Source organism: Rhipicephalus sanguineus, chromosome 1, assembly GCF_013339695.2.
Source record: "Rhipicephalus sanguineus isolate Rsan-2018 chromosome 1, BIME_Rsan_1.4, whole genome shotgun sequence".
In the NCBI taxonomy this organism is placed as follows: domain Eukaryota; kingdom Metazoa; phylum Arthropoda; class Arachnida; order Ixodida; family Ixodidae; genus Rhipicephalus; species Rhipicephalus sanguineus.
Genome location: NC_051176.1, coordinates 183761963 through 184050320, shown reverse-complemented (window position 1 = coordinate 184050320; position 288358 = coordinate 183761963). Strand labels below are relative to the sequence as shown.

At 45.6% G+C, this 288358-nt stretch overlaps 3 protein-coding genes and 1 long non-coding RNA gene across 8 annotated transcripts in view; 2 read left to right on the top strand and 2 right to left on the bottom strand.

Annotated features, from left to right (window-relative positions):
• The first annotated feature begins 79944 nt into the window (after positions 1 to 79944).
• Positions 79945 to 151307, top strand: LOC119403617 (ornithine decarboxylase). Of its 2 annotated transcripts, XM_037670541.2 has the most exons (10): positions 79945 to 79975; positions 80173 to 80278; positions 90095 to 90191; positions 108207 to 108283; positions 114325 to 114491; positions 117060 to 117194; positions 118310 to 118475; positions 143714 to 143867; positions 144341 to 144444; positions 150376 to 151307. In XM_037670541.2, exons 2-10 carry the CDS (start codon positions 80195 to 80197, stop codon positions 150700 to 150702), a joined length of 1311 nt encoding a protein of 436 aa, XP_037526469.1. In that variant the 5' UTR covers positions 79945 to 79975; positions 80173 to 80194; the 3' UTR covers positions 150703 to 151307. The 2 variants fall into 2 exon arrangements, with proteins under 2 accessions (XP_037526469.1, XP_049274092.1); XM_049418135.1 differs by lacking the exons at positions 79945 to 79975; positions 90095 to 90191; positions 108207 to 108283 and having other exon boundaries at positions 80117 to 80278.
• A 17293-nt stretch (positions 151308 to 168600) lies between these two features.
• LOC119403606 (uncharacterized) lies at positions 168601 to 193549 on the top strand. Its single transcript, XM_037670533.2, has 10 exons — positions 168601 to 168686; positions 168773 to 168862; positions 169945 to 170044; positions 171819 to 171895; positions 175500 to 175666; positions 178742 to 178876; positions 181559 to 181724; positions 184450 to 184603; positions 184853 to 184956; positions 192898 to 193549. Exons 2-10 carry the CDS (start codon positions 168773 to 168775, stop codon positions 193186 to 193188), a joined length of 1284 nt encoding a protein of 427 aa, XP_037526461.1. The 5' UTR covers positions 168601 to 168686; the 3' UTR covers positions 193189 to 193549.
• Positions 193550 to 199571: 6022 nt separating this feature from the next.
• Positions 199572 to 203699, bottom strand: LOC125759418 (uncharacterized). 4 transcript variants are annotated; one of them, XR_007417083.1, is made up of 6 exons: positions 203572 to 203699; positions 202720 to 202838; positions 201216 to 201333; positions 200820 to 200915; positions 200636 to 200707; positions 199572 to 199612 (listed from the first exon to the last, which is right to left on the bottom strand). It is a non-coding gene; the product is annotated as an uncharacterized LOC125759418 (long non-coding RNA). The 4 variants fall into 4 exon arrangements; XR_007417082.1 differs by lacking the exon at positions 199572 to 199612 and adding an exon at positions 199891 to 199931; XR_007417081.1 differs by lacking the exon at positions 199572 to 199612 and adding an exon at positions 200210 to 200250.
• A 68822-nt stretch (positions 203700 to 272521) lies between these two features.
• Positions 272522 to 288358, bottom strand: part of LOC119387415 (uncharacterized) — a 16577-nt gene continuing 740 nt past the window's right edge. Inside the window, exons 2-5 of the mRNA XM_037654808.2 lie at positions 278131 to 278192; positions 276491 to 276580; positions 275961 to 275996; positions 272522 to 272728 (exon numbers count right to left, since the gene is read on the bottom strand). Of these exons, the coding sequence (XP_037510736.1) occupies positions 272657 to 272728; positions 275961 to 275996; positions 276491 to 276580; positions 278131 to 278192 (260 nt within the window). The 3' untranslated portion in view covers positions 272522 to 272656. The remainder of the gene's footprint in view (positions 272729 to 275960; positions 275997 to 276490; positions 276581 to 278130; positions 278193 to 288358) is intronic.

Below are 288358 nucleotides of genomic sequence, written 5' to 3'. Positions count from 1 at the left end.
TATCAGATTAAGAGGTGATGAATTTGTCTGTCATCATGTTTGTATTTGTGCACTTGAATATTTCAGTTTGCTTCAAGATTGAAAATTGAAGCTCTAGCTGAAATTGGTCAGGCAGCCTCCTTGGAAACTTCGTGTTTCCTGGAAGTAAAGGCATGTCCAAGAATTAGGAATAGCCACGCTTAAGGTCTGGTCGTGAGTCGCCTCGAATCACTGCAACCTGCTGTTCTTTTCGCCAGAATGCCACCTGACATGGTCCGGAAACACGACACTGCCAACTTCATGCACGAAAGCTGTGTCACCTATTCGGGTCCTGTATCTCAGATGACTACATGAGAATGCTGTACTACATGAGAACTACACGTACGTTGCATGTTTTGCGTTGTATGCCACATAAAATGTGTAATGGATGTCACAAAGAAGTGTTTGATGGTTGGCTATTGATGACAATTCATGAAAACTGACTGCTGGCTATGGTAATCTTTATGCCAGGTCTAGTACATTGACGCATTTGATAGTAATTAGTAATGAGCAATATTAGCGAAACTATTGCCTTGCAGATCTCACTCATTCTGACTTTAATGTGTCTCGCTGTATTTCTGGAGGTATTTCTGTATTTTAGTTCCGTACAGAACTCTGTACCACCGCTAATATATATATATATATATATATATATATATATATATATATATATATATTAGCGGTGGTACAGAGTTCTGTACGGAACTAAAATACAGAAATACCTCCAGAAATATATATATATATAATATAATGTTTGACAATGGTAGGTGGCCAAGGACTAAGCATTATTTGCAGGGTGTTCTGCCGATTGTTTAGGTGCTTATTGATAAAACAATAGCTTGTCATTACAATGTACATATGTATGAAATGGCATAAAGTGTTTAAAAACCGATTCAGATAATAATTTTTCGAATGACAGAAATTTTAGCTTGTTTATAGGAATTCATTGTAGAATGAATGCATGCCGACGTGAAAGAAAAGATCCAGACAACCCGAACGCTATAGCATTTGAGCTGTCTGCATCTCTCCTCTTACCGTGTTACATGCCTTACTTTCTTCTGGAATAAACTTTTTTGGTATTTCGCGCAAGTGACGGCAATTGTTGTGAGACTCATCTGTATAAACTTTCAGTAGTATTTTATTTCCCACAGAGGAACCGAGTGCACCACTGTAAAGTTGCTACAAAAACTTGTCGCGGCTGTTATGCATCCATCACTGTGTTCCTGTTTGAGTAATTGATTAATCATTCGACAAACCCGGTGGAAGCGCCTTGTTGAGTAACAAGAGGTAGCGGCACTAACTTTCGTTGATTGTCAGATAAAAACCCTAATGGTATTCGCTCTGCTTTGAAGCTTCGATCTCAAATTTTAGATCAATTTCTATCAAACTTGCGTTGTTTATATGTATTTGTATGCTGATTTTGAATATGCAGTTATTTTTCTACTAGTATATGTTGCGTTAAATATATCAAACATTTCATGTGCCATGTTATGCGCTACAAGTTTTTGCAACCTTAACGAGTTATAAAGTAAGCATATCACAATAATATAAAATGCGGACACTATGCAACAAAACAAGAATTCAAGTTCTAAACCCACTTAACAAAAGTTATACTATGCTTAACATTGACGAGTAAGTGTATGTCTAGCTGTTGCTTCCCTCACGAGAGTTCAATATTACGTAACGTTTAACTGAAACGGGTTTGAAACAGAGGTTCGTAGGTGGGCTAGTGGGTTCATGAACATTATGACAGAACAGTGCAGTAAACTCGTATAAACTATTGCATACCGTTTTTATCCCCTAGTTAAGCGACATGTTGATTTACTCTGTAGCTCTCCAAGTTCGGAAAGGCTTGCTCATCAAGGCACATCAAAGTTTTGTGTGTTAAAACTGCGTTTTCTTCCAGAGAGATAATTGCATATTTGAAATCGCCACATAAATAAACTTAAACTCAGCAAGTTTCATCAATATCTACCAAGACGAAAAACGCATTATTTGTTGCAGAGCGTCTCATTGAGTACCACGAAGTCGTCACACTGACGCTTGCCAGGGTACTCATGTACACCACTGTCCTTAAAGGGACACTAAAGGCAAATATTAAGTCGACGTTGATTGTTGAAATAGCGGTCCAGAAACCTCGTAGCGCTGCTTTTGTGCCAAGGAAGTGCTTATTTTGAAATAAAATCACGTTTTTAGTGGTCCGCATCGCGTTAGCGCGCTTCAAATCTCCCGCCTGAAAATACGACTCTCATACGTCACTGCTGCCGTGCCCAACGTTGCCCGCTTTTACTGCGCGCCCGCCGACACTAGTAGCAGCCGAGCGGAAGTAGCGGGACCCACAGTAGCAACAACGGCGCTGCGGCAAAGACTTGCTCGGATGGGCACATTCAAAGCCGTCACCAAGTTGCGGTTGGTCTCGTAATCCTCAGTACGAAAGTGCAGCGAGCACACACGCAGAGGTTTCGACTGTTTAGCACACTGGCGCAACGGCATGACACTAAGCCACTTCGAGCGTAAGTGTTCATTCCGCGGCACCCAGTGAAAAGACACACCGGTTTCCTTGCTGCAGCACTGGCGTTGTGCACCATTTGGGCATCCGGCAATATCACACGCATGCGGAATTTTGTCGAACTTTCTGTCAGAGCGACTTTCACGAGCGCGCAAAACACGCACGGCAGTACGCAATCCCGAAACTACCACTGAGACGGGCGAGGCACAGTTCGGCGAAAACGGAACCTTTGAACCACGCGCGCCGTTCCCCATGGCAACGCCATGGAGGTTTTGTTTTCCATGAATCAAGCAGAAACGAACAAACAGCATTTTATTACGTCTTTTGATGCTCGGAATGTTCTTTTTTTACTGCTGCTAGTTTGATTACTAGTGATTTATTGTAGGCCGACTTCCCTACGTCATCGGGATCACTTCGAAAATGTCCCACTCGTGGCGCTCATCATGTGATACATTTAGCTTAATTTCTCGGTAAGTAGGGCACTGCTGTTGATAATATTGCCGTTTTAGAAGTTGTCATACATTGGGCTTTCACTCTGACATAAATTGTTATTTGCCTTTAGTGTCCCTTTAAGGACCACGGAGTCAAAGGAACGCTCGAGTGGGGTCAGCGTTATCACTGCAAAGGGGTCACCCTGACTATCAAGAGGTGCTAGCGGGAAACAATGGGTAGTCGCGTGGACTCCTGCGTTGGGAGTCGTCGATCTGAAGAACGAAGGGACTATCATATGTGTAGCAAGGTGATTACCACCCAAAGGTAGTCAGTACAGACTAGACCTGTGCGCCGGTCCCAAAATTGCCGGCGGCGCGCCGGTGTTTACACCTCCCGCGGCGGCGCGTCAACGGCGCGGGGTTCATCGCATCGGCGGTGGCGCGGGAGGTGGGGGTGGGGAAAGTGGGGAGAGCGTAGATTCAACAGTTGGTGGGGAGAGAAATTTGTTCCTCTAATTTCGAAAAAAATCTGTCTGAACGAAAGGGCGATGCTGTGAATGTGATAGCAACATGTATTGTTATACGAACTGAGGCTAGCAGCTCAGTGTTTTTTATTTGATCTCGCGTAACTATACAAAACGCTGGTGTATTTGAAAACGGCCGCTTCGTGCAGTTTCTCGTATCAGTGGTCACAGCACGAAGCGGTGAGATCACAGCGCGTAGAAGGATATACGAGCCGTTTGCCGATGTCTGCCGAGATAGCGCGCGCGCCCGCGCCCTTATAATCAGCGTTCACAGCTGCTGCTCGAGCCATGCAGCCCCGCCCTCCTTGCCCGGCGCCTTTTCATGCTTCTTCAACCAGCGAAAGACGAGAGGGGTGTTTCATTTCTGGTTGAGGAGCAATCGACGGCAGCCCTCACACGCGGGCTCATGTTATCGCATGCGCCCTTCGTGCGACGGAGATGGCCAGCTTGTTTCATCTCTAATTCAGCCGTGTTTAGGCCCCGCCAGCGCTCGCCAGCATTTACTCGCGCGTAGAACATAAGATGTTCAGAGCGATGTTATCGATTTGGACTTTATACGGAACATGATGGCGACAGTGAAAACATGTCGAGAGTGTCCATAAAAGTGCTGTCGCAGGAAAAAAATATATGCGAAAACCGGGAATACGGGCTCGCCTTTTCTTCTGGAGAGCTGCATTGTCTCCGCTGCTGTTAAGAGCTTGTCCGTTGAAAGAATCAAATAATCTGGCGCCTTTTCCATTGGTTTCGTTCTCGCCTTCACTACCCTTCTTACTGGCGATATCTCCTCGCCACTTATTCCTTCATTACGCACACGCACAATGTCAGCGCTAAGCGTTGAGCCTATCAGGACTTCGTGCTTGTCGGCTACATTCTGTTATCTCCGCTTGCGCAGTGGAAATCGCACAGAATGAAGCGAAATCAGTTGATCGCGCACGATAGTCATGCGAGACAAGGAAGAACGGGTGGGCGACTGGATGGCAAAGCAGGGTGTGAGACAATTCACAACTGATATTTCTCGTATATGGACCAATCGGGAGTATGCACCCTAATGATGTCACGTGAATCACCGTTCTGACGTCACGAAGTGCGCCAGAGGCTATTGTGAGGCCCTTTAAAAAGGCAGGGCCTGCAAACATGGACCCAAGAGAATAGTCAAGACACCACAAACACCGTTAACAACTAAAAATTATACAGCGGCGGAAAAGAAGGTAGACACAAATACTTATCTGCGCATTCCCAGGCAACAGGCGATATCTATAAAACAAGTGCGCTTGATGGTCTACATGAGAAGTACCTGTTCACTCCCTTGACTTCTCTCTTGTGGCCGTGTTTGCACGTCCTGTCATTTTAACATGAATACCTACCAACTAGGCTAGCTATGTGTTGTAAGTTTTTCACTGCCAATACTTTCATATTTATTACCAATTTACTCGAGTGGAAATGAAAGGAAAAAATTGGAATGTAATGAGAAGAACGGAAAGCAGCTCGAAATTGTCAGCGCGTCGCTCGAGCCCAAAGGACGCACGAAAAGAACGCGCACAGGACGAGCGCTAATCATCATGCGTCACAGCTCGATACTTGAAGCGCACTGCTGAAACATAAAGCAGGACGCACGAAACGAACGAACAGGTATACACAGGACGAGCGCGAACTAAACGTCGCAGTTGTTACTTATTTCTGTTTGAACAGCGCGCTCCTTTCGCAAACGCGGCCGCTTGAGCGAGCGAAGTGACCGTCGTACGCTCTGTGATTTCAGCGCGGACATCGTGGGGAAAGCACAAGACATACAACCCCCCGCTCTACCCCGCGCCCACCCCCCTTCTTTCCTTAGATAAGCGCACGAAGGCCACCACGCCCTGTCGGGCAAAGAGCATTGACGTTTTCCTCGCCCAGCGTGCTCCTCGCGCCATCGCGCTGGTAATGAAGAAACACTTATAGGCGCCTGCCGTCTCTGAGTCCGGCCAGCGGTAAAGGGTGTTTATACTATAACGCTCGCCGTTAGCTACGTGGACGATCTGCGTTCCGTGGCGTAGTGGCTAGCGCTACGCGCTGCCGAGCGAGAGGTCCCTGGTTCGATTCCGCGCTTCGGAAGCATTTTTCTGAATTATTCTTCTTTGGGGCGTTTATATATATATACATACTTATACATATACGGTGCATTACGGCGGCGACGGGGACGGACAAAAACCAGCTGAGACTGTCCATATAATTGCTATCGCAATAAAACGTGTACTAACTCATCGATATATATGAATTATCTATTTTATTTACCTATGCACTGTGTACTAGGTCTAAGACTCCACGAATATGTTATCCATTGAGTTGGGTCTTTGAAGTCTAAGGTTGGAGGAAGCCGCAGCGTTGAGGATAGACAATACTCGTGAGACTTCTGTAGGAAAGATACGGCAGTTAACTTCCGAGGCAGTTAACCTCCGGGAAGCTATCTCGATATGCCCATCTAAAGGGGATGTCCATAATCCTTTCGGCAAAGCGCATACGTTACTCGAAAAAGGGCGAGCCGTGACGTCATCGCGCTCTTATAGGAGTACGGACATGAATTTTAAAAATTTTCGGATTGTTGCTCTAAATAAAGGTGTCGAGAAACCTAAAACGAGTATTGTGGTGCCTGGGAATGCATCGAATATATTTAATTACCGCTACCTTAAAAAGACACTTTCGGTTTTTATATCGAGGCGGTGGTTTCTTAGTGACGTTTCAAAGCAGTCTGACGTCACGGGGATAAAGAAACTCGCGACGTACTAGCGGCAAATCCATCATCTGCTCGTGGTGCACATAAACAACGATGAGTGAACTGTCGTCTAGTGACCCTGACAGTCACTTCTGCGATTTAGGCTGCATGCAGGACGCAGAACTCGCAAACTCGGGGGAACTCTTGGTGAATTCCATTGGTGGATTCGGAGTGGCCGACGAACTCTACGCCGGGGCACTCCACTCCGTGGAGAGCATCCGAAGGAAATCTGCCAGTGGAACACAAGTGCCCTCGCCAGAGCAAACGGTAGGGGGCGCTAGCGCACATCTGCTTCGCAAGCAGATGTGCGCTAGCGGTTCGCGGTTCGCAGTTTTCGCCTTCACGGGCGTGAGCGGAGAATCTGCTCACGTGCGGGGAGCTTGCGACTTCCGGTCGAATCCGCCGCTTTTCGCGGAGTAGAGAGAGCTGCTCCGTGGAGTGGATCTGGCGCCGGAGCTGCTCCAGATCTCCCAATGAAACATACAGGGAGCACTCTCAATCCGCCAATGGAACAGACTTGCTCCGAATGGAGCAGAAAAACTGCTACCGGAAGTGCTCCGAATCTGCCAAAGGAATTCGCCATATGTTGACTCGTTGGGATAATGTCCATTGCAGTGGGGCTGGCTTGCAAATGCTCAGCGACGAAAACTTCAAAGTCAAGTTGAAATATTTTATACGTGTTCTCCGACTCCGGTGTGTAGAGAGCGTTGACACTGCATACCAAGGAAACGAAAAATGTCCCTTTTGCGATGTCTCAAAATCGTGTCAGTACTCCGTTAACCGCGACGATGCACCAAACCCGCCAGCACATTCCCAGCGTAAGAAAAAAGTGGACGAAACGCACAGGAACAGGAATTTATCAAGCCTGAACTTGCACATGAATGTGTCCCAGATGTTTGAGAACAATGCAGGGAGTGCGTACCGACCTTCGCTGGTGCGTTAGACGGGCGGCCGCATTGAACCTAATTCGATGGCTAACGCGATCAGAGTTCGTTCACGGCCTCAGAGATGTGCCCCAAAAAGCGGAAATCTGGGGGCTGGGTTCGTTGCGTTTAAGCACATTCTGTCTCTCTCATTTGTGTCGAGAGTTGTGTAGGCTTCGTGACGTCAAAATTACTTTGCAGAAGAACTGGATAGAAGGGGTGCGCTGCTCGCTGACCTCCAGCCAATGAGCGGCGGCCGAAATGGACTGTCCATGGATGGACATCGACACATCGAGAAGAGCTCCCCCGTTGAAGTGATGTATTTTATGTCCCGATTCCAAGTTCGGGTTAAAAGAAAAGACTAACGGCGGCGCGCCGCTATTTTTTCGCGGCGGCGGCGGCGTGATCACTCTCGGCTTCGGCGGCGGCGCAAGCGGCGTGAGCAAAAACAGGCGGCGGCGCACAGGTCTAGTACAGAAACCCTTTCTTTTAAGAGTGTATACGACTAAGACACACCACACTACACACTCCTCTGTAATAGGAAATACGCATATCAAATGTTCGTCGCTACCCGGAGGTTATTGGATATGTAATCGGCATAGCCTTCTTTTACTTGTAATGCAAATGCTGAAGCTATGCATATGCAAAGCACAGCAGCATATGCATTTTACCATTGAGGCCTCTCTTTAACGTTGCGGCAAACCTCGCCGACGGCTAATTCGAGCCCATAACGTGTCACCATTCCAAAGAGTATCTTTAAAATGTTTATTGTTGCTGATAATAAAAAGGAAGAAACGGAAGGAAATATTAATAAGACTCGCAGACGAAAGAAGATGACACTTCTTTTGCTCCACTCTAATGAATGGGTAAGTGGAGAACTTGCTGCCTGACCGCGCACAAGTTTTAAAGGATGGGCAAGCATCTAAGCAGTTTCTCGTAATCCGCGATAGTTTCACGAACCCTCAATGAGCGGCTCATGAAGATTTCAGGAGCTGTCGACGCTAATCGTATCAAAATTACGGTGACCTCTCCCTCCTCAGCGGTCAAAAGAGTTCCCGAACAGTTGGTCTCTTGATACGGCAGCCGCCCTTCCAAAATCGGAGAGCTCGTGTAGTGGCGGCACAACGGCGCCCGGTGGCTCGACGCGTCATCTGCAGCTGCCGCTCAAGTGTCCTTACTTTCAACGAGGCCGAGCTTCCCCGTGCCGCTGCCGTGATGCCCTAGTCCATTCACGTTCCTGGGCGCAAGGGCTACTCCATTCACCTCCCAGAGGAACGTTTGGCGTGACAGCGCTAATGAGAAAGCAGTGAGACACGCTGCTCATTTCAAGTCTGGCTTAACGTGGAATGCGTCCTTATTCGCGATGTCGTTCAATTAGGGTCTCGGCGTGCTCGATATCTTTTCATAGACTTTGTAGGAAAACGAATCTTAGACTTTTATTCAGATATCTAACGTTCTCTACTTGGGTGGAAGAAAAAAAATCACGCCATATCCACGGAATGAATGATGATAAGTGGGCGAAGCTCGAGAGGGGGAGATCATCGGTAAAACCCTAACCCTCCCGTGAAAGTTCGCCCATTACATCATTAAGAAAGACGTCAGACTGTGTGCGTATATACAAATCAACTTTTAGATTGTTCTTTTATTTTGTTCGTCTACTGTCTACAGCCACCTGCTCCATCGGGTGACTCGCTGCGAAAGGAAGCGCGTAAAGAGCGATTGCCTTTTATTGCGTCAGTCACGTGCGAGTGACGTCATCATGACGTCACTCACACTGGTGCCACCTGCTGAGTGAGTCATACAACTAGGTGGTTACGAACCGGTCACAGAGGAAGGACAGACCTACGACGTAGTAAAGAAGACAGAACACCACACAGGCGAACACGCACGAGAGTGTCACTCGTCAACGTCGTTTTCTTCTTCTACTGCGTACCAGAACTGCATACTAGCTCGTGAGAAGCGCGCGTTCTGGTATGCAGTAGAAGAAGATGACGTTGACGAGTGGTTACAAACCGGTCACAGAGGAAGGACAGACCCACGGCTTAAGGAGCTTCGCCCCTAAAAAATATGACTGCCCATTTAACTGCAAGAAATTGAAATAACTAGAGATAGAGACCACGCACAACTATTGTCATTTGACGGTTATGCGTGCATACGACTGTCGTGATTAAAATGCGTTGTTTATTTAAACGGATATATTCTATGTAGCTTTACAATAAAGGCCGGCGGAAGTCCCCCACCCCCGGCTTCTCTTTGAGGACTTACATCAGGGAGTGTACTTCAAAAGGGTTTGGACTTGAGCTTGCTGGTAAGGCATCATATCAAGAAACAGGCAAACATACGACACAAGAAAGAGGTTGAACTCGGCGCCAAGTGTAGTTTCTCTGTCTTGTGTCGTGTGTCGTTTATTCATATAAATCGGGGAGCCTTTACCAAAAGACGCGCCTCAGTTCAAGTTACCGTATCGCAATTTTTTTTCGAGACACTTCGCCCTAAGCAAGGAAATATACATTTCTAAGAAATAAATTATTCTGATGGCACAACGAAACGCCATTCTTTTTATTTCCCAGCGTTCGATAGCTCTTGCCATGCGCATGAACTGGCCTTCAAGCAATGGTACTTTTCATCCTTGGAATGTTTCGGAGGGTGAAAAGAACAGCACCGGGCAGTATGATATTGTTATCCTACACGTCACATGAGTGAACCGAAGGAGACCTGTCGCTAGAGCGCACGAAAGCTCGGATTTTTAATTTAAAGAAAGGAACCTTCCTTCAGCACTGTTTTGCCCTGAGTTGCACCAACTGGGCCCACCGCCGACACTGCTTACTTTATTCAACGGCACTGCTAGAATACTCCTTTGCTACTAATCTATATTTCCGTACTTTTAGTTATGCTGAATGTTGTGAAACCGCACTGAATAGCCTTGTTGGAATGGCTACCGGCTCCTTAATAGGCGTTCGTACTTGTCCTCCAATGTGTCTGACACCTGGACACCACTTTATAGGGATTGTGCCCAATCAATAAAAAAAAAAAATCTTTGCTGGAGCCTCACACAAGAGCACTTTACACTTACACCACGGGAGCGTTACAGTGAAAACATGCATTTAAAATGCAGGCTGCTGCTGATCCTTTATGAGCTGACACCAGGCCCATAGCCAGGAATTTTTCGGTGGGGGGGGGGGGGGGGGGCACGCGCTGAAAACCATGACTGAAAAAAACACTTATTTTCATTTATTTTTTGTAAAAACACCTACTTCACCAAAATTTCAGCGGGGGGGGGGGGGGAGGGGCTAGGCCGCCCCCCCCCCCCTAGCTACGGGCCTGGCAGACACCTATCTATCGCATTCGCCCTATTTACATTCGGCTGCAGAGATGTATTCTTTCTTTTTAGGCAGTTGCTAACGGTGAAGAAAACGACATAAAAAAATTGGCCGCGTGTCTGCGTGCTTCGCTGCAAATGTCGTCGATAGTCTTTTGCCGGCGGTACTACATGAGTCCTCGTCTCATCAGCGGCCACCCGTGATGCTGTTCTTCCTGCATTGCCTGGGCATGTCTTGTAGAGTGGGTTGTATTTCATCAAGCGGCCATTTATGTTTTGCCTTGCCTCAGACAGCGCCTCCTCTATATATCTATACGTTGAATCGGCCGCATCTGGCTGGCATTGATAAAATAGAGGAGGCGCTGCGTGGGATATGGACGCCACCTCGCAGTGGCGTAGGGAAACATGAGCTTGTGCAGAACCCAGGGCCACTGCCAGGTGGCAGCACCATATCGTCGGCAGATTGCTTTTTCGTGCATAGCGTCGCATTTTCAGCGCAGCCTAATAAACACTAGGGTCTTTAGAATTACGTATCTATGTATTTTCTAGTAAAGGAACACATCACCTAATGCTTACGTATTGATGTTGCGCCTCAGATATGCGTAATATTTGCTTTTTGATCGACCATGTTGACAAGTATGAACGCAGCTACCAGTTCAAGATGGCTGGGCGTTCAGCAAGTGCGTAAACTTTGGCCGGGTGGCTGAATCGTGTGACAGACACAGACAGACAGACCAAAATTTCTGCGTTCAAGTATGCCAAGAATTACTATCGTCTTTACAATCATCCTGAGCATTCAGCAAAAAAAAAAGGCGGTTTGCAGTTGTGCATGCGCAGCATGACGAACATGGCTGCAGTGACTTTGAGACAATTGATGATTGTGAAAGTAACGCATGCATATACGGACACAAAGGAAAATAACAAAACGCACAAGCCGACTAACGTCAAGATAACACAAACGCCAACTATCAACGGCAATGCAGTCGATATCAGTCGTTGTGTTGTTCAAGCGCTATTCAAATCGTTATTATTTCCGTTAAGAAACATCTCTGCAAACGGCATACATTACCATCTGCAGCAGACTGATGAGCTGTAAGCGATTCTCATTCTAGTTCATTTTGAGAACCTCCCGTCACGCGCAGTTTAAGTTCCGCAGTGAGGACATTTAATTCGAGTGCAATGCCACACGTCTTCTGAAATCAATGCTCTTACGTTCTCACCTTTGCGCAGACCGAACCAGCAGCCAATTTCAGTCACCCGGCGGTTTGCTGCTTTCCTTTTCTGGCTCTCTGGAGGATTTGAATGTTTCACGCAAAGCGGGCTTGTAAACCTCATGTGCATCGAAATATGCATCCGGCGGTATCTCATTGTTTCATCAATTTTCTCAGCCTTGATGTCCTGCGATCCAAAACTGTTTCTCATACACGCGAGCAGATTCATGGAAGAGGTAAGTGTATAATACACATTTAATGGGTCGAGGGTGATTTGTTCGCAATCGTGGGTTCTCGTGCGCCAGAACAAAAGCTATCCCTGTATTTCGAGAGTCATATCTTACAGGTCCCTGCGCAGCCCAAATTAATCCTTCTGTTCATTTAATAATCCCGAGAGTTACTCAAGTGAGAAGACGTAATCTCCGTGGCAAGCATGAAGTACCATAGTGAGATGACATGCTTGATCGGTTGATTTTCGCCTTTTTGTTCTTGTTTTTTGTTATTTTTGTTTTTGTCGCGAGGGTATTAAGACCCAATTAATTCAGGTTCGTGCTGCTTTATTCCGCTGCTTTAGTTCATCATCTTTTGATGTGAAGCAGTGGCGTGTTTAGTTGGAAACCAAAGATTATATTTTTAATTGATTTTTTTTCTTTCCATGCTTTACCCTCATGCAACGTTTTGAATGATATTTCATTGCATCGAAAGGCGCCTGTTTAAGCTAGCTAGGCTGCTTCGGGTGACCTTACTCTTAAATCCCCCGACGACTACGGGCAAGTGAAAATAAAACCGATGGCCGCCAGAAGCTGACTGGCATTGGCCACAATAATCTAAATATTATATTTCAATTCTGTTACTTAAATGCTGCTTTCAAAAATTCAGGCGGTCGGCATACTTGCGAACAGTGTAGTAATACTCCAAATTTATTCTACACTACGACTACATCGATGAAAGTAGGGACAACTCAAAAGCTGCGAATAGGCATATGACCTTGAACAAACGGAAACGTATAGCTCTATGAGTATTCTGAAAAAAAAAATGCATGAATGAAATTTTCCTGCGTAATTTAAAACTTTCATTGCCTTCACTTAAGAACCATGTGTCGGAATGGAACATTCTGTTCATTATCATAATGGCATGATTTCGCGGGCGCGCATACTTGCAAGGCGTTTTGTCTTTGCGAACTATAAAACTACTTAGAGGTGTTCGATAAGTTGAGCCTGTCTCGGTGACATCGATCAGGAATCAGGATGAGCGTTCTTTTTTTTTTTTTTGAGTGCGCAGGCTCAACGTTTGCGAAGCGCTAATAGAGATCGAATACTCGACAAATTGTCGTAAGAGTGCGCACTCCTACTATATATTACCTCCGCACACCTTGTGCTACGTATAGCAAGGTAAAGTACACATGAAACATGGCGTAGTGGGCGCGTCGCAATAACACTTGCAACAGGTATTCTTGGAGATTTTAAAACGCCCATTGTTACGCGCACAGACGTCCATTTCCCCGCGGCGCGGTTGAGGTGTGCATCAAGAAGCGAAGCGTGGAGAGCGAATGGACAGGCGATTCTAACCGGGCCCGATAACGCCATCACGTTCTCTTAAAGGGACACTAAAGGCAAATAACAATTTATGTCAGAGTAAAAGCTCAGTGTATGACAACGTCTAAAACGGCAATATTATCAACAGCAGTGCCCTACTTACCGAGCAATTAAGCTAAATGTATCACACGATGAGTGCCACGAGCGGCACATCTTGGAAATGATCCCGATGACGTGAGAGAGTTTGACTACAATTTTTCACTCGTAATAAAACTAGCTGCAATAAAAAAAGAACCATCCGTGCATCAAGAGATGTAATAAAATGCTACTTGTTCGTTTCTGTTTGATTCATGGAAAAAAAGAACCTCTTTAGCGTTGCCATGGGGAACGGCGGGCGTGGTTCAAAGGCTCCGTTTTCGCCGAACTGCGCTTCACCCGGCACCCTCCTTCGCTCACGCGGTAGCGTCTCAGTGGTAGTTTCGGTATCGCATACTGCCGCGTGTGTTTTGCGCGCTCGTGAAAGTCGCTCTGGCAAAGTTCGACAAAATGCCGCATGCACGTAATGTTGCCGGATGCCCGAATGGCGCACGCCGACAGTGCCCGCCGCCGCGCAGTAAAGGCGAGCAACGTTGGGCACGGCAGCAGTGACGTGAGAAACACCGCTTTCAGGCGGGAGACTTGAAGTGCGCTAACGCGATGCGGACCACTAAAACATGATTTTATTTCAAAGTAAGCACTTCCTCGGCACAAAAGTAGCACTACGAAGTTTCTGGACCGTTATTTCAACAATCAACGTCGACTTGATATTTGCCTTTAGTGTCCCTTTAAAGGCGAAGCTCAAGCGTCCTCCAAGTTTTCTTAAGATGGTAGGCCACTCAAGAAAAAAAAATTTTTAAGAGCAGGCAGCGTTGAAAGAACTTTTACTTCAAAACAAGCATGTCTTATTTAACGTACCCTGCCATCTATAGTGCAAGATATTGAATATTTATTTATTGGAAGGTAATCTTTGTAAAAAATTGCATTAACAGTGGTAGTCATGCACGCCAGCCGTGATAAGTGACTAATGGGTGGCTTAATTCAGTAAAGCTTTGGCATTTTTGTAACTAAAGGTTGGAGCTATGGAATGAACTGGGATGAATGTTATGCAGTAAGTATCAAGGAAGTAATGTTAAAAAAACGACAAAGACAAGGAAAAAGAGCCAATTTAGACTGAAACTGTTTGCAAAATCACCTGTAAATTAAAAAAAATATTCCATCAATTTATTTTATTCTAGTTCACTGCACAGATATATTTGTTGTAAATTATTATACAGAATTTCAGTTCAAAGTACACACTGAGAAAAAAGTTATGAAAGTTTGCGTCACATGATTAGGAGGAAATTCTTATTTTGAGAAAAACGTAAACAAAGATTTCAGAGCTTGCAAAAGGTGTGCGTCCCCCTTGTGGGCCTTTTTTAGAGATTTAAAAACAATTAGAAACACAAAGTTATATTTAATGGCATCCTCTTATGTAACAGTGAAAATAAAATTGGTGAAGTATTTTGAATATTATTAATATAGAAGAAACAACACTTACTTTCGAAACAAACGCGATGTCGTTTTGGTTTTGCTATACGAGCATGGGGTATGGAAAACTTGCCGTAACTCGCATACTAATGTTGATAGGAGGATAATTTTTCTTTCGACATATTTTTTTAACGTTTGGGCGTGCACAAAAAACAAAAACCTAAAACTCTATCTCGCGAAAAAAAAATGACTTTTGAAGGTGGCCTACCACCTTAACTTACACTAAACTCATTTTACGCTTGTCGACATTTTTAAGAGCAAAGCTCTTAAAAGGCTGCTTAGAAGACAAAGAATGAACCACACGATTGAGATTGCACAAAAACACCATGTGTCCGTCCAATAAATTCAGTTGAAAGTTCGCCCTTGCGTTCGTGTGGTTCAGGATTCGTCTTCCAAGCGGTGCGCAATAACGTAACAATGAAGCTCTTAAAGGGACACTAAAGGCAAATAACAATTTATGTCAGAGTGAAAGCTCAATATATAACAACTTCTAAAACGGCAATATTATCAACAGCAGTGCCCTACTCACCGAGAAATTAAGCTAAATGCATCACATGATGAGCGCCACGAGTGGGACATTTTCGAAGTGATCCCGATGACGTAGGAGAGTCTGCCTACAATAAATCACTAGTAATCAAACTAGCAGCAATAAAAAAAGAACCTTCCGTGCATCAAAAGACGTAATAAAATGCTGTTCGTTTCCGCTTGATTCATAGAAAAAAGAACTTCTGTGGCGTTGCCATGGGGAACGGCGCGCGTGGTTCAAAAGTTCCGTTTTCGCCGAACTGCGCTTCACCCGGCGCCCTGCTTCGCTCACGCGGTCGCGTCTCAGTGGTAGTTTCGGGATCGCGTACTGCCGCGTGTGTTTTGCGCGCTCGTGAAAGTCGCAGGTCTACCACAACTTCATCGCCCGACACCGCACTGCTGGTTACCTCGCTGCTTTCGGGCTCGGGCTCGGGAGAGTCGCTGCCGAGGCTGCTATCGTAGTGCGCAACGACGCCGGCACTACGAGCCCTCAGCAGCATACCGCGTTCATCAGGCCTCAAGTCGCTGAATTGCAGCCCAGCGTCGCGAGCCAATGTCTCGTTGTCAAGTTCTCCGTCCACATCCATTGCAGCAAGCTTCGATGACCGTTGTTGCTGCTGTGGGTCCCGCTACTTTCGCTCTGCTGCTACTAGTGTCGGCGGCCGCGCAGTAAAGGCGGGCAACGTTGGGCACGGCAGCAGTGACGTATGAAAGTCGGATTTCAGGCGGGTGATTTAAAGTGCGCTAACGCGATGCGTACCACTAAAACGTGATTTTATTTCAAAATAAGCACTTCCTTGGCATAAAAGTAGCACTACGAGGTTTCTGGACCGCTATTTCAACAATCAACGTCGACTTAATATTTGCCTTTAGTGTCCCTTTAAAGCTCGAGGTAAGACGTCAGGTGTCCGCAAAAAACCCTCCTCGCCGTTTCTTATCAATAAACAAGCCACAGCTGCGCACCGCCTGGGTTTAACCTCAACTAGCCGCGCATGCGCCGAGGAGCAGTTGCCGCCAAGCCATGCCCACAGCCCGAGACGGTTCGGCGCAGCCGCCGAGTTTGCCCGGCATGGCGCGAGCCGAGTACGAGCGACGAAAGGTCTGCGCTTCTACCGGGGGTGCCGCAGCCAGGTTTGCACGTTAGTTTTTGGCACTGGAGTTTCGACATTCTTGCATCGTCTTTGACAGGCTGTGGTTCGACTCTACTCTGTTTACGCCATGAAAAGGCCTAGCATCAGCCAAGAAGACCACGTTAAGCCCCTAAGATAGACCAGCTTCGCTGTTTATTAAGCTTTGCACGGCTAGAGTAAACTTCCTTCTTTTTTCCTGCTGTTGCCTAATGCTTTCAGCTAAGTTGTCGAGCCTAAGCCTAGAATGGCTTGCCTTAGCTGATGCACGTTAGGCTCTATATGCACTTTAGCTTCATTAGGTAAGTGGTTAGCCACTTTTACGGGAATAACTCAATGGTATTCAAGAGATTATACGGCTGACGCTCAGCATAAAATTCTGAAAATAATTCTTTAGTTTACGCGACTACCATTAGGGTCACATAAGTCACAATTACAACCTAAAGTAGGAGATATATTTTTTGTTATACCGGCTTGAATATATACTAATGCGTCGTTTTTCCTCCACCGTGTACCTCAAAAGGCCAGTTGAAGCTGAGCCCTACTGTAGGGTATGGATAGCTTTAACTAAACTTCAGATACTGTTCATTGTTGGCGTAGTTAACAGGCAACAGGCATGTTACCTGTTTTTTTCTTAATTTTCTTTGTGTCAAGGCCTATTGGTCACTCATAATGGGTGTCAACGCGGCCTTCACGGGATCTCTGGTTCCCGGACATAGGGTTGCGTGTGTCAGAATTGTTGTTCAGTTATTATCGTATCGCAAGACGGCACAGCTTTAGCAAAAGCATTTAATACATTCTATCTCTCTCGCTCTCTGCCTGCGAGCGCGCGCTGCGCGCGCGCGTGTGTGTGTGTGTGTGTGTGTGTGTGTGTGTGTGTGTGTGTGTGTGTGTGTGTGTGTGTGTGTGTGTGTGTGTGTGTGTGTGTCAGTAGAGTGAGAGAGAGCCATGCACGTGGTTTAACTGGACGCGAGCTATATCCATGATATTGCCCCTTGCGGGCATCGTCACTGCTTCTGTAGGCGATAGGGAACGCGTGGGAATATTACTACAATCACTAGGACGCGCCGCTCGTTTATCGGGCCATTTCGCGAAATGATTGCTTTCTTTGTGGTTTCACCGACCGTGCGAGTCTGGCCTCGGCGATAGCGCAATGCTGTGATAGTTAACGTGTCAGAAATCGACGCAGCAGATATACCGCAGAGGATGCTCGGCCGTTAGGCTCGTTGCACCATCGAATGATCTCCGGTATATGCACACGCGTTGCGTATTTCCGCTCCCGCGAAATCTCATGCAGAACTTACTGCACTTTCGTCAGTGCACGTTCGTGGGCGTTTTGCATCCCGTGTTCAGTTTTCACACGGCTGATCTGGCAACGTTCTCCTGCATTATTTGCCCTACGCGCAAATCCGCGCTATTCAGATTGTTTTTGGTTCGCGCACGTTTTATAGCACAGCGCCTTTCACAGCAAACTTAGTTTGTGAAAAGACGCTAGTTGATGGTTGTTCCAGTCCGGCAGTCACAATCTACTAGAGAGAGAAACGCTCAAACCAGGCGTATGTGCTGTAATAAGCTTCCTGGTACATTTATGTTGGGAGTGGCCTTTCTTTTTCTTTTTTTTTTGTTTTTCTGCAGCGGTGCGCGTGACCGCCAGTTTGAAGCCCTTTTCCAGTCGAGGCTAGTGCGTCTGGGGAGGCGCTGTTCACTTCGTCTCGGAGCGGCGACTCAACTTGAAGATTAGATTTTCTGGAGCGTAAAAGCGAGTTCTCCTTTCGTCTTCCTTTTGCGTCTACTTAAGTTTCTACGGGTCACCTTGGTGTAGTTCGCTTTCTGGGGCACTCTTCATTTTTCCACTTCGAGCCCTGAACGTCTGCGCAGCTGCAACGAAGTTATCGAATAGATTCAGCGTTGTGTTCAGCAATGCGAGAAAGGCTGCTGCCTTTTCGCCTCTCGAGCGTGAAAGCGGCAGTAACACTAGCTGTCAGATGTTGAAGATATTTCCGTGCAACTTACTCTCAAAATTGTGTTGACATTAGGCTACCTGTGAAACATACATACATACATACATACATACATACATACATACATACATACATACATACATACATACATACATACATACATACATACATACATACATACATACATACATACATAATTGTTACCTGGCAGTCATACGCTTTTGTGCTTCAAGAAAAAATATATAAGTACGCTCGCGAATACTGCCATACAGACTTGAGCAAATCTTTAAAAACACATGTTAATGTGGAACGAGATGTCTAGTCCTATGTGGGCAATGCAAGAAAAATGTGTCTGCATGACACGTCCGTTTACATGCAATGGCTGCAGGGGACGAGTGTCGGTGTTCAAGTCTCGCACTTTGCTGGTTCTTTTACCTGTTTATTGAGTAGCTCAGGGTTGCCAATTTTTTCAGAAAAATAGGCCAACCGTTTTATTGTATACGTTGGTTGGTTTATGGTGTTTAACGTCCTGAAGCCACTCAGGCTTTGAGAGGCGCCGTGTGTACAGTGGAGGGCTCCGGATAATTTCGACTGCCTCGGGTTCTTTAACGGGCACTGGCGTTGTACAATAGAGGGGCCCCTAGCATTTTGCATGACCAACGTCTTTAGAGTCAGCAGCCAAGCACCGTAACCACTGAGCCACCGCGGCGGCTGGTTTCATTGTGAACCTATATTTGTAGCGATCGCTGAAGCGGATCAGTGTAAGAATAAATGGCTTTAACGAAGTTTGCAGCTGAACCAACTCGCCTTCCACAAGAAATTTGCGTCTTGAACAGAAGACGCCACGAGACGCTGAATGTAGTATAATACCGCTTTTCATCTTCAAAGCGGTGTCGTACGTATTCAAGCCTTACTATAGCCATGATTGTAGCTGTGGTCAGTACACCGGCTGAGCAAACTGCGCGCCCCGTGGATAAGAGACGCACAAATGCTCAACACCAGCAGTAGGAGCGTTGACATAAATAAGTCGTGTATCAAGGAGGCTCAGATAAGTTGTTTTTATAGAGGGATAAACTTCCGACTGACTGGCACGCTTTTTCGGAACAGCCACTCTCGGTAAGGACTTCACTATACACTATAGCGCTGGCAGACGCATGTTAGGCACTTGTGGTACTATATATGCTAACCCTACCAGGGTGGCGACGGGGGAGGGGGTGGGGATGACATGCAATGCCGGTATATAAGAACAATACTTTACTCACTAACGCCACTGGATATCGTATGCCTCCTAATACATCCATGTGCTTTTGGGAAGAATCGCATAAGCAAACCGGTGAGCTATCGTATATTCATTAGTTTTTTTTTAAACCACTGCACAATTTTCTTGCGTCACTTTGCACGGCCTTTTGTTCAGGATGCGCGCTAGGAGAGGGATTATTTAGAGGCAGCAGGACATAAGTCACTCACACAGAATTTCTGGAGCGGGATGTGGTCGTTTGTTGCCTGGCTTTTCAGGAGATCCAGACATATTGCGCGCACTTTTCGGAAAGCTTTCTTCCCGTTGTCAACCCTGCCACAGCTGTCTCCAGTAGACAATTCCGGTACACGTGTCCAATATGCACATGCATGTCTTTTCCCCTTACAAAAAAAGAAGACAAACCTGTGGAAAGAGTAGCGACGCTTCTATACTTCGTGGGTTCCTATACGGCAGTTGTTATGAGCACACCGGGTGGCGCCTTCTGTGCTTGGCGAGAAAGATCCCTCCACCGTAACACATAAGTGGTTGGTGAGCGTTGGCGTGAGGGAAGCGCATTGTACGGTTAGTTGTAAAGAAACTTCTGTGCGACAGGCGTGGACCTTTCTAAAATTTCTACATAGCTAAGCTCGGTCGTATGAGCTTCAAACAGCGTGAACGAGCGGAAGGAGAGATTGGCTCACGGCACACCCGGCAACTCGTCGCATTCGCTTGGTCGATCGCATGCAAAATCACTCACCTTGAACTTATTTTGAGTGTTTCTCCAAATCATCTCCTAAATAATATTGGTGTGTTTTAGTGGAATTGGCGTGCTGGTAGCCCGCTATTATGGCAAGGTGTTGAAGGAAAATCGAACTGTGTGCTTATTCATCCGCCTCCATAGCCCATCGTTAGCAACAGCCTCTGCTAACTCTTCTAAATGCTAAGTGATCGCAATTGCTTCCAACGCGGAGTGGTGGCCGAACCTCGTCCTACGACGATGAACCAAGTACGCATTTACACTGCGGCACGAGTTTCCCAATTAACACCTGACCGATATGTCTCGCGTTATAGTAAACATGTTAGTAACCACAGTTTTGCCAGTGATGTTGCTGGAAATCTCGGCATCACAAACGAATAACAAAGTGCTGACGACAACGACTGCTGCTGCAATGCAACGTCGCTAGCGGAACGACTGCTCTGTTATTGAAGACTGAGGGTGCAGAAGCAGCCTCAGTGATTTTCAGCAAAGAAGGTAGAGTGCATCTTTTGATAACCGCGTGAATGACATTATGCTTCCATGTGCTTTTGATCTTGACCAGTTCGATAGTATTTCTCTTCCCTTAATTATTATACTAACCCTTGGCCTCGTCCAGTTCAGGGTATCAAAAACCGTATATTTCCATCTGGTTAACATCACTGCGTTTTGTCTCCCTACTCTTTTCTTTATCTCTTGTGTTCAGCCTTTGTGCAAATAGCAGTGCATGAATCGGCCGCGGTCGCTCAGTGAATATGGCGTTTCGGTGCTCAAAATTATGTTGTTTTACATACCAAAACCACGATACGATTACGAGACACTCCGAAGTGGGGAACGCTGAATTAATTTTGACCACCTGGAGTTCTTCCATTTTAACCTAAATCAAAGTACACTGGCGCTTTTGCAGTTCGCCCCCATTTAAATGCGGCCGCCTCGGCTGGAAATGGAACACGTGACCTCGTGTTTCAAGCACAACGTTATAGCCGCTAAGCAACCACATCGGCTGGCGTTCCGTTGCTCAGTTCCGGAAGAGCATTGAATCACAGTGGATAAATGACTAGGACGCTCACCAGCAAGAACACGACCGACAATGTAAGAGATAAGCTAACAAGGAGCGGTAAGGGAAACATTAGAGATGCTTAAGAGATTACGTAGCAGCGACAGAAGAGAAACACCTCCGAGTAACTACCGAAAAAGGCAAAATTAGGAGGAAAGCATTTGATGATAATTCAAAGGTAACCACTGTAATGTTTAAAAAGAGTTCCGGATGCCTAAGAGCGTCCAGTTGCAAAGCGGGTTTCAGTGAGGAAGAAGACGCATGTACACTTGCTGCCAGAAAGCTAAGGAAACGGCGGAGCATGTTTAATTGAATGCGAAGGTATGCACCCGGGTGCATGTATTTGCACTGGCCTGCACGAATCCGTAGGTTTTAGGGACAGCAAGGGAAAGATTAACATTCCGCGAAAGAGATCAGTAATAGGCAGTTGGAAAATTGGTGGAGGAAAAGTAGGCATAACGGGCAAGAACAACATAGCATGAAAACCAAAGTTAATCTATCATGAAACGCAGAAAGTTAAGCTATGAATGCATTATTTCTTTTTAAATGCGAATGCATTTCTTAGTCGCGGGTTGTCCTGCGTCCCTGGCCGGCGTGCGCACAGGTGTTATCTCTCCGCGCGTGCTCCTCCTTGCCCCTAACAACAGCTGCGCCGCGCCTAGCAAGCGGAGCAGGTGGTGAGCGGCGGAGGGTAAGGGAGAGGAGGAGCGCGCGGGCGTGTGATGGCGCTCGCATCGCGGAGCAGCGGAGAGTAAGAGAGAGGAGGAATGTACCCGGTGAGGACGCTTGCATCGCGGAGCTCGCTCGGCGGAGAGAGAGCTCGGGCGCTCCTCCTCTCCGCGCTCGGACCTATATATATCACGCAGGGAGCGCGCGCTTTGGTGTCTTGATAGCGATGGAAGTCGGTGAAGTCGAACCTCTCGCGGCAACGATACCACTAGGACGAAGTGTAACACAATGCAACTCGAGCATTACGCCTCTCTCTGGTGGTGACGTCGCTGCAGTTGCTTCAACGCCATCATCGGTTGGAGAAGAAGACACTGCTGCGAAGCGAAGAGCGCGTAATGCCGAAAGCATGCGCTTGAAGCGAGTCGCCGATGCGGAACTCCGTGCTCGGGAAGCCGCTGCGAAACGCCAACGACGAGTCGAAGATCCTGACATGTGTGCTCGGCACGCTGCTGTCCGGCAACAACGGCGAGCTGAGAACGCTGCAAATGAACGTTACGTGCACACTCTCGTCTCTCTTCATTAATTAATCGCACACTCATCGGGTGCACCCAAATGCATTCGCATTTCCTCACGATCCCCTTCGGGGAGGTGCGGGGGATTTTTTTTTTCTTTAGGAACAAATATTTATTTCAGGCAGGCAAAGCATTAGACAGCATAAAGTATTGAGCTTGGTGACTCACAGGCCAACGCCCCGTCGTAAAGGGGACGCTCACCGCATCCAGCCGAGGACATACCGATTGGTATGGAATTCAGAAGTGCTCGCGCATACCGTGCCTTTTGGTATGCGACCGCCACGCCAGGGATAGCATTCACTACCTGAAGTTCAGCAATGCAACGCCTTAGCCACTGATCGACCGCGACGGGTGCCGGTTGTTCAGAACTCAGTTTCCGAATTTTTTGTGTGTTCAGTGAGACAAGGCCGCGAACTGCACGTTTATCGCACGATTGCGGAAGGATGGTGAAGTCAGCGAGACGCGGCGTGATCAACAATTGTCCTCATCTCTGCACGGTTGACTGCAAATTAATTTTGGATTAGAGTACCCAAGCGTCGGGTTACACAAACTTCATTGTAGACCCTTCTGCAGGTACAACGTGATGAGCTTGTTTCACAAGGCGTGCCTAAATTTAGGACAAGGCGAATTTATTGCACGTATATTGCGAAAACAATTCCTTCTTCTAAAAAAATACGCAGCTTCAAGTGACATAACGTCACGAAGACTTATTTGATTAAACAGCATAGCTGGCCGCATCAGCGCGCCTTTCTTCCGCTTTCGCCAACGTTCGATGCGCCCATTCCCTTCTCTCACCAGCACCATAAAGTTTCCTACAATACTTACTACAGGAAACTCTGGCGATAGTGCCTGTGGTAGCTGCAGCGCATGTCGCTTCAGCCAGCATGGGAATGATGAGTAGTACACGGATTTGTCTAAACTTCGTTTTTTCGGCTCCGTTTGGCTCCGCGTCGCCTGCATCCGCTTTGTCGCAAAACGAAGTTCAGCGAAAGGCAGCAGTTCCACTTCACCACTTTAACCTTTTTAGGCTCACCAATTCAAACCTAGTCACGAAGTTCACAACAGTCTATTCTTTTGTCTGAAACGAACACCAAAACACAGTAATAAACAAAGCGTTCGAAGCCGTAAGCACGAAGATTAGGCAAATCCGTGTACTACCCATCATTCCCATGGTGGCTGAACGATCGCAGCGCCAGAGTCCCTTTTAGTTAATTTTAGGAAACTCTATGACCAGCACCACCTGTGCTCGAGCGAGCGCTACCATTGGTTGACTCCTTTCACCGGTGCAGCCAATTGTGCTCCTGCCGTCTCCTCCTCTCCACACCTCTTGCTTCTGTGGTTATTAAAGGGGCCCTGCAACACTTTTCGAGCATGCTCAAAAAGCGCTGCCGATCGGTAGTCGAGGCTCCCGAGAACACGCGAGCCAAATATTATAGCGATGCGCACGGCCTGGAATTTACAATAAATTCTCAAAGTCAGCTGAAAATCGCTCCCTCTTCTCTCGACAAATGATGTATTAGTCCGCAAAATATGACGCGATTGTCGGCAGTTCCACCATTGGCTGATGTTATAATCACGATAACACCCTCATTATTACTTTCGTTGTTAATTTTGAGTTCAATAAGTAGATAATATGTATGTTTATATTATGTTATCGCGTTAAAAACACCGAACAAACATTAATATTAGCACTTCCGGTCTCACCGACAGCTCGTCTGCTCGTAGTTGCGTGGTTCCCTTTTCTTCGCCAAGCGCAGTGCCGAAAACGTGAATATTTCTGTGCTTTTGACCATCGCCGGTTGCCGTTGAGAGTGGCAGCCGTTCGAGTGTTGCCTCGTCAGCTGAGAACTGCATCGTCGGCACGTTCTCACGACCGACCGAGGCACGGGCGCAGCGTGTCTCCGATAACAATGCTGGCGTCCGGTAATGGCGGCGCTTCGGGGTCGTCTGCCAGTGCCGTCTTACGAGGCGGTGTATCGGAGTATGGGCCGAAACCGATCTCAGCTGTCATTCGTTCCAAACGAGCGCGCAGGTTTGCTTCCATGGTTGGCAGAGCGATGAAAACACTACGGCGTTCGAGGTGCACACCCAACATTACCAAACCGACGCGCAGTTTTCAAGCACGTGCGATACACAGCGTGATCGACTCCGCTCGACGAGAACGACGCAAGCCGACCGGAAGTGGCGCCACAGACCACGTGGTTGCGCCGAGACGCCAGAGAGAAAAAAATGAAAAAAATGCCGCCGGCGCTGACGTCGCCTTCTCGCACCTCCGCCCTCCCTCCCTCCCCTCACGCCGCGCGCAGCTTTCCGCGCGCTCGCTGCGTTGAGTTGAGAGAGAAAGCTGCGGAACGTGATCTCTATAATTTGGTAACACCACTTAGACTTGACGGATTCGAAAAATTTTTGCGGCATATGGCTCGTGAAGAGTCATACGTCAATAATGGGACTATTCCAATATAACAAAGAAAGGTGTTGCAGGGCCCCTTTAAGGAAAGAAAAAATGCACCTAATTTCTGTCTGCCTATAGGCGACACGGCGCAGTGCCTTGTAGGGGTGGGGGTAAGGAGGGAATAAAAGAAAAGTAGGAAAATAGAGAGAAAAGTGATTCCGTTCCCGCCATATCTTCGCTTTTGCTCTCCTCCTCTCTACCCAGCTTCACCCTCTCCACGTCACTACGCTTTCTCTACCAGGCTCAACTTGCTACATTAGGCTTCCCTCTGACCCACTTAGCCTTTTCCATGCTCTCCCTCTCGTCAGGCTTCGCTCTCGCAGCGGGCTGGAAAGTGCGGACGACGGATCCCCAGGGATTTACCTCGGCTTTAAACAGCTCCGCTGCTGAAAAAAAAAAGATACATTTTCAACTGGGCAGCCACCTGGTGTTTGCAGTTATCTGGTATAGGTACGTATGTGCGACGTCGACGCATAGCATCGAACATAGCTAATATATAATCTTACTTCCGCAGGACCTCTAGAGCGCCGCAAATTAGCTCCTCTGCGACGTTTTCAAAACGCAGTCTTGTGACAAGGAAAAACACGAAGGTTGATCAGAAAGCGCTCGCAAAAATTATTGCCAAGTTGCAAAAGCGAGTTGTATGCAAGGTCCCCATAACGTGTAGTTAAATACACCTGCAGCTAGTGATGTACAAACATGAAGACTGCCACGATCATGCGACTCTCACAAACGAATAATGAGAGGAAGCTTGAAAGGAACGTTGCTCTTAACCTAACTGAGCATACGTTCCTAAACCCGCACATCGCAAAATTGAAATTTTAACGCATCCTCATACAAACGTTTGCTCGTACTTTCATTTTTTCATCTAATGCGCTTTGCTCACGCTTTCAGTGATGCTATCCTTCAGCGAACCAGCTTTTACAACGCGTAATTAGCGCCCCCATGGAGCGCCCCCGCCTCTGTTTTCGTGATCAAACATATATCACATGACACATGTACATAGATGTCCACATGTAGCCAACAAACAATTAAACCATGTAATCTTAAGCGTTATCTTCATTGGGATGCTAAAATATTAGGAGAAATGAAAATAAAAGCGAACGAAAGGATAACCTGCCAAGTGCAGATAAAGCAACCCGCATCGTCATTCGCCACACATGCTCTACCTTTGTATTTCAGTGGCGACCGTTCCTCCTGCAACTTTCTTGGTATTCGTAAATGCGAACTAGATGAAGTCCTGAGAACCAGCAAGCATCACTCATGTTCATTGCAACAAATGCTCGTAAATGGTCTTCCGTGAAGCTATATGCGAAACCGGTAAGGTTTTGAAATTATGTAGCATTGCCGCAGCACAACAATTTGAAATATTCACTATATTGTACCTCAAAAGAGGCTCACATAGTCTGTATTTGAAAGCCTTATAACACGTCAGATAAGCTGTTTCAAGCAGCACACATTGAACAGCCAAGGCTAACTATCGTGGAGATTGGGACCGCACGCCCATTACACATGTCAAGCTATACGTGCTGTCCTTGGCACGGCCATTAGGGCGAGTAGCCTTTTATGCTTAACTGAACGTGAGCAAACACGTGAATGGAGCGACTGCATACTGCTTTACTCATGTTTAATCTTACTTCTGATGAATTGTCTCCATACACTATGCGTAATTACCAAGGAATATAGGTCGTCTAATGCGTAAACAAGCGTTGTTGACAAACGTAGCAAAGCCAACGTGTCAGACGCGTGATGGAGGGTTCCAAAAAGGTGGGAAAAGGGCGCTTCACATCTACTGGTTAAAAATTCTGTTTACCTTCTGATTTTATTGATTGTACTCACGAGGAAGCACTGTTCACTGAATACATGCGAATTTTCATGATATAGTTAACATTATTACGTTATTTTCTTACGTATTTCTTACATTTTATAGACAGTGATAGCTATAAGCCAGTAGCGTGAGCTAATGTATGCTTATTACTCGCAAAAACTCAAATGTCACCTCAAATTTAACTGCACCAAACGGACGCATTTCGACAAAAACACAGCATAATAAGCAATACAATCTCGACAAAAAAGCATGAAGTAACAAACAACTTACACAAGAACATATGCCAACGATGTAGGCACAGAGAATCAGTAGAGCGTAAGTATACAAACTACTTACACTTATGTTCAAGCAAAACTGGACAAGCACTGCATTGACAATAATTTGCGACAGTTAACAATGAAAATTAAGGCTGCTGAACGATATCAACGAGTGCTAATGCTGGATGTATCAATAGCGAAGATAGCCTGCCAACGACAGAGAGTGGTTATGAACAAAAAGGTTTCTTACACGCCGTAGTGGCTTAGCGCCTGTGGCGTAGCGCTTGCTAAGCACAGCATCAAACGGGTTAGAATCTCGACCTTAATGGCCTCGTTACGATGTAGGTTAAAAGAAAAATCTGGCGCACCGTGCATTGGGTTACCTTAAAGAACATTAGGCGGTCAAAGTCAATCCCAGCTTCCTCTGTACGGCACGCATCATGATCAAATTGTGGTTTTCGATACGTTAGGCCCCAGAATTCATTACACTTGAAATGCCATCTTGATTCGGGCCTTGCTGATTCAGCCTAAAAGCATTGCGCATGTTTGAAGAAAGAGGTGTAAGCTCGCCATTACCGTAAGTAAAGCTTCAAAAACAAAAAGAGAGAGAGAGAGAATAAACTAAACGATGGCAAGCGAACAGAATGGTGCTCTAGATCACATAAATGGTCGCTTTAATCAATAATAGCAAGTCGCATTGACATGTCGTATTAATCAATAATGGTGTATCGTAACAGCTGAGGTGATGTTGTTTGACTACTGGTTGCAGACTTACATTGCTCTCCTGTCTTTTAAAGTGGCACGTGCTCTGCAATCCTCAGCGATAACACAAGCTCAACAAATATAATTACGGCCAAGTGGCCCTAAAGGCTTGACGACGAAACTTGGCCTGTTTGATGCTACCATCTTCGCAGGATACCGCGTAATATATTGCTAGCACTCCGAGTCATTGCCCGACAGCGTAACTTTACGGCACCACCTCGCTTTCATATTTAGAGGAGGGTCCTCGCAAGTGGCTCACATGAAGGAAGGTGGCCGCGTGTCGCACGAGGTGTATTGGCCGCGAGATCAAGCGGAGTCGCTGCCTGGCGGCTACTGGCTGAAGCGCGCCTAGTGTGTATTGCTCCCTCCGTCGTCTGCTAGCCACGTCGTGTTTGCATGTGCGCGTACGTCCTGCACGTTCTCAAAGGGCGGTTTGTTCTGTTATGTTAGCGCGAGTTTAACTGCTCGTACGTATACCTAACATGGTGTACAGAAGCAAATGGGCTCGCTCAGCTGCATGCGCATTATAATAAGATCAGTGAGTGCGACTTTCGAGAGGGCTGTGTATTGGTGTCGTGCCCTTCGTTCGCCAGAATCACTTCAGTGTTGGTGCCGCTTTCTGGTTGGGACTATGCCAAGCACATCCAAAAGTGCGCTTGGCATAGTCCCAAACATGAGGAGCATTAAACAGTGTGTGAAGGCACCGTTTTAGCGGCGACTCATTGGTAAACAAAAACGAGGATCTAGGCCATGCACTTTCGAGTTGTTGTTAGGTGTAGAACTATGGCACTGCAGTTCATCATCGGTTATGCGGTAAGCTTTAGTTGTGGTTAAGATGTCCTTTTATTGCACGATCGTGATCCCGCTACAGCGAAATATTTCTATCAAGTGAAGTCTGACACTTCGGTACTCAAACTGTCCCCTAAAAAAAAGACAAAGGAATGACACGGCAGTGATAAAACGGAGTTGCCGCGCGCAATTTTAACTTGGGACGAAATTTATGCGTAACCATTGGTGTGCTTAGATCTAGATATGCTTTGAAGAACCCAAACGTTCAAAATGAATCCCGACGGCGTGCCTTACATTTCTGTCGTATAATTTCACGCAAAACCTTATCCTTTTTTTACATTATCTTGAGCGTTTTTCTGGAGTTGTTATAAAAAGGTGGAAGGCAGCGGATATTAGTTTTAAAAAAAGGCACTTATTCCATAAAATAACCGGACCTTTGTTGCATCACTGTCGTGCACGCAATCAATCGATGAAAGCTCTGTGCTAAACTCTTACCTGTTTTTATTCTGTTACTGGAGCAAGAACAAGTGCGTACGCGTTGAACGTCTCCGTGACGCTAAAGCGCTGTCCATCACGAAGCTTTCCTGACTAAACTTATCAACTGTCCTACATTTCATGGAGAACTGAACAATAGAAAAAAATGCGTATGCGTATTCGCGCGAACAGTGCTATTGAACTCATTGCACAGGAATATGGGCTGGTATACAAATGAACAAGAAGTAAACACTTAAGTAGTTCAGTCGTGCTACAACAGTGCGTAGTACACAGGACACAAGCTAAGCACCTACAGAGAAAACAGCCAAAAACCTCACATAGTGCGTAAGCGCACACTGTCATCCAGGGCGAGCATCCCTTTCATCAGCAGATTGCGCTCCTCTTACTAGTAATGGTAACGTTGGATAATCTTTGTGCATCGATTCAACAATGAAGAGCGTATATATTACCAATATGCTGGAATCAGCGCATTTTATTCGCCGACAATCGTCTCAAACCGCTCACAACGAAGCGCCGCTGTGTGCATTTGTATACGCGCCGCCGACGGCCTCTCCACACTAACGCGGCGACGGTGCTGCCACCTATAGGTTGATCTCGCGGCCAATAGCGGGGCAACGTTTTCTTTCTCGCCATCGCACTGTGCGGCCGGAATGCTGCCACGCGCAGGTATACGCCGAAGCTAGATGACGAGCCCCACCTACGCTTTATGACTTTGTTAGTGTCTGTGACCATGCTTATCGTTTCTTCTTTGAAAGTGAAAGATGTACGCCAAGATGCGTTATTGCAGAAAAGGCTTATAAAAAAAGGAGCATTACTTATTGACAAAAGACAGAAAACAACCGGTATCGCAGACATGCTCAGCTGAATCATACGACGCGATATAAACACAGACAAACCAGTCATTCACATTGACACTTTTAAAGCAGAGCATTTGGTCCGCCGCGGTGGTATAGCGGTTACGGTGCTCAGATGCTGACCCGAAGGTCGCGGGTTCGATCCCGGCCGCGGCGGTCGCATTTCGATGAAGGCGAAATGGTAGAGGCCCGTGTACTTAGATTTAGGTGCACGTTACAGAACACCACATGCTCGAAAGTTCCGGAGCCCTCCACTACGGCATCTCTCATAATCATATCGTGGTTTTGGTACGTTAAGCCCCAGATATTATTATTATTAAAGCAGAGCATTTGTTTATTCAGTAGTCGTAAATTCGTACGTGCCTATTTCTTCGCATGATGCGCACAACCCCGAAAGGTGTGCTCCATTGCCGGTTACATAACGTACAGGACGAACCTATGCAGTAGGCAATGGCAATTTTAAGTGCATGCTGGGTCGAACCAGTTTCTTCTCAAGCGCCCTATCGTGTGGTTGAGCGTAGATGTTGTGAATTCTATGCGATATTTTTAAAGTAGTTAGACACATTATTATCAACGGAGTACTGGTATGGTAAAGATGGCGGGCCGAGATTTTTCCGTACATTAAGGTTGGACATTGAACAGACCGCCTTAGATCGTGAACTGTGCCTACATTTACTTTCGCTAACATTAAGTTTTATTAATAATATGCCGCAACAGTCGCTCACTATCGCACTCAAAATAGAAATATGGCTGAAGAGCTGTAGTTATTCTGTTAAAGATGGCGCACTCTCAGTATTGAGGGCGCAAAACAGGGGTTCGCAAAAACGTGCAGCATGTTTCCTCACAGTAGCTTGTTCGTTCAAATTGTCATCCGAGGCTTGAAAATAATCAACAACAAAAATAACAGGAGATGGGCCTTGTTAGGAAAAAATGGAGTCGTACACTTAGTAAATTGTCATATACATAGTGCGTAGTATTCTCTGAGGCCACTCACTGAGCCTATACTATCAATAATGGCCACACTGGTATCAGCGATCGAAACGCCGGTATGAGAAACGATGTCGTCCCGAGAGGTAACTGCCTTAAAGACCGGAGAGCTTTTGTAAATTAGCAAACGACACTAAAAATAGGTGGTGGCAAACGCAGAGACTTTCATGTTGGATTAAATGATAGCTATACAAAAAAGCGACACGAAATCAAAACGAAGATGGTTTCAGAGCTGCCGGCACCTTGACAAAAAAGTACTACGCACCATTAAAAGGACGAACAAATTTACCGCTAGTACGTGTATCTGTACTTGTATAAGTGCAATCTTATTAGCTAGGACGCCTAAGCTCCTGAAATGCGCTTAGTAGTTGGAACCAGCCTACCTGACGCAGTAATTGACCTCCAACTCCCTAATAAATTTCGCATGAACCCTGGCCTTCCGTCCGCGGTGGCTGCAGAGCTACGAATGTCTAAGCATAAACACGCCGCAGTTGAAAAATCAACTAAAAAACAGCTCGAAACACGAATCCCGCCACATTTAGATATAGCAGGTATACCTGAAGGATCAAAGGACTTATCGGGGCTAGGCATACACAGCTCTCACTAACTGGCACGTCTCCTGCACCGCGTGTCTAACTAATCAAGTAGTTTGTGGGAAAAGACTCGTGCGTTGTAAAGGCATCTGGAAGCACCGATGAATATTTAACCATTACTAAAACAATAACAGCATCTTTGCTATGGAAGCAAATAGAAGGTATAGAGGCGCACACTAAATGTGGTATGTGTGCACGTGCGAACATCAGATCATTGTAACGAATAAATAAAAATGTGTTATTATTATATATATTGAAGTAGCTATGGCGAATGTCAAGACTAATAAGCTTGAATCATTGATCTCTTCAATGTGAAATTGGAGAATATATGGGCTGAAGAGTAGCACATGTTTATTTATTTATTTATTTATTTTTTTATTTATTTATTTATTTATTTATTTATTTATTTATTTATTTATTTATTTATTTATCAAATGCTGCGGACACGTAGTCCAAGCAGGGAGGGCGCTAAAATGGTACAACAGTAAACAAGTTTCGAAAAAAAGTTGGAAAGAACAAATGAAACAAAAACAATAATAACAGAAATAGAGTCAATATGTCTGGCAAAACGCTATAAAACAAATTAATAATAATGAGGATTATGATGTTGATTCGATTATACAATTCCATTCGGTTATAGTACGAGGGAAAAAAGAATTATTAAATATGTTCGTTCTCGCGAAGTAAGGTGTTAATGCATCTTGTCTATGGTGGCGTGTGGGTCTGGTTAACAGGGATGATAGCTATAGAGATGAGTCTAGTTGTGAATTGTTCGGGTAAAGCAGTTTAAGAAATTCCACTCTCTTTTTCTGTCTTCTCATCTCGAGTGATTCAATAAGGTTAGCTTTCATAAGTTCTGTGGGTGAATCCAATCTTGAGAATTTGTTAAATATAAATCTAACTGCCTTTCGCTGCACTGAGGTTATCGATATTAGTATTAGTTTTTTGCCCCCCTCTTGCTGGAGCATTCGACGTCACGGCCGCCGACAAGCGCACTGGCGTGCAGCCGCCGCGCTCTCACAATCCACTAAAGATACGGCCAACTGCTCGAAATCACGTGAAATAAACGCTGTTTATAGGAGCAGTTGTGTCGTCCCAGTCGAATGTAAGTGTTTTCGTAGCTTTTTCAATTTTTTGTTCAGTATTCATTTAACGGAATTAAAGAATAAAAAAATTGACAGTATTTTGAGGTGTGTGTTTTTTTGTTGTTGTTTTCTCTCCGCTTCTAACAACAGGTGCGCGCGGTGCCACTTTTAAGAACAACTTCCGACTGGTTTCGCGCTTCTTCTCTGTGTATATGTTGTATTTGTGCATGCACACTACCACTACTATTTATCAATGAATGAATAAATGAATGAATCTATCTATCTATCTATCTATCTATCTATCTATCTATCTATCTATCTATCTATCTATCTATCTATCTATCTATCTATCTATCTATCTATCTATCTATCTATCTATCTATCTATCTATCTATCTATCTATCTATCTATCTATCTATCTATCTATCTATCTATCTATCTATCTATCTATCTATCTATCATTAACGTGCCCAGGAACGATCGTAAAGTCTGTGCTGGCGCTCGCAAAAGAAAAATACTAATAATAAACAATACAATAAAGACAGTCTACAGGAGGAAATACGAACAATAAAGAGAGAAAATGTAAAAAGTCAGGACATCGGCGCAAAAATACTGTAACAAGACAAAAAAAAATATAGAAGGACAATGATAAATACAAATGACATACAACAATGCACAGGGTATGCTGAAAGACAGCGGAGAGAAGGATTTGTACAATGAGCGACACTAAGTTAAAACAGTTGGATGAAAACAATGACTGCAAAAAAAAAAGAAACATCGAGATCTAGAAGATAAGCATTATAAAGACTTTGTATCCTGCGGACGTCTGAGTGTTGAAAGAGGCAGGCCGGTACAAGAAACGGTCTATGCTCTCTGATTACCTTCGGCCGCTGCAGTCGCATTTCTGTAGAGACGAAATATTTGAGGCCCGTGTACTCAGATTTAGGTGCACGTTTAAGAGCCCAAGGGGATCGAAATTTCTGGAGCCCTCCACTACGGTGTGTCTCATTATCACATCCTGGTTTTGGCACATAAAACCGCAGCAATCATTACAGTATTATCTCTGGTTACTGTACGCGAAATTAAAAAAAAGTTACTGAGCAGTTCAGGGCACGTTATAATACCCTAAACAAACATCAGCGCGACTTCATCGTCAGTGAAGTGATGGCAATGACAAAAAAGAAAAAAAATTACAGGACTGCGTCGCTCGAACAGCAACTGCGAACTTTGACCAAGGGCGCGAGCGAGGCGCGCGATCTATCTCGATAGACATTCGCTAGACGGCTCGCATACTTGGTGAGCTCTCACCACTTTGTGTTGAGACGACAAACAGCACGAAAACCGCTTAGACCCCTGGAGCGGCCGCCTTCGCTTTGATCAGCGTTTTGTAGAGTTACGCGAGATCGGACCCAAAAGAGTTAGCTGCTAGCCTTACTTCATATAACATTCCAATTTGCTGCCATCGCATTCATTGCTTTGCCCTTGCGGCGAAATTGTGACTTTTTTTTGAACATCGAATATAGCCACTGCTAGGAAATGATATTATATTTAGTATTTTAACTATGATCCAGAATGTCGTGGAATCTAATTATAATAATGCTGAATATAGTGAACGAACGGTTATATCAGTGAAGTGCTAAGCCATCCCGGTTACACTCCACAAACTTCAATGGTTTTATGTTGATATAATGGAGTTAATGATATACAGATGTTGCAAAAAATTAGTATATGAAAAACGTACTCGTTTATTAATAAATCCGGAACGAAGCGCATACTCGCTACATTGAAAAATATCCGAATAAATAAAAAGAGCAAGCACTAAAGACTGGCGACGAGAGGAAGTTTAACTGATAGAGTACGTCGCTTCTAGAGCAATCAGAGCACCAGAGAGAAACTCGGAGCCTCTGCTCGTTAATATCCCGTCACGCATCGCTCCCTGCGCGTTCGCGCGCGCACGGAGACCGTTTCCCGAGCGGACGCTGCCAGCAGGGACAAATGCGAGGGCGCTCGTTATGGCGCTCCCTGGCCTCGCTTAACTCCCGTTTCATCTGTCGCTCACTGCGCGCCGTGCCCAGCGGAAGTCGCCTGCATGACGTTAGAGCCATGAGAACTGTTTCGATTCGACGTCCGAATTCATCGCCTGGTGGAACCTAGCTGTGTGGAGGCTCCTGCTCGAACTGACGAGAGGAAGAAAAATTCTAGCGTTGCGGAGACCGTACACATATGCGACCTTCGAAAAAAAAAAATCACGTGAACACCCTCTCGTAATGCTGCTCGCTGGGCGAAAGCTCGTGTGTAAGCTGAAGAGAGGAAGAAGTCTAGCGTTGCGCTCGGCTACACCCAGAGGCACTGTCACTACAACCCGCGGAGCATTTGCGTAGATTTGGCCTTTGACAATCACTACGTTTTACAACCACTTTGACATCACCGACCTCCCAGGAGCCTCGGCGACAGAGTGTGCTGTGATCTTTACCCCTCGTATGGTGACATTGCGATTACTAAAAACACATTGCAGCTCAGAAATTGCCCAAAGTGTCTTTACCTAACAAAAAAACACGGCTTGCGCCGTAACGTCTCTTGAGCGAAAGTTAAGGACAGCTATAATTCTGTTCCTTTGTTGCAGATGGGCTATGCCGGCGCTTATACGTTTGTCTATTTTCCCCTAATGCGCTTCATGCTGCTAAAAGAGGGGGGGGGGTATCTATAAAAATGTTGCTGGCACCGTTGGGCCTCAAGCTCTCGTCCTTCGAGTCTGAAAGCAAGCTCATTTGATCCCTCTTCATCGGCACCGCCACCATTTCCTAGGCTAAATTTTTATGTCCATTGTCACGAACTACCTGCGAATAAAAAAAGTGTCACGTGCGTTCTGGTGGGCGCAACGTTGACGCTCCCGCCGCCGGCTCATAGGCGCTATAAACCGTTATGCTAGTGAGATCAAGATCGCAATGTCACTCCTCTGCGTCGCTTGCTGCATTCCAATGCGAAAAGTCAAACAGGTATGGGTTATTCAGGTTTCCTCCGGTTGATGTATACGTTAAAGGTGATGTATACGCAATACTTTTTGAACAAGGTCAGAGAACGCTGCCAATCGGTAGTCGAGGCTCCTGTGAACATGGGGGCCAAACATCATGGTGCAGCACGCAGCAGAGAATTAGCAATTACGTTTCAAAGTCAGATAGAAATCGCTCGCTCTTCTTTCGACAAATTATGCCATAGGCTGGCAAGATTGCGTCGTAAGCTGGCGGACGCGGCCATTAGCTGATTTGAGCATCGAGAGCTGCGTAGTTACCGCGGCCGCCACGGGGTACCACAACATACCCGAGCCGTACTCTGTAGTGCCAGAATTACGCCCTACAGAATTCCACCAGCGCGCTTGTGATCACGCCAAAAGTGAGCCGGTGCGTTCAAAAAAGAAAGAAAAGAAACTGCTCGAGGTCGTGACGCTCGTTGACGTACGGACGTAGCTTCTTGCCCCTCGGTCGTCCCCCGCTGTGTAGCTTTCAGCGTGCTCGTTGGCACGAATGGAGAGAGAGAGCCGCGAGAAATGCCTCCAATTCCGCTCGTACTTGACATATTTGAAAAGCTTTTGCGGTCATCGATGGGTGAGTAAATAAATTCCGAGGTCGTTCGATGATGACATGAAAAAGCGTTGCAGGTCCCACTTAAGATATATATATATATATATATATATATTATATATATATATATATATATATATATATATATATATATATATATATATATATATGGGCGTGTGCTCGACTGGGGAAGAACAGAAAGACGAGGAGAATAAGATCAGTAATATTTGATTACTGATAATTGGCACTTCAAATTAATGATTAATTAACTACCGCACATAGCAATTACACAATACAGGAAATATTGGAAGAATTCACCCACTACTCGGCTAATCCTCTGCATTAGGTGTGTGCCATGTACAGAGAACAACAACAACAGCCCAGCGACCGGGCCCTCTCTCTATTCTATTCTCTCCTCATTACGATGGCGCAGTCCTAGAACATCTGCGAACTCCAGCTTTGAGGTAGAGTCCACGGCCATGGAAACCACTCGCCTGCCGCCGCAGCAAGCCCAGTTCGGAGACGGCGTCCAGGCCTCCTCAGCGGCTCGATGGTACTCCTATACTGGCGCTTCCAGGCATCGTGTCGATAACACAGAACACTGGATCATACCACCAGAAAACGCCCTCCACGCTTTCCGTGGCACGGACCCTGTTTCCAGGTCTCTGTCTGCGACCGAGCCGCAAAAATTTGGAGGACGCTTGAGCTTCGCCTTCAAGAGTAGAACGCGATTTCGTAATCGGGCCCCGTTCGCATCGCCTTCTAAATCGCAATCCTGGCTTCGCTTCCCGGTGGACACCTCAACCGTGCCGCAAGGAAAGGAACGCCTGTGCGCGTAACATTGGCCGTTTCAAGCTATCCTAGAATGCCTACTGCAAGTAGAGTTGTGAGGTGCCTACCACGCCACAATTCTTCCTCTTGCGAATGGACGAAGTACCCACTATACGGCCGTAAGGCAAGACGCACAAATGCGCAGATGCACACTTTGTCGATGCTGTTGCTGATAATGATGATTAATTGTGCCTGTGCCTTTTGCAATTGATGGGCTTTTAAACCAACCACTCATTGCGCAAATCATATCTTTTGACTCCTGGTGCGATGTTACGCATCTGCCGCACAATATTACATGCGTTAAGGAGTCTCATCACACTATAGGATATTCTTATAGCGTATTTTTTCGAAACAGCTTCAAGCGCGAGCTTAACTCCGTGGTAGAACACCTGCTCGGCGCACAGAAGTCTTAGGTTCGATTGCCACTCGCATGAAAGATTTTTGTTATTTATTTACTTGCATCTATCTGTATTTCTCGCTCTCGGAAAACGCTGATTTTTCGCTCACAATCAAGAACGCCCACACCGACACCGGAATTTCTTGGAAACGAGCTTTTTAACGCTATCGTTTTAAAAGACTGCCAACCAGGCTTCCTTGATTCACGACATCACCGCTCTTAATGCTGCCACAGCCGCCTACTCCGCGGCTGCCGCCAGTGGCTCTTTGGGCGGTTCACCCGACGAGGCAGCGGAGATCATACGAAAGAGACATAATGCCGCGCTAAAACACAATCACTAAGAGGCACTCAAGGCGCATTGCAAGGCCTGCTCTTGTGGGCCGAGATTTAATGATGTAAGGATCCTCGGCAAAAGCAAAGATAAAACGGTGCGTGAACTTCTCGACGCTGTCCACATAAAAGAGAAAAATAGTGATTGCATCAGTCAAACGTCCGTCTATCTGTATAACGCCGAACACAGCTTCTTCCAATCTTTGATTTGACACGCCCCCAATGGCCTGTGCGATTTGATAAGGCGTCTGCGCATTAGGATTTCTATATATGTACCTCACCTTCGTAGTCTTGATTATAGTTGTGAGTCGCCTGTCCCGTCGTCTTGTGTTCCTATTCTTAGTAATTATTTTTTAGCGCTGCATCATGTCTCTTAGCAAGCACCAACTCGCCCAACAACACGTTCTTCTGGAGATCATACCCACCGCTGCGCGCCTGTCGCACCGACTCGACTGCATCGCGCCCTCTCATCCCGGGTTTCCGCCCCCCGCCGTGGGTGCCGGGGCCCTCGTATCCTCCGCTGACACCGCTCCTGGCTCCTCAGGCTCCTCGTTCGACCACCTCACGGACGTCATGCGGGCGACATCCTTGCTCGCTAAGGAACTAGACCGTTTCGGCGACTTCCGGACCCTCGCAGGCCGCATTACCATCAGCGGCTGCATGATAACTACCGGATTTCTGGGGTTTCCAAGATGATGCCAATGTATATGTGGCTACCGTGAATGTGCGCGGCTCTCGCCATGCCTGGTCGGAAAATCAAAAATGGCTGGTGGCCATCAACAGCCTTCGCGGTGCTGCAGAGGCATGGCACAAGTGCATAAGCTTGTAGTAACGTCCTGGGTGGAATTGAGTGGCAGGCTCATTGCTGTTTTCAGCCGGGTTCCGCATTCCAGAGTTCACCTCTCTGCGGGAGAAGGAACTCGCGAAGAAAAGCGCCCCGAATGATCAGTTGTGCCCTGCATCATCCAGTCATCTCAAGGCAACCTAGGTGGGGAAAGACATCGTTCCGATGGTGAAGCTGAATTCTTCACCAACCAGTCCTCTTTAAAATAGGCAGCTCGTGAAGTGTACCACTACGATGGTCCATCTGTGTCCTGCGATCCCTCAACGGACAGCTTGCCGGAACGCCTCGTGGGAGGCACCCAAACAGGCTGCAACGTGGGCTTCGTGGTCCAGATCTCTGACTCCGGGTCGGGTACCCACAACGCGAACTTACGTCAACGTGCCCTGGCCTATCGACGCGTTCCAGGAAGATGAAACCGGTGTCGCCGACTCCCGCTACCAGATGTGCGAGCCTGCTGACGACGACAAACATTCAATTCTGACTCAAGGCACACTGCCTGAACGAGGTGCGACTTACCACGAACCTACCCTAGTCGCCAGGGGAGCTTATGCTGATCTTTCGGTCGGCGACCAGCTCGGACGAGGCAGCGAGAAGCGTTTGGACAACTATAACGGTTGCAGCGTTGGGTGGAGCCATGGTGACGTGCACGCTGGTAGAGGAGGAGGAGAGGTTGAGGAAAGGAAAAGGCGCAACTTCTGCCTTTTCCTTTCCTCAACCTCTCCTCCTCCTCTACCGCGAGCAATCGGAGAGCACAAACCTGCGACGGCGTAATTTCCTGCTAGGCGTGCGACGACCGCACAGTCAATCGCGTCCACCAGAGCCATCATCGCCTGATTTCCAATGCAAGTCGCAGCTGGCCGTGACCGGCCTCCACGAGAGAGCCAATGCCGCACGCCAGAGTCATAAGCGTATCAAAAGAGGGGGGGGGGGAAGGGGGCGCCAGCCCCCCTCCCTCTTACTGGGGAACATAGGGGGGCGGGGCCCCCCCACTTCCGACTGTGGAGACTCTCGGCTGCACACTGGGTTACCAACAACTGAGGCAAAGTTTGCCTTCAACACAACAATCACGTAATTATATAATGAAGTTTGTCTTATTCTTCTACTGTGAGGATTGCCTCCCCTGTCTCACGAACACGCACTGTTGGCTTTCTGTGGCGCAGGCTGCTTATGCGACTCTTTAGCGTCTTGCGCTCCAGCATTGCAGAGAAGGTTACCGCTGAGCAGGGGCTCTCTAACGTTAGAACCACTGCCATGCTTTTATTCTGTTCGGCCTGGCCTGAAGTTTAATTCATCGACAAGGCAAATATGGGCTGCAACGAGTACATGGTTTATTGACCGATCGAACCTGTTCCAGGAAATTCATTTTCTTTCATCGAAAAGGAATAACATCATCGCTGCTCTATATCCAAGCTGCTGTGAGTCGATGAGTGTGCAGAAGAGTTGAGTGTTTTAGTTGGGCTGAGCCAGGAGAGCTAAAGGAAATTTCTGCTGTAGTCTCCAATTAACATGCTTCGCCTTGCTTATCAAAGCTTGCAGCAATTCCGCTTTAGTCTCTGACTAACATTATTCGCCTAGCTTATCATAGCTTGCAGCGATTGCAGCAGCTTCCAACGAGGCGACGAATAAGGCAGTGGACTCAAGCACGTTGGGAAGCCCAGCTTTTAAGCCTGCCCCGGAACTTGATCTACCGCGCCACGGAGATGGTTAAGGTCCACAGTTTTCTGGATTAAGGAGACTGAACTGACAGCCGCGCTAGTTGGTCTTGATTCATCTTGAGTTGACTTTGTTGCGACCGGGTATTTGGATCCATCCTACCGCTGCAACCTGTTGTTGCGACCGGTATTTAGATCCGTCTCTCCTCGGCAATCAGGTTGTTGCTACGATAGGGCAGCGTCGTACCCGGACTCCGTTTGGTAGCGTAGTCGAGTCTCCGGGTTGAGGAACTGCTGCTAGCAAGATGGGAAAACAATAACAAGTTTGCTGGCACTTTTGTACACTGAATTTACATCGTGACGAGGTCAGAGTTCAGTGACAGCCCTCGGTAACAGGCTCATCCAATGGATGAGCCTGTTACCGAGGGCTCAAAGCTCCATTTCTCACTTAGCACCGTCGTTTTAACCCCTCAGGCTGGCTCCTCCTTCTTGATGACCACCAATCACACACACCACCCCACCCACCATGGCACAGTCCATTTCACTGTCGCTGAGGGGTCGTTGCACTCTTGAAACAGCAAGGGTCTGACGGTCGACGGCACGCCTGTGGGGGAAGCAGGGCAACAGGTTCCTCGGACTTGTTCCTCGGGCTCCTTTTTTCCCCGAAGGGCAGAAAAGGGTTTGCGGCGACTCCTGTCAAAACATACAGGTCAGGTCGTCTTGGCAGCACACTAATACAAGCCCAGGTGGCCCATCGTGGAAACGTCTCCAACTTGGCCGAGATTCTTCCCACTGTCGATCGTTTGCCGTCCCGGGGATTCCGTTTCCAGGAAGGATGCAGGTGTTCTAGCAGTGTGGGAACGTATTCCATTCTCATGTCCATTCTCATGGTCAGCGCGTCGCCACCAATTGTCAGTCATAACTTGTACAGCGCAAAATGCAACTCGGACGGCAAAGAAGCACACACTCGCACCACTGTTTATTTTTCCCTCTCACAGCAAGGACGAGTTCACAGAGATGTGTACGCGCACAAACAGCTCAACATCGTTGCACAACAATTGAAGATATTTATTGTATTCATATGAATCCATTTAGCCAGCTTCTATAAGTAGCCGCCGGCAATGTGATCGGTGGGCAGTCTTCTCGAATTACATTCAGAATGAGACACTACGGCTATTCCAAAAAGTTTAGGCATTGTTCAGCATAGTAATGCGCTGTTAAGTGTGCTCACGGCATTTAACGCCGCGAAATTTCACAGATTTGTGACGTCGCGTAACAAACAAGCGATATTATGCACATGCATGGCGAAGAACCAATAGCCACCAATATGCCGTATTGAAAATAGTTTATACTCTTTATTAAATGCGAAGCATTTCTTAGCGAACCTTTGGCATGGTTTCAGAACGGCGCAACAAGGAAGACGAAAAGACGTAAGATCACATGCACACAAGCGCCGACTCACAACTAAAGTTTATTCCATATCACAGAGCAGATATATACACACACGTGGCTGCACACAACGCAAAAAAACAAAAAGAACAACTAAAAGCCAAAGCTTTTGGTTGTCTTTTCGTCTTCCTTGTTGCGCCGTTCTGAAGCCATGCATCTGTACCAACTCGCCCAGTTGTGAGTGCTACTGAACCTTTGGCACTTTGAGCGTTTCTATCTGCGTATCTATCTATCTAGCCGCCTACGTGTGGGTGCTCTCATGATCGCCTCCTTAACTTGGTGTAGACCAAAATTGGCATGGGAGGCGCGTAAGATGATTTGACGAATATGACTGTCGGGTCATGACATGAATAACGTGAAAATCCTGTCGCGTACGTCGTCAAACCCTTTCCTCCAGACACGTGTGGCACATACCCGTTTACCACAGGCCGCGGTTTACGGGTATGCGCCACAGGTGATTGACAGTTTATATCTACCCAGGAACGGCGAGAACAGATATTGGTCATTTAAATGCAAGAGCGTTAAGAAAAACCGACATCGGCAGCATTGACCCGACGAATGTAAAGAATAAACAAATTAGGATCCCAGCAGGAATCGAACCCAAGCATTCTGTGTAGCAATCAGGTATTCTACCATAGAGCCACGCCAGGTCTATAAGCTTGTTTGAAAAAAACAGCCTATGCAGGCGTAATGTTGGTGCAACATCAACTGTGATTGTGGGGCTGGCTATCTAATTTTACAAGAAAGGAATAAACACTACATATATACTCCTACGTTGCAGGCGTCATATCAGATTAGCGTCTGTGGTTCCATTGTTGACTCCACTCTTATAGCAGCTGAATAAACATTACATTTGTATTCCTATGATTCCGTAAGCTATATTGAAGCGTTGCTCGACCCTGGAGGAATACATTGACGAAAGTTACGTATGATATTCACATGATTCCACCATAAAGTACACTTAGTATCGATAATACTGACGTATGTACTCTAACGTGAGGGCTGACGTTACGTCGCACCATAAGTTACACTTTAACACCAGTCTGGTCGACGTGCCTGGTAAACCCACGATGTGCACACAGCTACTACACTTACGAAAACACGTCGATCTGCATCGTAACGCTTGGCTCAATTCCATAATATACAGCATAGAAGTACTCGCTGACTGCTTCGCATAAAATCGGTTTCCACAACGCGTGGGACCTGCCGAATTTTTTTTTACGTAGTCGTGCATAAGTGGCGTGATGGATCATTTTCGCGTCACTTATGCACAACTACGATACGATGAGTATACAGAATGTACTACGCCTTTAATGCCACATTTTCTTAATCTTTTAAAGGAAGCTTGTGGTTCACAAGCTAACAAATACAATAAGTGAAATAATAATAATAATAATAATAATAATAATAATAATAATAATAATAATAATAATAATAATAATAATAATAATAATAATAATAATAATAATAATAATAACGCGCTGGAAACATTACTTCGACTAGGAGTAAACAAAGCAAACCATAACTAATATACGCAAGACTGACTGTGTGCAAGAAAGCGTACTACTCATTCAGCAAAAAAAAAATGGTGCAGTATGGCTAGCTACATTAAAAACTAAAAACAATTATTAGTGAGCAGCTTTTCGAGATTAACGAAATTTCATTGAGTTATGCAAAATTATATTACTGGGCAGGCCGCCATCGACATTGTTGTATTCATGCATAAAGTTGTGTAGTCGCTGTATAAAAAGTGTTGCTTGTAATGCTATTACGTGCCTAACACTCATTTGTAAGGTTGCCCCAGCGTGTGCTGCCTTAAACTAACCGCACTTTTTCTACAATGTTATTAAACGCTGCCAAGCAAATTTTCTTTCTGTAGATGAAAGATGACATTAAAGTGAGTGCGAAAAACGCTCTCTCTCTCTCTCTCTCTATATATATATATATATATATATATATATATATATATATATATATATATATATATATATATATATATATATATATATATATATATATATTGTTAAGCGGTTTATTGGACGGGACTCGGCGACAGTTCGCTATGGCGACAGTCAAGGCAAACGCACGGGCTCCGAGAGCGAGCGGCGTTTATAAGAGGACGACCCACTAGGAGCCGCTGGAGATCGCAACCGTTAAACAGTACCAATTGCTTCGCCACAATTACCCCGGGTACGAAAAGGGAGCCGTCCGGCGACCTAACAGCTCGTCACTATGAGTGGGTCATAGTAGGCCTTGAGGCGCTCCACGTTGACTATGTCGCGCCCTCGACGGCGCATGTCCGAAGCTGGTTCGATGGGTTCGATCAAGTAGTTGACCGGGGATGTGCGCTCGACGACCCGGTATGGGCCTTCGTATTTCGGCAGCAGTTTTGAAGAGAGGCCACTTGCAGTGGTAGGGACCGAGAGCCATACGAGCGCTCCAGGGAGGAATGTAGGCTCAGAAGTGGTGGTGCCATCGCGAATGCTCTTCTGCAGCTCTTGTTCCTGCGTCGTAAATGTCTTGGCAAGCTCGCGACACTCTTCAGCAAGCCTGGCTGTGTCAGAAGTAGGCGCACACTCAGATGGATCCGGCTTGTATGGAAGTATCGTGTCGATGGTATGCGACGGGTGCCTTCCGTACAGTAAGAAGAAGGGTGAAAAACCAGTAGTGCTCTGAGGGGCGGTATTATAGGCGTAGGTGACGAAGGGCAGAATGGCATCCTAATTGGTGTGATCGGCGGCGACGTACATTGACAGCATGTCGCCGAGCGTGTGGTTAAAGCGTTCGGTTAGGCCATTCGTCTGCGGGTGGTAAGCAGTAGTTTTGCGGTGAACAGCATGGCACTCTTTCAGAATGGCTTCCACGACTTCTGATAAGAAGACACGGCCTCGATCGCTGAGAAGCTCTTGGGGTGGACCGTGACGCAGTATGAATCTGTGTAGTAGGAAGGAGGCAACATCGCGCGCTGTAGCCGCTGGGAGGGCGGCGGTTTCGGCGTATCGCGTTAGATGGTCAACAGCGACGATGGCCCAGCGGTTACCAGCCGAAGTCAGAGGAAGTGGTCCATACAAATCGATGCCCACGCGCCCAAAGGGACGGTTAGGGCAAGGTAATGGTTGTAGACCTGCTGGCGACACGTGCGTTGCAGGTTTTCGGCGTTGGCAGTCGAGGCCACACCCGCGAGGTAGAAAACCAAGTTGGTCAATTTTCCCGCCTCGTCCCATTTATTGGGGTCACTCACGCGTTCATAGATCGCGAGCCAGTCCTCCACGTCGGTCCCATCTGCACCAGTGAAGACTGGGGGATCGCGGATACGAGGGACACCGGGACATGAGGTCGGTGTAGGCGGAGGCGTCTGCTGGTCGGCGTCTTGAGGCATGGTAGCTGGTAGAGTACGGGATCGAAGCTCCAGAGGCATCGAATGGGAGCACAGCACTCTCCACCAATTTGTTAAGCGGTTTATTGGACGGGACTCGGCGACAGTTCGCTATGGCGACAGTCAAGGCAAGCGCACGGGCTCCGAGAGCGAGCGGCGTTTATAAGAGGACGACCCACTAGGAGCCGCTGGAGAACGCAACCGTTAAACAGTACCAATTGCTTCGCCACAATATATATATATATATATATATATATATATATATATATATATATATATATATATATATATATATATATATATATATATATATATATATATATATATATATATATATATATATATATACGGCCGACGAAGCATGGCGGGGTCCAGGGCCCAGAACCTCTGAATGTGTTCATCTGGAGACAGTTGCCAGTGAGCACATCGATCACCACAATCACCGATAGAGACAGACCACCGCTGGCTTAATATTTTAACCATAAGGTCACGACAGAACAGTTTTATTTATTACAGGGAATCATAAAGCGTGTTCCTGCAGTAAGAATTCAAAAAGCAATGCTCAATAAATTCAAATACACGTCAATGACACCAATACAGTCAAGAACGCCACTGGAGCGTTCACCTGTCCAACAGGTTTCATTTATTTGCTCCTGGAAGATGTCCTTTGTTATTCGCTGTGTGGCTGAGCATTTCTACCCTCCTTTCTTGCTCTCCAGAGATACATACTACTGAAACGGCGCCACAAGGGAAGACGAATGCACACTAAAAAGAGGACCCGAAACGCGTGTCCTCTAAAAAGAGACAGGGCGTGCAAACAAGGACACAAGAAAGAGATCAGGACACCACAAACGCCGGGCTCCGAGAGCGAGCGGCGTTTGTGGTGTCCTGATCTCTTTCTTGTGTCCTTGTTTGCACGCCCTGTCTCTTTTTAGAATGAATACGTACCAACTAGCTCAGCTCTCTGTTATTCTAAGCGTGTCCTCTTTTGTGTCCGAGCAAGAGGACACGAAACACGTGTCTTCTTTGTGCATTCGTCTTCCCTTGTGGCGCCGTTTCAGTAGTATGAATTCGTGCCAACTTGCCCAGTTGTCAGTCCTTCTCCAGAGATGGTGCAGTCCAAAAAAAAAATTACAATAAAATCTCACGGTAGCGTCTTGTGCTTTGTCAAGCCAACTGATAGTCATAGAATTATTTACAACTTTTTTTTTTAACACGAACGTGTTTTATGCCAGGGTCCACCAAGTACTTTCGTTGCGTATATGACGTTGTAAAATGGACGCCAACGGGTGACAAAGAGAAACAGCAAGATGAAGATCCGCCGCTGGGAATCGAACCCACGACCTTGCGGCCATGAGAGAAAGCGCACGACACTCAACCGACTAAGCTAACTTGGCAGTAGCTGGGCACTTCACGAACGCGCCTTATATGTTTCACACATTCTCCCTCACGCTGTGCTCTCTGTCAGCGGCGTAGGTAACGGTACGGTGCCGCCGTTTGTGAGAGGTGAAAAGAAGTAATGCGTCACGATCGACATTTACTAGCGCTAACTACGAGATTGCCGCGATATCGGGGATCATGATTAAAGCGTCTCGATACCACGCTGGCGTCGCCGAGGCGCCCTAGACGCAACTACGTTCTTTGCCTTTCGCTTCATGTTAGCGTGCACCGGCTCATCGGAGTAGTGCAACTTCCACATGCACCAACGGGATTTCTCCGCCGCCGACTGCTTCGATCGCGAGAGCACCGACTAACAAAACTGCTGCAATACGCGTTGCAGGAAGTAGACGATTTCGACGGGCGAATGTTGTGCCTTGGTGGAGCGGGACAGAGGCCAGCGGGATGCACGCGTCTGCGGCTCAAGCTACGAACCGCTGCCTCCCGTGTTGCTGAAGCGCATTGTGGTAGTGTATGCATGAGCACAGGCGTCGGTTACCCGTTACTAGAAAGCGCACACCGTGCCGTTTCTCTCCTTAATTGACGACGTTTTGAAGAAGTGCATATCGGGTACCTGTGTTGATATGGACTTGTTGGTGTCATCTTTACGCCGGATTCACGATTCGCTGTGTCCAAATATATGTTCACAACTTCAGCTACCACAATGGTTTAATCATGGTCATGGGCGTTAGTCGTCGCGATGGAGACATGCCACTAAAGGCGTCAACGTGGGTGCATCCACGTCAAACAGTGCTACAGCTGCCAAACACCAATAGACATTGTACAAGCTCTCATATATCACTACACAATAAGCATTAATTCTGTGAAGATACGTTTCACTTTCGTATTATACCGATTCCTATAACGGAGAGTTCAGCCATGTTTTTTGTTTTTTTTTAATGTTCGCTGCAGAATAACCCAAGGGATCCCAGTGAAGTACCTTCTTTCTTTGTGATATTTATTGCAAAGCGATGTGTTTTCGCCTTACAAACAGGCTAGTGACAGACTGCTGATAAACAAATATCACACGGTATGACGTAATATTGCAGTCTCATAGTGACGATCGTCGTTTTTCTTGTTTCATGCTACTTATTTGAGACGGAAATTATTCTTGCGCTAAACAGCAACCCAATTCACTGTGTTTTTGTCTCCTACATTGCCGTGCATTCCCTGAACCAAAAGTTATACATTTGCAAGCTTACCATGTCAGGGCGTGAAACGCATATACATACACAGGGTGTCCCAGCTAATTCGGTCAAGGTTGACAAAAACAATAGTTCTAAAAAATTATGCGAACTACATATTAATGGTGGTCGTGGGTATTTAAGAGCAGTAATTTTCATCCCAAGTAATTAATTATTTTAATTGGTGAACTTCAATTATTACTTCAATCGCTAACACGTGCATTTTAAGTTGCAGGTCACCTCAAGTAACCTCAGAATCGAGCATTTTTCAAATTTTTTTCGTGAAAAAAGAATTACCGATAATTACTGTACTCCCCAATGCCAAAATTTGATCGCAGCTGTACGCGCGTTGTTTTACGCGGTTCCCTTTGGTGGCGGCGGCGATGCACTTCTCTTTCGGCTACGCGAACTGCAAGGTTGGGTCGCTCATTGTACAGAAAGAACAGACGAAAATCGTATGTACGGGTTAAGTGCGTCAGTGCTTGATACATGACTCTTCGAAGATTCAAGAGTAATCGCATGGCATCCAGAAAGTACTGCACAGTTCACGTCGCGCATTGAGTCATATTACAAATAATATGGCGCCATCTCGCCGGGGACAGCGCGAACTTGAGCGTCCTCCTCATCCTTTCGCTATCCTCTCCGCGCTCGTAGAGTCGTCCGCTCCTCACGCTTCCGTCCTCTCCGCGCAAAGCGTTCGCTTTCATCTTTCGCTGTGCTCGGTCCATCGGCGACAACGGATGAGGCGCGCCGACGCTCAACGCAAATACAGGGGGCCTAAGAGCTGCGCTCTAAAACAGAGCCCGCGAAACACGCGAAAGCTGAAATGGACGCGCGCTCGCGCACCGTTACTCAAGTGCTTCCAGGCGAAATTTCACGGATACACGGCTGCATTGTTCATCGCCGCATCGTCCAGGTTTTCCCGATGCTTTATGGTCACGGCATGAAAACCAGAGCCTCTGACGTGTTGATAAGCGTGGGACAGTCAGTCGTAGAGGGGGGGGGGGGAGAAAGAAGTTTATGGGACAGGCAAAATATAGGCCGTGATGAGGCTGCGAACGGCAGTCAGGCTCGCTACAAGCAGGCATCTCAGTACTAGAGTGTACTAGAACAGGAGAGTGCTCGGAACGAGCTTCAAAAAGTGAAGCCGAAACAGGGTCAATCCGCTTGCAGCGCTGCGATCGGTTGTCTGCAATGTGTCGTCGTTTAAGAGTTGCGCGCGGCTCCGCCGATGTAGTGCAGGGGTAGAATGCCCGCTTCCCACTCAAAAGGCCCGGGTTCGAATCGCAGCTGTAGATGGTGGGTTTTTATTCTTAGTGTCACCTTTTATAGCTGTATTTATTTTCATTCGTTCCTTAAAACTACTTCAGTTGCTATGTGTTGGTTCAAAAAGTAACGCAAAATGTGAAGTAAAATAGAAGAAATTTGACAGTGAGCGCAGTTATTTGCTGCGCCACCGCACGGGATTGAAGAAAACGTAAAGTATGGCCTCCGGGATTTTCGCGAATACGTGACTCGAAACGAGATTTCACATTTTACGTTACTTTTTGTAGCAATACGTATAACAGAAGCTAGTTTTAAGAAACAAAGGAAAACCAGCACTGCTATAAAAAGTGACACTAAAAATAAAAACCCACCATCTACAGCTGCCATTGAACCTTTGCCACACATGCCTCTCACTGCCTACACTGTGAAGTTTCGGCTCTCTGAGACTTGCATCACAGCAAGAGTCGAGTGCCCTAACACACACACAGCTGGCGACAAGCCAAAGGGGAATAGTGACTTGGCCACAGCATTGCTGATTTCTGGATTGAGTGTTGCCTTCAGCCTACGAATGAAGCGTTTCATGGGTCTCTGAGTAATCAGTGAGCAATCCTTCTTCTGAAATAAGCATGTTGTTGGGATAGTTGGTTCATAAATTTAGAAGTATGTTTAAACTGCGCAAAGAAGACGACACGTTAGAAAATATAACATGCACACACATGAAGCGCAGACTTTCAACTGTGTTCATTTTTTCAAGGTAGAACATATAAGAGTTGACAGAGAGCAATCGCACCGATAATCGAACAGGCTGCGAAAATGTGGCAAGACCACGTGCGCATTACGATCCCAGAGGGGTCCTTGTATGACCATCTAAGAAATTTATTTCCTTTTTCGTCTTTTTTGGTGAAAGAAGCCTCGATAACCTCTTTTTCTGTTCTCGTTTTTGCCTTAGAAAGGAATTTTGTTTTTAGATGCGAAGCAACTCTTGCTCGGGGCTGTGTCCGGCGGTTGTGGTGGCGTCCGCGCTCCACTGCGCATGCGCCTACTCTCTCTCCCACTCTCTTCCTTTACGCAGGTGTTCGGTCGCCTTCTCTCCTCTCCTTCCCCGTGCTGCAGCCGTGGTGCAGCCTCTCCTCCCACGTGATGCAGCCGCGCAGCAGCCAAGTACAGCCTGTAACCCACTCTCTCCTCTCTCTTCCCCATTTCATGTGTATGTAAGCGCGTGCGCTCGGTCGGCTTCCATCATTCTCGCTTCGCTCCCGTTCAAATGAGCTGTAACGTCAACGTCGGCGCCACTCGTTCACTCGGCGCTAACGGAAAGCAACACACAAACACAACGTAGCCATAACACTAACACTAAATACAGATTTCACACACTAACGGAAACGCCGAGTGAGCGTAACGGAACCTTGGTGTGCGCCCCCAATGCTGCTTCGCATACCCTCATGGTTCCCTTGAGTGGGAGATGGTGTTTTCCAGCTGAGGAAAACAGCTCATGCAGTCGCAGTTCTTGCATTGTAAGGCAAGATTACTGCCCAAGCCAGTGCGCGTGGATCATTTGTGTTCCTGCGCGCGTTCATTGAAGCAGCGGCCGGTTTGACCAATATACGACCGACCACGGGACAAAGGAATTTAATAAAGAACATTTGACATGCATTTTATGTACTCATTCTTGTGTTCCTTTGTGCACGAGCCTTGCTAGTTTTTCTCTTTAGTCGGCAGAGGGCACACCTGTTTAAGTTTGCATGGCACTAAAAACACAACACAAATTTTGTACCTTTCTGCTACCTTTTTGATGTTGTGTGATTGGCAATGCAAATACGGCCTAACATAAGGTAGTTGTTGAATCGAGGGTTGCTGTTTCTTTTCTGTAGATTTTATTTTCTGAAGTAGGCTTCCGGAAGTGCTGCGGATTAGGTGATCTGAGTAACCAGTGGACAGCAGGCGCTCAACTTGACTTGAAACTGCCTACAACCGTGTGCGCAGAGGATTTCTGTAGTGCTCAGGAAAGCTGGACATGATGATGCCTCGTTTCTTGAGTTTGGAGTGTGCGCTCTTGTAAGACAACAAACTTTTGTTAAACCTTGGGTTGTACGACCAGCAAACGAGGGTGTCGGTGAAATGCAGTTTAAAATCTAGAAACTGGATGCAGTTGATCTTGGTCAACAAACTGTTCGAAGTACACAACAAGGAGCACAGCGATAATTAGACACGAGGTGGAACTCCGGGTGCTCTGTGATGTATCCTTCATGCTGCGCAGCAGTGACAGGGTCTCCCATCTCTCGACAGCAGAGGCATTCCTCCTCGATGATGCTATCAAGTACCACGCAATGTCCGCAGTCGCACCTGAGACAGCACCAAACAAGCGCTCAAAAATTTCACGTTGGGCTGCGTTCATAAGATAGTGCACGCAATACATATCTGCCGGAGGCGCCTTTTTGCGTAAGGTATCGTTGGTCGGGAGCTGCGCATGACAAGGCAACAGGGATCTTTCGGTCGAGGTGGAGTCCGATTAAGATCTATTTACTTGATCAAAATTTGATTCCTTGAGGCATAGCTTCCTTGCGGCGTCAATCGTAATAAATAAGTTCTATCCTGGTCCGGGTGAGTTCGTGTCGTTTCACGTACAATACAGGTGTCGAGAGGCGCGCTTTTGACAGTCATAGAGTCCAATCGGAATTGATTTTTTAACACGAAAGTGTTTCATGCCGGGGTCCACCAAGTACATTCGTCACGGATATGACGTTGATATAATGGACGCCAACGGGTGAGAAAGAAAAAACCAAGAAAAAGATACCCCGCTGGGAATCGAACCCACGACGTTGCGGCCGCGACGGCAAGCGCCCGACGCTCTACCGACTAAGCTAACTCGCGAGATGGTAGACATGGCGCGAACGCGCCTTATATCTTTCACACATTCTCTTTTGCGGCGGGCGGAGCGGGGCGGTGCCGCCATGTGTCAGATGTGAAAAGAAGTAATGCTTCGCGATCGACACTTACTAGCGCTTACTCCGAGGTTGCGTGCGATATCGGAGGTCATGGTTAAAGCATCTCGATACCAGAGAGGTAGACTGGCCGCGCTGGCGTCGCCGAGGCACCCTTGGCGCAGTTACGTCGTTACGTTCTTTGCCTTTGGGTTCGTGTTAGCGTGCGTCGGCTCATCGAAGTAGTGCAGCTTCCACGTGCACCAACGGGATTTCTCCGCTGCCGACTACTTCAATTGCGAGAGCACCGACTAACAAAACTGCTGCAATATGTGTTGCAGAAAGCACGCGATTTCGACGGGCGAATGTCGTGCCTTGGCGGAACGAGAGCAGCGCCTGCGAGACAGAGGCCAGCGGGACTCACGCGTTTGCGGCTCAGGCTACGAACCTCTACCTCCCGTGTTGCTGAAGCGCAGTGCGTGTTATGTATGCATGAGCACAGGCGTCGGCTACCCATTACTAGAAAGCGCACCCCGTGCCGTAGTGCATACCTGGTACCAGTGTTGATTATGAGTTTGTTGATATCATCCTTACGCGGGATTCACGATTCGCTGTGCCCAAATATATGTTCACACCGTCAGCTACCACAACGGTATAATCATGATCAAGGGCGTTAGTCGTCGCGATAGAGACATGCTGTCAACATGGGTGCATCCACGTCAAACGGTGCTATAGCTGCCAAACACGAATAGACATTGTACAAGCTCTCATATATCACTACACAATAAGCACTACTTCTGTGAAGACACGTTTCACTTTCGTGTTATACCGATTCCTATGACGGAGGGATCAGGCATGTTTTTTTTTTTTCATCGCACCGGCTTGTTTCCCGGTTGCGGTCCCTATCGCGGCTCGAATGCGATCGAAAGTGCACCGTGTGACGACACATTCAGCGCGAATGGCGCATTCGTAGACACGACGGCGTAGACACCGCTGCGGACTGGGCTCAGTGACATCGTCATGATACTGCATAAATAAGAAGCCGCAGGAGAGATTGCACAGCGCACGCAGACCCTCTGATTCGCTGAGAGCAATGAAATCAGAGACGACACAGCTTCAGCGCCAGATTTGAGGCGAAGGAAATTGAGGAAGAGATATTTGGTTTTTGATTACGAATTTCTCTACTAATAAGTCATCTTTTTGCACCGAACAGAAACCTGCACGCATTCTCGAATGCCCATCTTTCGTCCCGTATCAACTTCGTGTTGCTCTTTAGTATTCCTTTAAGAACTTCAAGGATAGGCCGTGACGCGATGAGCTTTTATGTTAGCTTCCATATGACGGCAAAGTGAATCATGAACCAAGCCGGAAGAAATAATCCGCGCATTTGCTTTCCCCTCACTTGGGATTCAGATATCCGCAGATTGCCTGTCATGGTCACGTAGGCTTAGTAACTATGTTACTAAGAAACGTCGTCCAATAATTGCTGTTGTTGTTCATGATGTTCATTATTTGGGTAAAATAGAGTCGCTAAGGGCTCCTGGTGACACCATGAGTATGTGAAAGTCGGTGCGATCTGTTCTTTAAGCTCATATAGGCGTCCCCCTGTAGCCTGAAGAAGACGATCTAAACCTCGCATGCACGGGCGGCCTTTTACATTGCACTTTGGCTAACATTTACGCTTGCTCTATTGAACAGGCAGCCCGCATGACATGACCGTAATGAGAAATCTTTATTTTCAGAAGCCCTGCTTTGAAAAACGTTACGCAGTTAATCTCTCTGGTGGCTGACTTAGATATTATTTCGTCCTATTATAAAGCAAAGCATAACATTGTGGGGCATTAAGTTAAAATAAAAGGCAGTGGCGCAAGGGCAAGTGAAGATTTTTTTTTTCGTGAAAGCAAGAAGTTCGTGTAACAAACTTCATTTCGACAAGTGCAGTGGCGAGCATTAGATTTTATGTGACGATAGGCTTTTTATCATCATAAAATGTTTTGTAAACGCCCCCGAATGATTAACATTTCCAAAATAACGGGAGAAGGACCGCCGCCGTAGCTCAGTGGTAGAGCATAGGACGCGTTATTCGAAGGTCGCAGGTTCGGTCCCTGCCAGCGGCAAGTTATCTTTTCGTCCACTTTACTTTCTTCACATTTATATCCTAATTACTACAAATAACATCATGTATACTTTCTGTGGTATTATTGTCTGTTAGTTATCATTAATATTGTGTCTAACAACGAAAAACGAGCCCTTAAAATAATCTTCTTTCCCTCATTTCCAAAATAAAAACATTCCGAGAGTGAAAGCCTTAGTGGCGATGCGTCAAGTACTGCAACGTGTTGTCAGAATCCGGTAAGCCGTGGCTCGTCGTGCCTCAGTTCGTACTTGACGCGCTTCATGTGGCGTTGCATACATCTTCGGCGTACCACACAATTTACCAGACCCTGGCTGAGCGTGTTCCATGGCGCTACCTTTCCGCGTCACACCACAGCCGTCAGCAGGCCGAGTCACGCGACCACCATTTTTTTTATACTCTCCAAGCAGCCGGCGCAGCTCCGCGCATAGAGTTTCTTGCAATTACCTAGAAGGAAAACTGGCGCTGCGAGCTGTTGTACGCATAGGAATGCTGCGATATGTTCGATTCGGACTTTCCTCGAATTGGCATCGTTCACGAAGAGCCCGGACACCTCGAAGACGCGTCTGGCGTCAACGCGTTCCTTGCGTCTGAATGGTTGATTTCGTACTGAAGGAGCACGTAGTAAGGTATTTCTTTTTAACACGAAAGTATTTTATGCCTGGGTCCATCAAGAGTTAACTGACATATTTCCCTCACGGATATGATGTTGCAAAATATACACTAACAGATGACAAAGAAAAAACTAGAAGAAAAAGCTCCGTCGCCAGGAATCGACCCTACGACCCCTCACGCCGCAGCGCGATGCGACTCGGCCAAAAAGCCTGCGTTCTTCAGCATGATAACGGCGAGCTCTTTATACACCATTTACCGCTGGCGGTACGCAGAACTCGGAGACACCTACTTTCGTTATCACCAGCGAGATGGCGCGAAGGGCGCGAAGGCGCGCTTTAAAGGTCGTCGCCCCGCTCGTTGCGATGCACGCGGGCCACCACCTGTACTTTGCAGGGCGTGGTCGCTCGTGCGCGCGCGCTTATCTCGTGATGGGGGCGGTTTGTACGTCTTGTGCTTTCACCGCAAGTTTACGTTGAAGCTACAGAGTGCTCGCTGCAGCGGCCGCGTTTGCTAAAAGAGCGCGCTCCTCAAACACAACGAAGTAACAACTGTGACAGTTGTTAGCGCTCGTCCTGTGCGTGTTCTTTTCGTGCGTCATTTGCGCTTGTGCAGCACACTGCAAGTTTCGAGCTGCTTGCCCTTCTTCGCGTGACATTCCAATTTGTTGCTATCTCATTCATTGCTTCGCCGTTGCGGGGAAACAATGCACAATAAACGCTGAACTACCTCTGGGAAGACACGTTTCACTTTCGTGTTATACGGATTCCTATGACCCAGGGATCACCCATGTTTTTTTCTCACATAACGTGGCATGAGCACTTTAACTACGAATATGTTAACAGCGCACACTCTATGTTCAGTTCCTTGCACTGATACTTTTCTTTAACTCCGCTGTCATTAAAGCTAATGCTCTACAAAATATTAATTATACTTCATAACTTTAGTACGTCTCGTCAATATGGGACTCAGCGTCATCAGTGCTCATTTGTTCTCTTCAGACCACCTAGAACCGTTCGCATGGCTTTAAAGCGAAACTATAAGTTTTACATTGGTCGGCATTTTTTCGTGTCGTCGTTCGTCAGCTCAAAATGTGGTTCATTCCGGAGACAGCGCCATGCCGGGTCGACCTGCGGCAGAGGTAAAGTAGGCTTGCCGTATCGCAATGCCGGGCTGACCTTCGGCCCGGTACCGACCGTTTTCTAAACATAGGGGTAGCTGTATTCACGCCATAATACGCCAGAAGAAGAAGAAGAAAGAGTATTCTGCACTCGCCGCCATCGCTACGAGTGGTCCTGGCTAACACTCCCATGTTTACACGCACAAAATGCTTAATAAAGGGGCCGCCAGAACGCCCGCCATCGTAACTGAAATGGTAGAGCATCGGACGCGTTATCCGAATATTGTAGGTTCGATCCCTACCAACGGCAAGTTGTTTTTCAAAGCGAAGCTGTTTTTTTTTTTTTTTTGTCGAGCCTTTCATGTCCGGAATCCGTGGTAACGCTTGTGGGCATCATAAACGGGTATGCGCCGCAGACATTGGGTAAATGCCGCTGCTCACAACTGGTCCACTAAAAATGAAGGTAACTGTTAGCCCGACAAACGGGTGTGCCACAGAAATCTGTGCAGCCTACTAGAAAACTATCATCATCATAAACGCGTATGCGCCACATAAATAGGGTAAATCCCACTACACACAACTTCCACTAGAAGGAAGAAGGCAACACCTGTCCAACAAATGGCGCGCGCGTTACCACAGTCACACCACTGTCACGTGATACTTTGTGGTTATAAAAGGCGGTGGCTATACTACCACCTCAAAGCTTAACAAAGAGTGTTTAATAAAGAGCAGTGATACATATCTGAAACTTAGCTGAAAGACTTGCAAAACGTACAAATGCGTTAGGCTGAAGAAAGGAAGGCCACCAGCTTCGCTGTTTCATGGGTGTCCGCGAAGTGGAGCTCGTTGAACTTTTTTTCACCCGCTTTAATTCCCTTTCATCTATGTAATAATTACTTCCTTACAGTTAACAGCTACAAATAATGTCCCATATGTCTTCCTTGGCTTCATTGTCTGGTACCTTCATTAGGCAGTTCGCCAAGGCACTAAGTATAGGTCATGGCGAGGCTGCCTTCGGAAAGGAAGTACCCATTAGCCTCAATCTTGTAACAGTGTTTAAGGTGAAGGTTGCATGTAAGTCGGTCATGTTATATGGGTAGGGCTCCGTGTTTCCGGTGTTTATTTTGCTTGAAAATCGGTGGGTGTTTATCGTAGTTTATATTTTTGACGGAAATTTGGCGTTTATCGGAGTTTATTTCTCGTAAATCCTCAATTCTCCGAAATTCGGAGTTTTGCATTGCTCTCGAAACCCCAAAATCTTAAATCAACTCATATCTGAATACTAAAACATCAAAACACATGAAGCACATTTCTTTTCTGGAATGTTTGAATGCACAAAAACGTATACGCCCAAGCGAAATGCTTGAACACATAACACCTCTATAATGCGTATAACAACCTTATGCTAAAAGCTTATTGTAAAACACGCAAGCATACTTTGCGAGGTTGCTGTCAGTAATCGAAGCGCGGTCCTTTCGATTGACGACTCTCAGCTTTGAAACTGCCCTTTCAACGTTAGCGCTAGAAACAGGAAGCACCAGAAGACGCAGCGCGCAGCGAGAAAGCACTGGCCACTGGGCATTGGGAAGTGTCCAAAACGACAGGGGTTCGACAATGTTACATATTTCATAGCACTGATAGTTCGCGAAATCACTCAGGAGCTGGCTCATGTCGTCACTTTCAAGAAACCCTAATTGAAAAATAGGCGTATAGGTTTCGAACGCGCAGGGCAGCTCATGCTTCACATTTGGATTCACAATTTGAACACAGTACCAAACGATTATTTGGTGTACTGGAGTTGATCGCATAGGTTCTTCCCAGATGTCTGTCTCCACTTTTCGGCGACAGCGGCGTAGTATCCGTGAAAGTCTGCGACAGTCGTTACGCGGTCAGTCTCATGAATGAGGTCCAACAGACTTTTGACATCTGATGCGAAGACCTCATTTGGATCAAGCCATTGACTGATGAGTGCGTGCAAACCAACCCGATATACTTGGTGTACCACGGTACTCTCTGCCTCAAGTTCCTTAATGATTGAGAGCACGGCACACGAATTGGTCTTCAGAAACCTCACCTTAAAGAGGAGGTCGGAAAGCTTCACGCGATGAAATAAGACTCTTGAGCTTCTCACACTTCGTTCCCTTGGCTTCGTCGCTTCTCAAGAAAGACAAAATGACGCGCCAGTAGTCCAAAATATCTTCTAGAGCTTCATGAAACGAGAACCACCTCGATGGACATAACGGTTTTCAGCGACTTGATGGACATGCCCATGGCCAAGCACACAAGACCAAACTTACGGCGCAGCTCCCGCGACGACTTCAACAGGGCAGGAATGTGCACAACAAAATCGTGAACTACGTTAAACGAGCTTGTCTTGATTCCATCCTCTAGAGCGTTGTTGAGTATGTGGCACAGATCTATGAAGTGAAGCGCCTTGAATTCGGGGTTGGGGAGTTGCAAGTCCTTGTAAAGCTTCTGGATGTAGGAAGCTGAGTCGGAGCACAATACAGCTGCGTCGCCTAATACAGCTACGCGCGGTAAACTTTAAATCGGTCAAAACAGATGTATAAATGAGCGCTTAGAACTTGCCCTTTCGATAAGGAATGGAACCAGGTCATATTGGCACTTAAAATCGGAGTTTATCGGATAAATCCGAATTGTCAAAAATTTTACCGGCGAATGTTTATTGTATTTTTTCGCATAAAACCGAAAACACGGAGTCCTATATATGGGGAAGAAGGAAATTCGCTTGAATTATTTACCACCGCAGCTTCTTTAAGAGTATTGCTTGCTCATATCAGCCTTTGTAGTTAAGGAGCGCTAATTCACACCAATTTCTAGTTACATTGTGTTTACAGCTGTTCTACGACTTCTAGAGGATATTTACAACAGTAAACGGCTACTCGCACGCCTAAGAGGTCCGACGTTTGATGGGCTGACACTAAATCCTGGGCCTGTCTACAGCCCCTCCTCAGACCTGAGGCTATTAACATAGTGCCCAATGAACTCCTTTGTCCCAGCCATCTCTCCAGTACCCGTGCCGTGACAGAAGCCTCTCCTATGCGTTGAGAACACATCGGGCGTGTTTAAGTTTGGCCTATTCTCTCTCTGTTTGCACAAGACTGCCATTGCAGCGAATGTAAATTCAACTCGCCGATGACATGGTCACCAGTGAAGTTGCCGCCCCGTTTCTTGGCGCAAACTCCAAGAACTCATTTCCTGCGTCAGTGCGCTGACCCATTCTACACAGTTGCTTCACAAATAACCATTTCTATGTAAAGAGCTTCTCAGACTACTCCAGTAGGCATTTTTCGCATTGTGAGCTTAAATCACATCGTTCCTCGGTTTCTTCGGCATTTGTTTGCTCGTGCTAATGCCTGCAGAGTAAATCAAGGTGTTTTCCAATAAGTACTACACCAATAGTTTCTACTTATTGACTGTAGTCTCATACATCGGTTCAGCAAACTTAATTCTTCTTCTGCCACAACTTGGCTTCGAAAAGTTTAGTACAAACAAAGAAATCGTAGCAGAATAGAAACGGCACTCGACGTACCTTGACTTGTTGACGTCTGTCACAAAGTTTCCTAATGTAATTACTAGAGGATCTCTGACATTAGATTCGACGTTATACAGCTGCAAGCATGGTGTTTCAGCCATTATTGAAATCATGGGTGTTCATTTCATTCATTCATTCAGTTTATTTAGACAAAAGGAAAGTTTTGCCTGGGTTGAAGGGACTAAAGGCAGATTACCTCTGCCTGACTAGGGTCCCTCCACCCATGCATTTGCTCAGAAGCAGTGCAACAAAAAATACATATTTCCCATTTTTGTTGGGGGAACATAAAAGCCAAATTCAAAAACTAGAAAGCATACCTGAAGACATACAATTTAAAATATCACGCGACAGCCAACACCAATTTGCCCCTAGCACGACAAAAAAATATGTAAAAAAGAAAACTGACACCATGAGAATTACGTGAATTTGCCTGAAAGGAGTACTGGCAGAAATTTTAAATGTTTTCGAATTGTCGCCCTATAAAAACACTGGTGTCGAGAACCCTAAAAAGAGTATTGTTGTGCCTGGGAATGCATCGAATATATTTTTAATACCGCTACCTTAAAGAAACGCTTTTGGTTTATATATCGAGAGGGCGGCTTCTCAGTGACGTGTCATCGCAGTGTGACATCACGGGGAGACAGCCACTCGCCACGTACTATCCGCAGATCCGTCATCTGCTCGTGGTGCACGTAAACAACGATGAGTGAATTATCGCCCAGTGACATCGACACTGATTTGCACGATTTAGGCTGCATGCAGGACGCATAGTTCGCAAACTCGTTAAAACTGTGTTGACTCGTGGGGATAATGTCTATTGCGGTGGAGCTGGCTTGCTAATGCTCCGCGACGAAATCTTTAACATCAAAGTAAAGTATTATATACGCAATTTCTGACTCCGGTGCGTACAGAGCATTAACACTGCATACTAAGGAAACGAAAAACGTCCCTTTTGCGATGTCTCAAAATCGTGTCAGTACTCCTTTAAATTTGTCCTTGTGGCTTCATCCGCCTTTCTTACCAAGAGGGATTACCGGTGTAAACAAAATGTTGCCTTACAAACACAACAGTGCAAGGTCTTTAGACATGTACGCCAAAGGTTCCTTTGTTCTTCGTTTTAAAAGTAGAATTGCTTTAAAATTTGAACCAATCAAAGCATGTACGTCGTAGTAGTCGTAGTAAACAAAGTCACACAATGTTTGAAACCACAGGCAAGTAGATCGCACAAATCGATGCATTACCCACCATTTACAAGGTATCTGAACGATCGCAGCGCCAAAGTTTCCGCTGGTTGTCGTACACCACTTCGATAAAACGGGGAGGACGCTTAATATTCGCCTTTAAGAGTGGAGTGCGATATTCGCACGGCGTCGTTCCCATCGCATTCTTATTCGCTCGCCATGCAACGCTTTGCGGTGGACACCTCAACCGTGCCGTGAGGGAAGGAATGAATGTCCGCTTGACAATGGCCGTTGAAAGCTCTCCTAGGGCGCCCACTGCAAGTACAGTTACGAAGAACCCACACTACGCCATATATCGCCATTTTGCAAAATAGCAAAGTACGCACTACGCATCACTAATATAATATGCGCACCGGCTTAGCTGCACACTTTGTTGATGCTGTGGCTGCTGACAGTGATGATGATGATGAATTGCTGTTGCTGGCACGATATGGTGAGCTAGTCGCATCAAAACTACGCACGCCCTGTTATGCTTTTGGGCGTTTTCTTCTTTGGGAAATGCCGGTGTGAGAATAAGGCGTAGTTTCACCTGCAACGCGATTGCCATCTTTTTATTTGCATTATTATAATCTGGGCATGCGCCAGGAAGCAAATATAAATGAAAGACAGAGTAAGAAGCACAAGCGAATATTGCTAATACCTCTTGGTACGTGGCCTGGCCATTTCTAACGGTGCGCGATATATGACCACACATATAAGAAAGGACGGGCGTGTGCATACCTGAAGCGAACAGCGTAGCAAACAGTACTGACACAGGGATATGATTTGTGCGCTAGCGCGTATTGTGGTAGATCAAGTCACTTTTTTTTCGTCGTTGTAAAACGCTGACGTACAGTCGCGAGCAAAAGTGGAGGGACCATGGCACCTAAAAAAAAAAAAATTATCACAGCTCGAAAGCGTAAAACTGCTTCATATGTCGCATCGTTCTAATACGCGAGCTTAGGCCATGCGTACCTAAAACAGACCACTTTATTTCAACCAACACACTCAGTCTGCAAAGAAAAAAATTACTTGCGAGACCAATTGTTCCTTCAACTTTTGCTCCTGACTGTACATGCTATACATATCGTTAGGTCCACGCTCGCGCGACATAACTGCAAAAATGCAAGAATGTGCAGGTCATTTTTCTTAGAGAACTTCATTTGTTACCAAACATGAGAGTGGAATGCCGGGTATTGCCTGGCGTTAAAGATATAACACACTCACATGCGGCGAAAGGGCGCTTTTGTTCCATTTGTTTCTTGTATGTATATATATGAAATATAGACTGTAATGTTATCAAATGATGCCTAGCCTTCAATGCTAGCCAGATGTATTTTAGGAACAAACGCTGATGGTTAAAAAACGAATGGAGTGAATCCTTAGTTAACTTGATTGAAAAGCTAGCATGGGAACTCTTGGATATTGAAATGTTAAATCAGTGCTAAACATTCTTGACCAACGCTTTCAAAGCACTCATCAGCCTTTCCATATTCGGACAGACATTTCCGATAATAAGTTATGCGTCTCTCATTACACGTCTGATTTTCAATGTAATCCGCGCGAGTTTGAATACCTGCTACTTGGTTGCAGGAATGCTGCAGGAGCTAGAGAGTCACTTAAATGCGATTTCATCCCAACGTTCCGCTCGCCATTCTATACCTTCTGCACTGCAATTGCCATAGAATAAAGTCTGGATACCATAGGCCATGTCGTGATAAATGAGGAAGCAGCAAAGAACAATGAATAGAAAACTTGCATAAGGAAGAGCAAGATGTATACAGGGAAGATTAGCGCGGCTGCTATTTCGATGATGTAGTAAAAGCAACAATGAACATATTTTTTTAAAGTTTACAGTAGCAAGGGCAGCCACGCAACCTCGCTTCAAAGTAATGACGAGCAGGACACATAATGAAGATGTTTAATTAGCGATTAGGCAGGAAGAGATTCTCGAGAAATTCTCAAGAAAAGAAATAAAGAAAAGGGGCAGAAAAAGATGTTATAACAGTCAATTGAAGCAAAGAAAAAAAAGAGATGTACATGAAATGCGTTTGGCTCTCCATATGCTACGCCTAGATATTATGCCTGTACCAGTAAGTTCTGTGGTGACCTCCATCATACTAAATCACAAAGCAAACTTAGCAAATCAAATATTATAATTGAATTTAAAGTAAAACAACCGATTAATTGAAATAATTCATTACGCCTGCCTCATTAAGGAAAGAACGTGTTTTCGGTTGGTTGGTTGAAAAACTTTATTTTGTTGAAAAACTTTATTTAACGTGCTTTCGGTGTTGCACAAAATGCTGCACCAAAATAATTTCCAGTGGAGCTAACGCGACACTTTATTGCACCTGGAGAATCCGCTGGTTTTAGGAAGGGATATCCTACAATGGAATCCATGCACCTCCACTATCAGGTAAATTAATAATCTGCCCAAAACAACCAACGCTTTAATATGGATTTCAAAGAATGTGGCAAAGCACCTGAAGTAGGCGAGACACAAGTATTCATTGGATTACCAAGGACAATTGGATGCATATGTGAACACCTTAGCAAATACGCGTATCAGTGATGACTTCCTGAACTATTTCGCTATACGAAAAGCAGAATGCCTTACAAGAAAGTCGTTAGACAAGAAGACAAGGTCTTAGCATTCTATCTACGGTTTAAAGGTGACGTCAGCCTGCTCGGCATTGCGAGGGATAACCTGCTACAAATTACTCAGGACAGCAACCGACAAAATCTTAGAATTAAGTTTAACGTTAGCAACAGGAAATTAACCTTCAATACCTGCCAAGAGAACAGAATCCGGCAGTTTGCCTGTAGAATCCACTCAGTAGTATATTTTTCGAAGCCACATATTGACAGAGTGTCCTCATGATGCGAAGGAAATTCAGAAAAAAAATTAATATTGATCGAAGCGCATATTGCAAGCAATACCAAGTCGTGACTGGCAGCTTATCCGTGGAATAGAGAATGTACAATTATTTTCTTCTTACCGGCTTCAGCACATGAAACAAATGCTCAGAGGTCAACAATATAACATGAGATGAAGTTAAGGAGCGGGCGTACAGATAGACGGTCGTTCGTACATATTAAGAAGTAAACAGTGTTAACCGATATTTTAGTGGACATTAAAGGCTAAATAGGGCTGGGTAGGCCATGCCATACGTAGGGCCTATAACCGCTTTTCTTTATTTGACAGAATGAGTGCCAGGGAAAGGAAGCGCGCGCCGTCAAGGGCGGCAGATAATTAGTTAGTGTGATGAAACTGTGTGGCTTGTAGGCATAAGATGGGATGAGTTTACACAAGACAGGGGTAATTGCACATCGCTGAAGGCAGCCTTCATCCTAGAGACTGCGCATAGATAGATAGATAGATAGATAGATAGATAGATAGATAGATAGATAGATAGATAGATAGATAGATAGATAGATAGATAGATAGATAGATAGATAGATAGATAGATAGATAGATAGATAGATAGATAGATAGATAGATAGATAGATAGATAGATAGATAGATAGATAGATAGATAGATAGATAGATAGATAGATAGATAGATAGATAGATAGATAGATAGATAGATAGATAGATAGATAGATAGATAGATAGATAGATAGATAGATAGATAGATAGATAGATAGATAGATAGATAGATAGTGCAAAATATCCTTTGCGAATTACCCTGGCTCTTCTGGCTATCCTTTGCGACTTCCCGATTCTTCATTGTGTACTAAACAAAGTGCGGCTGCATTTGTGTAGAGTTCGCACTTATCTTAAAGAACAATGTATCAAATGATCATATTTTTAAAGACACGTTGTGCACAGAGCTAGAAGCACTCCCACAGTATTTTCTTGTCCCCAGACTCATCTTTACTGAAATATTTATTTCATTTGTGCCCTCCCTTCATCCCCCCTCTCGCCATAATGTGCCCCATGTACTGTCTACCAAGTGTGTCCCAGACGAGATATACAGCAAACGGAGCGGCTGATGTTCTGATATTTAAGCAACATTGTCATACGTAATAATAGCTTCGGTTTGTGGCTTTTGCTGTTTATTCCAAGAAAAAAAAATCACGCCATATCCACGAAGTGAATGATGATTGACGAGCTGGCTCGGAAAAGATTGGGGAAACCGTGAATCTTTCGAACCACAAGTGGTCGCATACCTTGCAGCTGTGGCCGGACGATCGATCGAGGAACTCGCGCTTGAAGCGCGCGCCGGCACCGCCAGATAAGGCTTGCGACTGCGCTCCGCCTCCTTGTCTTCTTCGTTCAATTAGTATCGAAGCGCACTGACTGACGACTATCGAAAGAGAGAGGAAGCGCGCAGTTGTGGCCCTCTAGCGGTCTCCTATCAACCTAGAGCACGCGCCGGAGTGGAGCGAGCGCCGCATGCTACAGTTGGCTATGCTATATGCGGTTTTGGCTGCGTTAATATCATCATCAAGGCGCTCGAAGAACAAGAGGAAGAAGACTTCTTTCGCGCAGGCGTGCGCTGAATGAATGGATGGATGCAGGTTACGGCACGGGACTTCGCCCCAGCTTAAGAACCTGGCGAGCCAGCTCCTAAAAGACGTCAAGAAAACTGCAGTTCCGAACTGGTGTCCTTGTATGCACCTCGTATGCTGGAGAGTAACCAAGTTTGTTTAGTTACAGTGTCACCGTATACCAATTAGTTTTTTTTATTATTACTAGAGATGTCCTTCCTCGTGGTGTTCGACGGATTGCGGGATTTTCTCCAGAAGTTGGATGCTGCAAGGACTTTTTCGTAGTTTTTAGTTACCCCTTGTACAACCACAGACGGCCCGAAGAGCATTTTCCACCGTTGTGGGAGGCAGACTATGCAGATAAACTGCCGCGATCTTACCGATAAAATAGGTGCAAGCGAGCGCACGGCCTCTTCCGGTGAGGCACTTTGCCATATTGCACGTTAAATAACGCAAATGGTTAGAACGCCTCCGTGCTGGTTGACTAGCCGTTAACCAGCGACAGCGTGCTTCTAAACGATGTGTTTTTACAACGCGTTCTTTACGGCGATCTTTTGCCAAGAAGTGAGGCCGGCTGCCAGAAATGGGTCGCTCACCATAACTTCAAGCTGAACTCATTTATATATGCATATTGGGGGAAATGACGTCTCCAGTGCGTAGAGCGCGGCAACGTCGATCCTTTTATGGTTAGCGTTCGTCACAAACGAAAGGCTCAATTTTGGGCCAGCGCCGTTAACATGCATGATATTCGGCAGCCGACCAATGACATGGTTTATTTCATGTCTTTCCTGCGCTTTTCTACCACCATCCACTTTCCATAGCCCTCGTCGGCTAACAAGAAGTGTGCGAAATCGATTACTACAAGCGTCCGTTGTGCGTAAATTTGAGACAGCAGCTTTCTTTCATTAACTTTATTGAAGTTATATACATCAGAGAGGAACCAACAGATTGCTGGCGACTTGCTATGTAACGAGGGGATGGGTCGGGGAAAAGGGGAGCTGCGCAAAATTTATGAAGCTCGATATAATTAAATTGGGTGACAGCAGAACTGCTAGTGACACCAGAAACAGGGATATAACAACTAGGAAACAAAGGACAGGCGTCTAACATAATATTAGATCATTATGACAAGAGACAGCATTGGAAAAAAAAGGGACAGGTTTTTTTATGACTACTTATGCAGTAGGTCTGTGATGACTTGTCGGTCTTAGTATCGCGGTTCAGCTGGTCTGCTCGTACTTATCATTCTCAATGAAATAATGTTGAACCAGTTAAATAAAAAAAATGTTAATTTCAATATCGAAAAAAAACTGCTTCATCTGTACGTGGGCGTAGTACAAGGAAATTTTAGCACAACCATAAATACCAAGGCCGTAAAGAAAAGTAAACCATTCTAAAAACACTGGTCCAGCCTTTCGTGCCGCCTAATTGCAGATGAAATATTAAAATCTTGACCATACAAAAAGAGCGACATATTGATATCATTTTCAGGAAATAATAATTTAAAAATGGCAGTCCTTGTCTACTCCGGATTTCTTTCTTTTCAGCCGTTGTGCGTCTGTTCAGTTGTTAGTCGGCGTTTGTGGTGTCCTGACTTCTTTCTTGTGTCCGTGTTTGCACGCCCTGTCTTTTTTAGAATATTGATATCACTCGTAAGCTATACCTGACAGCGTACGCAACGTGTACTATATGCTAGCATTCAAAAGTTCTCAATTGTTCTCCACATTTGCTTACGAAAAGAAAGAAAAGTTCTGCAGCATGTTACACTCTCTGTAACACTTGAAGGCGAAAGCCTGCTACACGCATGGTAATGGCATTAAGTTATGCAATCAGGGATCATACTTCTCGCAAGACATAACGAATCGCAGTGTGAGAGACGCGCATAGACCTTGAGGTTCTCAGTCGAGCGCATTTTTCGTCCAGGTCATCGAACGCGCGCCTCTTTACTGAAGAGCATCGCACTTGTGGCGTCTTGCAAAGCTTAAGTATTCCAGGAAATAATAATTTAAAAATGGCAGTCCATGTCTACTCCGGATTTTCTTACTTTCTTTTTGTAACCCCTTGAATATTTTAAGGTCTTGCCATTTCCTATCTTCGATATAACTAAAAAAAAAAAAAAAAACACTTGACTCACTTGTCGCATACCACAACGCTGTGCTGTATCCTTAGCTCTAGGGGCGCAAGATTTAGGACAATGCTTGCGCTAGTGTGTCACTCCCCTCTGCGAGGTGCTGACCCACTCTTAGATAAAATGCGTAGAGCAATTTCCGAGACAGAAAGCTTTCGTTGACTCGCGTCAAATGGCTCGACCTTCTTGACCACAAGTTGTTCGGCACTTCAGTTGCTTCCGATAGACGCACGTGTGCAAAAACACACGACCTCCGAGCGTTAGGAATATAGCACGCAATGTTTATCTGCAGGCGCTACTGAGTGGGCAGTGTCTGTCTGTTTGTTTTACGTGTCTACAGCTTTATCGACAGAACCTGGAGCTAGCGTAAGCGCTGTGATAAGTGTGCGCAAGGGATGTTCTCGGCTCTTGTAGCGCCGTCGACCCTACGCATGTGCTCTACCGCCCATGCATTCGTTCCATTGTTCAATATTATCATTATTAGTCTCGTTGTCAAAAACAGCCGTACGTTAGTACGAATCGTATGTAAAGACACTCTTAAAGACTCTGTAAGGGCAATATTATTCCCCGTGAATTAAGTAGCGTGGCATTCATTTTGCATTCTTTGTACCCACCTCAAGCCGGCCCACTCGCTGACATAATAAGAACGATTAGTGGCAACCTGAGCCCCAGAAGCTCTACATGTGCTCTTCTCAGAACGAAATCCTGCCGTGAAGAAGCAGGGTAAAGAAATCTGAAACGGCCGCAAGGGTTCCATAGGTCGGTCGCATTTCCTCGCGAGGTCTGCTACACGTGTATACTGTATTTGAGTAGGAAGAACTTGTGACACATTGCGAAACAGTGTTTTCCGGAGAAGAAAAGCCTGGCTTCGACGTACTGCTTACACGATCCTCTTGACGAAAGGATTGCCATTTTCCTGAGCGTGAATGTCAACTTGCTTCGCGGGGGAGAAACAGCTGCATAGGCAGAAGCACTCCTCGTTAGCGCCATTCGCAGTGGCCAAAATGAACTGCTCATTCGCTTGGTGCGTAGTACACCTACACCACCTTTTCCATCAAGCTTAGCAGTCTTTGTCAAGAATTCTGAACGTAGTGGTAAGCATTCCGGAACACGTTTTTCTGTCGTGGCAGACAGGACGAGGCTTCTTTACTAATCGAATATAATAAGCCGATAAAACGGCACCCCACACGCTGCTTTGCACCGATGTTTCGAGAGTCATGGTTCAAGATATTGGCCCAGGAAGAGAAGTTATAGCAAAGTTTATACGCGGCATTTTTGTTTGCTATTTCCCGCATTTTTTTATTCACTTTCGAATCACACATATGAAGCTTATTCATAGGCGCCCTAAAGTGTCTCAGTATTGTCATTCTGTATACTGCATGTGAGCCAGGCGAACATCTTCTTAAAAGACTTCTTAGTGGACACTGGACTAGATAAGCGCATGTGATAACATCCTTGTGTAGCTACACACGAATTCATGCGTTAGTCCATATAGAGGGTTTCACTGTTTACTAACACAGGCCCTGGACCGCTTCCGGTTTCCTGCGCTGGCGTAGGCTAGCAGGATTGGCGGGGAACAAAAGCCTTGGCGAGTAGCCCGTAGAGTTTCAACACTTTTCTCCCTGTGTCTAGCAAAATATTTGAATTAAATATTCTTCTAAGCTACACACAACACTAAAAGAGTTAGTCTTTAACTATAAGCGCCTTTCTTTTATGTGAAACTGGAAAAAGAGTATTCCCTTACTCTGACAAGTATTAAAAAAAACGCTTTACGCTTCGGTGTTGCAGAATAATAAACGAGGTGACCGGAAGTTTCTTGGGGTACACCACGTGCTCCTTCTATCGCGATCTTGAAACCGTCTATAGACCGTTTTCACGGAGAGGAGGAGCGTAGCCTCGAACCGGTGTATTTTCACCGCTTTCTCTCTCTCCACCTCGGCCGACCGCTGCCGCTGGTGTGTGCGGATTCCCGAATTTTGCACTGCGTGGTGCGTGAGAGGTCAGCGTGTTTCCATTTTTTGACGCGCTGAAACAATTGTACTGCCGCAAATCGAAATGTCGGACGAGAACAGGTCGACAAGCTACCACTGAGCTGTGTTTGGCTGCGGCAACAGCTACGGAAGCCTGAAAGACTGGCAGCCAAGGCATGCGAAGTGCACAATGTTTTTAAATGACTTCGCTTTTCTCAGGTCGCACGCCTTCTTCTCCGACAAATAGTATATTATTATATGTGGTGTCTGCACTTATGGCCATTTCTCCAAGTCACCACACCAGCTTGTGATTGTGCTTGGGTGCTGGTACACTTTATCATCTGCACCAAAGAGAACCAAGGTCTGACGATTAATGCACAAAATGTTTGACCAAGAGTTGTTCTCATGAACCTCTCTGATTTCTATGCTACAGCACATGATTTACAATGCCTGCGGCTAGAAAATGTTCCATCTTAGTGCGTGCAATTTCGAGATTATTGAATGAGCACTTTTCAATCTACATGACAGAAAGGTCCGCATGACATGTGTTCTTTGGCGTAGGTACGCGTTTCTAACGTTTCGTCAAGAGCACTTTCTTTCTCGACTTGTCAATTTTGTGACGATAACTGGGGTAGCGTTATGACAACCGCACTTTTTTTTTTTCGCGCGGCAGCCTGGGTGTCGTGAATAATCGGCCCACGTTCGCTAAAGCCAGGTCGTTACCTGGACACGTGCGCTCGTCGTAATGCTTCTGAAATACTCGCCAGAAAACAAATTGACAATGTTACCAAAAACGAGCGCCCTTTCGGCGTATCGCTAGTGGCGGCGGCTCGCGCCGAAACGAACTTATGCCATGCCACGCTTCCAGATGTGCAACAGGCTTATTTTTATTTTATCATCGGTGTTGTTTCACGCCGAATTTTGAGCTCACACGTCGTACTTCTGTTCCTTATCCTGTGCAAGGATCAGAGGCCACAAGCTACGACGGCGACACAAATAAACACAGGCATTGGTGTTTGTGCTCCTGTCGTTCCGTGAACATTGTATTGCAACGTGCCAAGCGGAACCAAAATGGTCTGTTAGGGAATAGAGTTATGTTGAACTTGAATAATCACGGCACGGAAACCCGGGAGCCATCTTAAACACTAATGCGCGCACCTAGCGCGCAGCCGGACAATGGCCTACGTATTCGCTCGTCTCCATTTACGTTTCTCCGATTATACTTCGACAGTTGTCCTAAATGTTAACGCTCTTTTATAGTGATTATTCCAAGAACCTCACCCGGCCAGCTATAAGAAAACATACAAAGCAATTACCAATTTACACATGCTGCTTAAGAACTGCATTGGCATTATTCTCATCGTCGGCGCTGCTGCGGGAACATCTCGTGGGCCGCCGCTGCTTGCTGTTTCAGCCATTTTGAAGCTGACAGCTTAGTGATTATTTATCAGCGCCTTTACACTCGAAAAGCGTTGCCCTGTTTTGCCCGTGTACCGCGAAGAACAGCAATACCTTGTGAACCGAGCGCATACGCTGCATACACCGCCGCGGAACCCCACACACCGGAAAGGCGGCGAAACGTCGCAGACGATAGACGGCGCTGCGGCGGTGGAGTGCTTTAAAAATAGCAGCCTCCTTGTGAAATTGGTGTATACTCTGGGTAAAACGTAGACAGAAATGTGTGCGTGTGAACACTGTACTGCAAAGTGAACTCTTGCGAGCGCACTGTCCAGCGCTATGTCATTTTTTTTTAACAGCGGAGATGTTCTTGGGCTGCGCCGGGCGACAGATGAGTGTCCGCGGTTCTCACGCTGTTGTTCCCAGATGCACCCATAGATGGCATAACTGCTTTGGTCGCGGACAAAGCGGTAGTCGCACAGTGAAGCAGAGAAGTGCGGCTCGACCGTGAATAGGCCTCCAACGCTCAAGTTTGCGCAGCACCATCCGCCGCCCCAGCGGAGAGAGGGCAAAACTCCGGTAGCTGGGACGGGTCGCTCTTGCTTGGTTTTCCCATCGCGCGCGCGGAGAACGTGCTCCCCGGGGCTTTTATCTCGCATTTTTCACGCTATGGGTGCCGTTCCTTCGTCGTACTCGAAAGCAGACACGCAGTCCTGCTGCATTGTGAACTGTCACAAAAGTTTAAAAATGTCGAAGAGCCGAAAACTTCCTGTCATGTTCTACCGTTTCCAATGCAAGCAGTGCGAGGAGCAGAGGCGTCAAGAGTGGATTATGGCAGTTCGCCGCGATGCTTTCGCGGTCTTGTCACCTTGAAGCAGTTTTTGTCGTACACAGTATTACGAACTATTAACGGGGAGAAACGCGATGATCGTGCTCATTTGAAAGGGAAGTGCGTTTGTGAACCGAAGTTACAATAAATAGACAGCCGCTGTACGTTTCGAGATTGCGCGCTGGCTTTCCGAGTAAACCATTTGTAATGTTACAGCAGCGGAGCATTTGGGCTTATTACACCACAGTTTAAATAACGTACCGTGAGTACTAAGTGTTTAATTCAGCTGACTGCGGTACATTTCCCGTCGCGGCTCCCTGTAAACAGAATTAAGATGTATGTTTGCACTGAGCGTTTATATTGGCCTTGCATGCGACACGCCGTGATTGCTTAGAAGGCTGAAGTGTTGCGCTGCTAAAATCGTGGTCATGGGTTCGATTCATGCATACAGCAGCTGCATTTCGATGGGAGCGAAATGCACTAACACCGGCGTACTTAGATTTACGTACACGTTAAAGAAACCCAGGTGGCCGAAATTAATCCGAATTAATCCACCACGGCGTGCCTCGTATTAATGTCATGCGTTCGGCACGTAATAAAAAGCCTTGCATGCCGCTTTGGAAACGAGCTGAAAAAAGAACCAAGGTGGCAATTAAATTTTCGATGGCTTCGCGAATTCAGATGCGCTTATTATTGGGCACAAATCTCGGCATAATAATAAACATGCGCGATCCCAGTGGGTATTGTATAGTATCAGGGGCGTAGCCAGAAATTTTTTCGGGGGAGGGGGGGGTCCAACCATACTTTATGTATGTTTGTGCGTGCGTTTGTATGTGTGCGTGTACATATACGCAAGCAAAATTGAAAATTTTCGGGGAGGGTTTGAACCACCCCCCCCCCCTTGGCCTCGCCCCTGTATAGTATGATGCTGACCAAGCGAGCTGTCGAAACAACCAAAGCGACATTGGAATAAGCGAACACGGTGCGTGATCAGACGTCGATATTATTCGAAACGAATCACGCCTCTGCAAGAAACATGCATCGTCGAAGTGGGCATGAAATATCTATTTATTTTTTGTTTCCGTATATCATTATGCTGTCAAAGGGAGCTCTAAAAAAATCCAAGGCGACATTAAACTTGCGATCCGACGTTGTTATCATTCGATGCAAACCTCGGCAAAAGTGAAACTCCCACGAAACTGAACACTGCGCATTGCGATGCAGCCAGTGACTCAACAGGGCAGATGTAAATTTATGCTCTTCAGAATGAGCTCATAATAAATTTAAAGCCGCACGACAAACTTGGCATCCAAGCAATTGAAAACGCACGCGAAAGCGTGCTGGATGGTTGCTGACAGCTCCGAGTATACACGACTGCCGCAACGAATGTGCGTTTTACCGGTAACATAATTACAGAACTCGCGCAGTCACCTCCCTACTCATGTCAAAGAAATGTGCCCGTTCAGCATCTGCACGCGCTCGCACTAACAGCATCGCCCTTGACGACCTGCTCTGTCCCGAAAAGGTGGTCGATCAACCGTCCTCCTCTGGTAAGATTCCCACCGTTAAAACGTTTTTTTCCATCTCTGGGATCTTTCTAAACCTTCAGAGCAAGCGACACGTGAAGCTGCACGTGCACGGCGAGCAGAGAACAGCGCGTGCAGGGTGCCTGAACGTGCGGAGACAGCGCAGTCAAAAGGCTGGTGTGGGGACAGGAGCGACCGGTTTTCGCAAGAAAGGCGGCGAAGGATGGATGGATGGATGCTATGAGCGTCCCCTTTATAACGGGGCGGTGACATGTCTGCCACCATGCTCGAAGAAAAAAGAAAAACTTCCTTGTTTCATGCTGGCCTAATACCTTGTCTACATTGATTAAATCTATCTTATTATACCAAAAAAATTTATAAATTCACGGTCTATCTCTCTGCCTCTTAAGGCAGAATGACCTTATTCCCCCCCCCCCCCCCCCATTATTTATTTTTGTACTTTATCTCTACTCTTCTGCCACCAATACTCTAACCGTCTCTTACTTATTTCTATCGCGGACGTGTTCAGCTTTCCATTGTTGTCCCTAAAACCCAAGGCTTCCTGTAGACTCGTGCCCACAAGTATACCTGGGTGAATATCGCCACATTCAATCAGTACATGTTCCATCGTTTCCTTAGTTCCCCCGCAGCATGTACAGTGTTCGTCTTCGTTACTGAATCTCGCTTTATAACTTCGCGTTCTAAGGCAGCCCGACCTTGCTTCAAACAGTAAAGCGCTTCCCCTTGAATTATCATAAAACCTTTCCCTCCTTATTTCGTTTTTTCCCTTTCGGTAGTTACTCAGAGCCGGCTTCTTTTCCATCGCTGTCATCCAATAAGTCCTCTCCGCCTCCCTGACCTTCCGCTTAATGCTCCCTGTTGCCATATCGCCCGCACTGCTAGGCGTATATTTACTGGTGAGCCTCCTAGTTCTCTTTCTCCACTGCGTGTCAACGCTTTTTCTATACAAATACCTGAAAACCTTCTCTGCCCATCTACTCTTCTTCATTTTCCTCAGCCTCTCTTCGAATCTCATTTTGCTCTGAGCTTCCCTCACTTCAAAGCCTGTCCATCCCATATCACCCTTTACAGCCTCAATTGTCGTCTTCCCGTGAGCGCCCAACGCGAGGCGTCCCACCGTCCTTTGATTTACATCCAATCCTGATTGTACCTCTGACTTCATGCAAACCACTGAGTTCCCAAATGTAAGCCCCGGGACCATCACACCCTTCCACAGCCCTCGAAGCACCTCGTACCTATTGTATCCCCATAAAGCTCTGTGCTTCATAATTGCAGCATTCCTCTTTCCCTTTGCTACCGCTGCTTTCTCTTGTACGCGTGCGACGCAGCGCCCCCTGGCCGAGCTTGGGAGGCCTATAGGGTTTAAAGTCACTGTAGTAGGGGCGAGTGTGGCAGGAGCTCCCACATGTCCTTTCCCATCCATCTCTACTCTACAAACAACGTAATCATAGAAGCACGCACAAAATCACAAAACATCACAGACAATAACAAGGGAAACACAAGAGAACCGAAGCTCCGTTGTTCCTGCAGATTTCACACAGGGTGGAACTGGTGCCAATTTTTTTTGTTTCTGTTTGCTGTATGTTTCTCTTCCTCACTTGTTCATTTTTGTTTTTTTTTTGTAACAATTTCTTTCTTTTTTTATTTTATTTATCTTTTTTTGCGCTGCATTACTTATAGAAATGGAGTAGCGGAGGTGATATATATATCGACCTCTTCACAGCAAGCCAGCTAGAACGAACAAAACGGAACAGAAGTCTGGCTCTAGGGGAACTTGTTCTTGGCTTAGCTGGTTCTGGGTGCGTGACATATTTGCCGTTAAAGAAGACTCAACAACGAATTAGAGCACGTACCAACGTATTTATTTCAGGTGTGAAACTCGGATTCAAAACATACCATAACGCATGCGCAAAATGACAGAGGTATACCTAACAAGGCAACCATATTTCAAAGAATCTAATCTCGGAGCTTCGCAGGTGTATTTACGTGCCGCTTACGCATGTGCCATCCAACTCTCTGACGTAAAAGGCTTCTAATAATTCACGAGCCGTCTGATGCTCGTAATACCTCGTGAATTAGACCGCGGTTCACATTTGCAAACTTTACAGTGCGCAGAACGATGCGCTAGTTCATTTTCCTTCTTTAGGCTTTGATATTGTTCCCTGGTTCATTCTTTAAGACAGCGGCCGGTCTGTCCAACATATGACTAGCCGCACGCCAGGGGTGTCTGGCACACAACTGCTGTCTCGCGTTTGGCACAAACAGTCAGTGGCATGTTTTTTAGCACAGCCCTGCTTACTGGTCACCTCACCATAGGTGCGGGGCCAGAGCTGAGCATGCGAGAGGCACAAACTGAAAAAGTGTTCATAATGAAACGGGGGCGCGAATAAGACGGCACACAAGAAAAGATGGACACAGGACGACGCGCTACTAGCAACTGACTTCTTTGTTCAGGAAAAAAAAAAAACATATTTAAAACGCAGTTAGACCAAATTAAACCGAACGAGTCGACGCAAAAAGATTTAAAAACTAGCGTTCAGCACGAATTATCTCACATGTCGTTCTAAAAAGGTTATTTCACCATCCTGCAGATTAATAGAAGGATGACTGATGCAACTCGGCCCCTCCTTCCCGATATGGAAGGCCTCTATTATCTCCCTCTGTGTGGACCTGTGTGGAGGGAGATAATAGAGGACTCGTTCTTTGGACTCGTGGAAACCGGTTAAGCCGATATATATTCCGCGGTATAACGGAAATGAAGAAAGAATAACTGTTATATCTTTGTAGAAGTTTCTCTGAGCTAGCTAATGTCCCATTTAACTTGGGCCAAGATTTAAAAGCAAGCTAGGGGCTCTAGAAAATTCGTATCCTCCACATACTAGCTCTGGTCGTGTGCTATTAAGAAACAATATTTTGTTCGTCACTACGTAATAATTGTTTTTATTTGGTCATCTTTTTCATTATTGCTTGAATCGTAACATGGCAATCATAGTGTTGTAGGCCGCCTCACATAACCTCGGAATGACGCATTTATTTCGTTCTGAACTTTGCCTAGTTGTTTCTTTCTTGAAAAAACGAAACCCCGCCAAGTACGCCAAATATGAAATATATACGCGAAAGCGCGCCGCTACAAAAGCACTTCCGAGCAAACTTTCATGGATACAAGACTCAAACTAGCCGGAAACACAAATTACAAAGACCCGCCGCGGTGGTCTAGCGGTTATGGTGCTAGACTGCTGAGCCGCAGGTCGCGGGATAGAATCGTGGCCGTGGTGGCCGCATTTTAGGTGGAGGCGAAAATGCCTGAGGCCCGTGTACTTAAATTTAGGCGCGCGTTAAAGAACCCCGTGTGGTCTAAATTTCCGGAGCCCCCCACTAAGGCGTCCCTCATAATCATGTCGTTGTTTTGGGACGTTAAACCCCAACAGTTATTATTATTATTAAAAACTACAAAGCTCGTTTAAGGTAGTGCAGAAGCCGGGTATTTGGAGACCCGCCGTGTTAATGTAGCAGCCAAGGTGTCGCGCTACTAAGCTCAAGGACGAGAAGCTCAACACCCGGCCACGGAGGCCTCGTTTCGGTGGGGACTAAATGCAAGAACACCCGTGTACTTAGATTTAGATGCACGTTGAAGAACACCAGGTGGTCAGAAGTGAAGGACGCGCCTCACAGTCACATTGCGGACTTGGCACGTAAAACCCCGTAATAACATTCCATTTTTCGATGCACATACAACTTATTTTCGCACTTCTACCAGTTAGCTTTAGCCAGGTGTTTTGAAATCGTGAGCGACGTGCTACTACTGCGTTATCACTCGTTGCAGTAAACGCACGTTGCATTTTCGACACGTTTCTATGCCGCACTCTGATACCGAGAGTTCCGAGTTATACTGGTGGGGGAGAGGCAAAGCGTTGCGAACCATTCTTAAAGGGTCCCCGAAACTATTTTTTTTTAATTTTGTTGGCGTTTTTGCTGCAGCATTGTCAAATCATTCACACCACGAATTAAGCGTCCAACGTTGAATAACGACAGTTGCGGCCAATAGGATGTTGCCGCCCTTCTCAGCATAAGCGTGCGCAGGGTTCCCCTTCAGGGGGGGCGAAGGTTCGTCGCAGCGCCCCCCTCCCTATTATGTCAATGTATGCGGCTGCCTTTGCGCCCCTCTTCTCGCCCCCCCCCCCTACAATGTATAGGGCTGACTTTGCGCCCCCCCTTCTCGTCCCCTTGCCCCCCCCCCCCCCCCTGCGCACGCCTATGCTTCTCAGCACTGGTTTTCCTTCTCAACTTGTCGAACGCCCAGCCGCCGCTGGTGACAAAAGCGCACTCCACGAGTTGAGCTGCGTCTTCCTCTACGTGGCCACCGTGATCGGCTCCGGCAACGCGTCACTGCACTGCAGGATCTGATCGCGAAGGCCACACCCTACAGCGCATGGTTCAACTCTGCGCCGCTAAATGCCGCGACGATACGGACTGCTCACATTTTATGGTCTAGTGCGCTGATAATCTACAAATGCTGAGAAGTATGCGGACAAGCTAAAGCTATCTCGGAACGATCACCTATAATCTGAAGTACGGCCACTGTGGTGGCTTTTTCGTAGGTGAAACTACGACCGCTACGACTACAGACGCGTGGGTACCGGCGTTGATAGGAGTGCTCGCTGTACCGATGTGCTCAAGTGACTCCGCTCGCCAGTGGCCCTGAATAGGAACATGATGTCACAGTTGGCATGACACCAATCGCTAGATATGCAGCCCGCAACACAGCAAGGGCGATTCATGGTGCCAGAGAGAAGAAACCTCGAGATAAACACTGTCGGGCAGCTTACGTCAACACGGAGCACGTCGTAACACAGGCACACTACGCTCGCTTGTCACCGGAAGTCCCCGAGCCTTGTAGTAATATGTGATTGCGCATTCTAGCTATTTTTGTTACTGTCTTTTCAAACAAAAACAAATTATGAACCGTTTCGGCTATCATGAACAACATTTGTTCTCAATTAGGTTAGAAAAATTATCAGTGCCGTAGATTTGAAATTCAATCAGGTAGCTCGCCGGTGTTACGTCGCGCATCCATGTTACGCACGATGGAAGTGTATGGTTGAAAACTCGTGTGGTGATCTGTAGCGATTCATAGATTTAAAGTATTGAAATAAATTACACAGTTTACACAGAGAGCTAAAATTTGTCTGCTAATGATTCAGTACTTGCTCTACCGTCTCAGTGCGTTTGTACAAGACCGTCCGAACCGTTCCAGGGTCGCTTTAAATTTCCGTCAACGCGCCTCGACCTTAACGTGCAGCAATGGCGCAGCTTCAGCGGTCAACGTGCCCGAAGCCTTACTATGCAGCACACTAAGGCATAGAAAAGCTAGGGTTCTCACCTTGTCATTGTGAACGGCAACAGGTGACACCGGAGGGCCGTCATGGAGAGATATTATGCTACTTAAAAAAACAAAAAATAAAAAGGAAGACTTCGTGTGGGCGTTGCAAAAAAAAAAATACAGAGGCTGCCGACGCCCAAACGTGCGAACAGCCGTCCATCCTTATTTTGTCTGGTTTCGCTTGTTCGCCACGCAGGCGAACGAGGTCGTGGAATGCTTCTTCACAAATGTTCAATTTCTCCTATAGTATAATGCCTCCGCATTTAGGGGAGAAGAGTAAAAAATAACAACAGCCTTTAAGTTTATTTTACCTGCCATTATTTTTACTCGCTCCATCTTCATCCTGAAATTGACAGCTTGTTAGTCCGTGGTGGAGGTCTTTCTCGTGCCGCTTATCGCTCAATGACCGCTCTCGGTCTTTTACGTCTTTACCTTTTCCTATGCGCACACGACCACCAGCTCTTATGCTGGAATATACCGTGACTAGTGTATAAAAGCCGACGCATTAGATCTGTATATACACATGCATGAGATTCTAGACGACCATGCCCAACGCTACGATTTACTGTCAGTGTCATGTTTTGATGGGAACAGGTTCTCCAGCCATAGGATGTCATTGCCATCAACCTCATGATATCGAGGGAAGAACACGGCCGCGGCGTTCAAGGGCTCGCAATGTAAGAAAGAAAGGTTTGGGGAAAAAAGGATCACGGGACGTGCTTGTCGCAGAAATTCGCTGCCTCTCTCTCATCGTACTTGGGCGCTACGGCGTGCTTCTACAAGGTCCAGATCGTCTAGTCTTGCGATTCGACTGGTTTTAATATAGTCTAAAAGTTTCACTTTTTCTGCAAGGTTTACCACGGTGGCTTTTGTCGCTGAAACTCGCAGGCCGTCATTGCCATCATTCAGTCGCGCTGGCCCATGGAGCTTCGCGTATGCACCAATTCTCACAGCGCGTGGGATCCGCGTAAGTTTTTCATTCTTCGTACCGAAACTTCTGTGCTAACGAGTGGCACCGAGAATATATCGTCGAGCATGCAGACCAATCATAATGAGGCTGGCTGTTCGGCGTTATCTCGACTAAAAGAAAGAAGAAAACGATAGACGGGATTGAACGCGATGAGACCTTTTTTCATCTTCCTTTTTTTTTAAACAAAATTTCCGGTAAGCTGTGAGCCGTTGACCTACTTTTTCAACAGCCGAATTTGGGGAGTCACGGGTGCGTCATCGCAATTACAGGGGTTCGTCGCAGAGTGCCTTTGTGCGGATCAGTAATGTGCCTTTGTTTCTTGCGTTTGGGTCTTTGTTTCTTGTTTCTTTCGCACGAGGCGAGAGCGTTGAGAGCCACTGTTAGATAAGTGAAAGAGGTGCGGCAGCAGCGAGCACCCACTTGTCGACGAGTTCAAAGATCACCTCCTACGTTGTCATTGACATCGCTTCACCTCTAACGAGCGCTGTCCGCTTTTGCATTTTGCTTCGCCGACACTAGAAGGCTTTACAAGAAGAGTGTGACAGCTTCGTATTCTTTAGGTGCGGCTGGGGTCCGCGCTTATATAGCCGTGTCCTCTGTGTTTTGTTCTCCCTCTTTGTGTGTCTGTGGTTTTGTTATCTCGCTTACATTCGTGTTTTTGTGGTTGCCAAGAGGCTGCGCACTTTGTACTTGCTTTTAGGGCTGTTCTTTCCACGCTCCGTTAAAAAGCCGGAACCTCGGCGTTTTCTCTTCGCAGTTGCAGCAGTGCGGACTTCGCAATGGGCGAAAACAAGGACAGCGAGAATTTGGTTCACGTCGATGAAAAAGTGACGGATGTCGCCCGAAAAGTCATTGAATCGCAGGTAATGTTCAACTACTATTCAAGCGCTAGTGTGTATAGTTCAAATATGATTTTACCACTGATGTCGTCTATTAAAAATGGTGAGCTTGCTTTCATTGTGCATTATGACGTCAAACAGTCATAACGCCCAGTGCTTTATTGACGATGGCTTCGGCATTTCATGCGTTTTTATGCATTAATTGTATATTTCTGGCAATCAAAGTTACAATTGTTGTACTTGCAAGAATTGTCTAGCACTTACTTTGTCTGCAAATAGTGTTACGCTACATTTCTCGAATGTCGACCGTTCAAGCGCGCCGGCTTCATGTTCATGGGTAGTTCTACTGCTCTTGCGCATGTATTCATAGTCGTCATATTCACTCGTTAGTAATAAGAGAAGAATGTTTAATTCCTTTAGAATGGTGAATACCATCGAACCGCTTTATTTTATTGCATGTTCATTTGTTTAACACAGTCTATTTTGGTGAGGCTTCGACGGGGGCCTGTTGGTATGGCATTGTTCTTTACTGCGGTGTGCAGTTACACGGACAAAAAAAAATGGAAGACCGCACATGTTTGTCTGGTGTTCCGTCTTTTGTTCTTGTAACAGTATAGCGCAGCAAACGAACCATTGCTGTAAAACTTCCTGTTGGGCGAGTTGGTGTTGTATCACATAGCGCTTGCCCTGTGCACTGTGCTCTTCTTCTCTTGCCAAGATTTATTTCCTTTCCACTTTTGCGCTACAAAATGTCGTATGTGAACCACTGCAAATTTGCTCTCTTGTCTTCGTTTTTCTCACATTTATTTTATACATATCCTAGAATGTACCATTTCTTTAGTATGTTACATGCTTGCTTCCTCGGCCGATGTTTCTTCATCTGTACATTCACGAAGTATAAAGTTCGGGAACCTGCTAGAGTGTTGTAATATACCGGTATGCAAAAATAATAAATAAATATACAATCGACCTCTGATATTTGAATACACCAAAGAAAATTTCCAAAAAAATGAGGGCGAAACCTCATTCCTCCCATGCCAGAGAACAGACTGGCTGTAGGGAAGATTATTTCACAATGGATCATATCTATGTCATCAAAAAGTTAATTCAGAAATGTGTGAGGTACAACCAACCCGACTGTATGGTTTTCATCGGTTACGAAAAGGCACGTATTTGAGAAGTCAAGGTGGCATAGTGGAGTAAAGGAATCAACACAGATGCAAATACATTTGTAAGTGTCTGTAATGAATCCACAGCTAACTTGACTCTCCACAAGCAAAGCGGAACAACACTGATCGAGAAAGGAGTTAGGAAAGAGGACACAACATTTTCAATGCTACTCACTACATGCTTGGAAAAAGTCCTCAAGCTATTAGAATTCGAAGGACTATGAGTTAAGACCAACGGTAAATATCTTAGCAATTCATGCTTTATTAATAATAATAATAATAATAATAATAATAATAATAATAATAATAATAATAATAATAATAATAATAATAATAATAATAATAATAATAATAATAATTGTTCAGGTTTTACTTTCCTGAAACCATGACATGATTATGAGAGACGCTGTAATGGACGGCTCCAGGAATTTCAACCACCTGGGGTTCCTTAACGTGCACCTATCAAAGCAACGAGCCTCTAGCATTTTGCCTTCGTCGAAATGTGGTCGTCGCGGCCTGGATAATTTATGCTTTGATGTTTTCATTGTCTTGTTAAAATATGCTCATGATGACTTGCAGCAAATCATTGCGCACCTTAGAGAACGAAATATAAGAAGTACAACTGAAGATTTAAATGCAGAAAACGAACGTTACGCTCGATAATCTAACAAAACAACGAGAATTCATAATTGGTAGTGATACCTGTGCAATCTACGCAAGGGTACGTTTAGCCAAACCAGATATTAGCAGAGGACCCTCATCATGAGACGAAAGTCTACGGTGCGATAGAAGTGGGTTGAAGCGTATACCGTAGGCATTGTCAAATTTGCAGACCTATGGGCTACTCTACGGACTTGCACCAAATGCCGATGATGTTCAAACGAGTGCGCGATCGGGCAACAAGGTAGATGTGGTGCGAGTGTCTGTCAACAGAACGCACGTGCTGAGCAGGCAAGAGAACGCGCGCTATGATAAGGGGGGCGGCGAACCCTTTCGGCGTATCTCACGGAACGCATATCGAGGAGGAAGGCGTCCCGTGGAAGAGGAAGAGAAAAAGTTCCAGGGCTGGGCAGATATACTCGGGAAAGTATTCCGGAATACAGGTATCGACATACGTGGACCGAAAGCCTAAAATACAGATACTGAGATACATTTGCCTTTAGCGTAACGGGATATTTCGGAGATACTTTTGCAATAAGAAGAAAAAAGTATTCCGGAATACAGATACAGCAATACAGATACTAGAATACTTCTTTTTTATTTGAAGGATGCTCGTACTCCGCAAAGGACATTTATAAGTGCAGCATAATGGTGTAAATAAAGTTGCAGTGCCTTGAAACTTTCAGTTTATTTATTTATTACAGTACCCTCAGCGCCATTAAGACATCAGAGAGGGGGGGGTGGCTAACCAAGTACATAATTAGTAATAATGACATAATTACACATATCAATCACAATAAAAAAGTACACTATTTCACAGCAACAGTAACAAGCATTGGGCACCGAAATCGACATGCTTGGTGACAAATAAATGAGCTATGCTAGAAATAGCATAGTCTAAGCAAATCACTCGAATCACTAATGAACACCAGTGAATTGAGAAAAAGTATGCATTTACTTTGCACATAAGATTTGCTTTGTTGAGTAGGTTGCTGTGTGAGCTTCTCAAGCAGGCTGTCTTCTAGACAGCGTCGATATGGCCTCAGCACAAGACTCGCGAAAGAAAAAAGTCTATCTAGCGCTGCAGACGGGCACAAATTCGTGTTAGAGTGAATAAATACCGCCTTCGTAGCCGGATAGCCCTGGAGTGCGGCGACATCTCTTCTCGGACCATCTAGATACCGAAACACTTCCTCCCTCACGTGGGTTGTTCTGACCGCTCAGAAGCCCAAGTCGGTCCCCATCTTCGGAATCCTCAGCCGTCTGGCCCGGTCGGCGCCGGGTCAGACGGCTGAGGATTCCACTGCCCATATAGGCCGCTCATAATTACATACGCGCAATGGAGCCCAATATGTCGAAACTGCACAATCCAAAAATTGGCTTTCTAAAATCACGTTCTTTCGGCGTGAGAGAGTGTAAGCCCTCCCAAGTCGCTCCTGCAAGCTCTCTAAACAGACGTGGAAGCAGGGACACCTGCTCAGAGCCCGCCATCAGAAATTACAGCTAGCACTAGTCACCTAGGCCGAAAGGGTATCTCTTCAATAAAGGTGTCACCGCCACCAACGCAACCAGCACCCATTTCAGCAAGCCGCAACAGGCGAAGTCGCCTCCGGCGGTGGGGGAGCTTGATACCACAAAAGAACGTTTCACGCTTGTGATCACTTAGGAACGCACCCTGACACGCTAGAGAGGTGGCTGAAAGCGCGACAAAGATAGCCATCTTCTAGTCACTTCCGCCGCGACTAGGGGAACTGCTTTTAGAAGTGCCGCCGCTTAGAGAACTGAACGCACGCGAAGCATTGCAAAGCATCTGTTCCAAGGCGGTATCCGCGCGGGGGGTCACGAAGTAATGGCTTGCCGCCCGAAAAAAACTAGGCGAGCTGCACTGGCCTCCAGAGACATCGACTTTCGTCGGCAGAGGCCGACAACACTGCCTCCGCGATTCCTGCCGTCTGCGGCGTCGCGCGCTTTACCACATGGACCATTCTGTGCTTGAGGGGAAACCATCTCCGCCCTTTCTGTCGGCGACCGGCAGCGCGCCTTTCCTTGTCTTGTCGCAAAAACAAATGAAAAAAACCCGTCATACCCCCTTGGAAACACGCGTAAACTCATTTCCGACAAAAAGAAAATGTAACGAGATACCCGTGTCCTGCACTGTATAGCGATACTAGTGATACATTGTAAAAGTATTTCACTACTGAGATAGAAATGCATTTTTCTAATGTATCTCGACACAGAAATACAGATACTCAAAAGTGTCTCTGAAATACTATCGCGATAGTCTTGTACCGCAATACTGCCCAGCCCTGAGAAAGTCTTTATTGAAACAGAGGAGTTTGGAGCACGCAGGCTTCCGGGCACCCGCACGACCCCATTGCGCTGAAACGTTCATCTGGTGGTGGTCTATGAAGCTGGCAGCCCGGTCGGCAGCCATGGTCTGCGCAACCGGGTCCTCTGAACGCAGCAGGGTCTCCCAATCCTCCCAGCTCTTTAGGTGCTCTAAGGCCCGCGGGGGAGGATCCGCCGGGCCGCCTTTGTCGGCAACGGCAATGGACTGTCGCCGCTGTGAGGGAAAACAGAGAAGTGCGAAATTTGCCTTTAAAAAAGCTGCTCCATACCTGGTATGGCTAGGGTCCCATGTGTTTTTTTTTTGTGTTCGTGCGTCAACAATCAACATCCGACAATAATAAAAAAGGTGAGCCTGGGTCGATGCCGGAGATAGTGCAATACCGGGTCAACCTGCGCCGGAGTACGCCAACCCCAATAATAATGCCAATCAATCAATCAATCAATCATTTATTTAACGTGCTCAGGAACAACCGAAGGTATTTGTGCAGGCGCACGCAAAAATAAAAAAATAAAAAATAAACAATGCAATACAGACAGTCTTCAGAAGAACATACAAATAAAAAGAGCAAACATGCGTAGACAAAAAGAAATGAACACAAAAGGGGAGGCGTAAAATAAGACAGCATGAGAAATATTGAAGGGGAATGAAAAATTAGATTGCATATATACAACTGTTCGGAAAGACGGAGAAGGGGAGACTTTGTACATTGTGCCACAGTATCTCAAGACAATGCAAAGCTCGGATAAAAAGAATGACTGTGGACTATGAAAAACGTCAAGATCAAAAATATTAACATTATAGAGACTTTGTATTCTGTGAACGGTAGAGTGTTGGAAGAAGCAGGCGGGTACATGAAACGGTCTGTTCTCTCTGGTTAACTTACGCGGAATTCGAAAATTAACACAATTGAGAAGTACAGGGCAGGATATGATACCGTGGACTAGCTTGTAAAGAAATAAGAGATCAGAACGATTTCGTCGGCAGTGGAGTGATGGCAGTGATAATGATTCAGCAGTATTTGAACGAGATCCAGAGTCATTTTTAGCAAAGCGATGGTTACATATGCTGAGGAATTTTTTCTGGACTCGTTCAATGGTGTTACCGATGGATTGAGCAATGCCATTCCATATCACGGACGCATACTCAAGTTGTGGAAGACATATTGCCGTGTACAATTTGTGGAGAACTGAATTTTCGAGATATTCTGCAAACAAATTCGAGAGAACGAAGGCCCCGCATAGCAGCCCGCTTAACGTGAGCAGAAAAGTTTAACGTGCTGTCAACAACAACACCAAGATCACTGATCTCATAAACTTCACATAACGACACAGAATTGACAGAGTATTCAAATGACACGCTAGACGTTTTGCGAGTGATACTCATGAGTTTTGTCTTTGATATAATAATAATAATAATAATAATAATAATAATAATAATAATAATAATAATAATAATAATATAATAATAATAATAATAATGGCAGCTTCGTACTAGTGGTTCCGAGCGTGAAAAAAGAGCGCAGCTGGGTGGCCTTGCTTGTTTCACGTGATTTTTCTTTATTTTTTTCGTGTCTGTTTCGTTCTATATATTTCCCTCTCTTGCGATGGCTTTCTCTGTCTTTCTACTCTTTCTCTCTCTCTCTCTGCTACTTTCTCTTTCTTTCTTTGTTTCTGTTTATTCCTCTCTTTCTTCCTCTTTCTGCCTTGCTCTCTGTTTTTTCTATCTCTTTATCGTGCTTCTTTCTTTCTATGTCTTTCTCTGTCCTCTTTCTCCCTCTTTCTTTGTTTCTCTCTTTCCTTCTCTTTCTGCCATGCTCTTAGTGCAACTTTAGTGCAAGCTTACTGCAAGGACCGTAACTGAGCACGCCGTCGCTTCGGAGTCATTTCGTTTCGTTTCGTTCCCTCAAAATTATGGCGCTTGCCCACTCTGGGGCTTTGGCCAAGACTCCGTGTCGTACCTTCTCTCCGATAAATTCAAGAAGGCGTATTAATAATAATAAGACACTTGTTGGGCTAACTGTTTCCTTCTTCATTTTTAGCGGAACAGTGGTAAGTAGTGGGATTTACACAACTTCTGGGGCACATGCTTGCTTATTTTATTTATTTATTTTTTACAATACATGATTGTCGTGGTGCAGGAGGCTAAAGGCGACATTATGAGTCGCCTGACTAGGCCTCAAGCACCACCCTGTAAATTTTTTCACACAACCCAACTGCATTGGAAAAAAAGAAACGCATGGGTACAGCAATATTATGATTAACTGGGGAAAAAAAAACCTATAGAAAAATAATATAACAAGACAACGAAAATTGATAACAGAATGCACTTGTATCATTACAAAGCACATGTACATAAAAGAGAGCAGTAGTTATACAATTATAAATATAAATACCGTCGTTCTAATGGGAACATATATGCAGACATTCATACATGAAAAAAAAAAAAAAACCAGGTATATAACACTATTATACAATATTGCCGCGCGTATGTGCCAGTGGCGACGGCAACGAAGCAGTGCGAGTGTTTTTTTGGCCCATCGCGGGGACGAAGAAGACGTTGCAGTTTTTCTCTGAATGATAAAGCGTGTTTTCCTGTGTCCTCGTCCTCATGTCCTCCTCCTGTGTCCTCGTCGATCCCACGTCGTTGCAATATAAATTAGCTACGTAAATTTGAAGGGTTCAAGTTATATGGAAAATGAAGCAACTAATTATGTCCAAGGAAGTACATCTTCGGTTTCTTTCTGAAAGTGAACATAGAAGAAGAATCTGTTACTAAGGTTAGCACTTGCGGATCGATGTTTAACAGATGAGGGATTTGCCATTTTAACAGTTGCTGACTATATATAGGTAGACCATAGGTAGTCATGATGATGATAGTTTTCTGGTAGGCCTCACAGTGGCACACACCCGTTAAGATGATGATAATTTTCTGCGATCAACTCACAAGGAACAATTTGCTAAACAGCTTGGCTGTTAATAGTAATAATTCCGTCGAGGATGCTAATAATTGGCACATTCATGTACGGATATTCAATGCATAACGTTAGTTTGCTGAGCAGGCTCCCCGCGACCGCCATTCCCAGCCCTTCTCGAATTTGGTGACTTGGGCGTAGAGCATGCACGTTTCAATTTCTGCTTGTCCCCTGATTCCTCCTCGTAAAGGATGAACTTCGCCGACGAGTCTTGTGCCGAAGCTGTAGTAAGTGGTTGTTTATTTGATCAAATACATAAAAAGGGGCGGGGGATGCCGGAAGTGGGAAAAGAGTAACGATGGCGGCACGATGGACGCTTGAACGGCGGTCATCAGTGGACGAGGGAGGTGTGAAGGACAGGGTGAGAGGGCAAGGATAGAGGGCAAGGATAGAGGGGGGCTATTTACATAAATAAACAGATTAGTGTAATGACTATTTACGTATGTACATAAAAGAACGCAATGCCTCATAGTTCACTGGTTAAAGTGACCTCCTCCAAAAAGTTTGTCACCCGGCCCCGCACACCGGCACCGCAACGTCCGACATCAGACTCACTGCAGCTATGCACGCTGCTGCGACACACCCTCCAAAGAAGTTGAAGGTCAACTGATACGGCGGGCAGTAGCGCGCTGTTGTCAAGTCGGGACTTAGCCTTCTTCTGCGGGGACCCTCCTCACCTAATCCGCTGCTACCATGGTTGCTACGTGCGCCGGCGTCGATCGCTTCTGGCGGGAGAGGTGACGTGTTTTCCGGATACAGAATTTATAGACGCCCGGTGACCACGCGATTTCACCAACCTAGCCAAGTAATGATTTCGCGTTAACGCAGGTACCCTTGTTCAGCCCTGTGTGATGCACTACTGCTTCGTTGCTCATCCACCTTTGCAGAGTGGAATGGTTCCTCAAACTTCATTTAATCATACGGGCTCTAAAGCAATATGGTGACTACGATGATGACAAGAGGCCTAAAGATTAGTCGAAGTGAGTAAACCGCTAAGGCAGTGTCATAGCCGGGCTCCACTATGGAGTATGTCCCACTTATAAACGTTACACGTACATTACACGTATTATGTTCATACGTCTTTATCTGCATACGTCGGTTGCCTTTCACTTGCGTTATTTTTATGACGAAACAGGATTGTTTTAAATATTTGTTTGCAAGATTCCGTGCTATTTGCTTTATGGCGAGGTTCTCTGCGTTGGTGAGAGTCCAGCCCTTTTTATTGATCAAAAAAATATTCATCAATGAAGAAAGCGAAACGAGAACTCTGTTTCCAAGGGATATTGCACTATTGACGGCACTCTTCTCGCACATAGGGCGATGGTTAAGAGTAATGAGTTATCGTTGAATTCAAGGAGTAATACGCATATAATTAGAGCTCTTTGATCTGTAATTCACTTTATCTTATTATATATATTGTCTCAATGAATATTTTACGTTAAAAACTTATGCGTGACCGTAAGTGGCTGTGCATTAATATTTCATCGCATTGTTAACATGCACTTCGTTAACAATATTTTCGGTTTCTTCATGCATCGGACCAACCTTCGGGCGACGTTTATATAAAGATTTCTCGGCATTTTCTTTTTAAACCGGAGAAATACGAGGGAAGGAAGAATCAACATTATTTGCATGGATGGCGCGGTCCGCAGGGTGGCTCCACGTGGGCAGCCACCCTTTCTGCCCAGTCACAATAGCTAACTGTTCCGTCTTAATTTGAGTTTTAAGGAGCTCCTCCCACGAAGGGATCTGGCAGGAGCGAGGGAAGGAAATCACAGCTTTGCCGCAAGGTCGAAGCAATGAAAGCGATAGCAGCAAGGCTGCTGCGCATGCGCGGCTTGGCCAGGTGGTGCGGCATCTGGTCGCTAGACGACGCGATGCTTGCTTTCTCTTTCTTTCTATCTTTTTGTCTCTCTCTTCTTCTTTCTCTCTCTTTCGTTGATGTCCTCTCTGTCTCTTTTTCTTTCTGCATTTCTATATATATCTCTCATTCTTTCGGTGCTACGCTTTACTCTCTCCCCTCCTCCTTTCCCTACGTCTCGCCATCAGATCTCTCCTCTTCACGCTCAGTTCTCTTTCCCACCCCCTTGCTACACTATACTATACAAGGCTATGCTACGCCCTCCTAGCGTGCCTGGATAGCCGAGTGGTTAGGACGGTCGCCTTCGGATCGAGGGTATGCGGGTTCGAATCCCGCCTCGTGAAGATTTTTTTCGGCAAGAATTTTTCTCTTTCTCTTTCTTTCTTTCTTTCTTTCTTTCGTTCTTCTCTCTGTACTCGTTCTCAAGTAACCGCACAGTGGCACGTACCCGTTAAGATGATGATAGTTTTCTGCGATCGACTTACGAGGAACCATTTGCTAAACAGCTTCGCTGTTAACAAAGTTAATTATGTGGTTTTATGTGTCAAATCCCCAATACGACTATGAGCATAATACAATTATGAGGGGCGGCTCCGGATTAATTTTGATAACTTGGAGTTCTTTGGATTTTCAATACGCTTGTACCTATAGCGTTCAATGTTTAATATTTCATTACGACTGCTCTTGGTGCGTGTCACGCTTGGACATGTGCATGACCTATTGTTACACGTGGCTGAAAAGTATCGGTACCAGAACTTCCTAAACATACTAGATGCTTCGTGTTACGATACGTTGTCCATAAGTTAAGTAACCGATGTTTCCTTCACAGAATACCGACGACGCCTTCTTTGTTTGTGATCTACGTGACTTGGAAGCAAAGATAAGGCTATGGCGTGAGGAAATGCCCCGTGTGACGCCTTTCTATGGTAAGTTTTGTACTCTGTCGCAGCAGATTTGGGATTTTGTAGCTTTAGCTACACTGGCCTAGCCGAGCTGTTTCGTGTAGCTCCTCAAGAGCAGTGCTGCGCATGAGCGAGGATTAGTGATGTCACACAGCTGGCGCATCGGAGCCGGCACCTCCCGGGCATCCGTCGCTGCCGCGTGCGACTCGCTGGCTCCTGTCTGCGTTTTCCAGAGGAGTGACGTCGTAGCCGACGTACACGTACTGGCGCCGGCGGGCGCGCAGCTACTCGCCTTCGCTGTGCACTCGCCGTCTGACACTGCGCTGGAGCCGCTTGATAGCGCCTCTGACTGGCGTTTGCCAGTGTGGTTTAGCTATGGAGAAGGAGAACGCAAATGCTGCAAGAACGGAGAAGCTTAACTCATCGGATCCCAAAGTAGTTACCTGGCAAAATAAATATACATGTGCCACATAATATGTATACCATGTGTGTGTCATTGGAGCAGCAGTAAGCATGATAATCAAGCTAATCCTAGACAATCAGGACACCTAAGAACAATCAGTTGAACCTTTGCTAACGCTACGTTATCCTGGCATAGCCGAGCTAAGCCACTGCAACATTTTTTTTGCCTTCTTGGCTGCAATGTCTGGCTCTTTCTGTTTTATTTCTAGTTAACTTCGGGCATTTCTCCAGCTCATTACGCTATGTTATCGTATGTATGTATGTATGTATGTATGTATGTATGTATGTATGTATGTATGTATGTATGTATGTATGTATGTATGTATGTATGTATGTATGTATGTATTGAATGAACCCCTGTTGCCAACTGCAGTCACGGGTATGTTTCACTGAGTAATGACCTATTCATTCGTCTGTCCTTCTGTCTACACGTGATGTGCTTACGTTAGCTCGTCGAGCCGAAGAGCGCAATAATTTTGCAAATATTACTGACCTGATCCCGCCATCCCGCACTTATTGAACGAGAAAAAACTCACAGGGTCCCTTATACGTTCGCCTTGAACGACTCGAAGAGGCGAAAGCCATATTCTTCGTCTTTTTCTTCTCAGTGGATGTATTACTCTTCCTCCTCCCTCTCTGAAAGCTTTCTTCACCTAACGTGGTTTTGCACTGCCTCCAGGATCGGAGGCATTGCAAGCTTTGTGCACCTCACCTGGTTTTGCACTGCCTCCGTGATGATGTCATCACATGACGTCACGTTGTGTGACAGCATGACTTCATGGTGACGTCATAGTGACTTCACCAATGTTGGCGATCCGTGACGTCTATGGTGGCATTGTACGGTGGCGTCATCGAATGATGATGATGTTTTGCATCACTCGTGTCGACGCCGCCGACGCCACCAACGGTTAGTTTTCGCGTTTGATGAGGCATGTAAGGCTTTCGTCTTAATAATAGGGTGGTCTGTATTGAGACATACGGGTACTGGTCAGCATAAAATGTACATGCAATCAACATATTACTCACGTAAATTTTTACAAACACGAAAATTGTGTGCGTCTCGAACGGTTTGTATATAACCCATACCGGCGACAGTCAGTTTAGTAGACCTGCATTTAACTTGCTTAGTTATATATTAAGTATTTAGCGAAGGCATTTCGAAATAGCGTATTTATTGATCTAAACCGTACAGACGGTTTACAGCTGTTCGACTACGGTGAACGTAAATTATTATGCTACCGAATCCGACGCCAAACGACGTCATTCGACGCCTTCTGTGTGCGTCCGAATGCCTCAACTGTCGAAAAAAAAAAGAAGAGGAATGGACTTGTGCTAGCTACGTTGAATCTATACGATAACATATTGCTCATATAAATTGTGGCACAGCATGGCACGGCAAGGCCGAAAAACGGCCCTTCGATACTGCATATGGGCGATTCCACGAGAGATCGAACATGCATGTCCGGTCGATATTTTTGTTTTGTCTGGTTTCTTTATATGTTATGTGGGAACATTCAAAGTGCACGGAACCGAACATTTTATTTCCAGAAAACGCTCCCAGCGCGCGAAAAGACTATTTGGAGGTGGTGATCTCAACGCGCCTTGCAGCACCAGTAATGAGAAAAGCGAGCTCGCTTTTCTTGCCCATATTGCCTTTTCTCGGATACGTTTTATCTTTTATGCGCCTTTCATCAAATAAGTGTTAAGGCAGCCTTTACCACCTACGTGTAAACAGCCACCTGCGGTTAAGAGCAAGCATAATAATTTGCACAATCGAGTATCGCTTCATCGGAGGAGAGACACGCGGCGATTCGCCCTTGTCGCCCACCACTGTCGCACTAAAACTCACACTAACGTTGTGTGTGCGCTTTTTTTTACGGCGCTTAAATAATGGCAAAAAGTAATTCACCCAAAAAACCAAGCTCTTTTGTGCATTTACGCAGCACATTGTCCGTTATTAAGGACGGGGAGCCAGACGGCGCTCAATGACTGGATGGTGCTGTGCTTAAAGGTATCAGCATGCAGGTGCGCTGTAAATGTTCGATATAGTTAATACGAGGCTCTCATTATGCTTGTTTACAGCAAGTTGCCTTTAATGAGGTGCGCTTCTCCGCATTCTGAATAAATTGCACGAAACATGAATAACTGGCATTATTAGGCGCTTGCGCAATTGGACTAAAGATATCTCCAAACGTGGTTTCGTGGTTGCCGCCTGCTAATAGAAAAGTAAAAGGTTTCATTCCGCTTTCGTATCGGGCTTGCAGGTAATCAAGTGATGATGTACGTGGGCGTCTGCTATTTTATACGAAGCACTTGACCTTATATTAGTAGCCCCTAATGTATGTTGTTAACAACTATATTTTTGTAGGCTTTAAGTTTCATTCCTTGGTAACACGTCTCAGAAAGTAAATGCAGAACTACATAGCTTTAGTACTTGGTAGCTCTCTGCTCAAGCCTAAAAAGAAGGAACACCTCACTCCTTTCCCAGAGCCTCAGTTCGTTATTATCAGCGCTCTATACAACTTTTTCCAGGAGGTGATAGATATTTTGAATCGACTATCACCAGTGATCTAAAACGTTAACTAAATAGCGGCCATTATCAAAGACATCTTCGCTCTCACAGAACAACTTGTCACATTAGTTGAGTTTAATCTCTCATTGGTCGCATTTCGTTTTTTTTTTCAAGTATAAATATATATATGTACAAAATATTAAGCTGTTTGTGTTCTGGAATCATGGAGTGCTTTCATACTTCCATAAGACATTGTCTCATGAAATGTGAATGCTGGTGCTCTAACATGTCAATAAGAAAATTTTAAATTGGTAATATTGCTGCATATTCGGCCTAGTGTACATGTGTGCTTGTTCTTTGAACAAAATGCCAGCTAGCGTTGCCATTTGAAAGAGGGCTTGGGTCATTTCTGAAGGGGATTTCACATAACGATTCGCGAAATATATCGATAGTGATCTCCAGAATGACTGACATCTGCACGCCGATTCTGAAATATGGAGTTTGTGTACTACGGTTGCGTTTCAAAACAGGATGAATGCATAGGGTGCCTCACAAAAAAAATGGTTGAGACCAGTCACCTCTGTGTAGCTCATGAACATACGTATTAAGAAACTAAAAAAAATATACAGGATGTTTCAAGAAATATGTTCGAAAATCACGAAAAATAAGCGAAATGGAATATTTTCTCGGTGCCTTCATAATTACTCTTTCCGAGGCGTGCGACGTCTTTAGATGACTAAACACCGAAACGACGTCAGTAATTAAAAAACACAAATTAATGAACTTTTTAATTAGCGGAGGTAAGCGGTCGGATCAAATGGGAGAATCGCTGTCCTTCCTGCAAAGACACCGTTGCCGCTCTGATATTTTGAAAAATCCCCCTCAGGTAATTATTGCGGAGCAATGAAGTTCAACCAAGTTTACCGATGAAACTGAAACCGAAGCTCCGATGGGCGCAACTATCAGACGACCAAAATGACGTCTCCATTCACGACTGTGCTTGCAGTGGTGTTATTTCTTCTTTATTTGTTAACGTACGTGCGCCATACGTGCTCACATCGCAAACGAAATCCGCACAACCACGAAGCGAAGTCAAGAGATGGTTGGTACAAAGACGCTCGCTCATTCTGGACGTCTCTGAAGAGTAAGGCATTTGGGCTATTCCGAGCTTCGGCTTCGGTTTCGCTGGCGAAATTGGTCAGATTTCATTACTCTCTAATAATTGCTAGCGGCTGCTTTTGCGAAATCTAAAAGCAGCAACAGGCTCTTCGCACGAAGGACTGCAATTTTCCCATGAGACCTTACCGCCTGTCTCCACTAATTAAAAAGGTAATTAACCTCATTATTCTGATTAGGGGCGAAGCACCTTAGGGTCTCGCCGTGTCGGCGTGTCATGTCGTAGTCACGTCGGCGCGTCATGTCGTCATGGTCCATCATAAGCAGGTATACGCCACAAACATAGGGTAAATCCCACTACTCGCCACCGGTATACATATTAGGAATTAAGGGTTCGTCGTTGCTGCCTAAAACATTATGTTTGGCTTAGCAGCCGTGTCAGAATTCCCGACGAAATTTGCCAAGGCGCCTAAGTTTCTTATCTAAAACCAGAGACGCAAACGTGCATTTCTACGGTAAAGTCATCTATTTGAAAGAGCACTTCTTGTAACAAATCTGCCAAGTGATGGTGCGTTAGTGCGAAGTGAAGTGCGGAGTGAAGTGCGGAGTGAAGCAGTAAAGAATAAAGATTTTGCTGTGGGAAACACCCGCACGCACTGCATGCTTCGCCTCTCCCTAGGTTTCACGTTAGTGGAACTGAAACACCCTTCCCTACATGCTTCACCCCTCCCCAGTTTTTTTCTTGTTTTACGAATACTGAGCTTTATGCTGTATGCCTATTTCAACGAAAGATATGCCGTTTGCTTCAATTGTTACCGTCGTAATTTATGCTTCTACTCATCTTAAGATGCCTGGCACCACAGAAAAAGTAACTATGAAGGCAGTGTGAAAATACCTCATTTTCCTTATTTTGTGAAGATTGCCAGGTGGCAGCACCATATCGTCGCCAGAGAACTTTTTCGTGCAAAGCGTCGCATTTTCAGCGCACCCTAAGAAACACTAGGGTCTTTAGAATTACGTATCTATGTATTTTCTAGTAAAGGAACACACCACCTAATAATTACGTATTGACGTTGCGCCTCAGATATGCGTAATATTTGCTTTTTGATCGACAATGTTCACAAGTATGAACGCAGCTACCAGTTCAAGATGGCTGGGCGTTCAGCAAGTGCTTAAACTTTGGCCGGGTGGCTGAATCGTGTGACAGACAGACAGACAGACCAAAATTTCTGCGTTTAAGTATCCCAAGAAAGACTATCGTCTTTGAATGTTGGTAGATGATACTAGAGTACAAGTTCAGACCGTCAACCATTCCAGAAACGGAAGGGTTGCGAGTCCCTGTGCTTGAGTATCAGTTCCTTAGGCTCAGGAACCAAAGGGCTCCCAAGAGTCAGCAAAACGCCGACCGAAAATTAGCACTCAGTGCAAAGAAATTTGGTGAAGCTGGGAATCTCTCACCAAGACAAGCCGTTGACTAGTGCGGTCAGTCCTTCGATAGCACATAAAATACAAACCGGAGATACTCCGGTTGAAATCGCAACACTGGACTAGAATAGAAGCCAAGTGTGACACCAGAGCAATGACAATGGTGCCCGGCTCGCTTATTTCTACAATACAAGAGCATGTCGGCTTAGTTAATATCATATTGAAGCCTGTCGGTGTTTGTAGGAGATAAATCTCAAGCCACTTATCTGTCCTCGTCTAGTGCGCTTTTATTTTCTGTGATGTTCCACACTAGAAATACCACTGGTTACCCTTTCCTACACATAGCCGAATGTAATGGCGGGATAGTTGGTTCGTATTTATAAGAACCTTTTAGAGCAAACGAGACAACAGAAGCAAGAAGGCGGGACACGGACGTAACGTTTCTTTGTTTGTTCGTTTGTTTGCTTTTGTACCTTCCTTGTCATATCTCCTTTCATGTTTCTTGTTTGCGCTACAAAAAACTCATTCTTCGGACCCTCACCCTATTCTTACGGCCCAACAACTGCGTCTCTATTGGGACACGCGAGCCTTAATCCTTCCGTTTGTCTGCTCCTTTCCCCGTATTTTTTTTTTTCTTCCTTGGACTATGTCTCTTTCCGGATAAACGGGCTGAGAAGCGATTGCGCTTTCGGGCACTTGGGCCTACAGCCGAACACCTGGAGACCACATGAGCAATGCGAAGTGTACTGCTTCCGCATCTAAAGTGAACATTCACCGACCGTTCATCGCGGTTCAGCCCAGGGATGGTGGCTCTATTCGAGAAAAGAAGCTGAGAGCTACCAATCTCCTGACGGATAAAACAGGCAGTTACACGCATCGGTTTATGCAAGATAAATTTGCTGAGCCATTGCTGCAATTTGTACATAAGGGGAACATCAACCCATTTTATCTAAATGCGCATATGTATACTATACCAAGAAGCAAGAAGATCCACCACTGTAGTAACGTGCAGTTACTAATGGGAACGCACCATGTGCTGGCAAATGCACAAGGCTTAGAAGGTTCCAGATGAGGTCGAATTTTTCGTATACTAGGAAGAAGCTTTCTTTCCCGTGAAATGCTTCCTTTGTAACATCGTGCTATAAGTGGACGGATGACAATTTTCCTCTTACGTTCTAAGGACCACGCTAGCGCCAGTGTTGGCGGTAACGCGTTACAAGTAACGGCGTTACCGGTAACGCATTACTTTTTTCGGTAACTTAGTAACGTACTCGTTACTCTTTAGGAACTGTAACGGGTAACGTAATTACGTTAACATTTTTCGGTAACGTGAGGTGTCACGTTACTCGTTACTTTTTTTTACATTATCCCGGAAGTTTTACTATTGCAGAGCTCGCGCCAACGTTCTCTTGTAGTAGGGGCGTACTCATGCCGGCCCGCCAGACGTTACGAATAGACTGTTGGGCGAGTTGGTAATTCGTGATGAATAAAAATAGCGCGAAAAAACGTAGGACGAGACGAAGGCTACAGCAGATGCGCTTGTGCTGTAGCCTTCTTCGTCTCGTCATACGTTCTTTCGCGCTATTTTTCTTCATCAGGCGTTAAGAGTACCACCCAACGCGTCCTTCGAGTGCCCATTTAGTGTAGGTGCGGACGTATTTATTAAGAAGCGATGCAATCTGTCCGATGACAGCTTTGAGATGCAGCTGTTCCTTTATTTCTTCAAGTAAGCTGTAGTTATTAGAAAATTCTCCTTGTAATAATCTAGCGATGGTTATCAACTTTGTTTTCAAAATGAAATTTGCTTCTTTCTATCAGCAACTGCGGGCACACTTTTCTATAGTTCACATAAACGCTCGCAATTTTTGAGGCACACGGATTTTCAAAGGGGAAAAATGCACGTGTGCAAATCTTTTTTCCCCAAAACTAAACGGTTTAAGCATTTTTTGTGACTATTTGATCATCTATCTTGTTAGTACAAGCACACCGTCAGAATTACTGTAAATTCATTGAGAGTTGTGGTGTTTTCTTTAAGGAGAGCGTTGATGATAAAATCTAATTTTGTGTTTAACGTCACATTGAGAAAATGGATTTACCATGTGCCACAGAATCAGCAGCCATCACATGTGAGTGTACAGGCGACTTTAGGTGACTCCACTATTGCCAAGCACCGGCGTTGCCGGGGGAAGGGGTTCAGGGGTTCAACTCTCCTCCCAACTCCCCCCGAAATCTTTCAATTTTCCATGTGTATTTGCATGTGTACAGGCACACATGCAAACGCACGCAAACCGTACATAAAGCATGGTTTAACGCCCCCCGCCCAACCCCCGAAAAAAATTTCTGGCTACGCTACTGTTTTCATGGTACGACACATTTGTGCAACCTATTCTCGTTAAATCGGTACTTCGCGCAAAAATTGTCGTTTGTGACTGAAGTTTTGTGTGAATTATAAATATCATCTTTGTAAAACTGTTATTTGGGGTTCCTACAGTGGACATGCGGTGAATAAAATTTCTGACCATAGAGTAACGGCGGAAGTAACGTCCGTTACTTTTTTAGGGTACACACTAAACATTTTTACACCCTTAAGGGTGTAAAAAGGGTGTTGATGACATTAACACCCTTTTTCGCATTGTACAACACCCCTTTTTCTTTATATACACCCTAAAAGAAGGGTGTGCGCGGAAAAAGGGTGTTAATGTCTTTCATAAGGGTGTTAATGGAAGAACGTAAGGGTGCACATTGAAGCATTAGGCTGCATCCATGCATGCATATTAAAATCGCGTGCATTGCACAATGCGTCTGCTGTACTGCCTTTTCTAAGGTTACGATGTCAGTGACATTACAGCAACAGGGAAATAGTGGAGCTATTGGCACAATGTTAGTTCTCGTGATATTTTATTTTCACATAGACAAATGACGAAATATCATTGCGTCACAAAATACTACAAGACTCGAGAAAATGTACAAGAAAATCAGCAAACACTTTTTTTGCACAGGCTCGAGGTGTGCCCTACCGTTTCATATTTTCCACAATATATGCCAACCGCATGAACATGTCTCACAGCAGCAACCCTCCTCCCCCTTCCTCTTTGTCGAGTCCTAAAGGAACAAAACAAGCTCAAACATGGATGCAAAAATGAAAATGAAGCGATGGCGTGCTTCTCCCGACGGCCTCCGGGGATAAAGGTAGGAAGAAAAATGTGTTTCGAATTCAACGTCGAAGGTCCTCTGTTGCCGTTATTGTCGAAGAGCATGCGCAGCCATAACCTTGTCCATTAAAGATGACGTGAGAGGTTCGACAGAGTAAATGTAGGGGGCAGAATTGGCGCCCCCTTACAGATTACTTTGGAAAGCGGCTGCCCCCCCCCCCCCCCCCCCCCCCTACTCCTCCCTGCTCCCCTCGTGCACACACCTTTGGATGACAGTTTCTAGGACACCGCGGACTCCATGCATGTATACCTGTCGCCTCCCATGCTGCACCGATTTAGCGCAGCGCGTGCATGACCACGCATGCTCGTAAAACTTACAGCATGACAATAAATGCAAGTCATATGCTGTAAACCCAATGATGCCTGAATGCACAGCACGACGAACGCACTGCCAACTCAAGAGTGAGAAAAGACGAAGACTACGGCAACTACGAGAGAGAGCGAGAAGTACGCACGCTATCACGCTATGACATCGTATTTGAAGTGAAGGTACACACACAGAGCGCCACTTTCAACAATGTTTATTTCGAAAACATCACAGTTTATATGCCCGTCACGCGCTGTCACAAGTGTGCGTGTACTGTGCGCTGTCGTTGCCGCGCCTTGCACTTCAAATATGCTAAACCAACACGCCCAGTCTGCCATTCTTACAAACTATGCCATCGCCTCCGAGATAGCGCACCTTCCATCTCGGAAGCCAAGGCTGTGCCGGCTGTGCGCTCCCTGCGCTCCCTCCTTTGCTCCTAGCGCTCCTGGCGATGGAAACAGTCGGCAGTCACGTGATAGCGCGTAGAATCACGTGGGGTGCTTTTAGCCTGGAAGCCAGGGCGCCAGGGGAAGCCGCGCCGGCCGCGCTGTGCTTCGTTCTCGCTTGGCTGTGGTTGTGCGTCGTCGTGCGGTATGGTTTGGTTTTCGTTCGCGTACAGCGATGTGTTAACTTATATGTTGTGCAGCTGTGATTGATATGCGCGTGGTGTGATCTAAGATGTCGCCCCTACGTTGTGCGTTAGCCATGCGTCTTCTCAGCGAAAGTGGCTGTACGCTGTCGAAAATGGATACGTCGAGATTCAGCCGTGCCATTGTGACGCCATTGTTGGCGGTATGGGATCTTATCATCACGAATGTTCCAGGCGAGTACCTGCTTTCTCTTTTATGTTGTTGTTGTTAGCGTTTGTGTCTTGCGTGAGATGTCATTGTATGTACTGTACGGAGCGGTTCACTGCTAAATGGAACAGGGAAGCTTGGCGGCCGCTTCCGCCTGCGACGAATTTCGCGCAGGCGCAGCACCCGTTGTTCTGAACTCTTTCGTCCTCTCTTTGTTTGCTGTCGCGCCGGCCGCGCTTCGAATCCGCGCCTTGTGCTCTGCCTTCGTGAAGCGAATCGTTTCAGCCTCGAAAGTGCGCCGTCCACGGTGTCGGGCAGCGGCTGTTACGCGCTTCATGTTACATTTGGCTGTGGACCGCTGCGCACAGCCATTTTGTCACTGTACCTCAAAGCGCGTGTGTAATACTCGGATGTAAGTGAATGTCTGCCTGAGCTCGTACAATGCCGCGGGACACCTACCTAGGTTATATAATGCAACAGGGTCGACAGTTGGGCTACTTGGGGACTCATAACGCCCCTGTTAAGCTGCACACGAAACAAGAAAAATTTGAAAAAACGTACGTAAACGAAACACTCGCTGCCGCTGCTTGTTCGTGTTTTCTCTGCATTGTGCTGCTTCGGGGGCCCTTCCCCCCCCCCCCCCCCCCCCACACACACACACACATCACGATCTTTGGCACGTGCAGTCCACGTTTTCCAACCGGTTGATCCTCCCCTTTCGGCCTCCATCTCGCGCGGCGCAACTTATTTTGACGGTCCATGTTCTCAACGTTATGGACGGCTTGCAGTCAAAGCGAACGAATTCGTGGAACGAACAATAACGTACAAAACTGGAATGGAAATCACGTTTTTGTTTAGCACGCATCTCCTAAGGTTGCAATTTAGAAACAATCGTTGTAATGCCAACTGCGAGCAATTTTTGTTCTTGTCTAACCCCATTTGAGGTCAGAACTGCCATGTCGGTCTTCAGATAGGTAGTGAAAAGAGGAGGGGGGGAGAGGTCCTGACGTTGTGTGGGGGGCCACGTAATACTGCCCCGCGGGCTTCAGGTTGCCGACCCCCTTGTTGTAGAATATTCTTCGCACCCGCTCCTCTCCTATTAGAGCGCAGGTGCCGCGTTTAAGTAAGGTATCACTAACACGTAATCGTTCCAAGCCTGCTAAGGTTAAGACGTAATTGCGACGAATCGCCCCTGTCGTAGTGGCTGGCCATATGCCTACCGGTTGGCGCATGCCGCGATCACGATTTGTCGCGGAAAGATTAACCGTGTCCCTCAACTCTTGATATGGCCGACGCCACGCAAAAGGTCTTTCGTCCTTTGGGAAAGCGAAAGGCCTATCAATAAGTCTGACTTCAGCGCGAATGCATGCGGCAACGCCGTTACAGATAAACACCGGAAAGCACGATAAACGCGGTTACGGCCATCTATGAACTTGCCAGTACGGCACAGCCCTATAACCATAAGAAAGTGAAGCCATCTGCCACAGCGCTGTTGTATGCGTGCTGCGCGGATTAAATAGGTGACGAGCCAAACGCGCCTGGCCGCCATTGGCTGCCACCTTCGTTCCTTGTGATGAACCGCGAAGTACGCGTCCGTCGCGGAAACTAAAACAGCTGGCCCTCGCAAGGCCTTTCGCTTTCCCAAAGGACGAAAGACCTTTTGCGTGGCGTCGGCCATATCACGAGTCGAGGGACGCGGTTAACCTTTCCACGACAAATCGTGATCGCGGCATGCGCCAACCGGTATGCATATGACCAGCCACGACGACAGGGTATAGTCTTGGTTGGCGATTCGTCGCAATTACGTTTTAACCTTAGCAGGCTTAGAACGATTACGTGTTAGCGATATCTTACTTGAAAGACATGAATGCGTAGCACTCAAGTCTTCATTTGTTCGAATTTGTCCGAATATTCCAAAAAGCGTGATTTCACATTTTTAGCCCTATATGCTAATAATTAATATATTATCGAAATACTCGATTCGTATTCCAGATTCTGAATACAAGCACACACTTATGTACTACCGATCAAGTACACAACTATAATTGTTATTAAAGGAAAGTAGTTGTTCGAGGGCTAGTTTCTTTGTTAGACAGCGCTTATAATAAAAAGCGCTGTCTAACAAAGAAACTAGAAACCAAAGAACTAGAAACAAAGAACAAAGAAACCTGTTGGTTTCATTTGTTGCGTATATGACTGTTATTACAGCACAATATTTCGCCTAGATTGGTCACAGAGCTAGTAGGTGCTCCATATATTAACAATTTTTTCCAGCTCGTAAAACAGAAGCAGCTGTAGAAAAGGTTCACCACTGTGTGCGCCTTCTTTTTTTAATGCACAGGGAGACCAGTAGCGCCCATAGCATCAGCTTTGTTCCCTTTGCCGTTTGTTCCCTGCGCAACTAATTATGCATGCCATTACACTGGCACTAAAGTTTCTGCACTGTACAGGACATTATACTGTAGCGAACAATATACTGTAGCGAACGGGTCTGGGGAAGTAGGTGTGTATTCACGTTATATTAGTGCTCGAATACACAAGGACACAATAAATAGCGGGAACGTGTTTACGATTGTGTTTGCGCTGTAGTACAAGGTGCATATGCAGTACACACTCACAATGCATTTTATTTTTCAATGCAGGGTGACATTCTTGCAATCCCCTGTGCTCCATCTACTGACAGCGGTATTTCAGAGGTGTCATATGTTGCATCAACTAGACAGTGGTGTTCCAGTGGGTCCAAGTGCATCTACTTGCGGTTTTGCAGATTTCCCCTACCTCGAGCTCAAACATGAACAATTTCTGTTAAGGGCAATGAATCGGCTTGCTGTATGAAAGCGCCCGTTTCAGTTTTGCAATTTTTAGTACAACGGGCGATTTTCGGCATCTGTTTGCTTGAATTATTTTTTAGTGTTGCTATAATGCAAAGGTCTGTTAGTTTTCGAGCACAGTAGGAATGTTTTAGATTTTTTTACTATTCAAGACATCTTAATAAGGAATTCATTATTTTAATTTAACAAATCACTTTCAAGTATCAGGCACCCTCATTGGCAGGTTCGGTCAGCTTATGTTTGTTGTCAAAGTGCACATAACAGAAATTTTGTTGTACGTAAAAAAAGTTTGATCATTACCCATGCCTGTTTTTTCCCAATTTTTCATACCTTTCTGTATCACAGCATACAATAAATATTTTATATTTTTTTGAAAATCAAGTGTTATGTTTTGCAGACCAGTTTGACTGGATGTGGAAGCCATACTAAGCATTGCTTTGTGCATATGCTCGTACATGATGTTGTATATACATATTTATATGTGTGCACTACTTCTGATTTCATTTCATGGTCCCTAATATGCAGCGCAAGTGGGTGATGCCCGAATTTGAAGCTTCAGATGAACACACGAGGCTTACGCATGGATCAGTGCAGATTTCACTAATTCGGGGTGTCTTTCCAACCAAGCCCTCCTTATGTGAACACGACCTTTGCCAAACCAATATGCAGACGCGTTTGTGCAAATTCGGTAGTACACCCCGAATTAATGACATCCGCAGGAACACATGCATGACGCCCTTTGTGACCACCTAAAGCTTCTGTTTCGGCCATTACACATGACGCGAAAGGAATCGTGTACACCCTTCCAACACCCATACGAAAGGGTGTTAATACGAGCTAACACCCTAACACCCCATAAAATTTTTGCTGAACACCCTTTCTTTAGGGTGTTAAATTAACACCCTAATTGAAGGGTGTAGTCAATAACACCCTAAGGGTGTCCGTCTGGCGACAAACCGATTTACACCCTTAAGGGTGTAAAAATGTTTAGTGTGTAACTGTAACGGTAACGCGTTACCTTTTTTGAGAGGTAACGTAGGGCGGTAACGCGTTCCTTTTTTGTTAGCGTAGCGAGTAACGTATTTAGTTACTTTTTTTCGGTACCGCCTACAGCACTGGCTAGCGCTCATCTGCTGCGCCTGGTGGTTTGTACAGGGTTGACATAGTGCGCACTGCGAAAACTCGCGGATTCGTGGCGTCGGGGCTTTTATTTCGGAGGTAACAACATGCAACGAACTCAGGCTCCATGAGCTTTGCGTGACGCAGCAGTGTTTTGCGGAGTTCGTCCCTAAAAAAGTAAAATTGGGCCGACTTTACAAAGCTTCCGTTCATTACATTTCCCATGGGCAGTTGATACGGTTAAAAATTTCTCTTACCAATACTTCAAGCGCAAAGGCTTTTGTACTTTTTGTGTGTGTGTTATTACAGTGACTGGTCCTCAATTCACAAATGTTCGCGTTCCTAAGTCGGCCACCTTCAATAATAACTTATAAAGAGTCTCTGGAATTCGCTCTTACAAGCAGTTTTATAGCGTCACAGCCGTTTCCTAATAAGACTTCGCTGTACGATATCGCAGTCAGTGAAGTATATATATATATATATATATATATATATATATATATATATATATATATATATATATATATATAGAGAGAGAGAGAGAGAGAGAGAGAAATGTAATGCGGAAAGGCAGGGAGGTTCTAGAAAACATATCTGGTTTGCTACCCTGCACTGAGGAAGGGGTAAGGGGAGACAGAAAAGTAAGAAAGAGAGGAATGGGATAGGGAGGGAGGGAAGCGCGCGCACACACACACACACACACGCACACACACACACAGGAGTGTCACAATCGTTCTACAAGGCGGGTCGCTCGCAGAAACTTCATCAGCGCCTTCGTTGCTTTCTGGCGTGAAGCTCGATCTTTCCGACATTCCAAGATTGACTGCTCAGGAAGCGGCTGGTCGTCGAGGCGAGCAAACGCTGCTAAGAGGGACTGTCTCTCGGAGCTGTACTGAGGGCACTGACATAAAATATGTTCAATGGTTTCGTCATTGCCACAATGGTCACATGCAGCGCTGTCTGTCATTCCGATGCGGCAAGCAAAGGCGTTCGTAAAAGACACCCCAAGCCACATGCGGCAGAGAAGAGTCGTCTCGGATCGGGGTAGGCCAGATGGAATAGTGAGTCGTAGGCATGGATCCAGGCGGTGTAGACGGATGTGGAGAAAACCGGGCGTGTTCCACATAGACCTTGCGACATCATGCGCAAGCGTATTAATCTTTGCTGCTGCGTCGCTTCTTGATAGTGGGATAGGTTCCATCACGCCGTTTTCGTGAGCATTCTTAGCTGCATCGTCGGCATGCTCGTTACCGATGATGCCGCAGTGGTAATGCCGTTCTGCCTACGTTATCATCATCCTCGTCGTCGTTATCGTGGTATTGGTTTTGTCATATTTGGTTGTTCTTTGTTGAAATGCTGTCACAAGGACGTCGTTGTCGTGGTCACACACCGTTTTTATCTCGCCCATCTATGCTTGTCATCATGTGGTGAGTTTTGCGATGTCATCATTGTTGTGCCTTGTCGTGCCGTTGTTCACGCCGTATTGATGTCACCATGTACATTTGGAGTAGCCGGCGAAAGAATGCTAATAGTTTTGAGCGATCAAGTTATCGGTAGCTGCGGAAGTAATTGCTTTCGCACTAAGTTTACTGTCGGAGGGATCGCCGAAGTCGATATATTGTTCCTGTTCAGTTCCCAGACGATTAAAATGTAAATGGACTTTGAACGAATGCCGGATGCCACCAGTGTCACGTACCATGTGTATTGTTCTGAAGAGGTGTGCAAGAAAGTGAGAAATGCGAAAAAGAAAGTCAGGTGAACAATTTATCATGCGCTGTCTATCACAAAACTGTTTGTCTGTGCTGTCGCAGCCGGCGCCGACATTTTGTCGTTTTCTGTTGCTATCGTCATCAGTGATAGACTACATGTAATTTGATATTTAGTAATGTCCCTGAAGCCATAAAGAACGCCTCCACGTATACAAGCACATATTACCATAAGCGTCTTTTACAGCGAAAGGTGTTATGAGAGTACAACAAGGGCCGTTTTTTTAGGCGCCTTAGTTGTCCGCCGCCGCCGCCGGTGTCCGTAACCACTATCGCTCGAAATAAGAAAAAAAAAACGAAATAACAAAATTTTCCAGGATGGAACGAGGTTCGAACCTGGGTCCTCTGCGTGGGAGCCCAGTATCCTACCTCAGAGCCATGCCAGAGCTTGAAACTGCTTTGCAAAAAGACCCTATACAGGCTTCATGTCGGGAAGAAACCACATTACCATATGTAATGTAGCGCTGTAGAAGAGTAAAATAACAACCAAGTGCCACACAACGCGAATTCTGTGACGAAGCGTCACACAATGCGAATTGCGCAACGAGTGATTTGTTGAATGCTTCCAACCCATTACAAAGGGCTCTGCCATAATTCTTCATCGTCATTAGCCACAGCATCAACAAAGTGCACATAATACCTTACAGGTGTTTATTAGGTACCACGGTTCTGCGCAGAATGACGAAAAATTGCGTAGTGGCTGCTTCCTTACTTCACAAAAATTATGATATATAGCGTAGTGGGTTCCTCGCAAGTGCACCTCTATTGGTTGCCAAGGGAGCCCATAAGGCTCCCATGATCCATTTCCTCAGGGTCTCAATAAAGTTAATTCCCCTCTCTCTCTTTCTCACGTTAGCGTATGTTATAAAGCATGGTGGAAGAGTGAAATAACTACCGGGCGTCACACAATGCGAATTACGTAACTAGTGGGTCATTTAAAGCTTCCAACCCATTACAAGAGGCTCAGTCGTAATTCTTCATCGTCATCAGCCGTCGCATCAAGAAACTGCACATAATGCCTTACAAATTGTACCTCGCTTCTCCGCGGAATGACGAGTAATGTCGTGATGGGTGCTTCCCAACTTCACAAAAATTATGATTTGTGGCGTAGTGGGTACGTTGTTAGCGTACTTGTATTAGTAGCCACAAGAGAGTTTATAACGGGCTCTAGAAATGCCGCTCTTCGAGCTTTCGGTGTGACTGTGCTGCGCTTTCCGCGCAGGCCTGGCGTTTTAAAGACGATAGTCTTTCTTGGGATACTTAAACAGAGAAATTTTGGTCTGTCTGTTTGTCTTTCTGTTTGTCGGCACGTCACTCGATTCAGCCACTCGGCCAAAGTTGAACCACTTGCCCAAGGGCCAGCCATCTTGAACGGCTGACTAGGTTCATACTTGTGTACATTGTCGATCAAAAAGCAATTATTACGCATATCTGAGGCGCAACATCACTAGGTAAGTATTAGGTGGTGTGTTCCTTTAATAGAAAATGCATACATACGTAATTCTAAAGACCCTAGTTTCTTAAGCTGCGCTGAAAAGGCGACTGCGCTGAAACTTGCCTTCCTCCGTGCCCTCTGCACGAGCTCATTGGTGTGTTTCGGTTTCGGTTCTGTATTGCACTGTACGAATACCATGGGGCTCCGCTCTGGCATTCCTGTTTTACCCAGGCGACGTGTAAATAAAAGAGTGTGCGGAGAGTACTCGTTGAGTGCGGACGTTTCTTCTGCTTCGGCGCTTCGCGCCAAACCGCGTGTTCGAGCTGGCTGGCGTCCCCGCCGGTCGCGTTGGTCACCGCCGGTCTTCGCCTGCTGCTGCGCCGGGACTACCAGCCCGCAACACAGCACTCATGTTTCCCGACGTATTGCCAGATGGCGTCCATATCTCACGCAGCGCCTCTTCTATCGTCTTTAGACGACATTTGCAGCGAAGCACACAGATACGCGGCCACTTTTTTGTGTAAACGTTCGCGCTGAAGCAGCATATCACAAGAGCAGTCTCACCTCAGACATTTGCCGTTTCAACTGCATATCTGTAATTGGAATGGTGCGTATGTTTGCAATTGGATACGTTTTGCTATAACTCGGGGTGTGAGATACATACTGCAAACTATACTGACTACCATTCACGTAAGTGATGGGCGACAAGTGTCCATAATCTCCGGCTCCACTTTTTCTTGTGGATTCGGAGAGATGCATCCTTGGAGCTCGTGTTTCACCTTAATGTCCCAGCGAAAATTTAACACTGCTAGCCGTGAGCCAGGTCCCCCTCCCCACCCCCCCCCCCCCCGAAATTTTTATGATACATGGTGTTTTACCAAAAATAAATGATAAAAATAGGCGTTTTTCTTAAATAGTCAAGGCTTTCAGCAAGTGCCCCCCCCCCCCCCCCCGAAAAAAAGTCCGGGCTACGGGCCTGCCGTGAGCGCTGTGTATAGTTTTCGGAGCTCGTTTATGCTGGAACTCATCGCTTTCTTTTACTATTCACGCTTTACAGCTGTCAAGGCATGCTCAGATCCTGTTATACTTCAAATCTTGAACTCTCATGGGGTGAACTTCGACTGCTCAAATAAGGTATTCCTTGTTTATTTATTTTTTTTACTTAAGACAAAGCCACGATTGTGAAATCTTTATTTACGCTGTTGGCGCGTCCTGAACTCTCGAGAGTCCGCTGCGCCCAGTTTTCATGAAATTAAATACACAATTTAGAGGTCACACTGCAGAGAACATAAACTATATACGGAATAATACGTTGTATACATGAGAAATCGTCGAACATGGAATGTCAATGGAACCAACATTTCAGCAGCGGCACTTATGTTCGTCTGACGAAGACAAGTCTAGAGACGTTCTATGTTGGACGATTTCTCATAAATTCAAGTCGCCATCTTCCCCTGGACTTCCCTCTCGTTTGGATATTGTATATAGGACTTTTGATGGTTAAAAAACGCAAAAAATAAGACGGCCAGATATTAACGCCTACGCGGTTTTACCCGCCGTAGTTTTACCATTAAGAGCCATGTTTAAAGGGACACTAAAGGCAAATATTAAGCCGACGTTGATTGTTGCAGTAGCGTTGCAGAAACCTCGTAGTGCTTGTTTCGTGCCAAGGAAATGCTTATTTTCAAAGGAAATCACATTTCAGTGATCTGCACGGCGTTAGCGCACTTCAAGTCACCCGCCTGAACGGCCCTTCTGACGCAGCAGTTGCCGTGCCCAACGTTGCCCGCCTTTACTGCCCGGCCGCCGAAGCTACGGTTTCTTGCGCAACAGCGGCCATCAACCTTGCCAAGACGCAGCCACGGGCCACTCCGAAACTGTATAGTTCACTGTAACGGAGCTCAGCTTGGCCAGCAGCAGCAGAAGTAGAGTATCGACAGTGCGAAAATAGCGAGAGCCAAGCACAAGCAGGTGTACGCGATACCGAAACTACCACTGAGACGCGCATCTCGGCGAAAACGGAACTTTTTAACCACTCGCGCCGTTCCTCATGATAGCGCCAAGAGGTTATTTTTTCCATGAATCAAACAGAAACGGACAAGCAGCGTTTCATTACGTCTTGTGATGCATGAAATGTTCTTTTTTCATTGCAACTAGTTTGATTAGTAGTGATTAATTGTACTCGGGACTCTCAGACGTCATCGGGATCATTTCCAAAATGTCCCACTCGTGGCGCTCATCGTGTCCTACACTTACCTTAATTTCTCAATTACTAGAGCAGTGCTGTTGATACTATTGACAATTTAGACGTTCTCACACATTTACCTTTCACTCTGACATAAATTGTTATTTGCCTCTAGTGTCACTTTAACCACGCAGTCCATTGTGGCGCGGTTCTTTGTTCACCGTGGCGACAAACGATCTCACTCTTGTGTAGGCCTACGCGCGCAGCAGCGGACAACCCATTGAGCAGGGCACCTGAGACACTGTTTAATGTACAGTGTATTTTTTCGTGCTGCCTGTTCTTTGTATGTTTTCGCAGCGTGTCAGTTGATCAACTCCAGCCATTTGAGAAAAAAAAAACCGGCGTGAGCTACGTGAGTATAGCCAAAACGTTGTGCACTGACTTCTTTGGCAGGCAAATGTATTTTTGATTCGATGTGATGACAATATGTATTTAAAGTCAAGCGTTTCATCGAATAAGCTCTTGGGCGTTTCGATAACTATCCTATTCATTAAAATTACCGCCATAAATTTAATCCGCCGGGGCTCCAATGTAAGTGTGCAAAATCTGAAAAAAAAAAAGAGAGTGTCAGGTTGACGTACCCCGTGACAGCGCCACGCTATTGCACGTCGCGACGTCTCTGCTATATTGTAAGGATTCGAATGTATGGCGTAATGCCTGCAGACCAAACGTACGAAGAGGCCTCAAGCGAAAATGATGCCGGCCGGAGAGGCGACAGCCATGCGCAATTACTCGTCTTGGATTCATCGCCATCCACAGCCAATTACTCATTCTATTAAAACCAAACGTCTTGCAGATTAAAAATTCATGACGACGTATTCATCGTTACATCCAAAGGTTTTTGTAGCACTAAAATTAAAAAAAACTCTTCGTGTGGATAATTTCGTTGAACGCGTACGGTAGTGCTGCTAATATAGCAGGCTCGGGAAGTTCAGCGAAGGAAAAATGCTTTAGTGATTTAAAGTACAGTAATACAAGGTCGCTAATTTTCGCATGCCTCCGTCAGTTCGTGCGTGTCTTCTGCAAGCTATATACAAAATGTTCGTCGGCAACCGACCGAGGTTCACAGAACGCTCTGGGGCAAAACCTGGGGTGAAGGCGCAGAGCCCCAAATGCCTTTGGGCGCTGGCTCATCAGGCCCCCAGCATATTAAATTCACTAAATATATTTTTGATATCTCGCGCGCTTTCCTTGAGTTCCCAGAAACTTAAAATCGCGGAAAGTAACAACACCTAAAGCAACAAACTGCATATTTCTTCATAGGCACTACAACATCTTTATTGGTAACTTTTCGTTCGTATAAGTTCCTTTATTACTGCGTAATTATTTCTCGGTTAATAACGCCATATGCATATCGCAGATTGACCTTTTAGTCGCTTATGAGTCCGGTGAGCAACACTGAGACCAATACTGAGTTGGCTGCACTTGCGTAGCGCAGACGGCCCTGGGCAAGTTGGCTGAAACACTGCGTATTCGTCTTAGGCAGCGCATTGCGAAATACGCTACGCAGGACTTGTGATCCCCACGGTCTCTAACCACAAAGTATTTTGGGGAGCTCACCTGGTTCTCTTTGACTATTCTGTGTCTCAATATAGTTCGTCGAGACAGCAACAGACTTAGTGTTTTCTCCTGACTAGACTCGAGAGCTGGATTTTCCTTCACTCGGCTAAACTTTACCACTAAAGTTGTCAACAACGTGCGAAATATAGAACTCGTTACTCACCGTCGCCAGGCTTGAATACGTTTTCTTTTATTTTAGTGTTAAGCTATTGTTGTGGCAAGGCTCGACGACAGGGTCAGTTTCCCTCCAACTGGCTACAACCTCAAAACTAAGGCTTCTTGTAAGAACCAAATAGCCGAGATACGTATTGCTGTGAGAAATCAATGGCTTAAAAATATACCTAGTAATAAACTAACATCGGAGAATAAACTAGCATCGGATTTCTTTTTTGTGCCACAGTTTCATCTTTGCTCTCTACTTTTGTCAGAGAGTTCAGAGACCGAGCAATTCAAGGTTGTGAGGCACGTTGCAGAAGAAAGGAAGTGATGGTGCGTAGCAGGCACTCGCAATATTTATGACACGAGTCACACGACGCTGGGGCATGGATTCTAAATAAGAGAATAGGCGAAAGTGGTTTATATGAGAGATGCACGGTGAACCGCGATGTTAACGAGAACATAGAAAACTCACAGAGAGCTAGCAAAGATCTCTTTCCAACAAAAATATTTTATACCAAGGGTTAGGCTCACCTTGATATAAGTGGATATTGGGAGCGCACATGCACAATAAGAACTAACCTTGAACCGACGACGCTTTGAGACGAAAATGTTTTCTATGTGTAACCCTAAACAGAAAATATTGCTCCCTTACCTAATTTCGTCAATCTTTACTTTGGCACTAATCAAAGGTTTTTTTCTTTCGTTCTCAGAGGACTGTCTTGAATATATGGTGTGATTAAAATACGTTCCTTTCTTGCATTATTTTTATGCCATGTCAGATTACCCTTTTCCTCCCTTTCACCATGCATGCAATAAGATTTCGGCTTTAGAGAAGGGCAAAAGAAAAAAATACAACGTTACGTTACGATATATTAGGCACCAACGTCGAGCGAGTATGGTGCGTTATGATGTCATGAGCTACAATGACCAGAAAACATGTTCTGTTGTTCTTTTTGCCACTGATTTTGTTCTATTGCGATAGCAATTATATTGACACTCTCAACGGTTTGCTGCCGTTGCCCTCGCCGTCACCGTCATTTTCCGTATAAAGTCCAAACTGACAACATCACCCAGCGCATCGTATCTTCTACACGCGAGTAAAAGATCGCGAGGGCTGGCGACGAGTGCGGCTGAAGCGGAGATGAAACGAGCCGGCCGTCTCCTTCGCACGGAGGGCACATGTGATAACATCACCCCGCGTGCGACGCCTGCCGTTGATTGCTCATTAAGCGGGGAGGAAACGCCCCACCCGTCTTTCTTAGGGAGCATGAAGAGACGCCAGGGGAGGGGAGGGGAGGGGAGGGGAGGGGGGCTGCGTCGCGGTCGCTGGCGCGCGCGCTATCTCGACAGGCATCAGGAGACGGCTCGTAAACTTGCTGTACTCTCAACGCTTACTTCGCATTTAGAGAACTAACAGCACGAAAACCGCTTCGGTCCCTGGAGCGGTCATAATCCCCTAAACCAGCGTTTTGTCGAGTTAGGCGAGATCGGATCCAACCGATTTAGTTGCTTGTCTTACTTCGTATAACATTACAATTTGTTGCCCTCACATTCATTGCTTCGCCCTTAACCCTTTGAGGTGCTTTGTACACAATTGTGTACGTCACTTATTTTTCCTAGTTGTCTCGACTAGTGGCTCAGAAAGAGCACGAGTCACACGGGTTCGATTAACTTAGCCTCCTGTATAATAACCACCTTGTCCTCACTTGACTTCATTTGGCAGTGTACTGTTGCATATTATAACTTTGCCACGTCAAAAGTCAAATTTGTCTCTGCCCGAAATAAACACAACCACAAACGAATTCGCACTATATTTCTAGCCTGCCAGTTGGTTCTATTTATGCAAAAGCAGAACATGAAGGACTTGAGGATAAATATATATTTAATTATGAATTAATTAGGATTGGTTACTATAACATGCCTAAATCAAAGCATTATGACAATATTTTTGTTGCAGCAGAAAATCGAGTGCCTTGAAATAATCTTGTGGAAAGTTGACGCACTTACAGACAGTTCTTCACAGGTGGCGTCTGAAAGTGTAAAGCGAAACAGTGTGTTTTTTTATTTATCCGTTTAAGGATCACATCAGCACTTCTGAAAGCGTTCATGATCACCAGGCTATGCTGCCGTGTAGATGCAAGCTAAATATTATTCCACTGCGCGTAGCAAGTAATGATTTTTCAGAATAATACTTCAGAAGAGGTGGCGACTTAAACACCACGCCTCTATATAGACCCCCCACCTCGTGAGCCCCTATCATCCCTGCTATAGAGACTTCCTCCAATTTCTCTCGCCAACTTGAGACGCTGTTCGTGTATGCCACGCTCGCTTCGACTGAACGTGGCATACACGAGCAGTTATTTGTACCGCATAGGGCGCACCACTAGTCCCTGCTGTGATAACTGTGGCAGCATAGAGACAGTGGAGCACATATTACTTGAATGCTCCGCGTACCGCGATGAGAGAGCATTGTTTGAGAGACAAATGGGCATGATTTGTCACGATCACTTAACGTTGCACAACATATCAGGCCCAGTGCACGGCCCTTCTAAACAGCGACGGGTTTTACAGTCCCTGTTTAATTACCTGTCAAAAATTGGCCTAGTCGGAAAGCTTTGATGATTGCATGATTATTTCATACAGCAAAGGCTTCACTTACCTGACACACTCGTTGTAAATATTTCTATCAGGTTCACTTGCGCATTTCATTTTTTATATTCTTTCTTTTTATTATTATTATTTCCTTCCCTCTCTTCTTTAGTCTGTCAATCCCGTTCCCCATCCCTACACAGAGTAGCATGCCTAGGTATACAGACGCCGGCAAAAATCTCTGTTTTTCTAATGAAGAGTCTCTCTCTCACTCTCTCTCTCTCTCTGTGATTTACCTCCCCTTACCCCGTATGTTGAATTCAAAGACGGCGAAATATGCATGACTACATGCACAGTATATACGATCACCGATGACGGGAATACTCTCATGTTGCTCCCTAACTGCAAGTAGTTGTGCAAACGGTGTCCGCGCATTGCACATGTGTGCTGAAAGGAGTCAGAACTGTCAACCACAGGTTATCGGCTGCAATTATAGGCCACTGTGCGATTGCCAGAGATCAAAGTCTGTACAGGCCCTTCACGCAACTGTTCCCTTTAACAGTGAACCCTTCTATACATGTTGTTAAGTGCGCAAGCAACTTGAGCGAACGTTTTCGTGCAGGCTGAAATGATGTCCGTGTTCGACATGGGCGTCACTCCCAGTCGCATCGTGTACGCCAACACCGTGAAGTGCACCTCTCACCTGAGCTTCGCGCAACAAAGAGGCGTCACCCTCATGACTTTTGATTCAGCGGAAGAGTTAGAAAAAATTGAAGACCCAAACGCGAGGTTTGTAATGCTCTAATTTACTGGCTCGGTGCTATACTTCGTTGACTGTACTTATTCTTTATCAACTGCTATTGCTGCCTCCCTCCGTATTCTTCGGCGGCAAATGCTTCATTTATTGCACTGAGGAGAAACGATACAAGAAAGCCCTTTTGGCTGGCATGTCTAGACGCTTGTTGACTACGGCTTTCATTGCGGTCCCAGAAACAAGGTTTACTGAGGGCCACCATGGTGGCACTTCATGTTTCTTTGATTGGCTGTGCGTATGCTTGTATGCCTGCCTGGCTTTATTATTTTGGCGTTAAGGGAATTCTGCTGTCGTATTCACTAGATCACTTTCGAGGATGTCACTTTCTCCATATTTCGTCTACCTAAGCCTGTCGTTCAGTATAGCGTTACGACAGATGCGACCTCGCAAGGAAGGGAAGTGTTTTGGAAGTGAATAAAAACGTTACACTATGCTCGAATATGTTTATTTATGCATATTCATGATCGTATGTACAGCTCTAGTGTAGCCGTTCGGTAATATAAATACTAAATTACTGATTGCATAACTTTCTCAAACATTGAGAGGTGAGTATACTGTAGATTAAGGGAGTGCATATCAGAGAGCTCTAAGGGACAAACACACGAGAAATAACGACCTGCAGCGCAAGGTCAGATGGTTGAATTTGAGTATTGTGGAGGCCTCAATGCTATAGTGCGGAATACAAAAATGCTCGTGTGCAGAGCTTTGAGTGCTTACTAAAGAAACTCCGATAGTCGAGATTAACGCAAAGTCCTGTACGACGGCTCTCGCAAGACAATCAAAACGCAACCACGGCACCCGTGAACGAATTGTCAAGTCCGTGCGCGCTCATCTCCGCGCAGGACGTATTATTGCGATAGCAATTACATGGACACTCTCGGCGGATTTTTGCCGTCGCCGTCGCCGTCATGTCATGTCATGTATATGTATATGTACATAAAAGCCACAAATAAAAATAGTTGAATATAAAAAACTTGCGCAGCGCGCGGCCGGTGATTCGAACCTGCGACCCCTCGTTCCGCAGCGCGCTGCATTAGGTAACTAAGCCATGCGTCATTCGTTTTGCAGGGTACTAACGGCAGAATACAAACACACGCGTCGTTGGGTGAAACGCACGGGACGCCACACGTGGAGAAATTAAAATTATGCGAGATGCGGGCCATGCTGCATCGTTGCCCGTGCTGCGTTTTAGTCGTATCGCAGGCAACCCACGCTAGTTTTTCATTTTGGGGTTGAAGCGCCGCGCCACTCGTGGCCAGTCGGCCAGGGAAAAAGAAGAGCGTCCCGTGGCGCGAGCTAGTGGGAATGCTTTGGCTCTTTTAGGCTTATGCCACAGGAGGGAAAGAACGAGACGGCTGAACCAGAATCACGGTATATATCTTACACCGTGACCAGAATCCAGAGGCTAAAATTACAGCGCAAACACACAAGACACCCACGAAGAAAAGGAACGTACGACGCAAGCGCTGACTAACAATTGATTTATTCTTTCAAACGCCAATGCATACATAAGCCCAAGGCAAGCTTACCGCACATGCGCACACAAGAATAGTTCTAAACCAAACGTGTAACAATGATGATAATGTATTAGATACGCGAGGACATGAAATCATATTCAGATGGGTGCAGGGACAAAGAAGCAATGAAGAAGTAAGAAGGACAAAGAAGTGCGTTTGCGCTGTAATTTTAGCCTCAAGAATATGTACCAACTAGACCCAAACGAAGTTTTATTTTAGTGACCAGAATCGACGCCAGCAGGGAACGCGACCCGTGAATTCACGTGCCACTGCCAAGCGCCGTCTTTATTTTCTTCTGTTGAGGTCGCGCGCTCTCTGATTTTCTTCGCCGCCCAAAGGAGGACTCTACAAGTTCTTGGGTCAACGCGAGCGCGAGAGTCCGAGTGGCTTGCTTTCTGCGCATGCGCCCTGGCGGCTCGCAAATGTCTTGGGTCCCCAATTCTAAAACTCTCTAGTGTTTCGCCGGAGTTGGCATGTGCGCCTCCGACTTGTATACTTTGACATAAGGGACTATACACGCGCTATCCGCACACCCGCTCCGCACGTGGCGGGTCACCTGCCGCCCGCAAACGGAGGAGGAAAAACCGGTACCCCGTGTGCGACGATTGGCGTCTTTCCGGTTTTTCCTCCTCCCTTTGCGGGCGGCAGGTGTCCCGCCACGTGCGGAGCGGGTTTGCGGATAGCGCGTGTATAGTCCCTAAATGGCGTGGTCGACTGACTGAGCGCGCAGCAAGTTCCTAGCTGCTTGCCGTTCTTCCTGTGGCATTCCAATTTCTTGCTGTCGCATTCATTTATTCGCCCTTGAGGCGAAACTGTGACGTTTTGTTTTCTTTAATTGGCTTTCGTTCCTAATAGGCTTTCACAACTTTAACACCAACATTGCTTTTGCACATGTTGGCCACCTGAATGGACATGAGTGTATTATTCCTACCTGTAAAAATAAAATGCTTTCAGTCGATCACTCTGAGCGATCAAGTGTGGAGATGCTTCGGAGCATAAAATTAAGTTGTTTCGTGTGATATCCAGGTTGCTGCTCCGTATAGCTGGAAATGAATACGGTGTACAACAGTCCATGAATGCCAAATATGGGATTCCATTCCGGGAAGCAAGACAAATTCTCTCTGTGGCTCGGGACATGGAAATGAATGTCGTTGGCGTGTCGTAAGTATATTTCACGCATTTGAATGCTTCAGAAAGCGACATGTAGGACATCATTCGATGAGCTATCCATACATTCCGCACGCGCATTTCCTCGAAGCGCTGTCTAAGTCGTATACATATACAACGAAAGGCTGGCGGAAACGTTTCTCGCTCGTGGTTGCCGAAACAGCTCCAAACGAGATGCACAAACAAAATGTGACACACCAACGCACTTTGCCTGCCGTTGTTTAAACCTTAAAAACACATTCCACATTTCCGGCATGTCACATCATCCAAAACTGAAATGGAGATGACTGAAGTCGAAAGAATCATTTAAATAACGTACACTGGCACAATTAGATTTGATTACACTGATTACGCATGGCAGGGTAGTTTTTAATTTATTTTCTTCAGCACACGCTGTAACCCAGTTTTTAATCTCTTGTAGCCCACGTGGTACAGTCCTCAATAGCCCTTTCGCCCGACGAAGACAAGTCCCCGTATCGGCACGTTGCTACTAGCGACATTGCTGGACGATTTCCCTTCATTTTGAGCCTCCCTCTTCCCCCTTTGGCCCACATGGTACAACGCAGGAAGCACTTAAAATGCACCAGATAATCATCGTGTATTACGAAGTTGAAAATACCGACCAGTACTTGCGCGTGACACTACTGACAGTGAACATGCTCTTGTGCAACGTCGAATCGACCGCGAGAACATACGAACCCACCCTTGCGCTGACTTTTGTTAGAATGACAATCATCGCTCCTTGGCACGTGGTATGCCGTTTTTTTTTGTTCTGTCTCTTTCCTTAGCTCTGCTAGCAAAAAAATAGTAAATCACCAAATGCCCAAGAAAGAAAAACGATGGGGTTTGGGTGGAGAGAATGATTCCTGACGCATACGCATGCAGGTTGCTTAGAAGCGTTCTTAGGTGCCGACGGAAGGGTACAAGCTTTGCAATGTATTATCTGAGGACGTTCCGCCATCTGTTGTTGCTAATGCATGCTATATGATAACAATTTTATGTCATTCTAAATTTTAATTGAGCGTGCAGTTGCTAACAAAGGCAAGTGCTCTGAATTTCACGGCTTTTTCTCGCGGGCTTCACGTCGCCTTGCTTCGTGTTGCTCGCAGATTTCATGTCGGCTGCGCTTACAAGCACCCCGAGATATTCGCACTGACAATCGCTGACGCCAGGGCTGTTTTCGACATTGGCATAGAGATTGGCTTTGCAATGACGGTCCTCGACATCGGGGGAGGATTTCCTGGCGGCGTTCGGAAGAAAGACAATTTCCTCAAGGTTTGCATGACTCCTTTTTTTCAGCGACGCGCTAACTAGAGCTGTGCACGGGCCGTATTTCTGAGCCCGGCCCAGGCCCGCTGACTTTGTCGAAGGCCTGCCCGAGCCCGACGACAAAGGGCTGCGAGCCCGCCCGGCCCGACCCGACGTACGAAAACACAATCCCGGGCCCGGCCCGGCCCGGCTTTTTGAAGGTTCGCCGCGAAAACAAAACATCGTTTTCCGGTAACTTGGCATTTTATTGAGCATATCAAATATGATCAAACGACACACGACGAACATTCTCTATTACACAGATTACAAACTGTCGTGCAAAGACAGCAAGCAGTCCAACGATTCCGGCTTCAACGAAGTGCGGCGCTTTCGCATAATGTAGCCCGCCGAACTGAAGTTACGTTCGCTGCTTGCACTCGTCGCCGGAATTGCTAATATATTTTTTTACCAGCCTGGCAAGCTTGGGATATCTCTGCTGCTTGTTTTTTTTTTTCATGATATTAAAACTTCAGTTGGACAGGAGGACGATTCCATAGAGAGATCATCGGAGAGCTCATCTTTTGTAACTGCTACATTCTCACCCCTGTCGCTGCACTCGCTGAACAACTGCATTGGAAAGGAAAAGCGGTAAAGGGCGGTCGCGGAAAAGGCGCTGTATGCGTGCTGGAAAACAATTCCCGCTCATTCTCTATATTTCGGACTTGAGTCGGGCTTTGCGCGGGGCCCGAGCCCGGCCCGCTAAAACTCCAAGTAGCCCGAGCCCGGCCCGGACCCGAGGTGAAAATACGTCGGCCCGCCCGAGCCCGGCCCGCGGGCCGGGTCGGGCTCGGGCTTTCGGGCTACCCGGAGCCCGTGCACACCTCTAGCGCTAACCTTCGGATTACTGAATAGGTGCCAGGCATCTTTCTCTCCGAATTATGCATGCTTGCCTATTCTGCCCGATGTCCCAGCTAATGTGGGCCAAGCTACTTTAAAAAAAAGGCAACTTTGAGATACGAGGATGGCCCCGATGGTGTTTCCTTAAGATGGGATGTGGCAACGAACATCGAAACATGGACAACACTGAAGAATACACAAAACACAAGCGCTGCCATATCTCGTCCTGGCTAACGAACTGACCCACCTGTACATCTGAAAATGTTTGTGAGTAGTGTCATTGCGCAAGCTGCATGAATTAATTATTTTAGTAAAAAATACTTCCATAAGTGCATAAGCTCGAAGGTCACATATGCCCGTCCTAAAGAAAACCGCAATTCTCAAAATGTTGGAGCTCGCAACATTCTCGCTGCATTTTTTTTTTTGCTATTCAAAGAATGCGGAACGCGTGGCTACGCGTTTTTTTCGAAGAAACAAAACAAAGTTTTTTTCGAAGTAACAACTAATGCTACTAAATGGCTCGTTTTAGCGCTACATAAAATTGGCACGGTGATGATGAAGCAGCAGCAGTCAATAGGTCACTCTCGGTTCAAATTAAATGAAATGGCCGATTCCTTAACGCGAGCATCGCTGCATGACCCAATAATTAAGGTACTTACGGTAATAGAATATATAACAGCAACCAGATATAGAAAAGTAGCAATTCGCACAGATAGAATGGAGTCGATAACCACGTGGACGGAATATCAGCACCTTAAATTCCCATGGAAGTCTCAGTGGAGTCAATCTCGACAATCAGAAGTTACCATCACCAGATTTCGATGCCGTGTTCCCCCCTTAAACTTATACTTACACAGAGCTGGTCTGACGATATCGCCCTTTATCATGTCTGCGAATAAATAGAAAATATCGAGCATTATTTTTTGTCGTGTCGCAGATATTCACTTATCAGGAAGTGTCTTCTCATCACTCCGCTTTCAGAGTTAGGCTTAAACTTAACGACAGAAATTGTACTTAGCTTCGGTGCCTCAGGCTTAGGTTATTGCCACAGGAATGCCTTCGATGCGGTGTGCAATTTTATTCAAGCTACGAAACGTACACCATTTTAATTCTGAATCCAACAAATATTTGTTTAGTAATTAAAAAAAAGCGTTCAAATCTAACAAATCTGTGGGATGCCGTGTCGATAGAAGGGCGCATCCCACATTTGTGGCGACCGCCGGTTTGTGCGCACTGCGTCGCCACAAATCTATTCGAAGTTATTCTGACCAGGTTAATACGGTAGTCTGGTCTACCAGGGCAATCGCACTGTCAATACAGTATTTGTTTCGTACGTTATCTACTATTCCATTTTTCGTTTTATTTATCTTTTTTTTTCATCATTCTTCATTTTTCAAATTATCTTCCATATGTTATGCAACGAGTTCTTGGCCAATCCCCCAAATTGGATATGTGCCATGGTGTAGAAGGATAAACAAAAAACAAACATTAGAGAAGTTTTTTTTTTCATTTTCATTCCTCATCTTAGCCGTAAGCAGATTGGCTTTGAGCTACTTAACGTACAGCGTCACGCAGCTGCTACGAAACGACCACCGTATCAGTTCTTGACTGTTAGGTCTGCCATTGAGTAGAGTTAGTTGTTTGCAAGCCCTCTCGAGAGGGCTGCTGTCAAGCACGCGAGCCACTTGGGTGCGCGCGCTCACTTGACATCTTTCTTCAAGACTCGTAATATAATAATTCTTGGGGTTTACCGTCCCAAAACCACGATATGATTATGAGAGACGCCGTAGTGGAGCGCTCCGCAAATTTCGACCAGCTGGGGTTCTCTATCGTGCACCTAAGCACACGGGCCTCGAGCATTCTCGTCTCCATCAAAAACGCAGCCGCCGCGGCCGAGATTCGATCCCGCAACCTTTGGGTCAGCAGTCGAGTACCTTAACCACTAGAACACCGTGGCGGGTCTCTTCAAGATTCGTGGCCCGACTTTCAAACAAGAACAAAGTACTTGGATGAATGTAGGGACCTATAATGCCAATAATACTTTCTGGCGTTTTACGTGCTGAAACCACTATGTGATTACAATGCAGCCAAGGAAGGCATAGAGGACGCATACGCTATACCTTCATTGGCTTCATTATTTGTTGGTTTTCATTAAGGTTGTATCAACAAAGAAACGAGCCCATGTGATTATGAGTCACGCCGTTGTGGGCTATTCCGCATTGATTTTGACAACCTGGGGTTCTTTAACGTGCACCTAAGTCTTAGTACACGGGCGTTACTCTGTTTCGCCCACACCGAAATGCAGCCGCCGTGGCCGGGAATCAAACTTTCGGCACCGAGCTTAACAGTGCGACATGATAGAGAGACGTGAAATGTTTTAAAGGTATTCTCAAATACGATGCATGTTTTGGCAACTAGAGTCTTTCCTTTTTCGCACTCCTTCCGTATTACGTTCTGCTCCTAGTCGCACAACTGTCTTACCCAATAGCCCAGCTTTCCGCTATTTTGACAACCTCGTAAGCACGATGATACGAATGCCTGTTAATTTAACCAAATAACCTTGCTAGTCTAATTTAGCTAAAAATTAAGCTAAGCAAAGATAGCAGAAATGTTATTCGGCTTACGAAGGGCAACTGCAACACAACACTGTTGGTCCCGTACTCATGGTCCGTATCCCTACCTCCACACCTTTTCCCCGCTCTTAACTTTCTTTTTAATGCCATAGCGTTAAAGAGCTCGTTCCCCAGAAATTCCGGGGTCGGCATCGGCGTCGGTGTCAGCGTCGGTGTCGGCGTCGTTGGTTGTGAGCGAAAAATTATCATCTTGTATAAAATAAATAATAAAAAAGGTTCGTGTGAGAATAGAACGCAGGCCGTCTGCGTGGCAAGAAGGTGTTCTAGCACAGAGCCACTCCATTGCTTGGAGCTGCACTGAAATTAACTTTAATGCTTCACAAACATACGCGTCCTGTGTACAGGTGTCACAGTACGAGATGTAATATCGCAGTAAAACGGGGCACAAGCGCATATTGCCATCGGGCGTCACACCATGTGAACTACATAACGAGTTGGCGGTTTGAAGCCAACCACCCATTACAAAAGGCAGCACATTACTGCGCGTATTCCCTTACGAACACGTTGTGGGTGCATCGCAACTTCGAAAAGGTATCACGCGCGTAATTGCTGCTGGTTTAATGCATTACATTCATTACAAAGGGCATACACATTAGTGCGCGCATTCTCTTACACACGCGTAGTGGGTACAGTGTTGTCATAAAAGTGCTCTTGAAGAGGGCTGCAACATTTACCTTTACTATAGGTATGTCGAGTGTGTGTGCGTGTGCGTATGTGTGAGACCGGGCGACTGAACATAATGACAAGCGAAACAGAGCACGATGAGGCTGGGGCTGGGTAACGCTACCGCGTTCATTTCTTAAAGACGAAGCTTAAGCGTCTCCCAATTTTTGTATCTACTTAGCCTGTGTTAGTTGGGAAAAAGCGCGAGAGTAACACCCTGCAGTTCCTTTTTGTGGGAAGCGTACTTTCCCGCCAAAATACCATCCGACCAGTATTCTGCATTTCATTCGTTCTGTTGCCGTACAGCATAGGCGCAGGCTATATTTTCCGACATAATTAGGCATGTTACACGTTTTCGTAAAGTTTTCCGCAAAAAACGATAACATTGAGTCTTATGTAAAAGACTACAACCCACCTTAGCGCGGTAGTAATGATATACGCCATCGTGTTTTCTCTGGCTACCAATGCTCTGGCTACAATGCTCTCTGGCTACCAATGCAATTATTGGTTCTGTATATGCACGTCGATGTCATTCATATGTCATTGGAGTCGTAAAACTCTGACACAACGGAACCAAAGCATAAAGAAAGTAATGGAGCATCGAACTTTACGGGGTCACCTTCGTAACTTACCTGTCCTCAACGCGAGGTCTTGTGACCTCGTTTTTCTAGTGGTTTTCTTAACGCACTTCGTGCACAATAGGCACTCAGCCTTCCTGTTATCTATAGCACTCGTAGCTTGGTAGCACAATTCGACTGTAGCGTTGTTGATATCATTGTAGAATGCACGATTTCGTGGCGCGGCCTAGGGTATTGTTAAGCGTTGTGAAGAAGGAGTCGGAATGACAGAATTTACGAGGGCAGCACGCTGCCGGTCATGTGGCTCGTTCGCAAAACTCTCAACACTCCAAACGGCGCTGACATTCTGGCATTTCTCAATTTTATTTCGCTTTATTGAATGAAACAAAATAGATAGGCGGCCACCTTTATGGCCGGCTATCACGAAATCCCAATTAAGAGTATTCAGAGTAAAAATAAAGCTAATTAAAAGAAAGCTAGGGCCAGAAGGACATCATAAATTGCGCACAAACTGACAAGCATGCAAGTAGTGTTCAATAAGCAGAATTAGGATATGCAGTCATTGTTTTATGTTCACCGTGTCATGTCCCGAACAAATGTTCTAGAATATGCATGGAATTCGAAACCAGAAAGAAAAGTAAAAGATAAGCGGCAGACAGGTTAACTATATTAACTGTCTGGCTGGTTACTCCGCTTGAGAGAAAAAATGAAGAGAATGCATGAGAAGATATGATGAAAAGATTTATGCACAAGCGAAATGAAATCAACTGACAACAACTACACTTTTTCAATCAGTCCAGACATGCTTCAAAAAGACAAGCACACGCACGCACGCGCACGCAACAGCAATTTGGGCAACTTGGGCTGACCTCAGCTGGGACCATGTTTCAAGAACTGTGTTTTTCTTAATGTCGCGGTTGGGTAGCTTGTCGAGAGTGATGCAGAGTGCTTTTATGTGCGCACTGAAGTAAGGACACTCGCAAAGCATGTGCGCAGTTTTTCCTCTGCAATCATGAACTTTACATTCTGGACTTGCAACTGTTCCGATTAGGAATGTAGATGACATGGCACGCAGAGCTTGTCAAGAAAATGAATTGTCATGGTCACCTTTAGCGGCCAGTGATGTGCGATGTTTTTTAGACAAATTACGCGTTCCGTTGTGCAAGAAACTAGGTTCGTAAGTGATGCGCAGAACTTTCAGTTATGTAATGTGGACTGTGACATGCAATTTCATAAACACATCCGCCGATCTGTTGAAGCAGTAACTCCCATGCTTCGGTTAGGTAGCCTACATCGTATAGTAAACGCTTCCCGGATAAGGAACGAAAAACTGACAGACACATGCTGATGAGATGGGGCTCTACGAGACACAGCGCTTTCTTCAACACTGCAACAAATATGACGCTTCCCGTAAGAGGCTTTTGATAAAGCTACAGGATTTAAGGACTCACGGCCGCTATCACTAGGAATAATTTTGAGCCGATGGCCATCTTTTGCTACATAGGATAAGTTCAACAGTTGCAACATATCGTTCCAACCCCAATAGTACAATTCTTGGCTGAAGCTGAAGTATCAAAACGGTGCTAAATCAGACAACAATTATACTCGCAATCCTTACTACTCCTTTAATATAGCAGATCTTATTGGGTACGTATTTATTGTACTTTGTTGCTTATGTGGCGTTTGTGTCTAGATACATGTCTGTTTTGCTTAGAGTGCGGTACTCAAGAGAGAGTTTATTATCAAGGGCCCGATTGTATGCTATGTGAACAGTTTCCTTATGCACAATTGTGTCAAGTCCCAAATATCGTGTGCATTCCTCTGTTGCATGAACGTTGCCGTTGTGCGAACATTTAGATTGCAGTGCTGAGACTTTGACTATATGCCAATGTGCATTCGTGTAGTTTTTTCCTCGATCATTGTTGTTGCTGACAACATTACGAGCAGTAGTGTCGTGCTAGAGGAAAAGCCAACGCCACAAATGGGCGTCAGCCTCACCTTAAGAACATTTATTTGTTCTAAAAGGAGTCGACACTAGAGCAACTCGCAGTTAAGCTTAATGCGTGGAAGCCGGTAATGAAACTAGCACTCAGAAACACAATACGGATGCAGCGCCTAAAGGCAGTCGTCGAGATCACTCTGCCTCTAACAAGTCGTCGATGGCGCTGAAGGCATGCCTCTGAGCTTATCATGGCGTTAACCTCCAAACACCGTCGCAGAGACAGTCGCTTTGCAGCACGCTTGATAAATTGGATGACCGAACCCTTTCGGAAGAAAGAATCCTGCGCCACCGACAGGACCTAACGTCACAAAAGAAGACTGTGCAGGCGCTGCTGCGCTTCATGCGTTCAACCGGTCTGTCAGAACGGCTCCGATAGGAACATCCTGCATGTGTGTGCATGAATGCATTTTTTTGTTTTGTTTTATTTCATCTCTCTCTCTGTCCTCTTTCCTACCCCTATTTCCCCACCCCTGTGCAGGGTAGCAAACCAGTTATTACTACCAGGTTAACCTCCCTGCGTCTTCCTTTTCATATATTTCTCTCTCTCTCTCTCTCCGAACACCGTATTCACTGACAAAAGACGTATTTCCAAGAAATGCGGCCACATGTACTAAACTAATTTCGCTCAAGTCGAACAGGAGTTCGGATGCTCAAATGCGCTGGAAAACCCACTGGACTCAAAGGCGTGTCTTTCCCTTTTGGCTGAGGGTCTATGGAGGCGGGGATTTTTTTCGTTCGTCTGGGTTTTCAGACTTCCCTTGCTTTCAAGTTTTGAATTTAAATTGGGAAGCTCATTTATGCGCGGTCATTGTTTACACGTGGAACATTTTGGCAGCATGCATGCACAGCACCTGAGGCAGCGTGGTGGTGGTAAAAGCTTCATATATACTTTTGAAAAGAAAGGTTCAGAGGGACTGAGATTGACAGTTTCTGCGCACGGTAGTCCTCTGCAACCATTTCACCACAACCCACGATGGCCTCCTGGATGTCGGGTTTGGAGCGTTGCTCCTCACTGTCTAATTAGGTTTATGAAGGGACGTGGAATGGGGTGCTTAGGGCAACCCCGCGTGATATGATTAGGACTTGCCTGCGTTGAGGAGAAATATTTACAGGAAGAGGAGGATTAGAGAAGGGGGGGGGGTAGGTGAAGTGAAGAAGAGAAGAAAAAGGGCGATTCTGCAGCTGCCATCCCAATAGTTCGCGTCTACGCTGCGGCTCATAGAAACAGGCACCCTCAACACCTTAAGCGAATTAATTCCTTGCGCTCAATTAACCTCACAATATGCCCGGCTCTCCAAGACACAAACCGGAAGATGCATACTCGACACTCTCAGTATAAGGCTAACTGCCCCTTCGATTAATAAAGTTGTTACTCACTCCCACCTCTAAAGCCAAATGCAGTATACCTTGCCACATACACATGAATTTACACATTCCACCGCTCCCAAAAAACATGCACGCCGTCCACCACGAGCGACGGCGGCGGCAGAGTGGGAGGCTATCGGAGAACAATTTTCTAAATATAAGGCGATGCTCTACGTCGATGCTGCCGTGTAGAGTACGGGTCCTTTTTTCTACCCCTCTGAGAGTTGTCAACTCTCAAAGCCAGAAAGGTACTATGGCGTCAGTTTGCGCTTCCTCTTTAGAGGAGGGGGAGGAAGCGGCTATAGCTGTGGTCTTTACAATTCTAAAATAATCAGTCATTGGCTGAAACGGCCGTCTATACAGTTTTGGAGCAGGTATGGTGTACAAACCAGCCCTCTCCTTCCTCCTGTCCAATCACCCCCCCCCCCCCCCCCAAACAAGATACAGCTATAATACGGAATCCTGCGCGCGCAGTCCTTGCCGGTGACAAAACGGCTCACGCCAGCGCCCGATGATTCACAGTCCGGGCACAGACATTTAAATTAGATGAGCCCAATTCCGTTGTGACAACGGCTCCATTCGCTGCGCGGTATCGCCTTTTAACATTTCATGACAGCTGCAGCCACTACTACCTCAGGCATCGAACCTTCCCGCCGCTAATGCAGCCGGTAACTGGAGCTACCTAAGGATTGTAATCCAGGGGGAGGGGGTCCTCGTCATCGCCCTTCTGCGTACAAGTTCAGGGGGAGCCGGGGGGGGGGGGGGTTAACACCCATGACCACGTCCTGACGCCTCTGCGCATACCGGTCATAACCCTTGTACACTCATTTCACAGGATCGTGATGCAGCGTTAGTGAATGAAAGGTGCGAGCCGTCATGGGTGTGCGAAGGAGTCATTGCCGGTTAACGTGACAAAGAATGAATGCCAGCGACCTCTTGTTCGTGTGGACGTGAGTATGCATATGAATGGGTGCCTATGAGTGGGCGTTAAGGCGAGTACGATCCTTGAGTGGAGGCCGCGGCAAGTGCGAACGGAAGTGACTATGAACGCGAGCGAGGGTTGGCTAGCATATAAAGATATGAGTGGCCACCAGTGTGAATGCAGATTAATACGAGTGAGTGCATAACCTACACACTTATTGATGATCGTGTATGAGAGACCATCCTCTTAATCTGCCAACGCATGCTTCAAGATATAGTTCCTTGTAGGAGCGCTGTTGTAACACATAGCGTTGTGCAACGCAATTATCATTCCTTATCAGTGGCACAGCAGTATAGCTGCCTCAAGTCATGCGGCTGCTCATAACGCATGTATTATTATTATTATTATTATTATTATTATTATTATTATTATTATTATTATTATTATTATTATTATTATTATTATTATTATTATTATTATTAACAAAAACATCACCCAGTCGCCTTTCATTTAGAAACGTCTTTTTAGCAGAAATTAAACTCGTGAGAGAGCCCAATGTTTACCGCAATATATGGCTTAAGCACTGAAGCTGAAATTGCAGCTGCGTTTAGTTCATGTGTGCTCTCTGCGTCTTCAGGCAGCATTAAAAATGCTTATTTTTCGTATCGGTTCACTTTCATTCTGTCTTCATTTTCTTTTTCTTCCGCTCGCAGCGGCAGGATTTCCCCTGCGTTTCTTTAATGCTGAAAAGCTACGGAAAGCACGGAGAACGGCTTCCTATTATTCTGCAGGAAAAAATGCCTTCCGCAGCTGAAGCGGATTTTAATGAAAATAAATGCCTGCGAGCAGCAAGATTTCTTAGCTCGTTCGCCTAGCTTTGCGGCTATGTCTGTAAAGCTACGAGAAGCATGTAGTAAACATGTGAGAAAGTAAAGTAAGTTCAAGCGTGAAGCTCTATATTTATTTTGCATTCGCAACTCATTCCGTTCAACCGTGACTGTGTAAAGCTATGATGAAAATATCATCATGTTTTCTCTTCTTTTTTTTTTCAGCGCCAGACCTCTCTAAATATACGTCACTTGTCAGCGCTTTAGACTGTGAACGCAGAACTTCATTCTCGAAAAAGGCGATTTCTAACTGTTTAGAGGCCGGAATGTTGAAATCTCAAAACACGGCCATTCAAAACTTGCTGAGAAGTTTTAACCAATGGCCTCCGGTAATTGCGGAGAAAACAGGCGAACGCAAAAGAAAAAAAATTAATGGTCCGCAGTTTGCAAATGCTACCTTCGTCGAAAGGACATGCGCTTAGAATAACAGCAGTAACCTACATTCTTATAAATCATTTATATAGCATTATAAATCTTCCAGAGTTTCCATCTTTACAAAAATGGAACAGTTGAAAAAAAAAAAGAGATAATTCTAAAGTGTTTTTTCCTATGTATAAAGACAGTTCAAATATGTTCACCGCCGCACAACCACTGACATGTTATCATATATTGAGGCGATGGGTCCTTAACTTTGTGTGCGCATGCCGGCAGTATACTCTGACTGTAACAACAGTACTTTATGCAGGCATATTGTACCCTTCATTTGCAACTGGTTACTTGCGAATCTCTCGCTGTTGAGTATCTCTCCCATTAAGAGCGCACTGCGCATAATCTAGCGTCTGCTTTAGCATATTCTTTCTGCCTTTCTCAAGAAATAGCACTCAGAACTTAGTACATCCCATTACTTGAAAACTTCGTCCCCATTAAAGGGGTGAAGTTTACTTATTTGGGGCAAAGCAGCCGATGTAGCCACCCGTTGGCAACTGCGCTGCAATTTTTACGAAGCATTTCGATTTTACTGCGTGATTAGTGCAGTTTCCGAAGCGTACCTTAACGACCTCTTTCGATAACCGCATGCAAACGGTTTAGTTTGTGCGCAGATTAATACTGATCGTTATGAAACCCTCGCTGACTGTTCGGGTTTCACTTATAAGCTACATATATTGCTGAATATAGTATGTGGCCCAATATATGCATAAAAAAAGAAACACACGTGCTGTGTTTAGCAGACCACACCAACTAGTCCACGACGATGTCCTATTGGACGCATATTGCGAATGAATTATTCCCTTACAAAGCCAAAGGCATTGTATTAATCTAAATATTCACTGTCTAGCGCAAGCTCTTAGGAATAGTCCATGCTGCTTTTTATGTTGTTACGGGTGCAGACGTACATAAAAAACACATTTCTGGGCTATTTAGAGAACAACAAAACCGCCCAAAATGGCAGACCGTCAATCCTCAAAGCTCTGCGTTATCTTCCTAAAGATGAGAGAGCTTCGCAAAATAAGTAACATTAATAAAAATACCTTGTAGCAAAACCGAGTCTGTTTTTTTTCTCAGAGAATAAGAGGGGACGAAAAAAAAAGGTAACAAATTTTGTGCAAAAAATCAAATGCATAAAAAATGAAATGCAGAAATAGACAAGAGCGTAACCCTTGGTTTCTATTGTTTCGCGCTACCTTAACTTCATCATGGAGGGTGAGACAAACCTCTGTATTTGTCCCTTGTGGAGGAACGCAGTATCCCACCTATTAATGATGAGAAATAAAGAGGATCGAAAAGTCCTGGTAGGCGCCTCGTATGTGCTTATCTCCCACATACCTGTCGTCGCCCTACGAGCCATCCACCTAAAAAAAAATGCTAAACCAGTGCGCCCAGTTTTACATCCTGGTAGCGTGCTCCTTCAGGATTACCCAGGAAAACCGGCTCTTGCAGAAGGCCTTTCGGGTGCCTTGTCTAGACTGACCATAAACACCACCGTAAGAAAATTTTTCGCTGTTCCCTATGCACAAGTACCGACAAAAAGTTTTGTGTTATGTTTTATTGAACAGGCTGTGAAACAAGCAATTGCGCTACGGAATCTGATTTGTTCGAGGGAATAGCAAATAATTACTTGCTTTAGCGTTTAATACGACCACAATATACAAAACGCGCGAAAGTGTAGCGTAGTTCCGGGGGTCACCATATGTGGTCATCTCATGATAAAGACACCATCGGCGCTTAGACACATTAGGACCGTGACGTAGGGTTTGGCACCGTGGCTGCGTAAGGGTTGATAGAATCTCTGAGCCACCCATCGAAATGTACACAACGGCGCTTCGCCACTGTGTGCATGGAGGCCGATTGTCTTCTAACGAACCCCGCCAACTGCTGGGAATCGAACAGTGCTGAAAACGGGGCACAGAAAACAAGACAGGACGAAGCTTCTGACTGCCAACTGAAAGGTTTTATGCTCACAAGGGGGCTTTTACAGACTCAAAAGGGAAATGGAAACCAAGGAAAACGTGAGGAACAACAAAGAAAAAGAAAGCACCCACAAAGGCTCGAATTTCTATATGCACGGATATGCGATTTCAGTTTGCGATTTCTTTATCACTTAGTACAACAAAAGGGTCGCTGACACATGTGACTGCATTGCGGTGAATTGCCAATGTCTCGTAGATTTCCCGATTTCGTTGCTCCTGATAAGTTCTGAGGACGCGCTAACTTTCAGAAATCGGTTTACATTCGCACTTTGTAAAGTGCACAGCCATGTTACTGTTTTTGTTTTCATCACGTTGGCATATTCACGTGGCCATTCATTCACGAATTGCTCATTCTGTCCGCATGAAACCACTGCCTTACGCACCACACTCGTTTTGCAGGGAATACAATGCCGTGAATGATTCTCGCCAGAATTTTGGCGGTGCGAAGTGTCGTTATATGTATATTAACCATCCGGCATAGTGCACCAAGGTTGTCTGTGGCAACAAAAACGACTGCGACACCAGCTCGCTTAGCTAGTACAGTGAACGAATATTATTGCTACGAGGCTACGATATCCCGAAAGCAAGGCCCTTCGCCATAGCGATGATGACGAAGTAGACGGAACCGTTCATTGGACGAGCTATACACCATTTGGTCAAAGCTGAGGGCGTTGCATCCTATAGCGTAAATATATCTTGTAGATGGACGCGTGTTGCGCTTCTTTACGTAAAAATATATTGCCCTCCTATGCAACTTTTATACGCACTAAACGTGCAAAACGTTCCTGTACGACCTGAAAAAAACTCAAATTGTTAGTCAACGAGCCAGGCGCATTCAGGAATAGTCTGTACTTCAGTTCCTTTTTTTGGTGGTTCCTGTAGAATTTTGGCGCACCGTTCCGCTTCTTCTGCTTTCACTGCTGCAGCACAAGTCAACTATAGTCGTTTCGGCTACTCTTATATCCGCCGTAGGAAAAAAAGTCACAGTTTCGCCTCAAGAGCGAAGCAATGAATGCGATAGCAAGAAATTGGAATGTCACAGGAAGAACAGCATGCAGTTAGAAGCTTGCTGCGCGCTGTTCCAGCACAAAGGACGCAGGTAAAGAAAACACACAAGGTGAGTGCAAACTAACAACTGTCACAGCTCGACACTTGCAGCGCGCTGCTCAAACACAAAGAATGAGGCGCGAAAAGAACGCACAGGTATACATAGGACGAGCGCGAACTGTCACATTTGTTACTTCAACTAACCCCTACTTTGGCTCTTCTAGCTAGCAGATCCCTCATTTCGCTAACGCGGCCGCTGCAGCGAGCAAAGTGACCTTTGTGTGGTCTATAGCTTCAACGCAAACTTTGCGGTGAAAGCACAAGATGTACAAAACTCCCCCTCAAGAAATAATCGTGCGAGTACGGTCGACCACGCCCTGTATGTCAAAGTACAAGTCGAAGGCGCACATCCCAACTCCGGTGAAACACTAGACAGTTTTAGAATTGGGGACCCAAGAAATTTTCGAGCCGCCAGGACGCATACGCAGAACGCAAGCCACTCTCGGACTCTTGCGCTCGCGTTGTCCCAAGGCCCTGCAGTGCCTTCCTTTGGGCGGCAAACAAATCCGCAGAGCGCGCGACCTCAAGCGAAGAAAATAGGGAAGGCGCTTGGCAGTGGTACGTGAAGTCACGGCTCACGTCCCATGCGGGCGTCGATTTTGGTCACTACGATAAAACTTCATTTGGCTCTAGTTGGCACATATTCCTGAGACTAAAATTACAGCACAAACGCACTTCTTTGTCTTTCTTCTTTGTCCCTGCACCCATCTGAATATGATTTCATGTCGCGTATCTAATACACTACCATCCTTGTTACACGTTTTGGTTTAGAGCTATTGTTGTGTGTGCATGTACGGTAAGTTTGCTTTGGGCTTATATATGCATTGGCGTATAAAAGAATAAAGCAGTTATTCAGCGCTTTTGTCGTACGTTTCTTTACTTCGTAGATGTCTTGTGGGTTTGCGCTGTAATTTTAGCCTCAGGACTCTGGTCGCATTGTTACATACATACTGTGATTCTGGTTCAGCCGTCTTGTTTCTTCCCTCTTGTGGCAAAAGTCTGCAAGAGCCAAAGCGTTCCCACTAGCTCGCGCCACCACGAGCCACGGGACGTTCTTCTTTTAAAGACGATAGTCTTTCTTGGGGAACTTAAACGCAGAAATTTTGGTCTGCCTGTCTATCTGTCTTTCTGTTTGCCTGTCTGTCACCCGATCCAGCCACCCGGCCAAAGTTTAACCACTTGCGGAACGCCCAGCCATCTTGAACTGGTACCGCCGTTCATACTTGTAAACATTGTCGATCAAAAAGCAAATGTTACGCATATCTGAGGCGCAATATCAATACATAAGTATTAGGGGGTGTGTTCCTTTACTAGAAAATACATAGATACGTAATTCTAAAGATCCTAGTGTTTCTTAGGCTGCGTGGAAAATGCTAGTGTTTTTTGGTCTGCGCTGCAAATGCGACGCTGTGAGCCAGATGCGGCGATTCAACATAGAGGAGGAGGACTCATGTAGTGGCCGGCAGACGACTATCATCTTTCGACGACATTTACAGCGAAGCACGCAGACGCGCGGCCAATTTTTTCCGTGGCCGACTGGCCACGAGTGGCGTGGCGCTACAACCCCAAAATGGAAAACTAGTGTGGGTCGCCAGCGATACGACGCGGGCAACGATGCAGCATGGCCTGCGTCTCGCATAACTTTAATTTCGCCATGTGTGGCGTCCCGTGCGTTTTACCCAACGCCGCGTGCCTTTGTATTCTGCCGTTAGTATCCTGGAAATTGAATGAGGCATGGCGTAATTGTCTGAGGCAGCGAGCTGCTGAGCGAGGATCGCAGGTTCGAAACCCCGGTCGAGCGCTTCGCAATTCTTTTCTTTTGAAATATTTTTATTTGCGGCTTTCATATATATATATATATATATATATATATATATATATATATATATATATATATATATATATATATATATATATATATATATATATATTTGCATGCATATACATATTCATGACGGTGACGGTGATGGCAAAAATCAGCCTAGAGTGTGCATGTAATTGCTGTCGCAATAAAAGCTTGCATTCCTAGCAAGCTTAGCAAATCAACTTGCATGTTCTACTTCGTCGCTTGTACTACACGCCCGCTTTTCTTCTTGCGCAATTCTTTTGTGAAATGCAAAACAGTCAATATGTTTACTTACCCAAGCCTGGTCATTGTGATTAAAAGCGCGTTATCCGGATTACATTGATTTACGATGGGTTAGCTTTTGTCGCTGTGAAAACAAAAACGTAACATTTCGCACTAATGTGCCGTTGGGTAGATGTCTGAAGGAGGCTGATCTGAAACAGCTGCAATTGCTTAAGGAGCATAAATTTGTATTATTTTTCTTATTTTTCTTATCCCAGCAAATAACGGTCGCTACGTCTATCTATCCCAGCAAGTAACGGTCGCTACGCTGGCGACTCAATGTTGGGATGTCCTCCGTCTACAGCGGCTGTCATATTATTCATAAGGTTCATGCTATACTTTACTGTTGCTTTCATTTTGCAGAGTCAAAGTGCTGAAATATCACAATGCCTCGTCTTTTCTATGTGTAGTGTGTCTAAATTTTTGCGCTGAGCAGTTTAATAATAGTATCACAATGCATCTGCGAGGCAAACCGATTTGTATGTATTGGGATCAAAACTGCCTAGTAAAGTGACACCTAGAGAACACCTATGGTTGATTGTGTATAATCGCAAAGTGACAATCACACATTTACCCACCTAATGCAAAGTGCAATCGGCGACTTGAAATGAGGATTTCTTTATTGCCGATATTGGATCGCAGTACTACTAAGGCGTCTGTTCTCTTCTTCGATCGCAGCGAGAGATATGTTTGCATATTTGGACAAAATATGCAAACAAATTTCTTCAAAATGACGCCAACTCTTTCAAAAACGTAGTGGCAGCAAAATTTATCCCTTTGTTGACAACGGATTCAGAGTGTCATGATCGCAATTTGCCCCTGTATTCTGCGTATTCAGAATTTCGCCCCTGTATTCTGCGCTTTATGGCAGCGGAAATACGACAGAGCAGGGAAAAAGGCTTCTTTCCATCGTCAACAAACGAATTCGAGCATTTGCGACTGCGCTGCAGCCTTAGAGTAAACGGTTTTCATTCAGTATAACTACGTAGAAGCTAGCAGACAACTCTGTAGACGAGTTCCACACTGTGTATGGTTCAGCGCAGTCTCTACCAGCAAGCAACTCTGCGCGACCTCGCGGCCAATACGGCACAAGAGAAGAAGGCGCGTTTTCCTTCGTTGCCAAGAAAAGCGCTCAATTTTAATCGGAATCGTGATAGGTTTCATGACATGGACATTGAACAGGAAGGAATACAAAAGGTGGAAGGCAGGGATGTTAAGGAGACAGCAGTGCGGTTGGCTACCCTATGCCTTTAACTGCGAGGTCTGCAGCACTGAGGAAGACATTGATCATCTGCTATGCCGCTGCCCTCGATTTGCCTCTGAAAGACGAACTCTTTCTGATGCGATGCTACGAGTGGACGATCGGCCGCTGCCGTGCAGATGCTGCTGGAGCACCGTCCCCATCGCTCGTCTGCCCACGAGACATTGAACAGCTTTCAGCAAGCATATCGCGCGGACTGGCACACCATTTTGCTGTTTGTATTTCTGTCACCCACACTTTCGGTGACAAGAATAATCTCCTTTTTCACAACCGAAGCGGCGTTCATAAGTGGTTTGAAGAAGCGTGTAACAGGTGCGGTAAATATTTGTGGCGCACTCGACTAATTTAAGCTTCGAACCATAATTATGGCTGTCTAAGAAACACGAAAACTGGGACAGAAAATGTTCGCGTCAGCACATCTTTTACCTAGTGTCTTGTGCACATAAGCCGATGGATTAAAAGTTCTGTGTGGCATTTCTTAGCTTGCGATGGTTGCCGTCAAAGCAAGAACACTAGCTTGTAATAATTATTTACGCCGGAGTTTCCGACGCCAAACCGATTGGTTTTGCTTTCTGTCGTCCTCTCGAGAAGCGCCTTGACAGTAGCTCATGCTTTCCCCGGCTTTATCAAGCCGACGCATTATGCTCTCGTCTTCGAAGGTACTGGGCTGTCTGGAGATGCACGTCTCGATATTATGCCCATCTAGAACAAGCTTTCCGAGTTTTTTACTTCTAACGAATAACTTAGTTCGCTAGTGTAGCCGTCAGTAGGGTTTGCTGACAGCAATATTTGAACTGAAAGTTACACAAAAGAACAATAAACGGTATCAACATATGACGCGTCTCGGTGACTAAAAGCTCCTTTCTACCGCGAGTATAGGAGGCTTAAAATGATGGAAAAGATGCAAAAAATAATTCTGGGTGTGGATATTCCCGCGGAGGTTCCCCGAAATTGCTCGTCAACACTTCACTGATTTTGACAATACTAGAGCTACTTGATGTGGACTGTTGCGCACAAAAAACAGGGACACGATAAGAAGGAACACAGATAGACAGACGAAGCGCAAACTAACAACAGTTTATTGGCAGGAAATGTGACCTTATTTATGCCTTCAATCGAACACACTTTGCGTATTACAAAGCAAAGAAAAGGCAAACCTTAACGTGGACGTGTCATACCAGTGAGATATGCAATTTCTTTGGCTGGTAAAGAGATGGATGGCATGCGGATGCAATTGTCTTTGAGACATGAGATCTTGTGGGCTTCAATGTGAAAAATGTGGGTGCAAACCTGAATTTCAAAGTTGCCCTGTAATTGCAAAGAACAGAAATGAAACGACACACCTAATCATTGAAGCCTACAAGATCTCATGTTTCAAAGACAGTTGCATCGGCATGCCATCCATCTCTTTATCAGCCAAAGAAATTGCATATCTCACTGGTACGACACGTGCATGTTAAGGGTTGTCTTTGCTTTTGCTTTTGTAATACGCAATGTGTGTTCGATTGAAGGCATAAATCAGGTCACATTTCCCGCCAACAAACTGTTGCTAGTTCGCGCTTCGTCTGTCTGTCTGTGTTCCTTCTTATTGTGTCCCTGTTTTTTGTGTGCAACAGTTCACATCAAGATTAAACATAAACAAGCCCAAGTTTAAACCCTCCTGAAATTATAGCTGCATCGATCTATACTTAACTCTTTATCATTAAAGAAGGATTTCATCGCGTGTTGTTTCCAAGAGGCAATTCGCCCCGAGATCTTTGAGTGGCGCCCTCTCGCGTGTGACGTCCGAGAGGGGACTCGGGTGCCGCTCTTCACGCGCGCTCCCTACGTTAAGGCTGCTCGACGCTGCCGGCCAGTCTGTCCTGCTCGAGCTATTAAAACATTAGTGGGCAAGTTCATAAAGCAATTTGTACGGAATGTTCAAGCAAAATGCCCAGCGAAATCGAGCGGAGTTGCCTTCAGGAGCGCGTTGAGTGTCGATTGCTCATGGTGTCGTCTGCTAGCCATCAATGTGTACATCTGCATGTATGGCGACGATTTTTTTTCGCGACTTTTCTATGGCCGTGGCGCACTCAAAATGACTTGCCGGTCTATTTTCGATCATTGAATTCAGTGTTCGGGCTTCGCCTTCGGTGTCTGCGTTAAAGCGCAATATATGTATACCGCGTACTGCGCGTGTTCTGTTGCCAAGCCTGCTCCTTCGGTTCAGTTTCTTTGTTCGAAGTTTTAAGCGCATGAGAAACGACGCGTGATGTCATTCAAATAAATTATATGGTCGTTACAGGCAACAAAGTTTGATTGAATCCAAGTTTTCAGAAGCTGCTGTGTAAGCGCGTCGTAAGTACTTGAAATTTAAACAAGAAATAAAAAGGTTGAGAGCACGAGTCAAAACTGTGATATGAAATATTGGTAGCTTGTGCGGAGTTGTCTTTTTTTATATGCAACATGTTCTACTCCCTACGTTAATAAATCGACGTTTTTTGGCTCGTTCATAGTCGTCTGAAAGTATGGTGAAAATAATTAGTGTAGCCATACTAAATTGGATAAATACAAAGATTTCGCATCGGAAAGTCGTAAGATATATTCGCAATAAAATAGGGTAAATCACTATCAACGGTCAACTCCTAATAAGGCGTAGCGCGATCACTGACTCACAGGGTCCCTTTTATGCATTTGCCTAAGATGATTCGAAGGCGAAAGCCATCTGCTTCTTTTTCTTCAGTCGATGTTTCGTTCCTTCCCCACCCCCCTCCGAATGCTTTCTGGACTTAACGTGGTTTTGGACTGCCTCCAGGATTGGAGCCATTGCAAGCTTTCTACACATCACCTGGTTTTGCATTGCCTCCGTGATCGGTGGGCCGATCACGGAGGCAATGCAAAGCGATGATGTCTAGTGATGACGTCATCATGTGACGTGACGTTATGACGTCAAAAACTTTGGCAGTCTCTGATGTCATAATGACGTCATAAGTTGACGTCATCATGTGATTATCTTTTTTGTCACTCGTGTTGACGCTGCCGACGCGGGACGCCGACGGTAAATTTTCTCGCTTGATGAGGAATCTAAGGCTTTCCCCTTAAATATTCAATCTTGTCACAGCCCGGTAACGAATAGCAATTACCAGCCAAAGCCGCCAAAAGAAGGGTGGAAAAGAGTTCTCTTTCTCCTCTTTTTGGACATATTCGCCGACTTTTCCTACTATTTGCAAAGCTGTACTATCCGCGTCAAATGAAACACGAACACGGGAGCACGTTTCCCAAGCACTAGGAACAGTATAGTGCGCGCCGTCCTGTAATTTGCCATTGACAGACCCATACACCCGATCAGGCAGCACTGCGCGATCGAAAACATGAATGTGGCTGACGAGCGGCAAACCACAAGAGCGTATCTATCTCTAATAATAAGGGTGTGAACTGTACCACGCGCACCACTGATCGCGTTTCATTCGGAGCCTGTAGTACGTGTAAGAAGTTTTAATGTGCATACAACTCGCCCAATCTACTCCAGTTGTCCGCAATAACCCGCTGGCTGATGAAGTTATACATTATATTTTGGCGGCAAACGTTTCTTGTACACAGGTCCACATGACTACATTTGGGAGTGGAGTGTGAATTTTCGCTCAACTCTGTTTACACAACGCTGACTTGTAGTGATCGTGCTTCGTTTCCAAAAGAGCGCAGACTCTCTTTAATTCGCTTGGCGGGACGTTCGCGCTTTCACGTAAGTTATTCCAACCCCATCCAGCCCAGTGAGTGACGTTACGAACTCGGGTGCATGACCCTGACCGCGGTGGCTGTGGGTATATAGAAGATACGTTAAATGTTAACGTTTCTTAACTTCCTGCATTGTTAGCAGCCATCTAAAGAACTATCATTAGAAGAAAATACAGCTAGTAGTCGAGGAACGCCGTGTGACGCGAGCGAACTATAACGACGATACTGCTGTTCTAGCCGAATCCCCGCCTTTGCGTCGCCGGAGCGCCGTTCGCAGCGCCGCCATCGGTGGCGCACGAGATGAATAACAAGGGGAAAATTAACGATAGAAGGGGGCTTGTTCAAAGGCCTCGATTCTTTTTCAGACGCAACTAAGTGAATCCAACAGAAAATCAAACCAAGGAAAGCATTAGTAGCAGATTATTTTTTGTTCATAACTGTAGAGTAGTAATTACGGCATAAATTGAAACGGATTAAAGTGGGATAAAAACAGCCTTCTCGTCGGTGGGGCCCGAAGCCAAAGTCCTCGAATTACGCGTCTGATGTCACAAATTGAAATTTGTGACGTCCGAGGCACTGAAATTTCGAAAAAAAAAACTTAGAAGAAAAAAGTTTGATCTTCATTTTTCTCACTCATTAACCTATAATTTGCGCTCTTTTTAGTGAATGAAAAGGAGAAAAGCTTTGAAATCACACCTTTCATAACTGTTTGCAAGCAGGTCACGGGATATCTGCAAACGTATGAATGCCCCTTTTCACCATACGCACGTCGAAATGCACCCACATGTTCAGCTGTAGCTTGAAAGTGAACCGCCTTTTCGTCTCTTGCATATCTTAGCGGTTGGCAGTAGAACACCGACAGAAAGGTGCTGGCGCAAATGGTGCGTGTTTTTGCGTACCCGAGTCGCTGGGCGCATTCGTTATCGAACGCCAAATAGCTGCTTGATACGCAGCTGCTGTCACGCGTGAGCTTTGTGACGTCTGAAGGTTTAGGTACTGTAGTGCAGCGCTCGGAAACGACTAAGCCCCCTGAATAAAACTACAGCAGCTACACCATTTTATCTTGCCGCCTGAGTAGGCGAGCGACGGCAAACAAAGAGGTCTGGAGCTTTATCCGTGTACGCCTGGTGGTGGAGTGGAGTAACATAACAAAGAGCGCGCTGCTGGCCGCGCTCTTTGTTAGGGCTTTTTGGTTTGCGGCTTAGTTCTGTATTACGATGAACGTATAACGGCGCAAAAACACGAAAGGAAAGAAACGAGATGCGACGAATACGGACGCCGACATTCATATACATTTTTTTCTTATTTCGCAAAGCGCGCGAAATATATTACATTTATTGCACACACGAATATAAAAAAGTCACAGTTTCGCCGTAACGGCGAAGCACTGAATGCGATAGCAATAAATTGGAATGTAACGCGAAGAACGGAAAGCAGCTCGAAATTGCCGGCGCGTCGCTCGAGCCCAAAGGACGCACGAAAAGAACGTACACAGGACGAGCGCGGACTATCATGCGTCACAGCTCGACACTGGAAGCGCACTGCTGAAACATAAAGCAGCACGCACGAAACGAACGAACAGGTACACACAGGACGAGCGCAAAACTAACTGTCCCAGTTGTTACTTATTTCTGTTTGAACAGCGCGCTCCTTTCGCAAACGCGGCCGCTGCAGCGAGCGAAGCGACCTTCGTACGCTCTGTGACTTCAGCGCGGACATCGCGGGGAAAGCACAAGACATAACCCCCCCCCCCCCCGCCCACCGCCCCCTTCTTTCCTCGAGACAAGCGCACGAAGGCGACCACGCCCTGTAGGTCGAAGAGCAACGGCGTTCGCAGGAACGGGGCGACGATCTTTAAAGCGCGCAACGCGTGCACATCGCGCCATTTATGTGGTAACTAAGAAAGCATGCTTATGTAAGTGGTGTATATAAATAGCTCGCCGTTAGTAGGCTGAAAGACGGTGCTGTTGGTGGCCTAACCGTCTAACGCCGCGCGCTGGAAAGCGGGAGGTCGCCCGTTCCATTCCACGCGTCGGAAAGTTTTTTCTGAATTACTTTTCTTTGTGGCTTTCATATATAAATATATATAGACATATACGGCATATATACGGTGCATGAAGGCGGCGATGGCGACGGCAAAAATCAGCCGAGACTGTCCATATAATTGCTATCGCAATAAAAAGAAAAGGTGCAAGCATGACATGCATGGGGTCTCCGCTTAGTGAAACCAAAAAAAAATTTACACATGAAGAGAAGTGAACACGTACATAGCGTTTCCTTTGAACAGCGGAGCCGTTTAAGCTTTTCACTGCGCCGGGTAGTGCGACCAGAAATTACTATCATTGAGGAATCAGCAAGCGCTCGCTTCGTCATCTTCATCTTCTGCTTCGCTCTCGCAACACGTGCGCCGATCTGTCCGGCGTGGAATGCAATAACTATGATGGGCTAATCTGTTACGTGACTGAAAATCACGTAACATCTAGTCACGTGACTGAAATCACGTAATAGTCGCGTAACAACTAGTCATGCGACCTAAATTAACGTAACATTATGTAACATTATTCCTAAGTTGCGTAACATTGTACTCCTAAATTTCGTAACAACTGGTCACGGGACTAAAATCACGTAACATCGCGTAACAAATAGTCACGTGACTAAAATGAACTAACACCACGTAACATCAAGTAACAGATACTCACGTGACTAAAAATCAACTAACATCCAGTCACGCGACTAAAATTACGCAACAACTAGTCACGTGACATGGTCCCGCCAGAAACCATGTAACAGCTAGTCACGTGACTAAAATGACAACATCACGTAACAGCAAGTCACATCACATGTTTCCGCCAAAAGCACGTAACACGCGCGTAGTGTGGGAAACCGACCGAAACCGGAGAACAACCAAGCCTAGCCATACATGGTACTACTAGCAAAAACTTAAAGGGGTCATGAAGCACCCCTTGGGCTTGTTGAAAAAACACATCCTGCGGAAAGCTGACGCGGCTATGAACTGCTCTGCCAAATATTACAGTCGTGCGCGCCGCGTAATGGCCACAAGCGGAGCGCGAAGTTGCTGTTTCCCCAGGCGCCCTCTTTTCAAACAGACGCGGTTCTCACTCTCGTCGGTGGGCGGGGCGTCTGCCAGTTTACGTCGCGGATCTGCCTGTTTACGTCGCAAGAAACATAGCATGCTTATTGGCCGATAGCCGACGTAAATCGAGAGCGGCGTTCGGATCAGGTGCGCTTCTTGCCGCGGGGTGCCGCCACTTGCCGGCGCCGCACTCCTCAGTACACGGCAGCCGCACTCGCGCACGCGAATCACAGCGGGAGAGCGATCGCGTTTCATGACGCGCGCTGTCGTAACTTCTTTCTCCCGTGCCGTCCCTCCCTGTCTAGCTTCCAGTGCGCTCGTCGGCACGAGAAAAGAGAGAAAGCGCTGAGAGCGTGAGCCAAACCCCCGTAACTCCGCTCATTCTTGACGAATTCGAGAAATTTTTGCGGCAATCGATTCGGGAGGCAGTAAACTCCGATACTGAGGTCATTAGATCATTACTTGGAAAAGTGGTTCATGACCCCTTTAACATATCGGATACAAACTTCTGGTTAACCTCCCTGCCTTCCTCTGCTCTTTCTCTGTCTCTCTTAAAGTCTCTAGCAAAAGCTTGCCATTACTAGCAAAAAACTTAACACTAGCTCCGCTTTTGCTTCCAGCCTTGCACCACTAGTTCAAGCTGCGCACATGTTTTTTGTGCTCTCTTTCTCTGGCCCTCTGCTGTGGTTTAGCTCATGGTGTCTGTTAGATTCTTGTTGTTTGCTATACTTAGTTGGTATTTTATAAGGGCCCTGCAACACATTTCCAAGTAGCCATGGAACGGTTTCACTAAAGGAGCTTATTTCCTCTAGAATCGACCCCTGCGAAAATTTTTAGAATCCTTCCAATACGAGCGGAGTTACAAAGATTTGTTGCACGCTGTAATTGCTTTCTCTCTTCTCTCGTCCTGACGAAAGCGCTGGAAGCTAAACAGGGAGGGATGGCACGGGTGAAGAAGGCACATCACGCGCGCTTCGTGACCTTGAGCGCATCTTCTTTTTTTTTCGTACTTTCAGTGCGATCATGCGCGCGCTGGCAAGTGACGGCCTCCCGCGGCGGCCGCAGTAACTACCGAGCGCGCCATGTTCAAATCAGCCAATGGCGTGGAACTTGCGTCTGTTACGCAGTGATTTTGAGTCAATAGCATCATTTGTAGAGAGAACAGGAAGCGATTTTTAGCTGACTTTGAGAATTTATTGTAAATCCCAGGCCGCGTGCTGCGCTATAATGTTTGGCTGGCGTGTTCTCGGGAGCCTCGACTACCGATCGGCAGCGTTTTCTGACCATGCTGAAAAACTGTTGCAGGGCACTTTAATCAATGGATACGACTATGTGTGACGATTTTTGTTAACATTCGTTATTTCACTCGCCGCTGTTGTCAGACCCAGCTACGCAAGCCCCTTCATTGGCTCTAACATGCCCAATATGATATGTATCACACAGCATGATGGCACATTATTATTATTATTATTATTATTATTATTATTATTATTATTATTATTATTATTATTATTAATTATTATTATTATTGTCGTTGCTGTTGCTGTTGTTGTGTCACTAGAAAACCAATAATTGATTGATTGATTGTGCAATTGATTTTTTAAAGGTGTGCGAAGCCGTCCGATCCTCCATCGACCAGTTTTTTCCTCACTCGTCCGGTGTTGAAATCATTGGTGAACCGGGGCAGTTTTTTGTCACGTCCGCATACACTCTGCTTACGAAAGTGGTCGGCAAGAAAACGAAGGAGCTCGTCGTTGATGGTTAGTTTATTCCTATCTTTTACGCCTGAACTGTTTCACTTATATTTCCCGTCATAGCAAGGGGGATTGGGACTGAGACTTTACAAACTGTGACTGTTCCTGAAATAGTTACAGAATAAAGATGAACATCGACTGTGTTATTGTACGCAATGTATCCGCACGTGGCCTTCTCAACAAGATTGAAAAAAAAAGAAAAATAGAGATAGGAAATCACAACAGGTTGCTAGCTGCTTCCTCTTTGGCTGACCCATAGTCACTCCTGAAGGGAAGGCCCAACGGGTCGTGTAACTTCAGAAATTCAATTTGGCTTTGGAAGGAGCTAGACCGCTTTAGAAGCTCGTCATTTCGGACATATTTCTCTTACAAGATTAACAATCGAACTGTTGGTGCCGTTCTTAAAAAAACACCCTTAAAATTGTTTGCTACAATTAACATCGCACGCCATTCTTGTTCTCTTGTTTCTAATTTTCCAGGCCTGGCACACACGCATGAAAATGTCTACATAAATGAAAGCAAATACAATTCCATTCCTCGGGACCTTTACCAGTTTATGGACATTTGCTACCGACCACTTGACGTAAGTGCTACTTCTCCGTGTGTTCATACAACTGCATATACAACTCTATATGTATTTCTTCACGCAGCCCTCTTCCTTCATCAAACACTAGCTTTATATAGGAACAAAGGGCTAATGGTTTCAGATTTACTCTTCACCTTTGTTTTTACATCTGCATACTTCGCACTACGCCTCTCATTGGCATCTCAAACACGGTGATAACTAGCAGGTGTGCCTTTAAGGCAGCAGTTTCGTTTCAGCCTACAGAAAAAAAAGAAAAAAAAAGAGGAAGTGGGGGTGGCCTCAGTGTAAGGGTTCTTGGTCGCATATTGAAAGTGGAGGTGCAGCTTAAGAGTACCTTCCTTCCCGGAAAACGACTTTGTGGAATGTCTCATCTTTTTTGTGCTCCTTTTCCGGTAAAACACAAGATTGCCAACTTTGTTTGCATTGCCCTTCTGTAAAAGTACTAATTGGTTTGGTTTGGTTTCATTCGGTTTATTCAAGGCAAAATCGATACAAAATTACCTTGGGGGACACGACAAAGGCTGGGTAATTTCCTGACTGGGTCGTGCCACCTTGGCAGCATTAACGTAGCAGTCATGGCTCATTAACGAGTAAGCTTCCACTGAGTGACTTGAAGGAATGAAAATCTTAAAATTACGATTACGAGTGTAGGCACAAACTTAGTGACTACGTCCCTACCACTGATAGAAAAGTTTCTCCGGGGACTTAAGTGCAAGAAGGCTATAATTGGGCCGGTGCCGGCTGAAGCCGGAAGCCACCTCAGAGAAGCAGACGTCAAAAGATAACAAAATATACGAACAGTTTGAAGGTAATAGAATACCTGCATAATTGTCATAAAAAGGTTAAAAAATTAAAGAATTAGACGTCAATACATCTCAGTAACCCCTTTAAGACTATACTCGCGCCTGTGTGAAAGGTAACGCGTAGGTGTGAGAGAGAGAGAGAGAGAAATAGATGAAAAGGAAGAGGCAGGGAGGTTAACCTGGTGCGAGCGACCGGTTTGCTACCCTGCACAGGGGTGGGGATATAGGGGTCGGAAAGAGGACAGAGAGAAAGGGAGATAAAATAAAAACAAAACAAAACATGCACACATGCACATACATGCAGGATGTCCTATCACAGCCGTTCTGATAGCCCGGTTGAACGCAGAAAGCGCATTAGCGCCTGCACAGCCTTCTTCTGAGACGTAAAGTCCTGTCGGTGGCGCAGGATTCTTTCTTCTGAAAGAGTTCGGTTGTCCAATTTGTCAAGCGCGTTGCAAAGTGACTGTCTCTGCGAACAGTACTGTGGACAGTCGCACAGAATATGCTTAATTGTTTCATCACTTCCGCAGTGGTCACAAGCTGCGGTGTCTGCCATTCCTATGCGGAACGCGTACGCACAGGTAAATGCGACACCCAACCATAACCTGCACAGAAGGGTAGCGTCACCTCGACGAAGTCCTCCCCGCCACCACCTAGCCTCTTTACCAGCAGACAGACCACGCGCATCTTTTTGCCAAACGGTAACCGCTTACCGCGAGTCTTTACCAACATGTTTCGTGCCCGCCGCGAGACCTTCGATTCCTCCGTGGTGCCTGACTCAGCCCAACATCAGCCTAACAATACCTGGCATCCGGAAAAAAGCGGATATGTCGTCACCTGCCCTTAAACAGCTCGCTTTACTTTTGCTATATGAGAAGTACCAAGGCTATGTACACGTATACACTGACGGCTCCGTTTTGCCAAACAGCTCAACTGCAGCAGTTGTGATACCGATCAAAGCCACAACAATCAAATTCAAGACCTCCCACCTTACGACATCGACGGCAGCAGAGCTCGCAGCGCTTCGTGTCGCATTACATTTCATAAGTGATGAACGGGCACAAAAATGGACTATGTTCAGCGACTCCAAGGCGGCACTGCAGTCTCTTCTGTCACCTTTACGACGCGGCCCGCACGAACAACTTGTATTTGAGATTGCAGAAGAGACGCACCATTTAACTGAGAAAGGGCACGAAATAACTTTTCAGTGGCTTCCAAGTCACTGTGGAATTATCGGCAATGAACGGGCCGATCAAGCTGCCCGTTCCGCCCATACTGAAAACAATCAACTCTTAATACCGCTCTCCAGAACTGACGCTGCACGGAAGCTCAGCGTGCTTGCTCGCCAACTCACCATGTCGCAGTGGAACGAGCCACACTTCCAGCACGCACGACTATATGGCCTAGACCCAACGTAGGTGTGAATGCCTCATTTTAATGTATGTTCTGGGTCAAGTAAAAACCGGTCGATTTTCCATCAGTAATTCGAGGTCGTCCATTTGGGACAACGGTGCAGTAAAACAAGGGAATGTAAACGCCCGAGACACTAGGTCTAGGACCTCGAGAGGCTTCGTGCATACAATCTTCTAACGTGGCTGGTTACACAGTAAGCAAGGGCTCTATTGCATACACTCTTAGAAAAAGATAATAATGCGAGAGCATTACTTGGCTCATTGTGCAACCCCGCTGCCGTCAGAAAGACGTGGCGGGTTAGCAGCGCATTTATTACGTCATCGTCGACATCGTGTATGCAGTTGTTCAGAAACCGCACGATCGGAAAGCGAACATTGGAGGTCGATTGACTAGATGGCGCCCAACTCCCCGACAATGCGAAAGGCATAGCAAGCGACTGCAGTGAGACAACGTTCTGGCTGATGCAAAAGAGCCGCATAGTCACCCCGCTCACGCCACCCGAAACCGATGTAGAACGTGTAGGAAAGAGGAGCTGAACAATCGATACGATTCAATCCACGTGGTTCTGGAGAAGATCACCTACAGGCTAAGAAACATTTCGCCGAAACACTAAACTCAGCGTCAAGTAATACTCTCGCGTTCACACATCATAAGACTTGCTGAGGCGCCTTAAGATTTTTTTTAGTGAAATAATACATCCATACGTTGTTATGCCGGATAGGGCCCTGTAGGTTTGATTTTCAAAAATAACAGCTCCTACGCGCCCATTTTCCTGTGTTCCGTTTCATGCATAACGTTGAAAGCTTTGAAGCTGCGACAGAAGTTCGATAATAAAAATTTATCCCTCTGCGCGTCTCGTGATCAAGATTTGCTGTCGTATGCACGTTCGCGTTAGCCTGCACGTGTGGCTGCCGCGACAGGCCGGAAATGAAAACAGCGCAAATGAAGACAATGAAACGCGAAATAACCTAAAACAAAACATCAGCATTCGCATAGCACAGTGTTCAGTTCTACAAACAATTTTTTTTGTCACGTGTTGCTGAGCCTAAATACCAAACAATACCAGATATCTGCTGGCAACAACATTCAGCCTCTTTTTTTTATGATATCTCTGCAACAACTGAACGAAGTCTTGCTACCCTCCGCGGCGTGGCACGCTATGTATGAAACGGACAATGTAGTCGGTGGAACTTGAGCCAGTGGTATCGATTTCCGTCGAAGAAATACCCAAATTCCTTTGTGAAACGTCAATCAAACAAATTTTAAAGAAAACTACGCAGTGCCCCTTTGGACTGTAACTGCGATCCTTCATATCAGAAGCAGGAATTCCTATTCTCAGCAACTCCTTCTTACGTTTTTATTTTTGGTTCTCTTACTTCAATTCACAGTACAAATACAAACATCCTTTATAAGCTAATGCTACCCGCAGTTTTTAATACGACAAAGGTTATGGAACTATGTAAAGAAGATAAGGTCGTCAAGCACCCTTGCCAACAGCGAAATTTCGGACTGTGCCTTGTATGCGTCCTCTTCCTCCCCGTCCTCAATATCAGCCGCAGTTTTAATGAAATTTTCTCTCACGCTACCTGAATAAATATGAACGTGGCGTACTTGCATTCCCGTCTAGCGACGACACTCTAAAGAGGGAAAAAATGCAGTGCCTGCAGAGCTGTAATCGTAGGTTAAACGCACGAGTTAAATCTTATAGTACCTAAACCAGCGCCAAGGTGAAATCATTTATGCCAAAAACCGAGGCCAATTCTTAAGAAAGCGGAAGAAAAAAATAGTCGTGCTCCCCCCCCCCCTCCCCCCCAATGTACGAAATAAACGCGCCAGCTCCACGATGAAAGATGTGTTTTTATTCGCTGGAGATATCTCTGCTCACACTTGCGAATATTTACTCTAACCAATTCTGGCGAAGGCGACGCAGCGCCTACTGCCCATAATATTGCGCCGCCACCTAAACTACCATCAGAAAAGACATCCGTCTGGAGAACTACAATTGGAAGACGCATGCACCGCACATGTTTGCCTAAAAGCCGGCTTGAAAAATTTAAACAATGCCAATGTTGCAAAGCGAAACGCACGGTATAGGAAAGGCTATTTCAAAACCGAGTGGCGTAAACGCAAGAGCATGTGAGTGCTCGAATAATATTACAATGATTGCGACATCTCTACATTTGAGCGCAAGCGCAACTCTGCAGCGCCATTTGTCATGGTGACGTTTATGTATATCGCGCTTCTCACACATTTGCGATTTCGTGCAAGCTGTGACGCACTCGCGTGCGCTTAACACGTCTGAACTTTTCTGTTAGATACCTCTAAAGTGGATGAAGTCTGGCCGTTATACTATAATGGAATGGAGTGATCAAGCGAGGGCTCGAAACTTTTATTCGGAACAGTGGCCTATTGCTCTAATAGAACACGATCGCCCACGTTACTGTCGTGTGCCCTCGTTGCTGCCTGAAACACTTCGCGCGTGCGTCGTGTGGCTGTTGCTCGCTTTCCTTCCTCGTGGAAGTTTGGGCTTTTAGACGCCGTGTGAGAAAGCACAGCCTTCGTAGAACAGAATTTTCGTCGCTTATAGGACGCAGCTATCTTCTGTCGGGGCCTGCCGATCAGGTGGAACGATCGACTGCGATTGCTTCTGACCTTTCCTTGTGGCACGCTTGCCGCCACTGCTCACCATCCGCTGTGACGCAACCAAAGCTGCAAACTCTGCTCTGGTCATCCCGACAGGGGTTAATTTTATGTATGCTCGCACTAAATACGTGTGCGACACTCAAATAATATTGTCTATACTGCGCTGCTTTCTGAATTAGCACATGTTGCCATTTATATGCCCTAAAATGGGTGAGGTGTGCTATAATTCCATCCCATTAAAAAACGAACGAAAAGTTCTATCTCATCTTTCTACCACCATGGACATCATAGACATGAAGAGCGGATGGTCCTTCGCATATTCTACTTTGACGATGTGTTCTGCTCAAAAAATTACTTCGCTCATATCACTGGGGAATAAGTTGATGTGGCTTTACTTGCCTGATATGTTCGAGCGCCAGAACACCATTAAATTTCGCCAGGTGTAATAGGGACAATAATGATGTTCCACTTGCTAGTAGGCTCGTTTTCTATTTTCATAAAACCTAAGGGCGCACGAAGGTTGTCTCGTTGATCAACCCGCTCATGAGGGTGCCCAATTTTCTTAAGAGCGTTATTTGTCTCTGTCAAGGCTCATCAGAGACCGCGGCTAATTATCTAAACGCTAATGACTTGTGATGGCCTGTCAAGCTCCTATAAGGTCCTGCCAAGCTAACTGTAAATGTGTATGTGTGTGTGCGTGCGTGTGTGTACGTGTGTGTGCGTGTGTGCGTGTGTGTGTGAGTGAGTGAGTGAGTGAGTGAGTGAGTGAGTGAGTGAGTGAGTGAGTGAGTGAGTGAGTGAGTGAGTGAGTGAGTGAGTGAGTGAGTGAGTGAGTGAGTGAGTGAGTGAGTGAGTGAGTGAGTGAGTGAGTGAGTGAGTGAGTGAGTGAAGCACTCCGTACATATCGTTGTTTTGTGACGTAAAAAAGCAAAATATTATTATTATTACTTGCAGCCCTCGTGCTTTTTGTCCCGTCTTGTACGTATCTGTCTACTCTATCCTGGGACCTTTTACAGCCTCGTTAAATAAAGCGTCCTTACAACTCGTTTTCTAATTCTTTGTTTTGCAGCCTCCCTATGAGAGGCCTTTAGAGGTGCTCACCACTCTCTGGGGTGCTACCTGCAATCCTATGGACTGCATTCTAAGCAAGGTGCCATTCTTCGAAGTCTCTGTGGACGAGTGGCTACTCATGGACAACATGGGCGCCTACACGCTAGTACTGGCCTGCGGGTTCAACGGTTTTCCCATGCCTGAGGTGCATTACATCTGCACGGCGCAGCTTGCTCCTCAAGTTCGCCGCACCATCGACGCCATGGTGGTCCGATCTGGCTACGGCCATTTGCAACAAGCCGTGAAGTGGCACCGCATGCGAAACAGTCTGTCACATAAGGCTTGACTCCATGCCTCCAAAACTCGATGAGCAAACTTCCCAACAGTCCCGTACCTAATAGACTTACCTATGCAACTTTACAGAGATTCATACTTACTGTAGCAGCGTACTGCGGTCACATGATACGGTAGGGTTTTTTATTATATATTGAGCACCATGTTAGCATGTTTCGTTCATGTTAGTCGCTAGAAGGCATTTACACGATGTCAGTTACCTGCGATGGCGACCCAATCGCATATAAGCAGTTGTTGTTCCTTCAAGCTAATTTATGTATCTCCTTATTCTGACAGACGTTGTGAGAAAGCTTTAGCGCGACTGCACGAGTAATTAAAAACTTCCTTCACCAGCTCTGTAAAGGACCGAAAACATATATAATTACCGATGTGACCAATTCACGCCACACTTTAAGGTCTTGTTACCTTAACTATAAATTTTACGCACTCAATTTCAAAACACTCGCCACTCGTGGGGTCGGTTCTCAGAATAGTTATCCCCGTTAAGACTTATTACGCCCGTGCGACAGTTTACTTTCAAGTTAAGGTACCTGATAGATTGACGTCTAACGGATTTTTCAAACAGTCGTCTTTAAATCCCACTGTCACTTGTTTGTAGCCTTCAGAAATAAAACTATGACTTTCTGTACCAGTTTGTCGTTTTATCTTAACTCGTCTAACTGTGCCTGAACAAAGTTTTCTGAAGAAAAACAACGAAAATCAGAAATTCTGGTCTAATATCTCCAGATGAACTTTCTAAGTACATGTCTGCTGGTTAATAGAACATCCTGAGGGCCAAACTAATGGAGTAAAAAATGTATAGCCAAGAAACTGCTCAAAAGGACTTCAACCTGCTAAACTGCCAGCTGAATTCTTGAAGATAGCTTATAAACCAACCTAGATATGAGGCTTTCCGAATTCCGAGAAAAGATCCCGTACGTGCAAAAGCTGTTGTATCGTTCTAGGCGTTTATTTTTAATTACTTTTCCAAAGGCTTGGTCACATACATTTTCTTTTAATACCTTTTCTTTATCCTTCGGTTCAATTCATAGGGCTGATATATATGTATATGCAGTAAATTTGTAGTGAATGATAAAATTTAGAAGCAATTAAGCCATGTCATACATGATCATAAGAGTAATTTTGAAGAACTCTAAATAGAAATTACTAGGGGTGTGCGAATATTCGAAAGTTTCGAATATTCGTCGATTATTACATTCCAAATATTCGTACTCGATTCGAAAATCGTGTATTCGAAAAGCTTCAAATATTAGATAACTTCGAATATTCGAAAAATTCGAATATGCGATTCGATTATCATGCATAAAATAACTCGTCTTCCACATTTCTGCTGCGTTCGTATAGCTAAAAACGTTGCCGAGAGGAGCGATAAACATCGTAAGTACACGGAGGCACGATATCTGCCTGCGACGAGCGCCCCAATACGTATGATTTATTGCTGGTGCATCTCCGACGTGCAGCGCTGTTGGCGATCATGTAACCGTACATTTTCAACATTATGCGGCCGTAACGTGCCGCACTACCACTCGTTCACTATGCGGGACCACTTCTGAAGAAACAGTGACCCGTGTGACTGGTGGCGGACTGTAGGCACCTTCAGATACCCCAGTCTGGCTAAGCTTTGCCCCATGTACCTCCCTATACCAGCCACTTCTGTTCCAAGCGAGCGTGCCTTTTCAGTGTCGGGGGGGGGGGGGGGTGTCTCTGTTAGAAGGGAGCGCCTGCTGCCTGATCATGTGGAGCAACTCATATTTCTTCATGATAAGATCTAGCCATTACTTTCATTGTGCCGTGATATTTGCTTGTGTTGTGATGTGCATTGTGCTAGCCTGGACATTGTCTTCTGGAGATAGCAGTGTATGTTGTGTTGCCAGTCAGACTTAATGTTTTTTTTTTTTTTCAAATAGCTACTTGTTAAATAAAATATTGTTACTGCGGAGGCATTTTTCCTTTGATATTCGATATTCGATTCGATATTCGAAGGTGGATATTCGTATTCGATTCGTATTCGAAAAATTTGATATTCGCACACCCCTAGAAATTACTTCAAGGCTATAGTTTGCTGTAAAGCTCTCATTTGGGCTAGTTGGTGCACAGGTGAACACATAGTGTAGGGTTGCGCGAAAGAACAAGGACGAAGGTAAGTGGACAGGACGGGACCACTTACCTTCGTCCTTGTTCTTTCGCGCAACCCTACACTATGTGTTCACCTATAGTTTGCTGCTGGACAGTAACCAGAACAAAAGTTCAATTTTGACGAAATACTGTTATTTCACGTTTTGCACAAAATATACATCATTATGTTGAAAATATACCCATGAAACCATTTGCATGATGGGAGCAGAATAAAGCGGCACCCCAATGTTTTTCTATTTTTAGCCCCGCCGCGGTGGTCTTGTGGTTATGGCACTCCACTGCTGACCCGAAGGTCGTGGGATCGAATCCCGAGAGAGCTGGTATAGTCGCAATGCGAAGAACCAGACTAACCAAGTAGAGACTCAGAAATGTCGCGCTCTTTCTTCAGCCCGTGTATTCGTACTTCTAATCCCGTCAAAACCTGCGTGCGATTATTTTGTTTTCTAAGGCATAAAAAAAAGGAAAGAGGAACGCAAGATGAAGTGACGTCACAAACAATTTAAATTGAAGTTTTCATATGTGAATTTTGTAACGTAGTGTTCACATACTTATTGTTAATATAAAAATGAAACATTAGCGGTTGTCACAAACCAATTAGTCATTGAAAACACAGAGAGTACTTATTCATGCCCCAAGCAGTGTGGGAATTCTGAAAGCACTGCATGCGTTGTTGCGACAAATTTTAAAGCAGTGTCATGTTCTGCTTCCTTTTCTTTCCTTTTCTTTTCTTCTTTTTTTGTTATGTCAGTCTTCTATTACGTATTATTTCCCTTACTCCTCTTCTCCAATACAGGGTAGCCAGCCGACCTAAGAATTTGCTAATTTCCCTCTCTTTCCGTCTATTTCTTCCTTTCTTCCTGCGTGCGCGAAGTTTTCATGAGCCAGCCAGACGAAGTAAGTCGCATTACGACGAGAAACCTGCAGCGAGGCGCGATAACCTAAAGCCATTCTATCGTGATTTTAATGCTTGCGTATAGCATTTCTTCAGCTATCTCCCCGCCATTTGGCATGACCGAGTGTCTAATACCTATAGACGATAGTACGTGGTTTAAATGCGTACAACCGCGAGTGAAGTCAGCGCAGCGCTACATCGGATAAACGTGAATAAATGGGCTAAAAATGTTTCGAAGGCTGGATTTGAACTCAGGGGCTTTCGGTTTCAAATCCCCATCGATGCTCTGGGCACCATGCCACAGGCGCATGCTTAATCAGGCGGAAAACAATTTCCCGCGTGTAAGAAAGCGCTTTAGACGCTTGACACGTTTTCCACAACGCTGATGATTTCATCAAGAATTTCCTTCGCGCAACTAGCGCGTGTCAATTAAACGCTCTCTTTGTTCATCCTTTGGTTTGAAAGAAACTATATCATTGCCTGTTCAGGCACATTTTCATTATTACACCGGCTGATGAAAAGCAGGAGGTGAATAAGTTCTGTCATTCTGGTGAAGAGAAGACGAATCACCGGGTGAGGAGACGCTTCGCCTGCGCCTTCGTTTGATATGCTTTTCTTTTAACTTGCGGAGGCCCAGTCGACCACAGTGAGTTCGTGAAATGAGGCGTTACAAATGTCCACCACAACGATTGCTGAGCGAAGGGTTGGAAAAGCAATTTTGTATACGTGCCGAAAGGATCCGCCAGTGGTTATACTGCCAGGCAAAATAACTAATATACTCAAAATCAAATTGCTTCTCGCTGGCAGCTACGAGTAGCCAACGCCAGATATTCGAGGGGCAACCATCTCTTATTCATATCAGAACGCGTGCACTCTCCGGCTATAAGCGAGAATTCAGTTCCGTTTGGCATATTAATACATGAATAATGCGTTAAATCCACATTGAAAATGGCGCACTCTCGCATTTTCGTGACGTCGTACGTCCCCGCAGGCCAAATACTGGCTGCAGCTCGCAGTCAGTAGTGTTCGCTCAGTTCTGGAGACGCGCTGAACCGAGAGGTAGTGTGATGCGATTGCTCGCCTCTGCCTGTGCTGTGGCACGGGCGGAGGCAATTATTTTACGTCACTTTTTTAAGCCTGAACCTATCTATCGTCTGTGCAGTTAACCACAGCTGCAGCCTTGTGACAGTCAGTGTTCGCGGTCATCACGTGGCGTCTGTTTATCTGTGTCTCTGTGCGAATGACATGCACTCTGCTTCTTAGTGTAATTAGTAAGTGAATGTTTATTGCAATACGTACGGCCGATAAAACTACGAACGTTGCTTCGCGTTGTCGTCTTATGAAGTGCTATCGCCCCAGCTTTCTTTAGCCAGGGTTTAAAAATATGCCGACACACTCAATTGCGACGCGCCCAAATGCTTGTTGCTGACTGTTGCCTGGAGTACGTCAGACTATATTTTGTATTCTGATTAATTGCTTAATTAGGGCACTTTAACTCACCTTCGAAGCGACGCAGCTGTGCCAAAATTACAATGAGAAAGTTGTACATCGGTTTGCAAAACGTTCGATTAGACAGTTTCTAACTTTCTATCCATTGAGTGTATTAGTGTTTTCCTGCTTACTATAGATGCCCGCGAAATAGAAAAAAAAATTACGCCATCTCCCGCTAAAGGGGACCATGAGGCGATGCGAAGCCGGAGCATTTGCACGATCGCGTTCTGTTGGCGTTCGTTGCGCATGCTACCGACCTCGGTCAGACTGTTATCGAACAAAAGTCGGTCACACACGTTGCAGCTGTGCCCGAAGCTCCGGTCGAGGAATTCGCGCTGGAACCGGGCGTTGGCACCGTCGAAGCCCAGGCGTTGAAGTTGTCTAGCGAGGCGTTCTGCACGGGCGTTGGACGCGCGTCGTCTGTCCGCAGCCGACGCGTTGGCTCGACGCTGACGCTTGGCTTCAACGTCGGCGTTGCGTACGGCGGGGTTTGCTTGCCGACGCTGACGCTTGGCTTCGACTTCGGCGTTGCGTACGGCGGGGTTTGCTTGCCGACGCTGACGCTTGGCTTCGACTTCGGCGTTGCGTACGGCGGGGTTTGCTTGCCGACGCTGACGCTTGGCTTCGACTTCGGCGTTGCGTACGGCGGGGTTTGCTTGCCGACGCTGACGCTTGGCTTCGACTTCGGCGTTGCGTACGGCGGGGTTTGCTTGCCGACGCTGACGCTTGGCTTCGACGTCGGCGTTGCGTACGGCGGAGTTTGCTTGCCGACGCTGACGCTTGGCTTCGACTTCGGCGTTGCGTACGGCGGGGTTTGCTTGCCGACGCTGACGCTTGGCTTCGACTTCGGCGTTGCGTACGGCGGGGTTTGCTTGCCGACGCTGACGCTTGGCTTCGACTTCGGCGTTGCGTACGGCGGGGTTTGCTTGCCGACGCTGACGCTTGGCTTCGACTTCGGCGTTGCGTACGGCGGGGTTTGCTTGCCGACGCTGACGCTTGGCTTCGACTTCGGCGTTGCGTACGGCGGGGTTTGCTTGCCGACGCTGACGCTTGGCTTCGACTTCGGCGTTGCGTACGGCGGGGTTTGCTTGCCGACGCTGTCGTTGCGTTTCGGCATGCCGAGCCCGCGTTTCATCCGTAGCAGTTTCCCGGCGACGTTGCCGCTTGCGCTGGGCTTCCCTAGCCCGGAGCTCGGGGCGCGCTTGCCAACGTTTACGTTGCGCTTCAGCGCGTCGAGCCCTCCGCTGCTCTACTCGCTGCTCCGCGATTTCGGCTGGCGTTAAGTAGAGAGGGGGAGTGGAGAGGAGGTGTGGAGAGGGTTTGCGCATGCGCAGTAAGCGTGGTTAGAGCACTGCACGGGCCCGGCCCGGCCCGCGGGCCGGGCCGGGCCGGGTAGGGGGGTCCATGGATCGGGCCCGGGAAGGGCTCGGGCCCTTGGTCTTCGGGCTCGGGTCGGGCTCGGGCCTGAGCCAGGCCCGTATTAGGCCCGGGTCTCATACGTATAGGTACAATTGCGTGTGTACGTTGTGTGGCTTTGTTTTTGTTGTGTTGTGGGGTTTTACTTCCCGAAGCGACCCAGGCTATATGAGACGCCGTCGTTGAGGGCTCCGGGTAATTAAAACCACCTGGAGTGCATTGGCGTGCATAGAAATTGCACAGTACAAGACGTCTACAATTTTGCTCCATCTGTATGCTACATGGGATTTCAAGAAACGCCTAATATAAGTTTCCGCCATTATAGTGAGTGAAAGACGTTCTTAGGTACCGTGTAAGGAAAACAACGGTAAACTGCCTAGATTAGTGTGTATAAGATGTGCGCGTTTGTATCTAGGGAAACATTTCGACTATGCAGCTACGCTCGCATGCCCGTAGACTGGTCAACGTGACTTGTGAGTCTTTAATATCTTAGGAGCTGTTTTACGTGCATTTTAAGTGCAAGATGTGGAGCGACTCTTATCCCAGGGCAAACGCCGTTGTTGATTTTCCCATTACTAGTGGCGATGCGCCAGACCATAGAGACACTCGTTTCCCCGAGTGGCGGTGACGGTGGCGGTGACTCGGGGAAGAAGGGTGGGACAAAGAACCTTGTTGTTTTGAACACGGAAACGTAGTGTAGGTTGGGTGCAGTTGCCTGCCGAAGAGTCAACACGACAGCTTTAATTTATGTAACGCTGCCCAGCCTGGCGTATTCCTCCCAGAAGCAGATAGAGCACGTTTTTTTCCCCATTGCATTGTGCAATAGATGAGGTTTGCAAGAGACTTGCTACTTTTACTCAACAGTCCTAGCTCGTATGCAGTTGATGTAGACTCAATTTAAAAATGTCTGCCATGCTTTTTTCTCCACTTTATGCAGGTATTATATTTTGTAGTTGTTCTTTGAAATGCAAAAATGAGATTGCGTGGTTAGCACTGCGTGCGTACATGAAAGAGCCAGCTATGACTCCAATTATATTTTATATTGCCCTGCAATCATTTCGCAAGAGTGTTACGCGAGTAATTCACTGAAAGTATACACAGTACCGGTGAAAGTTGCGACACTGAAAGAACTTCCTAAAACAATCTCTAGAAAATATCTTGTGTGCGGCAGGTATCTTCACAGTAACCGAAGGTTGGACAGCGCCTCCTTTATGCTCAAGGCATAACTAGCTGAAACGGGCCGGGCCGGGCCGGGCCGGGCCGGGCCCAAACCTTTCGGGACCGGGCCGGGTACGGGCCACATTTAGGAACACCGGGCCGGGCTCGGGCGGGCCGGAGCATGGCGTTTTCGGGCCGGGCCGGGCCCGGGCCGGAAAAATCGGCCCGTGCAGTGCTCTAAGCGTGGTCACGCCGCACACCACCGGATTGAACTCCGCCATAAGCTGCTTCGCATCTAAAATACCACTTCACATGCCCGCTCGCGCGCCTATGCGCGCCACGGTTTTAGTGCTCCTTAACGTTCCGCGTACAAAAGATCTCTCGCGCCACTTCATGACAGCGATAGGCAGACGCAGCGGTTATCAGTTGTGTTGCCGCTAGTACAGCGTGTTCGTCATACAGCCAATACAGCCACCACCATCGTCGCTGCCCTGTCGAGGCAGCACAACCGGACAAATGCTATGGTCATTTGCATGCGTAATGTTAGGGATCACTCGAATCATCGCGCGCATATACGCGCAAACGGGCATGTCACGTGGTATTTTTTTGCATTTCGCGGGCACCTGTAGTAAGCATAAAAACACTAATACTTAATAGATAGAAAGTTAGAAACTTTCTAATCGGACGTTTTGCAAACCGACCTAAAACTTTCTCGTTCGAATTTTTTGCCCGGCTTCGTTGCTTCAAAAGATAATTAATTAAAGCGGCTTAATTAAGCAATTATTCAGAACACAAAAAAACTCTCAATTACTCCAGGCAATAGTCAGCAACATGCATTTGGTCGCGTCGTCATTGAGTGCGTTGGCATAATTTTAAACTCTGGATAAAGATAGCTGGGGCACCCTCTATATTATTAGCATTACACTGCAAACGGGTTTGAGCCTTTTAGGGAGTTTCGGGCTCGACGCATAACGTGCATCCAAAAGGCACTACGCAAAACCCCCTTCAAAAAGAGGTTCAAAAGGAGGTTTTATTTACATCGTTTAGTGGAGTTATTTGACGTAACTTAGGAGGTGAATTTGTGTTTTTATTGAACTCATTTTGAGGGCTTGAACGGAGCGCATTGGAACTTTTTCTGGTTCTTTTGAGAGCTTTTAAAGCCTCCTTTTGGAGGTAAAGTTGGTGTTTTTATGTAAGCCATTTTGGGGGCTTGAAAAGAGCGCATTGAGAGTTTTTCTGCTTCTTTTGAGAGCTGTTAAAGCCTCCTTTTATACGAGGCCCTAGAGCGGTCGCAAAATGAAAAAAAAAGAGGTATATTTTAGGCAGTATATTACGTTTACCGGCCAATTTCCGCTACTATTCATCACTAGGACATAATAGAAAATGTATATCAAAGTATTTATGCACAATCATGACATTTGCATACAAGTACGCACGACACAGCAATCGAACTCGCGACCACACGCACTCAAAGCAAGCACTATAACCATTACACCACAGCGCCACCACATGCAAGCTTGTTTTTTTCGTGGGCTTATATATGTACCAATGTACAAAGCGGCTGGTAACCCGTCGGCACAACTTCGAACTTCTGTTCTTGTACCATCGGCGTGTGTTTGCTCTTGCGGAAGGTCAATACATAACTTGTGGGGCGTCATGCAGGCCGAGCCGATCGATGTAAACACCCTCGGCTCCGAATTCTCCGGTTCACCGTGTCCTGCCGCTAGAAAAATTATAAAAGTGTGCCCTCTTCGCTCGCGCTAAATTCGTGAATACCAGCGTGACGAAGGTATCTTCAGATGAGCGAACGTATGTGCATTCCATGAGCGTATGCTGTGAAGCAATTTTCGTTATTTCTGCAGCCGCGAACTGCGCGCGTCCAGATGCGGCAGCGTGTTATGAGCGGTTCGAAGACCGCCTGCGTTCTCATATGAAAGTTACACACGCAGGTGCCCGACTTAGAAGAACATTGTAACGCGCCTACATTAAGTGCATTTAATGCACGCGTACTGCCGCGAGCTGCACGCAGGGGCAGCAGCGCGCTCTGAGCAGCTGAACAAAAATCTGTTTCCGCAATTAGCGCTTATTCGCAATGCACCCTTTAGCGCGGACCGCCTGCGTTCGCATATGAAAATTACACACGCAGAAAGTTCCAGAGTTACAAGGACATTGTGACGCGCCTATATAAAGTGCGTTGAATGCGCGCGTACAGCCGCGAGCAGCGCCTTCTGAGCAAGTGAACGCTTATCTATTTCCGCAATTAGCGCTTATTCGCAATGCACGCTTTAGCACGCCATTCAGTGATTCTCTATAACGCATATTCAGTATTTATTTGCTTTCATACTCGGATACTACCTACATTTCTTACTAATTAGCTTTTATTGGTAAGCATCACGCCACCACGTTAAAGCGAATGCCTAACGCGTGCCCCAAGGTCAAGGACAACCTCCCCAGTTTACCAGTGACAGGTCTCCCACAAAACAAAAAAGTTAATGCACTTGCACTTCTCTCTTGTGAACGTCCATGTGTACTTGGCCCTCCCCTCAGACAGATGATGCAGTACCCATTAAAAAAAGCATTACCCTCTTCCTCAATGGAACAGCTCTTCTTGAGAAAATATGGTTCTGTTGAATTACTTCACCACAGCAGCAGAGAGGTTGACTTGTTTGCAATTCAGAATTTCACAATCCTAACACAGAAACACGAGGACTGTAGCAAATATGCAGAAAACTGGAAAAACTATCATATGTGCACACCCTGGTCCACCTGCACACTACGTTAAACTTTATTTATACAACAGCAACCTTCAATTCTCCTACTATTGATAAAAGATCACCCAATCTACGTTAGAACACAGTGATGACTTTCTCTCTTTCTGTTGCCTATCTTCTACAATGTGTCATAATCTGTGAATCATCTGTTCAATGTGTTTGGTAATAAAACACAAGCAGTTATATTGAGCAGGCAGTGTTTCAGCAGTTTGTTTTGCAAGCACAAATTCATTTCTTCAATTTGCATGCACGACAAGTAGTCATACTTCAATTGATACAAGAACCAGTGGTTGCAACATTTTATTGGAATCAAAACAGCAGCAGTTATCGTGTCAATGTAAGGATATAGGTATATATTTCCATCGTCGTGCACAGAACCTACTCCCAAAACTGAACACGTGGAAGAACATATACAGTCCAGCCTAAGCACTATACATAATTCACAGCAGTAAAGCAATACGAAAGTAGGGTGTAAAATCTCATCATGATGCGCACTAACGTGTGCACTTCACCGTGCCAGTATGTAAGTATAATCCAAAATAATAAGCTTCCCAAGGAACTTGGCGTCAGCCTACACACGAAGGCAACTAACTAGTACAATAAGGCTAGCATCACTCTTGGGAAATATGAAACCGTGTAGACAGGCAGTTGTACAGTTTTTTATTGCATTAGTTTGCCCTATGGCATCAAAATATGTCGCAGATGAATTTGGAGTTGAGTTTCCTACAAAAAAGCCCAAAATAGACCTGTGGTGTTGACTGTAGGTCCACTTACCAAGGTGCATAAAAGCATTTAGCAATGCCCACAAAATTACAAGGTTGCCTGCATATGTTGCTGTACATATTTACTCACAGATACCTGGAAGCCATCGTAAATTTCTGGAAGTGTGCTTGGGAACTTGTCGGCATAATCACATGACTGCAATGTACCAATACTTCTAATATGCATAACAAGTACAGCCATGCTTCAATGTTTTTATGCCAGCTAGTGCCATCTGTAACTCAAAAGTTCATCCTTAATTCCTCACTTGATGGCTTATGCATAATTACCACATTGAAAATAATCCAAGCGCCATGGCTGCAACGTCAACTTGCAATTAGGCAATCACAGGCACTAAATAAAAAAATTTCTGTAAATAGTGACTGGTCGCTTTGCACATTGGATCCTAGAACTTGATATGCCATGAGGATGAATAAAAATTGACCACACATATATAGAGACTGTGAAACAGTCAGAGTTCATTTCATAGGTAAGGAAAACGTGAAAATGAAGTCAGAACACATAGCAACAAAGGGGACGGAACGACACACTGCTAACAACTGAAGTTGAACATGTGCGGCTTTTTTAGTCATGTGTGTTCATATCTTTCTGTGGTTTTGATTACACTTTAGTTACTAGTAGCGCATTGTCCTGTCTGCCCCCTTCATTCCTCTGTGGATGTGTGATTGTTTAGTCTTGTAATTTTTTCGTACTGTGTGTTTACATCTTTCTGTGGTTTCGATTAAACTTCAGTTGCTAGTAGCGCGTCATCCTGTCCCCTTCATTTCTCTGTGCTGTGATTTTTTTTTTTGCACCCTCTTTAACTATGAATATACACCAACTCGCCCAACTGCCCCTGTTAAGATTTATGTTTGCTGAATAACACTGGGTCCACTCAGCGTCTTTTTAAACAATGCGAAGTTTTCATATGCACACGATATCAGAAAGGTTGCACGCAGTATTGCGCATAACACTCTGCATCAATACAAGTGTTGGCCTAAATGTGGTAAGATGTATGAGCCGTTCGACATAGTGTAAAGCGAGGCACATCAGGGTGTTCCCACAATCATGGGTGTCGGCAGGGGTTTGCACAAAGAGCACCTGCCGCCATCAAGACACACCAGCACTTGACCCCACCCAAGCTACACCAATGCTCTCCTGCTCACCAGGCCGACACGTTACACCGCCTTACACCCCAAAGACACAATCCTGCCGACACTCATGCCCACAATACACTTGACTTGAACACAGACTGGTGGGCAAGCAACACTTGCTGCTTTGCCAGAAGTGTATTCCTGAAAATTACACAAAAAAAAGTCCACTAAGATTTCTGTACACATAAAAATGAATGTCTTACCGAAGATTCACACTTGACTATCCTTATTGCAGACATTTTGCCAAAACACGAAATAAATACAAAATTGAGATGCTGCTAAGTATTTCCTTGTGAGCGTTTCACTTCGTGTGCACAGGGTGAAAAACAAACGGATGTAAAAAAAATGCGAGACACCACCAGAAGTGTACTCTTGCCATGTTTACCATTATGTGGGTAGTTTTTGATGTCAGTAAAGTTATCATTATAAGTACACTTTAAAAGGGTTGTGAATGTTAGCAAGGTCTTCATTAACCGCACCTACTCTGTTTAGGAGTGAAGATTGGGCAACTTGGCACTGAACCATGGCAAAAATAAACAGCGCACTTCTAGTGAGGATAAACTAAGGCCTGGGCACAATAACAGCGCTTTCACCTTGTCAAATTGTGTCAACAGTCATGATACTATGTATTGACCATGAAAACTACGGCAACATAATGCAAAACAGCAAATTAACGAGAGGAAATAAACAAGATGATTCAACAATCTGGTTCAACAGACTCAACAGCTGACTTATATCAATGCGATTAAATTAGCCTTGCACATCTCCTAATGGCTAAGAATATCCACATGTAACCTTGGCAAATACCACTGTTCATACGTGACCAATGAAGTTGCATTCCTTCCATGCCGTTGAATGGCCATTCCTTCTTTTCTGTTTTCACTGTTTTCTGATTTTCATTGTTTTCACTAGCGTAAATGTTCACCCTTTTTGATTCTGTCACTTTGCAGATGGCGTAGGTGTTTTGCCTTTGAATGTGCACGTTTCTTCTGCTTTGTCGTTCCTGTTTCTTTTTGTATGCGTATATGTTTTGCCTTTGAACGTGCACACGTTTCTGCTGCTCTGTCTCTCTTTTTGCTCTAGTGGGCCTTGTGCACTTCTCAAGCTACCATTGTCGCTTTTCACTTGAGGCCCATTTCCTGTTTTTGCTGGAATAAACATTTATCCATTCATTCAATACCATAAAACGCATGTGCTTCACAATACACACTGCACTTAGCAGATGTCTGTCACATGATATGGCCGTCATTGTAAAGCTTTAACATGATTTATTCGTTCTACCTAAACGAATCCAAGCTAATGATGTTAGTGTACCTTGATATGCTATTTCACTGTTCCTTGATGCATATGTATGAAGGTACAGTGCTTATGTACCTTAATATGCTATTTCAGGAGACGGGCAGAGTGCACAATGCAAAATTGTTGCCGAAAAGTCTTTTCACTTCCTGACAATCTGTGCTTCGGTGGGTTCTCACAGTTGCATGGCGGGAGAAAGATGTCCAGGGTAGTTGACTGCATCCAAGGTAGATGCTGCAAAATGAGAGCACATGGTCTTGTCACATGTCAATGTGCGCAAATTGACACGATGACGAAGGATTAAAACAAACAAATGAAATTGGAGAAAAGAATAAATCGAAAACAAAGTTGTCCTTTATGCACATTCCATCATGTGACAATGTGATAACCGTGGCCTTTTGCTCTAATGTATATTCCCTGAAAGCATCATGCCTCATTCATGCTTTATCGCAGGCAAGAAAATTATATCGTGCAAACAACTTTATCAGGGCGCACTCCTGGGTCGATTGACTGGTCGTATGAAGCATGAGTGATATTCACAGAAGTTCCAAAACGTGCATCACACATCATTGCTATCTGAGTTTAACTACTTAAATGCGAAGCATTTGTTAAACACTTCTACGACTTTGAACGGATCTATCTACCTATCTATCTAGCCGCCTACGACTCATAGCTCGTGTGGGTGTTTCGTTAATGGGATGTATGCCAAAATTTGTGTGGCATGACACGACTGCATGAAGAACATGAATGATGGGTCTTAACTTGAAAATCATGATATGCATTTCATTAACGACATGATTTACACGTCACTCTCTTGGTTCTCTTGCGACTGTTTCGTTAACTTGATATTTATCAAAATAGGTATGGCGTCACAAGAGTGTATGACACACATAAACGACAGTTTCTAACGTGCAAATCATGACACGCTTGTCATGTATGGCGTTATTTTGACAACATGGTCTCGGGGGCGCTAGTGGCCGTTTCTCCTGCTTCATATACACCAAAATTGGTATTGTGCAGTGTGACTGTACGTCCAACATAAATGACAGCTGGCAACATGAAAATAATGACATGCATGTCATGTACACACGCCACGCTCATGGTGCGCTCGCGGTCGGTTCGCTAGCTTGACATACACCTAAATTGATATAGCGTGACGTGATTGTGCGACGAACATAAATGACATATAGTACCATGAAAATAACGACATGTATGTCATTTACGGCATGGAGCCTGGTGCACTCGCGTCCGGTTCTCTAACTTGATATCATACCAAGATTGGTATAGCGTGACGTGACTGTATGACGTACATAAATGACAGCTGATAACATGGAAACAATGAATGACATGCGTGTAATGTACGGCATGGGTTACATGCCACGCTCATGGTGCGCTGGCGGGCATTTCGCAAGCTTGACATGCCGATTTTCTTTTCTTTCCTTTTTTTTTTGCTTTTCATTGCACTTTTCAAGCGACGCAATGTGCAGAGGGTCATCGACAGGTGCATAAGCGAAGATAAGGGCTCGCAAAGAGAGAGAACATCAGTATTACTTACCATTTTTGTTCCTGACTGTGCCGAGCACGCAGGGTGCCCATCATCTGCTTGGTAATGCACAGCGGCACGCTCGCTTGAGTCGACAGGCCGTCGCGATTATCGCACTCGCAGCGCAGCATGTCGCACTGTCGTCAAACCACGCATATCACATCCAGCGGCGAGAACACAGTGAGGCTGCAGGCACAAAACGCGCACACACGACCGACACAGCTGATCACTTGAGAAGTGGCGTTCACAAGGCCTAGCCGGCCTAGCTACGACGATCGCGCCGCCGCGGGAACGACTCCCTCCTCACGTTTCTTTCTTTTTTTCTGTTTTTTTTTTCTTCGCGCGCGCATGCGGCGCGAAGCTTTGTCCCATTTCACTTCGGTAGCGCCTCGTCTGGCTTGCTTTTAACCTGGCGGGGGCGGGCCGCAGTAGGCTGCAGCCGCCAAGGCCAAAGGGCTTCCTCGCTTCCTCTCCAGCCGTTCGGAGGGTCGCTTATATATATCTCTTTCTCTGGGCTATCTGTACAAGGGATTTTAGTGCGCTGAAGCATGCCGCCTCTATCTTTTACTTCTTTCCCCCGCACAGCTGCATGCATGCCCGCCAGCACTGAAGGCATTATGGAAAGCTTAGGAAAAAAAAGAGAAAACATGCCAGAGGAAATGAGATGGGTGTTTTTTGTTCATCTAACTCCATTCGACGAATGGCGTCAGGTAGTGAATTTACCTCCTTTCTTCCACATAATTTCTTAACGAAGTAAAATTGAGGACGCAGAACTTTATTACACCCACCTCATTACACCCTAAGGTAGTACTGTTCAGATGAAGGTAGTATTAAGGAGGATTGTAGCCCTTAAAACGCCCAATTCGGCTAGTTTGCGTTTGCAGTGTAGTATATGTCGAAGCGCAGGCGCTCCGCGCTATGTATTAGAAGTAGTAGTACCACTACCTAGTAATACCTCTGTCACATGATCACGAAAAAAAACTATCTTACGGTAAGCGGTCTTATACGAGGTTAAAAAATATTTTAATGAAGAGGCGCGGAGCAGCCGACATACGGCACCGACGAAGTGCTCCGTTCTAACTTGCTGTGGAGAGGTTGAGGCGTAGAGCACCTCGGCTACTTCATTTCTGTACGTTCTGCAGTACGCACACAAAAAAATAAACGGGGGGGGGGGGGGGGAGCGGTATGGTTACCAAAACGAAAAATGAACAAGCAAGGAAAATACATATATCATACTGAAAAAAAAGTAACATGGAATGGACAGTTCGCTGGCAAGAGTTACACTTTGCAATAGAACGTTCACACGCACATAGTTCTGTCTAAGTTCTGCCCACAGTATGCGGAATAACACATCACTTCGCGTTTTCTTCCCGATATGCCACTAAAAGCGTAACGCTAACGTTCGAAACAGAACCGGTCAGAATGTACTAATTTATCTCAAACTATCGTATAAAAACTTATCGCATTGCACTTTTTTTGCAAATAAAGTTTACAATACCGGCTTCTCAAGTGTTCCCAATGCCGCGCGAGCCGTTTCTTTCCTCCGTGATGCGCGCGAGGCATATCCAGGTGATATATCCGAATCATGGAACCTGATTGCAAGAGTTCAGATGAAAAGAAGCATTAATGGTTTAAGTGACCCTTCTACAAAACATGAAATTCGTTTTTATGAGGAGTCTAGGCGACATAAAAGCACTCATTTGCTTTTTTTATATATTTATAATTGCTCGTGCCCACTGGTTTCGAGGCTACTCTTTTTCCGCCGCGGAAGAGATCGACACACTCTGCTCCGTCATGTGTCTGCGGGCAAAAGTATTTTTCGGAAGAAATGAAAAATCTTTGGAACACGGAGTGCCGATGCAGCCAACGTTTCGGCGAGCGGTCTTGTCTGCTTCAAGGTTGCAACTTTTAGCAGGTTGCAGGATTTTTTTATTTCTTGGAGCCTTCACCCTTTCCTGAACTTCCACCTTATTTGTTTTTCGGAACAAACCTTTTCGCATTAAAAGACTTTTCGCTGCCTGCGTTACAGCGGCATAAGTGGTTCTTTATTAGAGGAAATATATGCAAACGGGGGAAAAGAAAGTGAAAGTTTTTGCTGATGGTCACGGCAGTGTAATTCAGTTGTCGAGCTGCTGATACCTGAATGGTGGTTACCAGTGAATGAGAGAGGAGTAGAAAACAAAACAAAAAAAAAAAACAGGAAGAATGAATACAGAGGGGGGACTATTTACATATTTACACAGAAGGACATAATGTCTCTTAGTTGGCTTTTGAAGTGTCCTCCTCGAATGCGTTTTTCACCCGGCCCTGCAGTGAACGCTACTGGTTGGGGCTGTATACACCCAGGAGGCTATATGACATAATTGACGCTGAAAGGACTCACGAGCACAGGACGTACGATCCGTGTTGCTGTGTTTGTGTTTCTTTACTGCGTTTGTGTGTCATTTTAGCGGCAATTAGGTCATGTCGCAAGTACCAACTATAGGTCATGAACAAGTTCTCGCCAAGAGACGCTGAAGAAAAGCGACCCACAGACCCGCGCGTTCGGCGACGCAATTTCGGACCGGCAAGGGGAGATCGCATCGCCGAGCAAGGTTCCCGTCGGCATAAGAGCCGAGCGGAAGCAGCCTAAGAAGTGTGTCGGCGCCGATTCTAGTACGGCATGGGTCGTGTTCAAGCGGGTCGACTAAGCCCGCCCAATAAGTGCATCTCAGATTGTAATCGTTTCCAGTGATACAGCTTCCTGGTCTTTATAACATACCGTATCTAATTTCCTCTGGCAGTGGATGTATCTCGCAAACAGCCCACAGCTGTAAGGAAAAAGTTAGAGAAAGAAAGAATTCGGCATTCGTGTTTTCAACACAGAAAAGTGCAAATACGATAGTATACGAACAGGTTTTCCCGAGCCAACTCGATAAGGAAACATCTTGAATTTCAATGGCCCAAACGGATCTAAACAAAATGTAATAGACATATTTTTAAAGCTTGTCCATCAAACTCCGAACAATTTTTCGTTGAACGCCCCAAAAGACTTTCAATATGGTTTGCTGCGTTTTCAATGACTTCGCAACCAAACGTTTCGGAAGTGTACGCTTAGGTTTAGGTTTCCACTGACTTCCTCTTCACCAGCGCACTGTAACAGCCTTTGCGAGTATCTTTGCGAGTGCCTGGTTGACCCCAATAAGTTACCGGCAAGGCTGTTTACGTTTGAGTGCTTCGATAAGATAAAGCAAGGATACAAATACATGTTTTTTTTTTTCTTTCGTTACTCTGTCTATAAGAGCTTGTCGGCGCCTTTCAACTTTCCAGCTTCTTCGAGCTTCCAAAAGCCGCCGACGAGTTCTGTGCCTTCAGTTCGATGTAAGTAATCAACTTCAGAGGAGTTTGGTTGTCTTCAGTAGCTCAGCTGAGAAAGTGTTCTGTCTAAGTCAGTCTTTACACTTCAGATGGGGATGTGCAAAGGTGAAAGTGGAATTCCACTGCTGTTCGTTGACGAGGATGTCGAGGATGTTGCGCGAACAGTAATTGAGCGCAAGGTACGTTTCTCACAGACGTGTGTCGTCTTCTGAACGAAGACATGTTTACCTGCGCGTCACATTCAGTATGTTATTCAGTGAGTCCAAAACGCGGCAAACAAACATCTGAAGAGAGAACAAACGACCTTAAGCGTCTACGCAGCGACGCTTTTTTCTCTAGAAAGCGATGTGCAAGGTACAAGGTGCATAATGCATCAAAGCGAGGCACTCGTTAAGGTGTTTCTTTTCGATTAATTATCTTCATTGAAAATGTGATGGCTTGTTGAGATCATTGTACGTGCAGTACAAAGAAGAGTCACTAACATCATTGTTCTCCATATTTTACTCTCCGTAACTATTGAAATACGGTAACCGCGACTGAATCAGTGAAACACTTTTTTTTTTCGTTTTATGTTCTGTTGACGAAGCAATAAAGTTGTGTGGTGTGGTGTCGCATTAAGTGCATAGTGTGAAGTAAATACCTCTAAAAAGATAGTGCTTTAGGGGTCTTAAGCAAAAGGAAATGGTCAAGAATTAGTCGAGAGGACAGTGAAGAACGTGAAATCTAGTCGACGTGTTTCTGTAAAAGGTTAAATATGTTTATGATAGAGCCATGGCGATGAGTAAAGGGATAGAAGACATGAATGGCAGCCGTTGCGATGCCTTAGTGCATATACAAATCGCTGCAGTATACGGAGATAATGGGTGGGATGTTCACCGATGACGGATGTTTCATTTTCTTCCAATCATATACCGAAGAAAAAAAATATACGTGTCATTTCATTATCAAGGACTCGTTTATTTGGTCTAACAGGGAGATTTGCCTTTACGGCGCCAAGTTTAGCTCGCACACGATTGGTGATACTTTCCAGGAGAACACGCATGATTGCAATAAAGAATGGGCAGACCGGTGGTGGTTTTACCTGCCTGCCTTACGCTATCTGAGGATACAACAGCCCTATCGCAAAAAGCTGTCTGCTTCTTTACCTATAAGACTATTTTGCGCTAACATTATTTCGCTCTGAGCTGTTCATCTGTTCTGAACGCATACAGCCGCACACGTACTGCACGTCGTGCACCATCATGACTGCGATTCTTTCCAGATATACGAAGATGAAGCTTTCTTCCTTTGTGACATACGAAATATTAAGCACAGAGTCTCTCTCTGGCAGCAAGAGCTACCAGAGATACAGCCGTATTACTGTGAGTAAGCCAACATTCATGATATTCGTGCATGTACCTTCAATTTAGAACAGAATTGTAATTGAACTAATGCGCACTGAAAGTCGACGCAGCCACGCTTCGTTGTTGTTTCATTTGTTCCATCTTTTAAGCTAACTGCGCGAATTTATTTATTTATTTATTTATTTATTTATTTATTTATTTATTTATTTATTTATTTATTTATTTATAATGGGAAAGCAGGCCCTTTTGGAGATGGCTATTACAATATCCCGAATACACAATTCAGGCAAGAATAAAGAATTTAAAAAAGCAAGAGCACTTCAACAAGTACTACTTACATGTTACCTACAGGCACAGAAATAATTTGGCACGTTTATGAGCCTATACTAAGCGACGTGTGCGCCTGCTTTCTTAAAGGGTTAGCTTGCGCGCGGAAGGATAATCGTATCGCCGTTATAACTTCGTGGTCATGCGTGCGCGTGGTCTAATTGGGTTGAATATCATGCTAGCGCAGGGAACGACCTTGATTCAAATTTCGCCATCGGTCGTGTAACACTGTTATTCAAGAATCGCTAAGCCACTAAAGACAGGCACCTGCCCACTTAACGGTACCTGGTAGGCTGCAATAGATTTAAACGGGAATCAGCTGGTGTACGTGACAGGATGAACTTAGAATCACGATATCTTCACAAGTATCTTATTGTACTCTCACAAATGACGGCTACAGCTGTCGTTGATTCGAACACTGCAGTGGTCCGAGAAGCTAAGATATGTCATCAGACACAAAGGGCATCGCTGACCATGTTCTCATTTCAGTGTGTGCGTTGTAAAACGAAATAACGTCCTCATCGCTCCGGATGTTAGCCCTTCTCACACCAAGCTTAACACAGCCAACCATTTCTTTGAAAAACGTTGGACACTAAAAAGATGAGTCATTATTTTGTGGAGGAACATTTGGACATTGTTCGCTGCTCTTATGAGATGAAATTGTGCCAATTAAGTGAATGATAATTAGAGAACATGCGACAGCGCGAGTAAGTGCTGTCGCATGTTCTTATACTGCGTCAACTCGGGGAAAGCATCTTGAAAGCTTTTCGCGAAAATGAATATGCGAGAAATAGTGAGGTAGGGTGTTCTTTGCTAAAAGTCTGTTCAGATCAAATCCGGAAAAGCAGTGTTAGGGCTCGTGTGCACAAGCTGTGGCCTCCATGCATCAATACTATTTCACATTTAACAATCCTCGGGTATCGGCAGGTAATATAATCTGTGCGCAGTGTACATACCAGTGAAGAACCGTAAAGAGGAAGCAGTTCAATTAAAAGATATTAATTCCTTTGTTACTACGTGGATTGTGGGCGGAGATCCCAACAGGGTCGTCAGGTAAGAAATTTCTAAGCCTAAACTTTATGAATTCCTTTCGAGAAAGCAAGCCTCATAGACTTACGGTCCGTACACCTTCGATGTTCACTTGCAAGTACTTTTTTCATAAGGCTAATTTTGTTATTTAAAGCCCCTAGCAATGTCGGGTGTGAAGCGTTGTAAAAGTAAGAGAAGACATTGGCTAATCAAGAACCACAAGGAAACGCTGTGTGCTTGAGCAAAAGCGCTCTGGCTTAGAGATCACAGAGCAACAGCTCATGCTGCGAGGAATCCACAGATCGATTTTCAGAGCGAGCAGTCTTGCAATTTGCGAGTTAATGCCGGCTTTATCAACGCTGTATAATTCCTCTATTTCAACTAGACCAGTCCCCTGCAAACAGAACACTAAGGATGCTTTCTTCTTGCTTGTCAGGTGTCAGATGCTGCTCAGATTCAGTTGTGCTGCGCGCTCTCAGCTCAAGCGGAGTAAATTTTGCGTGTGGGTCCAAGGTATGAACACCGAATTTTGACACTTTACTCCTTAAGCCACTACGTACAACCTCGCGCAGACCGTTGGGCTTCTCATTAAAACAGAATACAGTCTAACTCGCATATATCGAACTCGCAAGAAAACTGGAATTAGTTCGATAGAACGGATAATTCGATATACCAGTTTTAATGAAATTGTATTTGCGGTGTAAATTTCGATACGAATTTCGAAACGCTTAATCAATGACGACACGTCAGATGTCTTGTGTCGGATAGGGTGGCAGGACGCAAAGTCGAGATAGCGACGAGTATGGGTCCATTTCCTGTAAACAGAGAAGGACACGGCGCCGTTGGAACGACGCACAAGTACGTCGAGAAAAGGCAGCTTGCTGTTTTGTTCGAGTTCCGCAGTAAATTCTATAGCCGGTTCTATGGCATTGAGGCTATGTAGGAACCGGTTGACGTCGCGCCCTGGGTCCCCGCGCGCCCCGCCGCGGTGGTCTAGTGGTTATGGCGCTCGACTGCTGACCCGAAGGTCGCGGGATCGAATCCCGGCCGCGGCGGCTGAAATTTTCGATGGAGGCGGAAATGATTGAGGCCTGTGTACTTAGATTTAGGTGCACGTTAAAGAACCCCAGGTGGTCGAAATTTCCGGAGCCCTCCACTACGGCGTCTCTTATAATCATACCATGGTTTTGGGACGTTAAACCCCAGATAGTAGTAGTGGGTCCCCGCGCGACCCCATCACACTCAGACGTGCATGTCTAATAAGTCCATGACGCTGCCAGCCCGGCTGGCGGCGATCTTCTGCCTTGCCGGGTCCGTGGTGCGAGTGCCACTCTCCTGCTGAATGAAAGGTCTGGCTATTCTCTAGCGTAAAAGGAACATTCTGCCTGTTTTCGCGACAATATACCTTTGGAACGCAGTGCATGGCCACTGTAGCCAGTGCGTTCATTAACAGGCAACTGACCGAAATCGCTCGCAGCGGAGTGGCGCCATGTACATTTTAATGCGTTCCGCCGACCGTCGCCTATATAACGCGTCTAACGTGGCGACAGCACTGCGGCCCATAGCTTTACCCTACGACAATTAGGACGAGTAATTTCGAAACATTTCATCCGTTTGCATTGCTATTCTTAAATTATGTGTATCGTGCGTGCTTGAAAAAACTGCGCGTCGGTTTGGTAATGTTGGGTGTGCACCTCGAACGCCGTTAGTGTTTTTCATCACTCTGCCAACCATGGAAGCAAACGTGCGCGCTCGTTTGGAACGAATGGACAGCTGAGATCGGTTTCGGCCCATACTCCGATACACCGCTCGTAAGACGGCACTGGCAGGACGACCCCGAAGCGCCGCCATTACCGGACGCCAGCATGTTATCGGAGGACACGCTGCGCTCGTGCCTCGGTCGGTCGTGAGAACGTGCCGACGATGCAGTTCTCAGCTGACGAGGCAACACTCGAACGGCTGCCACTCTCAACGGCAACGCGCGATGGTCAAAAGCACAGAAATATTCACGTTTTTCGGCACTGCGCATGGCGAAGAAAAACGGAAACCAGCAACTACGAGCAGACGAGCTGTCGGTGAGACCGGAAGTGCTAATATTAATGTTTGTTCGGTGTTTTTAACGCGATAACATAATATAAACGTACATAAATTTAAGTTATTTGTTGGGGTTTTACGCCCCCGAACCCCGATATTATTATGAGGGATGCCGCAATGGAGGGCTCCGGAAATTTTGACCACCTGGCGTTCTTTAACGTGCACCTAAATCCAAGTGCACAGGTCTCTAGCATTTCGCCGCCTTTGAAATGCGGCCGCCACGGCTGGGATTCGATAATAATAATAATAATAATAATAATATCTGGGGTTTAACGTCCCAAAACCACGATATGACTATGAGAGACGCCGTAGTGGAGGGCTCCGGAAATTTCGACCACCTGGGGTTCTTTAACGTGCACGTAAATATAAGTACACGGGCCTCAAACATTTTCGCTTCCATCGAAAATGCAGCCGCCGCAGCCGGGATTCGATCCCGCGACCTTCGGGTCAGCAGTCGAGCGCCATAACCATTAGACCACCGTGGCGGGGCGGCTGGGATTCGATCCCGCGACCGTCGGGTGAGCAGTAGAGCGCCATAACCGCTAGAGAACCGCGGCGGGGTTGCGCTGTTATTCTTGGCAGTAAACGATGCTTCATAGTAATGTGACTCACAGGATCCCTTATGTATTCGCCTAAGAGGACAAGATGGCGAAATGCATCCGGTGTGGCATCCGTGCACGTCGCTTTCATATATATATATATATATATATATATATATATATATTATATATATATATATATATATATATATATATATATATATATATATATATATATATATATATATATATATATATATTCTTTTTTGTGTCATGCGAATGCCTCACAGAATAAATCAATGCGCATCTCGAGCGCTTCTAGCCAGGAGGCATACAGGTGGTCATGTGACTTTAGGCCGCCACTTTTTCTTTTTTTTCTTCTTCTTTAATCAAGCAAACGCCGCGAAAGCGAAGAGAAGGCGCAGTTAGCGTGCCTCGTTCCACAAGGCGCTGTTGTCCATGTGACTTTTTTGACCGTTCCCCTGAGCCGTTTAAGGCTTTCAACTGAATAAGAAGAGAGAGACAACGCGTGGCATTAGCATGATCACTATTATTCTCTAGATAGGTTTTCCAACAGCGGTGGCATTCAAGGGATTTCGTGGAAGTGGCTATATTGTTTATTTGCTAATGGTACTGAAAGGCTAATGGAAATAGATGAAGTCTCAAATTAACGCTAGTCACGTCACAATATACCATAAGAAAGAAAGTGCTAAGTGCAAACGTGTTTTCCTAAAGGAACACTAAATGGAAACAATGAATCGGTTCAGATTGATAAATTATACTCTGAGAACTCTTACTGTCATGAATTTCGTCATCATAGGTTTATTAATACAGAAGAAAATCAAGGTAAAAGTTTCTTTTTTAAATTTCGGGCCGTAATCTCCGCGCGTGACATCACGGATTTCAAAGCGTATTTTTTCGTATTTTGGCGACATTGGCTCAACGAAATTTCCTAAACCTTAGTATGTTAAGCCTATGGCCTCCTAGAGGGACCATGTAATTCATTTTTACCGATTAGAAACTACGTAGGACCTAGTAGGCGCCGTCAAAGTCCATGACGCGATGGTGTTTGGTGTGGGAATTTCAAGGTGGCGTTGCCACCCGCATTTTCTTTTGGCATGTTTTCTCGCTTACCAAGCGCCTCATCGCGGCAAGCGTGGCGATTTTGGAATTGTGAAAGAGTATAATATAGGAAAAAATGTTTTTTCTCTTTAGTGTCCCGTTAACACTGAGCTCATCGTGCAAAATAATTTTCGTTCAAGGTTGCCACTCGTTCAATTTCAGCTAATCTGGAGTTAGAGCTTGTGCTTCAAAAGAGAAGAAACACCGTGCGAAAAATAGAGCGAAAAAAAAAAAGTTATACCACCAACTCATTGGAGATGCCTGGCATTCTGAGAAGGATAAGTGACGTGATGTTTGAGTTTTGTTAGTACAATTATCTACGTGAAATCTAAACGGGCTTCGTCTTGATTGCTTTCTAATAGCATGAAATGCGAACTTTGCTGGAGATGGGTGTCAAAGAGAACCGCATTCTGTACGACAGCATGACGAAATGCCCTTCGCATCTGAACTACGCTGAAAAATGTGGAGTGCATCTCATGTGCTCCGACTCGGCAACTGATATGAAAAGGATCAGAGATGACAAAGCAAGGTAAGCTCGGTCCCGTGGCCCGCATTTTGTTCTAGCCTTGTAGTGTACTAAGGATCACCTTTATTACGCAGGCCGTCACAATGCTTTTAAAAAGGACAGGAAATCCTGCGCGAATTACAACCAGTGAATCTTGTTCGAAGTCCAGTTAAAAAACCGCTATGCTATTCATTCCCTCAGGTTCAATTAGCTAGCTGAAGGTAACGATCTTACTTTAATTGTTGTTGCAATTTCATCATGGTCAGTTCATCACTCAGTGGGTAATTGTCAGATGTGCAAAAATGAACGTTTCCGTCTACGTGTTTATTTTTTGCGGCGAAAAAGCCCCACAAGATAGAAAAAATATTATGGGACTACGCGACTACGTGCACGGCATAGCGGACTGTGTGGAATAGAAAGCTGTTCATTTAAGGCAGGCCGTTCAGGGTGGCACGTTCAAAACATAAGGGAAGGATTGTCTTAGAAGCAGCAATCGTCACTGTGAACGCAAATTGCTTACACAGGCGTCTTGTCGGAATATAGTCACACATCAAAAAAGAACCTTAAGGAGGTATGGTAGGGTAAATGAGTTGTCCTGGTTTCAGCTTTATATCTCAAGAACTGTTCCATATTCTCTTGTGAAATTTTCTGTGCTCATTAAGAAAGCTTGTGGCCTTTACTCCATGCAATTTGGACTCTGTAGCTTTTCTTCCTGATTTCTTATTGCGTACCAAATTTCCAACAGGCGTACAAAATTAAATGTACCTTTTCTCAGAAATGAAAAACAGTATGACCGTGCAAATTTGGCACGCTTATTTCACATGATATTGGTATTAATCCCTACCTATCAGAACGGGCTGCTACATTTATTTCACAAGAAAACATTTTGTCCTTACCTGTCACATGCCGTGAGACAGACTTTGCAAATAATTATTTTTCTTAATAGTGGCTGGCTTAAAACTGTTTTTTTTTTAAGTTTTAGATTCAGACTATTTGGAAGGAATTTAGGTATCTGAGAAAATTTCAGCGTGATCGGCAGGATAAATTTCCAGAAAAGGTACATCAGGTTTAAAAAATTTTCAAAAAATCGATTGTAAGAAAAACACGCATTTATGTTTAAAAGCACGTGCGGAACGTGCTCGCATCGTACAGCAGTGACTACGACACAAAAGCATTTTGGTGGAAAAATTTGCAATCCAAATGTACGAAAATGCTAGGAAGTTAATCTAGTCAATCGATCTAGCCATAGTTATTATAAAAAAAATACATACACCCATAAACAATGATGGAAAAGGGCGCGCGCCTTCTGACGGATGCGCGGTCTTTTGCGCCATTTAAATGGCTTGGAGCACTCCTACGCACTCGCCAATGCACGGTTGTGCTCCTCAGCGTGTGTATTATTTTTCAGTAATGAAATAAAATAATGGTTTTTTGGTCGGTGTACCCTACCATACCCCCTTAAGATACTGTGATGCAGGCTACCTAGAACTCTCGTGCAGAAAAGTATGTTGGATAATCCAGGAAGTAAAAGCGATTAAGCATAAGAGAATACCGTGCTTTTTAGAATCAACTGACACTGCTTACAATCAATATCATCATCTGTGACGCCACTTTCATCAGTGGTATCTTGTTCGAAGGTCAGTTTAGAAGCACGAGAGAATTAGTCGGCTGAAGTAGGAGCAATAGTTAAATCTTCGAGTGGAAATACCTTTCCGCCTAACCGACTTACTTCCAAGTTGCAGAAAGAGATAGAAGTAACTCCAGGCTCATGTACTGTATTTTGTTCATTAGGTCAAAGTTTACGAGTTGTACATATTCTGAAATATTGAACGTCATTTCTACGGAAAATTTAAGGTGTAAATAGATGAAGCCCTGAAGACTAGCAATGCAAGCACTACCAATTACATCTCACTGGATCCGTTTTCACCCATATAGCATGTTTCATTGCACTTCCGGTGCAGCACGTCAAGTCTTTCACCCTCTCTTACTCCGTTGTTCCGTTTCACAGACCTAGAAGTGTCACAACCATTTATTATCGCAACATAGGCTTTTATTTGCTGTGCGCCCACTGAACAAAGGCGTGATTAAACAAGGTGTTTCAAGAAATGTGTACGAGAATACTCAAAAATCAGGAAGATGTTATATTTGTTCGACGCCTTCACAATTGCTTCTTTTGTAGCCGCAGGCATCTTAAGATAGCTAAAGACATCATTTGCAACACTGAGTATGAAAGTTAGATTAATTAACTTTTTAATCAGTGGAGGTAGGTGGTTAAGTCAAATGGGAGAATTGAAGTCCTTCATACGAAGAACCCATTACAGCTTGGTGGTTTCAAAAAAGCGCCCTCTAGTAATAATTGCGATGTAATGAAATTGAACCAAATGCAGCGGCGAAACCGAAACCGAAACGCGCTCAACTGCCATATTCTTCTGAGACGTCCAGAATGAGTGAGCGTCGTTATATCGAGCATCAACCGACTTTGTTGTGCTGGTGTGCGGGCTGCGCTTGCAATTATAGCACGCATGGCGCACATACATTGACGAACGCTGAAGAACTACACCTCTGTACTCGTTGTCTTGAGCAGTCATCTGGTCGTCTGCTTGTTGCGCTCATCGGTGCTTCTGTTTCGGTTTCGCCGTTGAAATTGGTTGAATTTCATTACGCTGCAATAAATAATAGAGGCCGCTTTTTCTTTATCTCAAAGCTGCGAAGGGTTCTTCGCATAAATAAATTCAATTCTCCCATTTGACATAACCGCCTAACTCCATAATTAAAACATTAATTATTATAACTTTCTTAATTACTGCCCCAAATGATGCCGTTAACCATCTTAAGATGTCTGTCGCTACAGAAGTAGCAATTGTAAAGGCAGTGAGCAAATATCGCATTTCCCTGATTTTAGAGGATTTTCGGACACATTTCTCTAAACACCCTGTATGTTAAACAGCATGCTGAGATCTATTCTGCATGCTGGGGTACTGTATATTATCAGACAGTTTACTTTGGGCGCTATATACGGTTCATTCCAACAGCCTGTTAGCTTATCCCAAACTATGGGCACCTTAATAAAGCGATGGTAATCTGTGATATGAATTTCAGGTTGCTCCTGCGTATTGCTGTGCACGAGTCCTCAAAGCAGGCGTTTCTCAATGATCAGTTTGGATGTTCCTTAGAGGAAGCTGAGCAGCTTATGCACATTGCGAAGGAAAATCAGCTGAACATCGTCGGCGTTTCGTGAGTGTACCAGCATGCACCAGAAAGTTTCATTTTAGCCAGCGGTGTTAGGACAACTTTCCCTTGTCTCTGGCTGCTCATTACATATTACCTCAATTAGAAATCTCGGCTGGCTAAGATAAGGTAACAATATTCTATATCAATATTTGTTTGCTTTCCGCGCCCTGGCAGTGGTCCGAACAGCGCCATGTGCTATATCACTAGTATCAGCACATCATGAGCAATATGTGATAAGAAATGACAACCTGCAAATTTGAGCTTCATGGTAGGATCTCAAACAGGACACTCGAGACAGGAACATAAAGGGTCCCACTGTCCCGCTATGTATCTCTCTTTCATTCTCTGTACACCGTTATAAATCCAAGACAGGAAATGAATTGGAGCGAGTGAAATTAACACTATAATGGTCCCTATTCTGATATAGCATCGAGCACTGATTAAAATAATGTCTCATCGCTGAGCAAATGTACAATGTGAACTGGATTCTGGGTTCTGAAGTTGCGTTGAGTCGACAGATTTAAGTCGCAAATTCGTCGAGATTCTACTTTTTGTAAGCATTTCTGAGTGCGTAAGCAGATTTCTTCAAAACAACTCGCCATAACTTTTATATCACGACTGTCGTTCGCGACTTCGAGAGGGACAGGGGGAAGACAAGCGGAGAGGCCACGAGGTCGACAAGGCGAGTGTCATATTTACTAACATACAATGGGGGCAAGGGAGAGTAGAAAGATAAATGTAGGCAGATAGCGACTGCAAGGATGCAGGAAGTGTACCTGCATAAGCGATACCTCATGACAGCTCACTTCAAGAACTGGACGAGTAGCAATATGGGCCGCCATTGCAAAAAGGCGGCAACAAATGGATCATCTCTAAGGACACCTTAGTGAAAGATATCCTTCCAAATTAACAGGCTGCCTTATACGACAACGAAGGCTTTCTTTTTAAGGTAAACGGCATTTGCGTATTAGGTCCTCGTTGTAAAGCAGGCATCCAATGTCTACAAATCGCTGAAGAAAGCGCTGATTGAGTATACGCAGCCTGGATATACAGCAAGTACAGCCAGCACTACACTGACGCGAAGAACATAGAGCATTGTACGGTTTTACGAGCTATGAGCCCGAATGCTCTGAAATCTGAAGTCGTCTCAGATACCGCGCTTTGTATACTTTTGACGCCTGCTGTATACATTCCACAGCGCATGTCTAGCGTGGGGGGTGAGTGGCCTGTGAAATTCGTTTCCAACGACTAACGCTGCCCACAGAGTTTTCCCTACAAAACTGACGAGTGGGAACTCGATCTCTAATGCATACATGCGGAAGCAGCAAACATGGCGGTTCAGCCAGCATGAGAATGATGGGTAGTACTTATATTACCTTCCATCTCACACCTTCAAGCTGGCTTTAAGACTTAGCAAACTTATCGTTCTTAACAAAATGGTGTGATACAGGCGGGAGAATTGACAGAATTTTCGCATGTACCCAAAGCCTTCAAAGCTTATAAAACTAGGGTTGCTTCGAAATGTGACCCATTAAAAGCGGATGCATAGCATACTTAAACAACGGCTCAAGAATTTCTTAACCTACAATCACGGGTATCAGCCATATCCATGTACTACGCGTCGTTCCAATTGCATCTGAACTGTGGCAGCGCCAAAGCTCCATCTAGCAATTTTAGTATGAAACTTCATAGTGCCAGTAAGACGCTAATTCGAGAAAAATTGTCAAAACAGAGCAGCACCAGATGGGCAGCATGGTCGCCTGCTAGACGCCCTTCTGGCTGCTAAACTGTCTCTCTTGCCTCCCTCTTATCAAAGATAACGCTCGACGCAAGGAGAGCATCAGTAATCGACAAAATGCAGAGCGAAGGCGTTCCTTGTTGACTCGCGTGACCTTTCGCTCACTGCAACATGTACTTTTTCTACACCGAGGTCAGCGCAATCTGCAGTGGCCTGTCATTGTTTGCTGAGGCGAAAATAGGGCCCAACCAGCGACCTCTACAAGACAGTGCAAACATGCGCTAGCTGCCCACTGCACCCACATTCGAGATATATGTGCAGCGGTGCATACTCGAAAATGATAGCATTGCGGATGCCCGTGTATGACTAGTTAGCGAGTTCAACATATTTACAACGAAAGAAAGTGTATGCAATGCATCGCGTGCCTTATTCAAGCCAGCAAACTTACGTTAGCCTTATGAAAGAATTCCGTTCCAGCTTTCCGAACCGCTCAGCCAATTCACAAATTTAGGCGTCGGTTCACGAGATGCTTCAGTCTTCCCCTTCTGCACTCAATTTTGTGGCGGCGTTATGGAAGGCGAAATTTTGGTCCAACTTTTGGGTCTGCCGAGACGCGCTTCTGCCGCGTGTTGGAATGAAACAACTCTGAAGCAATCCAACTAGCACCACTTTTTTATGAAAATCATGCAATGTGGAAGAGGTTTCATACAACAAAAAAGTATTATTAATATGTTTTGGTGCAGGAACGCGCGTAAAGCTGCTTCCTCAATGTGTTCCTGCTTCGGTACCTTTGTGGCGAGTGACAAAAAACGCGGCATCCTACAGAAACAGCTCACGTTTCTATATGTCACAGACGCTTGAGGCTCTGTTTTTTTATGTACCCAATTCCTTTTTCTCCTATGGTTGTGTAGGAGGACACGAGATTAATTCCCTCTTGGCACTTGCAGGTTTGACATGGGCGTGATTTCCGTTACCGACGAAGCATTTTTACTCACACTTAGGAATGCCCGCTCAGTGTTCGACTTAGGACTGAAGATGGGTTTTTCCATGACAGTTCTTAACATTGGTGGAGGATTTCTGATAACTTCACAAAATAATGAAGAGTTCGTGCAGGTGAGAATATCATGACCTATTTATTACAAAGCAATATGTTAGGGTAATAGAGAAGTGACATAAATGCCTTAGGAAATTAGACGACGTTGCAAAAAGCACTATAGATGCAAACGTGGCTGTCAATTTGTAATTATGTATTCTTAGAGCATTTTTATACCTCATCTGATAAAAGTGTTACTGGAGTGGCCAGTACTAGTGGCATGTAGAGCTTACACATAATCCTAACGGGCAATGCAAGTATAACAATAACAGGATTACTAAACATTGCACCTCACAAGAGGGGTAAGTCATATATTTTCTAACTCAAAAAAACAGCAGCATCTGCTTTCCTAAGTGACTGTTGTCATAAACGTTCTACCTTCTAAGGCAAAAAGGTGTGAAAAAGGTCTGTGGTTCGTGCCTTTGGGGACCCATGAGGCTGTCACAACCATTAATCCCTTTAAGAACTGACGGCACCAGGTCTAACAGTTAGTCCCCATGCAGCTAACTGTTAGTCCCCACAGATCACCTCAATGGACTAACATTTAGTCCTCACATTTACACCTTACCGGGCAACCGTTGGTACCTACAGTTGCACCTCGCCGGAAGAACGGTTGAACTTTTTATCCCCAGTTCAAATGATCCGTTAATCCCCAGGGATGATTTTCTAGAGTTACTCTCCACAAGGCTTAATAGTTATTTGGCGTGTTTCCGCGGTGAGCAACAAATGGCGGGGAAAAGAACACGCGAAAAAATATTTAGTCATGCGTGTATCACTACTTTCGCAGTCAATGCGACAATGAAAGACAAAAGAGAGACAATGAAATGTTTTATTATGCTCCTTACATATGAAGTTTCTGCTTCTTTTCATTGAATTCAATGTAAAATGTCCAATACAGGTCCAGCCGCGTTGTCATATCTCGTACCGTCCTTTTTGTGAAGCTGCTCTAACGAAAGCGATAGATGACAGGCATTGCGCGCGCCGCGCCAGCGCACACGGCATTCTGCACGTTGTGGACAACGGCTGCATCCGCAAAGCACAAAAAGATTGCGAATAGTTGGCCATACGTGAAAGACAGGATGAAGACGCAGGCACATGGCAAATACGTTCAAGGTGAAATGAAAACACATCTAAAATATGGCATGCAAATAAGTTCACCGTGATGTCATACATCATTAAAGACGCATTTCGAGCCACATAGCGCAACAGCTCAAATACAGTAGCCGCAGCCATCACGCCGAGACGCCGCAAAACCACCGTGCCGCCAACGAGTCAGCGAGTTTTCTGCGAGCGGCGTCGTGCAGCTCGAGCAAGCCCGTCAGCCGCCGCTGCCGCCAGTGAACCTCGAACAGAAGAGCGAACGAACGCGGGGCCGCCGCCACGAACGGCGCCGAGCTGCTTGCGAGCGAGCGACGGGGAAGCCGACGGTAATGGCGACGAATTTCCACAGAATTCCGAAGGACACCTAAAGTCGGCTCACTAAATCCCCCCGCTAGCCCATGCCGGTTCACTTCAAGCGCGCGACATATACAACCGAGCTCGCTGCCGGCCACCGCAATGCGTTTGGACGAGTCGCAGCGTAGCGGGGAGGCCTCTGCCCAATATCGCGAGCCCGCAGCTCATGACCGCTGCGAATCCTCAATGAGCGAGCGTCCGGGCGGCCGACGGCAATGGCGGCCAATTTCCAGGCGGTTACAAAGCATAGGCGAGCAAACGCCCAAAGCCGGCCCTCGCGGTACATTTCGTGCGCCCGATATACAACACGATCAAGTCAGCTACCGGTAATCGTGATCAATTTCGCGCACGCGATTGGTACGGCAGAATAAAGAGTGATCACTTACCTGTGAAAGGATCCAGCGCCGATTTATGCCCAGAGTCGGATTGAAATCGTGGATCCGATAGGGCTACCGTCTTCTCGGCCGCCATTCCCAACCGGTGGCGACGCAGTACCGTTACTATACGCCGGAGGTATATAGCGCGGCATCGCGACGTGTCGTGACCAGCTCCAGACTTCATGGGTGCGGCGAAGCGTAAAAGCAGCACCACACGCTCATCCACGCATACGTGTATGTCTAAGGCACCGCGGCGTAGTTCCTAGATCGTCGAACTCTCCGAGCGCGACACAACCGCCAACACGACACCACGAACGCAAGTGGGAAGACTGACCCAAGAGCAAGGAGGATGGTTAGTTCCCATGACAAAGGTTTGCGCACGGAACGTATCTCTGCACATGGCCTGCATCTCTCGCGTGGATCCCTTTGCAGACTAACTGGTTTGTACGAGGCACGTGTCCTTCTGCGGTTGCTCCTTCGCAGTCTATCCGATCATCGCGAGCGCCTATTGAGCTCGGTTACTCCTCTTTGGGGTAATTTTGCCTTACAGTGTACGCGGCAATGATGATACATGCAAAATGTAAAACTTGTGTCTTAGAGGTAACTGAATATTTGGAGTAAAATTTACCTAATCGGCAAAGGATCTTCAGATATATAGGCAGTATATTCAACAGTTGGTTCATCATTCAAGCCTCAAGGCTAGTTTAGAAAGACAAGGCATTATACAAAAATGTTGTGTGCCCTGTTTCCCGAAAAGAAATTACCAAAATGTCAGCAATTTCTGCGTTTATTGCTACCATTATCAGTGGTGGTAACGACATCACTTCAAGAATTGCTGGTAAACAATGTAATAAAAAGACCGAGGTATTTCCAGTGATTCATTCTTCGATTGTTTTAACTCTTACATTCGAAGGTGTGCCGACTGATCAGATCGGCACTTAAGGAATGCTTCTCATCATCATCGGAACTGACAGTGATTGCCGAGCCAGGACAATTTCTGGTGGCATCAGCCTTCACTCTTGCGACCAAAGTTGTAGCAAAGAGGAGCAAGGGAACGACCCTGAAGGGTACGTTACCTCTGTACTATTCCTCAAACATTGTTTGCGTTTACAAGAGTGTAGCGTGACTATCGAACACCTTCTTAAGTACATTAGCCCATCGCGCACATCATTCTCCGATTTTATGATCAATAGTTTATTGAAACGTAACTTTGAAGGTGCTATATATATAGCCTGACGGTCGAGTATAATTATATTGTAGAACAGGTTACAGAGGTATTATCGATACATAGTGCAGAATTCATTGTTGAATTTCAGCTGAATGCGAACATTACGAAGAGGTCTTTATCAACGAAAGTAAGTACAACAGTATCCCCAGAGACGCAAGCGAAGAAACAGGAATAAGTATTCGGCCCTTAGCAGTGAGTATGTTTCTCGTCAAACTTTCAAGATTAGATCAAACGAATGAAGTGGGACAGTGAAGCCAGAAGTCCCACAAACCTATAGGCTTTAAAGGGACACTAAAGAGCAAAACGATTTTTCTCGCGTTAGTAAAGTAGTCTTCCACGATACCAAAAACACCACGCTTGCTGCGAGAAGACGCTTAATAAGTGAGAAAACGCGCAAAAAGAAAATACAGGTGGCGACGCCACCTTGGAATTCCCGCACCATTTGCCGTGACGTCACATATTTTTGACGGCGCCTGCTTGGGCCTACGTAGTTCCTAATCGGTTAAATCGAAGTACATTGTCCTCTGAAGGGGCCAGAGACTTGACATAACGAGTTTGTGGAAATTTCGTCGAGCCAGTGGCTCCAAAATACGTTAAATGCTTTTTGAAGTCTTTTAAGTCACGAATTACAAAGTTCGGCGCGAAATTTAAAAATCAAACTTTGAACTTGGTTTTCTCCTGTAATAATAAACCTATGGTGGTGAAATAAAGTACACAAGAGTTCTCCGAAAACACTTAATCAATCTAAACCAATTCATTGTTTCTCTTTATTGTCCCTTTAACATGACTTTTCACTTGTATTTTTCGTCTTGTCCGCCCGCACAGAAGAGACACTAGTAGCATCTCAGTTAATATTTAATATTAGTAGGCAACCATGGGGCGGAAATCGAGACGTCTTCCGACTGTCAGACTTCGAGAAGTCGCTTTATTGCGCTGGACACTATAAAATAGAACTGATACAAGAGCATGATTGCCTCGAATGTATATATAGATGAAAGCAAAATACCCGTGTTTTAATATCACGGTGATGGTAAGAATACTCTCACTGGCATTCGTATGATCATTTTAGCACTAGAAGTCGCAGGCGACTCGATGGTGTTTAACAGCGGATTGTGATATTACAGGATTTTCGTGATGATGGTTTTGTGGTGAAACTTACTGCTTATATTGAAGATGCATGTACAGGCGCGTGCAAAAGTATACGGACCACGGGATCGCGTGGCAGAATGCATCGACGCGCCATCTACCGACGCTGCGCCTGCTGTCGAGAGCACCACTGAAGCAGCGGTGCGCATGCGCGTCCCTACATATCAAATGGCCTTTCATGTCGCTCTGTCTGATGTGGTCATGGCGCTCGTAGACAAAACGTCAACTGGGTGTCGCTTTCGTCGCTCCGTCTAATCTGCGCCGTTGTTTTAAGAAGCGGCTGCGGGGGGGTGGCTCAAGCGACGTGCGCGCGTCGCTTTTTACACCAGTCAATCAGCCTAACTAAGCATCGTAGAACCTAGTGAAGCCAAGCATACATGATTAAGTTTCTCAACCCAGCTCGTCTTTGTCGCTTTAAGCCATGTTAAGCTTAGATGTGCCTAGTTAAGCCAAAGTAAGTGTAGCCGAAACTGATTAAACCTAGTTGAGCATGGTATCTCGTAATAAAGACAAGCACAAGTAAGTTCACTTAAGGAAACTCTAATTAAGCTTAGCCCAGCTTGCCGTTTCCTTGTTAGGCCAAGTTGACCTTACATGAGCGCAGTTGAGTCGAGTAAAGTATAGCCAAATCTAATCAAGCGTAGTTTATCATGGTTTCACCCGATATAGCCGAGCATATTAAGCATAAACAAGGCAAGCCTACTTGTGACCAATTAAGCCAAGCCGAATTCCCCATCAGCCCAATGAAGCCAAGCTCAGGAGGCAGGCACGTAGGCAAAGGGGGGGGGAGCCTCCCCCCCCCCCCCGAAATTCGTCCGGCCTTCTATATTCCAGGGCAACTTTTTTATAATTTTTGCCATGGAAAGACTTCCTTTCGTACAATTAGGCCTTGGGCCCCCCCCCCCCGAAAAAAAAATCCTGGCTACGTGACTGTCAGGAGGATTACCCTTGGCCAAGCTGAGACTAATTAGGATAATTAAAACCTAATTAGCGTTAATTATGGCACTAATTAGGTATATATTAAACGAAGCAAACCCTATAGATACTCGAGTTTCACGTGGCCTATTTCCTCGACGTTAATTAAACTAATTAACCTAACTAAGCGATGTCAAGACATGTAGATATGTATCTCATTGGGCATAGTTGAGCATGACACTTGCAAATTAAATCAGAGCCTAATTAGCTTTGAATAAGCAAATCAAATTAATCGTGTTATTTTCAAGCAATCGAAGCTGATTCCCTGTGAGCCCCTTGCAGCCAAGCTCAGGAGCATTACCGCTGACCAAGCTGAAGCTAATAAAACTCAGTTAATCCTAAGTAGTGTCAATTAGGAAAAGGTTCAATTACGTTTCCCTGTGTTGTGTGAGATCGAACCAAGCTCGCCCGCGACACTCGTGTCATGTGACATAATTTCTCTAATTACGCCTAACTCAACATGGTACTGAAACTTCTTTGCCGCATAGGACACTCTCGGCAGAGAAAGTGTCTCATATAAATTATTCGGGTAAATTTACACAGCACTAACAGGCTGCAAAACTGTGCCGTGCTCACCAGATTCAAACAAGACACCAAATTTTGCAGTATAATGACTGGTATTCGCTACTGCTTGAGATAACCACGTCACGTCGCAATGAATGTGGTCCTTCAGGATGATTTTTTGCTCATATACCAGTTCGAGTTGAATTTACACCGATATAACCCGAACTGAAGACGGTGGAAATAAAGGTATCTTGGATACTTAGCCCTAAAGTGTCCTGTTTCGATCCGTCAGTATACTGTACACCTTTCTTGTCTGAAAATATGCATTTGGTTAGGTTACAAAAATCAAAAACATAGCAAATAATGCGCCATCAGGAGACGGCAACTAAATCCCGAGTTTGCGCGTGCACCTTTTGCGACAGCTTCCATCGGCAAAAAAGCTGTCCGTTGGGCGCCAGTGCGTATATAGATTGCGCTTTAGGTCTGAGTTTGTTCCGCCTGATAATTTCACCCATGAACGACGGGGTTTCCCAGCCACAAATTAGAGGTATATATTGAAGCCTTCAGCCGCATATGACGGAACAATTTCTTTATTGAACTGTGTGGTCATTTTTGGCACGCTTAGCCCGACGCCCTATCTTCGTGACCACTGGCAGCGATGAGCGCAGACGATAACTTTCATTGACACGCACTGCAAATAGCTCTTAAGGTCGTCTGTATTACAGTTTTGAAGTAGTAGACTGTGAAAGTGGCGTCAGTAGTGGTGCTTCATCAGTAATGGCGCCATACATACAATTGGAGGAAAGAAGACGCATTGCGGAGCCTGACCCCGCTTAACTAGGTTAATTAGTTTAATTAACGTTGAGGAAATAGGCCACGTGAAACTCGAGTATCTAGGGTGTGCTTCGTTTTATAGAAACTTAATTAGTGCCATATTTAACGTTAATTATGCTTTAATGATCCTAATTAGTCTAAGCTTGGTCAAGGGTAATCCTCCTGAGCTTGGCTTCATTGGGCTGATGGGGAATTCGGCTTGGCTTAATTGGTCACAAGTAGGCTTGCCTTGTTTATGCTTAATATGCTTGGCTATATCGGGTGAAACCATGATAAACTACGCTTGATTAGATTTGGCTATACTTTACTCGACTCAACTGCGCTCATGTAACGTCAACTTGGCCTAACAAGGAAACGGCAAGCTGGGCTAAGCTTAATTAGAGTTTCCTTAAATGAACTTACTTGTGCTTGTCTTTATTACGAGATACCATGCTCAACTAGGTTTAATCAGTTTCGGCTACACTTACTTTGGCTTAACTAGGCACATCCAAGCTTAACATGGCTTAAAGCGACAAATACGAGCTGGGTTAAGAAACTTAATCATGTATGCTTGGCTTCACTAGGTTCTACGATGCTTAGTTAGGCTGATTGACTTGTGTAAAAAGCGACGCGCGCACGTCGCTTGGGCCGGCCTCCCCGCAGCCGCTTCGTAAAACAACGGCGCAGATTAGATGGAGCAACGAAAGCGACACCCAGTTGACGTTTTGTCTACGAGCGCCATAACCACGTCAGACAGAGCGACATGAGAGGCCATCTGATATGTAGGGACGCGCATGCGCACCGCTGCTTCAGTGGTGCTCTCGACAGCAGGCGCAGCGTCGGTAAATGGCGCGTCGATGCATTCTGCCACGCGATCTCGTGGTCCGTATACTTTTGCGCGCGCCTTACGTTATACATACCAGGGTGTCTAACCGAAGAAATAACGGTTCGGGTTCGGGTTCCACTCGCTCCGGTTTCTTTCCGGTTCGGAGACATAAAAATTTTTAACCATTCGCGAACCGGTTGGCAGCACCGAACCGATTTCATAACCGGTTGGGCACAATAAACTTTATCTGATCTTATGGCGAAACGTTGCCCAGTGCCGTCGACTTTAACGCATCACGCATGCGCAAGTTCTGTCATAATAAAGAAGAAATCGGCTCCATCGAACATTTTAGACTGCGACTGACGCTATTACATAGGTGTAAATGAAGTTTAATATTATATAGCTAAAGCATCCTCATAAACACGGCCATCTTACGTAGTGGCGTCGAAAGAATGTGCAGCCCGCGGCACGGTGTGCCCATTCGACGCGTCCATCTTTGCGCTCCATCTCCTTCATGTTTCTTATTATTCATAATTATAGTCTGTACCGGGCGAAACCGCTTAAATTTATAAGGGTGCCCGAACCTCGAAGCCTTAAAGTTGGTTCAAATATGAATATTCCAGAAAGACGTCCCAACCGGTCACAACCAACTAATTTTTTCCTTCGTGTTCAACTATATAGCATTGCCAATGGAATGAAGACTGATGAAGTTACACATGCTCCCATGACATGTGACAATCCTGATGTAAAATGACGTCATCTACTTTCAAACATACAGCAGGACATCAGATATTATTTAATGCATACTATGTGCACGAATTAACTACAATATGAACAATAACGAGCATTTAGAAGAATAAGAAATCGTAGAGAAGGAAAGGCAGGGAGGTTAACCAGTTCAGGAAAACCGGTTTGCTACCCTACACATGGGAACAGGGTGGGGGAGATTGAAAGGTGGAGAGGAAAGAGAGAGAGAAAGATAGCTCACATCTCAAAGTATACGTCTTGCAAAAGAATAACATTTGACTGGAAGCCTTCAGTAAGTATCGACTCTTCGGGATTTCTTAAAAATCAGTAGGCCATATATTGTGACGCTCCCCCACTTTTCCATGTAAACAACCACCCTCAAGTTGCTAATGAAAAAGTTAACTTTTCGTTAATAAGACATTTCAACGTAACTTTAGCAAGGGCAAACTATTTCCGTCTCGACGTAGCGCTTCACTCTAAAGTTGATAGCACGCCTTACTGTCATACCATTTTAAAAGCGGAGCTGTTAAAGCTTTTCGTTGCGCCGCGTAGTGCGAACAGAAATGAACCGGCTCGCGCTCGCGTCGTCCTCTTCTTCATCTTTTGCTTCGCTGCCACGACACGTGCGCCGATTTGTCCGGCCGTGGAATCCAATAAACTGTGATGGGTGAGTATGTTACGTGGCTAAAAATCACGTACTATCACGTAGCTAGTCACGCGACTAAATTACGCAACACCACTTAATAACTAGTCACGGGACTAAAATCACGTAACATCACGTAACAATTAGTTACGTGACTAGAATCACGTAACATCACGTAACATCTAGTCACATGACTGAATCACGTAACGTTACGTAACAACTAGTCACGCGACTAAAAATCCCCTAACATCACGTCACGTACGTGACTAAAACCTCGTAACTTCTAGTCACGTGACTAAACATAACGTAACATCGCGTAACATCAAGTAACAGCTAGTCACATGACATGTTCCCGCCATAAACCACGTAACAACTACTCACGTGACTAAAATCCCGTAACAGCTAGTCACGTGACTAAAATCACGTAGCATCATGTAACATCTAGTCACGGGACTAAAATCACGTAACATCACGCACCAACTAGTCACGTAACTAAGATCACGTAACATCACGTTATAGCTAGTCACGGGCCATGTTCCTGCCATAAACACGTAACAACTAGCCGCATGACTCAAAATCGCGTAACATCACGTAACAGCTAGTCACGTTAGTGTATCCGCCAAAACCACGTAACAGCTTGTCACATGACTAAAATCACGTAACATGATGTAACATCTAGTCACGTGACATGTTCCCACCAAAACCACGTGACACGGCGTAGTGTGGAGAACCAGCCGAAATCGGAGAAGGATAGCCAAGGCTAACCATACTTAGTACTGCTGGCAAAAACTTAGCATATCTAGCAAAAGCTTGGCATCACTAGCAAAAACTTCGAAAGAGCTGGGTCGAACACTAGCTCTGCTGTTGGTTACAGCCTGGCGCCACTAGTGCAAGCTGCGATTTTTTTTTTACTTGAAAAAATGTGCATGGCCTAAAAAAACCCTGTATATACGATACGTTCATGCAGACGGAAAATATTCTTTACGGCTTAAGGTTGCACCTTGCACATCACTCAGATTACACAACCACCTCATTTTCACTCGCGTAGACGAAAGCACTCGAGCATTCAAGTGGTCGGCGCTTCCTCGTATCATTCGGTTGTGGAATGCCCTTCCTCATTTTATTGTCTCCGAAAAAAATCCTGATAAATTTCGCCAGCTCATCATTTCACATTTCACTGCGTAACCATGCATATCGCCTTTTTTCTGTCATGCGTGTTTTGTTAGCTCTGTTTATGAGTTCGTTATTTCTTTTTACTCCTTGTATTCTTGTGTATTTGATTTCGCACTGCCTACTCGTGTACGAAATATATCTGATTTTTTCTCTAATTTGTACGTTGCCACTCCAGTATGTTTCTACGTAATCGCCTCGTGCATGGGTTCATTAATATTCTTATTCTCGTATTTTTTGTATAATACACGGAACTACCTCTTTTGTTCTTACTCTAGTAATAAAGTTGTCGCTACAATTATTGTTATGCAATCCTCAAATGTCTTCATGAAGCCATGAATATGCAATATATGATTTCATCCTCTGTGATATTACGTATTTATTATGTATGTCCCTTTATTATTGTGGTGTCCCCTAACCCAATGCCTTTTACAAGAGCTCTAAGGGCTTCTAAATAAATAAATAAATAAATAAATAAATAAATAAATAAATAAATAAATAAATAAATAAATAAATATGAAATCGATAATTGCATCATTTGTTACACTGAAAAGTTTCAAATGTGCGTAACTCACAACTTTATGGTCCCTCTCAAAAAACATAACAATTAATAAAGAAAACCTTCCATAGGAACACATAGGCTCCATGAAAGTACATGGGAAACATAAAATCGATGAGTAGGCATGCATAAGCTTGAAAAATCACTAAGTGAAGGCGAAGTAATAGCTGAGCCAAAGAATTATTACTAGTAAGCATTCGCAGGCAACTCTCGGAAGTTCTGTGGCCTTTTTTGATCCCCTGGCAAACCATCCCGAAGCATGTACGCAGTTTGAAAGCGAGAATCACTTCAAACACAGAAAGATAAGGCAATGCTTGTGACGATGTTGCGCCGTACGTATCAGGGGCATAGCCAGAAATTTTTTTCGGGGTGGTGGGGGTGGGGGGGTTCAACCATACTTTATGTATGTTCGTGCGTGGGTTTGTATGTGCGCGTGTATATATACACAAGCAAAACTGAAAATTTTCGGGGAGGGGGGCCTAAAACAGCCCCCCCCCCCTGGCTACGCCCCTGGCACGTATGTTCTACTTTTAAAACTCCATGCACTCTTTTCCAGGCTTCGTAAGTGTCATACAATATTAATAAATAAAAATAGATAAGCGACAGAACTGCAAGCAAGTTGTACCGCTATAGGATGACTTAATACAACATCATAAGCAGCGAAGTGACTATATTTCTTTCACTGCGATTGAAATGTTTGATAATAATGTCGTTTTTATCAACGCCGTTAAAGAGAAGCTGTCTTCCTAGGAGTACAATGGCCGGCACCGCGATGTGTGGACCACCTTCTGGGCCGCCACCAGCAACCCGAGAGACCTCATATTCGACCAGCAGCTGTTCTGGCCCGTGCACGTCAACGATTGGCTCCTTATCGACAACGTGGGAGCCTATTCAACGGTGCTAGCCTGTAGCTTCAATGGCTCGGGCATGCCTCCAGTCATCTACGTTGCGTCCACAGATGACGCTGACAACGTCAGTAAAGGCCTAGCGGCCGCTGCCGTCTGCAGTGGTTACTCTCAGATGGAGCGCGCAGTCAAGTAAATCGTAGGCCGCAGATTATTATCTCTTGCTTTGTCGCATTCATTGTCACTCGACAGGACGGTAGTGGTCGGCATTCGCTGATGAAAGCAGAGACAACGGTTTGTGAGCAAATGTTAACAATAAACTGCCAGAAACCTCAGACAAGTTATCCTCCATGGATATTATCCTGTTCTCTGAGCTCCATGCGCATGATAGGAATTGAAAAACTACACCCAACAGCATGAACCTGCTACGGACTAGAACTTTACCCCTTTCATCGAAAGCTTATTCATCGCGTGTGTTGGCCACCTTCATTAGAAACTTTCCTGATCAAAGCGAACTCGTTTGAAAAGGACTGATTCTTACGACTGAACAGCGCATAATGATGTGGGTCAATAAAACAGATTCAATGGGTCTGCTGGAAACGTGCCGTCTATTCATCGTGGTTACGGTAAGCCGTCATTAAATGGAGGCTGTATTCACATTTCGTGAAAGGGGACACAATCAAACAGTCATGTTTCACTTCCTTGCAGTCGCTTTCTGTTATCGGAGAAATAGAAATTGTGGAGGGACGTACGCACACTTCATGTACAGAGTAAGCTGCCACGCGAACTGCTACACTTGTTCTAGGCCTACGGTGATTAACTGCAGTAGTGTTTCATTGAAAGATTGTACTTTTTTTTTTCACTGATACACTGCAAACCGTTTCACACCCTTATAGGTGTATTTGCGATAAAACACCTATCGTACACCCTTTTTTTCTGTCAATATTATCCGAAAGGGTGTAATGTCTTGTTTGCACACCCTTCGCACACCCTTTTTTAATTTTTGGGTGTACCATGGGTGTATGTTCTGTTAAACACCCATGGGTGTTTTTTGAATTTTACACCTATGGGTCAATTCATGCAGTGAATTGACCCATAGGTGTAAACAGGTATCGTTGTACTACTGAATGCAATTAACTGAGACACTGAACACCACGGGCAACGCCTCCTGGAACCACGGGTCACCACCCTGTTCGACAGAGCGTCTTGGCACAGCATATTGTTTCACGAGGCACCTGAGTGTGAAGCTACCTGCTCGTGAATCAGTAACGGTTCACCTTGGTGTGCTAATCTTGCCACTCGATTTTCATTCTTTTAGTTGTGCATCACAAGTCTGCTGTATTTGCAAAGACGCATGTATTTTGCCTACTTAATTAGGCAAGTGGTAGTGAAAATAAAATATACCATTGTTGTGCCTGAGGTTCTGAATGCAGTGAGTCAACTGATGTTACTTATTTACTGATGTCAACTGATGTTACTCACATATATTTAAGGCTTTACATCCCGATTTATTTTTGAGAAATCATTCCAAAATTAATTTCATTTATTGCTTGATTGGATTCACACGTTGAATGAATGCCCGAAATACATTCGGAATAATATATGTATTTGTTTAGCATTCATAAGCATTTGTTCAGTTTAGAGACAGTTGGCTTCACTTCACTGTGATCATCGCAAACCACCTCTCCTAACGATTAATCTATAGCATACATATACAGTGAAATCTCGTTGACACGATTCTGCATAATACGTTTTCTTTTTTATTTCCTGCCAACATCCCTTGAAAATAATGTATTTTCATGCGTTTAATACCATCACATTTTTGCCAAAACTAGATAATACGACCGCGAAAGTGGATCTCGACCGATATATCGAGAAATCCTGCGCTTATTCTTCGCTATGACAGCTCGCACCGCGTTCCAACAACCAGGGGCGTAGCCAAGGGGGGGGTTTGGGGGGTTCAAACCCCCCCCCCCCGAAATTTTTCAATTTTGCTTGCGCATATATACACGCACACATACAAACGCACGCACGAACATACATAATGTATGGTTGAACCCCCCCCCGAAAAAAATTTCTGGCTACGCCCCTGCCAACAACCCACGATCTCCGCATAGCAGAGCCGCTGAGACCACAGCAGCATCAGTTTAGCGGCGAAAAGATCGCTGCTAGGCGATCTTTTCTTTGAGATTATATATATACATATATATTGCCGCTTTGTGAGGGCCCCCCCCTCCAGTGAAGAGAGACTTTAAGCCCTGCTTGTAGTCATGCAGCTCTTACTGTGTCGTCGCAATGCTTACTGCGATTCAAATACACTGTGTAAAGCATAACAAAACATAACACTGCCGCAGAAAGAAAGCTGCGCCCACGCGACCCGACAACGGCCGGGGCGCCACCATAGAGTAATATAGAAAAGGTTAAGAGAGGACACTCCCGTAGGCCCCTGCGGCTGATTTGGGTTCGCAGCGCACCAAACGGAAGTGGGGAATCCTAACAGCCGCCTCAGAGATCGGAAGTCGCAAAAAAATAATTAAAAATGCCGATCTCAGAGGCCATTATTTAGCTATAGGTAAAATTACACGGCCCCCGAGACCACTTTTATTCGTGTGATTGTCTCGGAGGTCATATATATATATATATATATATATATATATATATATATATATATTTTTTTTTTTACGCGTTATTTGCATGCATAAGAAGCTTCGTGTAAGCCACACCGCCAGAGCGGCGAGCACACAATGCCATTGTTTATGCAGACATGACAATCGTTGGGAGAGACGAAACATTTTATTTCAAGTCACATTCTCGGTAAGCACGTACAAAAGATGGGTGCACTACACAAAGCAAGACAGCTGCCACGTGTTGAGAAATTGCACAGTAGGAATAAATAGGCGATGGCGATATTTAGAAAATTCCCACAATACAATAAAAGTGCAGAAGACAGCATTAGCATCACAGAGGACTACAATAAGCTTTCGAAGTCCAACCTTTCTTATTAGGTATACAAGCAGCTATCGCGCACAGTGCAAAACAAATCATTCCGCCCCCATTTTTTTTAAGTAGTTTCACATTTTTCACAAAGCAACATGCAATTTCAATGCATCTCGCACAAACATCACACTAGGAGGTTTTCTAAGCCTCACACTTATATCACATAAAACCCACATCCTTTGGTTTAAGACTTAAACTTGTCAAGCTGCAAGCCAGAAACTGAGGACTGAAAGCGAACTTTGTCCAAGTTGCGGTTAACAAATCTGACATGCCAACACAAGCGTATTCGACAGTACATCTTCAGAAACCTAGCATGGCAATCCAGTGAACAAAGGTGGAAATTTGAGGATGACAGTTTAGCAGACAAGATAGAGCAGATGCCATGGCAATGAACCACACTTTCAACAATGGAAAGAAAGGCAGATTCCAATTCCTGGAACATTTCAAACGCTCTGGCAGACGGAACAGTCAAATTTCCAAACAACTTGCCAGGTACATGATAAGCTTTCAGCATCATAAAATACTGGTGTTCCTGCCTCAAATCATTTTCATCATCCTTCAGAAATGCCGAACAATGGCAATTCTCAGGGCACTTTTCAAGAAACTTCTTAATAAGAAACCCTGCGACGTAGTAAGATGCTGCATCATCGACAGCATGCGACTGGTTCAGTGAAGCAAGCAGACTTATATCCTCAAGTGGAGGGAAGTCATCCGAGCAAGGTGGCTGAACATGATCTGCAAGCGATGGCTTGTGGAATGAAAATGGCGAGAGCTCTTGAAGAAGTACACGTCTGTCCTCCTCAACGTTTCCTTTATCTGAAAGTTTCATAATTCTTTGGATCATAATGTGCTTTAGACCACTTATAAAATGGGGAACAGTGGGGTTCATGTTGCATCCTTGCCTTTGTCGAATGCTTCCAAACATGTTTTCTAAAGGGTCCTGTTGTAGCCGCCTGGTGAGGAGGAATCTGAAGTTGTACTTATTCGAGAGCTCTTCCCAGAGCATCAGGATTGCTCTAATAGTGACCTGCCACCCTGTGATCGTATGTGGCTGCCGCCTGCCTTCAAAGTTCCAAGTAGCAACCCATGGAGCAGCTGCCTCAAGGAAGTCGAGCACTTCAGACTGCCCTTTAATAATTGCATACCTCATCTTCTGAGCATTCTTTTTTGGACTCGAACTGTTCAAAGCATCAAACAGCATGTCCATCCTGTCACAAAAATTGGCCGTGGCCAGCGCAGATTCTGGCAGTTCTTTAACGTACACAAGTGCAGTAATTGCAATGGAAACGGATGCACTAAGAACCTGGGTCGCCCGCTTCACTTTCATATTGCTGAATGGTTTCTGATAGATATGTCTTTCCATTAATTTTGGTGCCAATCGAAGCCTTAGCTCATGGGTTGAATGATACAACTTGGTAATGTGTGCCCAGTCTACAACCTCCTGTCCAATATGAAGTTTGTGCATCTGCAGGTTGTTCCGCGTAGTTTTCACAAGATGTGGTACATCGAAAATGAAAAAGATGCGGTTTCCATCAACAGTGAAAAATGGTTTTGCCACAGATACTCCCAGCTGCCTCGACAAGCTCACATTTGATGCTCCCTGGTCACATATTAAGGCTTTTATCGATATTCCGATTTCTTGCAACTGCTTAATCAGTGACATTAATAGGTTGTGCAAGTGTGAAAATGATGCAGAGGCGTGGGCTACTGTGTAAGCTACTGGCTGAACCCATCTCTTAGAGATTCCAGAAAGCAGGACCACCATAGCCCGGTCTGCGATTGTTGAAGTTCGCTCAACACCATTGTCTGTGAAGCCCTGCACAACATCTTGGGTCACATCATAAGCCAAATTTTTTTTAAGCATCATCTCATCAAAAATTAAAGCGCACACTCTGTCGCGCTTGCTCCACGACTTAGTCGACAACCCAATGGATTGAACTATCCCTGGAATTATTCCCGGCAGCATTCTTACATTTGAGAGCCATCTCCTTATGGAACGTTCACTAGGCAGTGTTAGGAACGATGACAAAAAGCGATACGCTCTTGCACCACAGAAATGCAACTGCAAAGCAAATTTTTTCATCCACCGAGTAAAACGTTTACCCCTGCTTTTTCCTCTCAGCTGAACGTGACTTTTTAAGAGCTGAAACATTTCATCAGTGACAAAAGGTTTGACAACATCGAACGCTTCTTCAGTTGTGCGGGGAGTCTTCACCTGCCGTTTCCGTAGTCGTTCAATAGTCTTCTTGTACTTGCACACCCTCCCTTGAAGCCGCTTGATGATGTCTTTTGGCCGGCGAGACTTTGCCGCAAAGGTGGATGAAGTGCCTGCAGAAGCTAGAAAAAGGAAAACAGTAGTGTACTGCAAAGTAACCGTACATTATTAGAGAATAACTGATGTTGCTTCGTTCACAAAGGGTGCTTATGTTATAAGCAGGCCAATTTTATTTTCTAAAGAAAACCTAGCAGTACAACATTGTACAGTTATTGCTATGAAAAGCCTGCTTTGCTGTAGCTATAAACAGTCAGTGCTTTACGGAACCCATCCTACAAAAGGGACTCTAATTTACTGCAAAGCCATTTAGGAGAGCCGCCGGCACACAAAAATTATATGTTTAAGATGTACCGTTGGGATAGTTATCAAGATGACATGTATTATCACACATTTGAAACAATAAATCTTGCAACAGTAGGCAAGCACTAAAGTTCAAGTATCCGTGCCGAAGGACAGATCCTTGTTTGTACTCATTCCCAGCTTGTAATGCAACCGTAGAAGTAAGTACAGGTGTCGCAACAGACTTAATATATATGGTCCGTCAGATGGCTCACCCATGAATCTCAAAAGCACAGTGCTGTGTTCACCATAATAGCAAAAAATAATGAATGTCACATCATTGGGCTCTTTTGATTTATAACACTTTTGTAAGCTACTTTCATAACTCACTAGGAGCTGCATTTACGATGCAGCTCCTGGATAAATTAGTGTCGATGGCCACTATGTTAGTTACCTTAACTTTTAGCTGCTTTGTGTGCTGTATATGCAGCAAGGCCAAGCACTCTGCAACACATGCCTTTAGGCTTTTCAATAACAACTGCAGAGATTTTATGCCCCGAAACTATTATGATTATGACGGACACTGCACTTTGCCATATAGCTGCTCAGCCCATGCCCGTGAGGCAAGACTACGTTAGAGATGGTTGCCCAACAAACATAAAAAGAAATAACGCTCTTACTAGGTGGGGCCGAGGAACAAGCGCTCTCCTTTTCGCCGTCACTTTCGTCACTGCTGGTTGGACTTGACTCTGCAAGCAGATTAACAAGGACAGCAATAAGATACTAAGCAATTGGTGCCATTAAACCGCATCTCACCATTGACAGTAGGGCATGGAATCTCCGCAGCACCCTTCACAGGTTGCTTGTGGCTGTCGACTGGGGTCCCTTCTGCAATAACACAAAAGAACGAACTGTTGAACAGAAACACCTTTCCTCTAACCATTTTCCTGCCATCAGATAAAGTCTGAATTAACACAAAAGAGAACGACAGACGACTTACCAGGCAGTGCCAGGGAACAGGAGCTCTCCTTTACACTCTCACTCTTGTCACCACCGACTGGACTTTCTTCTGCAATGACATCAACGAAAGACACCAATGAGATACCGAGCAAACTGTGCCAGAAAAACTCCTTACCATGGGCAGTAGAGCAAGGAGTCTCCGCAGCACCCTTCACAGGTTGCTTGTGGCTGTCGACTGGGGTCCCTTCTGCAATAACACAAAAGAACGAACTGTTGAACAGAAACACCTTTCCTCTAACCATTTTCCTGCCATCAGATAAAGTCTGAATTAACACAAAAGAGAACGACAGACGACTTACCAGGCAGTGCCAGGGAACAGGAGCTCTCCTTTACACTCTCACTCTTGTCACCACCGACTGGACTTTCTTCTGCAATGACATCAACGAAAGACACCAATGAGATACCGAGCAAACTGTGCCAGAAAAACTCCTTACCATGGGCAGTAGAGCAAGGAGTCTCCGCAGCACCCTTCACAGGTTGCTTGTGGCTGTCGACTGGGGTCCCTTCTGCAATAACACAAAAGAACGAACTGTTGAACAGAAACACCTTTCCTCTAACCATTTTCCTGCCATCAGATAAAGTCTGAATTAACACAAAAGAGAACGACAGACGACTTACCAGGCAGTGCCAGGGAACAGGAGCTCTCCTTTACACTCTCACTCTTGTCACCACCGACTGGACTTTCTTCTGCAATGACATCAACGAAAGACACCAATGAGATACCGAGCAAACTGTGCCAGAAAAACTCCTTACCATGGGCAGTAGAGCAAGGAGTCTCCGCAGCACCCTTCACAGGTTGCTTGTGGCTGTCGACTGGGGTCCCTTCTGCAATAACACAAAAGAACGAACTGTTGAACAGAAACACCTTTCCTCTAACCATTTTCCTGCCATCAGATAAAGTCTGAATTAACACAAAAGAGAACGACAGACGACTTACCAGGCAGTGCCAGGGAACAGGAGCTCTCCTTTACACTCTCACTCTTGTCACCACCGACTGGACTTTCTTCTGCAATGACATCAACGAAAGACACCAATGAGATACCGAGCAAACTGTGCCAGAAAAACTCCTTACCATGGGCAGTAGAGCAAGGAGTCTCCGCAGCACCCTTCACAGGTTGCTTGTGGCTGTCGACTAGGGTCCCTTCTGCAATAACACAAAAGAACGAACTGTTGAACAGAAACACCTTTCCTCTAACCATTTTCCTGCCATCAGATAAAGTCTGAATTAACACAAAAGAGAACGACAGACGACTTACCAGGCAGTGCCAGGGAACAGGAGCTCTCCTTTACACTCTCACTCTCGTCACCCCCGACTAGACTGGATGTTCTCCTGGAAGCCGCTTTGGTTACCCCTAAAAAAAAACTTTGCATTAATAGAGGCCTCCCATCAATCAAATTAGCACCATAAGACATGCTCATGCACCCACACAAAATAAGGACACCTAGTTCAGATGTGAATTAGTAAAGACCAGACTTATGAGCAGCTCTGAAACAGTGGTTTAAGGTAAGGGATACTTCTTACGCAATTGCATTCACTGCATCTGCCACACCGTGCCTACTGGCAGCATGATCAAGCACTACATGCACTTATGGACAAGTTGGATTAGCACTATGCAACTTGACAGCTACCATCAGAAAACGAGAAATGTTACCTTGACCCTGTGAACCATAAGGTGGGAAAGGTTCACTGCAGTCATGAATGAAGGATCTCCGGGTCAGACCTCATGTCAACAAAGCTCTCACATGCCACAAATGGACTGGTAGACTGGGCTGGACAGAATAAATGCCAGCAGTATAGAATAAAGGTATAGAATAAAGTAGACGGCACGCAATGGCCATGTATTTGTTTACATGGTTTGAATGCTTAACGAAATGAACACAGCTCACAAATAACAACAAAGTGAGTTAACACAGGACAGACTGCTAGACAATCGCTGAAGGCGATGCATTGAAAAACACAGAGATAAGTACAACACACATAACACACACCTTGCGATTTAGCAACAGTGTTTTATAGAGAAAATAGCCTCTGCCTAAAGTAACCAGAAGGTTACGACACAGTGCACAGAGTTAGTACAAAAAAAACACAACTTTGGACAGTTGTGTGCACACGCATTTCTCAAACAGTTTACCCTGCGCTATCATCATCTGCCAGCGAGTCAATGGGGGGCAGAAGGAAGAGCGGTTTTTTTAAGCTTTGTTCGCCCAGGGTCCATAAAGCACTGTGGCTCAAAGTGCTCACTGCACAGGCGGTAGACGGCATACAGCTGCGAGGCTGGCTTAGAAAGCAGGTCTTGACGATCAGCATACTGCAACCAGACCTTTGCCCTGGGGGTGGGGGGAGTTCTGCTTAAGAGGGAAGTCCAACTCCAATGCGCACTCATGATGAAAGCACTTAAGGCAACAGATAGAACACCAGCAATGGCCAATAGCTGCAAGTCATGTATATCCAACAGAGTTTAACGCATTGGGAACTACATTTTTTAAAACAAACTCAATTAAGCTGCCACTGACTTGTGCAACATCGTAAAACTTATCATAAACTCTCACTCTCTCTTCGTTCTCTTTACAGTGGAGCTGTTTAAGCTATCATTAAGTTGTGCTCAGTCATGCAAAACTCCTCGGAAGGATAAGCACCACAGGAATCTGGCAAGCTCTACTACCAAATACAACTGGTGCGAGTGTCAAACAAAAACGACCATGTGAAAATGAGATAGAACGCAGACAGGAATGAAAGGAAAAGGCATGAAAAGGTGACAAAGACACAGAGTGAAAAACAAATAAAGAGAAAAAGAAACAGAGGGACAGAGAAAATGAAGAAATACATAGCAAGAATGAGCCCAGAGAGATACAGAAAGGGAAAACTAGGTAGAGAGAGAAAGAGATAGGGACAGAAAAAGATGCAAGAAACAGAAAAAGAAAGGAGAAACGAGGAAGGCCGCCCAGCTCCGCGACACCTCCAGTGCGAAGTTTTCAGAGTTTTGAGAGTGAAAAGGGGCCACTCGATTTAGGCGAATGAAGAATATGCATGTATGACCATCCAAACACTAACTAGCTGAACGGCAAAATAGTGCGAAAGATACAAACATACTTTGATAGTTAGTTAATGACAACCACAACTTCAAAATTACATCTTGGAAATGTGCAAAGGGCTACCTGTCGTCTCGCGGAATCCTGAACCACTTAGTACCACGCTCTCTCCCTGTCCTGCCGTTGTTGTTGCACCACGCAGCGCAGCAGTAGCTGCCGTAGTACTTGACTCCGGACGGCATGACCTGAAAAAAGAGAAAAAGTTGACCGTATTTTCTCTGGCCTTCGCACAAATTGTCTCCGACGCACTTCTCAGCGCCCTTTCGCGAAAAACAGTCCCAGCAGTTGCCGCAGTGAAAACAAAGCAACCTTCGGTACGAGAATATTACGTCGTAGCCACGGCCAACGAACACTGTTCTCATTTCTCAAGTTCTCTCTAATTTGGCTCTTAACATAGGCGTCAAGCAAACTGCGAATACCACAAATAACGATTCAAAGCATAACTGCACTCTTTCACACATTTGCACACCCATGCAGTGAATTAGAACTGCGTGTAACGGCATTGTATGCACAAAGAAAACCTTACGACGCAAGCGGCGACTCATTTTTGGCGCCAAGAAACGATTTCTTCGCTAACGTGCTGCGTAGCATTTCAAGTAGCTATTTCTTAATGCAAAGCAATTCACGAGCACCATACGCGAAGCACAAAGAAGCTTTCGGCGCTAAAACACAAATTGCGTCAAATGTCAACTTAAAGCTGTAGAGACAAATACATTGCAAAGTAATGAAGGGAAAAGCTGCGTAGCATTTCAAGTAGCTATTTCTTAATGCAAAGCAATTCACGAGCACCATACGCGAAGCACAAAGAAGCTTTCGGCGCTAAAACACAAATTGCGTCAAATGTCAACTTAAAGCTGTAGAGACAAATACATTGCAAAGTAATGAAGGGAAAAAAGAACCTAATGAAGGCGTTCTTACCAAGCAGCCGCCAAGCAGAGTAACTTCCCGGCAGACGATCCCAGCGAATTATCCGCGGAGCAGGTAGAGCCAATTTTATATGCGTCGCCGCGTCGTCTTGCCGGCAAATCTGACCATATATGGTCATGACAGCTACCAATCGATGATTTCGAACTGTCCAATCGCAGACGATAAAGACGGATTTAGAGCCGCACTGCGAGCCAGCGGAAGCCACTGCCGCAGCCACATAATCTGACAAAGACAAGTAGATGTATCGTGAACCAGAAAAGGTACTGCAGTAGATAACTAGTACGCGCGTTCTCTTGGAAACAGGGAGTGACGTGCTGCCGTCTAACGGCTGGCGAGAAGCTGCGTAGCTCCGCCGTTTATAGGCTCGTGTGTCCACTCTTGTCATTTTCTGTTACTCTATGGCGCCACCTCCTCGGCCGGCGCAGCCGCCGCCGCCGCGCGTGCGCGGAACAGCTCTATCACCACGTGACTTATGCAACGCGCTCAGACATGCTCAGACACGCCGCCGGACTCAACCGTTTTCTGCGTGTGTTGTGCATCGCCTCCCGATCGGTCGAGTTTTGCAGTCGGTGTTTTGGTTGTTTGAAGTGTGACTGCGCTGTGTGCTCGTTCTTTACCTTCTGCCAGTGCTGCTTATTACGAAGATGCACTATACTCAAAGGGAGACCTGCAGCTTGATATCGTGGAGCACTCGAACTGAAACGGTATGTACCACTATCACGTTGCTACGACCAGCGCTTTGTTAACTCCGAGAGCGTGATCTAATGCCGTTAACTAAGCTTTCCTTAACTGGTTGACGATCGGTGAGCATTTGTTAACGTAGCGAGCATATGTGAGTGTATTGTTTCATCGGGATGAAGGCAAAGTTGTGTGACATTAGGCGCGGGCAAGCTTTGCTTTGTTTGGTGTTGAAATCAGTGTGCGCATGCGCGGCTGTGATTCGGAGGGGGATTTGAACGCAGTTGTGGCGGTGCCCTTCTGTCGGCGGAAGGGGGCCCCGCTCTCGATAAACCACTATTTTGATTTAAGAATAGTTGGGTTGTGACGGCACCTGTTAGCTCTAAGCGTCAAGCGTGTCTAAGGCGCGTATGCTTCGGCCTGTTGGTAATTCAAGTGCATTTTTTTTCGCACAAGCAAAAAAAAAAGCAGGACAGAAAACAACGACATGGTGTCCGTGTCGTTCTTTTCCGTCTGTGTTCGTTTTGTGCGCTAAAACTACCGTGATGATCGGGTTGATGCGTGTGGGTCATTTTAACGCAGCATGTTGCTTCGTTTTAGGTACGCCGCGCGAAGCTCGCCTAAGTGCTAATACATTCCGTTTCGTTAAATTCGTACCGATGTTTTAATTCATCCGTAACATAGGTTTCCTGATAATGCCGGCACCCGTGCACGGGGAGCCGTTCGTTAAACTTGACTTGTGTTCGAATGAATTTTTCATGTCTATGTGTGGCCGAATCGCCTTAACTACCTCAACTGTGCAAGCGCTAGTTCGAGCATCAGTGTGCACTTCGACGTGCGCAGGGTTCCCCATCAGGGGGGAGGGGAGTAGGAAGGTTAATCGCTGCCCCCCTCCCCCCGCCTTACTAAAATGTCAAAGTATGGGGGCAGACTTTGCGCCCCCCCCTGTCTGAATTGATTAGGGGGGGGCGCATCCCCCCCCCTTCGTGCGTACGCCTGAGTGCCCGCATTCGAGCACAATTTATTTTATTCTGTTTGTTTCCATTATGTCTAGCTTTCATTATTTTGTTGTGGTTATTAAGAGGTATATGCGCCTCGCCTCGCTTTGGCGTTGTAACTTCGCTAAATACTTTTACGTGTACAAACATTTAAAAACGCAGTTTGTACGACCACCTCCAATGATATTATTTGGTAAAAGACAAGCCTAATGATTTATAAGATATTTTAAATTCTCCAGTCATCTTCAAGGCTGCACGTTGCAGCCTTGAAGAGAAGTCCTTGTGCATAGTTTTGTTTTATATGCTTTTTATCGATGTGCAGGAATCCTTCATGCCACTAAAGAATGCTCCTTTTTCTTTAAAAATGCGGATGATATTTGTCAAAAAGTACTTTCTCTTTCCCAAACAAGCTAATTGCACGTAAAAAAGCTATTAATTCTCTCCAGTTCCATATGGGGCATGTTATGAGCTTCATATTTGGATGGTCCTATCGTGAGCAATATAAGCTCGAACACCCGAGCGCATGGCGAACACCCTTGAACCTTACGTCGGCTGATTCGCAGCGGCGGCTGTCGGAAACAAAACGGAAAGGGCGCCGCGCTTCCACTAGCTGTTGACCCTCCCGCTTCGATATTGTTGATGCGAAACAGCATCTTGGAGAGTGTCAGTGGCCGCTAGCGGTGATATGAATTCCCATCAACGCCAACAGCCACATCAGACTAGGTAGCTGCTCAGATATCGGCTGTGACGTAGCCTGCCACGGTGTGCAGGCCATGCTTGTGCATCGGTATTAGGGTTGCCACCTGCCCGGTTTTGGACCGGCCGGGCCGGTTTTTTAGACAAGGGGCCGGTCGCCGGTTTGCACCTAAGACCGGCCATCATTGGCCGGTTTATTGCTCATCGTATCCCGAGTATTTTTTTTTTTTTTTACTCTTCTCCGTGTTGACCGCACGTGTTGACTGAGGAATTCCACCTGCGCGGTCGGGGACTGACCGGCGGTCAGTCCCCGACCGCGTAGTTTAACAACTACGACGGTAAATATTTATCGTCAATCACCAAAACTCTTACGCTATTAGTCAACCACTTTCTGGGATCCCTTCAAGTCTAGCGATCGTTGGAATAGAGCATATTATTGCGCGTGTATGGTACATGCATATCCGACATTTTTGTGGAATAGGCACATTTTAACGTTCCTTAACTATAACGCCAATGGCCTGTTGGATTCAGACGCAAAGAAGAGCTTTTTTTATGGACGAAGCATTGTGGTTCCTTTTCAGTGCAGCACATTCAGACTAATAAGCGAAGCTTCATTCCAATCACGGGTACTTTTATGTCAGCAATTAGGCTAGTTGCATGGTTAGCTGAGTGTGCTGCTTTTGTTTGTGCATTAGGTTTATTTGGCTCAATGAAAGCAATGTTACATTAAATGGCAATGCATGCCGAAGAATTGACATAGCGTCTATTGTTCAACATTATTTTAATCTCCTGTTAACTACCCCCCCCCCCCCCCCGAAGGGCCGGTTTTTTTTTTCGGTAAAAGGTGGCAACCCTAATCGGTATCTCGGTGGTGTCGGCTGAGGATTTTGCTGCGCCTCATTTATTTATTTTGTTATCATTGCTAGCGGTCATTGGCACGCAATCAGTCGATATCTCGCAGCAACGCTAGCGAGGCGGGAGTACCAACAGTCAGCGGAACAGCGCCCCCCCCTCTCCCCTCCAGTTTCGGCAGTGCCATCCACGTATCACCCTATCTCAGTTTTGAGGCTATTTTCCACGTGGTCGCATGTTCGAGCTCATATTACTCACGATAGTACACGGTACAGAAACTGTTATTTACTGAAACAAATGATTGAAGTCTGCGTAGCGCTTTCCAGACAATGATTTTTTTTATTTTTTGTCATGCAGGGAGAGAGCGTTCCAATAACACCTTGCATTGTGTACGATGGCCCCGATCTTCCCTATGCAAGCAAGCTTTTCCTCCATGTGGACAAAGAACTGCTCTTCAGTGTGTCCAATGCCGAAGAATGAGTAGCTGCACTCATGGCAGCACATTGGCTGTTAAATATCGACTGCCATCACAAGGCGTTCAACGTTCTCGTCGCTGTTGAATGGCTCCTTCTTGGCCAGTGGGTAATGACTCCGAGGACACAAGTAGTAAAGCTCCTGAACATTTTCAAGAAAGCCTAGAAAATAGGCCTTAGCTTCTACTTAAAGTATGTCGCCACCTGTGATTATAACTCGAGCTTAAGCCATAAAGTTATATTTTCATATGGTAACGAGTAGTTATTTGTTTTACATTATACAGAAACGAATACTATGGCGGTACTAGTATTTCATTTCAATTTCTTGCTCATTTTCTTGTGACATTTTAATACTAGCCATTTTGTCTCTGCCGATTTCATCATGTTCTCGCAGGTCATTCCACTTTGTGGTTATTGGCTTAGTTCTTGTATTCAAAGGACTTTGTGACTTTTTTGCAGTAGTTTTAATAATTGAGATCTTTTTCTATTGAAACTTTAGCTTAACAAAACTGCCAGTACTTGTCAGTGAAATCAGTGCATCGAATATTGTTTTAAAATTAATTTTGGGCTATAACACAAGCTTTAAGTTTTGTCAATATTTTTTAAAAGAAATAAATACTCGTTTTATTCAATTACCAATGATTCTGTTGTCTTTGCTTGGAAAGGGATAATCTTTAAATATCTCTGAACATGCCCGTGTAAAATTTGATTCTACTGTTGTTATGTAGGTAATGCTTCTGCAGTGCTGTCGTGGTCATAACGTCCCTATTCCCATGCATTTCCTACATATTACCGCATTCAGCATGCGCTGCAACGTGAGCGTCATGGCCCGATTGCTCACTTTTTTGTGTTGGAGCCACAATTCATTGCTTTTGAGAAAGTGGGAAATATTTCATAATTCCAGCAATGTGCACAGTTTTCTACTTCACTCATGTACTTTCCCAGAAAAGAGGTAATATGGAGACCTGCTGGGGAAAACGACATTCTGAGTCCTTATAATGTTCCGTGAGTTGTCACGGAGCATTGATACCCTGCTCGTGTATCAGCTACAGCTGTGTGATGGCAGTGTTTACCCTACTAAGAAAGTCGACAACAGGCACAATGGTGTGGGCACTGCTGGAATTTTGAAACTTTTTCAATCCACTTTCTCATCAAGGGATTGCACATTTCTGAACCATCTCCTTAACAGGAAAACGACCAGACCGTACCTTGTGTGTTCCAGTTGATTCCAAACACATACACTGATGTTATGCAGCCCATTTAAGACGATGGCACCTTATTTTATCAACTGCATAAGTGCAGGTATAAGAAGTGGCACCATTATTTCCCTTCTTGGGAACTGCAACTACAGCGGGAAAATTCATTCTGCGGTGCGCCCAAAGGGACCAGGTGTCTGTAGTGCCCCAAGGGGGCTGACAGGGAAGAAGGTTCATTTGTGCTTCTCCCTGTAATTGCCACCTTTTCGAGGGCGGTTTCATCTATTACACCCCACTCGCACGGGTGTAGCTTGTTCTAAGACCCATACTGCACTATACGGCTGTGTTACAATAAAGCATGTTAAATTGAATTCCTCATTATGAAGTGGAAATAACGCCCTTGCTTCATATTTTGACACAAACGCCTTGGTCATTTGTGCTCCATGTCATTTGTGCTCCTTGTTTGGCGGAATTACGCGATGCCGCTCCGCACACTCGAGAAAGGTCATTGAATACCGTAGAATTTGTCTCGGATGTACGAGCTCTGTGTTTATTAAAGCTTGACTTTATTTTGTACTATTGGATAACTGTGTGAACATCTTGCAATATGTGTCAACACATTTTAGGTAATGACTTTGTGTTCAGTCACGATTGCACTGTATATGTAAGGGCCATATATGCCGTGCTTCATATGCACCATAAAATCAGTGCTGCTGCCAGCATTTTCCTTCTGTGGCAGGAGCCACTATAATAGGTCATGCGCCCTTGATAGGACTAGCTAAACGGCAAGCTTTCTAGCGTTTCAATGGGAGAAAACTGGGAGCGGGGAACCACTCGAATTATGGAAATTTTTGCCGGGGTGTTTCGGTGTAATTGTGCATAAACACCCTAACGCCCTTTTTGTCGTTTGGGTGTAATGTGCTTTTACACCCTACACCCTTTTTTTCATTTGGGTGTAATATGCTTTTACACCCAACCACACCCATTGGGTGAAAGTTCGAAATTACACCCATTGTATAGGTGTAATCCTGCTTGGTACACCTATTTCTTGGGGTGTAGGGGTGTGAGTTATAGACACCAAGTTACACCCATAGGGGTGTAAAGTGGTTTACAGTGTAGGCTTCATCGCTTCATCGTTTGAAGTTTAAAGACCAGGCTCTAGTTTGGCTGGACGGCGTCTGTGGCGGGTAATTTGAGTGTATAGATGTCTAGCTATGCGACCAAGTTTTCGCCTTGTTTATTGTGTTCTATGAATGCTAACACTGGAGAAGCCAGGGGGGGGGGGGCACACCGAGTCCGTGCCTCCCCCTCTCCGATATATATATATATATATATATATATATATATATATATATATATATATATATATATATATATATATATGACACTCGACCACATCTGCCTGCCCGGCCCCCACTTCAGATCAAGGAGGTGCCCCCTCCCCCACCCCCCCAAGAAAAAAAAAATTTCTGCCTACGCCCCTGAATGCTATGGAGCTCTAGAGGCGCAATATTCAGCAAAGAGCAGCGAGCTCAAACTGAGCGACAGTTGACGAGCGATAGTGATGAATATCTATGAAGAGAGGACACGAAACTTACAGCGTCATTGAGGTGTTAACAATAAAAGATATCTCGATCTGCGTCGATCTCACTTTTGCTATATTGATAATTGCAGTCTACATCCTCTTATTTGAAAAGCCTATACTTGTCGAATCAATCCATATTATTAACTTTTTGCGATCAGTATTTTAAGATCATTAATTTGCCCATTTCCTGCCGTATTCTCAAAGCTGTGATCACTGTGCGTCGTTTCGTTTAGAAAAGTTGCAGCAACTGATTGCCTTATGATTCGAAAATTTTAGCCTTATTGCGGCAAGATGTTCAGATATGTTACAAGAAAAGTAGTTTGATAAGCCTCACTTTTAAAATTTTCCGTTTGTTTCCACAAAGTTCTTCACGAAATTTATTTCCCCCGCCTCTATTTCGTTTATTTTGACAGACATAAGTGATACAAGCATAGGCGTGCGCAGGGTTCCGCATTAGGGGGGCAAAGGTTCGCCACAGCGCCCCCCCCCCACCCTACTAAGTTAAGGTATGGGGCAGATTTTGCGCCCCCCCCTTTTAGGTGATTAGGGGGGAGAGGCGCCCCCCCTCCTGCCCCCCCTGTGCGCACGCCTATGGATACAAGCAATCCATTACTTCACTGAGTACTAGCTCTCTCCATGCCATCTACGGTCCATCTAATCTCGTATCAGCATTAGCCCTGAACATTTTATAAGTAGGCCGACACAGTTCGCAAGCACACGAAAACCATGCTGTTGGTTGCCATGTCACACTGAAAGTGTAGCTGCCTCTCCTCAAGAAATGCGCACAGATGAAATCAGCCTGTCTGGGAAAACTGTACCAAAAGCAACGACCCCGAGTGGAGTTGTATTGGCACGTGCCATGGACGCGTTAGCTCAACGCCTGAGGCGCCAAGACGCCGCAGTGCTCCTTGTTCATTATGTAGCGGTGGTTTCGACTCCGGCAGCTATGATGCCTGCAGGTAGCATTCTAGGGCCTATTGGCCAGTTACCCTCATCGAAAAAGGGCACGTACCTATGCTTACATCGGCGGTTGACGGCATTTTCTCATAGAGTTAATATGCTGACTATAGAGGAAAAGCTGGGCCGCGAGACCGTTAACCACAATAACGCTGACATCTTGGATTGTTGTCATCGTTGCCGTCACATTGGTCACATTACTTTAAAGATGCGGGAAATTAGCGATATACAACGCTGACAATACTCGCCATATCAGTCCTAAACAAGCATTTGCACAATTTTAAAACGCGCGGATATTGTTTTGTGTTTATTTTGAACAATTTTACGAAAGAATACAACGGCTATTTATGCAATTTACTGTGCGCGGCAAGGAGCGTTTGCAGGCTGGTTTACTAGATGGCGCCACCATATCAACATTAACACTTGAGAGTGCACGAGTGTGTGCTCGCGGCCGATTGCGTAGGTTTGCGCGTCGTGTTAAAGCCCCTGAAACTTCGTTTACGTCGTGTATATCGTAGTTGTCATAGTGTCGCCATTATCTGTCGCCGCGTACCAACAACTCGACTTCATGTGACAGCCTTTTTTTCTTTCAAGTTGAAAACTTCAGTGCAAACCAGGACGGACAACAAAGAAGAGATAAGACAAGAACTGTAAGTTATGTACCAACTAGGCGCAACCGAAGTTTGTTTTTTAGTCCTTTTAACGGCGATAAATCTTCGTGTGCCATGTAACTTCAGTTTTAATTGAAGCTCTCGGGTGACGTCTCACTCACATTCGCCACTGCATGCTGCAATCGACATTTTTCTGCTTTATGGCTCTCTGCGCTGAAGTACGGCAGAAATGAGCGCAAAAAGAATGTGGATACAGGTGTCTCATCATTGCAAGTCGAAGCACCGCGCGACCACGGCCTTTGCTCTTGGCTTCGAGCTGCGAATCCCTCGAGTGTCCGTTGTGCCAACGAACGGAGAAACTCTATTCGGTATGCATTATCGGTAGGGCGTGCCTACTAAGAACCATGCACAAGCGGTTGGAAATTTTAACTGTTATCAACCGAGCCAGCTGCACAGACAACGTTACACTAACACACACGGCTTCACGCATCAAAGCACAGCAGATGTTCCCTGGCATAGCGCCAACAGCGCTTAGCTGGCTTAGGTTGGTAGATTAAAGCTGATTAGTACCGTCAAATATAGCGAGCATCTCAGGATCTGGCAGCGTTCGTTTTGTTCCATCATGGCGGAACCCATGCGGTTATAGGTTTCAATTCATGGGCCCTATGGGGAGCTTTTTCTCTAGATGCAGTATATTACTCTGTGGATTTTCTGCATCCACAGCCACCACTGTGAGAACGGCAGCGCTAGTCTGGCTGAATTTCCCAAGTATATATATATATATATATATATATATATATATATATATATATATATATATATATACATATATATATATATATATATATATATATATATATATATATATATATATATATATATATATATATATATATATTACACAATAAAGAGTTGTTTGTAGCCAACTTGACTGTTGGCTTCCTGTTGGTGTAGTTACATATTTTAATCCACCAGTATATATCCACCAGTGTATATACACTGTTCATTCAGACATGGCACTTTCATAGTTCTGAAGTCGTGGTGCGGAAGCCGGCATGTGACGTGTACCTTTCACCGCGTTTCAGAGCCTTTCCTTACAGGAGGCCAAAGAAAAAATGCGGGCAGTTTGTACTAAGTCGCGCAAAGCTTGGCACAGAGCAGCACGGTCCCGTCCCCGCTCGTATTCCACGTCGACCGACACGTCTAGCTTCGAGATGCGCGGCGTTCTTCTCGGTCTCTGTTTCTCTTTCTCATTCTTTCTGTGCTACGCTTTACTCTCTCTCCTCCTCCTTTCCCTCCTCCTTTCCCTCCTCCACACCATCCCATCTCTCCTCCTCACGCTCACTTCCCTTTCCCACCCCCTTGCTACACTATACTATACAAGGCTATGCTATGCCCTGCTAGCGTGCCTGGATAGCCGAGTGGTTAGGACGCTCTCCTTCGGAGCGAGGGTACGCGGTTTCGAATCCCGCCTCGTGAAGAATATTTTTCGGCAAGAATTTCTCTCTTTCGTTATATCTTTCTTTCCGTCTCTGTTTCTCTCTTTCTTTCCCTCTCTCTGTATTTCTCTGTGCTCAGTCTCAGGGCTATTACAGGCCACGCCGTAGCGGTGAGTAGTGGGATCTGCCCAAATTCTGTGGCACATACCCGTTCATGATGATGATAGTTTTCGGGCACGGTCACAATTCACACACTTTATGCCGATCTAGAACAGCTTCGCTGTTAAAAGACAATTACAAGCTTAAAAAGTAGGAGGCTAGAAGCTGCTCCGTTAGACTAATAACGCGATAGCGTTAAGAGCTTGTTTCGCAGAAATTCCGGCGTCGGCGGTTGTGAGTGAAAAATCAGCGTCGTCCGTGACCGAAAATTTGAGAAAGATCCGAATAAAATGAACATTAAAAAACTTCGGTTTGACTGAGAATCGATCCGAGGCCTTTTGCGTGGCAAGCAGGTGTTCCACCAAAGAGCGACGCCATTGCTTGGAGCTACCTCGGCAAAAAGAAAAAAACACCATGTGAAGGTCATGTAGTGGGAGGAGTGTCTTTAACGCATGTAATATTATTGCCTGACGGAAGCGTAGAGTCGCGCCAGGCGTGAAAACGTGTGAATTGCGCAACGAGCGGGTGTTTTAAAGGTCCACCCATTGCAAAGCGCTCAGACATATTCAATCATCAGCAGCAGCAAAAGCATCAGCGAAGTGAGCGGCTTCCTAGGTTCGCGTGTTGCCTTACGGACGCGTAGTGGGCCCTTCGCTAATTCGCAAAAGGAACAATTATGGTGTAGTGGGCACTACGCGACTGTGCTTGCAGTAGGCATTCTAGGGTAGTTTGAAACGGCCAATGTTGCGCGCATAGACGTTCGTTTTCTTGGGGCACGGTTGAGGCATCCACCGAGAACCGAGACTAGGCTAGCAATTGATAAGGCGATGCTCACAGGGCCCGATCACGCTATCGCGCTCTACTCTTGAAGACGAAGCTCAAGCGTCCTCCGAGTTTTTTTATGGAACGCGTTACAACATTGTCATTGCAATTACTGCGATAACGTTAATATTTTACCACGTTCATTGCCAACCTAGTATTCTCAGTCATATTGTTTGCGGTAGAGCACTGCACGGGCCGTAATTCTCGGCCCGGGCCCGGCCCGTGCCCGGAGCTCGTTAAAGTTTACCCGCCCGAACCCGGCCCGGGGACTCAATGCCAGACCCGGGCCCGGCCCGAACCCGAGAAAAGATTTCAGCTACCCGGTCCGGCCCGGCCCGACCGCAGATCGGGCCCGACAGGGGCCCGAGCCAATAATCTAGGTGGTGTTACTCGAACATAGAATCGACAGCGAGGCGTTTTAAGTATGAAATATCTACGCTTTGTTGGCGCATGCATCGCTAACATTTATACTTTAACGTACGGTAATTTCTTGTAAAAAGGGGCTCACGGTGGAAACAGTTGAGCGGACTTACTGGTTACGATGAACGTTCGTTCGGCAGAGGTATAATGTACCTATTTTTTTCTGCACACACAATGGGGATCGCCAAGAGCGTTTTGTAGCAGATATTGTAGCAAGGAAAGGGATTTGCAGCATTCTTTCAGTTTCGATAGGGAGCGCAATAAAAACAGAGGAGACAGGGAACAGTACGCAGTATTCTCTTTGTTGTTATTGTGCTCTCTATTGAAATTTAAAGCATGCTCTAACGACAAAGCCACTCGTGCACCCTTCTGGATATGTTGCACCTGTCTTCCACATAGTAGCACCTTGCCAGAGCAAGACAAGTCGAGGAAAAAAAGCCAAATTTATTACCTTTGTTTTAAGTACACTAACCTAGATAAAAATTATAACGATCCGTGTGCGCCACGTGTACTTCATATACGTATAAGCAGCCGAAAGGAAGAAAAAACAATTTGTCATAGCATCGTTATGATATATCGCATCACTGCGAGTATATACAGTCTATAAGGTTTTATGGCATAGTTTGTAGTTTATTTCTTCACATGTTCTTGTGCAAAATATCCAATTATCAGGGGATTCCGCCTTTTAGCATGTCATGCCCTGTTGCACAACATAACCTGGCGCGCTAAAATTTGTTGCACTGCTTTCGCTAGCCGCAGGGGCGCACATCTGCCTTACGAATTCTGAAGGTGTCGGCAGTCGTTGTTCTTAGCTTCCACCACTGCAACTAGATTATATAATGTCATTGTGGACCTCTGCAGAATGAACACAGCTGTCCAGCTCATCCCTTCATTTTTCTCGTTCCCGAACGTCGTGCCATTCTTCAATAGCATCTATTAAACTCCTCTTTGAGGGCTTCTACTTGCAGTTTTCAGCAGTTCATGTTATGCATGGTTTGCACCGTGCTCTTTTTTTTCTATGTTACAATGGTGTATGCCTTCCTAACGATGCTGTACCGATAGAAGGTGGCCATTGGAACACGCAGGTAGGACTGGCAGGAGGTGGACGAAGTGATTTCGTTCCAGTTTGATAAGGTGTGAATAAGCTTCTCGACGATTGCTCATTGAATTCATATGGTTCGAGCTAAGGGGACATCATCCGGCACGGAATTCGTAATTGTTTTTTTTTTCAAGCCAGATACTTCGTCACGTCACCTATGCTGTTCCTGCATATTCCAAAGCTGTTGCGGCAGCATCATGTAGCTCTCTCACTATATATTGCAGAGGTCTCAAACACGCGCACCTCTCGCTAGCGGCCCGCGGCCCCCACATGACTGTCTTCGTCTATTTGTTTTTAATTTTCTTTATACGTACCTTCTTGAGCTACACAGGCATAACAGGTCTAAAACATTTTTTTTTTTTGTGAGGCACCCCCTGCGGTCACCATGCGTTGATACATAACCGTGAAACAACTCTTTGGTTTTAGTCATTTTGAAGATATAGCTTTCGATATGTTGTAGGAACCCTGCCGCCAAATCCCCTTCAGAAATGACCCATACATGAGCTGTGGAAAAAGTCCTTCCTCAAATGACAACCTTAGCTGACGTTTTCAACAACCTATGCCCCCGCGCGCCTACCTCCGGCACGTTGTGCTGGCCGTCGTGGGAGTAAATTTTCGTCAATGCGGCCCGTTCGCTGAGGTGACTTTGAGACCCCTGATATAGCGGAGCAAGACGAAAGCTAAGACATTACCAATGTGGGCACACAAAGCAGGCTGTGCATGTCCATATCGCGTCACATGACCACTGGGAGCTGTGGCGGAGCGATGAAAAAATAATGTGTCTTTATAGGGATTCGATGTAACAAGATTCCGCGCTGTACTTTCGCTTTAGTGGAGGGCTGGAACTTTCAAGAACGTTTCCCCGCTTTGGAACTCTGTGATCGCTCTTGTGATGATAAGTTAAAGGCATCAATTTATTATATTACATTTATTACTGCGATTAAAGAATAACATTTTGGGATATAAAATCACAACGAATGCAAATGAAGCACAGACTAGCGAGATGTTATAAGCGCCTGATCTATATCATTTTAGCTCGCCCGTTTCAGCTAATTCAAGTAGCCCCATGTGCAAGAAGTAAACGAAGTTCAGTACCTGTACTTCATAAACTTCCACAAATACCCTGCACCACATATATGAAACGTTTTTTCGGGACATAATTTGGAACATGTATGTAGGCACTACGTATGTGGAAGAAACTTGAAAGGACACTAAAGAGAAAAACGCTTTTTCTATTATAAGTAAATTACTCTTTTACAATTCCAAAATAACCACGCTCGCCGCGACAAGGCTCTCCGTAAGCGTGAAAACGCGCAAAAACGCGTGAAACGCGTTTCACGCGTGAAAACGCGTGAAAACGCGCCACGTGGCATTTCGCGCTGCAAACACCGTGACGTCAGAGATTCTGACGGCGTCTACTGGGGCCTACGTAGTTCCTAATCGGTAAAAAATGCAGTACATTGACATCTGAGGAAGTCACAGACTTAACAAGCCAAGTTTCAGGAAATATCAGTGAGCTAATGTCCTGAAAATACGACAAAAATTAAGTTTGAAATCAATGACGTCGGGGCAACATTAAAAAATAGAACTTTGACCTTGATTTTCTCCTGAATAAACTTATGATGATGAAATTAACGACATTCGAGTTCTCAGAGTATACTTTATCAGTCTAAACCGATTCATTGTTTCAATTTAGTGTCCCTTTAAGAACTGAGCAAAGTCCAAGTCCGGCCCGAACCGAGCCCGCCACCTCAAACCCGGGCCCGGCCCTAAGCCCGGAGCTTCAGACCCGAGCCCGGCCCGGGCCCGCCGTGAAAACTACTTTACCCGGCCCGGCCCGGCCCACGGGCCGGGCCGGGCTCGGGTTTTCGGGTAGGCCCGAGCCCGTGCAGTGCTCTAGTTCGCGGTGCGAAACTTTTTAAAACAAAATTTTCGCCCGACATTTAAGCTTTGTTAAAGTGAGCTGCGACGCTGTGTATATACACACATATACCTGTGTAAGGTGTAGTGTGCTGCTTAGATGCCTTACATGCACAGATATGTACAGGGTTATTTTTATATGTTTTTGGTTGCCGCTTGGTTTAGCACTCGGCACTTGTGAGGGGACACAACGGCGTAACCGCGCGAGACCAGATAACCTTCAACAACCTATCTTACATTTCTTCAGCAACTGCCATAATCCTACTTTATGCGCTTCACTCAAGCGCTTCAAACTGCGGTATGGCCACTTTTAATCGGAGTGCGACGCGTATTTTTTTGCTGGAGTTTTCTCGCAAGATTATTTCACAAAGCTGCCACGTTTGTCATTTAACAGTTAATTGCAAACGTATGCTTTACTTCAGCAAGTACAAAGAACACACAGTGCCATTCGTGACCTAATACAAATTCGTGTATAGATAACAAGACTGACTGAAAAGTACACAACTGGTCGTTCAAAGGGACCATGACATGGCCACCCAATAATTTGCGGTTGTCAGCGAAAAATAGAAGCAGAGTGTCTTTTTTGTAGCCATACACATGCGAAAAATTTACGGTAAAAAATATTTTATTATAAAATAAGCCCTAGAAGTTGCAGGCTTGTTACGTCATGGTTACTTACGTCACGGACTGCGAGTGCATCAGTGTTGCCCGACTCTGAGGCCGCTCGCGTCTTCATAAAAATATTCAGTTAGAAATTAAGTGCCCGACCAAATTCGCTGAAATTTCGCCACCTTGTTTGTGAACGCACAAGGATTAACTCACGTAACACGGATTATGATTGAAAATTCGGTGTCATGGCCCCTTTAAGTACGCCCCTGAGTCAGCGCTGTTCAACATATGATGTGATGTTCGAACATATGTGCAAACATATGTACACTGGGTCAACGCTTGATCAAACTTATGTGTATTTGCAACACGTCGTAAAACAAACTGAGGAATAAATTGTTTTTGTGCTTGTTAAGTGTAATCCAGTTTCTGACTACACCAGAACGAAATAAGTGGAATTTTAATGGCCCTTCTTTCTTTGCTAGCACAAAAATAATTAGAACTAACACACAAGAAAGACAGGGAAAATATAGGGGATGTTATTTGTAGTATTTATGATGTACATCTGAAGAAAGTAAAGTGGACGAAAAGATAACTTGCCGCAGGTTCGGTCGCTGCCGGCGGCAAGTTATCTTTTCGTCCACAGTACTTTCTTCACATGTACATCATAATTACTAAAAATACCATCTCCTATACTTTCCTTGGCTTTCTTGTCTGTTAGTTTTAATTATTGTTGTATCTAGCAAAGAAAAACGAGCCCTTAAAATTCCCCTTCTTTCGTTCATTCATAGCGAGGGTCTCGTTCTGGTAGACTGGACGCCTTCAGGTAGTATGCGAGGGATTATTTGTCAGCTACCTGCTCGTAAAAAGATACCGAGCTTCGTGACGCCAGCAGGCAGAAAAAGTGTTCCACACTCGCCGTCATGGCTACTATAGCGGCGCTGACTAACACATCCTGGGGTTAAACGCACATAGCGAGAGAGAGAGAGAGAGAAATAATAAAATGAGAGAAAAGCAGGGAGGTCAACCAGAATTCTAGCATCCGGTTTGCTACCCTGCATTAAGGCAGGGGGAAAGGGAAAGAAAGATGTAAAGGAAAGCGGAGTGAAGAGCAGGCGCACGATAAAAAACACACAAATAAATAAAAGGAAGGTGTAGAGCGGGGGTACTATAGCCTATTCAATAGGCCACTGCCACGCAAAAAGTTCAGTAAGGCCTTAATTGATTTCCAGTGTGAAGACAGTTCGGGTCGGCATTCTAGCACTGACTGTTCCGACAGGGGTCTGTCGTCAAGGCGGGCCAACACAGCAGCTAGCGGCAGTCTGTGCGCTCTGTAGTGAGGGCAGCGACAAAGAACGTCTATCGTTTCATCGCTACCGCAGTGGCTATTAAATACACATGTATACCCCATGAAGTGGACGGGAGGACGACCGCCGCCGTAACTCAGTGCTAGAGCATCCAACGCGTTATTCGAAGGTCGCAGGTTCAGTCCCTGCCGGCGGCAAGTTATCGTTCCGTCCACTTTACTTTCTTCACGTGTACATCATAATTACTACAAATAACATCCCCTATTAACCGCGAGATCGAGCAGAGTCGGCACCTAGCGGCGAGCGGACAAAACCCCGTGGTGTGGATGGCTCCTTGCGTCGTCCGCTAGCCACACCGTGTTCGCATGTGTGCGTACGTCATGCACGTCCTCCAAGTACAGCTTACTCCGTTGTGCTAGCACAGTATCAAATGCTTGTACGTATGCCTACATGATATATACATAAGCATTTCGCCTTACGAAACTTGTATGCACTATAATAAGTGAGTACACACCCGTGTCGGTATGGCGCTAGGTCTAACCATCGTACCGTCCATTCGCCAAAATCATTCAATGTGGGTACCACTTTGTCGTTCAAGCACATAGCATAGTGCATTTGGCGTCGTCCTAAATAAAAAAAAAAAGTACTAAAAGACGAGGTGTCAATGCAGAATTTTAGCGACACCATCTCGTGAAGTGTTGGCGATTTGGAAATCCTTGTGATACCGCAAAGCATGAACTAGCGTCTGCAGAGGATGGTTAACGGTAAAAAAAGACCTGAAGCCAAGCATTTCTAAAGTACGCGTATTCATGCAAACAGAAAAGCAGATTGCACAAAGTTCTACTTCTTCTAATTACGCAGAAATACAGGCTCTCTCTTTTTTTGTAGCCGCTAGAACAAGAAGAAAATATTTCATTGGCTCAGTCGCGCAATACTATTTATATTGTGGTATAGGCAAAACACAATTTAAACACGTGCGAATGAAGCAAGAAAAAACATCGAGCACAGTGCAAAACGCGAATGTGACCGAAGGCCATTACCCCATTGATTGGCAAATTACGCTTCTCTCACGCGTAATAGAAACGTTAGGCCTGTTTCATGCATTAATGTGGCAATGGAGAGCGTATACATCGCCATTAGGCTGCAGTCAACGCGCTTTATTCGCCTACAATCGATTCAAACCGCCTACGGCGATGCGCCGCTGCGTACATTTGTATACGCGCCGCCGACCGCCTATCCACACAAACGCGGCAACGGTGCCGCCACCTATAGCCCGATCTCGCGGCGAATACTTTCCTTGGCTTTCTTGTCTCTTTTAACTATTGTAGTGACTACACCAGTGACACATGAGCACATGAACGCCACTGAGATCGATTTACTACAAGCTGTTTAAAGGACACCTGACAGCGAAGTTTTTGTGTGTGACTTTTTCACTGTAATTTGTAGCCTTGTGCCTGGTAATGCCGAAATTGAATTGTAAATGCTTTAACGTGTCGTATAATTAATGCTAGCGTCGCTCATTGTGACCAATTTTAAGGTCTCTTCGAAACGCCAGCCTAAAATTGTAAGAATATAGCGCCCCAAAGTGGGGGAGCGCCTAAGAGAACGTGCACTCAAGCTTTCGTGACGTTTACAGAGCAGTTTTCAAATCAGAGCTCCGCGCGCGGTAAAGAATGAAACGATGTAGATGCTTCGGTATGAGTTAGGCCGGTGAAGGGAGTGTCCCCTCAGGAAGAAAAGCATTCCTGGCCTAAGCAGCCAAATCCACCTTGAAAGCAGCCCGACAGCAGAGCAAGAGGGGCTAGGAACAATAGCCCTCGTCGGGTGCCAGTCGTCGTATTGTGTGCGCTCCGCGAATCTTCGGCGACATCGACAATACTCGCTTTTCTTGTGGAACGTCACATGGGGCCTTCATCTACGTCATACAAGTTGCGATGTCGCGAGGTGCTGCCAACTCAAATGAGCAGTCACGCTTACTTTAAAACCAAACTAAAATGTCTTAAAGGTAACGTTCGCCACTAATAATCGACCAGTATACTGGCTGAGTGCTCACGTATACAGGACAATAAAACAACAAAAACATCTCGAGGTTTTGATTTTAGTTTCAGGGGCCCTTTAAGTTCCCCTAGGCGTTTCTCTGTGGGCTGAAGAATACCATCTAATAATTTGGTGCACAGGCTACCTCGTTTTTCTCTTTCTTGCCTTCCACTTTGGCTAGCATCAATTTTCGCTCCGCTGAAGCAGGTACGGGGCATGACATGGCCGAAATTAGAAATTTTTAGTTTCGTTACCATGTTCTTCGAAAGGACATTCAAGACTGATCACCCGTATTACCGAGATACACCTTGGTTTGGCAGTCCATGCAATTCTCAGATCTTCACGCCAGCACCATAGCTCTAAAGAATCTAGCTCCTTTCTTTGATATCTTGGCATGGTAGATACTATTATAATAATAGGGAGAACGCGCAAAGTCTCGTGCTTTTGAAGACCCATCTTTGTAAATACGAAGCATTTTTAAGGCCAAATATATTTCACTTATTGACCGAGTGGACCGAATAATCTTCCATGCCATGTTGCGCTCTGAGCATACAGAAGCCTATAGGTCGCTTTATGACATAGTCTTATTGAACTACCATAATAATGTGCAATATTTATTGACGCAATGGCTAGTTATGGACAAAAAGTGGCGTAGATGTTGTGATCGATTGTCAATACATTGCATATGGTAGACAAACCATGCCTGCAATTCATTGGTAGCTGAGCCCTGCATAAAAAATATGGCAAAATAATGACAATGAAAGGAAAGTGTTCTGCGATCGTAAGATATATGTTTACAATGATATGATACGCTAAAGCTCATTGCCGTCAGTAAAACTGCCGCCTCAACAGGGACCTTAAAACTCGAGGGCTCGGATGTTACGAACTACTATCGTAGCAGCAACCTTAAGTAGAGGATGCGCAACAAACCTTTTGGCCTAATAAGATTTAATGCAACATCATGTAGGAAATTTGTGTTTTAGTCGTAAAAACGGCTTCGCGTGAGGAAAACGTTCTTCCGCGGGTCATGGATTTCGCGCCATTTTTTATCTCATATCAGGACCACCAAGCGAGTGTTTGCCACATGCCACTCAAATTACAGGGGATGGGTATACATTGCGAAAGTAACAATTATCAAAGCCTAACCTTGGCTCTTTGTGCAGTGATTGAACCGATGGGCAGGCACTGCGAGAACAATCTCTGTTATAACTGATTACTAGCACTGAATGTTTATTTTTATCATAATCCATATTAATGCACACATGCGCGTGTTGTGGGTTCGAACGTAACGGCCTAGCAGGAAACTGTTACAGAGATGACTGTTGCACATTCTCACCTATTCTCAGGCCTCTCTGATAGAGCGGGAATTCATGAAAGCGAGCTCCATGGTTAAGCTAAAATCTAATATGTAACAGCGAATACAACTCGAACCGAAATTAAGTTATCGATCAATACCGACAGTTGCGGATTCCTATGGAAAAGCGGGGCGACGCCTCCGACCGCCCACACCCGTTGTCCATTTCCATCAATTTCAGCGCGAGTACGCCAGGCAATCACATTTTTCAGCCGCATCCACGAAAACGAGAAATACCCGTCGTGCGCAAGGCGATGACATTTTTGCAAGTTCAATCTAAAACCTGGGCACTGCATTCGAAATGAGCATGTAAGCAACACGAAATAAAGAAAAATGCTCGTAAGATACAAAGCAACTGCAGCTTCTCTCTCTGTGAGACAACTGCAAGAAGTGCAAGAGAATACCCGTCTGTATTTGTTTTGTTTCTGTTTTTTTTTTTACAAGACGGTTGTCAGTATTCTCTCCTTTCACCATGGGATAGCTGTCGTGCTCATAAGAGAAAGCTGAAAGAAAGTGAAAGTGAAAAAAATTCGTTGGGAAAATTTAGTGTGCATCGCAAACCAAAACCTTGAAACAAACAGCCCTAACTCGACAGTTCATGCTTCCTCTAACATAATGTATACGATTGCGCATTTTACTTGCACACACAGCACCCGTAAAGAGCGCCTTCGAGAAAGAGTGCCCATCATTTATATATATTTTTAAAACTTAATTTCTCCATATCCTTGGACGTCCTGTCTCAGTTACAGTAGTAATTAACAAGCTTAATTATTTTTAAATAATTGTTCTAAATTTTCACCGAAAAGTGCTGGCGGTTTTTCAACTCGACTTTCAGTACGACCATTGTTTTGTTCGCGAGAAATATACAATCTTTTTAAAAGCCAAGTGCGCATTGCCAGAGACTCTACATACTGCCCCTCGAAAAGAAACAAATCCGATCTCACGCTTTGAAAATGTCATGCGGCGCGCAACACAACTCCTACTCCGCAGCTAAAATACTCGGAGGAGCATTATTTACACACTGTATGACAACATGCAGTGCTTAATAGATATTTATCGTGATTAGACAAATGAGATTTTTAAGGAAGTTTGTATGGTAGATATTACAATATGCCATTGAAGACAATTTCAGATGAAGTTGAGCCCATTTCACGAAGAATTTTTTTTAGCTGGTACATGTGTCTTCAGATTTATGTAGAAAATTCTACCGACTTGCCTGTTCGTGCGGTGTTTTGGGCACTCTAGCACAAATAGTTTCCATCTTTCAAATGTGTGCCGCGAGACAGCTTTAAAAAAAAACTACCCACCGTCCTAAAGCTCATGACAAACAGACATGCGCTTCGTGTCGGACTTCTTTCAATACCGCATTTCAATACGGCACCTAGATGAAATTATATGAATTACTTGTAGACCTTCTTTAAATAGCTAATTGAATATTATTAAGGACGTATACAAGAAACAATGTCCTCATAAACGCATCCAGTAGAAGACACAGAATTGCATTATCGCCAGAGGGCATATTGAAAAAAGAAAGAAAAACCTCCGACATTGCGACTCTTTGATTATGTTAACCCAATTACAGCAAGCAGTCCCTGCGGACCCTGACCTCATTAATAAATTATGAGGCTCCCGCGTGGTGCTAAGGAGCTCCCGGTACTCTTTAAGAACTGCAGTGCCATCTGCAGCTCCCTTAGAAACTTCGGAGCAGCGTTGAGAGCGTGCGTGCTTTGAATAGGCACGCAGCCTACGCGTGCATTGGCATACGCGCACTGTGTGTCCCGCGCTTATTTGCCAGCATTAAGTTCCTGACACTCCCCCCACTACGTTGCCTTCATTAAGTTTGTGTTTACAATATTATATAATGAAACAGGATAGTGCCCCGTCTGAGCCCCAAAACAACGGGATAACCATGGTCACTTGTGCGATAACGCCACCAAGGAAGCTGTGATAGCAAGTGCAGTTTGTGTAAAGTACAGTTGTAAAGCAAAACTTTGCGGATCTAAAACGTCACCCTTTCCTTCGATCCAGTCTCGTTCATCTTCTGTCTCGTATTAGTTAGTCGCATCGAAAACGTCTTCTTCGTCTGGAATGATTTAGAACAACGGGAGACAGCGAGATATAATGCAGGAGATGGAACAAGGATACATTGACCCGCCTGCACGCTCTGCACTGGCGATTGTGCAGAAAAGATGAAGCAAAAAGAAGCGGAAATATGAGAACGGTCGGTGTGCGCAAATAGGATCAGGATGACAAGCCCTTCGCGGTGCCCCAGTGCTTTCGCAAAAACACCAGCTTCAAAGGAAACCCGCGCTGACCTCGGCTGGGCCGCTACCCAGATATACCGTTTTAAATCGAGCGCAACAGGGTTTGAGACCGGGAGAGTTGATTCATGCTATCATAAATTACAGGGCACACTACTCGGATAAAAACAAGAACCTGACAAGAAAAAATTGCAAATCTCGCGCCAAACTTAATTTAAAAGATCAGCGTTGTGCCCTGTATTCATTTTACTCTACAATAAGAACGGGCTACACATTTCTATGACTGATCAGATACTTTTGTATGCAGATGACACGAGCGCCTTCTTTTCAAAGCTAAACAAAAAATGCACTTAAAAATTTAAGTCAGTTACGGAGTTTTACATGACAAAACCACAATATGATAATGGGGCACGCCGTAGTAGTCGAAGCCCCGATTAATTTTTGCCAACGGACGTTTTTCAGTATCCACCTAAACCTAAGTACATGGTTGTCTTTGCATTTCACCCCCACCTAAATGCAGCCGCCACGGAAGGGTGTTAAACCCGCCTCCACGGGTTTATTCGCAGCAAAGCACCCCAGCCTTTAGCCACCATGGCATGTCGCAGCAACTTGAATACATGTCAAGTGACCGAATTGGTGGCGAAACGCTTGGGCGTCAGCTTCCAATACGAGAGGTGCCGGGTTCGATCCCCACTGCCGGCCGCCCACCCAGCGGTTGCAAATGGGTACAGCCGGGCTTCGTAGTGGTCTTACAGTGCCACTGTGGTGCGGAGCTTAAGACGCCTGGAGGATCCCCAACCCGCTGCACGGGCTCAAGGGAATACATGTCAAGTGCGCGGCTGCAGCGGCTGCACGAGCTCAGCATGTGGGCATCAAGGAACAATCTAAGTGCCAGTGAAAAGAACCCAAATTTATGCTTTTCCAGCGCAGCTCCTAAGCACGACCTGCTGTACTACTCCTGACCTGCACAGATAGGCGGGCTTCTATGGGAGCACGTGTCCCAACTCTCGTTCAACCACTCACCGCTGGTGACGCTTCCATAACCTGCTCGTCTGCTACTCTGTAGCCGTTTGCAAGGCGTTAGGCTGAGGACGCCCGTATTCTGCGACAAACTGCCGGTATATATGTGGCTGTTTTTGCAAACTTAGACAGAGGCTTAAGTAAGCTATTCAATGTGGTTAAGTTCTTATTGTAGAGTGGCTGACAAACGCGTAAAGCCGTAGACTATAGCGTGTTGTAGGTCGGCCTATATGATGGCGTGTCCTTAGGCGTCCAATTAAACGCAATAAATTCATAAATCACTTCTCCTATCTTTATTTTCAAGATATTTTGCATTTATGCATAATAATTACGCGACATGAGCCCTCCGCGCTGGCCGAAACACCACCACGAGCGCTGAAGTTGACGTCAGCGAACAGGTGCTGAGTAGCACCATACCACTTATACGTTGCGTCCCTAGCGGCAGAAGGAAGGAATTAGAATGTGAGCACTAGAGTGGGAACGGATCAGGTGAGGAGCTCTAGTAGGTTGTGCTCCACATGAGACGTGTTCTACAGCGGAGAAATGCTGCGAGATATGGGACCACAGTAGCATGCGATGTCACCCGGTCTCCTAAGACGCCATTACTATAAGACATGCGGCTAGCGCGTCCAGCGACACCATATACAGGGTGTTTCAGTTAACAAACACCAAGTATTAAAAAATTAGGCATAGGCGCTACGCGTCTCGAATTAGCGCAGTATTGTTCTGAGCCATATATAGCATGTCAGAATGTTGTTTTTTTTTTCAATCCGCCATGCTCCGCAATTAAGTAAGATTACTTAATGAAAATTTTAAATAGTAACTCTAGAGAAAAATATTCAGTAGAAAAGCTGTAGCGCTTGGTCAGAAACATTGAATTTTTTAATGTATGCTAAGATAACTCCCCTGCATAATTTTTTTCCAGCCTTTCTTTAAAGTGTGCGAATTTCTAAAAAAATACCACGTGGCTGCCGCCTACGCGCGGCGCTTTTAGTGCTCTCAAATGCAAGTTGAACGAATTATCAAAGGCTGCTCCGCGCACGAGAGTCGATTGAGCAGGCTATCGGTGACTTTAGCTGACAAGACAGCTAAGTATGACAAGGCGCAGTTCCCTACGGAGCAGTCCCATATTTTTCGGGACAAGAACTGACGTACAAGATTGGCTACAGCTTGATTTTGGGGAAAAAAACAGTAATTGAGTACCGGCAATCAACTACAAGAAAATGTAATTGAATTACCCAGAACATTACCGTTTCGAAAAAGTAATCGATTAGGTTACAATATTATAAGAAAAAGTAATTGATTACAAGTAATCGATTAGTTGTAACGCGTTATGTACAGCTCTGGCTGCTACTGATGAATCGCAACCTCAACAGCACGCACTTGTTCGTGGTTTCGACGATCAAACAGGATCAAACAGCAGCGTCTAACGCCGCAAGATTATTGCACAACAACAATTCAGCCATCCACTCCTGACCTCTCGCTCACATTGCCGTCTGCACTGGTAATAGACGTTAATCCGGATGAACCCACGTTAAGGTACCTGTGACGAATTAGCGCCAGCCGACCCGGTAAGAGCAGCAGGTGACAGCGGGCACCCGTGCACTCACGTGCAAGATCACCTGGTTATATCAAGCTTCACTAGTTAGCCGCTGGCACATTTGCATAGCACAAAATGAGATTCGCAAGCCATACTGCGCAATACAGCATTTTCAAGCCAAGTCTGGCGAAAAAAAAATGGCCGCGTATCTGCGTGCTTCGCTGCAAATGTCGTCGAAAGACGATAGTCTTCTGCCATTTATGTTTTGCCTTGCCTCAGACAACGCCTCCTCTATGTTGAATCGGCCGCATCTAGCTGGCATTGATAAAATAGAGGAGGCGCTGCGCGAGATATGGACGCCATCTGGCAGTGGCGCCAGGAAACATGAGCTTGTGCAAAACCCAGGGCCACTGCCAGGTGGCAGCACCATATCGTCGGCAGAGGGCTTTTTCGTTCATAGCGTCGCATTTTCAGCGCAGCCTAAGAAACACTAGGGTCTTTAGAATTACTTATCTATCTATTGTCTATTAAAGGAACACACCTAGTAAAGGAACACACCACCTAATACTTACGTATTGATGTTGCACCTCAGATATGCGTAATATTTGCTTTTTGATCGACAATGTTCACAAGTATGAACGCAGCTACCAGTTCAAGATAGCTGTGCGTTCAGCAAGTGCTTAAACTTTGGCCAGGTGGCTGAATCGTGTGACAGACAGACAGACAGACAGACAGACAGACAGACCAAAATTTCTGCGTTCAAGTATCCCAAAAAAGACTATCGTCTTAAAGAAACTGCCATGCACGATCTTCTTTGCTGCATGCTTTAAGAGGTTGCGACAGGGTCGCGGTGCGCCGGCAGTCTGCTCGACGCCATCACTTTTGCAGCACCACCTGTGCCGACCGCTCTAGTACATTTTCAAACACTGGAGATAAACCGGTGACGTGCCGCGTGCCACCAACGTTTCTCGATGTCACAAAGGCATCACCGACGCAACCACAACCATCCAGAACTACAGTCGACCACATTCACAGACTGCAGTCCAACGACTCCATCGTACGTAATCCTGCGACTTGGACTGCTATTTTTCATGTATTGCGACCTTTACACCGCTCCCAGAGGAGGGGAAAGAGTGCATACAGAAGCTTAATCGGCAGCGTCTACATGTAAACCGCCTGCGTATTATGAGGGCCACCGCCGTGGTACCGCGGTTACGGTGCTTGGTTGCTGACGAGGAGGACGCGGGCTCAATCCCGGCCGCTGAGGCCGCAGTTCGATGGAGGCAAAATATAAAGGTCCGTGTACTTAGATTTAGGTGAACTTTAAAGAACTCCAGGTGGTCGAAATTTTCGGAGTCTTCCACTACGGCGTGCCTCGCCAGCCTGGAGACTCATCTCTGGGCAGTGAAAAGAACTGAAGAGGTGGCCGTCAGACGCCGCCTGAACGTCACCTCTCCGTGAAAACTCAAATTTCACTAAATATATAAACTTGTATATTTTTTCCTCTATTGTGGTATTGGTACGTAAAACCTGAGAAATTGTTCCCAAATTCTAAGGAATTTCACGGACTTTGTACGTACAGGGGTGGTCAAATTTCCCACGCCGCAAGGCCCAGCTGAGGAGCAGCAGCCCGCTGCTATCGGGGCGCTGTCATCGCAATCACACCTTGGCGCACTCTGGCGTCGAGCGTGTTCGTCGAGGGGCGTGTGCAACCCTCTCCCTTTCTTGCTCTCTTTGATAAGAAAGCGAGGTATATACTTTGTGCGTCACGTTCCCTCACTGTTCGCACTTCGATTTTTACTACTGTGCAGCACGTAGCGAAGCAGCAGTCTTCCTGAAAACTGACGGGTCATGCTTGCGGTCACATTTAGCTAGACACCGTATACATTACCGCAGTTTTCGGCTTCCTAGAAAACAATATCGTGCGGTTAACTTTCCATTGGCACTGCGATGGCTCTCTCAGCCGTCTGCGCAGGCCACTTCGCAATTCGCTGCAGACGAACGTGATCAGAGCCCGAAATGTACTGAGAAGCACTTGTGTTGGGGCTATAGTTGGAACATTCTGGTGGAATAAGCAGCGCTGCACAGTAGTATACAATTCTAAGAGCGAACAGTGAAGGAAAAGGACGCAGCATGTTTATTCTACGATTTCTTATGCACGACAGCCAGAGAGGCAGAGGGAGACACACCCCCCTCCACGCACACGCTCGACGCCAGCGTGCGCCAAGGCGTCATTGCGATAACAGCGCCTCGATAGCAGCTAGATGCTGCTCCTCGGCCGGGCGTTGCGGCCTGGGAACTTTTGGCTAACCCTGCACCTTTTTTCTTTCATCCTTTCCGATTTTAGTGCTGCCCGTTTTTTTTGTTGTTTTTTTTTGGGGGGGGGGTGTCTTGTGTTGTCTAGTTTCCTTTGCTTTTTTGTATTTGTTGTTCTTTCTTCTTTGCTCCTTTAACCGGCAAAAAAACTGAGCGAGAAGTATTTGAAGTGGCATTAACATCACCCTCGCGGCGCCCGGGATGAGAAAGACGAATCCTCACGCTCTAGCGCAGGTGCCATGTCTAGTCTACCTCATCCCAGCTTAGTTAGGATCACCGCCTCGGCGTCTGCGCGATAACCGACTTCAGCCACAGCTCGCAGATAAGTGAAGTGCGTTCTGTTCAGACCTTCAATCCTATTAAGGAAGACATGTGGGCATGCGCAAAAAAAGAAGGAAAACCGGATCTCTACATCTTCACGAAGCGCAGTGTTAAACTTCTTTTCGTTATACAGGTGCGCTTCGTATGGGCGCCTGGTCACAGTAGTTTATAGGTATATTTACAATTTATATTCTGGTAGGAGGGCATTTCTTTCTGTTAGACTTCGGCCACGGGAACTTCTGCAAAGCCATTCTCAGCTCTCTCCTTGAGACAAAACAGTAGGCACCCCGTTGATATATTAAAATAAACTTTTAATATCTCAGGCCTATGCTGTATATACTCAATATGATTTTATTGCTGCGAAATATGTCAGTGTTTCGTAGACCGTACTATTTAAAGCCAATATTAGTCCGTCTGTGTATTCAGCCGGTTTTAGGATTTGTTGAATTGGCCGATTTCTCATAGTGGGTATGCACCACTAATCTGGACAAAGCAAACAAAGCAATCGCCATGGATGATTCCATTCAACCCATCGCAGACGCCGAGCAAACGTTGGGCGATTCCGACGTGGAGATCCACGTAGAGGAGGCAGAAGATCCGTCGGCCGCAGAAGAGTCCCAAGACACAGGCATCGCCGCGCTCCGGCTTGGATCGGCGTGCAGCGCGGTGGCCACGGCTTTCTTCACAGTACTATCGGCAGCCGTGGTCACTGGGCTCGTGTTTGTCTTCGTGCTCAAACCGTCATCGGCGCCGATCGCTATGCCTTCCGGTGCTCTTAAGGCGGCGCCAGGATCGTGGATGTCCGACCCAGACGATCAGGACGACACGCTGGGAACTCCGGCGGCCCGTGTAGCCACTCTGGGGCCGCAGGATTGGTCACCATGGCCCTGGGCTAATGTGAGCGACTACAGCGACGACAGTGACAGTGACCTTCCCTCAAGCAACATGACCATGCTCGACGAACTGGGAGGCGATCCTCACAACTTCATCTTGCTGCCGGATGGGAACGACGCGAAAAACTTGGACGATGTTGTCTAGGCCACATTATGTCTACGCTATGCAGATATAAAAAAGCGCTTTTTCAATAGACAAAAGACTACCTGCCTGATAATTCTGTCCGGAAGATCGTAAACTATGTATGCTAATTACTTGTCCCGTCGTTCACTTTCAGGAGCACTTTCTAAGTGCGAAATTGAAGCCGAACCCTGGTAGCTTCAATTGTCTTTAACGGAACTTCTAGTACTCTCACCATTTCCGAAATGCATGTACCAAAGACATGCTGCGAATTACATCGGCGTTTCAGTTTTCCCAATCACCGCCATGCTCAGTTCAATCAACCTGTTTCCCAACTGCTCTAGTGATCGCCTCCTCAACTTGGCGTCGACCAAAGTTGGTGGGGGAGGGTAAGAGGGTTTGACGAATATGACTGTTTGGTCATGACATGAATAACGTGAAAATCATGTCGCATACGCCGCCAAACCCTTTCCTCCAGACACGTGTGGCACATACCTGTATACCGCGGGCCGCTGTATGCAGGTATGCGACAGGTGATTGACAGTTTATATCTACCCAGGAAAAGCAAGAACAAACATTGGTACTTTAAATGCGAGAGCGTTAAGCAAAACCGAGATCGGCAACATTGACCCGAAGAATGCAAAGAATAAAAATCAGGGGCCGAATTCACAAAACTCACATACGTGCAAATTGTCGCGTAAGTCGATTCACGAAGCGAAAAAAAAACGTCGTAAGAGGCCATCGTTATCGCATCGGCCGCGGCGGTAAAGCGCGCTGCGACTGTCCAGGAACATGTCAGCGATGGTGATACAGTTGCTATATTTGGTGACGTCACTGAAAAAGGCTCGTAAGTGGATTCACGAAGCAAGAAAACTGCGCAGAAACAGCGTGGCTACGAGGAAATCCCAAGAGTGGTCCAGACCACTCTTACGAACAATATGGCTGTTTAGAACATGCAACTGCGGCGGGTATCTGGGTGCCGTGGCTGATTTTGAGGTAATTCACGGCCATGTAAGGCTGCTTGATGATTGCTGGTACGTTTTAATTTATTTCGGCGCTTTGAGTTTCGTGTGTCGTTTTGCTTGTACGCTATGGACAGTATTGACACTCGCAGTCGTCCAATGAGCTGGGAGACGCAGTAATTAAAGAAGCCTATTGGGTGTCAATGGCGAAAAATTATGCATGCAAAGGCTTGTGGTTGGATTAAAACCAAAGATCTACATGAATGGTCGATGAAATCGAAAGCGGCGCGGTATTTGGTCAACATTTTTTGTTATGTTGTTGTGTTGCGTCCTACTTCCTCCAATGAGACGTCCAGCGTATGACGATGTACGCAGCATTGGTCGAAATTACCACCAAAGAGGTTCAGAGGAGCACATCAGGTGCATGCTATTGGAAATAAAATTGAGCGGAGCACTTCAGTTAGCCGTTATTAAAGCCTATTATATGATTCCACAACATGTCTAGTTGGGTTGGCTTTAACTACCCAATAGGCACGATCTTCGAAATGCAGCTGTCGCTATGCACTTTGGGCCTATCCAGAGCGGGCTCGTACAATGCAATTCACAGCATATTATAGATGTTCGTGATTATGCATGAAACCACAAACAAATCGAGCTTTTCGACCTTCATTGTTCGGAAACCGAAACGGAACGCGCTTATATGGCAAGTTGTCAGAAAGCAATGGCTCCAGTAATTTGAAATGACATCGTAAATATGTGCGAATGCTCACGATTCGTGAGTATAAACAAGCCTTTGCCGAATTCATGTCCCTTAATTTGATTATTAACTGCCATTTAACTTGGCGTGAGAATATCATATAAATCTGGCTTCACCCACTCATATGTGTATTTTGTGCTCAGAAGCGTCAGCTTCACCTGGAAATCATCGCGTAGCCAAGGCGAAACCCCCACTGCAGGCTCCTATCGTAGCAGACGACAAACGCAAGCAGACGACGGCTTGGACGAGAGACGCAGCTTGTGATTGGTTGGGAAGTAGTACTCTCTACATCACGTCATCTTATGACGTTTACAAAACACTTCTTTCATCGCGCGCTGCTGTCGTGTTCGTCATATCTTCCCCCTCGCACATAAGAGAAATTTTTATCTCGCCGTGAAAAACGCGTAAGAGCTTTTTGTGAGCTCTCTTAGCGCTCGCCCCTGCTGCACAGTCGCACAGTTCGCGAAAACAACATGGCGCCGCAAACTGTGTGTGTCGGTGCCGATTTTCGCAAACGTTTGAGTTCCTTCAGCGTTCGACTGGATGTGCTGTGAATACCGCTGCTTTTTCGGTGCGCGCAAGCCGTGTGAAGACCAACGGCAGTGTCTCTTGGTGTGCCGTGAAGCGTAGCGAAGTATGTGCCGCGGTGTGTTTATGAAGCGGCGATCGGCGCCTGTGTACCGACGTTAACTGGCACTGGAGGAGCCTACAATGTGTGTTTGAGTGTCGGTAACAGTTCGTTTGCTTCTCTTTCCTGTGTCTCATTAAGGTGCAGTGCGGCATTTCTAATTGACAGCATTTTGGCACGTTACTTGAGTGATTCCGTGCTCGTACGGTAATTCATGAACTGCGCTCTGCATTTGGTTCTTGCCTCGCCACTGGTTAGCCCGTGCGCTTCTATTTTCTTGTGAGCAGTCCAGGCAAATGCAGTGTTCGGGAGTGAAACAATGTGCGTTGTGAACAGTGGTGCTGTGTTGACATTTCCAAGACTTGTGAAGAGGCTGTGCCCGTGTGACAGAAGATTAGAAGCGTTTATAACCCTGTTTCGCCCTACGAAGTTGTGATGGTGCTTTATGAGGGCTTTAAAGATTTGGCGCTGGGCTTGGCGTTTTCTTTTTCAACTCGTTGCTTCTCCTTCTTGTGATAACCGTAATCCGAACGTCATAACGTGTCGAACGGAAGTCGCGCGCCGAGACATTCTGCTGTAGATGTGGCTACTTTGGCAGTGCGTCTTGACTGTTCTCCGGTGAGAACTTGGACTTGTACCTGACAGCGATGGCACGTGGACGTCACACTTCGCTCCGGACAGAACACACTTCTCACTGGTGTCTTGCCTTGGATGAATTCGTACACCAGCACCTGCTAAGTGCAGGTTTTCGAGTCCATCTGTCCTGTCGTTCTGCACGGCACTGGAGCCTTGACTACAGTGGCCCACGGCGATTTCTCACGCTTCACCTGTGGACGTACACGGCTTGCTAGCCTTGCATTTCTACGTCAGCGGCAGCTTCCAGTCCACAGAAGTCTTTTACCTGTGGCTGCAGAGCACATTCGATCCCCCATGACGCTGACGGCTGCTAATATCTTTGTGCCATCGGTGAGTTGAGCTTGCGCAACTAATTTCGTAGCTATTCGTGTAGTGCTATAGCGTACGTTTGTAAGTTTTTCATCCCAGCAGATATAATGTCACCCCATGTGAAGTTCCAATACGAAAAATTTACTACTACCGCTTTGTATATATGTATATATGGCCAATATACATATATTGCAATATGAGCAAGTACACCAGCAGTTTTTATGATTTGGTTTCCCACGCTTGACAGTTTAGAGCAAAATATTTGATGCGACTTCATTTTCCGGGAGCCACGTAGCACTTATTCATGAATTCCTTTTATATTGCAAAATTACTTGTATAGAAGATTACCGCTGTGGCAGCACTATGCTTTACCAGCACATATATATCTTACAGTATGTAAAGCTTGCATGGGGCTTCAGTTTGTTTCAAATTGAATGTAGCATATGATAGCTTTGACTAAGTGATAGTTTTTGTGTTACTGCCAAATATGTATTAAGAGCGCTTTCAATGATGGTTTTTGAATATATCCTTTTTGGCCTCTTCACAGATCGCGAACTTTCGTAAGGTCCTGGGATCCATCGATTGCAAGCACTGTCAAATCAAGCCACCTTTTGACTTGGAGCACCTGTACAGAAATAGGAAGGACTTGTCTTTTGCAATGGTGGGGTTGTCGTCATCCAGCCGCCCTCAAAGGGGCCTGGAAGCACTCATGACAGCCTCATCTGGATGGACTGTGCTCTGCCTGGGAGCTTCAAGGGCAGAAAGCTGCCTAATGGCTGGTTGCTAGGTTAGTTTTTTTTAAGTACAGATGGCACAGTCAACACTGGTTAATGTGTGCACCCCCACAACCCAAACATTGTTACTACAGTGGATGCTTGTATCATTTTCACACAGCGATGCTAATTGGACACTTAAGAAGAAGCAAAGTATTACATAATTGACAATGTCGAAAGTGTAAAGTCTGCAGCTTATGAATTTTACTCCATACATGTGCTTTTGAAATAGCACTAATACTTTTATTGCTTGTTGAGCTCTTGTGCTTGTGACTCGCTCAGTGTTTCAAGTGCTATGCATGGAAATAGCAAGTGGGTGAAAATCGCCTGGCTATTCGCAACATGCAGGGAGGAAGAGCTCTAGTGCAAGCCTCAGGCAACACAGGAGCCGTAAATGCGCATTTTACCTGCTATAGCTCATCTTTTTTTTAATGTTGTGACACGTTGTATTTCCGCCGCACATGTTCTCAGCACAATTGCATAGTACACGTTTGTTGATCTCTGAAGGTGACTCTCGCTTTGCCTGAGTGCCATGGGTGCTCACCTCCTGTCCGTGGCTGGCCCAGCTGAGCAGCAGTGCAGTGCAGCCCCCACCCATGCAAGACAAGTCATACAGTGCACCTTTGGTGTTCTGAGCAGGACACAGCATGTCCGTCCGGCATGGCATTGACATCAATAATAATGATGGTGAGTGTTTTTGGAAGCCATAAGAGCCCATTAACATGCATTTGTGGATTATGAGTGTGTTTGTTGCTCAAAAGCGTTTCTCCTAATCAAGTGCATTTTTTTCAAAGAGTACTTTTGTTTGGAAAAACGGTTTTGAGCAACAAAAACACACATAATCCGCAAATGCTTTGTGTTTTCTAGTCTTCAAAATTGCTTCTGCACACTGTATGATGAGATAGCTATGTTAGGTAACTTAGGAACAATGGCTGTTTTCTTGTAACATAGCAATACATGAGTACACTAAGAAAAAATCGAGTATTTGGGAGTATTTCTGCCACGCAACAATAATTGTAATCTTGCGTGCTCGCGTTTTTTTTTTTGAAAACCCGGCTCTTGGCACTTTCCTATCAAGAATGCTATGTCACTGTGATAACACGCGCGTCATTCGTGACCGGGAAGTGCCGGGACCGTGGTGATAACGCGAGGAAAGTACGTGAGATGGATGACGTTATAGTTGTGGGGTAGCAATGCTCCCTAAATTCTTGATTTTTTCTTGGAGTTTAGCATAGTGAACTCATTTTTGGTCGGCTTCTTGCACCTAGTGTAAAGTCGAAATAGAAACTTTATTGGCTGATGTCTCACTATTAGGCAGAAGTTTGTTGCCTTCAAAATGAATATCGTAGGTATACATTTATATCATAAAATATTTTTTCACGGTCTTCATTGTTGGTGGCTCTATTTTCAGACCTTTTTTCTTGTTTTTTATTATTTTTTCATACTTGTCATCGGCTTCTGAAAATACGACAGCTAGAGTTTTAGCACATATAAGCTGTCCATTTTTACACATAGCACGGTTGTAACAATCATCTGTATTTTTCTATGTTCCAGCAGTGTCACGGGATCAGGTGCCCCACTGTCATGTAATTGTACAGTGTATCTCGGACAAAATACACAAGGCCAACAAGTAGAGAGTGACTACCAATGACTGTGTCCTGCTGTTCAAAGTGCACGTCAACAGACAGAATGCATTGTAATAGCTGGAGCAGTTTGAATTGTATGGTGAGAATCTGCACAGCTGCAGTTTAATTGTTGAGCAGTGCATCATTCAGCAATTACTTGCACTTGAGGATTCAAAATTAATGAAATTCTGGATTTATTATACCAAACCTTGACATTAATGTAAAACACACTGTACGGGTAATGTGCAAATTAATTTTGGCTACCTTGAATTTTTAACATGCATGTAAATCAAAGTGCATGTCTGTCTCTGCATTTCACTGCCATTACAAACAGCAGCCATGGTCGGCAGCAAAAACCGTGTTTTCATGTTTGGTAGTGCAAGAATGAAACCATTGAAGCGGTTAATTTTGCACTTGGTCGATATAGTCGTTCACGATAAACGTATTAGTACAGCACAAATGATTTTACTTATATATAAGCTCTGGAAAGTCCTTCTCCGCGGATTATTTAGATACTAGAGGAGCGTCACTATTCCTAGTATGTCCAACAGCCTTTAGCACCTGTGTAATGTAATCCCATCGCCTGTCCGTCCTCTTCAACAGTCAACCTCTCTGCATGTACTGTGTTAGTGTAATTTTTTTATATAGCCTTTGCTGCCATAGGTTTCTCCATATTGTACTTGTATACTCTGCAAATAGTTGATCATCTCTGCAGCTTTGCTCATATTACTGCTGAAAGTACTTATTGCTTTTTGTAGGGTGACTATAGCATGCATTTACTTATGCTTTTTGATGCGTCTGTTCAATGCTTTAGTCTGAGGACGGCTGCTGGTGTGCTAATCTTGAAACTGGTGACTTCGAACAAATTTGAAGGCTGATAGCCATTACTACTATTTCAGATAAGCTGTGATAGCTCCATGAAAATGTATTTAGGATTCTGTAAACTGTGCCAGGTAAATGTTCTTAAATTCTTTTATTGTTGTCCATGTTTTATGCACCTGAAACATAATTACTTTGTCGTGACCCATTATAAATTCTTATTCTGCACATTTTTGCTGATAAACATTGGAGCTGAGGCCAGCAGCAAGATATACACGCAAGGCACTGAAGCTTCACATCATATGCCTTGCCCAGCAGTGCACTAAATTTTTTGTCAAGCGTAATGAGAGACTGCTGTATGGAAAGTTGGCACATGTGCACACTTTGAAACTTTTTCGAGGAGTGTTTTCAGGAGAAGCAATAGGGTCTTGATATGTCAACAACAGCATTATTTGCACCAAGGAGCTTAGTAAGAGCGAATTGTTTTATTTATGTATTGCCCAGTATTTGTCCGAGCTGTGCCAATATCTCAGCCCACGTCACCTAACATGGCTTGTGTTGTTAATGTGCCGAACTATGTAAATAAACTATGTGTCATCTTGTAGTCATGTACCAAAATGTGATGCATTGTGCTTTTCCTTGGTATCACATTGTCAGGGGCTCTTTTCTTATATATCGTCGTGGGCTGCCGTCAGTAAAATGTATAAAAATTGCTTGTGAGTGGGCAGCAGCAGAAACTATGCATCAAATTGTTCCAAGTGGGTTCGAGAAATGCCGAGTTGGCACATAAGAGTGGTGAGAGATTTCTCTCGTAAGTTCCTGCCTTGAAATCTCATGTGCTCAAGACTGAGTGTATCAGCATTATTGTGTTATAGCAATTCATCCTATTACCTACACCTCAATGTATGTATGTATGTATGTATGTATGTATGTATGTATGTATGTATGTATGTATGTATGTATGTATGTATGTATGTATGTATCTTTTAAACAAAAGCTTACGTTCTTTTTGTTTAGTGTAACTTTTATAAGAATTTTGCAACTTGCTTTCTAGTCCATTTTCTATCTCATTTTCATTTCTCAAGTATGTTTCCTACTGCACAAAAATGAAGGCAACCTTACATAAAATGTGTGCATTCAAACAAGATGTTTGATTTTACAACATACAGTTCTGAGCAAGAAGTTGGAAACTATGCAACCAACCAGCAAAAGTAAGTTTATAGGACAGCTCCTCTGTGTAACATTGCTTCTACACATTGCGTTTGTCGAATATGCACAATAGACTAGTCTACTTCAAACAGCATAACCAAGCTTTCGCCCGTGACTGTACATACCTTTACATATGTGCGTGGTATTTCTACGTATTGTCATACGTGTTGCCAATTACTATGAAGGGCACAAAACTAGTCAAGCTGAATGCGCGGATTTTTGTCTGTCCACCTGTCATCTATACTGTAACTGCTGTTTTACGTGCACGTTAAAGAACCCCTGGTGGTCAAAATTTCCGGAGCCCTCCACTACGGCGTCTCTCATAATTATATCGTGGTTTTGGGACGTTAAACCCCAGATATTATTATTACTGTAACTGCTGTTGATAAAGAATAAACTCGCGTTTAAAATTTTCATGTACTTACCAAGGGAAGAGTAGCCTTTTATAACGCGAATGAATTTGCCGTAATCTTTTCCCAGGCCTACTGTTTTGCCCTCTCCTCAGAACTCGATAGCCTGCTGGAGTTCTTTATAACTACTGACAGAGGCATTACACGAAGCTGCGCAACACGACAGAGACCGAGAGAGAAGACGCAAACACATCACTGTGTTTGTGCCTTTTGTCTCTGTCCCTGCGTTTTGCGCTGCTGCGTGTAATTAATCCCACCCAACTAGCACGGAAACGTGTCCCGACAAAGGCAGTCATCTTGGCCGCAAGCAGTTTGGCCGCCGCGTGTCTCTTGATGTTCTTGAAAACACCGTTATGTCTGACCGGCGCACGAATAGCCAGAGTCGTGAAAAGTAATGCCCAGGTATGATAACTGGGTTTCGGGACTGGACGCTCTTGCGATAGTAGTGGTTAGAGGAAAAAAAAAAGAAGATGCTGGTGGTGGTGGTGGTTTGAAGAGGGAAAAGGCGCCTAATTTCTGCAGCCCGGTCGGGAGCACGGCGCAGCGCCTGAAAGAAGATGCTCTTATTTCTGTGATCCGTGAGGGAGCACGGCGCAGCGCTTTGGGTCTAAAGGGGAGTGAAAGAAGAGAGCGGAAAGGCCGCCTTCTGAAGAAAAGCGTGCCCGCAACACATAACCTCAGGCCGTGCTTTCCGTTTTTCCATAAAAAAAAAAAATACGTGGGTGCTTGGCGGCACTGCGAATCGAACCCAGTCCCGCCCGCATTGTAGTCGGACGCTGTAACGACTCGACCACCGCTGCAGAATTTGAGAAGAGAGCTGGCCACTGTAACACTTCCTTCATTGTATATAATCTTTCCCTCGAATGACGCCTACGGCAAAGTGTCCGGTGAAAGTCGATCAAAAAAACGAAAAAAAAAAAACACTCGGTATCCTAATGCATTCGCGTACGGTGACTCGAAGGTTAAAGCCCTCAAGTGTGGCTATATTACCATGCACTTTGTATCGAGTGCGACATCACTAATAAACTATCGCTAATTGACTGTCACTAATGCAACTTTCACTAAGTGAATATTGAATTTGTTTCGAATATCGTCATTTAAATAAACATTCACTAAACAAATCACTACTCACTTAATTTGCTTCGATTCTCATATATAAGCACAATCACACATTCACTCGCTTTTGTATGGCTTTCGCTTCCATAGACGTTAGTGAGTAACGCGAACGCCGTCTCGTTTTTTTAAATGCGAAGCATTTCTTAGCGAACTTCTGCGACTTTGAGCGTATCTATCTATCTATCTATCTATCTATCTATCTATCTATCTATCTATCTATCTATCTATCTATCTATCTATCTATCTATCTATCTATCTATCTATCTATCTATCTATCTATCTAGCCGCCTACGACTTTGTGCTCTCCTGGCTGTTTCGTCAATAGGATGTACACCAAAATTTCGTAACATGACCTTATGACGAACATAAATGACAGGTCATAACATGACAATCATGATATCCATGTCATGAACGACATGATTTACATGCCACTGTTTTGGTGCTCTTGCGGCCGTTTCGTTAGTTTGATATATACCGAAATTGGTATGGCGTGGCAACAGTGTATGACGAACATAAGTGACAGGTCCTAACGTGCACATCATGACACGCATGTCATGTACAGCATGACTTACGAGCCACGCTCATGATGCGCTGGCGGCCGTTTCGCTAGCTTGATATACACCAAAATTGGTACCTCACGACGTGACTGTGTGACGAACACAAATAAGAGGAGTTAACATGAAAATCATGACACACATGTCATGTACAGCATGACTTTCTTTCTTTTTGTTAATCGTGCGAACGCGCAGCACGCGCGCCCTGTGAATCCAGGCGCACGGGTACACAACTGAATGCCGCTTCTTTTATGTTTGCTCACGCAAACTGCCAAAGGATGAAGGGACTGTACCGTGTTTTCTGAAAAGCATTAGGACGTACAAACCTCCCGACGAATCTTCCTCGTTTTACGCGTTCACATATCTAAGCGTATACGATTGCTCTCGCATTCCGGCCCTGTCAAAATGCTGCAGTTAATTGAACCTGCGGCTTTACGCTCATGATACCTTTCTTACTGCTGCTTTATATTTCTGTACAGTTCTCCGTAGGCTCAAAAGCCACTCCTATGTCTTGTACTGAGATCTTTGTAAGAAATGCAACATTTTACGTATAGCTACAAAACACCCCAATGACAACCACCATACCGTGCTCGAACATGCCTAATTAGTTGAGTGGCAGCGCAGCTTCACGAAAATGTAGCTAACTGGTTGTGGTAAACAGGGGGGGGGGGGGGCGTTTCGGTCACATCTTCAAACCTTCAATGTTTCAATTTATGCGCCGTTTATAGATGCGATGCATCTGGAGCGTTGTTCGCCTGCACTTGACGAGATAGCACACGGATTATTAACGCCATCGAGCAACTAGACTTTGGTTAGCTATGGTCATCGATGAAACGCGAGCACTTTGATTCGCGCAAGACTCCAGGACGTCTGCTGCAACACGGCAACGCGTAAGCGCTTTAGCAGACGCCCGGAACTGGAAGCTGAGATGCAGCGAAAATACATTCGCTATCATCGTATACCCTCGATGCTAGACGCTTCGCGTGCAGCCTTGCTATCACCTGCGCGCACTTCTTTCTTTCCTTGTCGCTTAATCGGCTTTCGCGTTGCCTCCTTGCCCTCAAAAGTGGCGAGTAAGTTAAATTCGTACCATTGCTATCGTAATCCCTGGAGATACGAGAATTCTTGGCTAAGAAATTGCGTAGGCAAGAGAAAGCTTTGCGAATTCGGCCCCAGGGCCCGTATTCACAAAAACGTCTTACGCTAAAGATTTTCGTAACAGAATATGTCGACCAATCGCGATGTGGGACATAGCATTAGCGAAGCCGGCTGACCAATGTGGAAACTCGCTTACGCAAGAGAAGTTTTGTGAATTCGGTCCCTGTATCCTAGCAGGAATCGAACCCAAGCATTCTGCATGGCAGTGAGGTATTGTACCACCGAGCCCCGCCAGGTCTCGAAACTCCTTTGGAAAAAAGCCCTATATGCAGGCGTAATGTCCGTGCAACGTCAATCTTGGTTGCAGTGCTGGCTATCTGATTTTATAACAAAGCAATAAACATTACATATGTACTCTTATGATACAGGCGTAATGTCGGGTTAACGTCAGTTGTGGTTGCAGAGTTGGCTCCGCTTTTATAGCAGTCTAATAAATATTACATTTGTATTCCTATAATTCAGCAAGCTATATTCAAGCGTTGCACGAACCCGGAGGAATAGCTAACGAATGATATTCACATCATCACACCGTAGCGTGCACTTCGTTTCGATTATACTGAAGTCTGTGCTCTAATGTGAGTGCTGACGTTACGTCAGACCAGAACTTACCCTTTAAACGCCAGTGTATTCGATGTTCCTGGTAAGACCACGATGTGCACACAACAACTACACTTACAAAGACGATCCACCTCGATACGCTTGGCTCAAAGCCGAAAAATGCAGCATAGACAATTACTCGCCGACTGCTTCGCCTGTAACCGATTCCCACAAGGCGCGGGATCTGGCGAATTTTTTTTTATTATTCTCTTCCAACTTATATAAAAGGCCATACTCTATGTGAAATACCAAACGCGCCGGTTACAGCTAATTGTATCATGCGTGGATCAATTATGGCTGTCAGTATACGAGAATACTGGCTTGCCAGCAAGATTTCGCATCTAACGCACACGCCGCAATGTCATGCGAGTTTTAAACAGGCATGACTGCAGCCCTTTGAAACAAAGCAGCTTGTCTAAATAGACCGGAATACGCGAAACCTTTAGCAACGGGAAGCAGGCCGGAAAATGCGAAAACCTTAGTTGCAGGAAGCTCTACTATTCCATCTCATTGCAAGTTTTATGCTGATCTCTACGAGTAAAAGGGATGGCGAAAATTTGTGGAAAATATACTTTCTGTTCTGCTTGACGTGTACTGCATGCAGTACACGATGGGTTGGATTGAGACGAATGGCGCCATACACGTGGCTCATTCTGGATTCCCCGAAGCGCCTGCGTCTCTCGCGCTACGACGTGACTTCCACAAATCCGCGTCTTCCAAGTGCAGTGCACAGTTGCCTTCGTAGGCGTCAAAATTTGTTGCCGTAATATGTGAGGCACAAGTTCTCAAAGCCCGTCTCACTTATTTTAATTTTTTTTAGTGTCACAGCTTTTGTACTCAAAGACGTTTGCCCTGATACTATGCCGAAAGTTAATCACATACGCTCTTCCTATCAGATCCCGGCTTGATGCATGGTTGCGGCAGAGTTCCTCCACATATTCGCACGAAAGTGTGCACCGGCTATTGTTAAAGCAACATGTGCGGAGTAATTTACGCGTATCAAACTACTGATGGAACACTTGCTTTTCACATGTGTCTTCCCTACTTTGGCGCAACTTGCTCCTGTCTCCTCGTGTTTCGCGGCATTCATTCTTCATGTCCTTTGTTTAGCCTTTCTTCCTTTGTCATTTTCCTCTTCGCACTCTTTCCTAGTTCATTAATCACGCCCCGGCTGTTCGGAGACCTTGCGAGAGACCACCACATCTCGTCGTTTGAGGAGAAAAAGAACAGTGCGTGGTCAAATCAATGACAGAACACCCGCTGTGCAGCTGCGTACGGCCTTCGAAGAGACGGCGGCGAGATTCATCATGAATGCCACGCCATAAATCCTGACCACAACACTGCAATTAACTCCAGGCTGCTCAAAAACGGAAAATGAAAAAAGAATGAAACGGATTTTCCGCGAAGATTACAGCTTGCATGCGGGAGAATTCTTTGTCGCTGGATGGCACACGCCAACGTGTCGACATCTTCGTAGAATAGAAAGCATCGAATAAAGCTCAATTGATTCCTGTTACTCTCCCTAGGACGCTTATGGGAGCTAACGCTTTACAGTATTCGGCTTCCTTCTTAGAATTTCTTGAATGATATATGCACCTTAGCTGGGCTGCTTTCACTGTCTTATGTTCGTATCCAGTCAGCGCCTCGCGCCCACACATCAACATACCAAAGCAAACATGGACATCCACACTACCCAGTTACAGTGTACGAAAGAGGTCAACCCTTTGCTAAACAACGTGATGCGGTAATCGTCTGCACCATTAGACAGCTTTAGTAAACCTTTGTTCTTAAACGCAAACAGCTTTGCTGGACATTCGAGCTATTTGCGCCTCCGCGGCACCTCTGCGGACGCAGGCTGCCACTGGAAATGACTGGCAGCCTGCTTCGGTATATAGCTGCTGCGGACGCCCAACTAGAACTGTTTACGATGCGTGTCCCTTCAAGACGTTTAGTTTAGCGTATGGGAACGTTAAACGTAATAAAAACCAAACGGCAGCTAATCGTGCAGCTATAGCGTTTCACTAACTTTCATCCTTTCATCCACATAAGCTTTGCTGTTTTGAAGTACTAATTTGTACGAATCCACATGCGCGCGCTGCTATTGTTATCTATTTATGTATGTGTTACTTCAGTAACTAAACTAAACGATGGATGTTAGCACTGTGTTCATATGCTTTTCCGTCCTGTGTTCTTTAGTGCGCTCAAAATGTCATAATGGATTAAACAACATTCCCAAGCATCAGCTCTATTTCACCCGCTCCCTCAAATTCCGGTGTCGAGCCCCAGCTTCTTGTTCTGAGCGGAAGCGATGCTATGCTTCCAGTCCGTTGTTTACTTTCATGTTTGTAGCGTTCGAAAGCCCCTCCATACAAATCGTTACAGTGGAAATGTGTACGGAGGGGCTTTATATTATTCTACTTGCTTGCTATATATTTAAACTCTGTAAAGCACTTCCGTTCACTCGTATCCACTGTTGTGGTCGCCGCTTCGCGTCAGTCAGCGACGGGCCGTGCCACCCACGTTTAACGTCGTTGGTTCCAACACGGCGGAAATCTCGCATGCGGAACTAATCTGCAGGAAGTGGAATATCGGTCACTGAATTGGGGTGGGAGGGGACGGCGGCGCAACCCAAAGTTTGGTGCTATATACTCCCCCCCCCCCCCCCCCCAAAAAAAAAGGCGGTGGTGGTGAGGATGCAGGCGGTCAGTCCTGGCTACATCCTCACTGTGCAGGGTGTGAATTATTCGATGGCGTTTCGTCTAGTGACAACAGTGTCTTTGTGACATCTCGCTTCAATGGTTTTTTCTGCGATTTCAGCCCAACACAAACGTTTGCGCGCCAATAACTATGGGTTATACGGTCTTTAATATAACCAATAAATATTTCTGAGCTTGCGTTAGCAAGGGTATATAGCTTCTCGCTCACTCGCTTCTCTTTTTTATTGCGATAGCAATTATATGCGCACTCTCGGCGGATTTTTGCCGTCGCCGTGATGTCCCGGATATGTATATGTATGTATATATGAATAAAAGCCAAGAAAAAAAATAAAAGAAAAAAATCGATGTGCTCGCCTAGGGTTTCGAACCTGCGACGCTTCGCCACGCATCGCGCTCTATTAGACCATCGCGCTCTATCGCGCCATGCCTCATTCGCTCTCCAGGATACCCACGGCAGAATACAAACGCACGCGGCGTTGGCCGAAACACATGGGCCGCCAAACGTGGCGAAATTAAAGTTATGCGAGACGCGGGCCATGCTGCATCGTTGCCCGCACTGCGTTTGCGTCGTATCGCTGGCAACCCACGCTAGTTTTCCATTTTGGGGTTGTAGCGCCAGGCCACTCGTGGCCAGTCAGTGCAGGGAAAAAGAACAGCGTCCCGTGGCTCGTGGTGGCTCGAGCTAGTGGGAACACGTTGGTTCTTGTAGGCTTATGCCACGGGAGGGAAGAAGCGAGGACAGCTGAACCAGAATGACAGTATATATATATACACTGTGAACCAGAATTCTGAGGATAAAATTACAGCCCAAACGCACGAGACACCCACGAAGAAAAGAAACGTACGACACAAGCGCTGACTAACAACTGCTTTATTCTTTCATATGCCAATGCATATATAAGCCCAAGGTAACGTTACCGCACATGCGCACACAACAATAGCTCTAAAGCAAAACGTGTAACAAGCATGATAGTGTATTAGATGCGCGAAGACATTAAATCATATTCAGATGGGTGTAGGGAGTAAGAAGTAAAGAAGAAGTAAGAAGGACAAAGAAGACATTCCAATTTCTTGCTATCGCATTCATTGCTTCGCCCTTGAGGCGAAACTGTGACTTTTTTTTTTTTCGTCAGGAGTCAATTTTCCAGCACGCTCGGCTTATTACGGCTGCTCAAGCAGACTATACGCTGATTCCATGCACGTGCAAGCGCCTGTCGCTTGCGATTCTTACTTTCTTGAACCCAATTGAACCACTGTTTTCGGTGATTTTCTATAGACGATTTTCTCGTGGACGCCGCCATGTTGCTTAGCGGGAAGCGCTGTATCTAATCTGGCAACCCACTGGCTTGCGCAAATGCGCAAAAACTCGCATTTGCATGGCCACGCGCATTCCGGGCCGTCCTGCGCACACCGGCACGCGCAATTTGAGCCGTTTCCACACACCAGAAAGACGGAAAATGCGAGTTTCCACACCCTAGAAAGGAGGAAAACGCGAGTTGCCAGACCACTCCTCCTCGCCCTGTGAAAACGGTCTATATTCTAAGCATTATTCAGGGGTCTTGATAGTATATCGTGTGTGATAGAAATGCTTTTTTTTAACACGAAAGTGTTTTATGCCGGGGTCCACCACGGCTCTGCTGACGCATTTCCGTCACGGATATGACGTTATAAAATATAAAGACTAACATATGGCAAAGAAAAAACTAGAAGAAAAAGTTCCGTCACCTGCAATCGAACTTGCGACCTCTCGATCCCCAGCACGCAGCGCGAAGCGACTCCGCCACAAACGGCATATTCTTCGCCGTACTAACGGCGTGCTATTTATATACACCACTTGTCAGCGGCGGTACTCAGAGATCTGGGTACATCAGCGTGTTTTCGTTATCACTAGCGAGATGGCGCGAGGGCCTCGAAGAGCGCGCTTTAAATGTCGTCGCCCCCCCGCGTTGAGATGAGCGTGTGTCTGTACAGGGAGTGGTCGCTCCTGCGCGGCGCGCTTATCTTGTACGTCTTGCGCTCTCACCGCAAGTTTTCGTTGAAGTTACAGAGAGCACGAAGGTCATTTCGCTCACCGCAGCGGCCTCTTTTGCGAAAGGAGCGCGATGCTCACAAACGAATAAGGTAGAACTGTGACAGTTCGCGCTCATCCTTTGTCTACTTGTGCGTTCGTTTCGTGCGTCCTCCTTTGTATTTGACCTGCGCGCTTTAACTGTCGAGCTGTGACAGTTGTTTGTTCGCGCTCATCCTGTGTATGTTCGTTCCGTGCGCCCTTTCTGCTTGAGCAATGCGTCGGAAGTTTCGAGCTGCTTGCCGTTCTTCGCGTGACATTACAACTTGTCAGACACGTTTTACTTTCGTGTTATACCGATTCCTATGACAGAGGGATCAGCCATGTTTTTTTCTTCTTATTTCTTCTTTTTTTTCTGCACCGACGTAATGGGCATTTGTTTTCTCGGTTGCATAGGTGCGCATGCATAAATGTGTGCATGCGCAAATGTGTGTTGCAAGCGGCCATCGCAAAGATCGCCAGCTACCGCCTCATTAGAAACGAGGAAGGAGGGAAAGGGAAGGGCAGGAGGTTTTTGGCTCACGCGGCAGGCATCTTTCTATAGGAGGCATTGGCCGAGCAGACGGCAGCGTCGAAAAAAAAAGAACATGGCTGCCCCCATCGACGCTGATGCCCTCCGCCTCGAGTTTATCACGTCGTAATAATATATCTGGGGTTAACGTCCCAAAACCAAGACATGATTATCAGAGACGCCGTAGTGGAGGGCTCCGGAAATTTCGACCACCTGGGATCTTTAACGTGCACCTAAATCTAAGTACACGGGCCTCAAGCATTTTCGCCTCCATCGAAAATGCAGCCGCCGCGGCCGGGATTTGATCCCGCGACCTGCGGGTCAGCAGCCGAGCGCCATAACCACTAGACCACCGCGGCGGGGCTTATCACGTCGTCGTCGTGCGCTGTGTGGCCCGTAAGTTCCAAACTGATGCTTGTGTTTGCCTTAAATTACGTCCTGACGCTTCGACAGCGATGTATTCGTGACTACATGCGCTTTTTCCATGACCCGTTATGAAATTTTCGGCGCGTTACGCTTAGCAGGCGTGCCTAAACAAACAGCTTATCTCGCAATAACGACAGAATGTACCTGATGCTTTGCCCTCGTCATGAGATGGCACAAAGCAATGGCTCGTTTTGCCATTTCTCTCTTGCTGTAAAGCGCTTTGGGCGAGTAGCAAGCGCAAGTTCGGATCAAAAGCGGGCGGTCACGTCTGCATGGGCGCTGCCATGTTGATTTGTAGCCACAGTTATCGCCGGCACTGATGCAACAATAAAGAAATAAGGTGTAAATGCGATGAAGAATAAACATATTACTTATTGATGTGAAAGCAGCACGTGCTAAACAAGGCCATATGTCTCAACCTTGCGAATTGTAACGTAATTATATCTGGAGCTATGTTTTGCTGTGAAAACATGTGGCTTGCTTACAACCCGTAGCTTTGGCAGTGCTGAACGGTAGGGGTGAGATGGAGTATAGAAGTCGACCACGGCAACCCCAGACATACCCGCAGGCTCCTTGCCAATAGCAGGGGAGTCTTCTTTCAGTGCAGGCTAAATGGGGATGTACGAGGGGCGTTCAATAAAGATTTCCCCTGACCCACTTCCTCTGGACGGAGAGCAACGAAACTTCGCAGATTTATTAGTCCTTCTCTACATAGGTGCCACCCCAGGACACACACTTCCCCCATCTTTTTATGCAACTGTAAACACCTCGCTTGTAGAAGTCGACAGGTTCCTGCAAAATCTATGTTGTAACTTCAGAAATCAGAGTCTCATCATCTGGAAAATGCTTGCTCTTCAAATATGACTTCAATGTTGGAACGAGGTGGAAGTCCGACGGTGCGAAGTCGGGTGAATAAGGGGAATGCGGTAGAATTTCAAAGCCGCAGGAGCGTGCTTCCGTGTGGGCAACATGTGAGTTGTGAACTGGGGTATTGTCTCGCAGAAGGCGGACGCCTTTGGTGAGCATGCTACGTCTTTTGTTTTTGATGGTCTCTCGCAATTACCCCAGCAGTGAAGCATAGTATGCCCCAGTAATCGTGGCACCCTTTGCTAGGAAATCCATCAAGACTACTCCGTGCTGGTCCCAAAAGACTGTGAGCATGACCTTGCCCGCCGAGGGCTGGGTGCGTGCCTTCTTTGGAGGCGGTGAGTCCAAGTGCTTCAATTGCATCGACTGGACTTTAGTCTCTGGATCATAGGGATGGACCCAGCATTCATCCTGTGTAATCAGTTTGTTGAAAAGTCCTGCTGGTTTCCATGGCACATGGTCAAAAGGGCCTGGGAGCATTCGACTCGTTCCTGCTTTTGGAAAGGTGTGAGCAGCCGGCGAACCCCGCGATTGGATACCTTACGCATATGAAGATGGTCCTGAATGATTTTTTTCCATGGACATCACACTAATCTTGACATGTTGGGCTTGGTCTCTAACGCTAACGCGGCTATTTTTCAAAATTGCGGCCTCCAATTGCTGGATGGTGTGTTCATCGACAGCGGAGTGGGGTCGCCCTGCAATCGGAGCCGCTTCCACGGAAATCAGACCGTATTTGAATTGGCGATGCCAGTTATTCACTGCATCATATGATAGGGAATCCTCCCCATAAACTTCTTTTATCTCATCGAACGTCTCCCTTGGAGTGCGGCCTTTCAAGTACGGGAACTTGACGGCTGCTCTGTATTCCACTGCATCCATTATCACACCTCACACCACTTCAGCACCTCTAAAAGAAAGACCGTTATTATTTTAGAGTTGCAAATTGGCACGTGACCTACAGTGACTTATGTCATTACACATGCGCAGTTTTAGCATCCTGCAATAAATGGAAGTCAGTCAGGGGAAATCTTTATTGAACGCCCCTCGTACTACAGAGTCGCTGTTGGCTCTACATGTTGCGCGGATACGCTCCATGGTGAGCTACTCCTTGTCTTTGCAGCCTAAGTCATTTTCTCACCGACTGGAAATCTGAAGGAGGGTAGCGAATTGGGCGAGTTGGAGTTTGATGGTCCAACAGGGTAGTACCTTTCCATAATTTTAGCACTATTGCCATTTTTGACGTTATATACAGCAGTATTACTAAAATAAGTGGCAAGCAGTTGTATGACTTGCATTATTTGCTGTGAAAAGGCCCCCGCTGGAATCCTGCGCTGACGTGCTATGCAGTGAAGGCGAGGCAAAGGAAAACTTCGGATGACCTTGTGTTTGTTGAGTTAGAAATTTTTTTTCTCGCTTAAAGCAAAAACTACTCTTTTAAAACTTCATGTACGTCATACCCACAAAGCTACTACACAACGATCCAAAAGTCATATTTTACTTGGACCGCTACATTGTGAAAATGAAGCCGCAATATGGCTCAAAACACCATTTTCCCCAAATTTGTCACAATATTGTGGCAACGTTTCTTCTTCTTTCGATCCCGCAGTATTTTTATCACTTACTACAGGAACCTACAAGCCCTCAATGTGCACATATTACTCGCTTAAAAATCGGTTCTCTTTCTAAGAAACGCTAAACATGCAGCATCTTGCGACTTTTCGTCAAGGCCAAGAATAATGAAAGTTGAAATCAAAAATGAATAAACTATCATAGTCATGAAAGAGCAGCGCCTTGAAATTAAGAAAAAAATTGTTTCGTAGTAACGGCTAAAACCAGTAATTTTAAATAAATTGTTATGTATAGGCGCTCCCACAATAATTCGGAACGCCGAGCATGCAGCCGCCCGCCGGCGGAGCGCACCGGCGGATAAATGCACGCACGGTGTGCGCATGCGCGGCCTCCCTAGCGAGCTAGTTTCGCTCCCTAGTGCATCTAGACTGGCGTTGTCTTGCACCAAAAGGGTAGCGCTAGGTGCTCTTTAGCATTATCACAAGGTGGGCTGTACGGACCAGGCCCTGTATCATACTGCCCACCGCAGTCTATAAACATAAAGGCTCATGCTGTTGATAACGTGCATTTTTCTGTGCCATTTTGCTGGATAATGTGCATCCGCCAAGCGGCGTCGAGGGGCGAAATCGAGAGAGCAACAGGAAAGGGCACGGCGAGCGCGGCGGCGATGACGCAGCACCACCGTGATTCGGCTACTCGCGGGCTCTCTCCGCCTCAAGCCATTAGATGGCGCACCGCTCAACGGACCGACGACCGAACATTTTCTGGCCGCTTAGGCGCGCGCAGTGTCAACACCTGAATATTCTTACACCGTGTTCCAAATATATTCGTATCTCCTTATCAATCTGGCCACGGATATGTTCACGGTTGCATCAGATGAAACCACCGTCCTTTGCGAGCGCTAGTCACAGTCGCCTACCGGAAATAATCTGATCAAATAATAAATATGAAGCAAAGTAGCAAAAGGAAAGTGTCATCCAAGCACACGAACACGCACGACGGCTCTTCTCCAACGCGCGTGCATGCGCACACGCGGCTTCTCACAGACACCACCCATCCAGCGCCCTTTATCAAAACGCTAAGGGACACACATGGCACCGTTTTGTAGCAACACAACGCGAATCTAGGTGCAATACGGAGCAACGTTTGCTTGCTAGGGAGACCGCGCACGCGCAGACCATAGTACTACTTTTCTGCGCGCTTACTCCGCCGGCGCGCTGCTGCGTGTCCGGCGTTCCGAATTATTCTGAGAGCGCCTGTTACGACACAGTTTCACTTCCATGCCCCAAGTTCGAAGCGCCCTCTAGGCAACACAATTTTTTTTCCCGAAATATATCGCCTCAATAACTACTTCTGACATTCACACATACCAGCCCAACTTATTTCAGCATGATCGGTACCTGGTACACTTGATATGGAATCACCATATATATATATATATATGATATATATATATATGATATATATATATATATATATATATATATATATATATATATAGATATATATATATATATATATATATATATATATATATATTGTCTGTTAGTGCGTGTCTGTTGTACACATGTGCTTGCCACCTGCCAAACTGACTACACCCGCCGCAGGGTTCCAGTGGTTATGGTGTTCCACTGCTCACCTGAAGGTCGCGGGATCTAATCCCGACCGCGGCGGCCGCATGGATGGAGGCAAAATGCAAGAGGCCCTTGGGCTTAGATTTAGGCGCAGGTGAATGAACCCCAGGTGGTGGAAATTTCAGGAGCCCCCCACTACAGCGTCTCTCAGAATCGTATCGCGGTTTTGGGGCGTAAAAGCCCAACAATTGCTATTACTTTGTGCTATACAGAGCTCCTGTATTGTTTCGATCTACTAAACAGACACCGGCAAATATGTTGGCACCGCGCTGAGGTACAATGCTTGCTCCCACATAACGCCGACCTGCGTTCAAATCACCGTAAGGTACTTTCGAATTCTTCTTTTCTTCAGCTCTCATCTTTTTATAGAGCCGCCAGGTTTTTGTTTGCCGATAGTTACCGACTCATGGTATTAAGACCAGATGCAAGCACCGCCCGCTGAAAAGGGGCCAAGGTTTCCGCAAAATAGAAAATATGAATTTAATCACGTCTGTTTTGCTACATATTCGCTGTCCATGCGTTGTTATGGCGTGCTCGCAGGCACAGTTTCTCAAGGCGTTTCGAAAAGTGGTATTTCTGAATGCCACCCGACTTTTTTTTCCTTATTAGAAAAAAATCTCAAACTGTCACGGAAGAGGCGAAACTTCACTGCGCAGCTTGCTTGCACGCGGGGTAGCAATGCCTCAATTTCACTACGTCATAAAACCTACATCCATGTCATAGGGTCCATTTATGCGGCGGGGACTTATAAAATCCTCGACACGCTCTAAAGTTTTGTCATCTGATGCTTGGTGACAAGAACACGTTGTCTTCGTATTTATTTATTTATTTATGTTATTTATTTATTTATTTATTATTTATTTATTTCTTATTTATTCATTTATTTATTTATTTATCGTTCAGCAGCTTCAGCTCCACGGTAGCTTTTGAAGCCACGTATGCATCCTTTGACCACTACAATGAGGTGACAGCAATTTCCCGGCTGCATCTCACGTGCCCTTATTAAGTTATATTAAATGTGTTCTATCAAATTTCGCGTGACTGATCAAATTACATGGGTAGCCATTTTCTATTTATTCTTGCTTCACCGCTCTCCTCGCAGAATTTATTCGTTTTCTGCAGTGTTTACTTGTACTCGATAGTCGGAGAACTATCTGTGTGATCAGCCGCGAATGCTGAATCCAAGGTTCGCCACGTAATGTGAACAAGTCCGAGCGATAATTAATTATTCGACTCGTTCGCTTAATATGTGCACTCGCTATTGTGTCAAAAGTCCTCCGTGAATGGTATAAGGGAACAAACTGAGAGAGTAGAAAGACTAGACGGGGAGATGGGTATAAGGATGTTTGTATCTCGTACTCGTATGAATATTCATGCCGAGTGCGACCTTGATTGATCCTTTCTTTCCGAGTTGGGTGCATACTGCCGTGGTCTAGATAACCAATAAGGACGCAAGCGTTTCTGACATTGCTTTGCTCATCAGTGCCCTTGAATCTAATTTTCCGTCGTCCAAGTTTTTTTTTCTCTCGTACAACTGACGAAGAGTTACCTACAGTGAAAATACTGCATTAAAAGCAACATTTGAGAGTGTCCGGTGTGCTTCGCACTCGCGCGTAAAGGAGTTGAAAAGGAAAAAGAAGAGGTTGCAGATCCGCACGCTCTCTGCAAATCGGCTAAAATGAAACTTTCATTGGCGTTTGCAAAGAAACGTTGTTCGTTGTTAACGACAATTTACAAATACAAAGCAGACGATCTAGTTAAATGTATCTTAACCGGGAAATGTCTATGTTTACGCAAAGGTGTGGCGGCCCGTGTATGCGATGTCAGGCACAACAAGAAAATGATGATGATGGAATGACGGCTACAATATGTACGATGATTATATGACGAAATTCGATGACAGTGGCGACACGACGCCATGACGACGAGTGTCTAGGGCGATGACGCATTGACGACTGAAGTGACAAAAATATTAAAGATGGGTTAGAGGTTCTGGACTAATAACCATAGTATGACGATGGAGGCACGACGACAATCGATAACTGTACTTAAATGGCAATAGAACGACAACGACGGAACGATAAAAGTTACCTTATTTAACAGGCCATAATTCCGCAGACTGGTACGCAGTCTGTGGAGTTGTGGCATCACTCCTACGTAACAAAATATGTGTAAAGCGTCCTATAAGGAAAAAAAGAAACGTGCCGACGAATATTTTAAAACAATAGTAATTGCCAAATAATATTCTGCCATGCTTCGGAACGCTCGCTGTCGCCACCACTGTGCTCCCCCTTCTGTGCTCAGAGCGAAACTCCCGCTGTGCACAAAAACGGAGGTAGACTCGAGCGAAATTAGACAGCTGCGCGCACTCGTCATGTACAGAATGGACTGCGTCTGGGTCGTGTGTATACTTTACGTGTGTGCTAAAAGAATCATCCGCTTCTCTTTGTGTGTTCACGTAGCAAGCTCTTTTTGCTTTTGCTACCCGTTGAACTTTATCTGCCTCATCATATAGCTGACGCTACGCACATTCTAATGTATTTATTGTTAATTTTTACCGAGGTTAATTCCCTCACTAATTTGTTTCATGTATGTTAGTGCGTATGTTGTTGTTGTTCTTTTTTTTTTCTTTCACGCCAGAGCTTTATTTATCTATATCGCGTTGCTTGGGTAGCTGGAGAGGTGGCGTTTCCGCACGAAAAGCTGGCGGAAATGATAAAAACGAGAATAGCGAGGAAGGAGGTACAGATGTGGGAGAGGTAACGGGGCTTCCACCTTACTCCTTGGCTCAGGCAACGGCAGAATCGCACTGTGATCCCGCCGATTCTACACCGAATGACGCATGTCTAATCAGAATGCACCCGATAGAGTTTGCCCTAAATCACCTGATGGCATAGAGATATACGGCTGGGTCACGCATGTTATCGCTGTCTGACAATTTTCCAGGGCGGTTTGCGCCGCAACTTTTTTTTCCCCCTTCTCGTTGTCATGTCATCACATAACTCATGTGAACACCTACTACGCCGCCGCGTCAAGTCGATGTACAGCGTTGCTTGCAGCACAGCTGCCACCTTCAGCGTTCATCGACATCTCTGCGAAAGGTTATTTTTCTTTTTCTTTCTGTTTTTTACCTTAGTTACATAGAAAAGCTTTCGATGGTATATATTCGGAATCGAACCGGCCAAATTGCGCTCCTCTGAACTGCCTCTTTCTTCCTCTACGTCGCCGCACCTTGTTGTGCGTTTTTCAGTACCTGCACTATACGCTGTCGTCGTTTGTCTTCGTCGCCGCCGCATCGTCGCCGTACTGCAGTCGTCCATCATCGCCCCAGTGCAGCCCAAGGCATGGCAGCTGTTCGCTGGGATGTGTAGCTGCTGTTGCGACAAACTCCCAGTTTCCATCTGTGTGTGTTACGAACTTCCGCTGTCATTTCGCTCGTAATTCTCTCTTTTTGCACGGCAACTCCATACTTTTTGTTCTAACCTGTCACGAACGAGTTTCGTTCGTAGTATCACCGAATGAGCTGTGTGTATGCCCCGTGCTCAGGGATCAAATCGTCAGGGGCGTAGCCAGAAATTTTTTTTTTTTGGGGGGGAGGGGTTTAACTATGCTATATGTATGTTCGTGCGTGCGTTTGTATGTGCGCGTGTATATATACGCAAGCAAAACTGAAAAATTTCGGGAGGGGGGGGGGGGGTTGAACCCCTCCCCCCCGGCTACGCCCCTGCAAAACGTTATACACAGAGTGTATGATTGCCGGCACAGCCGAGCATTGATCCGTGACGCGTGAACCGAAGTGATCATGATCATGAACCGGCACGCGCTCTCTTCGTCCTCTTTTTCCTCTTATGCTTCGCTCCCAGAACACGCGCCCCGATTTGCCCAGCGTGGGAGGCAATAACTCTGATGGGCGAGAGAACGAGAAGAGAGAGACAAAGAAGGAAAGAGAAAAATGCTTTTCGAGGCGGGGCTCGAACCCATGTACCCACGAGAAAGAAAAATAGAAGGAGCAAGAAAGACGAAGAAATAGACAGAGAGAGAGAAATAAATAAATAGAAATAAACCGAGAAAAAATACATAGAAAAAACAGAGAGCAGAGAGAAAAAGAAAGAATGAGAGAAAGAAAGAACTAAAGAGAAACCAAGCAGGCTGCCCAGCTCCGCACTCCTTTCAGGTTTGGCACCACTAATGCTTGGCACCGTTGCTCTTCGCTCTACAGGGCGTGGTCGCCTTTGTGCTCTTATCTCGAGGAAAGAAGGGGGCGACCGGGGGGGTGGAGCGGGGAGTTGTATGTCTTGTGCTTTCCCGCGATGACCGCGCTGAAGTCACAGAGCGTACGAAGGCCACTTCGCTTGCTGCAGCGGCCGCGTTTGCGAAAGGAGCGCGCTGTTCAAACTAGAGGTGTGCACGGGCTCCGGGTAGCCCGAAAGCCCGAGCCCGACCCGGCCCGCGGGCCGGGCTCGGGCGGGCCGACGTATTTTCACCTCGGGCCCGGGCCGGGCTCGGGCTACTTGGAGTTTTATCGGGCCGGGCTCGGGCCCGGCGCAAAGCCCGACTCAAGCCCGAAATATAGAGAATGAGCAGGAATTGTTTTCCAGCACGCATACAGCGCCTTTTCCGCGACCGCCCTTCACAGCTTTTCCTTTCCATTCGCTACTTTAAACAACAGGGGAGCAGGTAAAGCACTGCCTCTGTTGCACTCCGACAAACAGCGAAGTAACACCACCTGAGCTAGTGACGGCGCCACGCGACTGTTCGCGTTAGATTTAAGGCCAAATCCCATATGAGTGAAAATGCACGCGACAGCGACGAGCGACCCGACGTATATCGCCTTCGTGCAAGCTGACGCTTGCATGGGCATACCCCATACACGTGACGGCTTTGGCGAGCGAACTCCATTGTTGCTGGCATGAGGCCGTATACTTGTATAGCAAAAGCGCCGCACTTCGTTGAAGCCGGAATCGATGGACTGCTTGCTGTTTTTGCTCGACAATTTGTAATGTGTGTATTATAGACTGTTATTCGCGTGTCGTTTGATCATATTTGATATGCTCAACAAAGTGCCAAATTACCGGAAAACGATGCTTTCTTTTCGCAGCGAACCTTCAAAAAGCCGGGTCGGGCCGGGCCGGGCCCGGGATTGTGTTTTCGTACGTCGGGCCAGGCCCTTTGCCGTCGGGCTCGGGCGGGCCTGCGACAAAGTCAGCGGGCCCGGGCCGGGCTCGGGCTCGGAAATACGGCCCGTGCACAGCTCTAGTTCAAACAGAAATAAGTAACAACTGTGACAGTTCGCGCTCGTCCTCTGTGTACCTGTTCGTTCGTTTCGTGCATCCTGCTTTGTGTTTCAGCAGTGCGCTTCAAGTGTCGAGCTGTGACGCATGATAGTTCGCGCTCGTCCTGTGTGCGTTCTTTTCGTGCGTCCTTTGGGCTCGAGCGACGCGCTGGCAATTTCGAGCTGCTTTCCGTTCTTCGCGTTACATTCCAATTTATTGCTTTCGCATTCATTGCTTCGCCGTTGCTGCGAAACTGTGACTTTTTTCTATGTATTTTTTCTCTGTTTATCCCTATTTCTTTATTTCTATCTACTTCTTTGTCTTTCTTGCACTTTCTAACTTTCTTTCTCTTTCTTCCTCTTTCTTTCTATTTTTCTTCTCTCTCTATTTCTTTCTCTTTCTTTTATTCTTTATCTTTATTTTTCTGCCGTTCTTTCTCTCTATTCCTCGCCCTCTCCTTCTTTCCATGCTATGCTTTATTCTCTCCTTTCCCTCCTCTTCACCCTCAGTTCCCTTCGCCATCCACTTGCTATACTACACTATTGGCGGCGAGGAGTTACGGAGTCGCCCTCTATCGGGAGTGCCTCGATTGCGTGCTAGGCAGGATGCCGCCGGCGCGTGCCCTATAGGTTTTGCTGTCGGCGCTCTACAAAATCACCTCGCGGAAGCCCTCCGGCACATTTCTGCAAGTACTTTCGAAAAGAAATATGTTCTTTCCTGTCAAAAGAGTAATTTGCGACGAACAGAAAGCACAAGATTGTCTACAGTCGCTGTCTCTCTGCAGAAAACCGACCACCGCTTCACGCGGTCACCGCGTTGGAGACCCCTGAACCGGCTTCTTGCGTGAAAGGTAGTCACTCGCTGAGAGCAAAATATGTGAAATATTTCGTTAGAGTAGACTGTCTGTATAACCAAACGGAGCATAACAGAAAGAAGCCTCAAGCCAGCGATCGCACGGGTTCGCGACGACTGACGGTGCCTCTGCATGTATGAGCGTCTGCATGTAGGTTCGTACTGATGGTTTCGCTTTTGCTACGAGCGCGTTTTGGCACCGCGCTGTGAACTTTAGGCCGCAAAATATGAGAATTTGAGAGCATACAAACAACTACTGTTGCGCGGACGCTATCAGAGCAGTTCAAGAACAATTTCCTTACAACTGCGGCTTCGGTGCGCATGGCAACGTTGTGATCTGCCGTCCCGACGATTCAGTGTTTTTTTTTTTCGGTCTAAATTCAGGTACGTTTCAATGTCATTTGACAAGTTGTCTCGCACTGCGTATTGATCGGTCTTCTCAGCGGGCAAATGCCGCTGCTTCTGTTTCTTTATTCAGTGCATTCGTTTCGTTTGGTGCTCACACAAAACGTGAGCAAGTGCGACGCCTTTTTTTTTTTTTAATGCTCCTTAATTATCGTTCCGTTTCCATTCCAGTGAACTTGCCGCTCTCTGTCATCAACAAATTCGTAGACCAAAGCTTCACCACTTCGGGATTGCTGGTGGAAGGAGAACCAGTCTACGAGATCGAGCATGTAGTAGCATGCGACGCCTAGGAAAAGAGAGAAAATACAGTAACGTTTGCCGGACTTGTTCTGCATACGTCGGCTGTGAACTAGGACACACATGAACTTGAAATAGCGGTGAATAAAATAGAAGGTACTGCAGCAACCAGCAGCCGCAAAACAGGATAGTAATTATTTGGCGAGTACCCCAGCAATTTTGGCAGCAGTGTCGTGTCTAACGCCAACAGGGTGGCATCTTTCCCACGTAAATAAATGAAGCTCCAAAAAAATACATGGGGTTGGCCGGTGGGCCAATCACGGAGGCAATGCAAAATTTATGTAGCTTATGAAGCAATGCATGCCTCATCAAATGGGAAGGTTCCCGTCGACGTCCCGCGTCGGCGGCGTTAACACGAGCGATGCAAAAAACAATCGTCACGTGATGGTGTCACCAATGACATCATCATGACGTCACAGAGTGCCGATATATGTAGCGTCATTATGACGTCACATAATGTGACGTCACATGATGACGTATTCACACGTCATTGTCGCTTTGCATTGCCTCCGTGATCGGTCACGGAGGCCGTGCAAAACCGCGTTAGGTGCAGAACGCTTTTGGAGGAGGGTGCGGAAAAATCAGTACATCGACTGACAAGAAGATGGCTTTCGCCTTCTAGTCATCTCTAACGAATGCATAGGGGACCCTGTGCGTTTTTTAATTCAACGTATCTAAACAATGACTTGCGCATCTGCAGCCGATTTTGTGGACGCTGAGCACGGGGCCGACGATCAAGAGGTTGCATTGGAGGGTTCTGAGATGGCATCGCACGCGGTAAAAGGTAGCGCTTTTACCATCCTGTGGCAGATAAGCATCATTTGCCGGCGGAAAGCGCGCGCGAGCCATCGTCTCAGTGCGTGCTGTCTGCTACTCACCGAACATCGCAGGCCCGACGCAGTAACAAAAGTCTTCGTCGCGGAAGCGCTTGTTGCACACAAGACTCGTAGCGGATGGCTACTTGCCGGTTCTTAGCTTTACAACCCATGCTTCACGCTGTTTCTTGTCCCGCGGTTACCAGTGCAGGCTGACACTGGGCTCCTTTGCGTAAGCGCGGCACTGCGGCACCGAGCGGTAGAGCCCCATGTTCGTCGCCTTCGGAGGCAGCCACTCTATTACAATGGTTTCAACTGAGTAGAAAATGAGAGAAAACTTCCGAATTTGAGCAGACCGCAGCGCATGTGAGACTTGAAACGCGTTTTCAAAGCACGCGGAAGTGTGCCACAAGCAGCCGACGCGGCCGCTGAGACCACGTGATCCTGCCAAGCACGTCACGCCGACGGTGGCGCCAGCGTTTCCAGTGGTGGGCCTCGAGGCCAATATAGGCAAGCAAAACTGAAAAATTTTGGGGGGGTGTTTGAACCCCCCCCACCCCCCCCCCCCCCCCCTGGCTACGCCCTTGTCGGTGGTGTTGACGCCGGCTCCGTGCACGAAGTGACGCTTGGAGGGCGGAATATTCAAAGAGCTGCGGACACCGACAACGGGCGCCAGTTAACGGTGAGTGTACTGCTTTCGTAGGTACTAATTATACAGCATTAGCTGGGCGTCTGCAGCAGCTCTGCGGAATCTGCCAGCCATTTCCAACAGTAGCCTGTGTCCGCGGGGCTGTTGCGGATGCCCAACTAAAGCTGTCAGTTAACGAGTTGCCACCGTTATGCGCGTTGCTGTACTAGCTCCCATAAAGCGAGCGATGCAAACAATTATCGAGGGTCATTTCTTGCTGATCACACGTCGTGTTTGCACTACTGAAGGTGCAAGATGTCGTTTTGAGATGCACTTTAGTCTACTCCATAATAACATTTCCATCGACCTTGAGTGTGCAGCGTGCTTCCACGCGTGGGAACGTGAAAAAAGAAAGCCTTTGTACAGAACGCTCAGACGCACTATATGTAATGTTTTCTGTTGGCTTAAAGACGGTAGTTTGAGGTGCAGATATAGTACGGTGGCTTCCAGAATGTACGTGGTAGTCATTCGAGTTGGACATGCCTCGCCGGTAAAGTGAAAAAGCTCTAGACTTTCGACGGCGCACGTTGTTGCGGCCGCCGGCGTGCACTCTTTTCCCTCGTTTCTGTTTGCTGTTTTCGTGGTTTGCATACACTGCGATGACGTTGGGCGCTATAACAGAATCGAGTGAGTGTACGTGATTGTGGGAGTTATGTGCGCTAATTCTAGCATATGACATGTCTGATCTCGACGTAGACGGCGTACGCACGCGCTGGGTGTCGTTCGGGCCCTAGTACTCGCATCTGTTTATCTGAGTATTTAAGGATGGGTTACGTTTGTAAAACATGCGTCAATAACCGCTCACGGCATACCCCTGGCTGCCGGAGGATGTGCTTTGTTGTTTTGTTGTTAGCCTTTATTATGTCTGTGTGAACCACTTATTGTGTAGGTTTTGCAAACCTTACCGCAATTTCATTTTCTCATCATAATATCACGTTCTGCTTTTCAGATACCGTTTTTCATGGTGCTCACGCTGGACAGGAGCGACAACATAGCAAGCCACAAGTCTGATGCCTCAAGCCGTCACCACTTTTTTATTTATTCTTAATCACAAGGAATAAATATGGAAACATGATGGCGATTTCTGCTGTTCATTTAGCAACATGGCACTGTGCACATCACAGTCGCACATTTTAGTTGGCTATACTCATAGAAGCATGTAAATGAGGAATACCCAAACTTCTTAATTGGAAATCGCAGACCATCTTTTCGCGCTTTCTATATAACTTTGCTGGAAAATATGTGTTGTTTTGACGAGTTTTATTAAAATAATGCTAAAACTGAATTATTCTTTTTTTACAGTCGCTGGGCAGAACGGCAAGTATTATTGGACTTGCTTAAAATGAATACTCCTCTATTTTCAACAGTAGTCGCGCAAAAGTAGAGCAAGGATCAAATGAGTAGCTTAAAATACTTGTGGAGTCGCTTGATGCTTCGGTGTGGGTCCCTTGACCCCCCTAGAAGCGTTACCGGCAAGAGTCGTCTGACTCCCTATAAGTGGTAACGTGATCCTCCGGATGAGAGTCTTTCCACTCTTCCTAGAGGGTCAGGGGACTCTCCTAAAGCGAGCCGACCCTGACCCACCAAGAGAGTCACCGTGACTAAAGAGAGTCCTATACGTGGCAAGTCAGAACTCTCCGAAAAGAGGCACGCATACTCTTTTTTTTTTCTTAGAGTGTACACTCTTAATCAGGTCCTGGTTAAATGCTGGCTATATCAAGGAAATCAGCCTAAAAATGTCCAGTTTCCTGGCTATATCTAGCACTTTAAGCGGGACTTGATTAAGAGTGTAGCATTGCAAGCTGTTTTTGATAACCATAGCAGCACTGAACGGCTATCCACCTAAAGAACATTTATGACGAACTAGACATTAGACTGGACTGGTACCACATTTTGGTGAGCTGTTCGGCCTCACCACGCTTCCTGTATGACACGATATGAAGAACTCTCGCTGTTCTACTACACTTTATGTTAACCGTCGAGTGTTTCCGCAGTAACGCTTGAGCGCTTATTGTCGCTATGTGATTGTACTATTGTGTCATTCGATTTGTGCCTTTTTAGTGCGGATTCTAATACTCATTTTAATAAATACCATGAAATAAAGAAAAAAATGCCTGGATTGCCGAGTGGTTACGATGCTCGCCTTTAGATCCTGGGAACGCGTGTTCGAATCCCGCCTCGCCGAGAATTTATCTGTTTTTTTTTGTCTTTCTATCTTTCTTTCCCTCTCTCGCTAGTCGTCTTCTCGCCCATCATGTTATTGCATTCCGCGCCGGAGAAGTCGGCGCACATGTTCAGGGAGCGAAGTAGAAGACGACGACGATGAAGGAGAGGATGAAGAGAGCGCGTGCCGGTTCATGATGATGATCATTTCTGTTCACGCGTCGAGGACCAACGGCGAGCTTAAACAGCTCCGTTGTTAAAACGCCAATTCCGCGCTCGTATTTGCGCTCGATCTCGTCCCTCGTGTGCAGCCTTGTATAGCCAAGCAATATCCAAGTAATGCTTAACTCCCATAAACATTGCTTAACTTTGATCCTGCTATGTTAATGCTCTTCGTCGCCTAGCTTTGCATTGCTTTGCATTACGTCGCTGAGGCTTTCCCTCAGCTCCGCTGGTCATTAGTGTTTTCGACAGTAAAGCCACGCCTAGCTTTTTTCTATCTGACACGGAGCACGCAATGTTTTCGGCCTTAATAACGTTTTCGCGTTGGCTAATCGCTCAGCCTGCTCGTTACGGTGTGCCTATTTTTAAACAGCGGGACTTGACGTATGCTGCAATTAGAGTTACTGTGTATGTCTCTCAAAGAGAACTAAGGTTGTGGCTCTGTGTGCCACGTTCCATTCCACTGCCATTTGCTGAGCGCATTCTCGTGGAACTGCAAGTTGCTGTATGTTATAAAGTTCTATGTTCTGTGCGCTCCAACGCCTTCATTTTTGGTCTCAGTTCAATCGCATTTGAGTTATGTCGGACACGTGCAACAGCTTTTGCTCGGGAGCACTTAGCGTTTTGTGCGAGTAGTTTAACATACTCTTGTGTTGTGCCTGTACTTGGGTCTCCAGTACGGCGGGGTTAAGTGCACTTTGCTGCAGTAGTCATAGCGAGAGCGGCAAGACATTTGAGTACACAACGTGCACACGGTGTGCCGTGACACGCCGACTGCAATGACTTCTGCGAATTGGACGCGACAAGCCAACTCCGGTGAAAGTTAAAAATAGCGACGTCAGCGAATGCCTGAAAAATGGCGAGCTTCTTCATGCTCGCTGAAGTATGCTGTTTAGTTGCAGTCGTTTTTCAGCTTCGTGCAATGAGAATAAAATAACGCAAGAGTCAACTCATGATATGCTTAGGTTTTCTTCTTTTTTTTGTCGCATTTACGATTGCTTTCGGGAAGTTCTGGTGCGTCACTGGAAATGATTGCGATTCTTGCAATGATGCCTGCGAAGCGTAACACATTCGTCATCACAGAAGCGCCTTTACAGAATCAATCAGAGAGGGCGTAAACGTTGTTTTAGCTTTCAATAGTTCGCCTTCAGGTTCAACAAAAAGGGGAAAAAACGTGTTTTTCGTTCTCCTAGTTTTAGTAGGGATATAAAAAAAATGTATTGATTGACATTTTGTCTCTGCTGCCATGATTGGCCAGCGAATCTGGTGAATATCACTGCAAACAGTATAGTTAATGAGTTCACCGTCTTGGCGGCGTTGGCGCTTGCGCTCGGCAAGTTCACTGAGCGGGAATTGTCTAATACTTGTGTAGCATCATAATAGTTCACCTCGTTTCTGCCTCTGTTCTTCCAGCTGTTTGTACACGTGTTACGGTTGTACACGTGTTGTGGCTCTGTGTGCCACGTGCCATTCCACTGCCATTTGCTGAGCGCATTCTCGTGGAACTTCAAGTTGCTGTATGTTATAAAGTTCTATGTTCTGTGCGCTCCAACGCCATGCATGCGCATGGTACTCATTTAATACCATGCATGCGCATGGTATTAAAGCAACTGACATGCATATATACAGTACACCGAGGTAGTCTTGAAAGAAGGGGAATTTATCAATGGGTCGTTTTCCTTAGGTACATTCTTAATGAAAACCAACAGACAGTGAAGCCAAACAAGGTATAGGGGACATTATTTGTAGTCTTCTAAGTGTACTGTAATAATTATGATGTAAATGTGACGAAATCAAAGTGGACGAAAACACAACTTACCGCCAGTAGGTACTAGGGACCGAACCTACAACCTTCGGATAACGCGTCCGATGCTCTACCAAATGAGCTACAGTGGCGATAGTCCTTCCGTCCACTTCATCGGGTATTTCTGTGCATGTAAAGCTGGGACTACTAGCCAGCGCCGCTCGTAGCTGTGACGGCGGGTGTGGAGCACACTTTTTTGCCAGCTGGAGTCACGTAATATATATCACCTGTTATTTTTACGAGCTGTCAGCTGACCAATAAGCTCTTGCATACTACGTGAAGGCATCAAGTCTGCCCGAATGAGATCCTCGCTATGAATGAATTTTCGAAAGATGAACTGGCGTAGTCTTGTATTAATGCGGCCTTCTTTGCAGCAAGGCTCAGCAGCAAGCCTGTGGTCGTTGTTGCTCTTTGATGAGCTGAAGGACGAATAACTACACCCAACGACAGCTTTATGTGGCTAGGCAGTCAAAGCTGCGTCGACAGAGCTTCTGTGCCAGTGCTATTAGGCCAACGAGCTCGAACGTTTTGCTGGCCCTATCGATGGTTTCAGTTATTTCTTCTATGAAATTACTTGCACGAATCAAGCAGTCTGTTTGAGCCCAGTGGAAGGAACTGTGATGACAGCGAGATAGACCTCGACGCGCAAGATATTCCAAAATAAATCGAATGCTATCGTAGATACTGAGGCGTCATCTGCTATATACATTTATTCTTACGAAACTGATTATATTCGCGGCGGTCAAAACCCCAAAATGCCGGCCCTGCATGTGATTGACTAATAGAATGGGCTGATTCCTTTACACGTTGCTTCTAGTTGCACAGTCGTGTTTGCACAGGCGGGCTCGCCGCACACAACTAGGTTGATGGCGTCGAAAAAGCCATCGCCTGCGTTCTGCCTCTCGCAGGGAGCCAGAGTTGTGCATAACTTTTCGACGCACCGCTCCTTTGCCAGTCGCTAATGAATAATAAATGGCTGGGTTTCACGTCTCAAAACCACACTATGATTTTCAGGGACGTCATAATAGAGGGCTCCGGAAACTTCGGCCACTTAGGGTACTTTAACGTGCACCTAAATCTAAGTACAGCCCTGTCCACCTTTGTGCATAGCGCGCGAGCAGCCAGCTTTGCCCGGTGGGGCAACACCTTGCGGCGGTTGCGGTGTCTAACGCAGTGTGCCCAGAAGAATTCGTGGCCTAATGCACATGCGAATCTTGCACGTTGCTTTAAACCAGAATTGACGTTGGTAAGCGCCTTTGTTTTGCCGGCTGTGCCCATTATAGCCGAGCTTATCATTTTTTGTAGGACCGCCAATCTCGGGGCAGCCAGAAAGTGCGCATCAGTTGTGTCAGTTGTTCAGAAAGAATCGTGTGTGTATTGTCAGCCCAAACGCGTCGCTCTTTGGGATCGATATACCGCAAGCGCCCTGAGGTCGAGTGCATATTCTGTTCGGCAGTGGCACTTTTCAATTGTTGCCACTCGTGCAAACAGATCTGCATGTCCCGTGGCGGGGCGACATCCACTGATAGTTCATTTTTGTCGAATTTCATTTCTGTTTGTTTTATCTTATGCTCATTTCAGTTAAAACCATGGAATTTCCGCTATCCTACTCCTTGACTTCACTGTCTGCTTGCATCAAATGACTAAAACCCTTACGAAGCTTGTCTGTATGTATATTACGTGATGCCGCTTGCAAAAGCTTTTGGAAACAGCGACACAGTAGACAACGAATAAAAGCACGCGTGATTATAAAGGCACGGAAAAGGGGGTTTTATATATCAGCAGAGTGAACTCGTATTGAATATTAATGCTTGTGTGTGGTTTATACTTCGTTTTAATTCGAACCATGGCAGAAGATACCTCCGACAGACATACTATACTGTAAACAGCGCCAAAACAGGACAGCGATTAACGGTACACAGGACACGACGTTGAATTCCGCCGTAATTTTATACCGTGGGTGCGAAAGATATAGCCCTCATTTTGAACTGCCTCCGATAGAACCAGCATCCACTTTGTGGGTACAGCCTTGACTCAGCTGAATGATCCGTGAATGACTAATGAATGGGTATTCGTAAGCTGATCTGAATTCATCGAATATGAGGACGCTAAGGCGGCGGTTTGTTGCGAACTATTTCTTTAGATGATGGGGGGGGGGGGGGGGGGAGAGGAGGGGGTGCATAAAATGGCGAGGAGAGAAGTTGTGCTTTGTGCAAGTGATACCACCAGTGCAAGTGCGTATCTGATCGCGATAACCGCCTTGATACCAGCAACTTGGCCATCTTCAGCGAGGCTGTCGTTTTCCAAGCACAACTGCGATTAGAACCAAAGATGTAAAATCAGTGGCGCATTTCGTAAATTGACGTCGGTATTCTCGGTTGGGTCACTATAGCTGATATAGTCACTTTGACAGCACTTCGCGCATTGTAGCATTGAAAGTGTCAGCCTCTATTCAGTCGGATAGCGTCCCTGGTGCTTTGCGATGACAGCGCTCGCTCAATTTAGGAGATGCAATTACACTCGGAAAGTTTCGCCTATATCACCAGGCGCGTTGATGTCTTTTTATGGTTGACAGCGTCCCTGTCACTGCGCGAAAGCAGCGCGCTTGACCTTTGCAGGCATCGCTGCTGACCGTAGACACTGAGGCATCCCTTGTCATCCACGCAAAACCTCGCGATAATTATTGCATCCACGGAAGTGGACAACAGAGAACGACGGACCTGTACGGACCGGAATTTATGGAATTTCCTCTTTCCGTTGCGTAAAATTTCTAACTGCGCACTTCGGGAGTCACTTGTGGTAACCCCCAACTGCGCAAGCAGAATAGTAAAATCAAGAAAAAAAAACATGGTTGATCCCTCCATCATAGGAATCGGAATAACACGAAAGTAAAACGTGCCCTTATAGAAGTAACTGAATGTTTACGGTACATTGATATAAGAGAACTTGCACAATGTATATTGATGTCTGGCAGCTATAGCACCGTTTAACGTGGATGCACCCACTTTCATGCTTGGTGGTACATCTCCATGCCGACGACTAACGTCCATGTTCAATGATTAAACAAACCCTTGTGGTAGCTGTAGTAGTTAGGGGTGAAAGCGTAATCAGAGAACGAGTTGTGATAGCCAGAAGAGCGTCGCGTATTGAACGCAGAATTTGGTCGCCATCCTGCAGGATTTTAAAACTTGATTGAACACCACGGCCGCACTAGAGGGAAACGCAAAGCGCGTCGTGCCGCCCCGGTAGCCCGGCCGCAATTTTTCTCGGAACGAACGCGTAGGCGGGGAACGCGGTGTTGCAGCCAGGTGAGGCAGGCGCGCGTCGCAGAGCTATTATTGGTATGATTAGCGATATGCTGTGAGCGAGGCCGACGCTTGCGTTAAGGTCGCCACCTCGCGGTGTGTTAAGGCACTGACAAAATTGCACTTCTGTTGAAAACGCGCCGAATGGGACGAACGTGTAACGCGTTGCAGGTACTAAATCGCGGAAGCCACAGTAATGACGAATTACTTTACTTTGCCGCTCCCAGAGGGCAACACCACCCCGCCGACCGGGAGAGTGGTAGATATAAAAGGCGCGTTTGTAAAGCCTCTAGAGTCTGAGACCGTGGCGCAGTGGATAGCGCGCCCTGTATCTGTTGTTGCGGGCCGAGCGGTCGTGGGTTCGATGCCCAGTGACAAAACTTTTTTTCTTTGCCATCTGATCGTGTACATTTTTTCGACGTCATTTCCGTGACGGAAATACGTCACTGAAGTCTTGGTGGACCCCGACATAAAACACTTTCGTGTTAAAAAGGCGGTTTTCCAAAATAAAACCACTTTATTCACTAAAAAAAGTCACAGTTTCGCCGCAAGGGCGAAGCAATGAATGCGATAGCAAGAAATTAATGCTATACGAAGTGAGGCTCGGCAATGGATACTCTTAGTTTGAACAGCGTTCCTGTTGCAAAGGCGGCCGAAGCAGCGAAGGAAACTAGCGTGCTTCAACTGTCGAGCTGTGACACTTGATAGTTCGCGCTCATCTTCTGTTTGTTCGTTTAGCGGCGTCCCTTCAGCTCGAGTGACTTTCGTACGCTCGGTAACATGAGCGCGGACATCACGGTGAAAGCGTGAAACATTCCTCTTCCCCTCACCGCGAGAAAACCGCGCGAGCAGACAACGGAAGGGCAATGTTCTCGCTGCGCAAATATAAGAAGCGAGCGAGCTCGACGACGACTTTTAAATGCGCCCGTCGCGCTGCTAGCGCCATCTCGCTGGTAATGAAGAAACGCTTATTATCGCCTGCCGTCTCTGAGTCCGTCCAGCGGTAAAGAGTATGTATATAACGCTCGCCGTTAGCTACGTGGAGGATCTGCGTTTCGTGGCGTAGTGGATAGCGCCACTCGCTGCGGAACAAGAGGTCCCTGGTTCGATTCCGCGCTTCGGAAGCATTTTTCAGAATTATTTTTCTTTGGGGCTTTTATATATATATATACATACTTATACATATACGGTGCATGACGGCGACGGCGACGGCAAAATCCAGCCGAGACTGTCCATATAATTGCTATCGCAATAAAATGATTCCTACGCTCCTTCGCAATGCAAAGTTTCCTACCGCTTGCCAAATAACATTACTGCAGTATATTATGCGTATTTGAAACTAAGCGTTAAGTTTTGGCCTTGTTAGTATGACATATTTTTCCGAGTTTTCACAGAACACTACGTAGAAAGAAACGTGAACAATACAAGGCAAACAAGGGTGCTTGTTTGTGCCTCGCCTTCTTCACATTTGTGTCTTATTTTACGCTGGCAACTGCAAATTACGTGCACGTGTTGGTGAATATTGCGCAGATATGTGTAAACCTTCAGATTTCGAAGTGATGTGCTTTGGAGAAACTTTCCCCTAACAAGAACTTGGAGGACGCTTGAGCTTCGCCTTTTTTAATACCTGGGGTTTAACGTCCCAAAACCAAGATATGATTATGAGAGACGCCGTAGTGGAGGGCTCCGGAGATTTCGACCACCTGGGGTTCTTTAACGTGCACCTAAATCTAAGTACACGGGCCTCAAACATTTTCGCCTCCATCGAAAATGCAGCCGCCGCGGCCGGGATTCGATCCCGCGACCTTCGGGTCAGCAGTCGAGCGCCATAACCACTAGACCACCGTGACGGGGCGAGCTTCGCCTTTAAGAGTGGAACGCGATGGCGTAATCGGGCTCCGTGCGCCGTCGCCTCCAAGCGTGACGCAAGGAAAGGAACTTTTGTGCGCGTAACATTGGCCGTTTCAAACTATTCTAGAATGCCTACTGCAAGTACAGTTTCGAAGTGCCCATTACGCCATAATTCTTCCTTTTGCGAATTGGCGAAGTACGCACTATGCGTCCGTAAGGTGCCACGGGCACATGCACAGTTTGTAATGGGTGAGCAGCTTTAAACCACCCACTCTTTGAGCAATTCACATGCTTTGACGCCTGATGCGATTCGACGATTCTGTCACGCAATATTACGTGCTTTAAGACGACTACTCTCACTACATCGAATTCTTATAGCATCTTTTTTTGGCGAAGAACTTTCAAGCACCCGGTTCCGGAGTGGCTTGGACTTCTGGACAGTTTGTGTTTGTTTACTGGACTTTTGAAGATTCCTTGTTGGACTGTGTGAAATTATGTGCGTTTTGTGCACGTGAGTGTAATTTTGAAGCGATGAATTCTATTGAAATAGTTAACAAGATTTGATGGCATTATTTGAATGCATTAAAAAAAAGAAGCGCGGTCGTTGCTCCGTACAATAAAAAAAAAACTCACAGGGTCCCTTATGCATACACCTAAGACGGCTCGAAGGCAAAAGCCGTCTTTTTTTTTTTCTTCTCAGTCGATGTATTGATGCTGCCCCGCCACTCTTCGAAAGCTTTCTGCACCTAATGTGGTTTTGCATTGCCTCCAGGATTGGAGGCACCTCACCTGGTTTTGCACTGCCTAGAGAGACAGAAACAACTTTATTGACAGCACAACTAGGTCGTTGAATTTAGCTTCCCGGTGGTTCGAAGGGTGGTGGCTATAGTAGCTTGCCGCATGACCGTTCCGATATATCAACAGTTGTGGTGGCTTCTATTTAGAGTTTTGAATATACAATTTATTTGGCACTATCTCATGAATATCGCAGTGCTTTGACGAGGAGGTTCATATGATAGCACGTGAAAAAGTCATTGAAGGAAAGCATGTGCTAGATGCGATGGTAAAGCCGAAACCGAAACCCCAGCAAAACGTTGGGACTAATTGCAGTAACGCATGCGCAGAAGCTACGCCCTCGTAGCTTTGGCTGTTCTACTCGTGTAACATTTGGAAAGATGTCTGTGTTGCTCTAATTTCTACAGTTCCTTCCGTGTCTTTCCGTCCAACATTTTCTGTTCACGCATAAGGACGATGGAGTGCGCCTTATAACTCAGGAATAGCATATAGTATAATTGGTGTGCGACGTGCCTAAGACCTCGATTATCATACACAAAGAGGAAACAGTCATATTTCACGAATGGCTGCATGTGTCTATGATTCGTGGCCTGGTGCTGGCTATCTTTGAGCGTGTGTATCCAAATTTTCTTTTTGTTTTCTTTTCTACCCCTGTAAGAACTTCCCGCGTCGGACAACGTATGAGTCTCGCCTCTCGTTCAATAAGTATCCATCTTTGCAAGCCTGCCTTTCCCGACCAAAGATTCATCGACCATGATTTTGTTTTATAATCTCCGTCATTAACTGCGGAGTTGAAACGTCCCTTCTCGCAGTTCTGAAGAAGCCGTGCATAATTGCAAGTATAATATATGCACCCACATAACGATTGGGTTATGAGGTGCGCCCCAGTTGGAGTGTGAAGTATATTCTGTATCCCACATGGGAGAACATGCATCGACGAAGGCGCGTAACGAGGTTATTGCATGTGTGGGAATTCCACCGATCCCAGAGTATACGGTTGAGGCGGCCAAGAAGGCAAAAAGAGAGCACGCTCAGAATGGAATGTTACAGGCCTCAGAAATCAGGAGCAAAGTCGTTTACTTCCAGATGCCGAAAAAACTTGCCGCATAATAATACCGATAGTCACTGTTACTGTGTCAGCCAGTGGTGCACTGTCGGTAAAGATAGCGATGGTGGTGATGTTACAGCAGGCGATCTTAGCCTGGCGTATACGTCACTGGCAATTGTTCCGCCTGATTCTCTCATGTGTTGGCAGCAGGGGTGCGACAACAGGAGTCTACCAGCCCCGTGTCTCGCAGGAAGGTCATAGGCAGTCGGTGTGCTCTCCTCCTGATTGTTGCGGGCCCTCCGGAGAAAGCGACGCCTTCAAAGACCACCTTTCTGTGTTTCGGCACATTGACCCTTAGAGATAACGCGAGTGAACGCTGAACCAGACATACGCCCATTTTAAAAGTTTATTGCTTGTAATGAAAAATGATAGGCCAGCATACTAATCTGAACGGTCCCGAGCGACGAGGGAGAGGTTCAGCTGTTGCTGGGCCTTGGTGAAGAGGGTCTCTTGACCCACACAGACCAGCTCAGTTGGTCTTAGGCTGAGCCTGTGCTTTGCAAGCTTCGAAAGCAGACTTGATCTCGTCCTCCTCGGTTTTCTGTAAGGAAAACATAAAAGCCATTTGTCTTAGGTACTTGCCTATAATTATAGTACATCATGGTTAGGTTTACCAAGTGTCTTGTAAAAAGTATTCTGAGAAAGCAATAGAAACTTTTACGTCACGCATTTTTGAAGGAAGCATGACAGGTGTGTGTGTGTGTGTGTGTGTGTGTGTGTGTGTGTGTGTGTGTGTGTGTGTGTGTGTGTGTGTGTGTGTGTGTGTGTGTGCGTGCGTGCGTGCGTGCGTGCGTGCGTGCGTGCGTGAGCGTGTGTGGGCGTGTGTTTTTGCAAGATTATTTTATTGGGAATTTTACGCCGTGATTCTGTTGCATGTTGCACAGAAATCAATCCTGTTAATTCATCATGAATCTCCTTGTCTTACGTAGGATATATCCGCGGCCTTTTCGTCGGAAACAAATTAAAGCATAAGCAAATCGTATCTCAATAAGTGTTGTGAATGGTGACTCAGACCAGTGGCGTAACCAGAAATTTCTTTTTTTATCCCGGCCCTTACATCTCTAAGTTCTCGACAAACGTGGCCTACTTTGAATTCAATCAGGATGTTTTTCTTCACAGCACACGCATAGCCGCTGTCAAGAACGTTGCCCATTTGCACAACATAGGAAAATCTAGCGTCTGTATGCACTGTTAAGGCCCGAACACACGTACGCGTTGCAGCGCGTCAACGCGTGACGTTTTGACGCGGCGTCGCGCCCTCTCCCTATGGAGAGGGAGGGCGCACAGCTTCGCGTAGCCGCGCGCCCTCCCTCTCCATAGGGAGAGGGCGCGACGCCGCGTCAAAAAGTCACGCGTTGACGCGCTGCAACGCGTACGTGTGTTCGGGGCTTTAAGCACTTTCTCGTGAACATGTGTACCGTGTATATAGAGATGACCAGTAAGACTATCCTGGTTATTTCTACAGACAATCACAAAAAGTAGCCGCTTTTCACAGTCAGACCCTTCCTGACAACTATATTCGTAGCCATGCGCGCCTACGCCACCCGTTTCACCCACTTGTTCCTCGCGGGACCATGAAGACGCTCCTAGTGTGTATGCGTGGTGGGAGAGGGGCGTAAGGTAGGAAAGGGGTACGTCCGCATGTCACTAATCATGATCATTTTTATGACGTTGTATTTCGAACAGCGCGGTTACAAACAGTCACCTAATCAGTAGGATCTAATCAGAGAAAGAGAGGAAGACATAAAAGACAAAGGAAAGACAAGGCCTTCAACCAGGTTCGACCTGGTTTGCTACCCTATCATCATAGGCGTGCGCACAAGGGGGGGGGGGCAGGGGGGGGCGCCCCCCTTAATCACCTAAATGGGGGGGCGCAAAATCTGCCCCGTACATTGACCCTTCTAGTCACCTAAGAGGGCGGGGCGCAAAATCTACCCCATACATTGACTTAGAAGGGGGGGGGGGCGCTGCGATGAACCTTTGCCCCCCCTGATGGGGAACCCTGCGCACGCCTATGCCTATCATCGTAAGTGTGTGAAGCAGCACACAGGAAAGGAAAAAGCGAAGAAAACACAAGTAAACTAGACACTCGCTTATGCTTGTGTTTTTTTCTACTTTGTCCCGTTCCGTGCGCTGCTGCACAGACACGTCATGAAGATTGGTCACCAACTCGCCCAACTGTGGGCCTTGCAAAACTTTCCACCCTGCACTGGGGAAGGGTTTTCTCTTTGCTGCGTTGCGGTGTAGCATTACGTCTATTGCTTTTTTCTTGTCTTTCTTCATGAAAGTTAATATGGCCATAATTTACAGATAAATGATTTTTTTTCTACGTATACGTTGAACGACTTTTGCTTATTTAGATTGCTCACTAGTTGTTGCTGCCACTGCCATCGGCATCTTATCCCAGCGCTTCTGTAAGATGAACACCGCCCCCTCCTTAAACCCCTGCTATCTTGAAACTGCCCTTCTAGCATTCACAAAATAATAACTGTCGGAGTTTTACGTCCCAAAACCACGACATAATTATGAGAGACGCCGTAGTGGAGGGAGCCGGAAATTTCGACCGCCTGGTGTTCTTTAACGGGCACCTAAATCTAAGCACACGAGCCTGTAGCATTTTGCCTCCATCTAAATGCAGCCGCCGCGGCCGGGATTCGATCCCGCGACCTTCAGGGTCAGCAGTCGAGAACATTACTTTTATCAGCAACAATTTTAAAACATTGTAGTTCACCGGGATATATTTAGTTTTGTCTGGTCGTCGTAGCTGGCAGTTTCTCGCGAATATCTCGCTAAAATCTTCAGAGTCTTCGAATAGGTTATGCCCTAGCAATCTGCAAATTTAAGCTAAATTTCAATAGTAGTAAATGCCGGCGAAAAAAAAAGAAAGTAAAGCGACCCCAATGCAATACATAGAATCATAGAGTGGCAATACCTAAGGGTCACAGACTCACTGTGTTGCTAAACTTGTGATTAACTGTGCGCCAGCTTCTTTTTCTTCTCAGTCGAAGTATTGATCCTTGCCCCCACAGCCCCCGAAAGCTTTCTGCAGCTAGCGTTGTTTTGCACTGCCTCCAAGATCGGAAGCATTGCAAGCTATCTGCGCCTCACCTGGTATTGCACTGCCTCCGGGATCGGCCCCATTTGACCATGCGTTGATTTCCTGTGATGACTTCATAATGACGTCGTTTTTATGTGACGTCACAGTGACGTCTTATGAAGTCACAAATTTTGCTGATCTGCGACTCCGTGATGACGTCACACGATGACGTCATCAAGCAGTAATCTCTGATCATGTGACTTTGTGCATCGTTCGTGTTGACGCCGACAGTCATTTTCCTCGTTTGATGAGGCATGTAAGGCTTTTGCCTCAAGGTATAAATCTTCACTTGAATCAAAACCATCAATTCCGAACCAGTTTGCCAAAGCGTTTGTACTAACTGCTGTTTATACTAATGTCTACTAATTATATTTACTTTTTTATTTGTATAATTTTATTTTTATGACATACATTAATGTCCGCTATATCATATCTTAGCCCCCTTATTCCATCCCTTTCATAGCTTCTTTTTTTATCAAAGTTTTCAGACAAATGGCACCGGCGCTTGACAGGCTGGCCCGGAAACACAGCAAAGAGTGTCACTCGGCACTCGTGCCATTAAAAAATGAAAGCGATGACGAAAGTACAAAAAAGGGCAAGCGTAAGCTGGGGCTTATGTCTAGTTTTTTTTTCTTTTCTTGTGTGTATTTGACCAGGATCAAATATTTCTGCTTACCGTGAAAATGACCGTCTTTTCTCCGGATTCCGTAGCCTGGAAAGAAAAGAATGATTATCATTACAGTGCAACTCAAATATACAATAAGGATAAGGATGCAAAGTCGCACAAAACAAGTCACGGGATAACAATTAATTTTGTTGCTACTGTTGTACCTTTCCTTTTTTTTCTCGTTTCTAATATATTCTAGCGTGTATGTGCTCATAAGGAATGTCTAAGCGCCTTACGAGCGATGTAGGCATACACTACCCTACCAGAAAAAAATATATATATTCATCAGTTGACAAATAGGTCTAGTCGGACACGCGTACAAATGCAGTTCATTTGGCACACTTTAAGTTCTGAGCCTGAGCAATCAAGGAATGTGCGAGATTTCGAACGTGTAAGAATAACGAAGGAACTCATTTGCGGCGAAAGCCCGAAGTTACAATACAGCATGTCAAGGGGTACCTAACGTTGCGTGAAATTTTGAAAAGCAGAAACGAAGTAGAGCGAAATGTGCACTACTTGTCACTTCAAACGTGACTCACCCCTTTGCGAAGTTCGCACAGCTTGTTGGTAGCGAGCAAGTCATCCTGACTTCCAAACGTCTGCTTCAGGGCCTCCCACTTGCTCTTCATCTGCGGGCCAAGAAAGCAGAGCGTGGCGTAATTACTTCTAAGAGGAATGACTTCAGCAATTTCGCGCTTCCCGTAAACCAGGACATGCCTCTACACGACACACAGTTTCAGGCGCAGATAAATCACTCAGACACCATGCATTGCAAGTTAGCTCGTTAGATATTGTGCATGCGTGCGCGTGCTTTCGTAGTGTGTGTGTGTGTGTGTGTGTGTGTGTGTGCGCGCGCGCGTGTGTGTGTGTGTGTGTGTGTGTGTGTGTGTGTGTGTGTGTGTGTGTGTGTGTGTGCGCGCGCGCGCGTGTGTGTGTGTGTGTGTGTGTGTGTGTGTGTGTGTGTGTGTGTGTGTGTGTGTGTGTGTGTGTGCGCGCGCGCGCGTGTGCGTGTGCGTGCGCGCGCGCGCGCGTAATGACGCAGAAACATTGAGAGTTAACTAGAAAATTGAGATGAGTAGGTTAATTTCTGAACTAAATGCTTCTTGCTGAGCGCGGAGAGTGCACGAAAGTTGCGTGATGATTTCATTTCTAAGGGTAATGAATTCCTTACGGCTGAGCCAGACAAAAGAGTTGTGACCTAGCCGTAATACGACCTTACGACAGGCAAAAGTAGGTTATTGGGCTTGGAAAACCGGGTGTTGTTGTCAGGGGTGTTTTCAAGATCAGCATTCAGTGTAGGTGAGCCTATACGCTATGATAGGGAATTGCTGACGCAACAACTGTCGTAAATGGAGAAGTTCGGGAAACGGTGACCCATAGGACGAATCAAATGGGCTGAAAGTCATTAGTCGCATCCCTTGGTTCTGAAGTCGCTGCACGCGTTCAGTATGAGTAAAACGCTTATCGGCCCACGACGATACGCAATGCCATTAAGGGCTATGAAAAATTGACAGTCCCTTTAGCTAACTCTATGGAGAGCACAGGCGAAGTCGTATGCTCTCACGAGACACTTATAAGATTACGTTGACGTTCCCAGTCGATTGCGTAATGACTTCGTATGGCTCTCTTTCGGTCGCCTAGACATCACTACTGGTTCTTCATGCTGAGACTTGGTCGCCAGTGTTAATTCATATTTGATTAACTTTTGAATCACTTTTAATCGCGTTAACCTTCGATTCGCTGTTAATTAACTTTGGCATTTCATTCACTTTAGTTCACTTTATCATTTGATTCACTGTTAATGTACATTTGATTCATTTGCATATCCTTAGTATTTTAATAAACTTTAATGCTAAAGTACTTTTATTCCATTTAATTCGCCTTAATTCATACTTAGTTCACGTTATGGCCGAATTATCATTTCTAACTAGTTGGCATGGGTATACCCTTAATACATTGACGTCCATCCCCCCTCCACCCCACTCCACCTCCTTGCAGCTTTCTGTACCTCACGCGCTGTTGCAACACCCCCGGGATCCGCCCCTCTGAGCTGGATTTTTGAACTCATAAGCTTTATAATATGATTGCCTGAAAATAATGACGATGATGATGATGATGATACAAGGCACTTTTGAATACGAGTCTTTAAGACATCGTACATGGACACTAGATTGCTTACCTGTTCTGAAACGTGGCTTGTAATGCACTGCACCGCCTGCACTTTCATGTTGTCGGCCAGGTCTGCAAGCACAAGAAAGTGATCACAGCGCTTGTCGCCGCACAGAATGCTTTCAACAACGGAAGGCGCCTTTTCTTCCCTGTCGTTTTCTGCTTTATTCGGTTGTTGGGGTTACTTTCATTTTCTTTCGGAACCGTCGAATAGCTTTACCCTTGCTCTCAAGGCCCGTGAAAAGCGCTAGTTCACTTGCAGAAAGGATGAAAATCAGCGAGCTGGACGCCTTCAGAAGAAATAAGAAACGCACAGGACGCAGTACATCGTATTCCTAAGAAATTCTCAATATATGCCATAATTTTTTTCTTTACTGCCGTCATTGTGAAGAAACAGGAAACAAGACGAACGCAGAAGGAACAGTAAAAGCACCGGACGAGGCTGGCATTGTCTAGTGCATTTCTTGCTTCTTCTGTATGCGTCTTGTTTCCTGTTTCTTAAAAAAGATGGTAGTAAAGAAACAAAAACAAGTACGGCATATATTGAGATGCACTGAGGAAGACAGTGTACGGCCAGTGGCGTACCAACTTGTTCGCGAGTGGGGGGCAGGGGGGGGGGGGGGGCGGGAGAATTTGATTTTTAAAACAGTTGTCTGCGGTCACGGAAGCTGCAGAAACAGATTGAGTGCACTGGGCCTCACTGTCGACGCAACGGCGCAGCAGCGCTTAATAAATTTATGAAGAAAATACAGTCAATTTTACGCTGCATCCACTCAGACAACCATACATACGCGGGTTATGCATGCAGTAGCATTACAAGCAACCCTTTATCTACATTAACCTCACACCTTTATGTATGAATAATATTATGCCGATGGCGGCCTTCCTAGTTGTGTAAATTTGTGTCATTCAGTGAAATTTCGTTATTGTGTAAAGGATCCTCACTAATTGCGTTTTCTTACTTTCTTAGTTGCACGTATTCAGGTTTGCATATATTATATTTTGCCTCGTTTCCTTCTAATCAGAACAGTGTTTCTTGTGCGTTATTATTATTAATATATTAATATTACTGTTAACTTGTCAGCAGCAAGCTTTCTTTTCAGCAAAGTGACAATTTATGGCATGAGATGCTTATTAAAGAGAAGGTTTGGGCTAGTTCGTAATCCATTGCACAATATATTCATGGCTCGAAAAATGAACGAAGGGCGTCTGCGTCCTTTCGCTTGTCCTTCGTTTATTTTTTTGCGCTGTCACTATCCTGTGTGTTATAGGCGCAGCTCATTCTTTATAATTATTGCATTTGTATTTGCAACATTGAACACTGAGTGTTTGCTGGTGCAATGCTCAGACTAAAGGTCGCGGGATCTAATCCCGGCCGTGGCGGCCGCATTTCCGATGAAGGTGAAAATGTTTGAGGACCATGTGCTTAGATTTAGGCGCATGTTAAAGAATCCCAGGTGGTCAAAACTTCGGGAACCCTCCAGTACGGATAATCATATCGTGGTTTTCGGACGTTAATCACCAACAATCACCAATGCTCAGATTAAAGACCGATGCAATGTGGCATTCTATATCCGGTACAAATTGTATACGAGTACATCGGAATAATCTGAATTATACTATGTTTTATAAAAAAAGTCACTGGTGTGAAGGAGGCGGCACAACACTATACATATTACACCAATCATGCGCTTGAATCAGTGCTAGATTTTATGGGTGGCTAATTACGACACAAAAGAGCAATGTTTTTTTTTTTAATTGGTGAAAATCGTGCGTTACAAAGAAGTACCGTGATAGATGCAGGCCAATCTTAAGATTTTTGCATAGAATACAAGTCTTCGGGAGAGTTTACTTATTATATGGTTGACGTGTTCAATACATGTGTTCTCTAAAGTAAATTCCCATTTCCTTCATTAATAATCCTACCTGTAGTTCTACGTCACTTAGCTGAATTGGCGCCATCTCAGCAATCGTTCTTCGTGGTCTAAACAATACCTGAATTGACAGCCGGGCTAGTTGGTCTTGATTCATCTTGAATTTATGCCCCTGTCACACGGCACATATAATGTCATTCGAAGTGAATGTGATTATTGGAGACCGGATTTTAGGCAAATGCCTATTTTGTTCCTTGCTATCCTATCCCGCCATTTTGATATATGAGCATGAATTAGAGGTTAAGAAGGGCTTTTATAGTGTTCTTATAGTGCCTATAAATGCCTATTTTTGGCGTTCGTGCCTAAATGCTTGCAAATGCCTATAAATGCCTATTTCCAAAATTGGCGCTTATATGAACGCTATTTAGCCTCACGTTTCGCTCCAGGGTGCTCTTTGAGACCGTTATTCATGTTACCGCATAAGATTGACTGTTGGGAACTATGGGGTTCAACCTAATCTTCTAGTTCAACCAACAACCGCTAGCAGCAGTGAAGCGGGACACGCCGGCCAGCATTCGCCGCCGCGCTGGCATGGCCCGAGCGGTTGGCGAATGCGAAACCGCGGAGAGCCGTCAGCGGAAAGAAGAGGGAAGAGCAAAAAAAGAAAGAAAATTGTGATGTGCACGCAGATTTTGTTTTGTTTTTGATGTACTTTTTAAGGTGTTCGCTGCAGTAGCGTAGACAGAAATCTTTTGCAGGGGGTGGGACGACGGGGCGACAACCATACTTTATATATGTTCGTGCATGCGTTTGTTTGTGTGCGTGTATTACACACACGCAAAACTGAATAGTTTAGGGGAGGGGGAAGGATGACATCCCCCCCCCCCCTCCGCCTGTCTACGCTAGTGGTTCACTGCCAGGGGAGCAATTGGCTCTACGCAATTCGACCCGGCCAATAGGAGGAATCCCTCCCTTCTGGTATTTTAGCAATCTGGCTGTCTGCTCCTGCTCTGCACTTCTCAGTCATGCCGGAAAGACACTCAGGAGTGTGTTGATTCGACAGTGGACACTTGACTCACTCTGCAGAACACGGGAGTGCGAGCCGTGCGGGACAAAGGCTATTTTCAAATGTTGGCGCCTTTGTGCCATTTTGAGCAATAACATTTTTGTTTTCCTGTCGTAGATAGAGGTCGCGCACGTATTCGTTTGAAATTATCTGCATTTATGTGAAAATTTATTGTGCCTATATTTACGATTTTGTAAGCCTAAAACATTGTTTTGCCTGCCTATTTTTGGCGCCTAAAAGCAGCTTTTTCAGTGCCTAGAAGTCCGGCCTGTAGTGATTATGTGTTAATGCCGTTTCTGTTGCTGCTACACGGGCACAGTGAACTGAATTCACAGCTAATGCTATTCGCCAATTGAATGCGTTTCCCGCACTCATGTAAGCGCGAAATGTATGAACACGACGACAGGCGCTGTGCAGAAAAATTACAAAATTGATCACTTACAGTGAAATGTAATCAATGTCGAGGTTCCTATTAATGGCTATTAGCATTGTGATAACTTTTTCACGCACAGCACGATAGTGGAAGCGACTTGTGGAACTACATTCTTGTTTCCTGACTCCGACTAAAATTTTCCAGTGACTCTAACTCCGACTTCACGCCCACGCCTTCAGTCGGCCACGTTTACAAACGCTTGTCTGTATTTCAGTTCCTTCATGTTGTTTTGGTGAAGTGGTGACGCGGTAGCAAGGTTGGAATTTCGCACGCAGTATTTAGCTTCCGGCCATAGAAGCAAATTTTGCAGTTTCGTCAGCGGATAATAACAAGAAGCAAGAAACGCACTGGACTGGCGACAGACATCGATATCAGTTGCGAATGCCATTCTGTACACCCGCGTATACCAGGAACGCAAGACCCCATTACATTAACTATGAATGCCATTTGCTGCGAATGACATTACATGTGCCGTGCGACAGGGGTGTGACTTGTACAGCGCAAAATACAATTCAGACGGCAAAGACGTGACTTTAAGGAGTTGCAACTCCTTATCGCTTAAGAAAATAGACGGCTGACTAGTGCACTTCGGGCTGTTTTTGTTAATGTGGTAGGTTTCCATGATGACTGACTTTTTTGTTCATGTCTCTGTGTCTATCTATCACTCTGTGTGTCTATCTATCAACAGTGGCTTGCACTGATGCTACTGATGCTTCGTGCAGTGCGCTAGCAGGTTTGATAATCGACAATTATTTTCGTATTTTCGCTGGTACCCTGCTAATCTCACGTTGGCACACTTTCCAGCCTGTGTGGTATACGTGTTGCCGAATGCCCGAGGGATCTGGTCCACTACAAAAACGCGAACGCGTACACATTCGCGTTTATGTTCAGTCAATTTATTTTTGCAAATCATTTCTGCGGAATCCCGCAAGGTGGCGGAAGAGTTAAAAAAGGGAAAATAGACAACCAGCCGTTGGTAGCACGAAGTCACAAGGAAATCCATACGGATTTCTCAGAAATAAAACCTCTTAGTCGCCGAAAAATTCGTCCTGGTCCGGGGTATCCGTATGGATTTCCTTGTGGCTTCGTGCTACCAACGGGTGGTTGTCTATTTTTCCTTTCTCAATTTATTTTTGTGGCAACGACATTGAACAGGTGGTATATAAAAGATTATGAATGACTACGAATGTATATACTAGGTGTCGTTCTTTGCCCTCCTACTTTTGACAACTTGGGTGGGGGGCGGAGCGAAAAGGGTGGCCAATGAATCCTCCTCTCCAAGTAAATACGCCTATGCAAACGGTGTAACCTCAAATTATTTTGAAAATATTTGGGTGAGCATAGCCTTAAACTACCGCGCTTTGTTTCCTTCCGTGTAGGACGTTAGCTGTTTATGACTGGTCAAAATTTTCTGGGTCATGCAAACAACACCTGCTCGTAACGTGATGCAATGACGCGATAGTGATCCATCGCATGATGACTATTTATGCACGACTACGTAAAAAATAAGAGAATAAATTATTTTCATTGCGGCATATTGTTGACCATTGGTTCTTCGCTGTTCGTGAAATAAACTTTCGTCGTGCCATAAAATCGCCTACTTGTTACGCGAAATCACAAATGTGCGAAACGTCGCGGCGTTAAAATGATATGTGTGCACAATAAATAGTGCATTACTATGCTGAACAATACCTAAACTTTTTTGGAATCGCCTGACAGTGTCATTCAAGAAGGCTGCTTCCCAATCACATTGGCAGCGGCTACTTATAGCATCTGGAGATATGGATTCATATGCGCATAATAAATATTTTCGGTTGCAATATAACGACGTGGTGCCGTTTGTGCGCGTATTTGTGAGCCGTTTGTGTGAACTGACCCTTGCTGAGAGAAAGGGAAAGAGAGAAATTAACATAATTGGGAGCAGGCAAAACACTTTGCAGATAGGCAGTCTTCTTAGTCCAGAAAACCGTGAACCCTGACCACCTCCCTCGGCCGGTTGATCAAGTTGCGGGGCAAGCTTCAAAGCTCGGCTTCTCAATATGCTCTAGTCCACTGCCTTATTTATCGCTTTGTTACAAGCCGATGCGATCGCTGCAAGCTACCATGTATGATAAGAAAGGTGAATCAGGTTAATCGGATACTAAAGCGGATACCTTGTTTAGCTGTCATGGCTCGACTCAACTAAAACACTGAACTATTCTGCACACTAAGCAACTCACAGCAGCTTCTATTTTCGAAGACAGAAAATAGATTTTCTGCAACAGGGAGGTCGTTTGATCGGTCCATGAAACGTTTACTGGTTCCCGCCTGTATTTGCGTCGCCGATGATGCAAATTTCAGGCCAGGGAGAACAATATAAGGGCATGACAGAGTGCTATAATGTTATATATCCCCTGCTCCGTGATAGCCTCCTGTGCAACGCTAGAGCGCAACGCGCGAAAGCGTCGCATAGGCAGCCCGCACCGCAAAGAGCCTACAATGCGTGGTCGCGGTACACAAAGGGCAATTTTCAAAGCAGAATCCTAGGAAAATGTTCATTATATAATCATAATCACGTGATATCTGTGTTGAAGGAACACTTATCGCCTCCGTTCTTGGTTTCCCAGTGTGCAGCCGACAATGGCCACTGTCGAAGTGGGGGGGGGGGGGGGGGGGGGGGGGGGGGCTCCGCCCTTCTACTTTTTCTCAGTGGGGGGCTAGCCCCCCCTTGCACCCCCCCCCCCCTTAGATACGTCTATGTGTATGGCACCACTTCATTAGAACGCTCGATTTCGCGCACACGTGCTCCTTATTACACCTGATCATTACAGCGTGTGTTCTAGTAAAACAATGTGTCACGCAGAGTATGTCGCATCTTCGCCGGCCGAATACAGGAACCACGGTAGTAAAGGTGGCCCACACGCTTTTGAGATTTGTCAAGGGTTCAGAATTTGGTTTGACACGGATTTCACAAGGAATTAGTTTACGGTTCCACAGGGCTTGACAAGCTTTGTGTGCCCCCCCCCCCCCTGTTCCCAGTATAGGGAGTGGCTGGTCGGTTTTTATGACCTCTGAAATGCCACGGATTTCGTAAAATAATTTTATGGCGCAGTTCTTAGGCGCCCGTTCCTCCGTTGAGCGTCGGCGTGCCTCGTCCCTCGCAGTAAACGAGCGAAGGAGCGATAGACGAAAGCGAACACGGAGCGCGGAGAGCATGGCGAATGGGTGAGGAAAAATGCTGAGTGCCGCTCGACACTACGAGGTGGCGCCATTAGTGTTAGTTATCTGATTGTATGCGCGACGTGAGTTCTGTAGTACTTTCTGGAACCCACGCGATTATTCTGAAACCTTCGACGAGTCCGCAGAGGCCAGATTTTTAGGCACTAAAAAAAAAAAAGCGCTTTTTAGGCGCCAAATATATAGGCAGGCAAAACAACGTTTTAGGCCTCCAATATCGTAAATATGGGCTTAATCAATTTTTACATAAATGCAAATAATTTCAAAGGAAGAGGTGCGGGACCTCTATTTACGACAGGAAAATAAAAACAAAAAATCTTATTGTTGAAGGTGGCATAGAGGCACCAACAGTTGAACATAGCCGTGCAATTGTCTTTTGTTAGTAACGCTTTGCAGAACACGCTTTCTCCGCTTATTCTGTACCATGGTGAGTCAAGTGTCCATTGTCGAATCAGCACACTCCCGTGTGTCTTTTGTTTTCGACATGACTTAGAAGGGTAGAGCAGGAGCAGACATCCCTATGCCTAAAAGGCTAGAAGGAAGGGATTCTTCCTATTGACCGCGTCGAATCGCGTGGAACCAGTGTCTCGCTCCCCTGAAATGAACACCTTAAAAATAAATTACAAACTGAACAAAAGCCGCGTGCACATCACATTTTCCTTCCTCCTTTTGCTCTCCACTCTTCCCTGGCGACTCTTCGCAATTTCGCATTCGCCGACCGCTCGCACCATGTCAGCGCGGTGGCGTAGGCTCGCCGGCGCGTCCCATTTCCCTGCTGGTAGCGGTTGTTTGCGGAAGTTGGTTGAACTAGAGGATTAGGTTCAACCCCATAGAGTTCCGAACAGTCAATGTGGCGCAGTAACATGAATAATGGGCTCAAACTGCACCGGGAAGAGAAACTTGAAGTTAAATAGAGTTCATGTAGGCGCCAGTTTTGAAAATAGGCATTTATAGGCACTTAAAGGCATTTGGCACGAACACCAAAAAAAAAAAAAACGCCAGGCCTGCGCTGAAACCGCAGCACAGTCACAGCGAAAGCTGGAAGAGCGGCGTTTCTAGAGCCCGTTAAGCTCTCTTGGGGCTACAATACAAGTACACTAGAAAGGTACCCACTACGTCATAAATCACAATTTTTGTGAAGTTGGGAAGCACCTACTAAGCCATTATTCGTCATTCTGTGGAGAAGCGAGGCACCAGCTACACGTCTGTAAGGCATTATGTGCACTTTGTTGACGCGACGACTGATGACGATGAAGAATTATGGCTCAGCCCTTTGTAATGGGTTGGAATCTTTAAACGGCCCACCAGTTAAGTAATTTGCATTGGGTGACGCCCGGTCGCTATTTCTCTCTCCCGTCATGCTGTATAACATACGTTGACGTGGGAGAGAGACGGGGGGGAGGGCGAAGAACTTTACTGACAACCCGAGGAAATGGATCATGCGTTTATGGGTTTCCTCGACAACCAATACAAGTGCAATTGCGAGGAACCCACAACGCTATAAATCATTGTAATTTTTGAGAAGTAGGGCAGCAGGCACTGTGCCATTTTTCGTCATTCTACGGAGAGCGTTGGTACCTGCTAAACCCATGTAAGGCATTATGCGCACTTTGTTGATGTTGTGCCTGATGACGATGAAGAATTATGGCAGAGTCCTTTGTAATGGGTTGGAAGCATTCAACAACCTACTGGTTGTGCAATTCGCATTGTGTGACGCCTGGTTACAGAATTCGCGTTGTGCGACACTTGGTGCTTATTTTACTCTTCTACCACGCTATATTGCATATGCTAATGTGGTTCCTTCCCGACAGGACCTTTTTGCAAAGCAGTTTCAAGCACCGGCATGGCTCAGAGGTTCAATACTGGGCTCCCACGCAGAGGGCCCAGGTTCGAACCTCGTTCCATCCTGGAACTATTTTTTTCTTATTTCGTTTTTTTTTCTTATTTCGAGCGATACTGGTTACGGACACCGGCGGCGGCGGCGGCGGACAACTACGGCGCCAAAAACGGCCGGTGAAATGATCTCATAACAGCTTTCGCTGTAATAGGCCTTTATAGGCACTATAAAGACACTATAAAAGCCCTCCTTAGCCTCTCATTCATGGTCATACATCAAAGTGGCGTGATAGGAGCGCAAGGAACAAAGTAGGCATTTACCTATAATCCAGTCTCTAGTAATAACCGATGTTCCGCGAAATGAAAACACGCTAGAGCTGCGCTCAAATTTCGCATTAGGTAGTGTCGTAATCGTCGGTAATATTTATTTATTGAACTTGTAACAAACATTAGAACTGAGGATGGTTTCGCTATCGTGAAATTGACCAGTGGCCGTGTCTGTCCCTTCGACTACGTATAGTTTTCCGAGAGAAAAGACAGCGATTTCTAGCTGTCTTTGAAAGGAAGTTGCAAATTCCCTGCAGCGGGCAGTGCTCTAATGTTTGGTTCGCATGTTCTCAGGAGCCTTGAGCACTGATCGGCAGCGTTTGCTAACGATGTTCAAAAAGTGTTGCAGGGCCCCTTTAAAGACCGTGATGGTCGCAATGTTAGATCAGGTTCACTCGAAATCTTGAGAGTTTCATGCCCCGTAAATATCACGCAAGTACATTGTCTTCATTTTCGTCTTCCTGAAGCCCGCCTTCATAATGGTCTCCCGGTCCCGTATTCACAAAAACGTCTTACGCCAAAAATTTTCGTAAAAGAACATTTCAACCACTCACGATGCGGGACATATCAATAGCGAAGCCGGCTGACCAATGGGAAAACGCACTTATGAAAGAGAAGTTTCGTGAATTCAGCCCCTGATTTCTGTTATGAAACCTACCCCACTCGTATGGGATCGTATCAATATGTGAGACAACACGTCTTTCCCGCTGATGACATCGTTTGTCGATCATCGCATGACTTCCACTGCCTTACTGCCTACATGAAGCTGTGCAGCGTGTGCCGCCGCTACTAAAGTCTGGATGACAGCGTGATAATCTGATCCTCACCTAATTCAGCGTGATCAGTTATATCAATAATCAAGCACCATTTTACGGTGACCATAGTTCAGCCCTTTCAGGCACACATCAACTTACACCTCTGAAGTGACGACGTACGATGGTGAGTCTTTGTTGTCTATACAACGCTGAAAGCTCCACACTTCATAAAACATACTATACGTATTCCGCCTATTTGACATACCTCGGTGTTTATTTCCTGTGTTCTGTGAAAGTTTCAACAATCATATCATGTAAAAATCTCGCCTTTACGGAGTTATTTATCATGTTTGTTCCTGGGTGTGACATTGCTTTCTTCTTCTTCTTCTTCTTCATTATTATTATTATTATTATTATTATTATTATTATTATTATTATTATTATTATTATTATTATTATTATTATTATTATTATTATTATTATTATTATTATTATTATTATTATGCACAATTACCTCTACAGAGTATTCCACATCCTTGTACATTTGACTGACAAAACGTGTTCGCAAGGCCACGCTTTGTTTAAAATAGTGGTGTTCGCATATAAACAGTGATCATCTCAATACACATTTGAACTAACATTTTATCTTTTAGCGCTGACACAGCAAAGAACATATACGTTTAAATGTGACTTTTATTCTTCGTGTTCTTTAGCATAGGCAACTAAGGACA

Bases quoted from the DNA above. Each gene is read 5' to 3' on its own strand.
- LOC119403617 (XM_037670541.2), top strand. From the start codon at position 80,195: ATGGGCGAAAACAAGGACAGCGAGAATTTGGTTCACGTCGATGAAAAA. The intron at 118,476-143,713 runs GTTTGCATGACT...GATTTTTTAAAG, and splicing joins AGAAAGACAATTTCCTCAAG to GTGTGCGAAGCCGTCCGATC. The intron at 144,445-150,375 runs GTAAGTGCTACT...TTTGTTTTGCAG, and splicing joins TTTGCTACCGACCACTTGAC to CCTCCCTATGAGAGGCCTTT.
- LOC119403606 (XM_037670533.2), top strand. From the start codon at position 168,773: ATGGGGATGTGCAAAGGTGAAAGTGGAATTCCACTGCTGTTCGTTGAC. The intron at 168,863-169,944 runs GTACGTTTCTCA...GATTCTTTCCAG, and splicing joins GAACAGTAATTGAGCGCAAG to ATATACGAAGATGAAGCTTT. The intron at 171,896-175,499 runs GTATGAACACCG...GCTTTCTAATAG, and splicing joins ATTTTGCGTGTGGGTCCAAG to CATGAAATGCGAACTTTGCT.